At 34.3% G+C, this 288,358-nt stretch overlaps 11 protein-coding genes, 2 long non-coding RNA genes and 1 other non-coding gene across 25 annotated transcripts in view; 6 read left to right on the forward strand and 8 right to left on the reverse strand.

Moving 5' to 3' along the window:
• Positions 1–5,663, reverse strand: part of Cdk1 (Cyclin-dependent kinase 1) — a 16,183-nt gene extending 10,520 nt beyond the window's left edge. Inside the window, exons 1-2 of the mRNA XM_069827670.1 lie at positions 5,385–5,663; positions 1,764–1,920 (exon numbers count right to left, since the gene is read on the reverse strand). Of these exons, the coding sequence (XP_069683771.1) occupies positions 1,764–1,920; positions 5,385–5,436 (209 nt within the window). The 5' untranslated portion in view covers positions 5,437–5,663. The remainder of the gene's footprint in view (positions 1–1,763; positions 1,921–5,384) is intronic.
• Positions 5,664–18,227: 12,564 nt separating this feature from the next.
• On the reverse strand, positions 18,228–23,617 carry LOC138701109 (macrophage migration inhibitory factor homolog). Its single transcript, XM_069827705.1, has 3 exons — positions 23,275–23,617; positions 22,026–22,198; positions 18,228–19,114 (listed from the first exon to the last, which is right to left on the reverse strand). Exons 1-3 carry the CDS (start codon positions 23,380–23,382, stop codon positions 19,030–19,032), a joined length of 366 nt encoding a protein of 121 aa, XP_069683806.1. The 5' UTR covers positions 23,383–23,617; the 3' UTR covers positions 18,228–19,029.
• Positions 23,618–23,772: 155 nt separating this feature from the next.
• On the forward strand, positions 23,773–33,080 carry Rad1 (Radiation insensitive 1). Of its 3 annotated transcripts, none has more exons than XR_011332450.1 (7): positions 23,773–23,962; positions 24,159–24,257; positions 25,219–25,355; positions 26,566–26,800; positions 27,611–27,689; positions 28,979–29,120; positions 32,224–33,080. XR_011332450.1 is itself a non-coding variant. In XM_069827702.1 (7 exons), exons 1-7 carry the CDS (start codon positions 23,855–23,857, stop codon positions 32,257–32,259), a joined length of 822 nt encoding a protein of 273 aa, XP_069683803.1. In that variant the 5' UTR covers positions 23,773–23,854; the 3' UTR covers positions 32,260–33,080. The 3 variants fall into 3 exon arrangements, 2 of the variants coding, with proteins under 2 accessions (XP_069683803.1, XP_069683804.1); XM_069827702.1 differs by having other exon boundaries at positions 27,611–27,675; XM_069827703.1 differs by lacking the exon at positions 23,773–23,962 and adding an exon at positions 23,983–24,054 and having other exon boundaries at positions 27,611–27,675.
• A 1,634-nt stretch (positions 33,081–34,714) lies between these two features.
• coro (protein coronin) lies at positions 34,715–53,619 on the forward strand. Of its 2 annotated transcripts, none has more exons than XM_069827696.1 (9): positions 34,715–34,949; positions 35,286–35,483; positions 38,080–38,234; positions 43,495–43,592; positions 44,595–44,773; positions 45,422–45,643; positions 47,760–47,966; positions 49,976–50,233; positions 50,972–53,619. In XM_069827696.1, the coding sequence occupies exons 2-9, from the start codon at positions 35,286–35,288 to the stop codon at positions 51,233–51,235; spliced, it is 1,581 nt and encodes a 526-aa protein (XP_069683797.1). In that variant the 5' UTR covers positions 34,715–34,949; the 3' UTR covers positions 51,236–53,619. The 2 variants fall into 2 exon arrangements, with proteins under 2 accessions (XP_069683797.1, XP_069683796.1); XM_069827695.1 differs by lacking the exon at positions 34,715–34,949 and adding an exon at positions 34,954–35,089.
• A 1,552-nt stretch (positions 53,620–55,171) lies between these two features.
• Positions 55,172–59,913, reverse strand: LOC138701111 (uncharacterized). The gene is made up of 2 exons (XR_011332451.1): positions 59,675–59,913; positions 55,172–55,716 (listed from the first exon to the last, which is right to left on the reverse strand). It is a non-coding gene; the product is annotated as an uncharacterized lncRNA (long non-coding RNA).
• A 155-nt stretch (positions 59,914–60,068) lies between these two features.
• On the forward strand, positions 60,069–112,492 carry Fancd2. Of its 2 annotated transcripts, none has more exons than XM_069827679.1 (26): positions 60,069–60,613; positions 61,790–61,938; positions 62,575–62,714; positions 65,454–65,586; positions 68,718–68,794; positions 69,004–69,199; positions 71,858–72,172; positions 74,876–74,973; positions 77,349–77,508; positions 78,020–78,174; positions 80,373–80,521; positions 80,900–81,006; positions 82,016–82,092; positions 83,622–83,717; positions 83,911–84,196; positions 86,025–86,188; positions 87,245–87,452; positions 89,162–89,404; positions 91,864–92,023; positions 94,142–94,345; positions 97,046–97,271; positions 98,417–98,606; positions 103,779–103,928; positions 104,703–104,870; positions 106,594–106,733; positions 112,352–112,492. In XM_069827679.1, the coding sequence occupies exons 1-25, from the start codon at positions 60,349–60,351 to the stop codon at positions 106,720–106,722; spliced, it is 4,245 nt and encodes a 1,414-aa protein (XP_069683780.1). In that variant the 5' UTR covers positions 60,069–60,348; the 3' UTR covers positions 106,723–106,733; positions 112,352–112,492. The 2 variants fall into 2 exon arrangements, with proteins under 2 accessions (XP_069683780.1, XP_069683781.1); XM_069827680.1 differs by having other exon boundaries at positions 83,914–84,196.
• On the reverse strand, positions 108,810–141,513 carry Tango2 (transport and golgi organization 2). Of its 3 annotated transcripts, none has more exons than XM_069827699.1 (6): positions 141,447–141,513; positions 124,010–124,171; positions 119,521–119,767; positions 112,283–112,513; positions 110,655–110,765; positions 108,810–109,357 (listed from the first exon to the last, which is right to left on the reverse strand). In XM_069827699.1, the coding sequence occupies exons 1-6, from the start codon at positions 141,496–141,498 to the stop codon at positions 109,225–109,227; spliced, it is 936 nt and encodes a 311-aa protein (XP_069683800.1). In that variant the 5' UTR covers positions 141,499–141,513; the 3' UTR covers positions 108,810–109,224. The 3 variants fall into 3 exon arrangements, with proteins under 3 accessions (XP_069683800.1, XP_069683801.1, XP_069683802.1); XM_069827700.1 differs by lacking the exon at positions 141,447–141,513 and adding an exon at positions 131,009–131,145; XM_069827701.1 differs by lacking the exon at positions 141,447–141,513 and adding an exon at positions 130,889–131,020.
• TRNAP-CGG (transfer RNA proline (anticodon CGG)) lies at positions 130,783–130,854 on the reverse strand. Its single transcript has one exon. It is a non-coding gene; the product is annotated as a tRNA-Pro (tRNA).
• LOC138701103 (beta-ureidopropionase-like) lies at positions 131,139–153,046 on the forward strand. The gene is made up of 9 exons (XM_069827697.1): positions 131,139–131,272; positions 131,553–131,660; positions 131,760–131,914; positions 132,620–132,714; positions 134,356–134,562; positions 137,831–137,955; positions 148,618–148,810; positions 150,986–151,072; positions 151,927–153,046. Exons 1-9 carry the CDS (start codon positions 131,163–131,165, stop codon positions 152,011–152,013), a joined length of 1,167 nt encoding a protein of 388 aa, XP_069683798.1. The 5' UTR covers positions 131,139–131,162; the 3' UTR covers positions 152,014–153,046.
• On the reverse strand, positions 152,585–171,300 carry LOC138701101 (solute carrier family 15 member 4-like). Its single transcript, XM_069827694.1, has 10 exons — positions 171,144–171,300; positions 169,233–169,490; positions 164,442–164,645; positions 162,351–162,655; positions 161,612–161,828; positions 161,208–161,285; positions 160,220–160,346; positions 159,785–159,866; positions 158,676–158,794; positions 152,585–155,782 (listed from the first exon to the last, which is right to left on the reverse strand). The coding sequence occupies exons 2-10, from the start codon at positions 169,482–169,484 to the stop codon at positions 155,496–155,498; spliced, it is 1,671 nt and encodes a 556-aa protein (XP_069683795.1). The 5' UTR covers positions 169,485–169,490; positions 171,144–171,300; the 3' UTR covers positions 152,585–155,495.
• Positions 171,301–171,445: 145 nt separating this feature from the next.
• On the forward strand, positions 171,446–201,314 carry ais (DExD-box helicase 52). 3 transcript variants are annotated; one of them, XM_069827691.1, is made up of 14 exons: positions 171,446–171,794; positions 172,834–173,350; positions 174,731–174,994; positions 178,049–178,234; positions 179,762–179,913; positions 188,995–189,098; positions 190,086–190,158; positions 190,379–190,582; positions 192,896–192,986; positions 194,753–194,875; positions 197,170–197,320; positions 199,457–199,532; positions 199,864–200,028; positions 200,763–201,314. In XM_069827691.1, the coding sequence occupies exons 2-14, from the start codon at positions 173,003–173,005 to the stop codon at positions 200,845–200,847; spliced, it is 2,022 nt and encodes a 673-aa protein (XP_069683792.1). In that variant the 5' UTR covers positions 171,446–171,794; positions 172,834–173,002; the 3' UTR covers positions 200,848–201,314. The 3 variants fall into 3 exon arrangements, with proteins under 3 accessions (XP_069683792.1, XP_069683793.1, XP_069683794.1); XM_069827692.1 differs by having other exon boundaries at positions 172,850–173,350; XM_069827693.1 differs by lacking the exon at positions 172,834–173,350 and having other exon boundaries at positions 171,449–171,794.
• Positions 201,315–204,244: 2,930 nt separating this feature from the next.
• Positions 204,245–257,439, forward strand: LOC138701090 (ataxin-2 homolog). 3 transcript variants are annotated; one of them, XM_069827664.1, is made up of 13 exons: positions 204,245–204,883; positions 205,154–205,256; positions 222,753–222,960; positions 223,081–223,205; positions 227,798–227,922; positions 230,926–231,139; positions 234,386–234,827; positions 236,216–236,623; positions 238,910–239,175; positions 241,479–241,662; positions 245,222–245,409; positions 247,561–248,164; positions 251,965–257,439. In XM_069827664.1, exons 1-13 carry the CDS (start codon positions 204,846–204,848, stop codon positions 252,015–252,017), a joined length of 2,958 nt encoding a protein of 985 aa, XP_069683765.1. In that variant the 5' UTR covers positions 204,245–204,845; the 3' UTR covers positions 252,018–257,439. The 3 variants fall into 3 exon arrangements, with proteins under 3 accessions (XP_069683765.1, XP_069683766.1, XP_069683767.1); XM_069827665.1 differs by having other exon boundaries at positions 245,264–245,409; XM_069827666.1 differs by lacking the exons at positions 222,753–222,960; positions 223,081–223,205 and having other exon boundaries at positions 204,367–204,883.
• On the reverse strand, positions 229,785–241,561 carry LOC138701091 (uncharacterized). 2 transcript variants are annotated; one of them, XR_011332436.1, is made up of 3 exons: positions 241,421–241,561; positions 236,261–236,590; positions 229,785–231,119 (listed from the first exon to the last, which is right to left on the reverse strand). It is a non-coding gene; the product is annotated as an uncharacterized lncRNA (long non-coding RNA). The 2 variants fall into 2 exon arrangements; XR_011332437.1 differs by lacking the exon at positions 236,261–236,590.
• Positions 257,440–277,734: 20,295 nt separating the features above from the next.
• The window catches only part of LOC138701092 (leucine-rich repeat and coiled-coil domain-containing protein 1-like), an 11,259-nt gene continuing 635 nt past the window's right edge, over positions 277,735–288,358 (reverse strand). Inside the window, exons 2-6 of the mRNA XM_069827667.1 lie at positions 283,858–284,059; positions 283,468–283,587; positions 282,595–282,674; positions 279,597–279,729; positions 277,735–277,915 (exon numbers count right to left, since the gene is read on the reverse strand). Coding sequence (XP_069683768.1) covers positions 277,772–277,915; positions 279,597–279,729; positions 282,595–282,674; positions 283,468–283,587; positions 283,858–284,059 — 679 coding nt within the window. The 3' untranslated portion in view covers positions 277,735–277,771. The remainder of the gene's footprint in view (positions 277,916–279,596; positions 279,730–282,594; positions 282,675–283,467; positions 283,588–283,857; positions 284,060–288,358) is intronic.

Below are 288,358 nucleotides of genomic sequence, written 5' to 3' on the forward strand. Positions count from 1 at the left end.
CTATTACCGAGCTGAGCTAAGCTAAGGCTCAATCCATGGCACCAGATCGAACTTTTCTCCTTCGATTTTTTCCCTTTTTGGCCTAATCCATGTTCGACATATATTATGTCATCATACAGGAGCGCACTCAATCGAGTGACTTGGGTGGCCTGGAACCAACAATTACGTTGGAACATGGAATAGGCCAAAAAGGGAACTTCAGTGAATCAAAAAATTCTTAATGTTTCACACTCAGAGAGTATGGATGGGGAGGATTTATGAGCCCAATAGAAATTACATCAGGGATCTCTAGGGTAGTGTCTTGGGGTCCCTTTTATCCCTGGCTTTTAGAAATGACCTGTCAATTAAAATTTCAACCAGTATTCACTTATTCATGGATAATTGTATCGTGTACAGGGAAATAAAAAGTTATGAAGATATTATTCTTCTTCAGAATGACCTCAATACAATAAACAATAGAGTAATGGCTAACAAAATGAAAATAGACCTGAACTCTCTAAGGAGGTTTACGACAAAAGGAAATAATACACTGTATACGTTAAGGCAAGGCTGGGCACAGGGAGGGAATCCAAACTCTAAACGGGGATGCTTAATATTCATCTGCTACGGTATCAACGCTGCACGCTGTTCGGCAGGGAAGAAAGGAGTTGAAGAGAAGTTATATGGTTCCCCGTGAGAGAGTAGAATCCGCTCTTGGTGCCCAGCCCTGCATTAGGGGGCTGAAAATATTCCCAAAGTAAAAAATGTACATACCTTGGAGTACCTCTCCAATTTCGGTTGGAGAGAACACAACACTGATACCACAGGAAAAACATAGAAAGCATTATACTTTGTGATGAGGGTACTAAGAAAAGGCTCTGATAAATTCAAAGAGATTGCATGTAAATCATTAGTTTGTCCAGTAATTGAATATGGTGCCACATGTTGGGACCCTTACAGATTAGAGCATATTAAGACATTAGTTAAGATTGGAAAAATGGGCTCTTAAGCTTTGTCATAATAATTCAACATTAAGATGGGACACATTCACTGACAGAATTTTAATTAACACGTGTTTGAGGCAGAATCTTGATCTAACTTAAAAAATACACCTTTCAGTTTCACTTGTTGAATTATTATGAAAGTAAATTGATTACAAATAAACTTAATTGGTAGTCAATAATACTAATAATGTAAAAGTAATTTAAGAAAATAATATACTTAGTGTAGTCAAAATACATATTTGTGTAACAATAAATTCCTTTTACAGCAACTAAAGAACACAGTACAATCGTCGCTTAAGGTGCAAATGCTCGTATCCTATATCAATTTCACGGGGGGGGGGGGGGCGTTTTTTTTTTTTTTTTTTGCTGCCATTAATTGCGTAGTATTGAAACTTTTACTTTTCCGCGATTAATATTGAAATGTAGTTTATGATACTTTGAAGATAGATGTAAATCACTTAGACCAGTTGTCGGCAAAAGTGACGTCATATGAAATATAGCCACCAAAACACAGCAAAGGGGAAGGAGGGAGGTTTAATATATGAATGAACAAGTGATGGCTAAGAAGGGATATTATGCCTTACCCCTCACACTGCTTGTGTGATAAGGGGTTGACTCACAAGTCAAGAAATGCCAACCACCGACTTAAATGAATTCAACAATACAAAAACACAATTTCAAAAATTTTGACGATTATGAGTAGCCTATTTGCATCTTAAGCGACGATATTGTGATTAATTTAAAAGTTAACAAGTCCTGATTTTTTTCTTTTTTACTTACGCAACAATATTAGGATGTTGCAGTTCCTTGAGAAGCGATATCTCCCTAATGGCTGTTGATGGAATACCTTCATCTTCATTTTCCAGTCTTATTTTCTTCATTGCAACAATCTGACCAGTCTTCTTATTCTTTCCCTTGTAGACAACTCCATATGTGCCTGAAACGTAATTTATTGAATGTTCAAAATACATCAATGTGATTAATTCTTAACTCATTACTAGCCATATAACAGTTATCACAAAAAATTAAGATTAGACCGTATGATCTTAGACCCTGTCAAGGAGTTTGTAGCAGCATCAGTGACTGCAAAATGAAATCCTAAAGTGAGATAGTTTTTAGTAAGTTATTTGACAATGCTATATTATCTATTACGTTATTTAGCATTGATGGAAATAATAATAATAATAATAATTGGTTTATTTAACCTGGCAGAGTTAAGACTATACGGCCTTCTGTAACACTCAGCCAGAACAATGGTGACTGTATTTGGCAAAATGAGTCCAAGAATTCACTTGGAATTACTACATTAATTTTACAGCAGGGGAAAACTTCGGAAAGAAGCCAACCACGTAATCAGTCCAAGTGGAAATCGAACCCATGTCCAACCACAGCTCCGGATCAGCAAATGCACTACCGCCTGAGTTACACTAATGGCTAGGTGCGATCATAAGAGAGTATAGAATTAATACGGAGAAGGGGCCCAAAGGCTAGTTCTGCAGCCTGAGGCTTATTGTGCTTTACCATTACTGTTCTGTGAATGATTGGGTAGCTGAACAGTCATGCTCTTGTATGAATACAGCATGCCGTCATTTCTAGAGAATATAAGAGCACTTTACAAAGAAGTAAGATTTAGAATTAAATTAGTCTAAAATGATTAACCAAACGAGAGGAGTGAGACAAGGTTGTACTCTGAGCCTCTATTTATTCAATATATTTATGAACGATATTTTAGACAATATTATAAATATAAACTCTCATTGCTCAGTAGTAGAAAATATACCTATTTCAGGCCTACTCTTTGCTGACAATTGTGCAATTGGCGCTTTTTCGGTGATGGGTCTGCAAAAAGCAATTTATGAAATTAATAACTTCTGCAAAATTTGGGACCTAAAAATAAATGAAAAGAAGCAAGAACTTTTGATACGTAAAAGGGGAATATTCGGAGTAGAAAAGAGATAGTCTGTGAATGGGACACCTATTGAATGTGTTTCCAGATTCATGTACCTAGGAGTAGTTATAGATAATAGAGGAAATTGGAAAGTGTAAAATGAAACAGCGATAAATAAAGGAAAGCATGCACTACAAGCAGCAGACAAATGTTTAAACAAGTGGCCGAATTTGGAAGTGAAGAATTTTCTAAATGTGTACCAGTACAGGATGTTAATAGAATCGAGAATATTATATAACGTTGAAATATGGGGTATAGAGAAACTAGTTTAAATATCGATAAGTTAAGAGCTACACTGTGCAAAATATTTCTAGTGTACTATGGAAAGCGTCAAATTTGGCAGCGAGACCTGAGATGGATAGTAGTCTAGAAATAATCCTGGAAAGGAAAATAAAATATTTAGGTGACATTCTACTGAGGGATATTACATCGATCTTAAAAAAAATGTATTATATTTCTAGATAAAACTGATCTAAAATCGAACTGGTTAAAAGAATTACAATCAGAAGTAAGCATATTAGGTTTAAATTGGTTATGGAAAGAAATAGGTACTCTAAATGTCAAGGTTATTGGTAAAACTATAAAAGAGAGAGAAAACGAAATCTCAAGACAGGAGAAATGAAAACTTTCTGTGAACAGGAAGAGTATGTCAGATTAAAGACAAGAGAAGTGAGAGTAGGATTACCCTGGTGGAGATTAGGTGTTTGGAGACTCAAAAATAGAAGAGGTAATGTGGGTAAGGATATTTGTCCCCTATGCGGGTGTTTAGAAGACGCAATACATATACTATCAAAATGCACAGCAACCATTGACCTCAGAATTAACAGAATAGATAGTAAATTTTTTAAGATAAACGAGAAAATAGCATTCACAAAACTAAGTGGGCCGTTGAACACTAACAAGCTTAATAACTTAGGTAAATTTCAGTTCAGAGTCAAAATTAGATGGGAAGAAAAGATAATAGAACCAGTTGAAGAGAGTATAATGTGAAAGAATCCTTCGCTCTACAAAAGCTATTAGTTAAGGAGCTACCAGATTAGTAACTTGTTAACAGTTTAGGCCAAACTATTTTGTTATATTTACTTTGTATTGAATATGGGAATGACGGATTTGAATTGGAATGCATCAAATCTGCCATATCCAGACAAGATTGATGAGACATAGAAATAAATAGCCTATCAATATTAGAATTGTATATTTGAAATTGATAATAGTATACTGTATAACTTGGACATAAATTGTATGTATTAACTTTGTGAATTATTAATAAATAAATACAGCACGCTGCACTGTAAACTTGACCTGGACTATGGTAATGACGACTTGTGAATTAATTATGGCGAAATGAGTCAGAGGTCTAACGCCAAAAATTACCCGGCAATTCTGCTTCAATTAGTTTAGGAAAAACCCAGGAAAAAACCCCAATTGGGTAATTGTGCCAAACAGGATTTGAATCTGGGTCCGTTTGTTTCAGTCAGACATGTTAACCATTACTCCAAAGCAGTGGACATTTTAATACATCTCTGTCTCTGTGCAATATCACAGTTTGCGGGCGAGGGGGAAGAGAGATAGCAGAAGGTTGCAGTGCTTTTTAATGCTCACCCACAATCAAGATAAGCCACTTGAAATTTACCAGACACTCAGTGGCAGAAATAGCCTATAATAAAAGATCTGTACTTGTATTTATTTGGCTCCTAGAATTCTCGGCTGACACATGGATCCATTGAAAATTTGCTCTGCCCGATTTTATGGTAAAACTAAATGTTCTGAAGTTAACACTGATACCGATATTTCTGTAGGGGAGTCACTACGACCCAGCACCACGAACTTTTAAATCTTTCAGGATACTAATCTCCCAGTTAGGCATAATCCCAACCCACATTAGCTGACTATGCTATGTTTCGCTGTATCCGGATTCCTTCCTTTCCCTCTTCCTTACTTCAAAATTCTAACCTTGTGCACACAAAATAAATTATTGGTATTGAAAAGTGCCTCTTCGTAAGCATGATGATCCGCATTCGACAAACGCAGACAAATCTGCTCTTTTTAGTATTTGAAGATATAATTGTCAGTGAGGAATCCGTATACTGAAATTTTGCTCTGAATGTTATGACATGATAATAAAACGGAACTGAAGATGGAATGATGATGGGGGAGCGCTTCCGTACAGGGGCAGTGGCATTTCTCGAAGGTTTGAGCCCAGTTTAGGTGTGTGTATTAATCGAAAAAAAATGCCATATAAACATGCGTCCTATTCTCAATATTTTCTAGTCCCTAATTTTCGATTAATACACACACCTAAACTGGGCTCTAACCTTAGAGGAAATGCCACTGCCCCTGTACGGAAGCGCGCCCAATCTCCTCTCTCAAACTATACACTTTGACACCTTCCAAGTTTCAATGTGTGTCTGGAAAGTATCATTATTATGTATTAAAATTATAACATCACAAACCTTCTCCGATTTTCTCAATCTTCAGAAAGGCGTCCATTGTGCAAGTTGGCATAAACTAAATTTGCAGGGATTTGTTCACTCTTTATATTATTACGGAAGAATCTTCTACATACAGTTCAACAAAAGTACAAGCAGCATTTCTCAAGTTCGCACGCCCGTCTTTAAATTCTTTAAAACTTCACACTTCTTCGTGGTCAGTACAACTACAAAACCAACCACAAACACAAACCGGTAAGTCAGTTAAATTCAAACCACACTCCCCACTCTAAACTTCTAAACCAATCATGAAAGTCGTTATTTGCGTCCACAGGATGTGAATACACAAATAAAAATATCCCTTCGAAAACAGAATGGCCAACATAAACACATGTTTCAGTCTATAAAAATTGTCACATTATAGAACAAAATTAAATTTAGCCGGAAGATTCTTCAACTGATTGGTGCAATAATGTGAAAAACCTATTGAACGACACAAAATGTAATTACCTTAAATATTGGAATCAGACAATAAATCGATACTTCGTCTGTATTGTAGGCATTGCAATCATAATAGTGCCCACTTAATCTACTCAACCATGTAGAGTCGACCGTGACTCAACTTTCTCAAATACTTTTTTGCCTATCCCAATAAATGGGTCACCCACTGAGAACTATATCACAGTCTAGTATATACAGTTACGAAGCTTGAGTTGTGAGGGTACTAGGAACAATAGCCTTTGCCGGCACTATTTCGCATTGTCTGTAATGAGGCGATATTAGCGATCCTAGTGGTTAGCAACTATCTATGGATGCATATTTATTGCGTATTGACGTTCGTAGCGGAACTATTTTGGAGTTTATCAATTTCTTGTATCTTTAGCAAGATCTTTAGTTATGACTTTTCCCGATGTATGGCTCGCAACAGGATCGTCTTGGCTCTCTACGCATGCGCGGACTTGTTTAATAAAGAAAAAACTTAAACTAACCAACCTAACCTTCGTATATGCAAGATGTACAGAATAATTGGGGCTGTACACGCGAAAATCAAATCAAGATATAAAATAATGTTTTGAAAGATTTTTATAACAGCTACAAATAAACAGATTACGAACTTAGAAAATATAGACCAGCACGGTTGGATGATAGGACGTTTATAAAATAATGACTCACAACTATTTACAGATATACCAAATGTTACACGATTTGCATCAGAATTTACCCTGTTTTATAGGGCTACGCCACAGCTTCCTACAAGATCGTAATGGACAATACATATGGTACATCGCAAAAGAATTTTTTTTTCGGAGTATCCTTCCTCCCTCCCTCCCTCCTTCCTCTCATTTCGTCTATAACCTGCGATAAAAATGGGCAAGGGTGGAGTCTTGGGAGTAGTAGATATACTCAGCCCTATATTTAGGTAGTGTTATGCATCCCCCACCAACAAACTAATGTAAATCTTAGACAATTGGAGAACTATATATAAGTGGCACATTATCATAATTTATCTAATATAATTATGCAACATTGTAAAGCAGACATCTGTGAAGTACAAAAATATAGAATATTTATTTTTATTCTTCTTTTAGCTCGATTTTTTCTTTTCTCAAAATTCTGTCCTGGGCTCAGGCCCATGCATAATAGGTTTCGGTATACGTTTTTGATACTGGTTAGGTATAGGAAAAGCTTGAGGCTTATGAATATTCGTCTGAGAATGGGAACTTACTCTGTCAGGGTTGAAGCTAGGTGGACTACCTGTCAGCATATGATTCAGGAATGTCACCCAGACCCCCTATTGGAGTTCAATCATTGCATAGCCTACATCGCTAAGCAACTATATCGTCATTGGCCTATATAGATCACACAATAGGTCAATGTAGCTTAGCCTAGTCCATGGATCTGTCCTGGTTGCAGCCCTTGAAATTGTAAGACAAACAAAATGCTGAATTTCAAAGAATCCTGTACATTACTGGCCAAGTCAAAAGTTTATTGTACTGTATCAGTACTAATTAGCATAAGATTGGTTTTCTATTTACACACAACATAAATGCGAAAAAGAAAAAAAAAATGAGGTCAATCATGTATTGTGAGTCCCTATCACCACGGAATGGCACATCCTCAGGTTGCCGATAAAGGAGACGGCCTCCTCCAAATATGGAGGATAGGTGCGAATATAGTGAATATGCAGTTGTGGACAGCTGATAAGGGATGGTCCCTCAGCTTGGGGGGCGAAGGGCTAACAACCCATTACCGTAAAAAAAAAAAAACAGCTTGTTACGAAACCATACAATAAGCCTCAGAACAGGACTGATTCTCTGGCATGATCACAGCAAAGGAATATAAAAATTGGAAATTCATCCTTCGAAGAGGTGGGAAAATTAAAATATTTTGGAGCAACAGTAACAAATATGAATGACACTTCGGAGGAAATTAAACACAGAAAAATATAGGAAATTCCTGTTATTATTCAGTTGAGAAGCTTTTGTCATCTAGTCTGCTGTCAAAAGAATCTAAAAGTTAGAATTTATAAAACAGTTATATTACCTGTTGTTCTGTATGGTTGTGAAACTTGGACTCACTTTGAGAGAGCAACAGAGGTTAAGGGTGTTTGAGAATAAGGTGCTTAGAAAAATATTTGGGGATACGAGGGATGATGTTACAGGAAAATGGAGAAAGTTACACAACGCAGAACTGAACGCATTGTATTCTTCACCTGACATAATTAGGAACATTAAATCCAGACGTTTGAGATGGACAGGACATATAGCACATATGGGCGAATCCAGAAATGCACATAGTCTGTTAGTTGGGAGGCTAAAGGGAAAAAGACCTTTGGGTAGGCCAAAGCGTAGACAGGAGGATAATATTAAAATGGATTTGAGGGAGGTGGGATTTGTTAAGAGACTGGATTAATCTTTCAAAGAATAGGGACTGTTTTAATGTTCTGTTTTATTTAACGATGCTTGCAACTGCAGAGATTATATCAGCGTCGCCAGATATGCCGGAATTTTATCCCGCAGGAGTTCTTTTACATGCCAGTAAATCTACTGACATGAGCCTGTCGCATTTAAGCACACTTAAATGCCATCGACTTGGCCCGGAATCGAACCCGCAACCTTGGGCATAGAAGGCCAGTGCTATACCAACTCGCCAACCAGGTCGACGAATAGGGACTGATGGCAGGCTTATGTGAGGGCGGCAATGAACCTCTGGGTTCCTTAAAAACCATAAGTAAGTATAAAATTTAAACATGATATATGAAATTCAAATATGAATTATTGACTTATGCATAGTAATAAACAAGGAGGTGCGAAGTGAATATTTTCTCCATGAGGAAACACACATATGGTTAGTCTTCCAGCCACGGAGTGAGGCATGACATCATACTAAACTAGTAACAAAGACACACCCATGAGTACAAAAAAAATCTCTAGATTTTTTATATTAATTATCCCTTTAATCTTCTAATTGAAATGACCAGAACTATGGCATGTCTAATGAAGACAGATACAACATTTGTTGTGAAATTTATTTCTATGTGTAAGACTTCACATAACAGGAACTACACAGGTAGCATCATAGAATCAGTCAGTACAGAATGCAATAATTTGTTATGTTATTTAGTTCCTGTAGCAGTTACATTTTCCATACTAGCCCAATAAGTAGCATGCAAATTGATAATGACGAATCTCCCCTTACTATCTGCAGGGAATATTCTTTCCTATACAATTAAAGTTTCATCAAAACCAGGATTCAGGATATATGATTATACACGATTTAGGAATAGATTAACTCCAATGACTGATACATTTTGAGCGGGGTGTCAATACTTATTATAAAATGCAAGCTATATAATCTCTCGAGGAACATAGGTTAAGGGTGCTTGAGAATAAGGTGCTTAGGAAAATATTTGGGGCTAAGCGGGATGAAGTTACAGGAGAATGGAGAAAGTTACACAACGCAGAACTGCACGCATTGTATTCTTCACCTGACATAATTAGGAACATTAAATCCAGACATTTGAGATGGGCAGGGCATGTAGCACGTATGGGCGAATCCAGAAATGCATACACAGTGTTAGTTGGGAGACCGGAGGGAAAAAGACCTTTGGGGAGGCCGAGACGTAGATGGGAGGATAATATTAAAATGGATTTGAGGGAGGTGGAATATGATGATAGAGACTGGATTAATCTTGCACAGGATAGGGACCGATGGCGGGCTTATGTGAGGGCGGCAATGAACCTTCGGGTTCCTTAAAAGCCATTTGTAAGTAAGTAATACAATCTCTCTAAATATAGCGAGCATAACCTCACCTATAGCAACTACAATAAACACATATCAATTATGAGCTAAGTGATTTTAAGAAATCAAACACCTTAAAAAGAGAGAGAGAGAGAAGAAAGAACTGGTAGTCAAATACCCAACATATATGTATACCAAGATGTCCAAAAAAAAAGTGTTGGATGCTCAATAGTGATAAACTCTGATCATAAAATCTTGCACCATCTTTCTTCTTTGTATATAATATTCACTTACGAACTGTCTGTAATCAAAGAAGCACTGCTATACAGTCAGTAATCATACACCAGAAACCCTTACATTATCTTCTTCACAGAATCCAAATGTGCAATTATGTCAATCAAAGATTACTTTTCCTCTCACCCAATGGTAACAGAAATTCATCGCATCTCTCACAAATGGGTCATCTATAATCAAATTGCACTTTCTCCAAAATGATAAATATGGATTTAAGATGTATTTCAGTGCAGAATTTAGCAGGAAATGTGATAAACTACTCGTTTGGAGTCAAATGCACTTTATCTGCCTTAATTTTAATAATAAAATCACAGTTTGGAGTATAACTGCATTAGTTTTTCGTCTTTTCTGAAAAATCAGATTTTTGGAGAAAGTGCAGCTTGATTCTAGGACTCAAATGTTGTTACACCAATTCAACACAATTACTAGAAAATATAACATGAAATTAGGTACAACTAAAACTAAATATATGACTGTTTCAAAAGAGCCAGTAAGACACAAATTAGAAGTGGAAGGATAACTGAAAAAATACCAGAATTTAATATTATTTGGGAATTATATTAGCAAACAACAAAAAATTAAAACAAGACGTAAAGAAAGAAACTGATACAGGATCGCAAATATCAAGATTTATTATGGATATCGTATGGCGTAACAAACATGGTAGACGAAGGAAATATTGGAAAGAAGATATTAATACAGTACAATGGGGAAAGATTCACTAGTGAGAAGAGCTAAGATGATCAGTTCTTCAATGGAGAAAGAGGATAAGGAAGGTCACCTAAATGATGAATGTAGAGTGGATGCACATAATCAAATGAAGAAGCCAGAAAACAAATAAGAAGTTTGTCCTACAATAGAAAAAGTTAATATGATGCTTTCACTTTGTTTTCTTCAGAGATTACATATGGTACCATACCTCAAATATTGCAGGATTTGTATGGAAGGTAAAGCGCAATTAAAGCAGTTGAAAATCACAAAGAAAATAAAAGATTGTATGAAATGAAATAGTAGATTTAATAATAAGAATGAACATTTCTTGCCACACAAAATGACATTTATTCTATTTTCACATAAATTACTTATTACACTGTGACAGAAATAAAGACATTTCGAATCTCGGATTCATTCATTATAGCTCTGATTTTTATTCTGAATCCAATGATTGTAAGAACTCTGATATAATTATATTAACTGGGCTTAATATGGAATATGGCACAATCTGTTAAATATGTCCAATTTAATAATGGAACAACATGGCTTGATATGTATTTCACTATCATCACTTTATGCTATACCTAATCATTGTGTTAGGAGAGTTAGTTCGCTGTTAATAGAGCAAATCAGTTACGAAACTGTGAGCATTTATAAAAAAAAAAGGTTCAAATTCTTGTCTTGTTACGTATCATCTGAATTATTAAATCTGACATACAGCATTAAGGAATGCTGAAAGTTTTAAGATTTTATTGATAAATTGTTCAAATCATGTAATACGTATTGAAGAATATAGTTCTGAAATTCTCTACACAGACGAAGGCTAAGTATGTAAGTAGCTAAGATTAATAAATTCTAAAGTACAAGATTTAAATAACAATATGAGTAACTTGAATTGGCATATTCACTATCATAACCACCTCGTTTTATTTTTTAATATAGGTATAGTACATTAAAAATAAACGTCGTTCATATCAATCCATTGCTTCTCGAGAACAATAAAATAATTTACATTACTTAAGTAATACGTAATTTCAATATAGTAAGTATAATTAATATTGTTCATAATACGAGCTTTCATCATACAACTATATTAATATCAAACCAGTTCCAATGTCGGTCTGATGAATGAAGGCATTTTTAACATTATTTGCTTTCTGTTGAGAACCAGTGCCATAGAGCTTTCCTTCAGTCATTTTTGCAGTTCCTTTTTTTCCTGCAGAAATTACTTTTTATTCGAAAATAAACTATCTGTTATTCCTTTGCATGGCAAAGTTTACAGGAATATTCAGACAAAATTGTCACTCCTCCACTTACGAGGTTATATTTTGCAGGGAACTAATCTGTTATATTCTAGGGATACCTTCGAACTCTGCCACTCAAATTTAGTCCAAAATATGAATTCACAGATCGGTATTGTAATAGTTTATGCTCTAAAACAAGGTAAATGAGATGCTTTGGTCTGTAACTTTCGAATTTGAAATGTTAATACAATTGTAATAATTTACACTTTCTAGTTATCTATGAATTGACAAACACGAGAAGTTACGCTAGTAAATACAACAATATTAAACTTTATAAGTATAGTTAGGGTGACCATATGTAATATGTATAGGGGACACAGTCCAGAAATCTAGATTAATCCAAACAGTTAAAGCAGCATACTTATCATTTACAGGTAAAATATTCTTGCAACAAAAGTAAACTTCAGGAGACAAAATTGTTTTCTGGGGACAAAAACGGGGATGTTTACTCTCTGAAATAACAATTGAAAATGAAGGATTCCCCAGAAATAAATGACATCTGGTCACCCTATGTATAGTACATCAGAAATCTAACATATTTTCAATATTTTTAAAGAAGATGTATAAACATATATCATAAGAATTACAATTCATTATATTACTACTACAGATGAATATACAATGCATGAAAGATATATATTTTGTAAATCACATTAAAAGAAAGGCCATATTTCAGTTCCGATTTTGGTTGGATTATGAACTTTTACAGGGATTATAATGAACGAATATTCTTTTGTTTTGTCAACAAAGAACACTGCTAAAATCACATAGCAACACTTAACATGAATATTATACCGATTTGGCTTAATTTTGATAAGTTCAAACAATGTGGTACCAATAAGTAAAATCAATGTTACCTGTTAGTAACAGTGGTTGCCAAGACTACATTAATGATACGCAAAAATAAGTTATATTTTTGACACACACGTGCTTACTTCGAAACATCTGAACGATTGAGCAACAGATTATCCAAGTCACTTTCTGTTATAATAATGTTACACTGTAACTTTTAGTTGATGACTGCAGTTATTCTAGTGGTTGTTAATACTAAGGTTCTGAAAGACATCTTGAATTTTACATTTTAATCATTATGCCATGTGTTTTTCTAGGTATATGACATAGGAATTTAACATTGCCATAAGAAACCTAAAGCAATGAAAAAATAACTTCATCAATGGGTCATGTTTAGAAATTAGCAGGCATTGCTAATTTGTGACATAAGAGAACATCATTTATGGGTCAAAGCCTGATGTTCTCTTGTTTTACAAATAGTCAAAGCCCACACATAGCCCACTGATTAAGTTATTTCTTCATTGTTTTTATACACAAGTTTCTTAGGGCAATGTTGAATTCCTATGTCCTCAACTACGAAAAACACACGGTATAATATCACTCTTCATTTCTCAATACAAAAATTAAATAGTATATAGCTATTAGAAAATAATGGGGATAGAAATAGGCCTTAGTACTTGGTAAATAGAAGGATATTTGGCCAGGGAAATATTGCTTATTACAAAATTACTCAACCGGAAATGGAAATCTGATATCAAACGCATCACGTTTATAATTATTAATTCAAGGAACAAGATTACATTCATATGTTCCTTCATGTGCACAGATTTTAATGTAAATGTACTCATTTATTCTTGATAGCAGCACAACCTCAAACTACTTCATTCACAAAGATTCACTACATTACTAACACGTAAAAAAAAAGTAATTAAGAGAATATAAAGTAATATGGGTAATAAAAAATAAAACTTTTCTCTTACAGATTTTCTTTTCACAGCCCAATACCACAAATTATTTTGGTGTTAATGTCCTCGATCTTTCTTCAATTTGATGTTTTGCATAATTTTAACATTATAAACTACAATTACTCCATAAAATGTGAATATTAAATCATTTGTCTTCTAAGACTATCCATATACTGATTTTTGTTCTAAATCCTGCAATTTTACTGATCAGAAATTGATAATGAAGTCTGTGGTTACACAACCAATGGTAAGGAATTCTGTTCAAAACACTGTAACTCTATACTAAAAAATTAATAGCATGGAAAAACAACACGGAATTTTGTTTCTAATTTTATCGTTGTTTGGAATGTCCAAGTGTAATTTATCCAACTGATTGTATTGTGAATAAGTGATGCATCTAGGTTGCAAGTGACTAACCTGAACATGGAGCCACCAGTAAGCAGTTTTGAAATGCAGATTAAATTTCAATATTAAAGTTGCAAAACATAAAGAACTTAATCACAAAGTAATCACCATGAAAGCCACAAATCTCGTGTGTAATTTATTTTCATAACGAAGATTCATATTAAAAAAAGAATGGTAATATGTATCAACTTCAATTGTGGACATTGTTAGAATATTCATACTTTACATTCTGCAATGGCTACAATATAAATTTAGCGAAAGGCAAAAAGTATAATTTGTGATAAATAAAGGGGAAGTTAAAAACAATTATTAAAATTAATCTACAATAAATGACAACTTTTCTTCGAAAAAATGTACAATGAAAAGGCAGTATTCTAGTGTTACGGGCACATTTATGTATCCCTTTTGTGGAATATAAATTGTGTGCAACATTTCATAACTTTCCCGTGGTTTCAACCTTCAGGAAATAAAATAACTTCTGCATTAACACGTCATTATTTGCGTCTGAGTATTACGTAACAAAATACAGAATGACAGTTTAAAACTAAGTATTTATATAAACACCAATTCCTTTTACTGCTGAACTTTTATTTTATGATCATTTATTATCGTAAAGCTATTTTATTTAGACACAAACTTCAAGGTGGTGAATATACCAAGCAAGATGTATGGAAAATGATAAATGATACCATGTTGGAGCTATTCTGCAACTAGATCCATAAATGAGACAAAAAAATAAATAAATCGCAAGTGGTACATTTAAATAAACAGACCTTACATAATAGTTTCTGATATAATAGCACGTGATACAGCTCAGCAAGATATAACATATGTTAATACGTATTTGTGCATCTTATCAGAGTATAGATAAGCATGGAAGAAATCCATAAAGTATGACTTGCACTTCAGAGATATGTATATTTTAACCTATTTGTCATTGAAGACGAATATCTCATGAAACTAAGAAAACTGTTATCAACTTGTATGAACTAACTTGCTGAATATCAGTTGACATAACTCTGATTACTCATAGATATTAATATTGGATATTTAATATATGAAATTATATACACAAATATGAAATGATTTCGAAATAAGATTACTGGTTACTTACATAGCAATGACTTAGTAATATTGCAGTATTTGATGTCAAGAAGGAAATATATCCATTCTATTATACAAGATTTCTTTTTTGTGTATATAGTTCAATAATAGTTCAAAATTGAAAAGAATGAAGTCTATATTACGTCTGTAAGGATTGTAAAACGTGTCATATTTTATGCAAGGAATTGTACAAATTATCAGCTTTTAATTAATTGTAATAATTACATTGTTTTTTTTTTTTTTTTTTTAAACTTTCTCTTCCTACTTCTATCAGCAAATGTACGAGACTGTACATATACAAACAGAAAATTCTGGATTATTTATATACATTCACGTCTAAACAAATTAAAGACTACATAGAATTATATAATATGATAATTTAGGCTTTTACATTTAAATACTTTTAATTATTTAGCAGAGGGACTTGAAAGACTAATGTTCGACTTTTCTTTTACTGGAACTTCCAGAATAACTTCAAGGTTCTTTACCAGTTTACTTAAAAGTTCAGTTAAAAGCAAAACTAATCAGAGTTGGCTAATCACATACTGCACTTTCTTCTCATACTGTGATTATGTAAGCAAGTGTTATAATAGTGAAGTCCAGAAGCAATCCCCATAGTAACTAAATAATAATAATAATAATAATAATAATAATAATAATAAAAGAGTAATTTAAACAAAATGTAAAAGGCACACACGATGTTGGAAGGTTTTCATTTCTATATGTATTATGTGAATGTTCCTATGTCTCACATCAATCCAGAAAATAAATGTTTAAGTGATGGTGGTGGTGGCAGTAGTAATAATAATAATAATAATAATAATAATAATAGTAGTAGTAGTAGTAGTAGTAGTAGTAGTAGTGGTGGCAGTAGCAATGTTTTATGTAATAATGCTTTCAACTGCAGAGGTTATTATGCAGTGGAAGAGAAATGATCAACGAATTTTGCCTGGAGCCCTACTACAGGGACAGGGTTTTTTTTAGAAGCTTCCCAGAGGAAGATACATTAAGGATTTTAAAATTCATCACCCTCAGCCAGGTTTGAACTTACTAACCTCAGATCCGACAGCCAGCACAATAACTGTGAGAGCACTGTCTGCAAATTTTAACTGTTAAACATTATTCAATTAATACAGAATGCACTCTAACTCAGAAGAAATGAAGAGGTTGGCTGGTTTACATAATTGGAACTTCCGCCTTAGAAGTATCAATCACAGTTATATATTTTTATTACAAATGTGAGCTCCTTGCTGAGAAAATTATTGCATTACATCCTTCGGACTACATCTGGAGCCGAATTTTATACATAGAATACAAACACATGAATATACGAAGGATAGGGAATTACTAAAATTTTTGAATTTGAGGAAAAATAAAATCATTAAAAAAATGCTAACAGATCATTGCCAATATCTCTCTTTCTTTCCTTTTTCGGTAGATTCACCTCCCTCCCAAAAATCTTGATTATACACATAGCTCACAGGAAATAGCATTTGCATATGTACATAATCTAATTTGGTTACAAACTTTAAACTTATAGAAATATTGAAGTTCTTAAAAAAAAAAATGTTGTCATACAATTGCAAAATATACATAAAAGCAAAATAAAAACATTTCCAGACAGAATAAATTTTTGATCATATAACCATACTTTTTTCGTAAGATTTAAATGTTAACGAATTTTAATTAAATTTCATCAAATATATTCAGAACATGTTAGCATTTTCACAATTAAATAAAATTGCGCGAAATTCATGTTCACAAATAAAGACACAAAAGAGACTTACATACATGGAAATTCTATTATTCTCTGACAGTAGTAACTTTTAAACTGAACATCATTAATTTAAAAATAATATACACTATTGGCTTTTCCTGGAACTTAATTTTGCACTAAATTACAAAAAATTCACTATTTCTTTTTATAGTATTCTTTACAGAACAAGAATACTTACCTTGGAGGCTTGGAATATTAGCCCAGAAATTAATTCCAAACAGCATTACTGATTAATGCAGAGACAATAAAGCAAATCATAATCTTACACACGCAATTCAGAAGTAAATATATTTTGGCAAAATAACATGTCAATCATTTTTTTATATATTTCAATAAATGTAAACAATTCATTCTTAAGAAAGTATTAAACGAAAGATGCCTTTGTTGGTGTTTTAAACAGAATCGTCAATGAAAATAGTACTGGTTATGAAATCATTATCTATGTAACAACCCCATATATTTTACGATGTATTTTAATCCATAGGGGAAAGTACTTTTCCAAGTATAATTTATTATCTGTTATAACAAAGTGCAGTAACACCTTATCTTGTAAATATATCATTTTATACGATTTTTTACTTAAACTGTAATAAACTTAATACAAATAACAGATTCATTATTATTTTGTACTCACACCCTCGGAAGATGAAGTAAACTCATATTTTGTGGACTAAAAGATGCACCTTATAGTGAACCAGACTGTTTTAATTACCAAAGTCTAAATAAATATTCGAGACAGCTTATTTTGTCTTGTTCCCGACTACTATTGCTTTCAAAGAGTACGATTGAGGATCGTTTTTGCAAAACTTGCTAACTACAAAATTCGCAAAATTGAGATTTTGATGGATTCATTAACTTAAGGCAGGCCTCTACACGATGTTAAAGGCGTCTTAGTAAAATTTGATTACTTCTCTTCATTGTAGTGTCTCAAAGTGTGATCGTTTTTCCAAAACTTGCTTTCTGCTATGTGAGAGATACAGCAAAATTTTGCTTACTACAGTGTTTTGTCTCTCCTGTAAAATTTAGTTTTTTCAATTAGCAAGTTTTGCAAAAACGGTCCTCAATTGTACAAGTCTAAGTTTTAAAAGACATTGAAAGTAATAATAAGACCCTTTCTAAACACACAAATAATGTAGCACTGTCAAGCTGTACTAAAATACAATCTCTGCTAATATATATACACACACAACACACACACACGTGTGTGTGTGTGGGGGGGGGGGAAGGGGGAAAAGGGGTATATGGCTTTTAAATAAGGATAAACAACTGATGACATACAAGAGGAATGTGTATTTTCAAAAAAGTTGATTTTAAAACATATGTTATTCTTACAGTCCACAAAATATGTAAAACTGGTATATGTGTATATTACATGCTTACAAAAATGAATACAATACATAACACTGTACAATACATGATAAAATATGGCCTCTAATTTTAACGTCAATCTGGAAGAGCCAAAATTCTTATTTGTAAATTTATATCACATGCTTTATATCATTTTTGAACCAACAGTCTAAGCCTTTCATAAAAGGCAACTTTCTTAATTATATTAGTGATATGGAAGATGGGTTATAAGTATCTTAAAACCTTTAATTTTTTTCTAGAAGGGTATTAAGAGAGCCCAGAGTAACAGTCTTCATAATAATATATTTGTTTTAATTCACTCCAAAAATGAATTTTTGCTGCTAATATTCTTGATACTGTAAGTATAAATATTATTTAAAACAAATTATAAATTTATCTTGGATACCATATATCCAGTACATTCATTTATATACTGTATATTTCATCAATATTTCAATGGAATTTAACTTTATACTTACTAATTCAGACATTACCTCTACAGTAAACACAAATAAAAAAGTTCATGATAAAAACATCTTCCAGTTGTTCAGCATGATTCAGCTACCACATTTATGTGAAATATACACATATCCCTGACTTAGCTATACTATAATTTGCCTAAGCCCTATATCAGGAAGTCAGTGCAGAATCTGAAGCTCTGACTATGAGTGACATCATCCATGAATTTGCAGCAGCAATACCAGTGGTTCCTTTGCTTATTGTCTTTATTTTCCACCAAAGATCTGGTGGAAAGTTGTTCCATTATAGCCAACATTGGCAGGATCCGCATCAACAAATGTTATATACAATCTGAAATAATATATATGAATTAAAATAACTAGTTTACAATCATAAATGGGAGAAATACAAAAGAAGAAAAGTTTTACATTTAAATTAAAAGAAGTCTGGTAATTGTAAATTACTTTTCTTGTGAGACATCGTTATTCCAGGTACAAATGAGAAAAATCGTAACGTTCTAACATGAAAGGTTCATTTCGACGAAATCATGACTCATTAGGAAAAAACAGAAGTTGCCTGTCTGTCCACAGATTCAAGAAACCACTCATAAAAACGTATTCTTGAAACTGGATCCCTTGGTTGTAAAGTCTGCACTTCTGTAATTTGATTTGGTAGGGCTTAAGTTTCAGTAATTTCACAGTGGTATGTGCCAAAGATACTGACACACCCACTTGTTGCACTGATTTCGGAAGTGATTTTTTTGGTGAATGCTCTAGACTTTCACCAGTTCCTATACCTCATCTTCTGTCAATACTATCCGTCTGTGTTCATTTTTTTGTCTAAAACTAGCTTGTTGTTTCAAACTTTATAACTAACAGTTCAATTCCTCATCTTGAGGGGATTCTATCTGCAGGATATCTTAGAGTAAAGTCACTTTGAGAACAGCCAGCAGAATCGTATGTAAAATATGCTTTGCATTGCACAATTGTCAGACATCTCATCCTGCTTGAATGACAGGACAACACATAGAATGGAACTGATAGTAATGTTATCACGCCCAGTCCTCAGCTATTCCTGAATGGTTAACCAGAATGTGAAAGGCCGTGTGTATGACGAAAATTGAAATTGTAATTGCATATGCCAACGATTATACTGTAATTTTGATTTCTCCTTTCATGCAAAATTATTTGCCTATTTCAATTGATAGACATTCAAAGTTTTAACAACTACTGCAAAAAAATATTTAGCTTGAAGCTCACAATTTTTCACACTTCATCCATTCCTCTCAGTTATTTCATTTTCTAACATCTTATTTTTAACATTCTTAAGCACAACAGTGATATAATTAGACAGAGGATTTATATGCACCAAAAACTGCCAAAATATACACGCAACTATGCACTTAGAGGCTTGGAAATATGTACTTAAATATGCTCTAAAAATTAAAAAATAACCTGACTATGGAATACTTTCGTGCACTTTCAATGAGAGACTCAGACAACTCCCAACTATACTTTTACTTTAAAAAAATTCTGATAAATATCAAATAATTTCACTCGTGTTAATGCAACTGCTTTTGCCATAGTTTAAATGTCAATAAACTGTAATGTTTTTTTCCAGGAATTCTTTTGTGGAAGAACGCTTTTTTCCTCAGTTAATACAAGCCTGTATGCTGAAAATGAACACTCAGCACAGGATTAACTGGGGCAAACATAAAAAGAGGGGCCCTTGTATGATCAGCAGTACTTAGTCTGCCCCTGTAACACAAATGCCACTTTCTGCAAATGATTTAGACCACTATTCTTCTGGCACTGTGATAAATTTTTTTAAAGAATTTTTCCATGCTCCTTTCAGCCTCTCTTCTTCATCATCAACTACGGCCAAGGAGTTAAAGAAATTTACACATTTGGACCCCAGTTTTTCAATGGCCTCAGGCAGGAATGAGTAGGCCTAGTGAGTGTGCTGCTAGGAATTCTTCCAGGCTTTCCTGCAGACCAAGCGAACCAGTACCCTGCCTTCTATTGGTACTTGGTACTATCTGTAGTTGTTCGTTTCTGAACTGTAAATGAGCTGTTTTCTTATCTTCTTCTAGGGAGCTGGTTCAAACCAAGCGCATAAACAACCAAACTTATTGGAATATTTGGCCATATCCATGAATCACTAATTCCTTTAACATGGTTGTGATAATCGTTTCTCTCGCTTCAAGGAATTGTTTATTTAGTTTCATCGTAAGAATATGTGGAAAACTTGGAAAATGGCAAAACAGGCAATTATATACAATATTAAATTAAAATATACATTTTTCACAAAACTGTTGAAATATGCACAATATGCTAAATAAAACTGGTCTCATTAGATTATTCTTCGTTCGAAACGCACATCTTAAATATGATATATCGATAAACGCATTAATTTTCATGCAAATCTTTGGTCCAGACATAATACATGTGACATATACAGTAGGCTACATCCAATGACTAGTAAAGCTATTTATATTTAACCTTAATTTTACCTTGAAGATTTAATTACAAAAACACTACTAAATTAAAACTAATTACAGTAGAATCCCGATTATCCGTCACCCGATTGGCGGATTATCCGACTGTCTTTCTCTCGCTCCTTTTTTTTCGCTACAGAAACATATGAAGCAGATACTTTTGTACGTTATATTAGTATACGTATTTTTTTTTCTAGAGAGTGTTATTACAAGCATTTACACTCTACACAGTTTTGGTCTACTGTTCGATTTGCCGTAGGCTATTCTAGAACTTCTATACAAAATGTATTCCAAGAGTGTCAAAAGAAAACGTGTTGTGCTAAGTATCGAACAAAATACAAATAATTAAGTGGTTTGGGGAGAAATTGTGGGTCATCTCGCATCACAAAACGAGACTGATGTTACAACTGTACGCGATTTAATAAAAATCAAGGATAAAATGTATGCAGTATGCAAATCTACAACATGAGACCTTTACTATTCCTATCTTTTTACTGACGGCCATTAAAAGGAGTTTTCTTACCCCTTAAAAACACGTCTTTGACAACCGAACTTAAATTAATGGACTTCTGATTCACTACCAAGCGTATTAAACACAAGACCACGGAGAAAATGATGAAAGTTATGTGTTATTTACTTAATTTACGAAAATATGTTATGGTTCGGATTATCCAATTTTTTTCGATTAACCCTTCAGTCAACCCCCTTCATTACCACGGATAATAGGGGTTCTACTGTAGTTTATTATATAATGATTAAACATACCTGGTACGTGGAATTCCTAGATTCTTTTCAATATGATCATACAGAAGAGCTGCATGTTTTTTATTCTCCTCAACGCCCAATTTTCCAATGGACATGAGGGTTGCAGTGCCACATGGATCAGTAGTTCCACCCCATAACATTGTTTGATCAGCAATTACTCCTGCAACGCAATACTGAAACAAGAAGGCAAATTGTAAAATAAAAATCACATTTAATGCAAACTGGAATAAAGCATACAATAACCGCGAAATGAAGCTAGCAGCCACACCAATGGTGCGTCTTATACACCGACAAATACGGCACTACGGTATATGAATTTTGCCGGTTGTTCTGCTCTTTTGTATCACTCTGTACTGTAACAAAAACCTGTGCTAACGTGTTGAAATATGTGATTGGAGGCCGCAGAATACTGAAATAACTTTGAAAGCACTGAGAAATACCGTGAATTGTCTTTCATAATGTAATGTCCACTCAATTGGATAAGCGCAAAGATCTTCGGGAAGGACTCCATGAAAATTTGGCGTATTATGTCCCACATGTAAACTATACTTTCCTAGCAGTTTATAATGAACGGTTGGTTAGCAGTGGCATGGGTAGAATTATAACAAAAGTCAGTGAAAAAATGAAATCAGTTCTAGCTAGTAAACCTATTGTAAATTACTGCTATTATATCATCACTGTTGTAAACGGAATTAATGGCGAAATGCCTAAGAATGCTAATGTCAGCCATGTCCCCATGTTCAAATTTGCGCCTATTACTTCAGTAGCGGTTGAAAGCACATCTTTTCTTATATAGGTCTGACTAATCCAATCAACTAACTCATTAATCTCATCACATAACTCAGCTTAATGTCACTTAATTATCCCCTCATTTAACACATCTAACCCATAAAGAAATATAAATCAGACGTCAGTCCCGTGTGTGGTGCGGAGCGATATCGAAGATAGGTCACTATCTGAATACTGAATAATATATTAGAACGACTTCGTAAATATAATTATGTCAGTGTTATTGCATTATTGAATTATTTATTTTTGGTGCACTACAGATCTCTTTTTTATGTATTTATTCACCCTTGCACCATCAATGAAAGCAGTGTTTTTTTTTTAATATTTTTAATTGACAGTCATTATACATAAGTACTTACGTGGCATTCTGAAGTATAGCGAATATATTTCCTATTATGTAATCATAAAGAAGCGCAATATCATTTTTGTACATAATTTTCACTAACATAACCTTACTTACACTTTCCGGCTTTCCCAATGTTTTCGCCATTAATGCAGTAGTTTGCTTAAGAAAGTCCACAGTTACTTTACTTTTGGGGATATTAGTTTCTAGAACAAAGTGTGGCATTTTGATAATGTCTTTTCCAATCTCCACAAAAATATGATGCAGCTAACCACTTCTACCTTCGTACTCGATATGAGAAAACGAAATACTTTCCAAGTTTCAATGTCAAGAATGTCACCGAACGGAATACCGATTCCAGCGACTCTAAGCGGCGTTGCTCGAAAACTATGTAAACCCAACGATATACGATACCTTTTCATTCAACACTATTTTTTTCTTCCCATGACACTAGAAAATACAGTCGCAAACTATTGTAGGATGTCTCGATGTCTTTAAATCAGCATTGAGATAATTAGACATCATGTCATGTCACAATACAGTGTCAACTGTGCTTTGAATCGTACAACTTCCAACTTCATCTGTTTCTTTGTTATTACGCGTTGCCATGGGAGCAAAAACAAAACACAATTGACAGTCATGTTTCCGTTTCTTGCATATTTTGACAAACGCGGGACGGGACGGATTATGAAAGATAATGGCACTTTTGAGTCAGAATGATACTGTAGAAGATTATTTGTTTGAAGCGTATCTTGATAGTGTTAAACATATCTATGGACTTCTGAAAGCCGTGAATTTCAAAGACGTAGGAAAAGAAGTGTTTGAATCTTCGATCTCGCTATGCACTACATTTCTATCTATCTGGTGGAGCACAACGGGATCGAAGATTCACCAGAAGTGATATTGTGGCGAATGAAAATTTTCATAAAATGTACATTACATTTGTAAGTTTATGCTGTGATTTACGTGAACAAAAATTTAACGATTTTGTTTTCTTTCAGAATGCTACATGTTTTGCTACAGAAAAGGGTTTGAAAGTCACCGTGGAAGATTCGAAATGTGTCCAGGCTAGTGCATTTATCCAAAAAGAAATGTTTCAAGTAGGTGTCATTGGTTCAACATGTGTGTGTGGTTGTAATAATTATTAGTATGGTATTTGTTTGCTTTAGCGTGACCAACTGTTGCCAGATATAAGGAGACAGTTGACTACCCGTATCACGGCCCTTGGTCTCCTGTCACCTATCTATTCTCTCATCTAATCCACTCTAATCTTGTCATATTCCTCGGCTTCATGTCACTTAGCTACCCCCTCATCTAAGCCACAATAACCATGTCACATTTCTCGGCCTCGTGTCAATTACATCCCCTCATAATATAATCCACTCTAACCTTGTACATTTCTCGATGTTCTGTCATATGTATCTCCTAAACTAAGCCTTTAATTCGTTTCACCGACTATTTAAAATTAATCTCTGCTTGCTTAAATACAAAATGTAAATACTGTTTATCCTTCTCCTTTCTCGCCACGACATTAACAATACAAGCAATATAAAATATGTACAGTAGCCTATTTTTCTAGAAATCTGCTTTATCAAATATTCGAGGTAGGAAATGTTATTTATTCCTCTTAATATACTAGTACTCAGTGATGGAATTATCTGTAAGACATTTGTTAAATCTGTGTTCATCTCCATTAATTTTATTCCTGAATTATAATGCTTGCAAGCAGTACAGACAGTGTTTACATAGGAATACATATGGACACAAGCATTAGAGTAGGCCTATAATTTTGTACGTAGAAATTTTTATTTATTTAGTTGAGATGGTTCTAGGTAATTTTAAGTTATCTGGGAAACAAGAATCATGATATTGGCAAAAAAGTGTTCCCAATTATTGATTTGAAGAAAGATACTGTGTAATAAGATGAAGCTAAATTTAATGTGAACTCTGTTTAGAAAAGGAATTTTTCTATAAGTAAAGGTTAGATTAATCTAAATTGTTATGGCCCTTTCTTAGGTAATTATACGATATTTTAAAATGAAACTTTCTGTTTTATCACAGCGATACTCATTGAATGATGAACAAGTGGCCTTTAAGGTGAATCTGTCAGTTCTGGTAGAATGTCTCAATATTTTTGGAGGAACAGCTACAGCACTAAAAATGTGTTATCAAGGGTATGGATATCCCCTCACAATGTTGTAAGTATAATGCAGTACTTATTAGTCCTTGCAAAACACTTGGGGTATCAGCCTAAACATGGGCCACATGCGAGGTTTCTCAGTACTTTTGGTTCCTAGTGCATGAAAGCCAAACTTCATCATACATGTGTTCTCAGTGAGTCTGAGTCATTTAGCCGTTGTAACAAGGGGTAAAATGTGTTAATATGGCTGAGTTTAAATGTTTTTTAGAAAATTGTATGTTCACTTACAGAGTTCACTCATCAAGTTCAAAGAATACCGTAGGCTATATTTCCGCAGATAAGACGAGGTACAAATTTCGAGCATAATATTATGGTATTAGCTTATATCTGTTCCAAACTATCAACTGCCATGGGGAAAAAGTGAAAGTGAAAAGAAGGATAAAATCCTTCAAAAAGTGCTGAATTTCTAATGCTGTAGATGGCACAGAGGACAATTGGTTATGGAATATTGATGACGAAGTAGAAACATCTGAAACTATGTAACTCACATTTATAATTGAGATTACTGTCAGAAATTATTCAGAGTACCTAAACTCGTGTACATCATTACAAATCTGGACGATAATATATAGTATTAGTATCTGACTTAAAACACTAGAGAGAGAGATTGAAACGTTAGTGTGTACAAGTGAAATTTCGAAACAACTAGACTTGTTGCTCCTACTACAACTACTACCACCACTGTCACTAAACGTAAAATGACTACTATTTTAGGACTGCCACCACTACATTCTCTTCTTCAATTTCGCGTTACTAAGTGGCACATGTACCTGTTAGCAGGACCTCTGATATCACTTATTTTGCAAATGACAAGTTCCCATAAATTTATTTTTTGCAAGAAGGAATCAACGAGCAGGACTCATGCTTTGTGTTTGGATCATGCGTGGCCTATTTAGGTGGCTTTTTCGAAAAAAATACGTATAGGAAATTGCAGAAAAATAACGAACTATTTAAAAGGATCTTAGATGACACTAGATAGATTAAAACCATTAAATTTGATAAGGATTATACTGTTTCCTTCGATTAACTGTTCACCATGTCTCGTCCATTAAAACAGATAATCAAGGTTGTACTGTACTGCAACTTATTTTCTTCTCTCCCTCTCATTTTATTCTCGTGTTTTTCTGTCTTCCTTTCTTCTTATGATTCGTTATTTCTCTTACTTTTTGTGATAATGCAGGAAATATTAATTTGATCAAATGTTTCAGACTAGAAGAAGGTGGGGTTATTACAGATTGTAGCATTAGGACGTTAGAGCCAGAAGAAATACTCGATTTCAACTTCTCTGCAGAAAGTGTTCTGAATAAAATCATTCTTCGCTCAGAGTGCCTTAAGGAAGTGTTTGCAGAGTTAGACTCTTCAAGTGACTTAATAGAGATTTTACTATCACCAGATCCACCTTATTTTCGTATCACTACATCGGGAATTGCTGGGGACACTAAGGTAAATAAGAGCAATCAATTATGAAGCAACTTAAATTTGATGGTATTTTCTATTGTACAAAATAAGTTGAGCAGTTTTATATTTCAATCAATTTTGAAATAACTTAAATTTGATGGTATTTTCTATTGTACAAAATAAGTTGAGTAGTTTTATATTTCAATCAATTTTGAAATAACTTAAATTTGTATTAAGATATTTTCTGTTATACAGAGTGGCGCAGGTAAAAGTAGCCTGTGTAAGTATAGAGTAAATACAGAAGAGAAATACAGAAGCGAAGTGTTGAAAAGGACTCACCTTTTATAGAAGATGTTGAAAGTGGCTCCCTACAGCATCAATAAATACACAGCTATGCAGGTCTAATCATGTTCAGATACACTTGCAGAGATCGCATAGCATGCCACTCTTTAACCAAACCCTGTATTGCTCTCTTTGCCAGTTGTCCTCTATCCTGAAAATTTCGCGGGCCTCCACAATTTCCACTCTTTCTTGTACTTAGTAGGCCTAAGTCATTTTGCAGAATGTGAACAGACGCATGTAATTCGACTGATGATTGATGAAATACTGACAAGAAGATTGCGAACAATCGATTATTGCATAAAATTGTCCATTATTATAGCCGTTTACTCATTTCGTTATGATACGATATGATAGAATACAATAATGAAATTTCAAACGGTCAAAATATCGCATTCGCATTCAAACGAGAGACAGGCTACTTTTATCTGCACCATACAGTACAAAATAAGTTGAGCAGTTTTATGTTTCTCTTTTAGTATCAGAAATGTTATAACTTTTAAACATTGATTACAGGTGGATATTCCCAAAAACAGTGACATGATTGAAACATTCCAGTGTACAACAGTTGCAACATCCAGGTTTGAGTTTTATGGTATCTGTGATAATTACAACTTACAATAGTTTAATTTATTATTATTGTTGTTATTATTATTATTATTATTATTATTATTATTATTATTATTATTATTATTATTATTATTATTATTATTATTATTATATATGATAAGATACAAATGAGAAAGTTTCTGTGTATGAAAATGAATGCTCAGGAACAAGCTAAGAAATGGAGGAGGTTGAAATACATCATGTCCTGCTTGAAAGTACAATGAGAGAAAAAATAATAACATTTTAATGTTTAAATAACATCACAACATCACAATAAATGATACGTGGTGTGAAAGATAAACTCAGTGTTTTTACGCTACTGACATGTTGTGATGTTGCATTACACATGTGCACAACTGTATTATTACCGAAAGAACGTATGCTGCATTTGTGCGATTTGGACTGTGCAGCAAGTGGTTTCCTGTGTACTTTAGTTAGGGACCTATTTAGTTCAGTGGGAAGTTCTGTTTCATTGAAACTATAATTATAAATAGTGTAATGTTTTATTACCGATACATATTAAAAAATAAATACAAAATGAACATAGAAATTAGACAACATATGTATTAAAATACATGTTAAGTGCACATTTTGAAGGACTAATAGTATGAATATTCTTTACTTTGTAATTTAAACTTGGTGGTTTCCCTTTTTTTTTTACATCAAACAGAAGTATACATCGTGACATGTTATTAACAAGCACCACAAACTATGAAATTAAAGGAAAAAGAATATTCTTTTAGGATCAAGTGTCTTTTAACAAATTATTCTTTTTTTTTTGGTATTTCAAAAGAGCACTCAATGTGTACACTGCACTTACAACTCATTAATTTTTATCTCTCTGGCTCTGTGTTCATCTACACTGGTAGGCTTCAAACATTCATAAAATTAGGTGTAGGTAATGTGGAGGTATCCATTTAATACATTCTGATATGTCTTTCAGTTTATTTCCTTCAGCTGGTCTTCTATCTTGACATTTTCTTTCCATGGCTGATTGTACATTAACTTCGTAGTATACTTCAGTGTTGTATGTATTGTGTCACCAATGAGTGAGATGAGGATTATTATTACTGAATGACAGTATGCATGCCTGGTGCAGTTTCACAATGTGATTATATGAAACAAGAGGGTGAGGGGTGGCAGGGGTGAATGGGAGTGTTAAAAGAGTTGAAACAAAAGAAAGTTTCTAGGGGAAGTAATGGGAAAATAATTTCAATCTTATACACATTTTTGTATATGTTTGTTTATTATTATTGATAAATTTATTTATTTCAGATACAAGTTATCACATGTGAAACCGAGTGCTAAATCTCTTGCAATATCTCAGAAAGTATCTATTCGCACTGATGACAGAGGGCTGCTGTGCTTCCAATACATGATTCCTGCTGACAATCACACGTGTTTTATAGAATATTGCGTAAGTGTCCACTCACATCAATCATAGTTTCATGTTACATGATTGCACATACATGTATTTGTGTATTTTTATTACAATTGAACTTTGTTTTAACGATATTAATGTATATAACACCTTGTCTGTAGTGTCAAATATTCTGTGGTACTAATTAATTCCTGACCCATGCCATAGCATCGTGGTCTAAGGCATCATGCCTGGACTCGCATTATGAAATGCATGCTGGCTGAAGTCGTCATGGGGAAGGAATTTTCGTACAAAATTTCGGTCAATGTATGGGACTGGTGCCCACCTAACATTGTGACGAATTTTGGGGAAGCAAAATCCGGTTTCGAAAACCAGCTGTAACAACTAAAGGTACGGTCACACATCACTACTTTTGCAGCGCTGCAGTACAAAAAACTGCGCAACTCTCGTACTGCGACGTGTGAACAACGGTGCAACCCGAAAAGTAGTGGCTGCCGAACCTGCTGCCCGCTACTTTCTCATGCTGCACGCAGCTTAAAAGCAGCGACGTGTGAACAGGGTTCTCAGGGTTGCAGCTGCAGCATTTTTGATATCGGTTTTGTTGAAACTTTTGCTGCGGTTGCGACCAGTGTTGCCACCCAAATGTGCCAATGATACTTTTATTGTTTAGATATATTTTAATGTTAGATGTGATGAAAATAAATTATTTGTAACAATTATTAAATGCACAACACAGTCTGAGCATATTTGTTGACGATATAATTCATTTTTTTAATTTTCCGTAGCATAGTTTCAAACAGGAGGATTGCCAACATTGATTACGTGAATATGCTGTTGGTTATCATTTAAGTATATAGGCGTTTTTAAAAGCTTTATAGTAAAAATAATGTCAATTTCTGAATACTAGTTAGGACAGGAAAGCAAATAATAGATAAGTAAGCTTTCGCATGAGTTTATTAATAATGCGAACATAACCACAAAATGTATATTGAGAAGTCAACACGAGGATGGAAACCTGCAGCATGACTGCGGCTGAAAAAGTAGCGCCTTGTGTGTGAACAGACTCGCAACCTCCAGTTGCAACTTTTGCTGCACTCGGGTTGCGCAGCACGAAAAGTAGCGTGCAGCGCGCTACTTTTGGCTTACGTGTGAACATGACACGCAACTTTTGCAGCTGCAGTACAAAAGTTGTGCAGCAAAAGTAGCAACGTGTGACCGTACCGTAAGAGAATAATCGTGCTGACCACACGAAACCTTCATTCTGGTTGATGATCGTTCACCTCTGCTGAGACATGTGGACGTGAGACCAGCAGTGAGCTGGTTAGCCTTGGCCCTTCATGGGTTGTCGCTCAAGAGATTGATTGAATTAATTTTTTGTAAGGCACTTGCTTTACAGACTTGCTTAATATGATGCCTATAAACACATCTTCAACTACATCACATCATTCAGGCTTCCATGAATGCTTTATTCTCGATTCTTTAAGTTTAATGCCATTGTTATTCTTCATTTTGAATGTAATTTTCCAAGAACCAGACTATTTGAAGATTTAAACATACACTAATTGTCCTCTAGTACATCCAGTTCAGTTTCCTACCTCCACACCAATCCTTTATAACACGCACTGACTATACCTGGACAGTATCTGTACATTTCAGTAATTGCAGTTCAGCAGACTTGCAAAAATTAGATAACATTACTACAAAAAAAAAGAAAATGTTTAGTATGAAAGATAAAGTGGAAGTGTTACGAGAATAGGCAATGGAACAAAGAAAGCTGATGTGTATCGTGAATTTCGTCTAATTAATTGCATACTGGAAACATTTGGGAAAAATACAACCGAAATTATTAGTGCATTACACTTAAAGAATCAAGATTAAAGCATTTATGAAAGCCGGAATGATGTGATATAGTTGAAGCGCTGTTTAAATGATTTAAGCAGAAAAGAAGTGTCAGTGAAATTGGAAAGAACATGTTGCCAGGATGCCCTCCTATCGCTTGCCAAAACTGATCTTATGCTATACTCCAAGAGGTCAAAGAAACTTGGAAAGTCCTAAAAAAAAACGCTGGCTAAAGACCGTAACAGACCCCTAGGTCTAATATGTGAAATGGTTATGATGATGAGAAGTGGTTATCGATTTTTCAGTCCATCTCACTTGGGTTATCTATTTTTACATTTCGGTGTTTCATATTGGAGTGAAAAATGGCAAGTTGTAGCCGATTTAAGTGAACACCATATTTTAACGTTTTGGTGGCTACTTCATTCACACACAACCCCCAGAATGTCTGGAGGACCACACCTGCTGTTGGTTGACGGGTCCATAAAGATATTGTAATGGTCAGCCTGGCATTAGAAAACAACAACAACAACATTTCTGAGTTTTGTGAACCATTCCAAAAATGCTCCCAGCAGATACAACTTCAGTTCTAGTCCAGAAGGAAACCATCTATGAAAAATATTGAAGTGAAAGAGAATGAATGGTTCATCATTGCCAAGCAGGGAGTCGCTAGGGGGGTGCGAAAGGGTGCGCAAGCACTCCATCAAAGATCGGAGCACCCCTTTCCGCACCCCAAAGGGCAGTTTATTAACAAAATACTAGACATAAATTATTTTGAAGAACAAAAACAAACAAAAAATTTCTTGGATGTGAAAAAACAACTACGTCCCATAGTGTATCGTAATGGATATGATGAGCAATAATAATACTAATAATATTAATAAACAGATGTATAGTATGCGCGCAAGTGCATGAAAGAACATTTTGGATTTTTTATGTACCACATTTTTACAGCTCGCACCCCATCCGCACCCCCCTTGCTCTGATCCTGGCGACGTCACTGTTGCCAAGTGTCTGGTATTAGGAAACAACAACATCCGAAGTGAACACTGTATATCGTATGATAGGAGAGGAATTACATTTGCATTACGAACTTCATCATGGGGCATTTATTTTCACCAAATTGATTAATTTTAATTTTTAAAGAAGTTGCTCTTGATGATTCGGTGATTACTTGGCTGACAAAACTTACCAGCCCTTTCTGGTCCATGCCAAATATTATAAAAAGAACAACTCAATATAAGTTAAATGTTAAGATGTGCTTCTTCCTTGAAGTCTAATCATATTACACTATTATTTTCAGTGTACTCCTGTAGCAGATATTGATGATGATAGCTGATGATGTCCATCCCATGTGATGAAAAACAGAAGAAATAATCTCACATTTGTAACATTATTGTACAACATGCCTTCATTGATTATGATACGAGTAAGTGTGTTACAGATGATAAATATTTTTACGAAGAATGTGATTTGTTTGTCAGTTTAGTGCTTAAGATTCAAAGGGTAGAAATGTCTAGAGTTACCAGATGAAAAAAATGAAAAGCAGGATTTTCTATAAAAAAAAAAGGCAGGACATGGTAATGTGACGTTTATTTTTAATATTTCATATGATAAAATGTTAGTATTAGCCTAGATCATATATGTATATATGATCTAGGGTATTAGTAAACAATAACATTTATACAAAACTGTTAACCCTTAATTAAATTAACTATTTAATTGTACAAATTTAAGCATATCTTGTTTAATTTACTGATTGTTAATACTTCTCTAATGACCTAGTTTGTTTGAGCAAGAAGTATTGTTTGTCATCCAGTAAACACTTGCGTAAGTTCACACAAGATAGATGTCTTACATTAAAGTTTACAAACATATTTCTTCTAATGGTCTCCAAACGATTTCCCTCTTTGATCCACTGAGAATTGATGAGAGAGAAAAATAGGAAAGTTTCTGATTTTTTACAATGCCTGGCCGGACACCAGATACATCTTAAAGCCAGGACATGTCCAGCAAAATCTGGATGTCTGGTAACCCAACAAGTGACGAACATTGACAAGTGTGAGTTAAAGGAAGAGGACAAATTTTTGTAAAGTGCTGTTTATATACATTTATGTAAAGACATTGAAGCTCAGAAATAAAATCTCTTCTGACAATAAAGCATACTTATTGTTGTGGAGAAAAAAATTGTTGTGATACCCCTTTTAAATGCCTTTAAGAGGATGAAGAGAACTCGTTTAGCATATCTTTAATCTGTGGGAAACATATTTCATAGGATTATCTCATGGTAGATCATAACTCAGTGCCTTCTTTTTCTTCTTCCTACTTGTATCCTACCTTACTGCCAGTGGCATAATATTACCAACATACGAATATAATGAGTCTGCCTTCATAAATTGTTCAGATTTTCATTCATGGTGTATTGATAATTCTATCCTTGTGGACACTTACCGTAGTGCTATTGAGGAATGTTAAGCTCAATTTAACACAGGGCATTGAGTAGCCAAGAGTAGCTGCTATGCAATTCTTTAAAGATAGAAATTGGTCGGTTATATAGGGTGCATATTTTAATAGCTCATTCCCTGGATAGAGTACAACAAAAAATTCTACCATATTAGTGCCAAATAAATGCTTTTCTCAGAAAAAAAAATCGCTGAATGTTAGTACTGTTTTACTTGATAAATTCTGTCCGTATGATTCTGATTTTTACTCTTATCACTAGAGAAACTGATGAGAATTATTTATCCCTTAGTAGTTTTTAAATATAACGCATTGTTTTCTTGCAGATTAAATAAAAAGATTAAAACGTTTCATTATTTCTTGCCATTAGAAATCTGGCAATCCTGCTGTAGTGACTAATGGACAGAATGTGCTGTATAGACCGAGTTCGTGTATAATAGATAAAATAAGTGAGTGTAATTAAAAGTAAGCAAAGAACATAACATAGTTATCTATACCAGATCACAGGAAGATAACATGCTTTGTTTTGTTCCTAAACTACTCGCACAATATATCTGTACAGTACCACTCCTATATTTTATGAGAACCTTCATCAGACATTTTCAGTTTTTACTGATAGCCTCTTTACAGGATCAGTTATTTACCCTGCCAGTCCTCCACAGCTAAAATCCATTGCATTGTTATTGCTGTCATTATCTTCACCTCTAGATGTCATTTGGAAGGAGAAAGCAGGAGTGGCTTCAACTTTGTAGAACAGTGAACAAAGAAGACTAGATTTTAATGGAGAAAAATTATGTATTTCACAGAACTATTTTAGTATAATAAATCATGAGAGTAACAACAGCTACCGCCTTTAGCACCACTGGATGTCCTCTAGAAAAGGAAAACAAGGAAGGCATTACTTGGTAAAGTAAAGGAATTACGGAAAGTGTGGAAAATTAAGAAAGACTTCAGCTTTTGGTTGAGCAGTTGCTCTAGGTCTTTATAAGTTATACAAGGACACTGCTCGAGAGAAAACATAAAATAATGCAAAAGAAAAAGTCGACTTGAGTCTAAAGGAAAAGGAGAACTGATGCCAGACCTCTGGATTGGTAACCACATTGGTTATTATTGTTGCTATTACTATTGATTTTTTAAATTTATCATCATCATCATCATCATCATCATCACCACCACCACCACCACCACCGCCTCCCCCTAAAGTGTATCAAATATGTGTATTGAGTCATGGGAGACGATAGCATGTATTTCAATAGACTGCCGTAAGGTGGCATAGCAATGGCGGTATTTGTCGTACTAAGTGGGCGTGACCTATTAATAGAGTTCTATACTCCGAGAGATTTAGAAACCATCTTAAGAGGTGGGGTTCTGTGTGAACGAAAATCTTGAAAACCACAAACGTTTAGGCATTTTCTATTATATTTATAGGTATTGTTTGTGATAAAAAATGAATTGTTATGTATAATTTTGTTATAATTAATATATATCCTAGTTTTGTCAAAATTTTTAACGTAAAAATTTCAAGGTACATTACCTAATATGGCGTTGTGACGCTGTTTCCGTTCAAAGGTAAGGACACTTTCCAGGAATTCGATAGGACCGATACTTGCCTTACTTTCTTGGGTTGTGTTGGGTGTATAAATTATTTGTAAATGTTGATTAATAACTTTGTAACATAATTAAAGAATTGTGTGTGTACGGGGGTAAAGGTAAATTTTAGCTGGAAGATTAATTAATTTGACTATAAAATAGTGGTTTAATACATAATTCAATAAGATAATATTTTAGGAGGCCTAACCTCAGCTTTAGTAATTCATGACACTAGGTTAGGTTAGGGTTGACAATAATATTGGCTATACAGCTTGTATTTCTTCGTAACACGAAGTATTGACCCTTATTTTCTAGATGTCATTCAGAGTGGTGCGAAGCAGTAAGTTCAGACATGTGTACGGTTCAGCGTTGAAGCGTGAACAGTGCTATGATAATATAAGGGTTTCAAAATCATCCTGGGATTCAACATTCTGTGCAGTGAATCCCAAATTCCTCGCTATCATCGTTGAATCTGCAGGCGGTGGAGCATTTATTGTGTTACCTCTGAGTAAGGTAGGATATTAATTTGTTTGAAATGAACAGCATGATGTGAAAGGAAATGACCATTATGTAGCGGATGTAGACTACCACATTTCCCCTGAGTGTAAGCATCTAACTTCCTCTAGTATTTATTACGGTACTGGTCATTAAGATAAGCCATATCCTGTTTGTGTGATAAGCCATTACTAAGTTCTCATTTCAAATTATTGCTACCCTTCGTTGGTTGCTTTTTGCTTAGTTACTGCTTATCTTCAATTGTTATGATTTCTGTTGATGTAAATAAATTATTATCTGGGTCTATTCTGCGTTAGAATAGAAATATGCACGCTTTTCGTATGGGTGTCAATATATCGAAAAATTGTAAAGTAAATAGTAATTAGGACGTATTAAAATATGAATTAAAGGGTTGTTCAATTTTGTCACGTTTAATTAATATTACGAAGTGTTTGACAGGTGTCAAATAATGAGTTGTCATGAAAACAGTTGTTCTTTTTTTTTAATTAGTTTGCGTTAAGTTTTAGCGTCGAGTATTTTAAATTATCAGTTTATTTTCACACTTAAATAAAGTGTACATATGTGACATTTACTGTGGCAGTCAGAAGTTGTGATGCTGGTTTGTTAGTTCCATCACCTCAAGGCTGGCCTGAGATATTTTTAGACTTGTCCTCAAAATATCCACACACTGACTAACTGAATGAATCGCTCCTCTTCCTCCTTACTGCTGCTTTCTCACGGAAAATACCACTACAGTAAAGTTATTTTTAAAACTGTGGAATCACTTTGATTCTCTGACCATTGACTCAATATACTGTATTTGTATTCATTGTGTTGTTTTCCCAAGTCAGCTTCTTCATGTCATATCACCAGTCTTCTAAGTTGTTCTTTACATACAAAGAATGACATTTTAAGGTCGCGTGTAATAGATAATAACTAATTTAAATCAGCTTATCTTATATTATCTGTTTAACTGTAGCTTGTCGTTATTAAAATTTAAATAATATTGAGTTACTATTACTTTTTTTTTTTTTTGTTAGAAAATGTATCAAAATATTAAGGGAAGTCCTTATTTTATATATAAGCACATTTTATTAATAGCCTACTTATTTTCGCGGCGGAATTGGAAGAGTAATGAAAGTAGTTTATACTTTAATGGATGAAAAACTATTGAAGTAATTTTATTAATTAAACATGGAGTACCATAGGGATAATTATTGTGGTGCCTTTGCATCTTAAATAGCATTGCAATTCTTAAGGTAATATTTAAACGTGACAAGTACAGTATTCTACATTTTGTGTGAATGATGGAATTACAGGGGTTGTGAAGTTTCCATATTTTAAGAAAATACTGTACAGTAACTGAATTAATATTATTTTTTATCTTCACGTTTGTAACGTGTGCTATCTTGTTAATGAAAGCAGTTGCGTGAGTTGACACCTGTCAAAGGGATTTCTTAATTAGGCTTAATTATCAGCGTTCTGTATTGCAATGTTTATTGATAATTTATGAATGGAATTTACAATATATCAGTTTCAAAGCTGAGTAATGTTAAAATATTACATTTCAGATTAAAGATTATACAGAGATGTTCCTTTATTATAATCTTTCCATCTAATTAACAACTTAAATATTAAATGTTTATTATATTTTTCCTTTCTAATACAATTCCTTTTTTTATTGAAAATTATGGAGGAATTAAGACTTCCTTTTGATAGCAAATTGAATATCATTATTTAAAGAGCACTTCAGAAAAATGAAAATACAAACAAAATTGCATGCTGATCACTTGAATGCATGAAATCAGTTAAGAGTAGACCCTAATATTGATTGATAATTGCCAGAACACTAAAGAAAGTTATATATTCATCAGCTGACCCTTTAGGCCTATTATAGATATGAAAATTTCTTATGCGTAATTAAAAAACCTGTTAATTTCGTATAATGTATTTTTGAAGAAATAGAAGTAGGCCTAATCTGTAGCATAACTTAGTCTGTTCAATTGTTAGTTGAACAAATTGGCACATTGTTGTATAAATTTACTTCAAAGCTTGCAGCTGTGAAAATTGAATATTATCATTGTGCTCTTCTGTCTTAACTTGAAACGTAGTGGCTAATGACATGCATTAACTTCTGGTTATGCTATATTATTATTACTGGTTGACGTTAAATCAGTTGTTAGACAAGTGATTGGAAGGCCGAAAGACCATGAGATTTCAGTATTTTCGTAAACAGAGTTCTTTTGTACTATTTTATCAATTTTTTTTAGAGTTAATTGAAGTTTTCTTTTGTCAGTTTCCTCCAGTTATGAGCAGTCAAGGCCTTCTTGTTATTAGCTTGACAAAGTTTAACTTTGTTTCTGCAGTGGGTACAACTGTGGAATTCATTAACTTCTGTATTAGAATGTTAATTGAAGATGATTAGCAGAGTTTTTTTTGTGTGGATTTACATTTTGATAGAGGCAGTAATAGAACTTTTTTTTTTTCAGCAGGACTCTGTTGGCTTATAAATTACAATGTATTGAGTGTGATACGTTATTAAAGCCTGTGTAGGGTAATGACAATATTTGAACTCCCAAAATTTGTACTTATTAAACGTATTCTTATTGTTTAGGTAGGGAGAATTGCTGCAGACCACCCTCTGGTAGGTGGACATAAAGGACCTGTTCTAGATATAGCTTGGTGTCCACATAATGATAATGTTATAGCTAGTGGATCTGAAGATTGTGTTGTCAAAGTATGGCAGATTCCTGACAGTGGCATTAGCAGGTAAACAAGCTTTGGTCTTAAGATGTTACCTTAAGATATTACTATATGCTTCGGGATTAAAAAATTGTGACAAAGGAAAATATTTTGGAATTAATTGATGGCAATCATCAAAGAAAGGAAATTATGAACACACGGTTTAGCAGATGTCAAATATTGTGGCAAAATAATTTATGTTTTTATTAATAATTTTTCAGGTATTCAAATTAAACTATATTATGATTAACTACAAAATGCTGCAGTTATTATGATTAATAAAGAACATAAAGCTCGGAGTAGACAAAAAAAGTATAAGTAGATCTTCATAAAAGTTGCGTTTTTACTTTCTTGTTACATTAAAATATGAAAAGAAAGTTCAGTATTTAGTTCAGAGAGAAAATTATAGCAAAATTAGTAGTAAGGGAATTATATTGACATCATTGAAAGATAAGAAAATATATCCAGATTGTACATATGCACCTTTGAGTATGATATTACCATTGGCATAGCTCAGGGGTAATGAGCTGAACTCGGGCATGTGTTCGAATCCCGCTTGCTCTGATTACCTGGTTCAGTTCTTTGCAAGGTTTTCCCCATGTGTGAGGTAAATGCCAGGTAATCTCATGGCGAATCTTTGGTCTCATCTAGCTAGGGCCATTCCATTGACACTAGATAACCTCTCAACCGATACAGCTTCATTAAATAATCAGTTAAAGTATAATATTAATGAACAATATGACTCTTTCCTCTGTTATTCCACTTAGGTACTTATTTTTTATTGACTGTCATATTCACAAACTGACAGTTACAGAGAGAAAGAAGGAAATGTGAAAAAGAGAAATGGAATAAAAGATCAACTTATATTGATGTTATGTAAATGTAACTTCAACCTAATAAGTTACATAAATGCACACACACATACTCTTTTCTTCTTCTTCTTGGTTTTTTCAGAGGAGGGCTCAGTAATATAAGTACATTTCATAGATATCTTTTCGTAGATACCTTATCTTGTGAATGAACAACACAGGCACTAGGGTATTCAAACTTCGATAACAAAGGAAGATTCGATTGTAGTTACATCCTCACCTTTAGTTTTGGTCATGGAATCATGCTAAAACGGCCAAGTTGCATTAGCAAAATTTATCACAGCAGTGTGCAAGGGTCATTAAACCATATTATTAATAATAATAAAAATCCGGAGATATTTTGAAAAAAAAAAAAAAGTTAAATCTGGGTACATTTTGGGGACGAATTTTTTGCGGGGACATGTAGGTAGTGTTTTTCAGAAAAAAAAAAAATCAACCTATAAAATATTAATATTACAACGAAAATAAAGTAGCTGATAATGCTTCAAACAGAAATTGAGGGGGAAAACAGTTATCTATTATCACAATAGATATACAATCGCGCTGTTTTGGTTTATTATGTTTAAAATGCTCCCTCTGTGGTGTCATAAAATGTGTTAATTAAAATGTAACTTTTGTTATTCTCAACTTTTTAAACATTACATTGCAATAGTGGAAATCATATTTAGGAGTCAAACTGTTTGCTGGCCATTGACAAGTTTCATGAATCTGCTGTCACTTTACAAACAGAATGTTATTGGTTGGTTTATGTATCTTTCGTCTGACATAGCAGTCTTAAGGCAATAAATAAACATTCTGAATGTAGTTTGAAATACACAGAATACCCTGTTAATATTCATGTGACTCACATCTTTTGTGTGTGTGTGTGTTTTTTTTTTTTCAAAATAACTTATAAACCACCTTACATTCAAACAAATCTGATAGTAATAATCATTTTGCTCTTTATGCGATCTTTATTTACGATAAATATGTAAGAAATGCGATAAATATGTAAGAAATGAAGGGATCATTGCTTTATTTATTAATTCAGATATCGGAAAATTTTTGATGTTATCACACACCAGCATTTTCATTGAAATAATACATTATGTGATGTTGTAAATATGGTAAGAATATAATATAATTGGGAAAATAACAATAAGTTAAAAGGCCCTTACATTGGGCAAAAAGTAAATAAATAAAAATAATATATAATATAATACAATATACCTGTATAGTAAAACTCTTGATTAAATGGTAAATTATCAAAATTATTTTTCTGCAAGTTTTACATTGTTAGCAATACATTACAAGGCACAATACTGTGTTATATTTTTGTTGCATATGAGGGCAATATCGTAATATCAGTAATTAGGGTGATTACATTTTATTTATAACTAGCCGTACCCGTGCGCTCCGCTGCACCCGTTAGAAATAAATATAAAGTAATTACATAATTAAAATAGGACATTTGATCCAGGGAACATTCGTGTTTGATAGAAGGATAAATCGTTTAATAAGTTACTTAATTTAAATTGCATCCAAATAATTAAAATGCGATCATTTTGGTCCAGAGACACTCATTTGGTGCAATGACAATTCCTTTAACATGTTTCTTAATTTTTATTACATGCAACCATAGTTTAATGAAGATTGACATCATTTAGATTTAATGTGGATATTTTATTTTACTTGTTATAGGTTTCCATTGGATTATGGTAATAACTTAATTTTAACCCTTGTTTTCTACGTATTCAGTAAATGGCGCTAGGCCCACTATGGTTTTGAACCCTTCAAATAACTTAAATTATATTACATAATATTACATATTATAATATATTATATCAGAAGTTACTGTAATAACATTATGGCATTATGTCCATCTAGAGAAACTACACTTTCCAATGGTGAAATAATAATTAATTATACAAATCGGTTAATTTAGCTTCCGATATTACTTCATACAAACACAGAAACATTCTCTGTAGGCTATTTTTCATAGCTTTTGATTGTTGCTGTCCAAGGCCCCTTATAGACGAAGTCATTTGTTTTTTAATTCATTACACGGCCTTAGATGGCAGTTATTTTAATTTTAAAACTCATTTATCTCATTAAATATCAGTCCTATAAAAATTTTTCAAGGAATAAAACTTATCGCAAATTATGTTTAAAGAAACTTTTGTTATGTAACATTTTTCACAAAAATCAATAATAAGCGAGATATTTCGATTTATTTAATTCAGGCCCCCTTATAACCCCCCTTTTAAATAATGTATTTTGAATGCCATATAGCCTAAAATCTAAGTTACAACGAACTTAATTTATATTCCAATTTTCATCGGAATCCGTTCAGCCAATATCACGTGAAAAGGTAACAAACATACAGACAGACATACAAACAAAAATTTCAAAAAAGCGATTTTCGGTTTCAGGGTGGTTAATTATTTTTGGAAAATCGAAAATTACCAGAAAAATTTCGGCTACAGATTTATTATTAATATAGATGACGAACTCTCAAATCAATTAACTATTCTGACTTACTGTTCTTGAACAGTCGGTTTAGGCCATGTATGACAGTCTACTTTTAACGTATTTTAAAGTGCACTTTAGATAAAACTGTTAAATGAACTTTCGTTTGTACACCATTCTTCCATTTATACCTCTTATCTTAGCAGTGACACACATTGTCCCTTATCATACTTTCGTCAGACTGGTCTGGCTGTCCTGACAGCCACAATAAACACACAAGTATTTAACGTATTAGCAATTTAAACAAGGCACAGTTTATATTTGATCTGTGGCAGTAATTACTACTTTATGATTCATATTAAAAACTTGTTCTTTAAGACAAAAAAATGGGAGAGAGTTTTTTTTTTATCATATTCCTAGATCATAATATGATATGCATATTATGCTCTGTTGATTTTAAATATAAATTAGCGTCAGTGAATTGAGGACTACGGTATTTATTTCATTAAAGGGAGCAGAATGTTGAAAATCATCAAAGTCGTTATCTTTGTTTCATTTATTTATTCATCCATTCATCCCTCTCCCCCTCCATTTCCGAATTGATTTATGTACATTGGTAACGATTTTTTCTGACTTTTAAAGGGACACTGGGATAAAAAATTATAATATGATTTTTATCTTGAAAGACTTTTTCTTTTAACTCCATTTCAGACCTCAGGTTCATTTTTCGCAAAGTATTACAACTGTTGCTGTGGTAATTCATTCCATTAGGGGCAAAATTACACATTATATTAAAAATAATTTCTCGAAATAGAAATAAATTTATACATACAATAATTTTCAGTAAAACTATATTGGGAACTACACAGACGAATGATTTCTATCCAAGTGTCTGGGCATTAAATTAAATAATTTTCAGTAAATATTTCGCAAGGAAAAGCTGTTTAATTCGACTTCTGATACAAGCTAAATATGCAAATTTTGGCGGAACAGTGCATGCATTATTATCTCATGAGACGTGTGGAACTGGCTTTTTGAAAATAACAGATGATTGATGTCTGGTTTCTGTTCACTGATGCTGAGAAGCAAGACATCTTGAAGATCTATGTGATTCAAGCTCGATCTCAAAATTGTAATTTTTTAAAATATCATGTTCACATACAGTTTATATGTTGATGAAAACATGGAGGTCATGCATTGGCCTTGGTGAAGATGGATATTTTTCATCTGGTATTACTATATAAAATTTTATCAGATCTTTAGGATCGAAGACTCAATGAAAGTTCACAAGCCACTGTTTTAACAACTGAGTGTTATTACTTACTGGAAAGAGAGATTGTAAAATTATGCATCATATTCCTTTGATTGAAGACAACTAAAAACTCCGTCAGTTAGCTTCTTCTCACCAAAGAAAGTTCGGTTTAATTCATTGGAAATTTTGTAAGAATAATTGTGGACAAAGTCGCATTGAAATAGGATATCTCACTACCTTAGTTTCTCTTAATTTTATGAAATTATCATTGCTTCTTTGTTGCATTGTCATTAAAAGTCTGTGTCGTAGAAAGATGTTTTGTAAAGTACTATTTAAGTTTTCCAGATTAGAAATCAATATGAATATCATGCTTTGCTTTAGAAAAAACAATGATAACCATGTGTATTTGAGATGTGGATTGATTCTTGTGTAATTAAGAACAATAAATTGGACTTATTCTTTTGTCTATTAATAACTTAACGAAAGGAATACACTATAAATAAAACGAGAAACAAGGATTACGAAACATATCGCTGCAAGTCAAGAACTCTCTATTGTGTAAGATTATTTTGGTGTAGTCTAATTTTGTGCTTGAATATTTTGACCAATAAAATTGTATAAACGTGAAAAGTGCAGAAGAAAGTATTTATTGTAAGAAATGTTGAAGAAATCGAAGTGATATTACATAATGTACTTATTTTTCATTCTGTGATTACAGAACATTAACGGAACCAGTGGTGGATTTGTTGTATCATCAGCGACGAGTGGGTCTTGTTCTTTGGCACCCTACAGCACAAAATGTGCTCCTCACTGCTGGTGAGTTCCTTCAGAAAATAATGATATGTTATTATTTTCTGTTCACTAATAAATTTACGTTTCAATTTATACTTGAAGTATATTGTCACTTAATACAAAGTGACATGAAATATTTAAGGTATTTATAGATCTTGGGAAAAGATAGTTTTGATTAAATGATGAAACATTTTAAAAAAATCATCCGTCCTCTAATGAGATTGACCACAAGGATTCAGAGAAATGTCCAAGTTTTTAAAATCATGAAGGCAGTTAATGAGGTGAATACAAAAAAAAATGGCAATTGTCAATATTTAAACATTGACCTATTCAAAATTATTTAAAATAGATGAAATGGTAGAATCTGTAGCAAGTTCTTCAAAAAGCTGATAGAGATTTTAATAATAGTAAAATAATTGAAACCTAAAGATTTCAATATGTCATAGGGTACTTTGACAGAGCCTCATGCACCAAAAAGAATGCTTTGAACATTCCATTTGGTGGTTATATATCTGACTGAAATATGGAGTGTAAGATTTATAAATCAACTGCTTTTCAATGTCAATAACGTGGAGCTGCATTGCACCTCTCCTGAACCAGATGGTGAGATTTTGCCTATTTCTTTGCTCAAATTTTGAAGAAACAAAGTGTATAAATATTACTGTGCGTTATTGTGCTTTAGGTGGAAATAATTTGCACTTTTGTAAGTGGAATCATATTGTTCAATACTACCGAAACTTAATTGCTCTGTTTTTCATTGTTCAGTTTTTGTGTATCGTCTTATTTTAAAAAGAAAAGCATACACTAAAATAATTTCAGACATTTTCACATATCATTTTGATTCTAATTAAATACTAATATCTGAACTTAAGGAACTTAGAAATATGTGGAGTAACTTTTATATTATATTATTACTCTATATAGCTTCCAAACATTCCTCATATTATTCAGATACACGTCGAATTAAAGAAAAGCAACGTCCAATATTTGAATAAAATATCATTAATGTTAAATGTCTGATTTCAGGCTCAGATAATCAAGTTGCAGTATGGAATGTGGGGACAGGAGAGGTTTTAGTACATATTGACTGTCATCCAGATATAGTGTACAGTGCATCATGGAATTGGGATGGCTCTCAACTTCTTACAACGTGTAAAGACAAGAAGATGAGACTAATTGATCCACGCACAGGCACAGTGCAGGAGGTAAATAATTTACTATTGAAGAAGAATATGATTTGAATACAAAAGAATATAAAGATAGTTGGTCAAACATGAGTTATTCTTTTTTTACCTGAGACCTGGGTTCAAATTCTGGTGAGTTCAAGTGGAATTTATGGTAGACAGGATTGTATAAGGTTATTTCTTTTTCTCTGCTAGCATTAATCATTTCTCCTTTTATTATCATCATGAAACTTGTCTAATGTAAATGCCCACGAACAATGTTTATGATAGAAAAGTGATCACAGTTTTGTCATGTTACTCTAGATGGAGTCATTGGGCTGATTACTTGGTTGGGATTTTCCCCAAACATAAGATAGGTAATTACATGGCGAGTTCTCAATCTCTTCTCGTGCCAAATATCATCTCACTGTCACCAATTTCATTGATGCTAAATAACCTAATAGTTGATACAGTATCGTTAAATAACCAACTAAAAAAATCTATTAAAAATTCAGAGTTGAGAGTTGTAAGACAATTTTCTTGTTACATGATTGAAATACATTGATTTTAATTGCGAAAAGTAATTTTATAACATGTTCTGGAAAATATAATATTACTGATATAGAAAAATTTGCAATATTGTAATAATGATTATTGCTAATTATAGCATTATTTTCCTTTGATCGACAGGAAGCAGTGTGTCATGAGGGATCAAAAGCCACAAGAGCCATTTTCCTTAAAAGTGGTCTCATCTTCACAACAGGTTTTAGTAAAATGTCTGAAAGGCAGTATTCCCTCCGAGCACCAGAACATCTTTCAGAGCCCATAGTCATGGTAGAACTAGACACAAGTAATGGAGTCATGTTCCCACTTTATGACCCTGACACAAACCTGGTCTATCTCTGCGGCAAGGTGAGTGAGTGTGCATTTTCAGAGATGGCTCAAACATAAGATAAACAGGGCAGTCATCTAGCATGCCAGATAAATAATGACATTAGTTCTGCTTTTAATTGTTGCTGAAATAAAATTAACAGCTCCTAGAATGGAGATACACCAGCTGAATTGGCTAACCAAGTTCAGTACAAATATTCTTAGTGATATTCCTACATTTTTTGTGACTTACTTCGACGTTTGTTTATACAATACTATAGTGGCCTAATTTCTTAAGAAGTACAACTTTATACAGCATATGAGTATGCATAATTTGGATTGAAATATGCGAATAGTTCTTTGACATAGTTATCACTATCAGTTTGAATGTTTACCATTTTGTACAGTTAAAAAAAATAATTTAACTCTCTAAATGTTATGTGTATCATTAGGCTCTCACGAAAATGTATGAAGTAACCTCAGCTGTACTGATATACGGACTTCAACTTGTCTGCTATACCAGCCAGTCATATTATCCTTAACCACTCTATAAAATAGGTTCAACTTTCATTTACGTTTGGAAAATAGTGTGGTTGAAATAACAGAAAGACTTTTAAAATCCGTTATCTTGTTCAAGTTGTCAACCAGATGGCATTAAGAGAATGCTCAGTCATTTTTTATTTATTGTACTATGTGTAGTTCCTGCTTCAGCATAAAAAAAAACATCTTGTTGATTTATGTTTGTAAGCTATTTATAATTTAAGATAAAATATATCTTACTAATGTGATAGGTGCTATTAAGTTAACAAATTTATGTTTTATGTTTCACTAAGACAGTACTTATATTTTGTAGTCTTAAACAAAATGAAGTGTAAATTGATTAAGGGGAGGGAGGGTATTTTTTGCGAAAAATGACTCCACAATTTCTTATTTGTTCAGCATGTTTCAGTGCTCTGCAGCCCTTAGAAGCATGAAACTTATGTCATATTTAAATGGCTGCACTCTTGAATATCAATTCCATGCATATTTTACAAGCTCTTTTCTGACACTTTTTTTTCAGCACATTTGAAAGAGTAAAAGTTGTAACAATTTTGATGCAAAAACATGAAATTTTTACTGCATGTTCTATGTACTAAGATTAACAAAAACACAGCATTCTTTTGATAAACTAAATACTTTCAAAATTAAAAAAATAAAACATATTTAGTGGACACTAAATGTTTAAATTTTGAAGTTGCATACTGTGTATATATATAATTTTTTTCTCCATTTATGGATATAAATTTAAAATTCTGGATACTTAGCTCTTATCTAACAATATCAGAGAAAATGAGTCATGCATGAAACTTAAATTCTGTAAGAGATTTTTGAAAATATGCTATTTTTAATTTGAATAACTCAAAAAACCATTCATCTGATCATAATGAAACTTAAGAGTATAAGCATGAATACTTATAGGAAGGGAATGAAGTGTAAACATATAAAGTCTCTAACTTAACAATTGTAGAAAATAGAAATTTCACCCATCATCCCCATGAAAGTAGATGTAACAAAATTATTGTGTCCAACGTGTACTAGTAGACACACATGACTGTGTAATCTTGGTTGAATATGTGTGGATGTACGTGGGCGCTTGCATATGCTTGCCTGAAACTACCTTGATCATAAAAGTTGTAGGCTTGTGTAAATTTCATAATATGTGTGCGTGCATATGAAAAGGGACCACTTGGCAGCTTCTAGTTTCAGATATAGACAGTGGCAGCTTCTATTTTCAGATATAGACAGTGATTTGAATGTGAATCCAGTTGATCCAGGACTTCAGTATTTATACTTAGGATGTGATCATACCAAAGGCATAAAAAAAATTCACTAGTTTGAATTCTCTCTCTCTCTCTCTTTTTTTTTTTTTTTTTTTTTTTTTTTTTTTTTTTTTTTTTTTTGGATTATATCTGAAACTACAAGCCGCCAAGTGGTTCCTTTTCGTATGCATGAACACATATGAATGTATTCCAGAACAAAACCATTAGTAAATTGAATTTGTTCATTTTCAAATAAAACTGATTGATTCTGTGTACATGCATGCATTTTGTTGGTGATTATAATAATTTTAATTATTCACTGCCATAAATTATAATATATAAACATCTTGTCTTTTCAGGGTGACAGTGTTATTCGTTATTTTGAAATAACAGCAGAGCCACCATTTGTGCACTATATCAACACGTTCCAAACACCAGATCCTCAACGAGGCATTGGTATGATGCCAAAAAGAGGATGTGATGTTAACAGCTGCGAAATCACGCGCTTTTATAGGCTGAATAATTCTGGTTTATGTCAGGTTATTACAATGACTGTGCCAAGGAAGGTATGTAAATTGGCTTTCTTTCATTTTTATATTTATAAAAAAAAAAAACAAATGGAACAATGATAAATATTATGTCTCTACTTGTATGACATCTGAAAATGAGACACATAATTTTTAACATTTCATACGAATTTTCACATACTTCAGTTTAGAGATGGAAGAAAGTTGTCAAACACACATTTCTTACATGCAAGATACTCATACTCGTTTCTATTGTAGCTTGTTCTTCCTTTATAAAAACACAAGTGGACATTATCTTTTACTGTAAACAAACACAAAGAAAGTTTGCTTTTATAAGGTGGTATTTTATTGGAAACTTACCAGATATTTGTATGGATATTTTGTAGTGTTTTGAAGATTACATGTCATAATAGTGGATACACTAACAAGTTCACTCTTTTGTACATATAACGAAGTGTGACGACCATTTCCTCAAATTTGCACTAATTCATTTAGCAGTATACAAGGATAGGAGATAGAAATTTATGATATAATGCCAATGTATTAGGAAGTAATAATTGAGTATATTGAATCGGTCACTGTAAAAGGCACCAAGTCAGTTTTGACGACGTGGACATTTTGATGGATTTCATAGTTTTTTATGCTTTTAATAGAGAATGAAACAAACCAGTTATATTCTATGAGTGATGCTTAAGCACAACACAAAGATATAACTTAACAATTATTACGCAATTAGAACAGTTTTCCTTTCAACAATGACTGATATACTCGTATAGGTCATTCATTATCTTGTGAAACCAAACTCATAAGTGTGCCATAGCTCACAGTAAGAACCTTGTGGTGGGGGTAAGTGAAGTAGTAGAAGCGTAGCAAGGGAGGGAAGCTTCTCAGTTCACTTTCTTCTTCCCCTGACGCACAGGTAAGTTTCACAAGATAATGAATGGCTTATACCATATTTACTCAAGTAATTTTTCCCGTCGTAATCTCGCCCTCCCCCAAGATTTTTAGGATGTATTTTTCCGAATTTGATTTTCCTTGTGTAATTTCTCCCCTTACATTAAAAAAAACTGGACATTTCTTTTCACTTTAAGAGCATCCTTCACGAAGATTCCAAGTATTTTAAAAATAAGCATGAAAACCCAACGTCATTATCCATCCCTTTTACTGTAAAAATGCCGATGATTCCACTGACAAGATGACCTGTATAGGCTACTGGCATTAGAATTGACACAGAAAGTAAAAAAAAAGGAAATCCATAATTACTCAGATCATATATATATTTATTGCAGTTATTTAGTATTAAAGATTAATTTGATTAGTACGTGAAACCTTCAGTGTTATTTATGACCAGTTTATTCCTTATATTTTGTTTTGTAGTCACTGCATAATTCCTCTATTTTTCGCCTCTGAATTTTGAGAAAAAAGGGGAGAAATTACGCAAATAACATGGTGTGTGTGTGTTTTTTCCCTCTGTATATACATCTGTATACGCATTTTATCCTATTACTTCCTGGCCTAGTTGCCTCAAGAGTGATGTTTTGTTGGTGTCACTTTTGGGGTCCAGATCTGTCTTTGGACAGTTGACTAACATACAGATGTACACATGTGGATAGAATGAACAGTCTTAGATGGCAATAGTTTGATTTACTCCTTGTTCAGCAGAAACTGATCTTACTCCTTTTGATTTTGCTGAAAATTAATACCAAGTGTTTTTCGTCCATTTCTGTTAATTATCCTTCTCATTATCATGTCAGGCTTATACATACAATGAAGAAAGAATGACTGTTTGTAATTCCATTTGCCATTGAATCCCGAATTCACAGGTTCAAAGCCAGCATTGAATTCTTGGGATGGAAGTAAATCTACTGATATCTTGTCGTAGATTTACTGCACGTAAAAGAATCCTGTCCCTAATAGAGGGCTCCAGGTAGAATTTTGCCTGTCATTTCTTGTCCACGAATTTTGATGGTTAATAATCTCTGAAGTTGAAAGTATAGTTGAATGAAGCTGCTGCTATTACTACTACTAACATTTTATTAATTGTTTAGTCAGAGCTTTTCCAAGAAGATTTATACCCCGATACTGCTGGGGACCAAGCAGCCACTTCTGCAGAAGAATGGATAGCAGGAAAGGATGCAGAACCACTTCTCATATCATTACGTGAAGGATATGTCCCATCTACTCAGAAGTCTGATCTGAAAGTGAGCCGCCGTTCCAATGTACTCGACAAAATGCCTCCCAAGGGCTCAAGAGGTGGTTCAGGGGGCACAGGAGTATCTGGAGGTGGTGCAACAGTCCAGTTACCTGTAAGTTCTAATGGTATCTTATTAAAACTTGATTTATATTGATTCACTATTTCTCAAGTGTTACAACTGTTCAAAAATGGTAGAAAATGCTACTTTCAGCCGATTTTTCCCCTCCCCCTCCAAAGTATGTTTGGGTTTTCTCATTTCGCAGTATATGTTTCATTCTTCCAAACTCATAATTTGTGGATATTGTCTTCAGACAGTTCACTAAACAACAAGAAATAATTGCTACTTGTTACCATATAGAGATATGTTTAGCCATACTTCACATTCATTATATTTGTCTATTTTTTCTAACACTGCATATACTGGTGTGTGTAGCTATTAGCGTATGTCTTTTTTTGTTGTGACGAATCCTATTCTGAGATTCGGACTTCCCTTAGGTCGGATTCTAAGAAAGACTATTGCATTCTTTTTTAATCAGCGTCATCACTAATAGCCATGAGCATTAAATTATTCGACATTGTATAGTTAAAATCAATTTAAACCCTTTTTCCTACCCAAAATGTTCGTGCCAATGCAGTATTTTATTGAAAACTTATGATAACAGTATTTCTGTAGTCAGCGCAGTATGGGAAATTAGCAAGTATCTAACTATACCACCAGGTAAATTCTTTTAGCTTACTATTGGAGGAATGGTACAGTAATTCTGTCTTCTTTAATTGTAAAATGCTTTAAATATATTGCATATATTATACACTATATTGAAATGCTAATAAATTCACTATTTTATTACAGGATAAATTTTTAGAGGAGTTCCATGAAGAAATCAGGAAGCTTAAAGCTGTGATTGTAAAACATGAAACACGAATCCGAGCACTTGAAGCTCGCTTGAGTGCAGCACCAGCTGCAGGACACACTGGAGGAGAGGAAGAAGGAAGAGTAGGAGATGGTCTTGGAGTAGGCCAACCACCCCGGGGGTCATCTTCAGAGTCCCTCAACAATACCCACACCTCTCCTCCCGTAGCTCTTTCCCAAGAACTTGCTCCAGATGAAGTTTAATGTCAACCGTCCTTCAACATGACTGTCAGAAATCAGATACCTCGATTGAATCTGACCTGTTATGGCAATATCCAGGCACTTTAGGCAGAGAAAGAGGATAATTGAATATCTGAGACAAGTGAATAATAAGCCAGAAAGATATTCAAATGTCTTTTTCCGCTACCAAAATTCCTGGTTCTTTACAGCGTTAATGGTGGCTGTGCCAAGACGAACATTTTCTCTGTATGCTTTTATCAGAGAAAATTGTTCCATATTTCTCAGACTTAACTTGGAGGTGCTAAACGTGCATCTTTATTTTGCTCACTTCCGTGTTGTTGCTAAACTCGGAAATTGTTCAGCGCTGCTCTTATTGTATGTAGTGTTCAAATCAACTGTGACTAAGGGCTTCCCAGTATGATAGTTTGTGTTCTGTTAAAATCAACAACGGGATACCTCAAAATATCTAATTCTCACCTGCGCATTTTGTAGTGTAAATAGTATATACCCATAGAGTGATGACAATTTACAGAATTGCGAGATTTCCTCTTGACTTCTAATATTCAGTTGAATGTAAGAATAAGAAACTAGATTATGGCTGGGTCATTCTGACTTTTTATAATATATTGCACAAGTTTATACTATTACAAACTTGTTATACATTACAGATTTGGTGATTTACTACAAGAATTTTTTTTTATATATATATTTTGACTTGTGCTATTTTCCTTTCTTCTTAAATTTTTAATTACTTTACACTGGCCAGTAAAGCTTGTTGCTACAGGTAGTGATGGTTTAAGTTACAGTATTATAGCCATACATTTTTGTAGTTTATTTTAGAAGGTAGTCCAGTCTACCTTTCATTGAAGTAACAGTTAACTTTAAGAAACTGTCATCACTTTTTAAAATCAAATACAGGCAAGAGAGGCCCTAAGGTTCTCATAGTTGATATGATCAGTTCAGCAACAGCAGCATAGTTCATCTGCTGTTTTGTCATCACATTTTGTTTTCAACTTTCCACAAAGGATTCATGGTGTTTGAGAGACCAGCCTTCCAACCTTCAGGAAAGGAAATGGATTACTATGTAGCAAAGTCTAACTCCTCCAATTGTTAAGTACCTAATAGGCTCCAGAAAGCATGGTTTGTGTATGTCATTTAAATTTATAAATTCAATTACCTTTTCAAATTACCTCATCTTCTGAAAAATATGATTATTAAATAACGGAACTGATAGTGTAACAATACTTTGTGGATAATAGTATTAAAATCTGACTTTTGATTCCAATCCTGCACCGTTGCATATTGGTCTGGCATTTTCAGATTTTCTGGCAGTGCTTCAACTGCTCTTCGGTGTCCCCCTCCCCCATTTTTCCTTTTCAAACTATTACACCAGTTCAATAGTTCACTTTTTCAAATTTCAGTTCTAAGAGAAACCTCATAGTCATATAAAGTGGACGCTTGCTTCATGACATTGATGCCTTTCGCAAGTAGAAACTTTTTACAGAAAAGGTATTGTGGACTGGTGAATTTGCTTACTACAAAATCAACATTTCTTTAAGATCTGATATTCTTTGCTCTTCTAAAAGTAATTCAGGCAAAGTCACAATTTTGATATCGAATTGACATTGCTTTCAGTTTCGACTTGCTCTTTCACTTTTGGGGTTGCATTGTCTTCCAATACACATATTATATTTCCATCGTAATCTAGTGAAAGATCTATGTCTAGTCAAATGTAATATCTTACAACAACTTTACCTGTTTTTAATGTTCACAAAATGCCTGAACAAATTTGTACGTGAATTTCTTTTGCTCTTATGTGAGAACTTTGGGAACAATTTGGGCACCATCCTTTCCAATGTTCATTTCTTCACATAAAATATTTCAATCTATGTTACACTGTTCATTATCATTCTGGTACTCTAACATCTGTCGTTCCAAATGAGTTCTGTAACACTTTCAGTGTGCTCAGACACTCAGGGCCTTCATCATTTGAACCTTTCCAGTCTTCAGTAAAAACTTGTGATATTAAAACATAAATATGACGTATAATGTTCCACATACACTTCTTTTAACAATTGAAGAGCTTCAGCCGGACTGACAAAATTGAGACTGACAAACTTTTCAGTATTTTAATTGAACACTATTTCAGCTCTGAAATTTACAGGACAGAGTTCACAGTGCAAGGTTAAATAGTCTTTTCCTGTATTCGTTTGGTGCTTGTAAGTTCCATTATTCAATAGTCATACTTCATATAAGACTATCTAAGTATTGTGGGAAATGCTTCAGTCTTGACCATGAAGAGTACTTTATAACCAACTGTGGTTACATAAAAGTTTGCTGTAAAATATAATTTATTAAATAATTAAGAACTCTTATGTCATTTTCAAAAAAAAAAAAAAAACTGAAAATTGACATTCATTTCTCATGCTTCCAAGGGGCATATCATAAAATCGTTTTGACTTCAAATATTTCATTATTGTGAGAAACTTATTGCTGATGATATTTTTATACACGAGATGCCTTCATTGTTATATTATTGAACCTGTTGGAAAGATGCTATATTGTATGGATTCCTGTGGAAGGAATAATTGTATCCATTGTGGCTGCATCAGCACTGTTGTAATGTACATATTAAAGCAATGCTACAATGTTATTGTTATTTAGTGAGCAACTACATATAAATTTAACAAAGCCAGAATTTATTGTAAGTCTGTTGTGTCAAAGACATGCAATGACTTGATCCTTTGTGATGTAATTAATTGCGATCTCGTTTTTAATACATCAAGCTGATTGATGGCTTGATTTTCTGTGCGCATTTTATAAATATATTATAAAAAGAACGTTGCTTTCTGATAAAAACGAATAGTTTCACAGAGGTGTTATGCTAGGTTTTACAAATCAGCTGCCTAGCATAGTAGAATATTTCTACAGCTAGAGCATTTTCAGAATCCTAACTTGTATATTATTTTCAGTGTTAAATAGCAAGAAATCCGTTTGTACTGTGTAAGTACTCTGGCAGTATTTATATTTGATTTGAAAGTGCAATAATTGCATTATGAAACTTGAACACTGGTTTTAGTACAGATGTTGTACTAAAAATTATGCAACTAACAAGTGATGCCAAGGAATTACCTACAGAATTAAGCTGTAGCTCTTATCACATTTATCATCACTGTTTTTATAGGCTAGATTACTTACGTAAAATAATACGATGCTGTTTATAGACAATTTATTTTAGGATTGGAAGGCATAGTCGTCACGTGGTTCTCTTTGTCCCACTAGACAGGGCATCATCTACATGACTGCAAACAGAAAGCTAAGTGTGGAAAGCTAGTCGCTTAGTTACGCACGTTGATGCAATGTTAAGCTGTATTCCTATTCAGGTGCTCAGTGCTGCATTATGATTGTAACTATTTTTTTAATTAGTAAGTAGTGAACTGTCCCCACTAATGTTTTATAACAAAATGTGCTTGAAAATCAATCAATCTTAGGTCTGTGATGATCCATCATTTTATAGTCTCAACAATACACCTGGTAAGCGCACAAGAGATTGAGTTGTAATGATTGTTTTGTTTATAAACACTCAATTACCTTGTATAAAATGTAAAAAATAACTTTTGTCATGTTATTTTGTAAGTGTGATTGTAAGTTACTATGCTGCCTATACCAAAACAATCTGGTCAACTCTTTTGGAGTCCATGACATGCATTGTCGCTCACCCAAAAATCTTGAGAGATGATGAGAAATGTTCATTGCAAGTCTAGATCTTGTGAAATATACATGCTTGTAATTTAATTAATTTATAAATGTCTTAGCTTTTCTCTTTTAATATATGGATGAAAATAACTGTTACATGTTAAAAATACTAACTTTTTATAACTGATTTTTTTTCACTTGTTTGTTTATATTGATATTTTGTTGTGACATCTACTAGAAAACGTCGACAGTAAACAATGAAACTTACTGAAAGCAAAGCTCAATTTACTTTATTTGTGCTCCTGTTTCATAATTAGGCCTTCATGCAAACATTCTATACAATTATGCAAAAGATTCTAAGTACAAAATGTCAATAATTACAAGCTGTATTTTAATTAAAGGTGCCTTCATTTAGGGTAACAAGTTCAGTGGACATAATATTTCAGACAATTTACATTTAAATTCATTTTGGATTTAAATAAATTGTACTTAAAAATTCTGTCCTGCCTACATGATTTGGTACACTCTGCTACTCTTTGTTGTATATTTTTTCCTTGTATCTAAACAAATAAATCCAAGACCTCTGTATTTGTGCATGATTGTTGCTGTCATCCTGAATGAAAACCCACACTCAAGTCTTGCTTTTAGAATTTGGAGTTTTTTCAGCAGATCTCGTTGATTTGCGACTACTAGATTTTCTTGCATCTGTACGAGCTGTTCTTGACACTGCCCGTCGGCTGCAGATGTCTCTTAGTAATGAATGCAGTGAATTTGGATGAATGTTCATTTCCAACATTTCTATCAGAATACTGAAACATGTAAATATATACATATATAATTAGTTGGCAATGTCGTTAATATATGCATGCTTGCTTAAAAAACAATACTCAGCACTAAAGCTCGGAAGTTCCGACACACTATCCCAAGTGCATGGCTGAGGAACAGGGTTACGGGGAGAGAGGAAAAAAAAATGGTTAGTCTGAGCCATGCCTGCAATCAAAAGAAGTCACTGCCTATAAAGGCTATTGGAAACATACCAGCAACAGGACTTCGCTTGAATTGTGTCAAATGTATACCATCTCATACTTCACGTTCACTTTACATTTAGTTCATACACAACCAGGACACAGTCCAGTTCAGCCTATGCTCTGATCACAGAAAGACCAACAAGTAAATAGTTATGTTGAATTCAAATGGACTCCAAAAATTGAAGGTAAATATTTTGTTAAAGGAATTCGGATATATATTTTGAGCGGGATTTATCAATTTTCAAATTATATATTTTGAATTGCGGGTTAATGCTTTGATGGAGGAATTTGGAAGTAGATTGTTTTCTTGGAATGAGGATTATATATTTTGTAAATTGCAATTGCATTCACTTCAAATTGAAGTTATACTCGTTTTTTTGAAAGATGGGACATGACAGTTAAGCGGCCGAGCTTGGAACTACAGTGCTATGTTGCCAATATGGACTACCATGCTGCCAGCTGATGGAAGCTAGCAATTGACGTTAAAACATTCATTGACAATTGACGCAAAGATAAGAAAACAATACAAAAATCGACAGAGAATCAAACACAAAACGTATCAATGCTAACATTGTATCCACAAATGTCGCCAAGAGAGCTATAAGCACTCGTCATGTGGAAACGGTAAGTTTGGCAACTCAACCATTGTTACCATAGAAACAGGCCTACCACGCTATGTGACATTCAGTTGTTTTTCTGATCGCAACGCTCCTGTCATGTCCCATCTTTAAAAAGAAGTATAGTCCGTTTTTTCACGAGTCCTATAAAATAATGGTGGGTGCCAACATTCCACTTCATAAAGCAGATAACCCTTTATTCTTGCAGGTCATAGAAAAATATATTTTATTTCATGTCAACACTTCACAAAAAGTACCTGAAAGATTGTTATTCCGACATTTAATAAATTTCAAGGAGAGAGATCAGAATATTAAACTTTTATACTGTTCTTGCTTGCTTTATCCAAATGTTATATGTAGCTTATATTACTCAACCTAGCATGATATCAGTGTGTTCAGGCAGTGATCACATTTTCTGTGGACCTAATTGTACCTCCGTGTCGGAAGTGCATGTTTGTTGATACTGAACTGTCCCTAGCTAAATGTACAAGACAAAAAAGTCTGAACTTCCAAGCTACTTAAACTCTTTTTTGCTCTGAAGAAGTGTATCCCTTTGTTTCTCCTCACAAAATTACCAGGGAATGAAAGAAATTTCTGTCTCTAGAGCAGAGGTCTGCAGTATGTTAGAACATCAATTAGCTTTAAAAAAATGTTAACATACCAAAGTCTAGAATATAAATACATAGTTTCTGCAAACCAACAATACTATTCCTTACTCTTACTATTGCCAGGAGATACATTATTAAGCACTTGTTGTCCTTGGGTGGTCATGCAGTTACCATGCTGGCTGGTGGATCTATTTATTTATCTATGGGTGGATCAGGGTTCATGGATTCAAGTCTAGCAGAATGCAATATTTGGGATTTAAATAGGATGGCTTCCTCTTGGAGAAAAGTAAAGTTGGAAGGACTGTGTTGTAGATTTATGGCACATAAAAGAACTCTACTTATGATGGACGGCTCCATTTCTCATTCATGTTGCATTGTTTCCTTAGTCTTTTTTCATATCCTACAAATCAGTGTTTCTAATTCTCCATTATGTACTGTTGACCACCACATGATAAGCTGGCAGCTGTTTCATAACTAAGGGTCTACCAGTTCTTGGGAATACTTTGAGAAGAACTGTCGCAGCATGACTAAAGGGAAGCTAATATATCGAGTTAGAGCGAGAACTTAAATGGTGAACAGAGATTTTTCTTGTAAATCATTCAATTGCCGGCACGATCAAATTGTTGTTACCCAACTATTTCACGCAGGAAGGACATTACTGTAGGCACAAGACAAGAAAGCATCTAACCAGAAAATTAGAGGTAATGTTTTCTTTCTTATGGATGGATTGCAGGATCCCAGGGCGGTTGCCCTCCTTAAATCCAGCCTTGGCTAACTATATGCACCTAGTGAACTTTTAAACATAGCAGCCCTGATCACATTATATTGTGATCAGTAGGGATCGGATTTTTAGTATGTCAATTCAGTCAGTAGACCTTTGAAATATTGCGAGGAAATAACCACAGCATCAAAAAATAATCTAAAAGGAATGAATAAATTTCAAAATCAAGTTCTTTGCAAATTATAATGGTTACATTTCTGGCATAGCTTATATGAGGAACTGAAAGAACACGCAATAATACAATATGAAAAACTAATAAGAGTTCCAAATAAATAATCAATGGGAAAATTTAAGACCAGTGAATAACACAACAGAATTTTACGTACAGTAAACAGTACAAAGTACAAGGTGCAGCAAAGGAATCAGACGGTTTTAGAAGGCCGTTTACTGAGCAACATGAGGGTTTATGGATATTGATTACAGTCGTTTGTTAGCATCTTTGATGCCATTTTGTGTAATCATGGAAGTATGGAGCTTGGAGCATCGTGCTTTCGTTATCGAGACATTTTTCAAGAATAGTGATTCAGTTGTCAAAACCCAGCGTGCCTTTCGTCTCCAATATAATGTTGGCTGCCACAGAGCCATTCCATTAGCGGATTCCCCTTGAACGGCTTGAAATGTCACAAGTCTGTTATTTTAATTCTACTATAGTTTCGGTAGCAGAAGAGGAAGAGGGATATGCTACTGGAGCTAAATGACAGCTGTGAGCAGTAAGATGGTATGAAGATAAATGCAAACATGAAGGGTCACAGGAAGAAAAATAAAGAAGGTAAACGTGAGAATACTACATGAAGCAGTAGAACAAGTGGTCAGATTCAGATACTTGGGATGTACTATAAGCAGTAACATGAGCTGCTGCCAGGAAGTCAAAAGGAGGATAGCAAAGGCAAAGGAAGCTTTTAATAGAAAAAGGAGCGTCTTCTACGGATCTCTGGAAAATGAACTAAGGAAGAGATTAGTTAAGTGCTTTGTGTGGAGTGTGGCATTATATAGGCAGAAATATGGACATTACGACGAAATGAAGAGAAACAAATAGAAGCATTTGAAATGTGGATATGGAGAAGAATGGAGAGTGTGAAGTGGACAGACGAATAAAAAAATGAAGTAGTGTTGGAAAGAGTGGGTGAAGAAAGAATGATACTGAAACTGATCAGAAAGAGGAAAAGAAATTGGCTGGGTCACTGGCTGAGAAGAAACTGGCTACTGAAGAATTCACTGGAAGGAATGGTGAACGGGAGAAGAGTTCGGGGCAGAAGATGATATCAGATGATAGAAGACATTAAGATATGTGGATCATATGGGGAGACTAAGAGGAAGGCAGAAAATAGGGAATATTGAAGAATGCTGGGTGTGAAATGAAAGACCTGCCCTTGGGCAAAACACGTATGTATGTATAGTTTCTGCTCTTTCCGATCAATCTAACCGGTGGACATCCCATACCTTTCAATATAGGGTTATTATTTACATTCACATTCCAAAACTGCCTAAATTACCATTTTAAAGTAATGAATACCTACATATTGAATGATAAGAACTATGATAATGATATAGAAGTTTACCTGCATAATAGTTAAAGTAAAGTGTACAATCGCGATCTACAAAAAGTTCCATTGTGAGATGGGGGAGGGAAGACAGATCCTATAAATGACACTGGACAATAGGATCGGCACAAGTCAGAATGTTCCTTTCCATACGTGACTAGAATTTGTACGAATTATAATTATTATACTAACCATAAAACCTGTGGTTTCACTGATATACCAGCCAGATCTGCAAGCTTTATTAAATCCATCTGATACGGTTCCAGAGAGGAAATACCGCTGCCCTTTGGATATTGCATAGTTAAAAAATAACAATACAAATTATTTCACTTAAATGTCAACTAATACGGACGCCTGCCATCCCACCAGAAACATCAAAACAAACGAGACGATACGTGAATGTATCGCCATCTCGCGTTATCTCGTTTAATACCATTGCATCTTGGTTCATGGATTCTTATACGCTATGGGTATGGTTTGTCTACGACGATCAACGCTGATCGTCAGAGAATGATTTCTTCACTGTTTTGGTGCATCTACTTTTCAGAACCTGATATTTATTGCAGTGTGTACCACATAATTTACAAACGAACTTGTCATTTGCCGTTTGGAATATACCATGGATGAATATACCAATATACCTTGAGCGCTTGTGCTGCACATTTGTGCCACTTTTCGACAGTTGGTTGATCGTGTTCTAAGTACTCTGGATATCATTTCGCGCGGTATTCTATTTCACGTGATAGTTGAATTTTCGTTCTTCTACAAAGTAATGATTTGCGGAGTATATTCTGTGTAATGAATATTGAGCATTTTATTTCGTTACAATATACACATAAAGAAAGTTCGCCGTTGAAGTGCAAATTATGTACAAAAGAAAGTCTAGGACTCCAAAAATCGGACTTAGTCCGGCACGATTGGTGACATCTACACCCGTATCTGAAGCTGCTGCAATTGAAAATATTCCATTCGAATTGCCAACGACATCGCAAAAGAGAAAGGAAGTCGACACTGAAAAGAACAACGCTTCTGTCAAGCGTCATAGACCTTGTGTATCCAGGTCCTACTTCGAAGAAGTGGTAACAAACTCTGGATATGTTTTCCAGGATGGAGATACTACAAATGAGCTTTGTACGTATAGGCTAATGTATACCTCTTGTGTATAATTTACAGAACTGTTCATTTATTTAAAGGGCGAAAAATAGAAATAACGGTGAATTTAGAGTATCCAACGCCCACTGAACGAATATTTCACTTTTATCACTGCCAATGTTGCGCTATAATCGTTGCAAGGTAGGCTATAACAAAAACCTAAACTAACCGAACCTAAACTGTCAAAGAAGCAACAAGTTATACTAAATATGTGTAAAATTTGCCTATGTCTCTATAGTGGGCGGGACATAAGTAACATTGACCCAACGTCAAAACATTTACTTATACAGAGAAAGAAACCTAACATACCCATATCATTGTAATCTGGAACCCAGCAAAATACGGAGTGCTGTACCATTGTTCTGTATTTTACGACGGTGAGACAGCTTAATCTTGTGTTGCTTGGTAGACCTGTGATTTACAGAAGGCAGAGGTGTATTACATTACATAAAAATATCTCATTCTCTGAGTTATTACAGTGAAACTTTTTAAAATTAACATCTGAATAGCGGACACTTAGAAATTCCCCTGCAAAATTGCATGCACTGTTATGGGAAAATGCCTTCTCAACAGCATACATAGTAATACAAAAAGCCCAATCTAGGCCTATATGCAGTTTAGTTAGTTTGTATAAGTTTTTTCAATTGCTACCTTTTTGTTATTTGTAAGTAGTTTACCCTTATTGTTGTTGGGTAAACTATGAAAACTAAATAAATACATTCTCTATAAGAGATTTGGACAGTTTGCTAGGTCATATGAATGAAGATGACCGTCATACAGTACACAAACTCACTTAGCAGACACATTGCTAAATTAAGTGATTCGCGGAATATTGACTTGCACTAATAATAAGGTTCCCTGGGTAATTTGCTAGGAGACGTCGTTGCATATAGACCACTTTTACACTAATCCTAACCTTAGTGTGTACAATGTATACTAAAACACTAAACTAACCTAACGTAACCTGTCGCAGATTAATGAAAAGGTTAGGTTAGGTTAGTGTTTTAGTATATCTTGCAAAAACAAATTTTAGGTTTAGTGTAAAAGTGGTCTATATGCAACACTGCTCCTAGCAAATTACCCAGAAACGGACCTCGAATTTCCTTAAAAATTTTTCTGTGACTTGCGTAACTTAATGTTTATATTTTGTTACAGCTCGAGATCAAGCCATTTTCGCACGTGATGTGACTTATTACTTAAAGAAAAATCCTCTGTATCCGAAGAATGTTGAAAATTTTATTGAGGATTTTGAGAAATATTGTAATGAAAATAGTAACTTCAAGAAGGTCCTCACTCATACAAAGGTACAGACCATGGCTTACTTTTAGTCTAAGTGTTCGATTGTTTTCCAGCATTGGGCAAAGAAAATCACTGAATTGTGCCAGTCGGTTCACTACAGTCAACCGCCTTAATTTTATCAAATCGTCCTGAAGTAAGCAGTGAAGATTTTTTTTAACTAATGGCGGGTACTTGACTGTTCGTCATTCACACGTATGAAAGCAATTGTGTAGACCAATTTACTGATGGAGTCGTTGCAAGATGCTCCATAAAAGGTTGGTTTACACTACATCTGTGATGAGATGAGATGATGATAACCAAAAACAGTCATCTTTAAATATAGGCTTGGTATTACTTGTATCACTTTATTGATCAGTTGTGATTGTTTCCATGTGATATCTGGTGGAAACAGTTGACCATTGGTGCATAGAGTTGAAAGCCATTGTTAAAAGTTGTTTTTGCAGTAGTGTTGAAAGTACTTTTTGCGTGCTTCTGTATAATAATCAGTTTTAACATGCCTAGTGTTAAAAGATCTCTAACAGGTCTCTAAAAAATACATTTAAATATACGTTAACATTGAACACTCTAAAGCCAGCATTTTTCGCAGAAATATCAGGATGGACAAATCGGTGTATACTAATGGTAATGAATTGTTTTTCAAGACATCTGCAGACTGTAAGGATGCAAGAGGAAATATGCAGGAGAGTTTGGTGCGCCTTCTTCTGTCAATTGATTGTTTACAACCCCGGCTTTCCGAATTTCTTCTCGAGAAAGTAGGAGAATTTGCAATGACTGGAGATGAGTGAGTTGTTATATTATTTTCTTTTACAATTCTGTTTAAAAATTTTAATAACATTTTTGTGTATTTCTTACTGTGCATAATTAAATTAGGAACTTCTGCCCTTCAAACACCTAATATAAGTACAGTAAAACTCCACTATTTTGAACCCTGCAAATTCGAAATTCTGAATAATCCGAACAGGCCAAAAAAAAGAAGCGGAAGGAAAAAAAAATAGTAGGCCTATTTGAACTAAAACTCAATTTAATACTACAATATTTAGAAACTCAAAATGTCACTAGTGAAAGAATTAGCTTTGCTTTCTATACTATTACGATAATCTGTCAGATTCTTCTGACAAAGCGCAGATAATCTTAACGAACCGCCAATGCTTCATATACCTCGAAACTAAACAAAGCAGTGGAAGTGAAGGGTAAGGAAATGATAAGGCATGGTTTCCCTGCTTGCATTCCTGTCCCCCACTTAATCTGAATTTTATTTTCGACAATTCAAACAGGCCCCAATCCCAGTTATTGTCTGTCCAAATGGTTATGTCGCATCTTGGTTTCCGCTACCTGTTTCTGCTGGCTCCTCTGTAAAGGCTAGTGGCTGGGCTGTTAGGCTCTTTCCTGAAAATATTTGTTGTACAGATTCAGAAGTCTATGTATTTAAAATATTTTAAAGAAAAGGTCTCTGTTAACTAAGTAACTGTCATGTGATTTCCCACGTTTCGATGACCCTGTGACATAACCACTCAGACGTACAGTAGTGGGACTCTATTCTAATGACACGTAAAAAACATAGATGCCACTGGCATAGTCTTGGGGTAGCTAGCAGGACTCACCAGTGAGGCTGCTCTCAGACATGGTTTGAATCCCACTCGGGTCAATTACTTGATTGGATCTTTTTTTATATTGAGTTATTTTACGATGCTGTATCAATATCTAGGTTATGTAGCATCTGAATGAAATAATGCCAGTGAAATGAGTCCGAGGTCCACCACCGAAAGTTACCCAGCATTTGCTCGTATTGGGTTGAGGGAAAACCCCGAAAAAAAAACGTGAACCAGGTAACTGCTCCAACTGGCATTTGAACCCGGGTCACCTGGTTACTCCACAGCTGTGGATGATTGGATATTTTGTGAGGAAATATGCATGGAAAACCCTGCAAAAACAAAGTATATGATTATGCCTCGTGATCAGAACATAACTTAGTACGAAATGGAAATATAAAAATTGGAAATTTATCCTTTGGAAAGGTGGAGAAATTCAAATAACTTGGAGCAACAGTGACAAATATAAATGACACTCGAGAGGAAATTAAATGCAGAATAAATATGAGAAATGCGTGGTATTATTTGGTTGAAAAGCCTTTGTCATCCAGTCTACTTTCAAAAAAGCTGAAAGTTAGGAATTAAAAAAACAGTTATTTTACCAGTTGTTCTGTATGATTGTGAAACTTGGACTCTCACTTTGAGAGAGGAACAGAGCATAAGGTTGTTCGAGAATAAGGTTCTTAGGAAAATATTTGGGGCTGAGAAGGATGAAGTTACAGGAGAATGGAGAAAGTTACACAAAACAGAACTGCACTAATTGTATTCTTCACTTAACATAATTAGGAACATTAAATCCAGACATTCGCGATGGACAGGGCATATAGAAGAGGTGAATCTAGAAATGCATATAGAGTGTTAGTTGGAAGACCTGAGGGGAAAAAGAGCTTTGGGGAGGCAGAGACGTAGATGAGGGGATAATATTAAAATGGATTTGAGGGAGGTGGGATATGATGGTAGGGACTGGATTGAGCTTGCTCAGGATAGAGACTAATGGCAAGCTTATGTGAGGGTAGCAATGAACCTCCGGGTTCCTTAAAAGCCGTTTGTAAGTAAGTAAGTATATTTGCATAGATTTTGTATCTTGAATTTAAAAGGCTTTTTCCTCTGTAATTATTACATAATTTTAAATCTCCTTTTATGAATATTAGTACAGCTATTGAAATGTTACTAATTAGCTTTATTATTAAGTGAGAAAAATTGGTATGAAAAGTGAAATATATGAAATTTACACTTTTATTAGTTGAAGTTCTAGCAGTAAAGCATTACACAAATATAAACATAAAGAAGAGAATTCTTTTGAAAAAATATTTTCATGTATCTATTTATATTGATGATACATGTAACTCCGCCTTCCAGGCGCCCCAACCACAGAAGTGGGTTACAACTAAGCCACGGCCAGGAGAGAAGACCAGAAATGTCGAAAAGACAACATGGTGGCATTAGATTAAAAAAAAAATATATATTGATGATACAAAGGAGGAGAGTTCGGCCGGCACCATGAATTGGGTCCCGTTATAGCTCAGATGGAAAGAGCGTGCAGAGCTGAGAGGTCCTGAGTTCGATTCCCAGTGCCAGAACGAATTTTTCTCCAATAATAGCTTTCATATATTTGTTTTTTATCACTTCATGAATAGGGCTAACTTGGTTTAGTTCCATAGATTGTGAAGAAATGTTACATTACACAATTTTTTTTTTATAAAAATACTTACAGAAATGTGTAAGAAACATAAGTAAGATAATTTTTAATTATATTAATATTTGGATTGTATTTAAATCATATTGTTTGAAAAGAAGCATGCTTATATTTTATGCCAATTAGAGTTGATCTGTTGCTTATGTGACCTTTAAAATTTAAGAATGCACCTTTGTTTCTGGTCATTTTATATTGTCAGTAGAACTCATGTTGTATAATTCTATTTTCCTTGTAGGGATCCTGATTCTACCACAGACACACCATGGATTAGAATCATTCTCCGTCAGATGCGTCAGCTTGAGCACATTGTAGATGGTAAAACACTGAATGGTCACCTCTTTGAAGTTTTAGATGCTGCACCATTAGCAGTGAGTTTATAAAGCTTAAAATGTTTTTTAGCACTTTTAAAATAATCCTGTGAAATTAAAGTTAGAGAATATAAGGGCTGGCTCGCTTCTTTGATTGGGTGCTTGCCACTTCATACCTTCCACTTCCTGCACTCAACTAGAGCCACCATGACGTCAGTGCAGTACTAGGTCTTTCTGTGGCACATGTGAATATGTGGATATCCACGTTAAGCCTGGCAGCCCCCTTGGTGCTATTCGACTGGAGTAGGCTATGTGCCAGCACCAGGTTTCTCCTTCTCCCTTCTTCATCTTCATCATCATCCTCACCTATTCCCTACACTACACTTACACGAACACTTAACATACACTTACCCTAGTACACGACATAACTCTTCACAGATACACATTATGCATAATGTGGCCCACCGATGTGGTGTGCAATTTGAAAATGGGTCACAGTCCTGTCATCTATCCGCAGTATGCGGAACCCAAATCACGCAAAGTGAAGTGGGTAGGCATTTGACACACACACACATTATCACATATTGATTTAACAGGAGCATCTAATGAACTGAAAAGTACTATTAGACTATTAGCCAATTGAAATTGAACTTGTGAAAATGCATGGTAATTCAATGGACAGACTGAAGGATGTAATATCATGTTTAAGAAGTATTTTGAGAAGCAAATTTTAAAATGTATGCCCCTTAGCAGTTCACTTATACTTCAGATTGCGAACTTTTATCAGGTTAAGGCATTTAAACAAAAATAAACTAGGTGATCGAAAGTGTGATCAAAAATGTGAAGTGGCGTAAATCAAGAAATAATTTTAAGTGAAGACTGAGTGAGTCTTGACTTCTGTACTTATGTTTGTAATGGATTAAGGGACAGGTCGATATGGGGGAAAGATGTTACTTTGTTTCAGTGTGTTAAGTAGACAAACCTGCTTACAGTGACAGTTACACAGTGTGTTATGGAGTGACATCATTAATGAAATATACATTGTCTTCGCTTTAGTTAGTTAGTCATAATTTTAGTTATTAGTCTAGTAATTTTGTGTACAGCAACTGTGTGTTTCCAGTGGAAACACAGGTACCAGTATGTTAATTTCGATTTCTGTTTTCATGACTTTTAAGCTATAATAGTTTATATTTAGACATTTATATTAGTTACAGTGTATGTTATTCTATCTTAATCATTTTTTTAAACATAATATTCTTTTTCTTTGACAGGAACTACATACAGTGAAACCCCGATAATACACACCCATTTATTACACTGTCCCTCATTATATGCTCTTTTCGTCCGCTCCCTTAAAAAGCGAATTACCAACAAATAACTAAAAAATACATTACAAAATAAAAAATATGAACCAGTAAAGAAAAAAATTTCTTAAAACAATATATAAAACCATGTAAAAATCTACTGCTTAATATCCTCATCATCCCTTTAATTCACTCTTTCATCTGCTGAAAACTCTGAAATATCGTACTTTAAAGGGTACTGAGAAAATTTTTCTGAACTTCTACATTTACCGCTACTGCCCGCATATTCAAGGATCTGTAGGAGTCTTTGTTTGGTCAATACAATAGAATGGCAAGCGACCCATGAGTACCTGCAAGACTACTGTATTCAGAACCTGTCCTTGCTGGCAGTTTTAAATTGCATTGTCAGTGAAGACTAGACAAACAGGAAGTGGAAGCGGTAGGCATTCCAAATTCTTCTCGCAATAAAGCCCTTGCCATGATGTCTGTGATTAGTAAATTCCTTAATGTTTCTAGTAGTCAAATTACTGATGTCACTTCCGATTTAAATCGTGTGAAAAATGCAATTTATTCATAGTACTGGATCAAGTGCAAGATAGAAAAGAATTTTTTACTTTTGCACTTTAATTGATAAGACAGTGTATTTGTTCTGACATTTTCTGAAAGGAAAGGAAATAAAATAACCTTTTGTCCTGCATAATTACAGTATTTAATTCTTAAATTTCTTCAACAAATGTTTATGCCGAGTCTTACCTTTGTGTTAAAATTTAAAAAATCCAAAAATGACCCACTCTCACTAATACACGGTCCCATTTAATATGCTATTTTTGTGCGGTCCCTTGAAGAGCATCTTACTGAGCTTTCACTGTAATTCGAAAAACAAATGGAGCTTTTTTATAAGCTGTTGAAGCAGTTTGATTTTTTAATAAAAAAGACGACAATATAATGCAATGAATTCTAAACATTAGCAACAGGTGTGCTGAATTCAATTATCAGTGCATACTGACTGCATTGCATCTTGAAGTAACATTAACCTTCCTTTTCAGTCACTTCTCATATATTATTTCGAATCAAAGGCATTTGAAATCTTGTATTTAAATTTATATAATTTGTCCACTGGACACTAATCCCAAGTACGAATTTTCAAATGCTAAATGGATGCTGCATGGAGTATAGTTGGCTGGCTGTCCCGTAATAGTGTCACCCCCTATCAGTGTGGGCAGAATAGGGACAGTTAAATGCCATTGTGAGCCAGCCCTTATATTCTTTAGCCTTGATATGAAATATGGACTTCACAGAATCTTGTATCGTCTCATATTATATTTTGCAGTGGTTATTTAATTATGTATTGAAGAATTTTAAAGACAGAATAGTATTGTTTGTTGTTTTTAATGGTAAACCACTGAATTTAATCAGTTATTCTTCTGGTTTCACAATATATTTGATTTTTTTTAGTTAATTTTTATACTCCTATCCTATATGCCCAAATTTCATTCCAAATTTTTTTCCTTTGTAATCTGGTAAATATCTTCCAAAAACTTATGTTTTGCTTCGTGCAAACTCAATAGACAAATCAAGGTAATGTAAATTAATGCATTATTTAATGTGTTTCAATTATTAAAGGTTAAGTCTCGGAATTGGAAGTTTTCTTCATTTGGAAATTAAACATGCAATTCAGTGTTGAAATAGACGTACCTTTACATAAAAATGATTACTAACCAATTCAGATTTGCTGAATTATTAACGTACCTGATATGATACGTTTTTTCACAAGCCTGTATTAAATCGTTCATTGTCTTGCTTATAATTGTGAATAATCTTTTTATGACACATACTGTTCTAATGTTTTCTTTTTCTGAAAGAATTAATCTGAAACAAATTTTTCAGGTTCAGAGAGAAATTATTTTCTGTCTTCCTGATATTATTACTGATGAACAACATAATGAAGCAGCTTTAAAATTGAGGTGAATAATTATGCTTTATATTTTAAGTATAGTTTTTCACTTTGCATTACATGCAGCTACGTAGTAAGTTAGTTACAGAGAATATAATATAAAGTGGATTGGAATTTATTACATTTCTTTATTGATAAAGAAAAAACTTTAGAAAAATAACATATATTTATTGTTTACTTATCACATATTCACATTAATTATTTTAATTTTCGTTTCAGTAATCTTCTGAAAACAGATTTCAAGCTGACACCAGCAATTATGGAGTGTTTGGAAAATTTATGTTTTGAAAGTACTTTGAGAATAGAGGTGTGCAGCTTGATGGTAAAATATCTAAACACAGCCCCACCAGAGTTTTTACCGGTTATAATAAGTTTCCTGCTCTCTTCTGGTCAGCCACTTGAGAACTTAACAGAGGTACGTTGTGAAAGTAACTTACATTATGCATGTAATGTAATGAAATATTGAGTGTTTTTATATAGTGATTTACCAGGACTAGAGTGCACCTGGCGAGGAGCAAGGCATCACTGTTGTGCAAAAGATTGTATGAACTCACAGTACATATAGTTTTTACTTCAGTACTAATTTAAATTCTGTGATAGTCACAGTTAAGTGATGGCACAACATACTTGCATTCTAGCGCAGATGTCTCAACCTTTTGCATAGAAAGGGCCAAATTAAAATTAACTAGGTGAAGGTGGGGTGCATAATTTTTGTGGAAGGTATTTTATTCTCTGAGACGTCATGCACTGTAGGCAAATGTTTCATTGTCTTTTCGTGAATTGCAACAAAGTTCTTCAGTCCTGCTGCAAAGTAAGTGGTGAATTTTTTTTTTTATTTTATTGGGTTATTTTACGACGCTGTATCAACATCTAGGTTATTTAGCGTCTGAATGACATGAAGGTGATAATGCCGGTAAAATGAGTCCGGGGTCCAGCACCGAAAGTTACCCAGCATTTGCTCGTATTGGGTTGAGGGAAAACCCCCGGAAAAAACCTCAACCAGGTAACTTGCCCCGACCAGGATTCGAACCTGGGCCACCTGGTTTCGCGGCCAGACGCGCTGACCATTACTCCACAGGTAGTAAGTGGTGAAAGTCGCGCACATTTTTGCAGTTATGTTCAACATATTGCAGCAAATGAAATTTACACCTTTTTTTTTTTTTTTTTTTCTTCCTCAGATGATGCATTTCTCATTTAAATGGGCTTGGGGCATCATAGAACAATGGATATTGAAACTTAGAAATCTCCCTTCTCAGAAAGAACAGTTATACATATAATGCCAAAATTGGTGTATGATGTGTTTTAAGTGCGTAAGGAATAATAGAATCAACATTCTTCTAAAAACAGTAAATACAAAAATTTACGAAAGTGATATACTATGTGCAAATCAAGATTTCAGGTATAACTCCCTGTAAAGTTGATATGAATAATTTTGAGGGAAAAAATTGTTCCGGGGCCGGGCATCGAACCCAGGACCTTTGGTTTAACGTACCAACGCTCTACCAACTGACCTACCTGGGAACTCTACCCGACACCGATCCAATTTTTCCCTCTATATCCACAGACCTCAAAGTGGGCTGACAACCGTCAAGCAACCAACTTCGAGTGCACACTAACTCCGTGTGACTTAAATTGTGGTTTTCTGTTAACAAACAGTGACGTGTATTATGCAAATCAAGATTTCAGGTATAACTCCCTGTAAAGTTGATTTGAATAATTTCGAGGGAAAAATTGTTCCGGGGCCGGGAATCGAACCCGGGACCTTTGGTTTAACGTACCAACGCTCTACCAACTGAGCTACCTGGGAACTCTACCCGACACCAATCCAATTTTTCCCTCTATATCCACAGACCTCAAAGTGGGCTGACAACCGTCAAGCAACCAACTTCGAGTGCACACTAACTCCGTGTGACTTAAATATACTATGTTTTCTTAACAATTACTAGATAATGGAAGTGAGTTTTGCTTCCAGCAAGATGGCTACAAACCTTAGACAGTGTTAGTGGAATGAATTATTAATGTTGGATTGCTGTCTTGTTGTTCTTGTAGGGTCACTTGAAACAGAAAGTGTGAAGCAACAACTCTCCCATAGAAAAGCATTATAAAGACAATTTTATCATTTATTTCTGTTTAATAAATTCATTGTATCAATAAAAAAGTGCAAAAAAAATGCCTGCAGACAAAATAGCTTTCAGGCAGTTCTGTGATGAAGAGAAATGAAATTGTGATCACGTTTATTATTTATCTTGTGTTGAGTGTGTTTAATGGAGGTAATATTAAATTTTTTTCTGTGTTAATGGAAGAAAACAGCCCAAAATACCTCATATTGATACACTGTGATTGTCAGGAGTGTTAGTTCACAATATTGACAAGGCAATGGTAGAATATCATATAAAAAAGAAGCACATACGTGTTTACTGTGTGTATATGTACATCTTATACACAAAGAGAGAGAGAGTACTGTGTGTATTTGTACACTGACGTTCAAAGATATCTGATCCTTCTAATCGATAGTGATCGATAATTTGTTGGTGTAAGTGTGGATTCTTAGTTATTACTTCTATGAATAGATGGCGAATGTAACAGTCACTGTTGCCAATCGTAGAAAATATATCAATGTTATAGAATTCAATTTTTCATCCCACTCTGCTGATTGTAAAACAACACTGACATGGCTGGAAATCGCTAATATTGTCTTTTAGAAGAATAATTTATGCTTAATCTATATAATCATTTTCCCGGACACTTTTTAACTGCTCCCAATAATGGAACTCTTTCAAAGGTTGTTAATTTTTCATATCTTTGGTTCTGACTTATCCTGTGGTTGGAAAGTTTGGTTACACAATCATAAAATCGTAGGTTGGATAACTTTGAACGTCAGTGTACATACACACAAAGAGAGTGTGTACACTCTATGTATATACATACACACAGAGAGAGAGAGTTGTCAGTGCTTGGTTTATGTACATAATTGCTGTAGTTTTGTATTCTGATTTATAAACTTGTGTATCATGTTTTCGTTTATTTTCATGTTTCATTTGAAGGTCTCATCTGCTAATGTGTTTACTATTAGGTGGTGGCAGGGTTACGTCAAAACCTTGATTTGAATCCAAGCGGAGGGATCGATAGTAGTAATCAAATTCTCATAATATCCACATTGGAAAAAGGAGCTTTAAGATACCCTAAAGTGGCAGAAGTGTGGCTCAAAGCCATATTAAATTCTCACAGTTCATCGGGTGTAAACCCCTTAGATATAGCCGTATTACTACTCCTGCACTCGTCTACTAAGAATCGCAAGAAGCAAGTACAGAGTGTCCTGCGTAATCGGATCAAAGGTGGTATCATCACTGAAGCAGTTGTAGAGAAGACTTTCACCACATTGCTCGCAGTATGTATTCCATAAATAATCAGGTAGTGATGAGTTACTGTTTGGAAGTATACTTCTTATAATCTCCACTTGAACATTTATAAATTAATATGAATGACTGATATATCTGCAGTGCTTGGGAAAAGCGACATAAGTCAGTTTCCACAAACCTTTTTTGATAATTTATTGACAACTTATGGAACATCTGCTCTCTTGGAAAAAAAATACATAAGTATTTCTCCTAGTACAATAATTCATACAGAAAAAAATCGAATCGACATAAACCAGTGTAAGTTATGTAATCTTCATCATTACGATGTTTGGTGACTTATAACAGAGTCGCCAGTATGAAAGGATGATTCCAAACCTTTGGCGTGAGACGAACTCGATAGCTCAGAGTTAGAGCGCCTGACCGGAGAACAGGAAGTCGCAGGTTCGATTCCCGCTCGAGGTTGTGAAATTTTTCTTTCATACCCTGGCATGATTGTGACTATAATAGTATTTAAATTCATCAGTGTAAGTTGTCAATAAATTATCAAAAAAGGTTTGTGGAAACTGACTTATGTCACTTTTCCCGAGCACTGCAGATATAAAAGAGGAGAATCTACAGTATTGTCATAATTGAAAACCACGGCAGAAAAACGAGGTAGGTAAGATTTTTGTGAAAATGAGATTGATGGGAATGTATTCTTGAATCTTATCCTGCTCTGTGGACATGTTGAAAACGAGATTAGCTTCATACATGAATATGAATGTTTATTTTCAAATAACACATACAGTACATCTATGTTATGGTGGACCGTCTTATTTCCGTATTCTGATCCACTGTAACATCGTCTGTCATCTGTTTATTTAAACTCATCTTAGAAATCATATTACTATCTGCCTTATCTTCTAAACCTTCCTACATAATTTGTCTCTCCTTATTCATTAACTATCGTACTATTTTACTTCAAGAGTTATTCAACTATTACAATCACTTCACTGTAACCCTACACAGAATTTTTTCTTAGTGTTCGTCCCTTCTTTTCGTCCTTTAGTTCATCAAAATTCATTCGCTTAATATTTTCATCTCATTTTTACTCTTAAGGTTCCTGTTTGTTCCCTCCTTATTATCATACATTTCTCTTTATTCCATTATTTTTCTCTGTTACTGATTTTAAAGATACTACCAAGTTTTACTTTTACCGACCAGTATTAGGCCTCCATAGTTTGTAATGAAGTATCTTCATTCATCATATTTTATGATTTAAGGTCAAGACTGTTTTAAAAACTTCTTTATTCTATAAGATTACAGAAAAATAATTTAACAATACAAAAAGTATGTTCATAACAGTATTAGCATATATGGTACAGTAAGAAAAGAAAAGCAAGTACCTCCCAGTTTGATAGAATTTACATTGTTTTTCCCATACAATATTTGACATCACACTGGTTTTTAATTATTATCTTAACATTGAGTACTAACTAAAGAACCAAAGTTTGGGATTAAGGTATGTGTGAAGTTTGAGTGTATATTAGAGGAAGCGCAAAGAAAGCTTGCCCATTTGACTGATGCGCAGAGAACGATATTCGGTCGTCATGCCGCCATGCTCGTTACAGGGCTGCTATGAATCACCTAATGCTGATTACAGGGCGCATTCGAAAGCGCGGTCTTGAACTGTTCGTATGTGGAGTGTTGCTGTGCAGAGCGGGTAGAAGCTAGCGTTTGCATTACATAATCTGTGTTTTATCCCTGATATCAGGAGTTTTTATGTAGTTCAAAGTGTGTTTATTAAATAACAGAGTTCTGTATAACATTCTATGTACTTAACAATGCCCCCCATTTCGCTCTAAATTAGGAAGTGCTAATAAAACGTTACACAGTCAAACTAGGGAATTATTTATAACGGTCATAAATTTATGAAAAACGAAACAGGCTCCGCTCGTAACATAAGGAGTATATACAGATTAAAATAAACCGACCGTAGTACCCTAGTTATCGGAACATTTTAATAAAATCACATAGTATAAGTGTTTTATTACAACATCAAATATAAATTATTACATGATTACATATTTCGTGCGTCTGTATTTTCACAATGTTACGTTATTAATTACTTAGCAACAAGGTTTAGGTTCTGTTACATGCGCTGTGATAAATCTCACTCGAAACATCAAGCCAGCAGACGACTGAGAACTGACGACAGTTTGCCAATCGAATCGAAGCGAGGTCGAGTGCACCCGAACATTCCCGAAAGTTCGCGCAGCTTACTGTGGCAAGCTCTTCTTGCACCTACTCTACTAATAATAACTTTCATTTTTCCTACCATTAAATATTATTTATTATCTTCCTTGATTTTAAAATTCACAGTAAATCATTTATGTAAAAAAATTTACTTTATTTCATGCAAAAAGTGACAACCTTCGATGGGTAAGCATGGAAATAGTATATTTCTATTCTTTCAATTACTTTACGATGTTTTTAATTCGATTTAATCATTGTTGATGATAAATTAAAATGTATGAATCACTAATGAGAAAAGAATGTGTAGAGTAACGTCCTATTTAAATTCCCAGTCCCACATTAACATATTGTAAAAGAATAGAATCAAAGAAAACCTGTCAGCATATCTCTGAGTAAGAAGCCAGCATGCTATCCAGCAGGTAACTTGTTTGGCAAAGAGAAGATGGACATTTTTCAGTGCAGATTTTGCCTCTACTGTCACTGTATGTTTGTTTCAGGCAGTTAAGACATATGTGAAGACTGCAATAGCAATGGCAACTGTACTTCTCAGGTCACCTGAACCAGCAGTGTCATACTTGGGAAGAGTGTGGTTCAAGTAAGAATTATTTCTTTATTCGAGATCTTTATATCATTACAGTTCTGATTTGCATATTGTTTCACTGTATATTATTACGGTATTATTATTATTATTATAGTTAAGTAGGTGATATAACTGTCATAACATAAAAATATGGAGCCTACAGTTATACAGTGTAAATCAAAAGATTGTCCCAAACTTGTGGAGGATATAGAGGAGTCATATACAACATTCATTCAATCGGAATAGGAACCCATGATCTGGGAAGTAAGCCTGAGTAAGTATAAGGCTATGAATGTTAAGTACATGATGGACAACATACCCCAGGAAGTAATTAATAATGCCATGTTAAAGTAGGCTTGCAGATTACACGTGTGTGTGCGTGCGTGCGTGCGCGCGCGCGTGAGGATGATGGTGAGGAAGGGAGAAGGGGAAACCTGGTACCAGCACGTAGCCTACTCCTGTCGAATAGCACCCAGGGGGCCGCCAGGCTTAACGTCCCCATCCAACATACGAATCACTATCAACAGTTACATATGCCTGCACAGATTACACATTTCCGTAACAATTAATGTTGAATAGTATAGTAGGGGGCAAAGGTTGATTGGAATTTCCTGGTCTTTGATCGGGTAAAAAACCCGGCTAGAACTGATATTTAACCCTTGTGGCGAATTTCGGTGAAGTCCAGAGGGCCTAATTAGTCAAATCCACTCGCCTCATTTCCATGCTGAGTCCCCTGGGATATTTTAAGATGCGAAAGAGAGAGTGGTGTGCGGAAAGCAACGGGAAGCTACAGCATTTACCTTTCCCAAGAAAAACTGGAAAACCGGCATGATGAGTCTTTCCACAGTAAAAGGAGATGAAATTGCTACTGGAGCTAAATAACAGCTGTAAGCATGGGTGGAATGAAGATAAATGCCAACAAGATGAAGACCATGGTCATAAAAAGAAAAGTAAAGGGGGGGAAAACTTGAGAATTCTAAATGAGGCAGTAGAGCAAGAGAACAGCTTTAAATACTTGGGCTGTACTGTAAGCAGTAACATAAGCTGCTGCCAAGAAGTCAAAAGGAGATTAGCAATGGCAGAGGAAGCTTTTAATAGAAAATGAAGCATCTTCTGCAAACCTCTGGAGAAAGAACTAAGGAAGAGACTAGTGAAGTACTCTGTGTGGAGTGTGGCATTGTATGTGGCTGAAACATGGACATTACGACAAAGTGAAGAGAAGAGACTAGAAGCATTTGAAGGATTGAGCATGTAAAATGGACAGACAGAATAAGAAACGAAGCTGTGTTTGAAAGAGTGGATGAAGAAAGAATGATGCTGATACTGATCAGAAAGAGGAAAAGGAATTGGCTGGGTCACTGGTTGAGAAGAAACTGCCTCCTGAAAGATGCACTGGAAGAAATGGTGAACGGGAGAAGAGTTCGGAGCAGAAGAAGATATCAGATGATAGACGACATTAAGATAACAGGTCATATGAAAAGATAAAGAGAAAGACAGAAAATGGGAAGTATTGGAGAATGCTGGGCTTGTAGTGAAAATCCTGCTCTTGGGTAGAACACTATGAATGAATGAGTGTAGTACATTACAGAAAAATATTTTCGAAATGGCGATCACCATTTTCAATACAGACATTTGTATCTTCTAAGGAAATTCTGGTACACTCTCCCAAATATCTCAGGCATTCTCCTGAATCACATCAGATGCTGTAAGTATCCTGGCTACTAACATTTCCGGTCTTCTACTGGTGTCTCATAAACGAGGCTCTTGATATCACCCCAAAGAAATAAATCGAGAAGCGTCAAATCAGGGGAGTGGTCTGGCCATGCAATTGGACCTCCTCTGAGCATGGTATAACTTTTCTGTCTTTCTGTTGTCCTACCTCAGTCTCTCTGTGTTTTTCTCTTGAATTCTCCCTGCTCTGGCTTAGTTTCCCTTTCCCTTTCTCTGCACCAATAACACCATCATTTTAAGATAAAGCAATTAGGTGGTTTCATCTTGTCTTTGTGATACTATATCGCTCACTTCCCTTAGTTATCTGAATGAAAAATGTAATGAAGTTCTACTATATTGTATGTGTATTTAATTAGTTGTGAATGTGGCTTGAACATTAATGAAATTGTTATTGATTTAAATCATACGTAACTATAATGAAAATAATTATATAATTGTACATTGAATGATGTGACAGACCAGTTGCTGAATGGCTAGGGCATTGGCTGTCCATGCTGATTTTATTTTGTATAATAATCTCATGTTATTAAATCCGGCTATTTAAAATGTTACTAAATGCCATTTCAGTTATAGTTTTCTGTCAGGTATGCATGTAGACGAAATTTTAATGTAGTCAAATATGTATTATATTGTCCAGTTGTAATAATTGTCTATTGTAGACAGATGCTGGTGCATTTGGAACACTATGAAAGACGTGATGTAATCCAAGAACTCTTGCTTCTGATTGGAACTGGTGGCATCAGTTTATCAAATTTAGCTCTTGCAGTAATGGCTGGAGTGGAATCGTGTCACTTCTTACAACACATTTTCGTTCTTATGGTAAGTACTCATTAAAATATCCCTGTGCCCTTTATTTTTGGACTAAGAGGGATGAAGTTACAGGAGAATGGAGAAAGTTAAACAACGCAGACCTGCATGCATTGTATTCTTCACCAGACATAATTAGGAACATTAAATCCAGACATTGGGCAGAACATGTAGCACGTATGGGTGAATCCAGAAATGCATATAGAGAGTTAGTTGGAAGACCTGAAAGAAAAAGACTTTTGGGGAGGCCGAGACGTAGATGGGAGGATACTATGAAAATGGATTTGAGGGAAGTGGGATATGATGGTAGGGACTGGATTAATCTTGCTTAGAATAGGGACTGATGACAGGCTTTTGTAAGGGCGGCAATGAACCTATGGGTTGTTCAAAAGCCATTTGTAAGTAATTAAAACTTCTACTTACATTTGTTGCAACTTAAGATGTTGATCATACTACTTGAGTCTTGAGTTTACAGTTCTGAAGAATTTATGTTCGTAACTTAGATGTATCTTTTATGTTGCAGGGCTTACTGGATAATTTACAAGACATGGATCTTATCCAGGTGGGGCAGGTGATGGATCTTCTGTGTAGTATTGTGTATGGTGATGGTGCAGATTCTACGCATCAGGATGAAATTCATATGCTGATACGTAAACACCTTTCCAGTTCAAATGTCACGTATGTAGCAAACTGTCTAAGCTGTCAAATTTCTGTACTGTTTAATAATATGGGAACTCGTTTATATTTCTGCTCTTTTATAAAGCAGTATATTAACACTAACCGTAAACTGCAGAAAATAATGAAAAATCGCTCAATACATGAAATTCTCACCAATCCGCAGCTCTGGAAAATTGCATATTTGATTTACAGTGAACAACGTGTAACCAGCTTATAGCTGGACACACATATTAAAAAGTAAAGTATAAAGCAGTGAGGAACAAACCTTTTGCACACCTCGTATTTCCCTAATTCTTTTTTCCACTACTGCACAAAAGTTTTCTCTGCAGTCTTACAAAGAATAGAGTTCCTCGATTATAATCAAATATGAGTTGAGATACAGCATTCAAGCATCACCTACCTTCTTGCATAATCCAGTAAGCACTTACAACGACTTTTCCTCTTGTAAATACAAGTTAAGAGGTTTTTCTTTATTCCTCAGTGATAAACTAAGTGTGATAATAATTTTTATGTATTATATATAATAAATTATGTTATAAAATAATTGACCTGAATGAAGGTGAGGGAAGAACAACGGTGAATAGTTTAATGGTTGAGTTGTTTGGACTCCTTCCATTCCATTCCATTTTTGAAAATTAGCAATGAAAAAGTCCAAACAACTCAACCATTAAATTATAAAATAACATGTTATAAAACTGCGTATCAAATTGTTTAATATCTGTATTCAATATATAGACCAATGACTTTACTTATAGAAGATTTGTTTTACTGTTTCAGTGCTATCAAATCATTACATATTTTAATTATTGATGATAACAGAGACCATGCAATGTCTCAGCTCTCACTATAAAGAGAATCTAGAAGTTACAGATAACAGAGGATTTATTAATTGTATGTTAATGGAGGTCATGGTTGGATCCAACCAATCAGAAAGAATATGCTCATTGTTTCAATTCTTACATTCCATTATTATTATTGAGGGACTCTAATAAAGGGACACCGTGTGACCAGAAGACAGCAAAGCAAACAGATCTCAATTTTCTTTTATGCATGCCATCAAAGGATAAATGTTCCTCGTATCATTTTTCACATCCCTGCTTTGCATAGAAGGAAGTGTACAGCCTGAGACACAAAAAATGACCCATCTCCTGTAACGTGAATTTGTCTAAGTCCACTTTGGGCAGCGCCTGGTTCACACGACTAGGATGTTTCTTTTCCACTTAATTTACCTCTTGAATATATCTTTGTCATAGATTAGTTATACCATTTGATCTACACAGACAGAAAAAGCAACAGACTAACAAAACAAAGGAAAAACAGAGTGGAGTCATGCACATGTAAACCTAAACTCTCATGGGATCAACCAAAGTCTTTCAAAGGGGATTTAGCTTATGGCAGCCGGTCGTTTTCTTGTCTTAAGATGATACATTCGCTAAAATGTTGTATATAATTTAATTTAATACAGGATCCAAGAATCACCTACCTTCTTGCATAATCCAGTAAGCACTTACAACGACTTTTCCTCCTGTAATCCTACTGCAACATTTTTACCAAATCTTTAATCAACATTTTCTGACTCTCCTGCTTAGACACGGAACCAGTTCTTAACTGAAGAACCTCTGAACTCATAAGTTAGTTAAGTATGATACTAAACAGATGCAATTTTAGCCATTGAGTATCATGCACAGTTTTGCAAAAATGTTCATCTTAAAACTTGTTAGTCTTTGTATATACGATACGAGAAAATTCCTCCCTCTTGAGGACTTGACCTGAACCAGTATGCATTTCGTAATATGAGTCCTAGGCATGATATCTTAGATCACGATATTATGGCGTGGGACTCTGAGAAATTATAGTTAAGTAATTTTAAAATGTATGTGTTTTTATTGACGATATTATGGTAGTTAAGATTGAAATATTTAGTATATTAATTAAAATTGAAAATGGAACATTACAGAAGCTTCAATATATATTTTAGGCATTTTTTGTTCTGTTCGGCTGAAAGTGACATATATTTAGAACACTGAATGTCTTGCATGCTTTCTTTTCTACCAAATTTATTGTGGATTGTGAATTTTTACTAGAATTTTTTAGTAATTGTAAAATTATAGAAACTCATACAAAGTTCTATAATTTTCACAAACAGGTACACTACTTCCTGTTCTTTGACTCGTATTTTACATCTTCTATTTTCATAGGTTAAAACAGAAAGGCGTAGTGGGAGCTGTAATGGCACTTAAACATTTGGCTATCTCAGATTCGGAGTCTCTGTGTGATGGCCGTTCTACTCCTAGCAGTGTCGACAGTCATTTATCTGGCAGAGCAGGTCGTGCTAAGGAACTCCTTGGTAAATTATACACCCATTACTCTATTGCTTTAGTATAATGTTTAGTAATATAGTAAAATCTATTTAAACATGTATAAACAGAAACAAAACATGAATATAGATTGATCTTTTATGAAAGCAATACAGTACTGAAAACTTACTTGCTATTTGTAAAATTCTGATGTTGTAATTATATTTTATTGTACTTTTAAGTAGAGGCATGAAAATGTCACGATAAACTCAATAAAAATAAGAGGCGTGTTTTTTGCTTCTTTCCCCTTCTCCCATTTGAATTTTATGTTTTACTTAACGTTTGTATTCTTTTCTTATATTTCAAATACTTGTGTAAAATAAATGCACATTAAGCAGATTGAAGCATATTTGTGCTACATGTTACAGAACTTGTTATGGAAAGTGTTCAAAATCATGAGGTGTGTGTGGGATTGCTGTTCGATCAGTTGGCAGTTGCTGTATGTAGTTGCAGCAACTTAGATGGCTCCTTCTTGGTAAGTAAAAAGATAACAAAATACTGTCAATCGTAAATATGTTTTAGTTTCTGGTTTCAGTGTATGTGACTATATCAAATTAAATAAATATATGAATATTTCAAAATATGAAAAACAATTATGAAATAATTTCTCAGGTATTCGTGAAATTATACTATCACTTTGAGTTACACAGTCGAGCCCTTTTTTTACATTCCCTCAATTAATGTTTTCCTGTGTTTTATACAAACATTTTTTCTCGATTCCTTCAATTTTCCTATTATTATAATATATTTTTTCCCCTGTATTTACTTCCTCATAGTTTTGAATCTCCTGCAATTTACATTGCTTCTACCAAACATAGAAAGAAAGATAGCGTTCATGCCAAAAATTGGACATTAAATTGCGATTATCAACATAAATTTTGCTATAAATACAGTCACTTTATGCATATGTAAGTACAGTATAAAAGTGCTGTGATCATGTGTTTTTCTCATGAAGGATAATGTCCAACGCATTATATACGGAGGTGTGCCACTACCACATATTCTGTGATACAGTACAAGAGGGTAGGCCACCAAAGGGAAAAACTGAGAAATAGAACAAACTGAGGGGATTCGATCCGACAACAGAACTGGAATCCAGTGTGGCTTAGTGGACAAAGCATCAGCATGTAGAGCTGAAAACCCAGGTTCTAGTCCCAGTGCCAGAGAGAATTTTTCTCTGTTCTATCCATCCTTCATCATACAGTAATGCAGAATTCCTGCACGGAAATATCATATGTGCTTCAGAACATCATAATAATATTAATCCTTAATGATTGCATGATGCTTATAAGATGTTCATCATCTCTGTGTTGTGAATATAATAAAATTCTCTCCCTCTTCTCAGTCTTCTCCACTTCCTCTCTCTTCGTCTCCCTTTTCCTCTCTCTCTCTCTCTCTCTCTCTCTCTCTCTCTCTCTCTCTCATAATTATTTCCTTGTTTGTATGTTTTAACATGCAATAAATATGCATCTTTCTCCTTACAGAAATGGATTGCTGAAAAAACTGCAGACAAATTCCAAGATTACTATGTTAAAGAATATCTGGATGTATCCCGGAATGGGTATGTTAATGTTATATTGAAATTTATTCATCGTTATTTCATAAAGAGAAGTTTAGATTACATCTTTTTGCATTACTGATATGTGGATTTAGCCATTTTTTGTGACCTCAATATATAGGATTTCCTTATTTTAACAGACGGATGTCACAGTCTAACATAAGCGTCCTGAATAAGCTTCTTTTTTCATTTAAACTATCTCTGGATTTCGCTACTTATCATAGATCCACAAATACATAAAGAACGGTAATTCTGTTAATATAAAATTATTTGTCGAAAGTAACTGTTCAATTTTTAAATAAAGTTTCAATGAAAAAGCAGACTATGAAGAAGTCATTTTGAAGAGGAGAACGTAATTTTTGCTGTTATCAGAGCATTGGAATGAATTTAATTTCATAGATATGCAAAAAGAAAGTAAAATAAATTGTTGCATCTAAGATTGATATTTATTACATCATTTTAAGAATTTATATTCATGTTTTATTGTTGTAAGTGATTCTCTTGCATAATGTTTATTTTCTTAAGGTTAAGAGCTCTGCACTGATGTAAATGGTTTCTTCCATAATATCTTCGGTACACCATACACAAGTGTCAGTTTCGTTATATTTATTTTTTCATGTGTTCTATCAAGCACTCATGGCCAGAATTCTGAATCTTTTGCATTAATAATAATAGTAGTAGTAGTAGTAATAATAATAATAATAATAATAATAATAATAATAATCCATGGCGCTACAACCCTCTTAAGGGCCCAGACTGACCGGCCGGCTGCTGGTCTCACAGCCATATGCCAAAGCAAAAGTGGACGATCATCCAACCAGAATGGAAGTATTTTGTGGTTAACATGATGATCTCCCCGCAATTATAGCTGGGTTTCATAACTGGATTTTGCTACCTAACATAGATCCACAAGTACATCATGTTGCTGGGTGAGCACCAGTCCCATATTCTGGTCGAAATTTTATGAGAAAATTTCTTTCCCCATGAGGAGTTAAGCCAGTTCACATTCTGTAACATGACTCTTAGGCAGGATGCCTTAGACCACGACAGTGCAGCATGGGACAATCTTTTGCATTATGTACATTTTACAATTCTTTGTTTAAATTAAGTCCCAAATAATTAAATGTATATTTTTTCCTTCATTGCCAGCTTTTTGCCTTTTGGCAGTCCTAATTCTTGCAACCCAGTAGACATTGACGAGGTTTAGGCAATTGTTAGTAACAATAAAAATGAAATACTGTTAGCTGTATCATTTTCAGAAAATTATTCCACATCTTATCTGAAAGAAGCATTAGTTATTATCTCATATAATATTTAATATGTCTTTTTTTTTTTTTTCATATTAGTCAATAAAATGGTTGTGGTCCACCAGGTGGCTCACAGTGATAAAATATTACATTATTTGCAATACTGAAATAATAAAATGAAGCTGAGGGTAATAATATAATTTAAGTCTTTGTTGATTATATATATCTTGTAAATTAAAAAAGAAAAAATCTAAATTTTTTTGTACTTCACATTTAATTTTACAGATGTCCACAGTTTTCTTTAGAATTGCTGGAAGACGATTATGAAGATGTTATTTGTGTAGATATAGAAGGAGTATTAAAATTGGAGAAATCAGAGAGGTAAATCATGATTTGCAATTTTTCCGAAATAAAGATATTTCTCTAACATTAAATAAAGGTCAGAAATGGTGATGAAGTATTTTGTACTTGTATTCTTTTAATCATGAAATGGATGCAATTTTAATAAAATTATATAATCATAATAAAATACAATACAATTTTTTGTATTTTTTTTTTTTTTTTTTTTTTCCAGTAGTAAAGGAGATGAACAAAAACAGCCTTTGTCTGTGATGATACCTCAATTTCGATTACTGAGATCTTTGCAGTTTCGAATTTCAAACAGCCTGGAGTCTGTGGATGGACTGCTGGGTTGTTTTGTTGCAATGCCCAAAGATCTCAATGATTTAATTGATGACTTTCCTAGATTAAATCATGAAGAGCAAATACTTGTATTGGATAGCCTTTTTTATTGTATAAACTGGTTCCGAGAATTAGTGAATGCTTTTTCACTTCTTCGTGATCAAGAGATGCAAGTAAAGGTAAGACAGTTTTCTAAATATACAAGTACTAATTTTCTATAATTAATGCATAAATATATATATATCTAGATTATTTTTTAATTTTAATACATGTTCTACTTATTAAATACAGCATAAATTGATTTTTCAGTAATATTAAATAAAGAATAGGTCTATACCCATAGATCTGGGCAAAATATTTGGCACCACTCTCACATCATTCGTTTTCGTCTCTTTTGTTGGCATTATATTTTAATAATAATAATGGTTTATTTAACCTGGCAAGGTTAAAGCCATATTGCCTTCTCTATACACTATAACTTCACTCTTTTCTCTGAAGATCAGACCCATCTTTGTACAATATATCCATATTGTTTTACACCAAATTTATTTTGAACACTATAGCTTTGGTTCGTGCCCATATGCTTGAGAAGTTAGAACCAGGCACTTTTTGGAGTCATATTTACCTCTTTCCTTATTGTTTTAATATTTAACTGCAATCTATCATTCGTAGCTAAGTAAAATACAAAATGTTGCTTCTTTTTATCACTACCAATTACTGTATTCAGCAACATATATCAGTATATACTTATTCATCCACATCAAGCACAATACTCTTTCACACAACAGTACACATCAGAAGTTGTTGGGCATATATTATGAGCGAAATAATATCTATTGTGTGGAGTATTACTTTCCATATGTTTAATCTCTTGAGTATTTAAATATAATAATAAAAGTCGTAATTTCATTTTACTTGAACAAAAACAGTTAATATATTTTTTTATTGCTTATAAAAATGTTAACAAGATTAAATTATATTCCTCTTGCTATGAAAAATTAAAGAAAACGGGTAATTAATATAATACTTGCATGGAATATAAGATGATGTTATGGAACTGTTTAAATATGCTTTAAATAAATTTTCAAATGGAATCGGGTCAAAACTTCATGAAATAATATATGCATCATATGTTTGCACATGCTGCCCTTTTTATGTAAAATCCAATATTAAACTGTATATCATTTTTAGTTTTTCTTATTTGTATAATTATAAGAAAGGAATAAAAGAGATTGTGAAAATTACTGGCGAATTGTCTGTTAAATGCTTGTTACAACATTTTTTCAAACAAAACAAAATCAACAGGCATCATGGGAACATTTTAGGAGAACAGAATGGATTTAGGAAAAATAGTTGATGCTCTGATGTTATTTTACAATGAAACTTTTAATACAGAAACATCGAGATTTCAATACCAGTACAGAAAAACAAGTCACAATTGTTGACTTCAAAAAAGCTTTCACTAGAGTAAATCACAAAAAAAAAAAAAAAAAAAAAAAAAGTTAGCTACCAGTATATTATAACATGGTCAAATTCCACAATAATTCAAAATATTTATAACTTGTAGAAGGACTGGATTAATTTTGCTCAGGATAGGGACTGGTGGCAGACTTATGTGGGGGCAGCAATGAACCTCCAGGTTCCTTAAAAGCTATAAGTAATTAAGAAAGTAACTTCAACTTCGGTTAAAATTGAAGTTAAGAGACAGAGATTTTTCTCTGATATCAGACAAGGATATGCACTTTTGCCTCTCTTATTCAACATATACAGAATGTTTCGTGACATATGGAACCCACATTATCAGTGGACAGGAGATACAAAAATCTTGTAAAAAATTTATATACACATTCGTCCCATATATCTTTATTGTCGAGTTTAATACGTGCTCTCCATATCTAAAGCAAATAGATTTATTTAAATTAGTGGTTATTTAATTTAATACCCAACATGTCTAGTTAGCCAATTACATTTTTGTATGTCTTAAATGTTGTTTATTTTTTAATGTAGGTATTGCGCCGTATTGAAAATATTATAGACCTTCAGGAACTTCTGGCGAAAGGTCTGGGTTATGCTAAATCTCTGGAATACAAGCCACCACGCTGTCATTTTTATGCAGATGTGAAATCACCATTGCAAGACAAACCTAAGAAACCGTCATCAACAGAAAAGAAGTAGGTTATTGAAAACTTCTTACGTTAAAAATAGTAACTTACAGCCACAATCTATTACTTTACGTATATGGAAAAATTACTTCTTTTTATTTTATTTAGCAAATGCTGTTCTTAAAATAAAACTTTTCTCAGACCTAAAATGAACTGTGACATTCTGTGTAATTGATATTCATGCAACTCTGGCTCATAAGTAAAGACTGTGAAGTGGAGTCCTCTACAACGAAAACTAAAATATTTGTCACGATTATCACGTGTCTTTGAATTTAATTTAACAACGAACATTTCGAAATCTTACCCTGTGCAGTCAGTAATAGGGAAAGTACTTTTAGAATTGTTATAATTTTACAAAAAGAAAAGATATTTTTTAGAAATGTAGTAGCATAAGCAAGCATTCAGAGTAGTTATTGAGAATGGACATTTGGAGTATTCAACTAGTGGAGGGGTGGGAGGTGTCACTGAATTGTAAGTGGAGCCATGGCTCCTTTCACTGTTGTCTTTTAAGTACATCCTTGATCACTGTTGTTACATGAATATTCTCTTTGAAGTGTTCTAGTATTTATTATGTTTAGTCTTCACTGATAAAGGAAATAAAAATGAATAGCAATCTAAATTTCACAACAAAAAAAAAACTCAATTTCCAAACGAAATTGAAACTGAAATAATTAGGACCATCAAGACCAGACTGCTGGTCTCACTGAACTAAAATGAACTTGTCAAAGACCCTTTTGAGTGCAGAAAGATAGGAGGACTGACTTCATTTACGAAAAGATCTATTAAAGTAGGCTGTCTCATATAAAATGTTCATATTATCAAATATATAATTGTAAGCTATTTCATTATTATAACTGTATCACTTCCTCCTCATTAAGGGCTTGTTATTTGTTCTAATTTTGGTATGTCAGAGCCTTCCGAAATGTTTATGTTATGAGCCATGGCTGTGTTCATTCATAATTTTCTGCCCAAGGATAGGTGCTTCACTGTAAACCCAGCACTCTCCAATCGAATGTAAGATATTATTTAATGTTAAAAGTTTAAACTTATTATTAATGTCATTAGGAAAGCCAAAGGTGGAGGAAGAGGCAAGAAGAAAGGTGCAGCAAATACAACTGCAGCAGATGAAAATGCTGCTATGCCTGGTGAACCGAAAAATACTGCAACTGGGGAAGTGGATCTTTCTCTCTACAAAGGTTTCTTTCGAGAATTGGATATGGAGGTGTTTGTTTCCTTAAGCAAGAATTTTGTTACTGATAAGAAAAATGCAGAGGTAACTTTTATTTTAATACTTAAACGAACTTTACAACTTAGATAATTTGAAATTACACACATTTTATAATTAACTAATATTCTAATATATAATACAAATAATAATGTGGTTCTTCAGTGTAATGGCTCTCAAGTTGACGGTGGTATTGCGTTCCCACCCAGTTTACTCAAGAATATGCTGAAACTACCTGCTGTTCTTTTCTATACGTTTTTGTCGCTTGTTTAACACGTTCTCTCATTCACTCATGTTTCCGTCAATAAATAGAGACATTATCCTGACGAATATTATGCTTGAGATCTTCTAACATGCATGGGTATGTTCTGTACACTTTACCTTTCAATGAACACCAAATATAAAAGTCACAGGGGGGGTCAGATCAGGGGATTGAAAGGCCCACTGGTTAACAGTAATGACTCTGTTTGGAACACTTGATTAATTTCTTTTGGAAAATGTTCACTGTATGAGCCACTTTTATCTCAGTCAACTCTTAAAAGTAGTGATGTAAAATCAGATTCACATACTCATCGGCATTGTTTCTTAAAAACAATAGTCTGATAATTCTTTCCCTACTCATGGCACAACTTCCTCGTCTTGCAGGGAAACTTCGTGTATAATATATGGACCAATAGTGCTAATTTTGCGAATTTACGTAGTTGTGAAGATGGAACCAAGCTTCTTCAGAGAAGAAAATAAGTTATATATTTCTCCATACATGTTTACAACCCATTCATAAATTATTGTATATCTTTTTCCAGGAGTGCCTGGTTGTAACTCAATATTGATGATACACACTAACATCTAACTATGATTTTGAGCTCATAGCTGTATGCAAGGAAGAACAAGAAATTCCTGCTTTCTTCGCAAGCTGTCTGATGAATTTTTAGTGGAATTTTCCGAGTAGTAGCCTATCATTCAATGGTTTTTTTTTTTTCAGCAAAATTGTTTTTTTTCCCTTCCTTCTACCCTTTTTATATGCAATACATTTTCCGGAAATTTATGTACATACTAATTCAATTTACTGTATGGATTGTTTCACGAGCTGCAACTTCACTCCTGGAAACCTCTCTCCAGTTAGTCTTCGAACTTGACAAATAGATTCTTTATTTAAGAATTATATAGGAACATACGATGTTCTAAAGAAAACCTCAACTCAGCCATATTAGACACTTTTTAAAAGAATACACACACCTTGTTACAACAGTTAAATGAGTTAGACTGAGAACTTGCTGCACATGTGTTACGCATTTTGGCCAACTGGTACTAAGAAACCTCGTCATGCAGCCTGCATTAGACTGAGACACCCAGTATTGCCAAGGGGCATAAATATATAGAGAGCCTTGGACCTTCATTATAAACAAATGCAAAAGCAAATACGTGGGGAGGAAAAAAAATCCTATTTTTGAATGCCAGAAAACCAGACAAAAGTTACCAGCCATTTCTGCTAATCATTATTCTCGTCTGTCACCACTTATCGAGGTTAATGAATTCCACCTTCTAAGTGCCTCTATCTTAGAAATTAAATTTGACATTTCCAGACATCAGGAAAAAGCTAGATGGTTACTTACTGTACTAGAGTAATATATTAAGTGACTTCATAACGAGTCAGCTTTTAATGTTAATTGATTTTTGTTAATTATGAAAAAGATATTCGAGATTTAGGAGCAGTACCCATGAGTAAAACGAGACATAGGAAGTGTTTTGTGTTACAGGATGGTGAACCAGTACTTTATCCAAAAGGATTGCTGTTCCTGCTAAATGATTATGTTACCAAGTTGGATCATTGCCTACCTTCAACAGTGAAACGGATTAGTTCTTTGGCAACAACTAATCAAGCAACTCTTGTTGGATTTGCCAATCTGGATCGCATTGCCTCACCTGTCATTGCTCGCCGTGCAATGAAGCTCCTGACCTATATTTTAAAAAAGCTAGAGCTTACTGGACAGTATTGTCAGGTAATATTATTTGTAAACATGCAAATACAGGATGGAAGGGAATGTATTACAGTCCTTCTCGTATGATTCCTGGAAATATAATGAACAAGAAGTATTATAACATTTGTACTTTCATGGGCTGTTTTCGAAAAAAAAAATGACATTTAATTTTTGATTCTAAATTATTATTTTTCTATAGGTTCGTTTAAAGTAACTTATTTTTTGACATGTTTTAGGAGTAATTTGTCAGATTTTGATTAATCACCTTTAAAGTGAGCAAATTTCACTCCTCAACTGTAGTAACATGGCTGGAAAGAGCTGGCAACATTGCAACTAGAGTAACTCAGGTACAATTACATGTCAGTAAAATGAAAGGGTACACACTACTTTTATGCTGTGCACTGTTGCAACATGTTGCATTTAATTTTCTCGAAAATCTCAATGTTCTCAATTGATAAATAATTGGCCAAATGAAAAACATTATTTGGAAAAAATTCGCTTGTAATGACCTGACCTATAGGCTATGTGAATTAATATATATTTGTAGAGGTTATTTGCATGTAAGTGCAGTAAACAAAAGGACAAATAATATATGATATGAATGAAATATTTACTTTACAATATTTATACCATATGATTTCATGAACTGTGAAACATTCAAATTCGGTTTATCAGAAATGCAAGAATTAGCACCCATTTCGTGTACATTGAACCATTGATCTGAAGCCAATGTCTTATGTTAAAAATAAATTACACTCCATTCTTCTTATGAAAGGGTGTGTGCACTTCCAAGTTGACCAAGTTTTGTTTCATCAGAGAATCTTACATTACTTACTTACTTACTTACTTACAAACGGCTTTTAAGGAACCTGCAGGTTCATTGCCGCCCTCACATAAGCCTGTCATCGGTTCCTATCCTGTGGAAAATTAATCCACTCTCTATCATCATATCCCACCTCCCTCAAATCCATTTTAATATTATCCTCCCATCTACGTTTTGGCTTCCCCAAAGGTCTTTTCCCCTCCGGTCTCCCAACTAACACACTATATGCATTTCTGGATTAGCCCATACATGCTACATGGCCTGCCCATCTCAAACGTCTGGATTTAATGTTCCTAATTATGTCGGGTGAAGAATACAATAAGTGCAGTTCTGCGTTGTGTAACTTTCTCCATTCTCCTGTAACTTCATCCCTCTTAGCCCCAAATATTTTCCTAAGAACCGTATTCTCAAACACAATCTCTGTTCCTCGCTCAAAGTGAGAGTCCAGGTTTCACAACCATATAGAACAACTGGTAATATAACTGCTTTATAAATTCTAACTTTCAGATTTCTTGACAGCAGACTAGATGACAAAAGCTTCTCGACCGAATAATAACACTCATTTCCCATGTTTATTCTGCATTTAATTTCCTCCCGAGTGTCATTTATGTTTGTTGCTGTTGCTCCAAGATATTTGAATTTTTCCACCTCTTCGAAAGATAAAGCTCCAATTTTTATGTTTCCATTTCATATAATATTCTCGTCACGAGACATAATCATATACTTTGTCTTTTCGGGATTTACTTCCAAACCTATCGCTTTACTTGCTTCAAGTAAAATTTCCGTGTTTTCCCTAATCGTTTGTGGATTTTCTCTTAACGTATTCACGTTATCTGCATAGACAAGAAGCTGATATAACCCATTCAATTTCAAACCCTGTCTGTTATCCTGAACTTTCCTAATGGCATATTCTAGAGCAAAGTTAAAAAGTAGAGGTTATAGTGCATCTCCTTGCTTTAGCCCGCAGTGAAATGGAAAAGCATCTGATAGAAACTGGCCGATACGGACTCTGCTGTAAGTTTCACTGAGACATATTTTAATTAATCGAACTAGTTTCTTGGGAATATCAAATTCAATAAAAATATTGTGTAAACTTCTCTCTTAACCGAGTCATATGCCTTTTTGAAATCTATGAATAACATTCCGAGGCTTATTGTATGGATTCGTAACAAGCTGTTTTTTTAGGGTGATGGGTTGTTAGCCCTTTGCTCAACCCTCAACCTGGAGGACCACCAGTCATCAGAGAATCAGGAAGCAAAATCGTATAATTGGTCAAACTTTAACTGCAAAAATTATCAACTTCTACCATAATCAAATGAATGTCACATAAAACGAATATTTCCAAAATGATAATGCAAAGAATATTCCAGGAACATTTATCTTTATGTATATTTGTAAGTACTGCCAAATTCGAGTAATGTTGATTGCTATGTATTTACGAATATTTTCACTTCATAAATTAATTGATATTACAGTTTTGAGGGAATTTTTTAATATCATTATTTGCATTTTCATTAATACTTACCCTTTGGTAATTAATTCTACTCTTTAGAAGGTCTGTGTTAATTTTACCTACACATACATTGTATGTATGTGTATGAGCACGAGTCTTCATAATTTTATATCTGTTTATAGGTATGTTGTCATTTGTTTGCAGGAACTGTTAGAGTTAAATGATGGTATACATGATGGTCCAGAAATGTTTAAAGAAGGTTCTGCAGAAGTGAAATTATGCTTTGGAATGCTACTTCAGGCAGTGGCTAGTACTCTGGGTTGGACTGGTTTTCATAGTAACACATACAGTAGCTTACTAAAGGGTAAGAATTTAAGAATTTTCAATCCGGAATTTATATGTTCAATGAATTTACCGATTTACTAATTGCACACCCAATTAAATAATTTTTTTTTAATTATACCATTACATTCTTACATGAATGCATACATTGTTAATTAAACATTGTACATCATTTATGATTACAGCTGATAATAAAATTATCTGCTATACCCGCTGGGCAAAAGGCATTCATTCTTGTTTTCCATGGCGACCAGTATGCTGTTACCGTATATTGCTGATGTCTCATATTTGACAGATAATGACTCTTTTCCCTTTATTAAAAGGAAGTGGTTGTGACATTTATGCAGTGCAGGCATTTAAACATTATTGTCAAAACATATTGACGGTGTTCAGGTAAAGGGCTTATTCTTATTATTTTGTATGAAATAATGTAAAATAATTGCCAAAAAACATATCTTCTCGTTTTGTAATTAAATTTTAACTAATTACACTAAAAAAAATCCACATTTAAAAAATGAGGATTAAGTCCTTTTACCTAAACACCATCGATATGATATATTGTGCAAAGGTCACCAAACTTCTCAAACTTGCTAAAAGAAGCATGTATGTTATTTGGAGCGAGAGGTTCCCTTCCACGGTCTACCTATCAACTATTAGTGAAATTAAAATTCGAAGTCTTTCTAATACAAAACATCCTATTACAAATTCTTAGGGATTCTTTACATATTATTCAATATCATTTATATTTTCAAGAAAGATAATTTTGTCATTATGACATTTTGGCAATCCCAAATTGAAATTTTAGTTTTATATATATATATAATTAATTAACGATTTTGGAAAAAAAAAAAAAAAACATTACTATTCTGTATTCAGAATTCTTGTGGTAACCCTGACTGGAGGGCTGATGATTTAACAAATCTTTCTGTCTATGCAAAAGACGTAATATTCATGTTTGACTAAAAATCGCCAAATTTCATCATTGTATCACTTGAAAATAAGATAGATCTTAATTTACTGACAATAAACAATTATAATAACATACAAGTACATATCCTCATTCATGAGTTGGGAGCAGATTTTTAGGTACTAAAAGCTAATATTTCAATTCACTATAGTTATATATCTTGATTACACATTTTTAACGCTTTATCAATTAAGATTTGTTATAGAAACAACTTTCTGTGTTAAAGTGAAACTAAGTTGGTAAAGTACCTTAGTTGACTAGTTTCGGCTTTATTTTTGGCCATCTTCAGAAACTAGTGAGGTCCTTGCTTGTTTCCGGTTTTTTTTCTGAAGTTTCTTTGGTGGTGAGTGCATACATATATGTTCGGTAGTGTGGAGTCAAATAGGGTGTGTGTTCTGAAATTTAGTTGTGTATTGAGGATATGTTGTGGGTGTGTTTTTGTGTGTTTGTATATTCGTATTGTTCTACTGTATTTAATTTTTCCGTTTTCCGTTTGAATATGTAGAAGATCATTTCAAACATGACACAATGAACACATCACAGCCATAACCAAATCACACAATACTTCTATATACATAGAACACATCACAAACACCAATCATAATTACAGTAACATAGAAACAGACTGGAAATCCTACAGATTCAACTGTATGGGCCTTATAAGTGTTTTATATAACCTACATTTAGTTTAATTTTCTCCGAGATATCATTAGAGACAGTGACCAAATATTCAAATCTATGTACTCTTTCAAATTTATAATTACTTATTTGAATATATGATACAACTGGCAGTTGTTGTTTATTATTTACTATCATATATATATATATATATATATATATATATTTTTTTTTTCATTGCTTCTATAGATCCACTAAATTTCAAGACAATGAAAGAAGTACGAATGCATTGTCTTATAAACTATAGGCATTTTACATGTAATTAGAACAAGTAGAATCCTGTCACGTTTATTTCAGTGTTACATCAGACAGCATTGAAATTAACAAACTCTGCTTTGTTGGTGAGGTGAGCATGCTGTAATCTTAAGACAAACTGTCCCACACATTCTGTAATTTACTGCACTGTACAGAAATCATAATACAAAAAAAATGTTGAAAAGTTAAAGGTAATGGCTTCCTGTTTCATTGTGAACAACTAAGAACTGTATGTTACAGATTGTTTGTGTGCAATAGCCAGCAGACAAAATAAAGAAGCTACAAATACAACGTCTGTTAAGGAATTGGTACATGTCAGTTGCGAGTACTTCCTTGGATATGCAACCCGCACATTGCATTTGACAGCTGCCGAAAATCTTATGAGGGTTATGCAGATTTTGTCGAATTTTGCACCTGCTGAAGCAGAACCAAGAAGAAAACTAGGTTAGTAACTTAATAACTCTAACAAGTGACTCGTAATTTTTGTGATATTGAAATAATATGCAATGCTTTGGTCTTTATAATTCATTTGCTGCCTTATAATCCAATATTTCTTAATGAAATTCTTCATGGTTTCTAGAGATTTGTAAGTTCTGCTATATTCTGCATCATTTCCTTCTATGTATTTTAATGTGTAATGTAAATTAAAATTCCAAATTAATGTCATTGTCTAAGAAGCGAATTCTCTTGTCTACAAAAAATGCTCATTTAATTTAATTATACTATTATTTAGATTAACTGCATTATTAATATGTTCATAAAATTGGAAAGTTAACTAATATTTTGTCCTTGAGTAGAAGATCTTGCAAAGCAGAAACATATTATACATATAAAAAGTTTGTCTATTTTGAGAAAAATTAATTTTTAAAACATTTTTGTTATTCACTTGCAGATTTACAGATGCGAGCTATCATTTCTAGCCATCGATATATGATTTGCAAGGCATATTTTTAAATACCAAGTCTAAATTTTAGTGCAGCAGGTCTATGGATAAACAGAAATGTAAAGTGTATTCTTTTGAACGTTTGATATGAATTCCTTGCATTTCCATTAATTTTAATGAAATTTAATTAACAGTAATTTTAGTGATGTTTGTATGTTTATTTCTGATTGTTGGGTATTATCACTTCGTTCTTTTGCCAGTGCGTTAACACTTCGTTTCTACACATTTCACACTGTACTAGCAAGCATTGGAAAAAGTTCTTGCTGAAGTTTTGTATTTATTAGGTTAGGATCTATTAAATTGAGATTTCTGAAATTAAATCAGGTGTGAACAGTGCTTCTGAAAGGGAACTCAGCATGTGTTATTTAATGAAAAGAATGTGTTGTAGTTCCCTGAACATTTTGTTATAGTGAGAAATGAAGAGGCAGTGTTTTGACATCAAAGCAGGAATTGGAAACTTTTTTTTTTTTCTTTTTTTGCAAAGTGATCTAGAATTCCAATTATGTATAGATAAAATTACCAGAGTTCAGTTGTACAAAACTTTGTAAAATGATCAGCTTCATCTGGAGGAAAGAATACAGAAATGCAATTTGTGAATAACATTTTACCATTAATTTTCCATGTGATATACCGGTAATATTCAGTTGCATTGGATATCTTGTTATCTTTTTCTTATACCGTGGTATATACACAAATACTCCACGCATAATCTTCCCGGAATTTAGCTAAGAAAAACAGGTGCACGCATTATTTGAAATAAGGATAGTATTACATTGCCTCAAACATTGGATCCCATATAACTGGGTGTTCATTTCAAAGTGTGTCATGACGTCACTGTTGTGAGTCAGCGGTTTGAAGCGAGTTTCAGATTTTATGTCAGAGAAGTTGCCTATTAATCAAGGCGTTCAATCTGAACTTGAGAACGTATACGGTATAACTTGAACGTCTTAGCAACAGATGGCATTCTGTACGGTCTGTGTGCTACCATAACCTCTTTCGAACTGTGTTTTGTGCGGCCAAGTCGTACCCAGGGTATTTGTTATCATCGGTTGCGTACGGCAACATTCCACAACACAAATCAAATGCTCCATGTCCATGTTGACCGTCAAAGTTAATGTCAGCAAATGCTATATGTAAGTAATCGTCTTAACCCTCTCCCTATCCCGACAGTAAGAAAAAACTCACCTCAGTACGTGTTTCCAAACAGTTCACATTCCTGCCACTACCAGCGTTACAGTACATATCGGTAGGTTCTCTTCTGAATGAACGCCATACTTGCTAGGCAACTTCTCTGGCACATAGGTAATACACCTCTGCGGAAGTATAGGAAGATTGAATTCTCTAGGCTCATCGGCTAGCCATATGACGACATACAGCGAGCCATGACACACTTTGAACTGAACACGCAGCACTATAGCATTGTCCAGCCTCACACCTCGGTCTGTGTGGCGTATAGTTGGGGAACACAATTCTTTTTCAAAAGTCTATTTCACTGACTCAATCATTAATTATGAATTAATTCTAATTTTATTCGTTCACAATTCTTCTCAGTCTGTGATTCCAACTATTCTTTTGAATCATCAACGAACAACTAATAGGACTTTTCCCTTTGCAAACCATGGGTAGAACAAAACTGTCCTTCATCTCTCGCATAGATGGCATGAGAGATAAGATATTGGATGGTCTCTTTCTGATTGGCTGGAACCATTCATCATGACCTCCGTTAGTCTACAAAATTATCCAAGATAGTGTTGCCTAATTTTCTATTGTAGGTAGAGTACTGGATGCTTCTACAACAGCATTTGAAGATTATGACGCTTTTCTTAAAACAAATTTATATTTTATTTAGTTTTGAAGTACATCGTTATATAGGATTAAATTCTTGTAAATAAAACACAAATTACAGTCAATTCCCCTCTCCCACCAAAATTAGGGTGTGTGGATTATTCGATGGTGCGGAGTATTCGCATATATATGGTATGTTACTTTTTGAAAAAATGATGAAGAGAAGGAAAGTAGCAAGTTCTGTAACACCCGAATTATGATAGTTCATAATTTTGTTACTACTAGCAAAACCTTTAATAATTTCTCCCCTTGCTCCTGAATTGATAGCATTAACATAAGATTGTTAATGAAACTTTTTTTAATTTTTTATACACTCCAGCCATCTAATCCATTTTACTTTATGATTTGTATTTCAGTGGAGATATGCCGTGGATTTCTTTCTCGACAGTGGCATACTCTAGATGGATTACCTGAAAGTGGTGGAGTGTACAACTGTCATCTAGAAGCACTGGTCAAAACTTATTTAACCAGTGTGGATGATAAACTATCTGTCGTTGGTTCTACTTCAAAATGGGTAGAAGAGGAAGTAAAGAATCTACAGAATAAGGATTCTACTCTAACTACATTTCCAACTATTACAAAGTATGTAATAGCAATTTAATAAGTAAATAAATAAACATTATTGCTATTATGGCTTATAGAATTTGGAATGGTAGAACTGTGATCTCATCCATTTCGTTTTTGTGAGGAGTGAAAGGAAACTTCTGCTGTTACTCCACTACTAGTAATGAAAAAATATCACTCACAAGTAATGCTACTAACTGTAAAATAACAAAAATCTCTGAGCTGCTAAAGTAATGTTTGGCCACAAATGTTGTTGTTGTTTTCTAATGCCAGGCGTTTGACAATAAAGTCATTTGACCTCTTGCACTCCAATATTTTTCAAAGATATTATCATGGCCAGCCACTGAAGCACAGATTTTGAGGTGTTCCGAATCCATTTCTTGGTTTGAGTTGCACAATGGGCAGTTAGGGGACTGATATATTCCAATTCTATGCATTGGCCACAAATGTTATGTACCATATCCCCACCCAGAAGATTAGCTTTCTGCACCCCTAACATTGACCTGGGTTATGTTACATTTAAAGAACAAAACTAAAATTCTTCGAATCATTTATTATCATAATACATTGCTCTCTTAAAATGACTGAGCATATTGGGAATTCAATCAGTGACTTTCCCAGAAAACGGTATGAAATGTTTCATATGAAACAATTTTTATCTCGAAAAGGAAGCAAAAACGAGCAAATTTGTACAGACCCAGAAACAAAATTTGGGCCACCTGTACTTTCCAAGTTCCAGTTACAACATACTACGCATGCTCAATGGCCCAGATTTTGTTTCTGGGTCTGTATTAAACATTTTTGTTTGAAATGTCTCGAAGAATTCATTCATAATTTTCTGCCCAAGGGCAGGTCTTTCACTACAAACCCCCTCAAAAAATAACCCCCTAAAATTAATGACATTACTTATGGTTCACCCTGTACAGGCATCTACTAACTCCGGCAATTCTGTGTTATTTGTTGCATAATATCAAAGTCCAAGCTGTAATAAAGTTTAGAAAAAACACCATCTGAAGAAAATAGTTGGAGTCCAAGGGACAAATAACACACATATACTGTATAACTTTCGTTGCTTGGAAGATGATTAATTTCCGTATCTCACAGTATTTCACACATAGAATTATTACACAGTATTATGTAATTTACTATAAATTATTTTGCAGGCTGAACTTTCCAATTTTATATCGAAACTTGTGGAATGCCTTAAGAATTGGTGCTCAGCAGGCATTAGAATCATCATCAAATAATGCTGCAAAATTTAAAGTTTGGCATTCAGTGTGCAGCACAATGGCAACACTCACAAGCATCATACGAGAGCATGATCATCATGCAAACCGACTGGCTTATATTAAGGTAATACATTGGATTTATTAGTAAACAACTTGACAGGAGTCCATGCCTGTGGAGTAACGGTCAGCGTGTCTGGCTGTGAAACCAGGTGGCCCGGGTTCGAATCCCGGTCGGGGCAAGTTACCTGGTTGAGGTTTTTTTCCGGGGTTTTCCCTCAGCCCAATAGGAGCAAATGCTGGGTAACTTTCGGTGCTGGACCCCGGACTCATTTCACCGGCATTATCACCTTCATATAATTCAGACGCTAAATAACCTAGATGTTGATACAGCGTCGTAAAATAACCCAATAAAATTTTAAAAAAAATTTTTTTAATAAAAACTTGACAGGAAAGTTAAAAAAGACATACCAGTAATTTTTTCATTGACCTTCGTTATAATACATTCTTTCAAGCAAACACACTGGTAACGAACTGTATATTACATGACTTGCAGACATAGTAAGACATTTTTAGCTGTAAAGAAGCTGAAATATATTTCACTGTGTAGAATATTAAGTTAAATTAATTACACTCAATTAGAGACATTATAAAATTATATGGCCTTTTATGACTAGAAATTGTTCCACTGTGGTTAAAGCATGATCTTGGATGCACTGTGGACGAAAATTCGTCTAGTCCATAAGATTTCCACATGCCAAGATGACTAGTCATGGTTCAATTGCAGTGAAACGGCTCCCAGTGGTCCAGTTGTACACACACTAACAAGCTTTTGCTCAAAATTGGCTAGAGCTATCTACCTCTGTAGATTAAATTGTTTAATTTTTTAGAAGGCATTACTTGTCTCTTGTAATGCACTATTTCACTCTCATCATAATTACGGAATCTTTGAGATAACTCCAGCGGTGCCGAAGTTACATTTATATGGCATTAGGAAGAGTGAATAATAACAGTGAAAAAGTGTTAAGAAAATTGAATAAGTGACAGCAAGGAAATAGTGCTAACATTTGAACATTGGAACACTAAATGAATGAATATAAGAGAAAAGGTCAATGGAAAAAATAGGGTAAATAATACAATATGATGATGTATAGAAAAAAGTGAAATTGAGATTTTAGTGAATATTAGTTAGAGAAAAAAGGGGGGTTGAATAGCAAAGGAAATGTAGGAGAAATATTGAAGGGGAGATTAGACCGAGTAATAAAAAGGTACAAGTGTAAATTGGAGTGTTTGTGTATACGTATACTGCTAATAATGTGTTAATGGTGGCACCAGATACAAAGAAATGTGAGGTACACCATTACATATAAAGAAGTGCTGTGACATAAATATACATCATATGATATATTTAGATGGCAGAAGAAAGAAATTACATGTATAAAATATTTAAAAGATACAAATTCTTGTAAGTTTTATTTTTAGGAATTAAAAGTTTCGACTGTACCCAGTGTATATATATTGACTTGCTTACTGTACATTGAAGAAAAACATAACTTAGATGTTAGAAATATGGTCCTTGTACTTTCTTATGCTAGATTAAGCAAAACACAAATGCATTATGCTTATATAGGTTTGAAATTATATAATAAACTACCTCTATGTAAACAGACGTTACCTATGAATCAATTTAAGTCCCGGATGAAAGAATGGTTAATAGACATGGCTTTGTATAGCATAAATGAATATGAGGAACGTATATGGTAGAATAATATATAGGTATATATTTTATGTTGCCTATAGAATAGATATTTATCATATAGAATCTATCTCTGTAATACTGATAGTCATAACCAGAATATACAATACTTTAGTAGTTTTAACAATGTTTTATATAGAATTTTATTTATATTTTTATATTGTAATTTAAAGTTATTACTGGGATGCCCGTAGGAGAATGGAGGAAATCCAAGTTCCATAAGCATTGGCAGCAACAACATATTTTAATTTAATATTTTAAATTTTATATCTAATTAAGGGAATATATTTTGTATTTTATTAGATTTGTAAATACTCGCAATGTCTATAGTGGAGTATTCCACTTATTAACACTTATTATTATTATTATTATTATTATTATTATTATTATTATTATTATTATTATTATTATTATTATTGCACAAAAACATGTTATTGCATTTGACAACAACATTTACTTCAGAACTAAAATATGTAAAGCTTGTAGTCATTTCTCGTTAATTTTATACTTTGAAGACTGAATGGCGGTCAGCGCATCTGGCCGCAAAACCAGGTGGCCCGGTTCGAATCCCGGTCGGGGCAAGTTACCTGGTTGAGGTTTTTTCCGTGGTTTTCCCTCAACCCAATACGAGCAAATGCTGGGTAACTTTCGGTGCTGGACCCCAGACTCATTTCACCGGCATTATCACCTTCATTTCATACAGATGCTAAATAACCTAGATGTTGATACAGCGTCGTAAAATAACCCAATAAAATAAAAAAAAAAAAAGACTGAATGGTACAGTATATATTGTAAGGGCTTACATTTATGTGGTGTTAAGATTAGTTGTTACTCAATTAACATATTGTACTCCAGTCAGGAGTAAAACCCAAGAAGTAATGCAAAATAAGAAACATAGAATGTGTTGAGAACTGCTGTCCTTGCAAGATGTGACTTGTCTGTGACTGCTCTTGTGACAGCTGATGTATAATCTTTTCGCTGTAACAAAAATCCTAATGTAAAACAGTAGCACGTGACTGAAGTGAGGCTTCATTGGCCGCTGTTTGGCGCCATAGATTCTCAGTACCGGTATGTGTTCCCGCGTACTGTTGTACATTCTGTTTCATGTTAAACATTTCCCGTTACTTGTCAAGTAGACCTAACCTCACTACTATGCATTCGTTTGCTTAGGAAACATTTACTTTATAATTACTTTAATTAAATTATTTTAAACTTAGGTGTAAGGTCAATCGCTGCCGGACAAAGGAGTTATTCCTTCCAAATCGAGTCGTCAGAACTATTGTCGGCAAGATTTATGACGAGAGAGTCCACAAAAGCTGGAACATGCGGTCTGATTGACTTGCTCTGAATAGGTAACGTTGGATTCAACTCACTTAACTTATTATATACATTTAAGACTATTTGTTTTTCTCCACTTTTGAGAGGGTTTCCACTCTTATGTTTAATAACCACACACACCAAGGATGCAGAAGCCATACTTCAATACCAATTGCTTACGTGAACAACTATGGGCTCAAGTGACGCTAGTTTGTTACAAGAACAGACTACCTCGGTATTACTGTTGGTATTCATCTGCGTTCGTAGTACATAACAATATACGAGGCCTGTCTAAAAAGTATCCGACCTTAAATTTTCCCGCGCAAAGTAGTGAGTCTAAGGCGGCGCCACTGTGCACGGTGGAAGGAGGAACCGTAATGCGCATGCTTGAATTTTTTCACCGCATTTGCTTGTGCCAGTCACTGGCTGGTGGTCGCCAAGTAAGGTGCTGTTCTAAGTGTTTGTCGGATTTACTTTTCTCGCAAGATGACTGAACGAATTGAGCAAAGATACTGCATCAAATTTTGTCAAAAGCTTGGTGATTCTCAAAGTCAAACAATTCGTAAGATTCAGCAGGTGTTTGGGGAAGATGCGATGGGTGTAATACAAATTAAGGAGTGGTTCAACCGATTCAGGGATGGCCGCACATCAGCAGAGAGTGAGCAGCATTGTGGCAGGCCCCAAACTGCTCGGAGTGCAGCTGTTGTTGAGAGGGTGCGAAATTTGGTGATGGCAGATCATCGTTTGACCGTGCGGGAGATTGCCAAAGAGGTTGGAGTGAGTAAAGATTCTGCACATGCAATTTTGCGTGATGATTTGAACATGAACCGAGTGGCTGCGAAATTCGTGCCCAAGTTGTTGTCCCTGGAACAAAAAGACCTCCGTCGTGACGTTGCACAGGACCTTCTGGACACCGCCAACACTGATCCTGGGTTTCTGAACACCGTGATAACTGGAGATGAGTCATGGGTGTACGGGTACGACCCAGAAACAAAAAGACAGTCGTCGCAATGGAAGCATCCCGAGTCTCCAAGGCCGAAGAAAGCACGGCAGGTGCGAAGCAAAATCAAGGTGATGCTGACTGTTTTCTTTGATGTCCGTGGAATTGTGCATCACGAATATGCACCGGAAGGACAAACGGTGACAAAGGAGTACTATCACGATGTTCTCCGGCGACTCCGTGATGCAGTTGGGTGCAAAAGACCAGACATGTGGACGGCGAACAACTGGCACTTGCATCACGACAACGCCCCCGCACATTCATCCACACTTTCTTGGCCAAACATGGAATTACAACCGTTCGCCAACCTCCCTACTCTCCAGACCTGGCTCCTTGCGACTTCTGGTTGTTTCCAAAATTGAAGACACCACTGAAAGGATCCTGTTTTGAGAGTAGAGAAGAGATAATGCGGAACGCGACGATGGAGCTGAACATCATTCCAAAAGAAGACTTCCAGAGGTGTTTCCGGCAGTGGAAGGATCGGTGGGTTAAGTGTGTGCAAGCACAAGGGGCCTACTTTGAAGGGGATTAGGGTCCCAACCCCGTCAGGTATTTGAAATATTTTTTCTGGCTAAAGGTCGGATACTTTTTAGACAGGCCTCGTATAAAAGTAGGTTTTCTTTTACATAGTGTTTTACATAGTGAAGTTATATGTTTCATCGTATTTAACAACTAGTATTCAATTTTTTATTTTCAAATAACACAAGATTATGGTTTCCAAATACGAACTAGATTTTCCTGCGTCATGAGAGTGTTTTGACTGGGAACCAATCACGGATGACAGCGGTGTGCTTATGTTTATATTACGATTTTTCTTACAGCGAAAATAGTATAGACACTGCTAGTGTGCAGATGACAGTGAAAAGAATGGCTCTGTAAATCTACACCCAAAGATTGACAATTCACTTCATGAGCTATATAGTACCTAGTTAGAATAGTCTTTTTATTGTACAGCCAAATGAAAATTATTAACTGTGGATTGGAGATTCAAAAGTTATCGTATGTTTTGTCTCTGCTTAAATAAATTATCCTTGATTGTTTAGTCATAAAAACTCTTTTCGGATGGGATAGTTGAAAGATGCAAAATGCTGGTAAAGTAAACCTGAATAAAGGTATTCAACAGATTTATTTACAGAGAGATGGTTTAACTGCTACATTTATTGCATGTTATTTGAATAGGACTATGTAATTTTATATCTCAGCGACTTTTTATGATCTTTTCATAGCATTCACAATCCATATTACAACTGTTCCTGTCTCATGGAATGCCAGTGATGGAGACACTTCTGAAGACAAAGTGTGAAAATGTTACTAGCATGTTGAAGACGCTGCAGGTTACCACAAGATATCTTCATGCACTTTGTATTAGCACGAAGGTAATTCATAAATTCATAATTTTTTATGATATGCTCAGATATTACTGATATTTATTTCCTTTTTCCCCTCTGAAACTTTAAATCCTAAAATAAGTGTACAGTCTTAGAAAAAAATTGTTGCACAGATACTTTATAAGTCCCAGAAAGAAGGCATTTTGCATGATCAGGCATACAATGAAACAAAATGAATTTGATTACCTCAAATAGTCCTTCTCTTGTGAACCAGGTCGCACATCCTCTGATCATGTGCACTATCTCCTTTCTGGAACTTATAAAATATCTATGCGACAAAACCTTTTTTCTAAGACTGTACATGTTACTTCTAATTAAAAAATTAATCCCACTAAATGTACTGTTTGTGTTATCTCATTCATTTCGTTGTATATTTTCACTTCACGTTTATTTCAAGAAAAGAAAAGAAATGTTTTATTGTTAATTTCTACATTCACTGCTCCAATGTTCGTAATTTTGCATTTTTCGTACCTTAATCAGTAACACATACTACACTTCATGTGCAATTTCCTTCAAGAAGCCAATGAAGAACCACATTGCACAAAAATAGAATAGTCACTGGGTGAATTTTGTGAAAAGGTTCTTTGAGAGAAACTTGTTCTTGCTTTCTGTCTTAACCAGAAAAAAGTGCTGGTATATAATTCCTAACTTCGTGCTGACACACTTCCTCACAGTACATCAAATTATTCATGTTATTTATAAAAAAAGAAGTTTTTTTTCTCTTTCCATTGCTTTATAATAACTACTTGTTTTATTCTACAGATAGAAAAATCTGCAGGATTAACAAGTTACGTGCCACTTGTACGTAAAACCCTCGAGACGCTTGTCTTCAAAGTGAAGGGTATGCTTGTTGCAAATAATAGCTCTGACGCCTTTTGGATGGGAAATCTAAAAAATAAAACAGTTCAAGGGGACGAAATTCTGACACAGGTATGTATCACAGTTAAAAATAATATCATGAATATTTCTTGCCTATTCAATCTTTATCATCTTGATTACTTTCGATTTAACACAGTTATAATCTGTTTTATTCACTTTATTTACTGTATCTTCATTAATTAAAGTTCTTTCATTACTTATATAAAGTACGATAAAACTTTATGAAGTGAATCAAATATGTATTTACACACCCTATTAGCTTATTTATACTTTCAGAATTTGTTTATTTACGCATTTGAAGTAACTTTTAAAAACCACATCCTTCAGGTGACTTCCATTTGCAAAGTACTGCTGAAGTCTCTTCTGGAAACTTGTCATGACATTAGAGGTGGTTCTAGCCCAGGCATACACTTTGGCCAGCCTTTAAATTTTTTTTTGCACATGGACATCATTTGCTTTCTGTTCCAATCTGGCCCCCCCAGTTTTAACCATCTAGAACCACCATTGCATGACATGAGCACCTAACTCCTGACCAATGTGTTTAATTTCACGCCGAATCTTGTTCTTCAGCTCTTGAATATTGTGTTGGTTGGTTGGTTGGTTGGTTGCTAATGCTCAGCATATTGAAGTTCAATTTGCCTTCTTGCTTTCCAGTATCGTAGTGGCAGATTTGTAGCTGTTAAATTTTTACAGTTCTTGAAGAGTGTCACATCCATACATGAGTCCACACCTGTGGAGTAACGGTTAGCGTGTCTAGCCGCGAAACCAGGTGGCCGGGGTTCAATCCCCAGTCGGGGCAAGGTACCTGGTTGAGGTTTTTTCCGGGGTTTTCCCTCAACCCAATATGAGCAAATGCTGGGTAACTTTCGGTGTTGGACCCCGGACTCATTTCACCGGCATTATCACCTTCATCTCATTCAGATGCTAAATAACCTAAGCTGTTGATAAAGCGTCATAAAATAACCTACTAAAATAAAATCCATACATGAATATCATGTAATATATGACAGAACACTATCTGTTGCAAGTACTTCTGTAGATTTTGCAAAGGTTCTTCCTCAGATGCATCATCTTCCGATCTAGTGATAGTGTTCACACAATTTAACAGCTCGAAATTTTTTCTTATGGTGGTATTTGAAACGTGGTAAAAATAGCATATTTGAAAAATACCGTAATAATAGTATAATGGATTTGAACACGACAATTTACTACCATTCCTAGATTGTTTGCTGCTCATCTTTGCAATGAGCAAAGCATTCACTTGCTGGGCACACTTCTTTTTACTGTTTATATTATGCATTGCTAGGGACTGTATTTTTTTGTTGAAATAAAATGGGTGATTTTGGCAATAAACTTGCCACTATTTCGGTGGGTATTTTGTGTAATAGGTTATCAATTCAGTAGGCATTTCGTGAAAAAAGTTGTCATTTATATGTATTATGTTATTTTTAATACCTTTGTTACCTTTTATTTTATTTTTTTATTAGTATTATTATTTTTTTTTTTTTGCATTTAAATATATTTTTCAGAAAAAAAAAAAAAAAAAGAAAAAATACCACTTCTAATTCCCTTGATTTTTCAAAACTATTTTCGGTAATATAATTTCAGTCATTAAATAAAAAATGATGAAATTATACTGAAAGTAGCTTTGAAAATCAAGGGAATTAAGAGTGATAAAGTTTTTTCTTTCTCTGAAAAATCTGTATAAATGCATATAGTAGATTTTGGAAGCACAGGAGCGATATATAATTGTGTACATGTTGCTTTTCCTCAGGACACCGCCACTGAGCACAGTGAAGGAGAAGATGAGGGAGAAGTTATGCCAGAAGATGAAAATTCTGATGTTGATCTGGACAATATCAATAATAGTGACCAGGAAAGCTCTGTCAGTGAAGTGTTTTAATAGTTCAGTCTGTAAGTATTTTAATGATTCAATTGTTTGTGAATATTTCATAAAATGTGTGATATTTCATATTGCTTTTCTCTGTATGTATATCTTTGTTCTCCTGTGATATCATGGGGAAAGAGCTTTCATTTTACTACCTCCATAAAAAAATCATTTAAGATATCTATCTAAACTACTACTAAATGCATTACACATGATTTAATTATTCTGACATTAATAATAGGGCTACTATATACACAATTTTTACAAACGTAAGCAGAATAAAACTTTTAAAGCATGTGCACATGATTCTTTTCTTGCTCAAAGAAGGAAACTTCATTTGTGGAAAATGCTTTAGCAGGAATTCAAGGAATTTTCCACGTGTGCAAAGAATCTTCCCTGTCTGTCTTCATTGCGCTCTTCTCTTCATACAATAACAGTCTGTGAATACACAGGTACGACTCATAATTTTGAACAGATGTTGAGAACTTAGTCGCACTACATAAGCCTTTGTGTAACAAAATATGCTCACCTTTCATCATCCCCAGTAGGTGGCCCTTTTGTATTCCCTTCATTGCAGTGATTCTACTGTGTTATTGTATGTTACCATGATTTAGGGTTGTCAACTTCTCTAAACCAAATGTCGGTATAGCTTTTAGATGTAACCTGAAGCTTGAACCTTGTAAAATTGTGTATGGGCAGCAGATGGATAGAACCTCTGGCTTCCTTCCCTCCTTCACTTATATACACTTGTGGGGCATGGAGGTAGAGCTCCATGCCATTTGACCTAGGCATAAGAATAAGGTGTGATTGGTTCCATGCTCTGCCTTTTACCCCATGAAAGACCCAGTACTCAATTTGATAGGCTGAGGAAATCTCAGGACCATTTTGGAAGTTTTGGCAGCGAAAAAATCTTGTTCAATAAATCTGAATTCTGTTTTGTTTCGCAAGCAGCACCCTGTTCAAATTGCTGCTTGTATTTGAACTGCAATTTATTCATCATTAATTCTAAGCGTGAGCTTTGAACACATTCCCCTAATATGTTGTTGTTGTTGTTGTTATCTAATGCCGGGGTTTGGCAACGAAGCCATTTGCGTTCTTGCTCTCCAATATTTCTCTGTGGTGGATCCATCAGGTAGAACTTCACAGGTTTGTAGATGATCTTCAGTCATTTCTTCTTCTTTGTTGCATAGAGGGCAATTTGGATTTGTATAAATTCCTATTTTATTCAAGTGTTTGGCCAAATAATCGTGTTCTGTAAGCAGGCTGAATTTTGCTACTGCAGATTTACGTGGGATTTATGGAATAATTTCTGATTTTTTTTTATTAAAAATGCTCCATTTTTTACCTTTGGCTTTGCTACATAGTGCTTGGTTTTGCTTCATTTTATATTTATTTTTAATTAGTCTGTTGATAGATGTAAAAGGTAGGCTTGTATTTGTATTCTGAATTAAATTGGATCCCTTTTTCCCTTAATATTAAAAGCTTCAATACAGATATTGGATGAATGTTGGGAAAAAGATTTTCCCATTGTTGAATAGGATGTGAAAAAAGAAGCAGATATTATGGAAATCAGGATTTTCCACTAACATGAGGAAGATTGGCAACCTTACTGTAATTCCATTGTACAATTCATACTGCTTCCTGTTTTTCGTAATTTATTTATAGAAAAGTAAATGTAATTTTGATTTTTTTTATTACATTCCTGTTGATTTTTATTTTCTTCAATAATCCGACAGTTACAGTGGAATCCCGTTCCTCATTACCACGTTTTCCTGTTTAGTATGTCCCAACCCCAATTCCATAAACATACTTTAAAATTACCCATTTACATGTCTGTTTGACGTCTCCCTCTTACTGCATCCTCTTTTTTATATATTGGGATTATTATAGGCCTATATTTTTTTCCACTGGAGGTATTTTTTGTCTACACTATTCTTAATACCATATACAGTATTGCCATCTAGGACCTCTGTTATGAACTTCTGCAGTATTCCCATGTAGGACTGAGCTCCTCAGTTATCAATATATCATGTCAAGCATTGCAAGAGAAATTCAAAAAAGGAATGTAGTCTCACGACAAAAAATAAGCAGCATATAGAAAATTCAGTATTTATAGTTATTTATTTGCATTTGATGCATAATTTCAGAATAGGAAGAGTTAATAGCACCACACCCTAATTAAACTTAGGTTATATTTGATATAATTTATATAAAATTAATATCTTAGAAATATTTTTGATTCTTATTAAGTTATTAACAGTTCCATACAATAAAATACCAGATTAAGTACATATTCAGATTGATACTGTTCACACACAATACTGTACCCGTAAAATGTTACTTCTTAGTAGTGTTTTTATTTGAATTACATTATAAATATTTCTTTTACAATTCTATGTTACATTTGTTAATAGTTGTTATGGCATATTGTTATGGCTTGTAAATTAGTTTTAAGCTAGTTATGCAGATATTTGCCAAGAGATTCTGTTATCTATGCAGAATTAAATTTAGGTTGCATTAATGATTCTTTAGTTGACTGGAGAATTTTATGGAGGTCCATGAAGGGTTTTGTGGATCGATGGGTTCTTCCATAGTCCATTCCATGAAGTCTATTTTACCATCTCCATCAATCAGTATGATGCTGTGAGTCCTAAAGCAGAACAAATAAAGACATATCGTTTAATATAAACTAAACTGATCTTCTATTAAAATAAATAATTTTGGTTAATGATTCTTTTTAGTCAGACTTATGTGATAACACATATTTGTACTGTCATTGTTCTGTAATAGATAAAGGTTTTCAGATGCTGAAAATATATATAAGCATGAGAGAATCACTCCCATCTCTTGTACTAATGAACTTCCGCCCTTTCTCTACACAGAACCAACGCCTTATAAGCAATCAGTCATCTTACAGTCATAGTAAACAGTACTGAGTGAGTGAGTATAGTATGTTCCAGAAATATGGTCGTGTTTTCCAGTGAAGAAAAAGCATTCATTATTGAATCATATTTTCGCACAGGTACTGCATGTCATTTGGTTAAGTTGTCACATCTGGTTTTTTCCACCCACTTCTGCTGGCCCCTCAGTAAAGGCTAGTGGCTGGGCTGTTAGGAATTCGACGCCTATGTAATATTATATAGCTGTTTAAAACAACTTAAATAAAAGGACTTCGTTAAGTAATTAATTGTCACGTGATTTCCCCTCCCCTTTCTACGATCCTGCGACATAACCACTTGGACAGACAGTAGATAGCATGTCTGAGTAAATTTATCTGTGCGGCTCAGGCAGAAGTGAAGATTGAATTTACAGTATGTAAGGTACCCTGTTATAGAGTAGGTATAGAATTATTTCAACATCAGTCACTGTGCTGTTTTCAAGTAAGGAGGACGAAACTGTAAATTGGAATTAGGTACAATATAATGCGATAATATGCACAAAAGAACTGAAGCCTGTTCCAAATGAACGGCCACCCTTTTCAACAGTTTATTTAAATATCCAGATTACAATTATTTTTTCAATTTAAATTCACTCTCCATATTGTATGCTGATGTATTGTAGACAGTTTACTATACACTACATTATGATTACATCCACCTGAATTAGGTCAGTTAGTGATTAAAAATGCTTATTGTTAATACTGTGTACTGTATTTTGATTAAATATAAACCTAACGAAAATTATCAAACTCAAAATCGTAATATTTCCTAGGTTACGTAAATGGATGCACTAAGTATTTGTAAGTATTAAATGCGATTTGCCAACTTTCTTTACGAGTAAATTGAACTGTATATTTAAAATCACATTTGTACATATTAAAAAAGTAAATCACATTGTCCATACATTTTGTCTAAGCTGTTGAATATATTTGCTTCATGACACTTAGAATGAATTCATGCTTATTTTGCATTTCTAATATTAAAGGTACAGAGTTTAAAGTGACTTACCTAGTACCATATCCACGTTCTGGAATGTTGATGAAAACTGAACTAGTTTTCTCTATCACAGAAGGAGTTAGCTGTTTTAGTCGTTGTTGAAGAACAGGATCAGGAAAATGGCTATTATAGGACAACATACAACACACTTGTCAGAGTTAATATTAAAGGAACGAGGAAATTTGCCTGAGACTTAAACATATATTCTACTGAGACTTAAATATATATTCTACAGCTATCAATTGCTTTAATTTCTTGGATCTTTCATTTTGTTTGTTTCAAATTTTCAAAATCAATTATAAATGTAAATGTCTTTATTTTCAATTTTTGGTAAAGAAGTAATTGTGCAAAATTTTGAATATGAATTATATTTTTGTGCTCTATATCTCTCATCGACATCTAATAAGTTAAGTTTAATAACCTTGATATTGTTCTGTATCTTTCGATATACTCTGATAGATCTCTGATCGACATGTAATAATATTGCCTCTACTGGCGAAAGATACTAGAGAAGAATAAAGAAGTGTATATAGTATTTGTGGACTTAGAAAAGGAGTTTGACAGAGTGGATTGGAACAGATTGATGGACATCATGAAGAAAATAAGTGTGGCTTGGAAAGACAGGTGATTGTTCTGTAACCTATATATGAAATGAGTCGAAGTCAAGATAGGAGAAAAAATGTCCGAAGGAAGTGAAATAGGGAGAGAAGTACGACAAGGATGCCCTTTATCATCTACTCTCTTAAACATCTACTTGGAAGATTTGGTGAAGAATTGTTTTCAGAACATAGGGGGGATAAAAGTAGGATGAAGAAGAATAAAGTACATAAGATTTGCTGATGATGTGGCGTTGTTAGCAGAAGAGGAGACGATGCTAAGGGATATGCTACAGGACCTAAATGACAGCTGTGAATAGTATGAGATGAAGATAAATGCAAACAAGACGAAGACCATGGTTGTCTCAAGAAAAATAAAGAAGGTAAACTTGCGAATTCTAAATGAGGCAGTAGAGCAAGTGAACAGCTTCATATACTTGGGATGTACTATAAGCAGCAACATGAGCTCCAGCCAGGAAGTCAAAAGGAGGATAGCAATGGCCAAGGAAGCTTTTAATAGAAAAAGGAGTATCTTCTGCGGACCTCTGGAAAAAGAACTAAGGAAGAGACTAGTAAAGTGCTCTGTGTAGCATTCTATGGGGCAGAAACATGAACATTAAGACAAAATGAAGAGAAACGAATAGAAGCATTTGAAATGTGGATATGGAGAAGAATGGAGCGTGTGAAGTGGACAGGCAGAATAAGAAATGAAGTTGTGTTGGAAAGAGTGGGTGAAGAAAGAATGATGCTGAAACTGATCAGGATGAGGAAAAGGAATTGGTTGGGTCATTGGCTGAGAAGAAACTGCCTACTGAAGGATGGACTGGAAGGAATGGTGAATGGGAGAAGAGTTCGAGGCAGAAGAAATCAGATGATAGACGACATTAAGATATGTGGATCATATGCGGAAACTAAGAGGAAGGCAGAAAATAGGAAAGATTGGAGAATGCTGGGTTTGAAGTGAAAGACCTGCCTATGGACAGAACATTTATGTATGTATGTATGTATGTATGTATGTATGTATGTATGTATATTGCCTCTAACCTCTTTTCCCATTTGAGCAATACTAATAGTTCCTGAATCAACTTGTCTTTATTTTCTTTTGTCCCATAGGTCTCCACAACTTCCTTAAAACGGGATGTGCCAACAGTCACTTTACGGAATGGATTATCAAGAAGACAGTTTCCCCATCCTCTTGGTCCCGAACCAACATTCTCTGCGTGGTCTTTGGAACCAGAAGCATTTGAATACTGCTGTACATTAATGTTCTCAGAGCTGAAACAATGTTATATTATGTGAAATCATTTATTTTCTTACATTTTGTAAGTACGTTATCAGTGATATTTGCATTTGAATTTTATGTTTTCCTTTTATACAGAGTTAGTGCTAATGTACCTCCTAGGTAATATCGTTATAACTGATAGTGTTACCTTCTGATTAAGGGGACACTTGTGTGAGTTTTAAATCTTTTACAATTTTCATCCAAAATTTATGAATTTTAAACTACATAAACATGCATACAGTACTATTATGTGTACAAAATTTGATGCCATTAGGGGTAATAGTTTTGAAATAATATTTTAAATGTATTTTATATTGACGTCACTAAAAAGGCTCCTTGCGTCACAATTTTTAGTTCATATTAGTTCAAAAGCTTCAAAATAGACATGGGAACATAAATTAATTAGTTTTATGAGAGAGTCACAATAAATTTTTAAGTCGATTTTCTTAATTTTTCACCATAGTGTCTTCTTAATATGACATTTTAAGATTGTTAATACTAGAAAAAGATTGTAATGCTAATAATAATAATAATAATAATAATAATAATAGAAAAAGTTTGAAATCCGACTGATTGTGTAACAAAAATATATATTTTTTTCGTAGATTTCATCAGTGCTTTTCTTCTGGAGAAGAAGGTGCTGGAACTCGGTGTAGGATATAATATGTAACAGAATGGGAGATGATTACTATCCAGTGTCGTTTTAACCTCCTTTTCGTCCAACATTAAAACTTTCTAGCCCTATGTGGCGTTCAAAGAAAACTTATTAACACATTTCTCTGGTTTCATGATGAAAAATAAAACAAAAAGGTGCCAGAATACCATCCCAGCATATTCTGACAGAGAAAAAGCACTGGATTTCATACATTAGACAACATTAGTAAATCTTCAGTTGAAATAATATTTGTATAAATCAGAAGAACACAGTCATCCACTACTTAATATGTACTTATTTTTCTATTAAATTTATACTTTCTGAAAAATGTACCTGAAGTGAAGAGCTGAACTTGGTTAGGAAATGTGTTCCAGGAATGTATGTATCTACAGATCTTTTAAATTTCTTCTTCTTCTTGAATTAGTTTTAGGTTTAATAAACAGCATAGTTGATTTAATTTGGAAAAGTTTCCAATAAATAGGATAGGTATTTATTTTCTGACGGTAGATACAAATATAATAAATTTTAAAGGGTTTTCAGACAAAAGTTATTTTTAATTTTATTTACTGCTAAAGGAATGAAAGATTACTTGAATCCTGACTGCACAGATTGAGTGCTTCATGTCATGCATTTTCACTTACCAGTTTAATAATTTGGAGCGAGAGAAAAATAGGTAATGCATTAATTGTAAGACTACTTACCGGTATATGATAAAGTTACCATGATAATGAAGTTTAGCCCTTTTCTAATGTAACTCTTAATATTTAACTTGATTCCTCAAAATCTAAAAAATTTTAATAGAGGCATTTCATGTCAAATCAACACACTGATTCTGATGTTCTGAGATTTAGATAAAACTTGCTATATCTAGTGACTTTATGGGAATAATAAAAATAATTCCTGCCTTTTTTTTCCAAATGTTATTAAGTATTGATTCTTTCATAAAAAAAATTCCTGTATCCTTAAATAGTTGATTATTGGTATCATTTTCTCTGAATCAGATGAGAAACAGACGTGGGCATTTTAAAGCTTATTTGATGGACTTTAATTTAATATGTAACATGAGAGGAGATAGGATATAAAGATAAAAAAAATATATATATATCAAATAAAATTTCATCATCATCATGCACCATTTAAGTTTAGGCTCAGTTGAGCCTGTTTCTGTATCTTAAGATGCTCTTAATGTGACCAGCATTGTGTAGGTCTTCCTCTTCTCTGCACTCAGTATCAGCTGCACAAGAGTTACATAAAGGCGAATTTCTTTCACCTACTATGTGCAATAAAGAAGTTGGAAGGTGCTACTCTCCAACGATATGAAGCACTTTAGGTCATCCTGGAAGTAAGGAACAACAAAATGGCTCCTGGACCAATTGCAACATTCATAACCAAGAAGTTAGTCTGATTTGGCGTTCTATCTAGATTTAAGAAAGATGGAACAAATGAATCATCTTTCCTGCAGAGAGAAAGTGCAAGAAACAATGTTGGAATCCATAGTAAATCGGTGACATGAAGTTCGCATGTCTTATCTGTTGTAACATGGATTGCAGTTTTTCAACCTTTAAAAAGAATTTTGATAGGACACAGAAGAGAGTTTACGCCTGGAAGTCCCTCAATAGCATTTCGTTTTTTCAGTGTCATGCTAAAAGATCTAAATGTATGATTTGCTAATGTAATGAAGCCACAGTGGTATGTCATGCAATTTTAATTTCTTCCATAAAACCTATAAACTCGTAAATAATAAATTTTAAAACCTAACAACTAGCAGTAGTGTGAAATCAGCCTGTTGAAAAGGAAGTTGTAAATTAATTGCTTCTGTGGACTTTAGCCTACATGTTAGATGACTAAGAAAAGGAAAAGTGACACTTTTTTTTGTATGCCGTGTGGTCTTTTCTGTGATGGTGATAGAGCTTAGACAGAAATTGCAGTCCAGAGTGGAAATAATTCTGTGTGTAATAACTAATAATGTTTTCTTTTAATACCAACTGTACCATTATACTCGTATTTCTCAGTTTGTTCTGTTAATACAAAAATCAAGAAAATCGTTTGATTTTTATTTGAAGAAAATTGTCTTTTTCTCCTCCAAATACAGACGCAGTAATTTTGTACTAAAAATATCAATTCCATGTGCGTAATTACAAGGGGATCAATTGACTCATAGATACTGAATAAGAACAGAAATCTCTGCATATTGATATTGATTGGTATTGATATATTTATTTCTACAACTCTTATTTGGTAATGGGTCGCCACCACATCTCTGTATTCGTGCTCCCCATTACCTTCTAATTACAATAAACTTTCATTGACGTGTGCAGTCATCTTGCTTTACCTTTGTTACCTCTGTTACTATAATACATACTCTCAATTTGCTTTCTAACCTCTCCCCTTACTTCCTATCGTCTAAAATTTCCCTAATTTTGAACTAACTTTTACTAACACTATTTAATCATCCCATTCACTTTCATCACTAATTTACAATCAGTTCTACCTCTCCTCACTTCTATCATCATTCTTATCCCCTATTTCTTCATTAAACAGTGAATCACATGTTTATTTTGTTAACTGTTCCCTTTCACCCCGATAAATTTTCCGTTTGCCACTATTTTTGTAAGTAAATTCAACATTCATTTGTAAACTTACATTAAAATACTTGCTGTCTTCCTATCATTTCAATTTCCCTGATTGTACACTAACTTAGTCGACACTCCAATATTAGTAACATTTCACTATCAATTACTATTAGCAAACACTTCTAATTTTCTCTAGTCACTTCCTTTATCAACTCTTGTTTCTCTGGACACTAATTCACTAATTTGCTTGTACATTCTCTCTCCGATTGTTTTGCTAGTTACTCTTACTCCTTGAACACTCACTTTATTGTTTCTATGTCTTTTGCCACACTTTTATCACTCCACCCCCCTTAAGCACCAACTTCGTAGACTGTAGTTCTGTGGTTCCTTATTTCCTTCCTTTCCCTCACCAGTAGATGGACTACCCAAATCTTCTTTACTTCCCCTCTTTGTCGGCTCCGGACGTCTTGCTTGTTTCTTCTTAACCACCTTCTTGACCTGTTTTCTATGACCTACTCTTCCCGCTGTCAGCTGATTCGTCATCTTATCCCTTCCGCTATTGTCAGCAGTCTTCAGTGACTGTTGCTTGCATGGTGACGAAGGACTTATTTGCGACCACGCGTCTCTCCTTTCAATGACGTCATACGTGTCAGCTTCCATTCTTCCTGAACTTGCTGTTTCAGACATTCCTTGTGTGGTTACTGCCCTCGCTTCGGATTGTCCTGAGCTAATTGAATTCCTTCTTGAAACTTCTGCCACACTTCTTTGGCTACTAATCTCACTTCTTCCGCCCATTTGCTTGTTTATAATCTTCCTCATTTTCATTTTCAAGTCCCTCCTGTTTCCTTCTATAACCTCGGACTCCAATTCCTTTTGATTCAAATTTTCTAAACAAAATTCTAGATCGAAAATCTCACTATTGATATTCAATTTATCTCCATACAGCCTGGCGAAATGTCCGTTCTTCCTAGCCGTCCACATAAACGGTAGCAACAATCTTCTTCTACATCTCGTCTCATAATCATAGTCCAACTCGAGTCGAATGTTTGAGTTTTTTAAGCACTTTCTTCTATACAGAATTTTCTCCTTAGTTAACATGTTTTTGAATTTGACCACGATAGGTCGATTCAACCCTCTTCCGACCCTGTAGGCTTCTTCAATTTGTCCGTCGCTCACATCCATGTTGAAAACCTCCCAGCACACTTTGAATACAGTGTCGTACGTTTTCTCGTTCTTTTCCTGTTCCATTTCTTCTACGCCGAAAAATACTAAGTTCTTTTTCCTCTGCTTATCCTCCCAGAATTTTAATTTCCTCTTCATTTGTATGTTTTCTAGCTGCATTTCTTCCATCTTCCTGCTTAAATCCTCGACTTTATCATTCAACTCCTTCATTGTAACCTCCATTTTTTCTGTTCGGAATTCGCTACACTCCGGTCTATGACCTCACTATATAGCCTTCTAACTAACAGAGCTTCTCGCACACGTCTGTCCTGAGCGCTGACTGCTGTAGAACTGAGAAATCTCTGCATATAGGCAACATGCCCGACACTATTTTTCTGATAATGTGCTTTCGTAAAAAACATAGGAGTAATGTTTTGCAATATGACATTACTTTAAAAAAAAAAAAAAAAAAAGACTTTCAATACAAACCTGGATCAGATCCGTTTTTCTCAAGACCCAAACAGCAGCCTAATACAAGTCATAAGCCACGCTGTAGTGAAAATGCAAATGTGTAATGAAGGTGCAGAGAAGAGATACAAAGTTTTATTTTGCATAAAAGGTGAAATAATTTTCAGTGCATTAATTCTATGACAAAAAAAAATATTGATTCATGTTCACGTGGATTGTGTGCTAATTGTGATGCTTTAGTGTTATTTGTTAAAAATAAAATGAAATTACCTGTTGCATCTTGGACTACGCTCAGTATTATCCAGTAGATATGCCTTTTTAGAAAACAGAAGTCATGAATTGAAATATATAATGAAAACATATCTTATCATTACAGAAAGGCGTAATAGTACAACATATTGTGTATCATCAAGTCAGTACCACCTTGACAAAATTCATTGTTATGAATAGTAATGGTAGTTAAATATATACATGTAGTGGGATGTGCAGTAGCATTAAGACAATGCACTGCACACCAGAAGATTGTGGGTTCAATTCTCAATAGGATCATAGATTTTCTTCTTTGACTTAATCCTTCCAATAAATTGCACTATGATCTTATAGTTTATTCAACCTCTAACAGAAGTGAGTATTCGGGATATGTCTGGAAGGTTAAAGACAGCAGGCACACAGGACTAACATTTCTGCTGCTACTAATGCCAATTGTCTAAAGAAAAAGTGGGAACTTAACCTTCTGCTACCCTGTGAGCCTTCATAGTCTATAATGGTATAGTCCATTTTATATCCTGGAGTGCATCTTGGACTACGCTCAGTATTATCCAGTAGATATGCTTTTTTAGAAAACAGAAGTCATGAATTGAAATATATAATGAAAACATATCTTATCATTACATCCCATTGTGGAATCCTGGGAAACGAGAATGCGGATGCTTTAGCAAAGAAGGGCAGCACTGCTACTTACAGACCTGTTACTAAATCTACGTATTACTCTGTGAAGAGATTTATTAAATCTACATACTTAGACTTCAACAAACAAAATATGATAACTCAATCCCAAGGGAAAAAATGGAACTCTCTGCATCAAAATCCACAGTTAATTCCCGATTTACCACGAAAATCGTCTGTAGATTGGCAACAGGCCATGATTGTTTGGCCAAACACCTGCATAGAATTGGAATATATCAGTCCCCTAACTGCCCATTATGCAACTCAAACCAAGAAATGGATTCGGAACACCTCAAAATCTGTGCTTCAGTGGCTGGCCATGATAATATCTTTGAAAAATATTGGAGTGCAAGAGGTTAAATGACTTTATTGTCAAACGCCTGGCATTAGAAAACAACAACAACATATCCTGGAGTGCAGTTCGGTGGCTCTTTTGAACATCCACTTACAGATTTATGACTTCCTACACAAACACCTCTGACCAGTCCATTCTATCCCCTCGTCCCAACATTGCACAGTTGCCACAATCCTGGCATCCCTCGAAATGAGAGGATTCGTGGCTGTCATCTCCATCTGGACGCCATGTGTTTTGAAGAAGAGAATGTAATATCACGAGCTGACCACTCAATGAATACTACAGAATACACTCTCAATGATACTCTCGTGTTGACGAGATTCTTGGAATTCGGAAAAGATGTGGCAACTCTGTTTCCACTTGGATTTGACAGGAGCTTGTCAATTCTTCTGAACAAGAGTTGTGATTCATTACTAACAGGCGAAGATAAGATTTTCGTCACAGTAAGGAAGACATTTATTTATGACAACCAATTAGTAGGGGGCAGTAGAAGGTCTGTCAGCAAAGTCCTTTCTAAGAAACTGCACTCCATGAAATAAAATGGACTATATGTATCTTGTATACATATAGTACATGCCCAAAAAGTAGAAAGAAAACCCTGATTTCCACTTAGAATATAGAAATCTAAAGTAATACAATAATAGATAATATGTATAAGTAATTGTTATGTGTAACTTTGTTTCGATGCTAAAAATTATTACAAATAGATCAAAGTATCCTTTCTTGGGCGAGGGAGTGAATATTTCATATTACTATTTTAAGGTTTTATGTGTAAGAAGATTTCGTATTTGGACATTTGTGATACATATCAACACTATCAATGTTTCTGATAAGAAAACTTACCTAATGTCAATAGTAACAAGACTGAAGGGACTGTATTTGTAACCATGTAGAGAAATTTTTTCATGATATTCTTCCTGTGTTTTCTGTTCCTTGTTCGTAACGAAGTCAACTGCGAGAAAACCTCTGCCAATTTTGGTAGAAGGATCCTTAATATTTTCCCCTGTCACATTCAGAAGCACTGCAATTCGACCTTTTGTAGAAAGAACCAACCAAGAACCACCTTCTCTTCCAGGTTCCAAATCACGACCTTAAGAAAATGGGGTGCAGTTATGTAAATAATCAAGTAAATTCACAGCTTATTTAGATACGATATTTTCGGTTGACACAAGATATCTTCCTTCCAGTATTTACAATCATTATGAATGTGTAAAATATATATATATAGAGTCAAATGAAGGAGTTTCCTGAGAGCCCTATGTTCCACATTGGAATAATGGGAACATTGCAAATCAAGCTTTCAGGTATAACTCCCTGTAAAATTGATTTGAATAATTTCGAAGGAAAAATTGTTCCAGGGCTGGGTATCGAACCCGGGACCCTTGGTTAAATGTACCAATGCTCTACCAACTGAGCTACCCAGGAACTCTACCAGACACCGATCCAATTTTTCCCTCTATATCCACAAACCTTAAAGTGGGCTGAATGCTTGATTTGCATAATACACTGAATGTTCATTAACAGAAAACCACAATTTAAGTCACACAGAGTAAGTGTGCACTCCGTGTTGGTTGCTTGACGTTGTCAGCCCACTTTGAGGTCTGTGGATGTAGAGGGAAAAATTGGATTGATGTTCCCAGGTAGCTCAGTTGGTAGAGCGTTGGTACATTTAACCAAAGGTCCCGGGTTCCATACCCAGCCCCGGAACAATTTTTCCTTCGAAATTATTCAATGGGAACATTGTTTGAAAATATACAGAAAGCTCATTTTTATGACAGTTATAGATCATTAAAATAGTTTTCATCTGAATACTTTTTCAGCAGTTATTTCTATGAATTACTGAAATTGCAATGCAAAAGAGCTTCTTTCCATTTTACCTGATAATACATGTGCTATTTGGTTCCCAGCCAGGAATGCATGCATGCGTCATTATTCATAACCTTCCGCGTATTTCTATTCACATTACTTTGATTAATTTTAGCATTAATACAATTTTATTTTTATATTATTACAACAAGTAGCCATACGTGGTGTGTATTATAAATAGTAACATGAGCTGCTGCCAGGAAGTCGAAAGGACGATAGCTATGGCAAGAGAAGCTTTTAATAGACAATGGAGCATCTTCTGTGGACATCTTAAAAAAAGAACTAAGAAAGTTACTAGTGAAGTGCTTTGTGTAGAGTGTGGCTTTGTATGGAGAAAAACATGAACATTGCGATGAAGTGAAGAGAAACTGCTGGAAGCATTTGAAATGTGGATATGGAGAAGAATGGAACATGTGAAATAGACGGACAAAAAAGAAATGAAGCTGTGCTAGAAAGAGTGGGTGAAGAAAGAATAATGCTGAAACTCATCAGGAAGAGAAACAGGAACTGGGTCACTGTCTAAGAAGAATTGCCAGCCACTGGCATAACTCGGTTGAGTGAGGTACTTGCCTCCTGATCCGAAGTTGCACTCGGGCGTGGGCTCGATTCCCATCTTGGCTGATTACCTGGTTCGGTTTTTTCTGAGGTTTTCTCCAACAGTACGATGAATGTCAGATAACCTATGGTGAATCCTCAGCCTCATCTCTCCAAATACCACCTCGCTGTCACTAATTCCATTGATGCTAAATACTAAATAACCTAGTAGTTGATACAGCAGTATTGTTAAAGTGCCTGTTGAAGGATGCACTAGAAGAAATGGTGAACAGGAGAAACATTCAGGGCAGAAGAAGATATCAGATGATGGACAACATTGAGAGATATGGATAATGTGTGGAGACTAAGAGGAAGGAAGAAAATAGGAAAGATTGGAGAATTCTGAGTTTGCAGAAAACTATGAGAGAGAGTGGGAGGGGCGTGCGTGCGTGCGTGTGTGTGCGCGCGCGCGCGCGAGAGAGAGAGAGCGTGTGTGTGTGTGTGTGTGTGTGTGTGTGTGTATATATATATATATATATATATATATATATATATTCTGGAGCACAGATAATCCCCAAATTTACTACACACAAATACTTTTTTATCATCATCTAATGAGAGGCAAAATGTTGTTGTTGTTGTTGTTATTATTATTATTATTATTATTATTATTATTATTAGTATTATTATTATTAGAGAGAGAGTGTGTGTGTGGTTTTTTTAAGTAAATAAGAAACATAATTGGAAAAAAAAAATAAAAGAAAGAAACCTTTGTTATAAAATACAGTAAACAAGTCTTACTTACTGGCTTTTAAGGAACCCGGAGGTTCATTGCCGCCCTCACATAAGCCCGCCATTGGTCCCTATCCTGAGCAAGATTAATCCAGTCTCTACCATCATATCCCACCTCCCTCAAATCTATTTTAATATTATCACAGTAAACAAGTCTAACTGAATAAAAGTACAGACTGATGATTTTGTAAGTTCTATACGCCCTTTAAGGCTCGAATGGCTATTTTTCTCATAATGGTATTATTGAGGATAATTGTTTACATATTTTAGCAAAGAGTTTATTGGTTCCCTGTGCCCCTCCACTATCAAACCAACAACCTCGATTTCTGAAAGATTATATATATAATATGGAATGTCCAGTTCGTGTTTCTTTTTTGACATCCACTTTGACTGGTTGTTTGGCATGTGTTTCAAATCTGATAGTGGGGCCAAGAATGAAAGCCATGGCAGTAATGGCCATACGTCTAACACTGCTTTGTGTGGCTAATCCTTGTACCTCTTGGTATACTGGCCTAATAAACACTAATCATGAATGAAATTAAGAAAAACAAGTGGAAGTGGATAGGACTCACACTTACGAAGTAACAAGATAGTGTAGAAAAATAGTGCTTGAATGGAATCTTTAAGGCAACAGAAAATGAGGCTGCTTGGGAAATAGACCTACATGGAGGTATATGATGGATAAAGAACCAGACAAATGGAATTCCCTGAAATGTGTTGCTCAAAATAGTTAGATGCTCCTGAAGAGGAGATTAAGGATTCTGTTGAATTATTATTATTATTATCATCCTATGTTTTTCAGACCTTATCGTGTGTGACTATTATTTTGGGGAACCCTAAAAATTAGAATACTGATATAAGAACAAAAATTAAAACAATTACGTGAGGAGATCTTTTACATGTGAACTTTTCGTTGAACTTATTGTGTACACAACGTTATCATTGTGCCTACAGATGTGAAAGTAAATATATTTTTTGTTATCAAGTGGTACAGTAAAATACATACTGTTTATCATGATGGTTTAGCTGGACACAAGTATGTTGACTGTACAAGTGCTCCCTTTTCTTTACAATATTAATGGATTTTTTTTTCCTAATGCCTTACTACACAAATATTACATTGAAATTAACTGTATGGCCTTTCTTTTTAGATAAATTTTGTTGAGATCTAGTTTTCTCTTTTTAATGCACATTTTATTTTTAATTAAAATCTTATTGTGTGGTTATGAATTATGATGTATGCTACCCATCTCCAAGAACGTCATAGTGGTTGAAATTCCATGAAGATGTGGCTCAATTTTCTCGAGAACTAGTAATGTGATTGTAGTAAATGGCAGCTATGTCTTAGTGAAATACATATAGTTAATTGATCTTGCATATTGTATTACATGTACAAATCAAATATTAAAAGCATAACTATTCGAATTACATTCGCAAGTACAATGATAATGAGTGTTCTTTCGAAGTTCAACTTGAAACATGTTCCCTGTACAGATATTTCTGTTGACTCATGCTTTATAATTAGTATGTTTTTTTTAACGTTCCATTGAAAAGTTTGCTATTAAGAACTTCTTCAAAACTCGAAATTTCTGAAGTGATAGGATATAAGACAAAGAATTGACTAATTTAGTTTGTGGTTTTTTAATGTCACAATAAAAATATTGACACTTGAAAATATGTTGTTGTAGTTATTAGTAAAATATACAAAACTGTGAATGAGTTTAAGCAAGTTTACCGTACTTGAAAGGAACAGACGTAACAGATAAGCTTATGAATGGTAATAAAATAACCTTCATGCTAAAACTTTCTGAAATCAGTTATGTGCCAGGAAAACCATGAATACACGTTTCTAAACCTGCCTTCTTAACTTTTATTACATTCATTGTTGTATGAGAGATGTAAATCTTGTTAATGTAAGTGATCATTGTGTGTGTTGTTATATTATTCTGAAAACACAGTTTCCAGCACAATTGCAATTACAAACGCTACTGGAATGAGTTCTTTAATACAGGAACTGACTCTAGGAAATCTTTTTTTATGTTCTGAATTAATGTTCTTTCATCGAGAATTGCAGGCAGTGTATGAGTAACAATGATTTCACTCTACATTGTGATATATTTAGCCTGCTTTTGATTTATACCTCCAATTACTGTAGGATCTTCTTCCCAGATATGAGCCTGGCGAGTTGGTCGTTTATAGTATTCATCTCTGTTGGATGCCAAAATCAGCCTGAATTTATCAGGTGCTGCATTGTTGTCAGTATGAAGAAATAAGATGCACATCACCGGTACAGCTTCGATACCTAGCATTCAGTAAAAAGAATACATTTAGGAGAACAGACAAATACACATTGATTTTCGCATTTCGTTTATTAATTTTGGACATTTACTCTTGATTAGATATATGTAATGAAAACCCAAATTAAATGTTACAGCTGTCACAGCCAAAGAAGTGACTTCTGATGTCTGACATTTTCATTATGACAACTGAGCTTAAGGATTTATGTGTCAATGCTGTTTTCACTTGCCTTGTGGCACCAGAAAGACGGGTGACGAATTCATGGAACTGTCGGAAGTCAGTTCTTTGCTTCTGAGAGTTTTTTTAAGGGAGGTCTATGGAGAAAATATGACAATTTTGGATAAAAAAATTTTTTTCTGCAAATGGCTTCAAATATCATATTATATATGTTTGCAAAGTTTCAAGGGCGTAAAACAATTGGAAATCATCGAACTGTCCTCTTGATGTGTCAACTTTATATGGTAGTCATTTTTCTTCGCTATAATATTTTTGTATATTTCTCTTCATCCAAATCATTAAGATTTCTACAATTTTGTAGCTAAGATGCTGAATTTTTCTGTACATGCCAAACAATTTTGTGCATGCATACTTTTTCTAACTCTCAAACTTTTAAAATAATAGTGATTTATAATATAAGAGAGTAAAATTAGATTTTATGCTTGAGTGGAAAGTTTAGTGCCCAAGGCAAAGGGTGCTAATTTCCATGAGTGCATAAACGCTATTTATTCTCATGAGTCAAACATTATTTTATCTGTTACTGATATATAAATTTAATTTTAAATTGTACACCTTTTTTTTTTTTTTGTAATATGTCGTTTGTGAAGTTATAAATGAATGAATGGATGGATTTTATTGCTGCTAATGTGTTGGTTGTTATGGAGAGATATTTAAAAAAAATCACTGCTGTAAAGTTTTTTTTTATTATTATTATTCAATGCAGTGGCATTTGACTGTAGTCATTGGCCATAGAATGGCGATTAAAACCAAAATGAAAAATAGAAAACAAAATAAAGCAAACAATGTACAAAGTGAAACTACGAAGGAGAGATGTCATCACTGCTGCATTCTTTCTCTGGCCTCCCAGTGTCTATCCACAAAGCTGACAGATGAAAGCGTTGGACGTGTCTTAATAATTTTTTTTCTGTTATCTGGGATTATTTAAAAACAGAAATAGAATGCAGAGTTCTCTTCCTAACATAGTAGTGGTGCTGTATAAAAATATTCAGACTAATTTAGTGAATTTTGTATGAGGAGTAGGATTTTAAAATATTCCCCCTTTAAACAAATTTGGAATAAGTGAAAAAATAAGTGTATGATGAAAATAAAATTTTGGTAACACACATACGTGCACCAAAAAGAAAGCTGTGTTTTTTTTTTTTTTTTTTTTTTTTTTTTTTTTTTTTTTTTTTTTTTTTTTTTACTCACTGCTGCTTTACAGTCTGTTCCCAAAGAAATATCTTAAAAAATGTAGAAAATTTCATTTTCTCTATAGTTCTCCCTTATTAAGTACCAGTACTAATATCTTTTACAGCTTTATTTTGCGTCTTTAAGCGAAAATGGTAAGTTCGTATTGACAGTTTTATTTATTATGACTAGCAATGTCTTCCATTTTGGCAGTTTGCTTGGCAAGGTTGAGTTTTCTTATTTTTTCTTGCAGTGTATTAATAGAGTCGTCCTCGATAGTCGAGTAATTACCATGCTTGCTATTGAATTTTTGGTTTGCAGGTTCAAACCCGGCTGCAGGCAATGTATTTTTAGAGTAGTAGGCCTAAAATATTTAAAATTGTCATCTTTATGGAAGTAATGCTGTGGTTCATGGGGTTTTACACTTGTTCTTAAGGAGAATGCTAGAGGCAAAATTTACTACCTGCTGCTTGCCCACATCAAAATAATTCACCTCTGAGCAGTGGCGGCTTGTCTATAAGGGCTGCAACCCTCCTTGAAATTTTAAAGGAAAACTAAGTACCATTTTTGTATATTTTTTAGGAATTATGTACCTTCTGTGAAAATCTTTGAAAATAGGCTCATATAAATAAATTCTTGTATTTGCATTTGCTATAACTGTCGTGTAGATAGTTGTGTTCATCTACAACTGTTGAGCTGTATACTGTTTAGCATCTGGGTGGCAAGCTAACAGGAAGGAATGGAGGAGAATGCTTGTAAATACAGCAAGCGAGAGTATACATTCAGTGCAGCCCGTAGAATTGACTAGTGCGGAAAATGCACGTCCAAACTTGGTCACAAATGAGTGGGGAGAAGGGAGAGTTGCAGACATCATTAAACAATCTTACAAAGATGCAAATTTTGTGCATTGCTGTGCGCATCAGCTAAATCTAATTGTAGAAAAGGCAGCATCACATAATTCACAAGCTCGTATTTTTTTTCAAAGTCATTCCCATGATTAGCTGTGCTGGATAGTGTTTGTAAACGAATACCTAGAGTATCAAACAAGGAGGTATTTTAATAGCCGATTAGTTTAATACCATTTTTGAGAATAAGAAGAGTCTAATAGAAAACACTGAGAAACTTCAAACTGACAGAAATTATTTCATTGCTCAAGCAACTGCAAGGATTCTCGCATGTTGAATGACCAGGATTTCAATTTTTGGGTAGAATTTTTTCATTAGATCTGCCTCATATGGATATTTTACATAACCAACTCCAGCATCACAATGCCAACTCCATTAGTATTTATAATGCAGTAAATGCATTTCTTGAGGCAATCGTGAAAGAAACAAACTTCCTTCTGTTGTGACTCCTGCCATGAAGAAAAGGAAGAGGAATTTGCAATATCTTGCATCTGCAAAAGAGGTTTGTATTAACATTTCTTAACAGGTAAAAGAGAGATTTGCTGTCTATAAACATTTGTTGGCAGCAAAATTGTTAAATTTCTCCCATTTCATAACAATATAAATTGCATAAAATTTCCTTCATCCGAATTTGATGAAACTATCGAATCTTACCCTATCTTGTGTAAAGAATATCTGTAAACTGAACTACCTGTTTTGTACGAAAAACAAGAATTCTGCAATATCTCATGGCTTAAAAAAATGTGCGAAATCATTGTACCGAAGTGTTCACTCCTCTGAAAATAATTGTTACTACTTCCATGATTTCTGTCAAGCCTGAGAGGTGAAGACTTTCATAAAAGGTACAATGACACAAGAACATCTTGTTGCTTTGGAAGAGTAAAAAATTCACGATTAACAAAATTGTTAATTTCAATGATAGTGACCAATAAAATAAAATAAAGTCGCAAAGGAAGAAAACTGGCTTCTGTATTCAAATAAAACAGTGAATGAAGCAGTGACATAATATATCTGATATTATTAAGAACTCTGTGCACTACTACATATTTTCATTAGTACTGTATTTTCCATTTAAATTTTGATGTGTGTAGTGTTGTCTTAACTTCAATCATATTTAAATATCAGCAGCATTAAAAAGGGTTGGACCAATGATTTATTACAAGCAATGTGTAATTCAGGCCTGGCGGGCCCTGGCAGTACCAGGATACTATTTTTCGAGGCTGGACAGTGCTAGGGCACTTTTAATGATTTTCATATTAATGCCAAATTTTGCATGTATAAAAAGTGAGATGTACTGCCTGATAATGGATGTACATATCAGCCAGAACCTCAATCAGAGGTGGAACGAGCAGGAGGTAATTTTTTTTTTTTAAGTGGTTGTTACTTATAGTAAATAAAAGTATAATTTCCTTTGTTAATTTGAAATTTACCTCAATCAGAGATGGAACGAGCAGGAGGTAATTTTTTAAGTGGTTGTTACTTATAGTCGTCGTTAAAAACTTTAAATTGGGAGATTCATGAGGAAGTACATTGTGTATCATCAGATGGTTCTTTTAGACGGGCAGACCAGCGAATAGGGATTATAAAGAATGGACACTTCGCGTCGGTACCTTTGATGTAGCCGGGCTGATTTCAATGACCTTCAAGCCAGTTAAAGCGTGAGATTCTGCTTTCTCCCTAGAGTTGGCGCTGACATCACACCAGCTAGCAGTCGACACAGCGGAAATATAACACATATAATTAATACATCTAGGTACATTATGTACTCAAATAAAATAAATTGAATCCATAAAATAATAAATCCGTCATTAACTGTAATGTCTAGACTCTAGAGTTCCTTTATAATGAGAGTTGAGACGTTGACTCCAACAACAATTAAAATATGTAATGATTTGATAGCGCTGAAAATGGAAAAACAAAACTCTTACGAGAAGTAAAACCATATACCTATATTATATTATATACAAATATTAAACGAATTCGATACTTAATTTTATAACGTATTATATTATTTTATAATATAATTTATGATATCTGAAATATAAAATATTATTATTACAACAAGTTTGTCACTGAGAAATAAGGAAAAGCTGTTAACTTGAATTTATTTGAAGCAAAGCGTTACTGGATTATGCAATAAGGTAGGCGATGTTTGGACCCTGTGTCTCAACTCTATTCTCAACTATTATCTTAGCGTATGCTCGATTACACTAACCTCTAGCGCTTGAAAGTGGAATTAAACGCTGCGCACAGAGAAACAAAACACAGGAAAATTCGCTCAGTGTCCATTCTTTATAATCCCTATTCGCTGGGCAGACATTATTGCTATCAATGGACGCTTAAAACGGGCTCTTGTTCTTGACCCTACTATCCGTTTCGAAAGAAACCTAAATCAGGCCACCGAAGTTGATACTGAGAAGAAGTCCATATATGAACCTTGTCTGCCGTATCTTTCTCAAAAGTACAACGTCCCTCTTAAACAATGGTCCGTCATTGGTTTGCTGTTTGGCAGTAGAGGTTCAATCACAAAATTCACGTGGAATTATCTTAAGGAACTTCACATTCCTTTTGATTATGTAATGTCTATTCTAATAAATATTATCAAGGATTCTCTTCAAATATTACATCATCATCTCTATTTCAATTAATCAACTTATATTTGCCTTCAACATTTAACTTTCTTTTTTCTTTAATGTATCACATCACATTATATTGTACATGTTTATTGTATTCAGGACCCTTGTGGTCACTCAAAATTCTTTGAGCTGATGTCTATAATTTAGAATTTTATTATTCCTTTGTTAATTTGAAATTTCTTATCAATAGAAAATATTCATTTATTCACACTAATGTATTAGCAGCAAGTACATGTAAATTATGTAATGTATAAGTGGGGGTGAACTGGACCATAAAACAAAAGAAAAAAAAAACATGATGTCAGTGTCAGTCCTATTTCTGACTTGAAATAATAAAAAAATGATTAAAGCAATAAAAACCTTAAATGTATGTTCAATGCATCTGCTGTTTTTTTTTTTTGGTATGGAGGAGGGACCCAAAGGCTTACTCTGTAGCCTGAGGCTTATTGTGCTTACCACTCCTATTCTTGTGAATGATTGGATAGCTGAACGGCCCTGCTCTTGTACAAGTACAGCACACTACACTGTGAACTTAACTCAGATTACTGCTTATTTTTTTATAGTAAAGTGTACCCCAATTTCAGTATGGAAAATAGTTCATTTCAGAGTATGCTACGCGATATACCCTTAAGATCTCCCTAAAAACTCTTACCCCCCTTCCCAAGCAAAAATTGAAATGACGCCCCTACTAGAAATACACAATTATCTACAGTATTTTAAACGGAAAAGGTACCGTGGAGGAAATCTTTTCAATTTGTTAGTGAAGGCACAAGTTTCTTAATAATTCAACGTTAATTTAACGGGCTTTCTTGTCGATGAATGCCCATGACGTCACAGATTGTTTCGATGAGTTAGCGATGATCTGAATTTAAGAACGCTTTTACAAAATAAGTGAACGGGAGATTTGTATAATGTGATGATAATATACTCACACTCAGATTATCATGATTGGGTAAGTTTGTACACTGATGATCATTTAAGATTTTAAATTACATTATTATTATTATTATTATTATTATTATTATTATTATTATTATTATTATCGTCATCATCTTTATCTTTAAATGCAAATTTGGACAGTGAATGTTATAGTAACATTGCAACGTTAAACTTTAGCGGGCTCTGCTTAGGTCGTTCTTGAACATAGATGAGTCGATTAATTTAAAAACGGTTTCCGATGATTGTCGATGCTGATTCCTGCTGAATTCAAGAACGATTTGATTAAAATGCAATGTCATGTCATACAGAAATGAACCCGTGGATGAATGTAACAATGTTCCTGAGCACTGAGTAAACATATGTTAGAAAAACGAAACATAAACTCAATAAATATAATTATATAAAGTAGTACGATTTCAAGTTCTGTTAGATATTGAATTGACTGTAGATGCTGTCTGCATTCATTTGCAAAATATTGTTGAATAATTACAATCGCTATGTTTCATAAATTAACGAATCATAATTCGCGCTTAATTCATCAGTTTCCACATTCATCGTCAGATGGCTATCATCTACCCAGAAATCAATGCAGCTACAAAGATGAGGCAAACAGCTGACATTACGACTATTAATGTCCTATTGAAAGTGACCTTTACTCCATGATCTCACATCTTTTAATTACCATAATGGTAAGTGTGTACTTCTATTAATATTAAAACTATATAAAAGTTGGGCCTGTCCGGGATTTGAACCCGGGACCTCTCGCACCCGAAGCGAGAATCATACCCCTAGACCAACAGGCCAATGGTTTGTTTAGAGGAATGTTTTTTAACTTACAGTTGTGATTTAAAGAGCAGACAGTAGAGAACGCGATAGTGAGCACGCAAAACCTTCTTCCTAACTGAGATGAGTATAATTAAACTTAATGGTCTGATAAGAAAGTTTTGTCACTATCACCTTTGAACTTGAAGTCACTGGCTTGTATCCGATAAAGTAATACCACACAAACATACAGATAATAAAAGAGTAAATATAAAACTATGGACAGCCTTCTGATGCCTTCACTGTGTCTGTTCACTCATACACGTCTCGAATCACCAATAGACTTATAATGGCTTCTTCTAAACCAGAAACCGAAAGCCTTGAAAAATTGCTAGAGAAAAATGTGACCGGGGAAGATTTAGCAGAAATTAAAAGAATTCTCTATGGCAAAGAATTGCCGTGAGTGTGATGCTGTTTATGATAAATTAAAAATATTTTATTCCTAAAATATTGTCATGCTACCACAACATTAATGTTAGCTGATAAAATTGTTAATTCATTGTTGTCGTTGCAAAGATTTTTTAACAGCTGACTGTAATTAATTCATTGTTGTTACAAAGAATTTTTTAATGGCTGATTGTAGTTGTTCATCAATAATACGGGAACTATTAGCCTACTTGTTGCAATGTAAAGTAAAATTATATTTTGTATTTTTGCAGAAAGTATTTTTTTTTTACAGGACTTTGAAGATACCTGATGAAGCCCAGAAACTCGCAGAAAAACATGATTTTGAGATTCAAGCATACAAATTTGGAACGATATTTAATGAGCAGTTACGGACACCTAGGTATAATCAGAAATAACTTTTAACAACTAGTAAGTATAGTAAAAAAAATTAAATGTAAAAAAAGTTTTTTTATGAATGTATGTATTTTAACTTTTTCAGAATTGTACGAGTGGGATTAATACAAACACACATAGTACGTCCTACAACTGATCCCCTTAAAGAGCAACGAGAGGCAATATTTGACCGTGTTGCAAAAATAGTTGAAGCAGCAGCATACTGTGGAGTTAATGTAATATGTTTCCAGGAATTATGGCGTGAGTTTTCATTATTTCATGTACCGGTTGTTTTCATGATAATTATTACACTATTACTATTAGTTGTAAACTGTGAAAGCTCTTGCATGCCGATTCACAATTTAGTTCTAAGTCAGTCTGTCATGACATCCGTTTTCACTTGTGTAAAATTTTGAAATAATTTCTAACTTAATCTATATCTGCTGGAAGGTCATCTTCCTGTTAGAGGTTCTTGAAACACTTGTTGGACTTTTTTTTCTTCGGCAGCTTTAGTAACATTACTGATACATCTGAGTCTTCTTACTTTAATTTTGTAAAAAGATTTTGGGTTTGCCATATAAATAATAAATATTGTTATTGTTTAATTTTTCCCATTGTAATGCGTTTGAATCCTGGATGGCATGAAATATTTTCTTCATAATCTTATGTTCGAAAAGAATTTCATCCAGTTTGGTTAGAGTCCATGTAACGCTCTGTGAAATGTGAAACTACGGAAATATTTTAATAAGCTACCGATAATTAATATTTTTTCACTTTCTTTAAATAAATTTTACAAAAGTTGAACGTTGTAGTGTAATGAAATTTGTTTACTATCTATATATGAAATTTGATCTATTCTTTTACACTACCTGTAGTAAAATATTTCATTTATTGTTATTATTATTATTATTATTATTATTATTATTATTATTATTATTATTATTATTATTATTATTATTATTTTAGCATACCCATTTGCCTTCTGCACTCGAGAGAAACAACCCTGGTGTGAGCTAGCTGAATCTGCAGAGGACGGACCAACAACACAATTCGTTCAGAAGGTAGCCTTTATTTTCATGCTTTCCTTATTCTAAATGCAATGTATTGCAATGGACCATGCTACAGATTTTCTTCGCTCAGAAAAATGTGATTACCTTGAATGTGAGGTGTATACATTGTTCTTTATATTCTGAAAGATCCTGTAAACAAGTTAGCTGCATTCAGAAGTTATTTATCAGGGGTGTCATTTAGGAGCATTTAGAAGGAGTCAGAGGGGATCTTTTCACCCTCCCCCCGGGTTTAAGATTAACATTATTATTAATTGAGTAGTACTACTAAATAAGAAAATGTGAGAACTCTACTTTTAATATTAAAATATTCCACTTTTACAAGAGTCTAAGAAATAAGTGACTTGCTACGTAATTACCTTGTTGAAATGAAACCAATGCGTTATCCTTTACTAAATTAGTGGTTGTCAATTGAAATTGAAATTTATCAATGAAATTGTATGTTCATTTGTTTCTTGATCTATGTTATATAAACAGCAAATGTATGTAAATTACGTATCATATAAGAAGGATAAGAAGTTAAAACTATACCTTAGTGTGGAAACTGGAATTGTACTGTAAAATGGGGAAAATTTGAGCAAAAAAAATATTAAACCATGATTTCAGCTTTATTTGTGTTTCAAAATAATAAAAAATGCTTAAGAAATGTAGAAAAAATAATGAACTTTAAAAATATGTTGAGTGCATCTCATATCATGGTTTATAATCTTGATCTCCACCCAATTCCACGCAAAAAATGAAGTGACTCCTCTGTTAGCTGTCTAGACTGTATTCTCTTTTCATTCAAATAGAACTCGGATCTTATTGTTTCTTAAAGTAGGCTAGTCTTTTCTTTCAAGTAAAACTCCTTCCTATACATTTTCATAACATGATAACAAGGAAAGCCTTCACAGGTAGAATAACTGAAGTATAAAATGTTAAAATCTTGCACAATTGTGTAACGAAGGTTCACTAAGTAAGTACCTATACAGCAGATGTTTGATTTACATTCAATTTGTGTTGTTGTTCCGTTATGATACTTAAATTGTAAAATCGATTTCGAAATTTTTTGTGGAAATACTCTTTTAAGCATGTCTTACCGCAGATGCTCTTAATAATTTTAATAAAAAATTAATTGATATGTATTTGAATTAAAAAAACACTCATTGGCTCTCACTTTACTTCAAGAACTGGCAGATGATTTTCTTTGTGATTTTTTTTATTACGTGGAATAAACTTATGAATGAAATGGTGAAGTTAGTGTCGATAGAAAAATGTTTAGCTTAGAGAAATTAAGTATTATATACTGGAGAATTTCTATCTTTTTGTTTGCGTCTTTACGACGCAATAGTGCAGGTGATAATGGAAAATAGAGGAAAACATCTCATTGTTCACATATTACTATCCTTATAAATACATCTATTATACGGTACCTGAGTGAACCACTGAAGCAAGATCTAATATATTTTAACATCAATTTCACTTCTAAATGCCGAGTTTCATTACTGGGAAAATAATATTATATAAATAATAATATCATTTATAAGAATATGAAATGCTATAAAATGTGAAATATGTAATGAGAAAATAGGTATCATTTTCATAGCCATTTTTATTTTAGTCAATTTTCGCTTTTCTCAAATGTTTTGCATTTAGCTATGTCGGCAGTACAACATGGTGATTGTCTCCTCTATCTTGGAGCGAGCTGAAAATCTTGAGGATGTACTGTGGAACACAACTGTTGTAGTATCTAACTCTGGCCGTGTGCTGGGAAAACATCGTAAGAATCATATTCCTAGAATTGGTGACTTTAATGAATCTCATTACTACATGGAAGGTGACACTGGACATCCCGTCTTCCAGGTTAGTATTTTTGTATGTTTCTGGAGTTAATGAGAGAGAGATAGTTGTCTCAATTAGGAAATCGATATGATCGGCCTCCTAATCAATTCATGCCAAGCAATGCATAAGATCAATAAGATGATTTTATTAATTTTTAAATGCTATATATTGGCAGTAAGTAAATGGATTCCCTCTACCTTTTCATTTATAATTTAAAACTTGATACAAATTCCAGTTAAATAATAGTATAAATGATTTGTAATAATTCTGAGTGAGATCTTCAATATGGAGTCAGCTGTGGCCTGAATAATAGCAACTGGCGTCTTAATAAAATTGTGGTCAGGTATTCAAGAATCTCCTTGCGATTAATCCAATAACCTCCCACTTGAAGATGTTCTTATTACCAAGATCGTTACAACATGGTTGATATAAGGATTTTTTCTCTTCACATACATACTAAATAGTGGCTGTTCTTTATCATCTTGAAATCGAACATTTGGGTGAATCATCATACCAGTGCCTTTTTTATTTTCAATAACAACGATGCCAGCCTATCTCGTTGAATCCTCCTGGGAGACGCAACCATCTTCTTCATATACTTTCAAATGTTGTTGGTTTCATAGGCTTTCAGCAATCAATAGACATACAGCATCATGATGGTGAATTCTCATCAACTCCCCTTTATGACAAAACCCTAATATGACATGTATGTTGGAATTATAATTCTAGCTGAAATTAAGAAAAAATTCGAAGGAGTTTCAGAAAAATACCTGTCTGCAATGTGGGTTAATACATCATTTTAAAGTCTAAGTAAAACTGATCGTGGTTAAATAAGTGTAAATTAAACCATTCAAAATAAATAATAAGTTATATTGGTTTAAGCATGGTAGTAATAGTAATACCGTAGTAGTACTAGTAGTATTGGTAATATTACAGTGTACTCTATATTGTACCTTAATATTATGAATTTTATATTTATCGTTCTTGGAATGTTTTAATAACTTGGTTGGTTGGCGAGTTGGTATAGCGCTGGCCTTCTATGCCCAGGATTGCGGGTTCGATCCCGGGTCAGGTCGATGGTATTTAAGTGTGCTTAAATGCGACAGGCTCATGTCAGTAGATTTACTGGCATGCAAAAGAACTCCTGCGGGACAAAATTCCGGCACATCCGGCGACGCTGATATAACCTCTGCAGTTGCGAGCGTCATTAAATAAAACATGACATTTTAATAACTTACATTGCCTTTTATTTAATATAGTATGAAGAAAAATTTTCTGTTTCACTTGAACGTAAAGATAAAATTAAAACTTTGCATTAATTAATACGTTAATTTTTCATATATCTGACACATTAAAATATTATGAATTTGTTTAAGTTAGAATAGGTTTATTCCTTCCTTCTTCTTGACTTTTTATGGATATATCTGTTAACTAGTTAATTGATTACTAGTACTAGCACGCGAAATCTGCAGCCATTCCAGTAATATTCAGAATGAAAAATAAAACATTTATTTAGGTTTATGCCACTGCTTTCATGTATGGTAACAACAGAACACTTATAACCTGGATAAGCACTTACCTCAGCTTTGGTGAAATTTCTTCATGCAAAGAATTGGATAGATAACATTTCAACAGCCACGGTTCTTTTACTGTTACATCATCACTCATACAGACTGAATAATCTGTGGCTAGTAACCTCAAAATCTTTTTTGAATTTATTAAAGAGTCATTATTCTCTAAATTGAACTAATATTATGTTTCGGAATATGTATTATATGTCTTTCTCATGTTAAATTCTATCGTACCTGGTTAACATGTTTCGGTCTGTTAACCAGGTATGATAGAATTTAACACGAGAAAGACATATACTGGTAATACATATTCCGAAGTGATATAGTGTTAAAAGTTATGTAATCAAGATGTATAATATTATGTTTTGAGAAGAATATTTATACTGTAGCTAATCCTTGTATGCTATTCTTTACTACAATTTGTAACAATATTCAGTGGCATTACATATTATTGTGTAATTTCTAGACTAAGGTGTAAAAAAAAAATTAAAATATCTGATTACCATAATTATGTCTTAAAATTGATTGAATATATTTTACAAGTTACAGTCTTCCTTCGTCACCCATCCATATTGCTTCCTTAATAGAAATTAATGTTTCGAAAATTTGACAGATATAGATGATTGAGTCTATTGGCATTATTTTGGGAAAAAATATACTTGGTAAGTGAAAAGTATGGAATATGGCTTGTAGCTTTCCAATTTTTAATTTTATTATGAAGAAGCGCTACCGTATATAAAAATTATAGGGGTTGAAAAAAGCTATTTCTTTCTCAATTTTTGAGTTCTTCAGGACTCAAAATGTATAAAGTACAAAAACATTTATTATAAATTAAAAATAAAACTATAATATTAGTACAAGGATAGAATTTAAAAACAATTTGAAGTGTTCTGATTGTGTTGATATATCATTTCATAGAAGGTGTTCAAAATGGCCCCCACTCACTGCCAAACAATGCATAAATCAGCCTTGGAAATTGTTTAATGTTTTCAACAATACTATTCAGTTGATATGGTGTATCTCATCGCTAATTCTTTTTTTTTAACTCTTCCAGGTCTCGTGGTCAGTCCTGGTAGACCCTTCACTTCAAATAACCCCACAAAAAAAAAAAAATCAATGGGTTGCAATCAGGGGATCTTTGGGGCCATTGTTATTTATTATAATTTTTTTTGTTAGCTTTCGTCTATGATTATTGAATTCGTGGCCTCCTTATTCTCCATAGTGATAAATAAAATTGATATAATGAAGCATTTCCCTTTGTTATGTACACAAACATTATGATCTTAAATTTGAAACAGTGTTTACAAAATAAAGTTTATAAATAGCAAAAAAAAAAAAAATAAAATAAATAAATACATGGTGCCATTTAAAATAATTGACTTCTTGGTACAGTCTTTATAAATTAAAAATATAATTTTTGAAAACATGTTCAAAATATTCCTATTTGACCCCCCTATAACTTCTGTATGTAGAGTTCTTTATAAAATAACACATGGGAAAGTATCGGTACAAGCATTATTCAACACTTTTTATTCATCTGGTATAAATGCCAAAATGGAATTTTTGAACTAGTTCTTCATAGGTATAATAGTATTAATCACTCAATATTTGTATTGTATTTGTTATTCACGAAGGATAGCTTTGTTCATCATGACATTTATTTAGACTTAAAGTAATTTTTGCACAGTAGTTATAGAATATTTTTATTTATTCAACAGACTCAATTTGGTCGAATTGCTATCAACATTTGTTTTGGACGTCATCATCCTCTTAATTGGCTTATGTTTGGAGTGAATGGAGCTGAGATTGTCTTCAATCCCTCTGCAACAGTTGCTCCTCTTAGGTAAGACTTTGATATTAAAATAAATTACATTGTGAATTTATTATTTTACTATATTGTAGTGAAATTTAATTATTATGGTTTCTCTCGTAATGTTAGTTCAGATTGTTAACGAAAGGAGGAATTTATACAGGGACTACATTATTAGTGAATAATAAGTTTTTAGCTGTTAGAGATTAATAAGTGACTAAATTTCTACAGAGAATAAGAAATCGAAGTTTGTTCTCCAACACACTGATACAGTAAATAAAGAGAACTGGGAAGTAATCATTTATTTTTATTGAACTCAATGACATTATATTTAACGTTTTAATTCATATGAAAGAAACTTGTTATTACGAGTAGTAGAATTTTATTTAATAATTCTTTCAACTGCAGAGGTTGTTCAGCATCAAAATTCAATATGGGCGAGAATTAACCAACGAATTTTGCCTGGAGCCCTCTATTAGGGTTCTTTTACATGCCATAAATCTACGACATCAGCCTCCCAGCTTTATTTTTCTTCTTGAGGATTTTATTGCCCTTTAAAATCTGTCACCTTCAGCCGGATTTGAAAACAGTGATATCAAATGAGTTTTTACTACTAAGTTTGTATTAATGTCTGAAGAGTTACTGTAAAATTTCTCTTTTATGCATTAGACTTATACAGACAGAGTGAGTCAAACCTAAGTTACTGGCATTCTTATAGAGCCACGAGGTTGTTTTCTGATGGGTGGTGCATTGGGTTGGTGGTGCATTGGGTTTTCCCAGCCTCTTATTGTTTATTTTAAGCCCAGTAAAGGATACAATGCATGGATTTTTCTTATCAGTAACAAAATTCTGCTGACACTCTACCTTTTCACTCTCTATTACCAGTAGTTGTCTAAAGTGTATTGAAAAATACAGTACATATTTTTAACCATGGTTAGATACACAGTATAGCAACACATTTTCCTCATTGAAACGTGTCTACTGAAGAAGTCGTATGAGTTATGTTTATATAAATTTCAGCAGTCTTTTCCAGAGGCTGCACAACTAATCGAAACAGTGTACGGTGACGAGAAACAAGTTCTGTTGTCAATAAGAAGAAACATTGTCTGAAGCATGCTTTAACAGAACAAACACTTGAAGATTTGCATGTGAAGATAGCCATCATTCGCTACTTGTTAGTCTGTCATCAATAATTTCACATAGGGCTGCCATTGAATGTGGTGTGTGTGTGTGTGTGTGTGTGTGTGTGTGTGTGTGTGTGTGTGTGTGCGCGCGCGTGCGTGCGCGTGTGCATGTGCTGTTGCGCCATCTTGCTGAAAAATGCGTAGTTATTTTCCTTGCTCTTTGAGAAGCTGTGAAAACAGTCGCACAAAATGTTGTTCATATAATACTCCGAATTAACTGTTTCATAAAAAAATATGGGACAAACTATTCTTTGCATGCCAAAAATATACCATACTCACTTTCCGATCATGTATTGGGACTTCATGAGATGAAACTTATGAAATTTCAAAACTCTTTCCACAGAACATTACAGTATGTTCAATTCTTGTGCTAGGTGTAGGGAACTTTTTCTTGGGCTCAACTCCATTTTCACACGCATATCTTCAAGTGTTTGTTCTGTATTCTTACTGATAACGGAACCTGTTTCTTGTCACTTATTAAATAATTTATTAACACACTGTTTTGATGGTTGTGCAGTCTCTAGAAAACTTCACCAATACTCGTGTGAATACAACTTGTACAACTTCTTATTCAGTACCGTAGATAACATTTCAATGAAGAAAACTCGTTGCTGTATGTACTGTGGTTAAAATTATATACTGCATTACTCAGTACAATTCAGACAAGTGACTAGTGACAATGTTAATGCCAGCAGCATTGTGTCCTTTGATGTGTTTAAAGCTAACAAGAGGTCAAGAAAACCCAAATGTGTCACCCGTCAAATAGCAACTTATGGCTCGGTAATAATGGTAGTAACTTGAGTCGCTCTTTATATTATATCCATGTACTAACACAATGATTCACTGATCTTTCATATGTTCTGAACCAACAAACGTTATCTTGTGGTGATACTTACACTTGTTACTATAGTGAACACAAAAGAACTGTGAGGCCAGAGCTCAGTACAATCTTCCTATAGCAATCAGCCACTGAGTTAATGCGACAGTGCTACATAAATATTTATGCCCTTTCTTCATATCTCTATGTGCACAAGACATGTTACAGATACTGTTTCGATGGTGTAATAGGAGCAGTACTACCAGTTTACAGCTTTTTAACTTATGAAACTAGTATAGTAGTACTAATAGTAGTAGTTGTAATAGTAGTAGTAGTAGTATTTTATTTGATAATGGTTTCATATAAAGAGGTTTCTTAGCATTTAAATTCAATATGGGCAAGGAATGGTCGACAAATTTTGTTTGCAACCTTCTGTCACTTAGTATAGGTAGGAACCATATTTTTTGGTGAAGTAAAACGGGTGATTTCGGTGTTAAACCTGCCACTATTTGGGTGGGTATTTCCTGAAATAATTTTGTCAGTTAGATAGATATTTCGTGAAATAATTTTTTCAGTTTTGTGGGTATTTCGTGAAATAAGTTGGAAATTTTAAATGTATTATGTTATGATTATTATAAAACTTTTTTTATTACACATATCACTTAAGTTACTGTCCGCGCAACTTATGTAGGCAGCGGGTTCCCTAGTGCTCTCTCACTGCCTCGAAGCTGTCTTTTAACTACCTGATCATCGCTACAGCAGTTGTACATACAGTTACAAAAACATCATTCAATATTTATTTTCAATGCATTCCATTGGATATGGTAGATGAAAGTGTATGGTTTCACGAAATAACAAATATAAATAAATTACATTCTTCTTCGTCTGTATACAATACAGTATAATCACAACTCCAATTATTATAATTCGTATCTTACCGTGAACTATTGATGGTACGCAATACATAAAATCTTTCAAGTAGAATATCTATAGGTCTATTACAGGGACGTGGGGGAGTTACCGGATTTGAACTTCCCCCCTTGAACTTTAAAATAAAATTAAATAGCCTATATTTCATTATATTTGATAGTTTCCATGGATTTTCCTGTTAGTGTCTTAGCTATCATATACAAATAACTGTTGACTATACATATATATATATATATATATATATATATATATATATAATTATTGTGTAAGTGTAATAATGACACAAGCATTTTTTTATTATATAAAATTAAACACAAGTTAAAATTTGTTAAAAATTGGATGGCTGTGAAAAAATTACTTTTCTAAGATTTTATAAAGATACCGTATTCATGAATATGGTCTGTTATAACATAGTGTAATATTAATAAATATACCGTAACATAATAATAATAATAATAATAATAATAATAATAATAATAATAATGATAATAATAATAATAATAATAATAATAATACTATAAAAATAATAAACAACTGTAAGTACAACGAAATCTTTGATCACACTAAGCAAGCAATAATAGAACAAAACTTACCTTCAAGACCACGTGAGTTATATGTCGCCTTGTGAACCTGTAATGAATTCATGTGTTGTTATATTTTTACTATTATATTGTTGTTAAATTGTAGTGTAACCTTGTGAAATACTCGTACTTTAAATACTTTACTGAACAGACTCGGAATCTTGCCACCATGAGACAAAAGAGCCTCAACAGTTTTAATCATTTCAAAGACTGAAAACAAATATAGAGATTTTGAAGCTGACTTTACGATTAGGAAATCAAAAGATAGTGTGTGCCCTTGAGGTTAATGGTAGTTTACTGCAGGATATTTTATTGCCCCAGTAAATATGTTAACAGTTTCCGTTCATCATCTTTTTTTGACTAAATATAGTGTAGTATGAATTTAAAAATATTCTTTAAAGTGTAGGCTAACTATGTATGAAGTTCATATTTCAAAGGGTTATTAGTTTATATTTATAAGTGTCATCATTTAATTCTGTGCAAGTTATGTGTGTTTTGTGCTTGTTAAAAAGGAGCTTATATTTTTTCAGCCATATTGTATATTTAGAGATGCAAAGTTGAACAGAAGCAATTATTGTCTTTTCTTTCTTTCACTCCACTTCTACTGTTGGCAACAGCAGTCAGAATAGACAAGTCAATAAAGAAACGTATGCTCGTCAATAATTGTTTCGTGTAAGCTGCTTGCCGTGTTAACTGCTGTAATAAATCTTTATTTCTTCATGTCGGCTTGTAGTGGGAGAAGAATATTTACAGATTAGAATATGTTAATGGGAAATATGTGTTACTTTTTCATAAAACATTTTTTGTTTTAATAATTAATCTTTTACGAGTTTCATAATCATAAATGTTGTATATAAATTGATGCTTTCCTTACGTTAAGCATTCTTCGCTTGGAGTTCAGTTCTTATATTCCAATCTATAGCCATTTGGATCACAAACTTAGTATTTTTATAGATTCTTTTATCATGTAGAGAAATAAAATTTACTGATTATAATAATAATAATAATAATAATAATAATAATGATGATGATGATGATAATGATAATGATAATGATAATGATAATGATAATGATAATAACTGAAAAGTTGATACATATATCCAGGCGCAGCTCCTTTTAAAGGCGTGCCCTCCCTTCTTGCCCTGCCATTAATTTAGAAGTAAATGTTTTGTATTTAATGTTATTAAATCAGAATTTCTTTACTCGATAAGATTTTCAAGTTACTTTCTACTTTGCTTCAATCTAATAGCACGCTTTTAGTAGAGTCAGTGGTCAGGAATGCTATTCTTTTATAGAGATTCAGTGCTCAGGAGCTCTAGCACCCAGCGTTCATGCTGCCAATAGAATAAAGATACCCTCTTGTTATTTAACCGTTGGGCATGTTGTCAGGAAAATATATTCATCCTTGAAGTGATGCAGGGGACTGGCAGGCTGCGGGCGAGATGGGTGACATTGGTTGGAGGGTGAAAATTTACAACCTTGTTGATCCAGAGGGTGATAAACTGTCTCATTTCAACTGAGAGAAAGTTTGTAACTGAAAAAGGGATTAGTTGAGTTCATGCTTTTGGTCTGTGCAACAGTGCGTGTATCAGCTTTTATTTACAATATAAAAATAAATATATTACATAGGAAATTGCTAGTCAGTAAAGTTAAGAAGTGTAGTTCATATTTTTTTGGTTCTTAAATGAATTCCTTGTGTATAACTTGCGATTTTATGTTGAATGATTATTTAGTGTTTTAAAATAAATGGAATTAACTATTTACAATCGAAACATTTGACACACGCAGACAGAATTGCAGCAAATGAATAACAGTCAAAAGTGAGCGTTGTTTTTCAACCCTTAATCGTATGAAAACATTTTTAAGAAATTGAATGAGAAATGAAAGGCTGAATGCATTAGCTATGCTCTCTCTGGAGAAAAAAGTGATTTGTGACATTCCTGAATTCAACAAGAAGGTTAGTGAAGAATCTGCTACAGCTAAAGAAAGGCGAGTTCATCTGATATACAAGCATTACGTTTTCAAGTGCGTGTATTAGAATATTTTTGTGTTATTTTCTGCTTATACAGTGTGTTGCATGGGGTTTTCTTTGTTTATGTTCTTTTTACGATCCAATATTATGCGACCCTCCAATTTCATTCTTCACTAGCCACCACTGTCTATATCATATTTTTATTATATTGAAATTTGAGAACATAGTAGGAAATATGTTACTAGTACTTAATCACATTTCCTTATGTATTTGTTACAGTCTACTCTCGATTATACGGTGTAATGTTGGGGGGGGGGGCAATAATCACAGACAATAAAATGTCTTATAATAATAAAAACCAATAAATTGCAAATGCATTACACTATATAACTAGGCTATAATATGACCTATATAGCAATCTTTAAAAAGTAACATAATAGAAGTGCCTTCTGCGCGCTTCTGGTGTAGGCACAAAACCAGAGCAGTGTCCAGTTCTTCATACATTCAGACCTTCACTGCCATGCATTTTGACAAGCCCTTTGAAGAGACCAAAGTTTCTGCAAGTACAATGAGCTTATCTTTATTATTTTTTAGATTACGCACTGACTATTCACTAACACTGATTTGCTTCACTGAATTTCTATTACTTAATTTGTGTATTTATAGTCCATCTTCCTCTGTTGGAATAACTCTTTCGCTTTTGAAAATATTTTTGTTTCCTACTGTTGTAATATTTGACACATACGAAATAAATTTGCAATTGACGAACACAGGAGCAAGGGAAGAATATCTTCAATTATACAATACTGTATGTGCTATCTCTTGCATTTTATGTGTGTGTATCCAATGCCTACCCACTTCATTTACGTGATTCTGGTTGGGTTCCGCATATTGCAGATAGACTGTGACCCATTTTCAAGTTGCACACCACTTCGATGCATGATGTATACCTATGTGGAGAATTATGTGTGTACTAGAGTGAGTAATGTGTAAATGTTCGTATAAGTGTAGTGTAAGGAATGAGTGAAGATGATGAAGAACCCGGTGCCGGCACATAGCCTACTCCTGTCCAATAGCACCAAGGGGGCCACCAGGCTTGACATCCCCGTCCAATGGACGAATCACTATCAACAGTGACATATGCTTCTCCTTCATATGCACTGTGGAGAGATTTGAGATTTAATCCAGGCATATTGGTGCACAATCTAGTGATTAAAAGTTGTGCATCGCCACCTCTCCTAGTCCCGAAGCAGAAATTTTACACGAAAATCTCTGTCCCTGCTGGGAATCGAACCTGAGCTGGCTTGTCTGCAGGCAGGCGCGCTACCGTAGAGCTAACTCGGCAGACTCTTGCATTTGGTAAGCTAATGGTAGTTACTGGTCATAAAGGTGAAGAGGAAGTTTTTTGAAGGATGAGCAGTAAGGATGTCATTATCTGAAGGCAAAGTGAGACAACAGGTCTTTTTCTGTCATAGACTTCAACATTCATAACCTACTGAGAGAGAGAGAAAGGGAGGGAGAGAGAGAGAGATTGATTAATTAATCCACAACCCTGATAATTAAAAGCTGCCTATTTATTTGTCTTTCTTAATACTAACTTCAACTTAATAAGAGATTTCTTCTTCTCTTAATCCTAGGTGCCCAGCCTGTTGATAAGTGAGTTGTTTCATCTTTCCTGGAGTCTTTCCGGGGAGATCTCTTGACAGTTAGAATATTATCTCGTACAACTTTTGTTAATCTGTCCTCATTCATTCTTGATACATGGATGTTTCATTCTTTTCTATTCCTTGTTATCCAATCATTCATTGGCTGAATTTCGCACGTTTCCCGAACACATTCGTTTCTATCCTATCATATCTTGTTTTCTTATTATTTTCTAAGTGAAGGCCTACTTATTTCTTGTGTTTCCAATATTTATTTTGTTTTTATGAATCAGCCCTTGTTTCAGATGCATGGTGAGGACAGGTCGTACTACTGACTTATAATTCCTTACTTAGTCTCTGTTTTTAGATATTTATTTTTTCAGATCATGTCGTTCATTGATCTAACAATCCTAGCTGTTTTGTTAGCTTGTTTCACGATCTCTGATTGTAGGATTCCATTGCTTGTAAGTTCTGTGCCTATATATGAAACGTTTATAGTCTGATCTGTAATTTGTCTTTGAATTTCCAATTTGCTTCTTTAGGATTCTTTTGATACTATTGGAGATTTTGATTTTTCAATTGAAATTTTAATATTATATTTAGGCATTCATTAATAAATTGATATAGCAAGTGTTGCAGAATATCCTCAGAGTCACTAATCAATACTAAGAGATTTCTTAACACATATATATATATATATATATATATATATATATATATATATATATATATATATATATATATATATATATATATATATATAAAGGTGTTATGTGGTTTGTACTGCATTGTTGACTTTAGAAGAATTAAAACTGCCGTTCTGGTTTACCATTGGATTAAAAATTAGAATATGACATTTTTATAAAGTAATTTCCTCAGTCATATATTAGAGTTCCTTCAGTTATGTGATTTTCACATTTGCTTCATCGAAATATTGTCCAGTTTAATATGGAATGACTGGAAAGACGTCGTTAATATTCGTGATATGGTTTCTTATTGAACATGAACTTTGTCATTAATTTGTTTGCTTAGTCTTACGTGTTCACATTATCTTAAATTAGATACCATACTCCAGTCTGCAACAGAGTGTCGGCTTCTAATAAAAATAGAGTTCTTGATGTTTTGCTTTTAAATTTTATTGACCTCATAAAATACTGTCATTGGTACAATTACGTAAATCTGTCAAATGTCATCTGAGTGGACTGTAACCCTATGTGACTTATTGCCCGATAATTAATTTGATTTGAAAGAAAAGCAAGTCTTTATCTGCTTTGTGGCATTGTGATCTTCGTTGTCACATGGGTCAGTCAACAGAAATTTACTAGATAAAATTTATCTTTATGGGAATTGAATATTTTGTTCCTTTGAGATCATGTTCCAAATAGTGAACATCTTATGGATTTATTATCATCTGTTAACCTACATGGATTTATCAAAGTCGTAACTAGATCTATGTGTAATGGTATTCAGGGCAGCTTAGGATTACATTATGTTTAAACTTGTTCAAATTAAAAGAACATTAATAGGTTTAAAGATAATGCATTCCTTACTAGGTACTGCCATCTTGTTTTTGTTTTCTCTTGAGTTAATATTGATTCTCTGTCCATTTGTTTTTAAACTATAAATCAAATATCGACCTAGTTACATAAGCTTAATTTTTATCTTCATTCTGAAATGAAAATAATTTAAGTTCAAAGACCAAGTAAAATCTGTACTTTTTATATCTCTTGATAATTCAAGATATCATACTGTAAACAGAGTAGTATGTACTATAACATAGGATTACTTACTTACTTACAAATGGCTTTTAAGGAACCCAAAGGTTCATTGCCGCCCTCACATAAGCCCACCATCGGTCCCTATCCTGTGCAAGATTAATCCAGTCTGTATCATCATATCCCACCTCCCTCAAATCCATTTTAATATTATCCTCCCATCTACGTCTCGGCCTCCCCAAAGGTCTTTTTCCCTCCGGTCTCCCAACTAACACTCTATATGCATTTCTGAATTCGCCCATACGTGCTACATGCCCTGCCCATCTCAACCATCTGGATGTTCCTAATTATGTCAGGTGAAGAATACAATGCGTGCAGTTCTGTAACTTTCTCCATTCTCCTGTAACTTCATCCCGCTTAGCCCCAAATATTTTCCTAAGCACCTTATTCTCAAACACCCTTAACCTATGTTCCTCTCTCAGAGTGAGAGTCCAAGTTTCACAACCATACAGAACAACCGGTAATATAACTGTTTTATAAATTCTAACTTTCAGATTTTTTGACAAGATGATAAAAGCTTCTCAACCGAATAATAACACGCATTTCCCATATTTATTCTGCGTTTAATTTCCTCCCGAGTGTCATTTATATTTGTTACTGTTGCTCCAAGATATTTTAATTTTTCCACCTCTTCGAAGGATAAATCTCCAACTTTTATATTTCCATTTCGTACAATATTCTGGTCACGAGACATAATCATATACTTTGTCTTTTCAGGATTTACTTCCAAACCGATTGCTTTACTTGCTTCCAGTAAAATTCTCGTGTTTTCCCTAATCGTTTGTGGATTTTCTCCTAACATATTCACGTCATCTGCATAGACAAGAAGCTGATGTAACCTGTTCAATTCCAAACCCTGCCTGTTATCCTGAACTTTCCTAATGTCATATTCTAAAGCGAAGTTAAAAAGTATAACATAGGATATTTAAATAAATTAAAGATGCATAAAGTAAGTTAGAAATTTTAAGTAATTCAAAAGACTTACAATATCCATTCCCATTAGTAAGGAAATAACAATGATATTTGATAGTCATACTAATAGCATTAACTGTGGGTGAATGACGAACAGTCAAACACCTGCCATTAGTTAAAAGAAAAATATATTAACTGTATTTTTTACATGTACAATTCATATTTTAAAAGTTTGACACCTGAAAGCATTTGTGGGAAAGTCTTTTTTTTTTTCTTTCTTTCTTCCTTTTTGTTTTTTTAAGAAATAGGTTTTTTTCTAACTAAGCTATTACATATTATATCATAAATTATGGAAATGTTTACATGTTTATTTCGGTCTTGAAAAGAATCTTATAATTTTCTTTAAGTGATACTTAAATCAAACCTTTTTGTGACACATGTCTAATAACTAAGTAAATAGCTACAGTTGCAATATACTCGTACCAGTATGTCTATTTAGTGGTGTGTTTGTTACTTAGGTGCAATCCATAAGTGGGTGGTTTATTTATGAAAGGGCCTAAGTCTTGAATACTAAATTGTTAGCAATTTAAGAAAACTGCTTACAGGCCGAAATGTTTCAATTAAGATTGAAATAAAAATTGTATCATAAATTCTACTAAGCATTAGAGTGTGAGACTTAGTCCTCTTCATGTCTAAATTGATGTATCTAGACCCAAAGAGCAGTTATTACATTACAAACTCATTTTCACAAAATAATGACTTAGGCCCTTTCATAAATAACCCATTCAAGTAGTTCTGAAAACTGAAACTATGTCATTTCATAGCATGGTTAAAATATCTAAAAGCTACACATTGATGTGCAATGTAATTTTGCCTTGCAGTGAACCCTTATGGGGAATTGAGGCCCGCAATGCAGCTATTGCAAATGGTTATTTTACTGCTGCAATCAATCGTGTGGGTGTTGAAACCTTTCCAAATGAATTCTCAACTGGAGATGGATTACCACCTCATCGAGATCTTAAATACTTTTATGGATCTAGCTATCTTGCTGCTCCTGATGGCACTCGTACTCCGGTAAGATACTTATTTTGAAGATTGCTCGTGTTTTGCAGTGTTCTTTGTAACACACGACTTACACATCATAAAGGCAGTGCTGTAGTTGAAAAAAAAAAAATTACTGGAACTCTGCTATTTCAGAAACTCCAAAATTGTCTTCATCAGTTGTTTCTTGTATTATTTTTACTGGAATTGTGGAAACCTAATATTATTTTTACTGGAACTGCATTCTGGCCCAACTACAGTACTGCATAAAAGATAAGTGTACTTCATCTCATATACAGAGCTTTATTTTTAAATATTCACTGCCACAGACTGTTGAAACCAACCATATGATCTTTCCTCTTTTGTGATGTATCTGAATTTCCTTCCAAACTGACGAATTTTGTGTACACTTTACAAAATAAAAATGGATGATCTAACCATAAGATTGTCGATAGAAAACTAATTTTAATCCAGATGCTGTCAGACAGAGAATGAAGTATAGGTTACGATAGCCAAGTCTATGGCTCAGCACTAATGTGCTGGTCTTCCATCCAGGTGGCCTGGGTTTGATTTTCAGCTGGGTCATGATGAAATTTATGATAGACAAAGAAGGTTTTCTTGGTTTACACCCATTTGCCTCTTTCATTCTACCAACACTCTTCATCTCCCTCTCATTTCATATATCTGCAATGGTTAAAAATAGGCTGGGGTGAAGTCTTCGAGGTTGTACAGGTTATTAATGATGGTATAGAAAGAGCATGGGGCTTATCAGGTACTCGTCTGGGGATAAACCTGGATCGGTGAGGGTTGAGCCAGAATAGCCCACCTGTCAGCATCGGATTCACGAATGCCACTGAGACAATCTGTCGGCCTTGGAACAATCATCGAATATAGGGCGCACAGTGGGCCAATGTAAGCTTAAGTATATGGATCTGGCCTTCAAATAGCCAAGCCAGCCAAACACGCAGATTAAGGCAAACATAAAATTATTTCTATTACAGGCCGTGGAGACTTACAGCATAGTGGGAGGTTAGGATTTCCATCTTTACAATCACCATTAGAAGCAGTACGGATGTCAGACTCATTTCTATTAGAAGCTAAGTCTACCGTAGGCCTTAGTGCAGCTGGAAGGATTAATCAATTGAAACAATCCATGATTCCATCGGTAATCGAACCCGCGACCTTTGGCTTCGTAGTGTAGCGAAATATACTTACAGTAATGCTAACATTTTTTGTGCTACTATTGCACCTCTGTAATTGTCGTCTTCCTGAAAAATGACTGCAGTGTGACCTCTGTAGCAGCAAATAAAAAATAAAGCTCTGCATGTATCCTCTCATTTAAAGGCCACAAAGTACTTACATTTACCATTATATGTAGCCAATTTCATATTCAATTAAACATAAGAAGTATTACCAAATGGATAAAATATAGCCTAGAGAGAAAATTGGAAAAGTGATTTGTTCACAAGTATCACTCCATTCATTGCCAGGGACTAAATTCAAGTTCGTCGAGTAAGTCTGTACTAAAGCTATTTTGGTTACACGTAAAATAAGTAGTGTTGGTTGGTAAATCAAAATGATAATTGTTAAACAAGATGTATCTTAATTATCATTCATTTTGGCATGTGCAGACCCAATAATGACAGTAATGAAATTTCCCCTGTTAATTTAAAATTATGCGAAGTAGGCTTATATAGAGGAAAAAATAAAAAAAACTGCTCTCTGTTTTTCATATATTTGTAATAATGCATTTTCGTAATTTACGTGATGAAACTGTAAAATAAAATTACATAATCAAGCCCACAACAAGAAGAGTTTAAACCCAACCATACTAATATCTGATTAGCACAAGAGAAACAAAATTATAAATTCTATACCTTCAGTAAAATTTTAAATTTAAAGATTAACATAATTTCATTGCACAGAAATATTAACAAATGAAGCAATCTTTATAAAAGGTATTTGTTTTCACCTATTCGAAGGTCACAATTATTGTGCGCTCTTGTTTTTCTATTAAACACTCACTTTTCCAAAACTCTTAGTGTGCAGTAGTAAACATTTAATGCATGAGTCATAATTAACTTTTTGTTTATCACAATTATTGTCGTATAAAAATGTTTAATAGTGTCACATTTTATGGGTTAGCATCATTGCAGTTTCATAACTATTTATGTCCTCACTGCAGTTTCATGACTTTATTTATTTCAGGGACTCAGTCGTGTCAGAGATGGCCTTCTGGTGTCAGAAATAGATTTGAATCTCAATCGTCAGGTCAGGGACTATACATGCTTTCAGGTAAGAGGAATTTTTTCATAGCCAAACACATCCTAATTAGTTACAGTAATATGTTCCATAGAAGTAGCAAATGTCACTAGCCATTTTAAAATTCTAACATGTGTTCATTAGATGACGTTACAAATTGGATTAAATATAGGTACCAGTATTTAAATGCCTATCAAAGATAGTCACTTAGCTAGTTAGTAAATGACTCCCCCTCTTCTTTATGCATCCATTTAACTGGTAAAAGAAATGTATCAAATTTTGTAGTATTTCTAGTGAAATTATCTGTTATATGTTTCTTATGAGTATTTCAATAATTTCTTACTCCAATGGATGTGAAAGAGAATTTCACAGTGAACTGATTTTACAAAAGTCACACTAACAGTGATTGATTATAGTTTTTGTAAAAGATTCCGAAAAATAATCTCATTGCTCTAATATTACAAACAATATTAGAGATCTCTTCTTCACAAAGATATTTTCGGAGCAGCTTCCTTTTAACATTAAATATGTGATATTTGGCACTCCCTGTATCAGACTCAAATTGAAAACTCTTTCGTATAGTAAATGTGAACTACATTTGCAGTACCGTTATCATATGAATTTATCATTGTAAGCTCTTTGTTAATTCGCTTCCTGATTGGCAGAGAAAGAGAAAAAATATAGAAGTTCTAGCATATCTTTAGAAGTGAGTATCATTGTACTTATGGATCATAAAACTGCATATGAATTAAATTACATCAGAAATAATGCATACAGTGATCTGTACGTTTGGAGTAGCAATAACAAATAGGTAGCAGAGCTTTAAAACATTAATGTATTATACAACAATTGTTGTTGAACTTATTTCATTGGTTTGAATATTTCAGATGACTCAGCGCTTTGACCTCTACGCAGACTCATTGGCTAAGGTTGCACAGCCCGATTATAAGCCACAGATCATAAAGGAAAACTAAATACTGATGACGATCAGATGGAAAGACTACTATCAAATACTGTCTTCTAGGTTGTCAGATCTGGCAAATTGTGATAACGTAATGGGTTCCTTAATTTTTATCAAAGAAAAAGCATTTACATTTTTTTAGTAGTATATTTTTTTATTGATTTATGTATATGAATGTCTCTCTTATTATTTCAGGGTATTTGACATACTTTTTATGTAATATACATATATTTACATATACATGTTTCAGGTTGATTACAGAACTCTTTTACATCTGACATGTATATGATTAGACAAAAATTATTTACACACATTTAACTGACATCATGCAACTTTTGCCCATAAAGAATAAAAATATAAAGGTACTAAAGTCATGGGTACTTCCAGGACACACACATCTGTAATGTTATAAATTAGGTATTTTATACATTATGCAAAATTGTATGTAAAATAAGTGAGACAGTATCACTACAAGCAGGACGTTTGCACAGTCCTTTCACACATTCAAAAATTTCTATATCACCTATTTTGCATATCACTTTGCAAGGAGTTATCTTCAATATGAAAATAATTAAAAAAAAAAAGCACATGGACAGTCTTTTAATATTTCTCAATTTACACAATTACAGCCATTTCCTTTTTCCAATTACTGAATGCCATCGATAAGTCCTATTGAGGCACTATATTGGATGACAGATAAAATGTATTCAAAGCCAGCAATTACATTATATATATGCATGTAGCATACATTCACTCCCCATTCTGTAGGTAGTGGGAAAAACCAGAGAATCAAATAAAAAACCAGTAAAGAACAATACAATCATCTCGAGTAATATGATTTTACGTACATAGGTAGAAGAGAACATTTCATCCTTTCGAACAACACTAATTACTCTTCTGTAAACATCAAAATACATATATGTTTTCGACTTATTGAAGATACTAAAAGAAATCATGTTTACCATATACTGTACGTGTTTATGCTCAAGAGGTTATGATTATATGTTTCACATTTTAAAATTAAACTTCCTAATTGTTTTAAATTATCCACAAGCTTTATTTATCCGTAAGTATAATATATACAAGCAATGCCAATCTACAATGTGAGGAGCTTATACTGAAACTAGAGTTTATTTCTATGAGCACAATTGGTATATCGGCAATAACTATTCAGATGCAAGTATACGCCTACAGTGAAATGCCGCAATTACAAATTTTTCAGCCCTAGCCATTTTACTATTAATTTACACGTTAAAAATGTTCAGATTAAAGAACGCATAAGTAACGAACTATTCAAGTTTAACGTAATAATAATTCATCCCATTACAAAAAAATGTTATTTTAACGAAATTAGCTTAATAAGCAGTTAAAAATTACTTATAGTAAATGAGTTATCGCTAGGCATTGGCCACCCTTGGTTTCAGTGAGTTTTCGAATGCACTTCCGTAGACGCGACTGTTGTGGCTTGAATTTATAAATGAAACAGTTTAATAAAATCGAACTTTCGAAGATAGTGATCGAACCTATCCTGTCTCGTAGATCGTAATATTTCGAGAAATCGATTTGACAAGATGGCTGTAAATCAGAGAACAACAAAATAATAGAAGTGCACGGCGCATGTTACGACAGGGAAGCAGAGAACAAGTGGTGCACTCCTGGTGGTCTGGCTGTGAAGCTTAACATTTGAAAATTTGAGCGTGATATTTGTGGTTTTGTTGATCAAATTATAAAGATTGTTAAAGATGAATGTTATGATTTTTGTGTGTTTATGTTATTTAATTAAGATAATAAGTCAAAATTTCAACAGAACAAGTAGGAATAAAATATTAGTTGTTCTGATGTAATTTTAATTTATTTTCTTAATTAAATAACAAACATACAAACGACTCATAAAACAGTCATCAGGTTCTCGTCTCAAAAGAAATATGGCGGCTATTATGTTGTTGTGTGGCTTTCTGTTGCCTGCGAGATATATCTCGTATACAATGGTGTTTCCCACTAGCATCCAATCAGAAAATTCCATTGAAACATTTAGCGCTTCTGGTGATTGGGCAACAAAACAACGGCCTGCACAGTCTTGCTACCGGAAACTCCTCTGTCAGTTTCATCCCCCTGCTGTAAATGTAACAACCCTAACCCATATAACCCTGTTCAACGTACTTTTTGCTCTGTAAAACTTAATTTTTGGTCCTAACAAGGTCATGATGAATAATAAAATATTGTAAAATATTCAAGAATAATTATTCATTTGTCGAATATGCATTATGGTATCGCATTCTTATTGAAGTCGCAATATAATATGGATATACAGAATAACCTAACCCAGGTACAATATCTGTTATTCTCTAATGTGGGACACAATTTGTAGACAAATTGAATCAATTTTCAGTTTAACGAAATTTCACTATAACGAAAATAATTACAGTACCCCCTCAAGTTCGTTATACTGGCATTTCACTGTAATTTTATTTTCATAATTTAAATTCTATTACAAACAAAATTAATGATGGCCTATCTAACAATTATAGGAAAAAATATTTAATGGCAATGTATTTATGGATAACATGGTTTGTGGAATGTATGAGTAAGGTAAGGAAATCTTTTGTATAAAACTGTAGTTAAACCTCAGTCACTTACTTGCAAGGGATAAATTCAGGTTCATGTATATACATCACTTCAGTGAATGAATTTGAAATGGAATCTTCATGCCAATGAGTGATCCCATCATTCGTACTAATATAAGAACTCTCAAAAGATATTCCATTACAAAAGTCTTCATAAAACAATCCTTCTAGTTAAAGTTCTCAGATATATAAGTACACAATATGTTGGTCGTGTTCCTACTTCATATTAAAATACTTGAGGGGCAGAAATACACATACACAAATCACATTAAGTAAAAGTTAACGACTATTAATTCTGCTCTCAAACATATGGCTAAACTGGGTTATCTGACATAGTCATGTGTCAAAGATGTATTTAAATATTTCAAGACTCATTTTCATACGGTAACTAGATGCGACAAGACATGTTCACTTCTCAGAGAGTTATTCATTAAACCAACAGCCTGAAACAATAAGCAGCCAGCTTACTAGCTGTAAGCACCAGCAAAATTTGTATTAAAATGGCATTTATATGCATTTAACTAATATGGCCTTCATAATATTTAAGTTCACCTGATTTTATTTATTGTAATTAGTATATATTATAAAGATTTAAATTGTGATATAGTGTGATAGAATAGCTGCATACTTACTTGTATTTAAAATGATTTCGTATCTATTTAGCGAAGTCAGTTGTTCACATCTCCCCTCACATGCCTAACTGTTCCCACACTAGTTTGTATATGCGATATGAAGGCTTTATTGTTTCTTTAAGCTGGTGCAATAGGACTTATCAGACACTATATAATACGTTATAATAATTACTTTATCACGATCTCTTCTCCTCTCTCCAGTTAGTACGCAACTGTAACGTGATAATTTATGACTAGAGTTAAGTTGCAATACCAACTGGTATTTCTTGCCTCAGAGTGCGGTACCTTCTTACTAGTAACCAGCTGGCAAAAAGAACAAAGGCTAATCCCTGAATTCCTGCCAGTAAGAAGAAATAGTAATCCAAGTGACCTTGGAAGTGCTGTGAATCATGTCTAATCCACACAGGACTCAGTGCTGAAATAAGGGCTGTACCAAGCAGGGATCCAACACCTTCCATAGCAGAGAACATTCCCATAGCCACTCCCTGTAAAGGTCGAGGAGCAGCAGAATATGCAAACTCCAAACCTGTACAAGAAAAACACACAAACATGCAGTATAAACACTTTCTATACACATTCAAAGAAATACAAAAAAACTCCTCATTCTCCAATTTGTTCCTGCATAATTTTTTTCAGATTTTAACGTTTTTCCTTTACATCCCTTACTCTATGCTGGTTCACAAGCACTTTACCATCGAGAGTATAGTTAATTTACTCAACTGTGGCTCCTAAACAAAATCTCTGAGGCGGAGCTGCTCCTATAAGAACTTGGAAAATGTTTTCATTATTCTTTCATGAATTCTTGCTCTGTGCAATTGTAGGACAACCAATTTTCGCGAATTTCTGCTAATTGAGTCAGAGAGTTAAATTTTTTATACGTATGAACGAGACCCATTCTGTAGACAATTTTACGATCGCGATTAGTCGCGAATTTTGATCTTTTTGCCTTTTTTTTTTGCGAATTTTGCCATTTTTTTTTCATTAAACGCAACTTTTTTTTTACGATTATTGCTGAATCGTACATTCATCGGTGACATAATTCCATTATTTTATTTTCGACAATGAAACATTCAAAATAAGTACGAAAATGACTTTTTCTTCACGATTTACATGTTTAAATTCATCGTTTTATGGTGTCTATAATAATCACTATTGGTAGTAAATACAGGATGTTTTGAACTATTGATCCGACTAAAAATTATAAAAATTATTTTGAGAAGTTAGTAGTGGAGGCGAAAAATAGATTAATAACACCTATGATGACTCATAGCGTTGATCATGCAGCATCCCTATCTCCTCGTCTTGTAGTTACACATCTGACTGCTAGATGGCAGTTGTTTGGCTTGCCCTTGGTCCCTTGTGTACTGTAGCACCATGGATGGATAGACATAGTAGTGTAGGCAAGCCTTGCAGGCTAGATGTGGAGAATAGTCAGTTGGAGTTAATTGGGTTAAGGGTTAAAAGGCATGACTACATTCCAAGTGGGTATAAGACTCCTCGACTGTCGTCTTTTAGTACCCCCTTCTTAGTAGCTGTAACCTCGGCATCCTCTCTCCTGCCTTAGTCTGACAGATTTCACTGGTACGTGTATTGGCATTTTTTTTTCTCTTTAAAGTGAATTGATAGCAGGAATTACGCCATGGACTATGCTGTACAACTGAACAGTCTTGTTCCTAAGTACTCATATTTACCCTCTGCTAGTTATCACCCAAAAGGGGCGCACCAATTGACTAACAGGTCATGGAAAAGTCCGTAAGTCAACAGACTGACTTTTTCATATAACAAAGTGATAAGATAGAGATAAAAGTCTAAGCAAACACCAATGGGACATGCAGGAAGTAGAGTCTCTATGCTTTTCGATCCTGAACACTAGATCTAGACGACCTTCACTTCTTGAGAAAACCTGGCACTCAATCTTAAAACTCTGCAGCCATTATGAAAGTGAAGGCGAAATGAAAAATCCCATTCCTGCCTGTCTTGAATCCGAAATTACCAATTCATGGTCTTTAAATTTATCAACAGAATAAACTGATTCCCACAACTACGTGATATAACATTTAAAAATTGTATTTTTAGGATTTAACAGAAAAGTCATACATGTCTTTGTCAGAACTTAATGAAGTTTACTCACGTAAGTTACCTTTATTACTGCCATGAGAATAGTTCAGTATCCTTAAATATAGGGATTCAGCTAAAAGAAACGATAACGTCTTGAACAAAGTTAACAGCATTTACTTTAACTTTACTTCAAACTTTTGTTTTAGTATATTCACATACAAAAAATATACAATTCAAAATTTAAAAAAGCTACTAAATTTATTTAAATTAATATTCAAAGTTACATCCATAGTTTTACCATAATGTATAGTCAAACTTCTTAACATTCCTCATAAAAATAATACCGGTAAATCTCTGTTGTTTTGTATTTTCATTTCATCAAAACAATATTTTTCTGTTACGAGACATGATGAAATGAAACTGACAAGAGCTGATATAATTTTAGAATGTTTTAATACCAATGGCGGGTATTTCATTGTTTATCATTCACCCATACACAGCCAGTTGTGTAAACAATTTACCGATAGAGTCGCTGCCCAAGGTGCACCACACTTGCTACACTTGTAATGAGATGAGATGAGATGATGGAGATTTATTGGGATGCTGCAGGATAACTGGAGCTCCCTGAGATAATCTCTGTGTTACTTGGACTATAGGCTTGCATAACACAAATTACAAATCAGGGATATGCTGGAAATCGAACCTGGGTTCACAGGATTTTAAGTCCAACGTTCTAGCCAGTAGACCACTGTGACAGCATATTTTAGAAAACCTCTCCATAGGAATTCACACAGGCATCCTATTGTTTTGAAAGACATAAGATACTGACAACTGGATAAATGAATGCAGTGGGTTTCCTTAAAAATCTCCATAGGCATTTATGCAGGCATCCCATTGTATGGTGAGGTATCAGATATAGCTAGTGAAAAAATTGGGCCATATCACCACTGCAGCTACTGTGCCCTTTTAGAGCTTTCCTTAAAGGTTAAAACAAATCAAAGTCACATGATGACAAATGAAGGCTATAAGCTCAGTTGTCCACAGCCTCTCACCTTTTCCTCGCAAACACATTCTGAACATTTCTCCTTTGAATGATTTTGAAATAACAGTAGCCACATTAATATGCACCTAACATGCACACATTTCCTGTATATAGACCCAAACTGTTCTACACAAGGCAACCATCACGTCACATATTACACAATCATACTTCAAGGACAGACTACCTAAGGTCTTGAAACTTTAAGAATTTGCCGGTATTTTAGGTAGGGAAAACGGGTTTCATTTGATCATGCTTCGTATATCAGTTCATTCTTTAGTGAGTACAGGATCATAATAATTACTCCTCATTGATTACTTACCAGCAACACCTGCAAACACTTCTGCTGATCCCACCAAACAATACTGAGGTACCTGCCATAGCAGAGAAATGTCACTGGCATTGTATGTCACATTGTGAATCACCTGTTTAATTCCATGCCTGCAAAAATAGACAGCCATATAAACAAATAAGCACGATTTGGAACTGAAAACGATAATGTAAGACTACTATTAATACAGCTTATGATATAAAGATTCAAGGAAAGGTATTTTTGCACAATGTACTTGTACTAGTTATTCACTGGGTACTAAACTTTGACTCAAAGAGTTTCTTATGCATGCCACAGTTCATATAAACCTAGAAATATTTAATGGAGTTCTTTATAAATTAAATAAAAAATATGTTTAAAAAATATATAATTTTAAAATATATTAATTTTCGTTTATTTCACTAAGGCTCACACATGTAAGAGACAATGTTTTCCTCAAGTTACAAGAATAATACGCCTCTAATAATCAAGCTACATACTGTAATTTAAATTCATGTGCCATTCATACGAGGACAAGTTTATATGCACAAGAAATTACTTCTACAAAAACAAAAATAATCACACTGCAATAAAAAAAATGGTCTACATGAGGATGACAAGCAGAAGATAAAGAAAAAAGTGAATATCATAAAGGAAAGGTGAAAAATATAACTTGTTGAAAACTCTTCTTTGTCCATTATCATATTTAACAGCAAATTCATTGCACTGCTCCCCATAATGTTGTTGTTGTTGTTGTTAACTAATGCTGAGTTCTTGGCAATAAAGCCATTAACTCCTTTGCTCTCCAATATTTATCACACACAGTGAGTCTAGAGGAAAGAGCTGGACAATGCTGAAGATGATTCTGATCCATTTCTTCTTGAAGACTTCGCAATGGACGAAGTGGTGAACAAATAATTCGAATTCTGTTCAAATGTTTTGACAGTCGTGCTCTGTGAGCAATCGAAAAGATGCAACTGCACTTTTCTACGTCCATAATGTAACAAGTTAGAAAATCTGCATACTATTGGGCCCAACTGTATTTATTAATTTCTGTGTAAATCATAATAATAACAAAGGTAGATGTAAAAATAGAATACAAGATTAATAACAATAATTACCCTTCTTTCCATCGCAGAACAGAGAAGAACTCCAAAACACCAGCTGATGCTGCGGACAGAAGACTAAAACCCATTCCAATGGCTGCATGGAACAAATGTAATTGAAGTGAATCTCAAAAAAATTCTTTCATGTTTCGTCTCTATATATTGTGCAATTTTAGTAAGGAATCTGGAATTAAAAGTAGGCAACAGTTCGTAGATTTAAATCGTATTGTAAATGTGAGCCTCATAATTTGTATAAATGTGACGTCATGTCAAGGCAATTTGCAGATTGATAAAACTCCCAATCTAAACTGCTCTTTCAGTGGATGTATTGAGGATTTCTGTAAGTTTCAAGACATAATTAAGAATTTACTTTTTTCATCCTTAAGCTGATTTTAATTTGTTATGAAGAAATGAATATTATATTTAGATAAACTGACTGTCTATACGTACCTATTCTTGTAAGAAGAGAAACACGAACACCAAACCGATCCAGTGTGGGGTATACAACACCATTCATGAGTGGAATCAGTGCAAGAATAAACACTTGGTCGAAGAGAGACAGCCACGCAGTGGGCATCTGTGTAAAAGTAATGTTATTTTTTAAAACTTGATTTCAATCTTTCTAACCAAATTTATTCCTCCAATACATTTGTAGTTACAAGTGCTAAACAAATGTATAAATATCTAATATAAGTTCCATCATCAGGACAAATTAGTATGACCTGAAGGGTCACCTACTCTGTTGGGCCATTTGTTTGAAGTGAGTAGCATAATGGGCACAATTAAATCTTAAAGATGACGTAGGATACGAAAAGACGAAATAACCTAAACTAACTATTTATACAATCAAACATTCGCAATTAAGTATAATCACAGTCTAGTATATACAGTCACGAAGCTTAATACGTAGTAAATATGCATCGATAGATAGTTGCTAACCACTAGGATCGCTACTATCACCTCATTACAGACAATGCGAAATAGTACCTGCACAGTCTATTGTTCCTAGTACCCTCATAAACTCAAGCTTCGTGACTGTATATACTAGACTGTGGTATAACCCCTGATCACATATATAACAGATTGACAATCCCCATGTTAAAAACGATAACATGTGGAAGAGAAAAACCACCAGGATCGCCACTGTCGATTGGTAATGACCACTAGATGGAAGTACAGTTGCGCCATGCAATTCAAATAAGAGTTATAACGTGACTTCTTCAGCAGTTGCTAGATGGCAGCATAGTGAAATTGATAAAAGTTGTTGCCTTCAAAGCCCATAAGGCTGATCAATCTGTTATATTGATCTGGGGTATAACTGAAGATTAATGTGATGTCTCACTCTGAGACTGGCCTTTAGATATTCAAATTCCTTAATTACTATTTTATGAATTTCTTACAGTTTTAAAATAATTCAAGAGAAGGAAAGAAGACTTACATTGAAACTGCTGCTTTTGCCATTTTGAGGGAAACCAATTTTCAAATGCAATCCTTGTTCCTGAAATCCTGTCTCAATCTGGAAAACATCACACAGGTAAAATTAATCTGAGTTTAATCCTTTATCTCTATTTCACATAATCCCCCCCCCCTCCAACCCTATGATCAAACCACAACTAGATTTTAGGATTTCACGGCTTCTGCTTTCAGAAGCAGGTTTTTGGGTATTCCACCGTCTCCTGAAACTTAACATTTCCAATATATCATAACCTGCACCATCAGGGCAAATTAATATGACCTGAAGGGTCACCTATTCTGTTGAGCCAGTTGTTTGGAATAGCATAATGGGCACAATTAAATCTTAAAGATGACGTAGGATACGAAAAGACTAATTCAATAGCATACCTGGAAAAATACAAGCCAATATGGAAGCAGGCATGTGAACAATATTAAGATTACTCCCAGGCGTTTAACATCCTCAACTGCAGCATCATGATGACTGCCCCCATACCGAATCTTGGCATAGTCGAGCCATGATGGGGATTGTGCAGGAAGTGCTGGGCTCTGACGACCAACTGACTGCTGTGAATGTGAACGGCTACGGCGTTCAAGCACTGGTGAGCTGCACAAACAATGATACTTTTGTAAACAAATTAATTTAATACAACTCTCTGTGTACATCTCAGTATTTTTAATCTATTTCAATTTTTAATTAATATCAATGTCATAAAGATGAAATCTACTCGCTCATACATATTATACATAGGCCACACAATAACTAAAGAGACAAAATATTATCTAATAATAATAATATTATTTATTAATATCAACGTGCATGTCAAATTTTTTAATTATGTTTTATTTAACGATGCTCGCAACTGCCGAGATTATATCAGCTTCGCCAGTGTGCTGGAATTTTGTCCTGCAGGAGTTCTTTTACATGCCACTAAATCTATTGACATGAGCCTGTCGCATTTAAGCACACTTAAATGCCATCGACCTGGGCCAGGATCGAACCCACAACCTCGGACACAGAAGGCCAGCACTCTAATGACTGCGCCACCCAGGCCGACTATTTAGTATATGTTCTGTGAATTCATGTAAATGTTTGTTTAGCTAGCTGCAGTAGTTTACAATATCTTACCTTTGTATACTTGTCTGTCTCATCTGACAACATCGACCTCCAATTGCATCACGCAATATGCACAGAATGGACCTAAGAACTGAACCAGAGGGACGATGCACTATGTAATAAGGACGTCCAACAGAGAAAAGTATCAGAGCCACCAATAAACAGCCTCCTGCTCCAGCAAAAGCTCGCAAGAATCCTGCTGGCATGTCCAGTGCCACATAAGACAATGCACCAACTCCCAACAAACTTCCAGTATTGACACACCAGTAGTACCAGTTGAAAAATTTTCGCAAAGAATCAGCACCACCGTATTTAACCTGTAAGAAATATTAATAAATTGTAACACATATTGTAACAATAGGCCTACATATGTTTTGTAAGTGTAAAGGCATAAATAATTATTGATCCACTTAGCTTTCCTTCTATTAATAACTAGTACAACATGTAAAGACTTATCAATTCGACGGAATTATGTAACAAGAGAGAAAAGAAGATGCTCACCAATGTGATGATCAAGAATTATAACTAAGGCTAGCATATTATGATTCTGCAATCTTAATCCGGTATAGCGAAAAAAATGTCTCCTTCAGTAATGGAGTGTTTTATCAATATTCGACTCAAATGTATTATTCTTTAGTAAGAGCACTCTGCTTTACTTTTATTAAGACACTTTTATGATCATTTTCATAGATTTTTGGACATAAATCTGCAATATTTTGTATTTTATATAGTATGTTACCGGTACCAAAGATAATTTATTATGTTAACAAGTTTCTTTATGAATTGAGTAACATTATTTTAACGTCCATTCTCTCAAAAAATAAACTCTTCTCTGTGTTGCTTTGAGGTCCATTATTCTCAACTGTAGCATATTTAAAAGAGTTTTAATTCTGAAAACTTGCATAAAATGTTTCTTATATATTGCAACCCTTAAGAAATTAACATGGAATTAATAGAACAAGACAATTCATATGTCACTAAATACTATTTTTGTATTCCATTTATGGAATGACAGAGAAAGTAATTTCAAAAGTTACATCAATTATGTGCATTTGTTATATCCGGTATCTAATAACACAAAGATCTTTCTTTCTTATTAATTTTTGTAGAAGTATGCACTTGTTTTAGGTAATTTTTTTGGTAATTTATAGGTCATCAAAATCTTAACTCTAATAATAACACAGTCATGTAAGTTATCAAGGCAAATTAATCTATCTTAACATATAACATAAACTATTGTATTTGCTATGTTTCTTCTGCCTTTGTCAATAGGAATGATTTCATTAGAAACTGTTTAAATTTTGAATTTCAATACAGTACAAAACTTTCTATCCTATCAGTGAAGTATAACAGGTCGTATTTAAGATGCATTTATAAGTCAATCTACTACTAAGCAGGTTGGCTCAGAGGTAAAACACTGGAGTTACATTTGGGAGATCCCAGGTTCAAATCCCAGGGCCGACCAATCTGATTGGGGCTTTTAGTGGTTTCCTCAATCATACATGCCAATACATAGCAATAATCAATGTCGAAGTCGCGAATTAACCTCACAGCTAAAGCGAATATAAATAAAAACCAATTTAAAAAAGTGTTTAAAAAACTTTATTGTATGTGTTTTTAGGCTTTCTTGGTGAATATTGTCAGAAATAGACTTTGTATTCCACCATGTCCTGGAACATAACATACAGGTTCCATTATCAGGACAGATAAGTATGACCAGTCACCTGGAGTAGCAAGACGTAACGAGTTCAACAGAGTAGGTGTCCATCTATCTTAATACTTACCTTGATGATGAAACCTGTATATAGTTCCAAAACTTTGAAAATGTAAGTTCAGGATATGATGGAATACCCAAAAGTCTATTTCTGAAAACTTTATTGAGTTGTTCTGTTTTAAAGTTGTTTCTAATGTCGTATTTGCACACTAAAATGAATATCACATAATATTTTTATTACAATATAACTGGGGATATTTAATCGGATTCAGATTTGAAAGCATTACATATCAAGTTTAACAAAAGTCCACTTAATGAAAGTCTTTTTTACCTCTTTCTCAATATACATTCGAAATTACCTGCTCGGCTCAATATACATTCGAAATTACCTGCTCGGCTCCAAATGATGGTATATTGGCACGTACAGTTCCTCCAGCAATACCCACACAAATCAGTATACCATATGTCTCAGGTACACATGACGGATTTGTGGAACTCCGATGGCAGAGAACACCACTAGCCATGATTGTCAGCATTGTGAACCCAATTACATACAGAATAAGCCCAATAACAAGAGCCCAATATCTGCCAACCTGTAAATAAACACGGTAATTCTGTCTTAATTTAATTACTTTATATACAGTATACAGCCTTTTTGGGGTGTACAATAAGCAGTAACATGAGCTGTTGCCAAGAAGTCAAAAGGAGGATAGCAATGGCAAAGGAAGCTTTTAATGCAAAAAGGAGCATCTTCTGCGGACCTTTGGAAAAAGAGCTAAGGAAGAGATTAGTAAAGTGCTTTGTGTGGAGTGTGGCATTGTATGGGGCACATACATGGACATTACGACGAAGTGAAGAGAAACGACAAACATTTGAAATGTTGTTGTTGTTTTCTAATGCCAGGCGTTTGACAATAAAGTCATTTGTCATTTGACCTCTTGCACTGCAATATTTTTCAAAGATATTATCATGGTCAGCCACTGAAGCACAGATTTTGAGGTGTTCCGAATCCATTTCTTGGTTTGAGTTGCACAATGGGCAGTTAGGGGACTGATATATTCCAATTCTATGCAGGTGTTTTGCCAAACAATCATGGCCTGTTGCCAATCTAAATACAGCTACAGACGATTTTCGTGGTAAATCGGGAATTAACTGTGGATTATGATGCAGAGAGTTCCACTTTTTCCCTTGAGATTGTGCTATCAAATTTTGTTTGTTGAAGTTTAAATATGTAGATTTAATAAATCTTTTCACAGAGTAATATGTAGATTTAGTAACAGGTCTGTAAGTAGCAGTGCTGCCCTTCTTTGCTAGTGCATCCGTATTCTCGTTTCCCAGGATTCCACAATGGGATGGTATCCATTGGAATACAATTCTTTTATTGAGTGATATTAATTGAGAGAGCATTTTAGTTATTTCTGCTACCTTTGAAATGTGGATATTATGGAGAAGAATGGAGCATGTGAAATGGACAGAGAGAATAAGAAATGGAGCTCTGTTGGAAAGAGTGGATGAAGGAAGAATAATGCTGAAACTGATCAGGAAGAGAAAAAGGTCCACTGCTGTGGAGTAATGTTAGCATGCCTGACTGTGAAATGAGCAGACTCGAGTTCAAATTCTGGTTGCGACAAGTTATTACCTGGTTGAGGCTTTTTTCGAGGTTTTCCCTCAACCCATTAAGAACAAATGCTGGGTAACTTTCGGCGCTGGACTCTGGACTCATTTCGCTGACATCATCAACTTCATCTCATTCAGACACTACATAACCGTAGCAGTTGATAAAGTGTCTTAAAATAACTGACTAAAATAAAAAAGAGGAAAAGGAATTGGTTGGGTCACTGGCTGAGAAGAAACTGCCTACTGAAGGATGCACTGGCAGGAATGGTGAACAGGAAAAAAGCTCAGGGCAGAAAAAGATATCAGATGATAGAAGACATTAAGATATATGGATCATATGTGGAGACTAAGAGAAGGCAGAAAATAGGACTGGAGAATGCTGGGTTTGCAGGGAAAGATCTGCCCTTGGGCAGAAAACTATGAATGAATGCCGTGTTTCAAAATTATTATAACACTTTATATGATTATTATTAAATAAGTATTAATGATAGAATGGATAAGAAAAAACTGTCTGCTGAAGGATGCACTGGAAGAAATGGTGAATGGAAGAAGAGTTTGAGGCAGAAGAAGATATCAGATGACAGACGACATTAAGATAAATGGATCGTATGCAGAGACTAAGAGATACCTTGGATTTATAGTACTGATTATTAGAAATTGATGTGATCACTGGGAGAGCTGTATGCCCATCCAACCCCCACTAAATACATACTTTACTTATAAACGAAAATAGTGGTAAGTGAATGAAGAATATGGCCATATTTTCTTACTGTGAGAGTGGGTTATAATACTACACACCTAATCAAACCTAACCTAACCTCACATAATACTACACACCTAATCAAACCTAACCTAACCTGTCACATAATACTACACACCTGTAGTAACATTCCTCACGTTTGGTATAATTTCATTTGCATGTATTACCAACCCTGCTACTTGTGTCGTGGGCCATCTAGTGGAAGTGGATCGTATTTTATCGTAATTCCTGGAAGAAAATATGGCGACTTTCATAATAATTACATTTAGTTCGTTCATATAGTGATAATTCCATATATATTGTAAATTTATTTCAACTCAACAATAATAATTCCTTTCTACAATTCACAATTAACGCTCTCGGCAACAATGGGATTTGCTCTCTGCACAGCAACACAGCGTTCGTTATTGCACTCCACAAACGACAATGACAATTTACTTGGACTATTACGAACAACAATGAACTGTTAATCTTAACTAATATTTACAAAGCACTATTTACAAATCAGAACTGTCAGTTCTCAGTTCTTCTAGCTCAGTCACTCGAGTTCACAGTATCTCGAACCACAGACCTTCAGAGACAGTCCACTGTACTCGAACTCAGGTCCCTCCAACTGCGGTCCACTGCACTCGAACTCAGGTCCCTCCAACTGCGGTCCACTGCACTCGAACTCAGGCCTTCAGATGCTGACACAGTTGCGGACGCACACTCGAGTCGAACTCCGGTACACAAGACTGGCTTGCTTGCTCTGGCTTACTCACTGAATGGCTGAATAAACTGAAAACTACTACTCAGGTTCGCTCGCGTTTCTTCTTTTATAGCAAAATCATAGTTGCGAGAAATTTCTACGGGTGTGCAGAGATAGCTCTCTCGAGAACAATCCAGATCCTTCTCCTCTCTGCCAGCACCAGATGCGCGCGGAAACTCCCTTGCCGCATAGGCCCTTTCCCCTCTCTTCTCTCCGCCATGCGCCATCCCTCAGTGCTCCGTGGAGCCCGTGTCGGCTCTCTTGCGGGACGCTGGTCGTGAGTTCGAATCTCACGTCGCTGTCACAATATAGTACAGTAAGAATTGAAATGTTTTGTGGCTGTGATAAAAGTGTTGAAAATTGGTTTATAGTGCCACATTGGCAGTGATTGAATAATTTTTATATTAATAATTTATTTTATTTGTGTATAATTATAGCATTTTTGGTTAAGATACCAATATTTTTAGTTAATTTATGATTACCCAAGGCTCATGTTGAAACTCCGGTTTCAGAGTCAATAATTTTGGTTGGTGTACTATTAAAATTGGGAGAGTATGGTTTATTGCATGTATTTATAATTTCAATTAATTTATCTGTATTTATTATATTTGAATTTCTATTAGATTAGTTGGTGGTGTAATTGTTAGTTTAATCTGTATATGTCAGACTGGTTTCAAGTCTTCTATCTTTTTAGTTTGTATTTTATTAATACAAATGTTATGGGGGATAACCTCTTTAGTATATTTTTATAATTTTAGTTATTTTTTATTAGTGTTGGTTTTATAATAACTATCAGTTTAAGTTTGTTAAAATTTTATTTTATTAACTTTTGATTTATTAATATTTAATTATTTTATTGAAATTTTTTATTGAACTGTCGTTTATTTGTAATTATGATGAAATTAATAATTTATGTATTTATGTTTGTGAAATTTTTGTTAAAATTTTAAAAGAAATTAGGTAAGAGATTGTTCTCGCATGTTTATCATAGTGGCCAGTCAATACTCTACCTTGTCCTAATAAAGTTGTTGTTGTTGTTTTCTAATGCCAGGCGTTTGACAATAAAGTCATTTGACCTCTTGCACTCCAATATTTTTCAAAGATATTATCATGACCAGCCACTGAAGCACAGATTTTGAGGTGTTCCGAATCCATTTCTTGGTTTGAGTTGCACAATGGGCATGTTCTAATAAAGTTAGGTTTGCTATAATTTTATACAATTTGATTTGGGTATCTTTCCTTGTTTTATCATAGAGACGACAAGCCTCATGGTCTAGTGGTCAGAGCTTCTGGCTATAGTTCATGAAGTCCAGGGTTCGATTCTCGGTCAGAACACAGAAATTATTCCTTAAAAGGAATTTGTTCCTACATGTTCGTCCATGGTCTGGAATTTAGGTTAAGTTTCGATTTAGACCTCACCTGGCACCACGTAATCATACATGATCAACTTTCTAGGCATCCCAATCTCAGAAGTGAGTTACATGTAAGCCACTGGCAGGAGAGAAAACTAAAAATGTCAAAAGACAAGCTGATGGCATTAGTACATGTGTGTGTGTGTGTGTATATATATATATATATATATACATTTCCTCAATCAGCTTACTCAAAAATAGGCCCATCATACACGAAAGGAATGAACACTCTCATGTAGCCAAAATTATGTGCCTATTTCACAAATGTTAGAACAAATCTTATAACTATTTGAGATATAAACAAGAATACCGGTACTACTGTAAGTACCATATCAAAATTCATACTCTTTTTAGGATAAACATCGAACGGACTTTTTGAATACAACATCAGCATGCTACTATATGTGGCATATTCTGCATGAATCTTCTTGAAAATACCAATTGAACAAAGACTTGTACGTACTAAGGGATATAATTGACACAACTCTGAAACCAGCTTGTACCAAGTTTATAGCTTTTTCATAAATAAATGCAGAACTGTAATGTAATGGAAATCAAGTTAATTAGATGCTTTCAAACTTTATATTCTCTTAAATATTTCTACACATGTGCATGTAACGAAAGAGAACTCAGCTTTCCTTACCAATCCATCAGCCAGCCAACCACCGCCTAGTGCTGAGAAGTGTGCTACACCAACTAAGATTAGCACTGCTGTCATGGATCCACGAGGTGACCATCCTCCCAAACTTAAAAACAGGAACAAGTTCGCTACTAATGCATAAAATGCTAAGCGTTCCAGTGTCAGGGTCACAAGAACTAAACCACCTGCAATGGTGCTCCGTCGAGGATCCCATGGTGCTGGTCGCAGCAGCAGTGGTGTAGACTCTGTTTCCATTAGTTTCTGTCAACATTAAAAAAAAAACGTGAAATAACTGCGATATCACTTCCTTAATTTCATCTATTTAGTTGTGACACCTTTTCAATAGAATGGAAAGTATTGTTTAATTCTAACTCTACAGATTGTATTACGTTATTTAAGAGTCTGTATGTTACTGAGCTGAGGTAGGTAATGTAAACCTAATTATCTCAGTCATAAGAGCAAACAGAAAAAAAGAGAATTCGATTCATGGCACAAAGATTTTTTACCATAAATTTTAGAATATCCTTGATAAATAATGCATATAACATATACCGGTATCTAATTATACCATTCATCTTCTAATAAAGTGGTATGAAACCATGAGAGCTCCATCGTCACGACTCAACCATCTTCATGGCATGCACACGCGTTTTTAACTTTCTACACTGAACTAATATTTTAGTATTTGTATTGCATTGGAACTCTGTTTAGACGATAGAGAATGAATGTAAAAGAAAATATACGTACATTTAAAGATTTAAAATTATTAATAGCCCTACTCTTTTTATTCTCAACTATAAATTTAATTTATACGTCACAAACATAAACAGAGTAACTCCTACTTTGTAAGGTCCAAAGGTTGGACGACAAATGCTATGGCTTACTAAAACTTTCAACTCTAATGACTAATGTTTAATCAAATAGTGCACTATAATAGTAGTAGAAGCAGGAGTAGTAACAGTAATCAGTAATAGACCATAACAAAAATGATAATTTTGTTTTATGATAGGCCTATTCTGTGAAAAGATGAAAAATAAACTTATTCCCCAAATTATACAATGCATTTAATTTATACCACAAAAATGGCACTGCTACATTGATGTGTGAAATATCTATTCAATTTGAGTGTACTTATTCCTATTCTGTTGAGCATTCTAAATGAACAATCAGTTTTTGGTCAGACTGTAATAGTGGGAAGCTTACTAAAATTTCCAGCTTATTCCTGAGATTAAGAAGTATAGCAGTGGGCTTAAGGATGATCTCATTACAAAAGTTTACGCCTAGTGGGCATATTCTATGCTTATTGTAGGAATATCGGCTCAACTGTAATATTTGTCCCGCTATGCTCTAATATCTGAAGGGGTGGAATTTCAAACGAAACGAAATCTAAGGATTCCTGGTAATTTGGTAGGAGACATCGTTGCATATAGACCACTTTTACACTAAACCTAAAATTTGTTTTTGCAAGATATACTAAAACCCTAAACTGACCTGACCTAACCTTTTCCTTAATCTTTGACAGGTTAGGTTAGTGTTTTATTATAAGTTGTATATACTAAAGTTAGATTTAGTGTAAAAGTGGTCTATATGCAACGACGTCTCCTAGCAAATTACCGGATTCCTATTTTAGAATATCCTTTATGCATATAGCCATTGATTTTCCTTGATTTATTGCAAGGCCCATTTCTTCAAATCTGTTTATATCAATGTCTTTATAGCCCTGTAATAGGTTATTTCTATCTTTTGTACCTATAATTCGCAAACATAATTAAACGCATATATTTTATAGGACAAAGCCCCATGTTATCAAGCAAAAAAGATTAACAGTTGACAGCGTTAATAACAAAGAATACATCACGTTAACAAATGATTCCATATAGCCTATTGAAAGGTAATACAAAAGGCATTACTCACCGCTAATTTACACTGAATAGGTTGAGTGAATCATATCTTAAATTAAACGAACGTCATAAACGCTATGCATTGCTAAGTTGCCATTAATATGTAAATAAACGGGAGAAATCTGTGTGTACATTTTTATGTAATGTACTCTACTGTACGCAATTTATGTAGTCATTTGTCTTTAACACCCGTCAAAATCTTATCAAGGCTACCAATTTCTGAAACAAATCGGTGGTGCAACCATTGAGCTCTATAATGTTGAGTTCACTGGGTGCAACAGCATGTTTCCGCATGCTTTTGTTTTTCACCACGTGCTTGCAAATGGACGGTATAAGAATGGTGTTTGAGTGTATTTGTGCTTCTGATAGACATATAAGTAGTACCTAAAAGACTTTTAGCTTTATTTATATTCCGATCATTGTGTTGTAACGTGTTGTTTACGTATCTTATGGTGATATAAAGTACCGGTATAAGTGAGGACGATTATTTGTTACATTTGGGATGCCACTAGGACAGTATAACCTATATTGAATTATAAATTAAAAATTATTATTAGTATCCTAAGTAATTAATTTACGGGTATGAGAAATGGATGCAGAAGACATTTTTAAAAAGCTGACAATAGGAGCTAAATTTAGTTTCAAGAATGCACAAAAACCTAAGGTAGCCTATATTGAATTATTGATAACTCTGTATACTGATAGCTCATCTGAAATTACCTTTAAGCCACTTCTAATTTTAAGACAGTAGTAAAAAAACTCCAAAAAATACTTCCGTGAAAAAAATGACTTGTTGTTAGATTGATTGCTAGAGCCCGGATGTTTAGGCAATTATAACAGTTAAAATAGGCAAGCAAAAAAGACACAGTAATCTTTGAAAAAGGCATATTATATTCTAGCAATAAATTTAAATTATATCAACATAACTGACATTTTTACTTCGTAGTTAACACATGTTGACTTATGAAATACTTTTTTTCGTGATTAACTGTATTTTCACAAACTTTACATAACAAAACTGTTCCATCGGTTGAAAACACATGGGCACCAAATTCACTAATGTAAACATGAAGTGTACTTTTCAATGGTTTACTGAATTTAGGCATTCTAGCTAACCGATCTTATACCTTGTCACTCGACAATAACTGACTGTTCCTCACTCAAATTCCTTTCTCCTACAATAATATACACGTGTAGCACAAAATTGTAACAGTAAGATTTGAAAATATGAAAGTAAACATTTGGAAATGCTACATGACAACTTCTATGAGAACGAATTTAATATTTGAACTAAAATTATAAAGCTGATTGTTGGTACCGTGAAGACATGACAATATTATATAATATGTAACTGGATTGTCGATCATTAACTTATTCATATTACACCAATAGTATTAAAGTACAATTATTAGCAGATTAAGCACCAAAATAAATAACTTTTATTTACTATTGTTAGTAAAGTTAGGCCTATTCATTGTTTCAAATATTCAAATTTCATACACATTACATTACATTATTGTAAAAGAAACAAGAAACAATGCTTTAAAATGACAAAAATAAAGGCATTTATTAGTAAGAAACACCTTAAAAAGGCAAAATAAAAATTGAGCCTATCACTCTGAATTACTCCAAATCACATTTATATCTATGCAAATAATGATTTACTTCCACCCAGTAAAAAGGGCATTTTCCCAAACATCCAGGTTCTACTGATTACAGTGCGTCTAGAGATAGAGTGGACCACGGTGGTGGTGATAGTTCCCGTGCCTACTGCCATGTCAGCGTTGCAGCTCATGGCTGCTCGTGGCAAGTTCTGATAGTTGAGTTGTATCTGTTGCGTGCAAAGGACTTAATGATAAGTTATTCATTGTTATGGTTGAGTATACCTTAGAACAACGTATTTTTCTGTATGATACGTATGTGAAATGCTCTTCTGCAAGACAGTGTCAAACAAACTTCCATCATAAGTTTCCAGATGTTACAATTCCTAGTAGGACAACTGTTCATAACCTTGTGAATAAAGTGAGGCGAACAGGATCTATTTTAAACAAAAAACGAGTTCAAGAACGCCGTGTGTTGACTGAAGAGAAGCTGGATGAAATAGGGGCCAGGTTAGAAAACACACCCCAAAAATCACTGAAATGTTTAGCACAAGAGACTGGCATTTCCAAGTCGTCAGCTGCTGTGGCAACAAAACTTCTGAAACTTAAGCCATTCAAGGTGACTGTAGTTCATGCTTTCCAACCACAAGACCCTATAAGTAGAGTAGGTAAATTTTTGCAATTGGTTTTTGCAGTCCGTCCATGATGGCTACATGGACCCACTTTTAACCTTCTTCACAGATGACAGATTAACAAAATTGAGAGTATTCAAAAAAGATTCATCAGATTTTTGTTTCTTAAATCATTTGGTTACTATCCCTCCTGGAATAATGAAAGTAGTATTTCGTACTCATCTCTTTTGTCTCTCTTTAACTTTGAAAGTTTGCAACACAGAAGAAATAATATTGATATAAAATGCCTCCATAATTTATTAACAAGTTCTGTAAATAGTCATCTACTGTCCAAGATAGCAATACATGTACCAAGAGAGAACTGTAGGACCAGTAAAACATTTAATATAAACTATGCAAGGAAATGTTATTATAACTACTCTCCACTTCTTAGAATCTGTTCCTTCTATAATAAACTGAGCAATATTGACATCTTTCAGGATAGAACCGCACTCTTGAGAGAAATAAATACTGGTAGCGTTCAAAACACTCCATAAGTATTCTACTAATAAATAGGTCTTAACTGGTTTGCTCTATTACTTTAATATAAACTTAATTTTCTTCATACTGTAAATACTTTTGTTTTTGTTACATGTAATATTTGCTTAATATCTTTTAGTACCTACTGGATTGTAACTGTTTAAGTTTAAATACCATTGTTATATGTATTACTCCTGTTATTTTCATTTTATCTACTCTGTAATTACATTGTTGAGTGGATTAAATAAATAAATAAGATGAAGCGTGGTTTAAACTTAATGGTTACATTTCTACTCGGAACAATAAATAGCTACTGGGCTACCGAAAATCCCCATATTATTCATGAAGTTCCTCACCATGATCAAAAAGTTGGTGTGTGGTGTGCAATAAATGCGAATAGAATTATCGGCCCCATATTTTTTGACACAACTGTTAATTCAGAACTGGGTTCGGTGAAAATTGAACCTTTCACTGTAATCCTAGCTGGCCAAAACTCTTGAGACTTCGCCTATTCTAGCCTGATTCATTGGTATCCTAATCTTGCGGACCCTATTGAATTCCTTAAACTGGTGGGACACGAACTCACAATCCCTGTGCATGCTTTATTCATTAGGCATGTCACATAATGAATGTGTATAATAATTGGGCCTAGTCATATTTTATATTTAACTGATAGAACACTTGACTCGAGGATTGACATGGCATGATCACTGTATACTGGAGTCTAGCAAAGATAATTACATATTTAACACTATTGCTAGTTAATATTTTTTAACTGATTTCATTAAGTGTTAGTGTTGTATTACAGTTTGTATTTCCATTAATTCTAATCCGTCTGTATACAACAGGTATTAAAACCAACGGAAGTTTGCTCACCACATACACCTGTATTAAAAAAGGCAACAGACGTAGATACTCATGATGTCCATAAAGATGAAGACTATGAAAGCTCTTCAGTTGATGAAAATGATACAAGTGATGAGTTGACATTATTGGGTTCCATCAAAGCACCTAGGGATGGAAGCAATATTAAAAAGAAGAAAAAGAAGCATAATAAAACACAAAAGAAGGTTCTGACTGAAAAAGATCTTGCAGCCAGGCATGAAGAACAGGTATGTAGACCTATTTATTTTATAATTATAACACGTGGTAATGATGGGAAGTGACACACCAAAGATATCACTTTTTCAGTATCAGAGTTTCTGGATATAGGCTATGTACCGTGAAACCTCTCTTAAACAGCTACCAAACTTATTTCTCAAAAATGGCTGTTAGCTAATAATGATTTCAGACTTTTTCCTGGGGGGAAATGAAACAGTGAGGGAAACTGGTAGCAGTTAACAAGTCATAGTACATTATTATTATTATTATTATTAGGCCTATTATTATTATTATTATTATTATTATTATTATCATTATCATTATTATCATTATTATTATTATTATTATTGTTGCTGCTGCTGTTGTTGATTCTTTTTTCTTTTTTTTTTTTACGCTAGGGTATCTGCCATCTCATTACCATATATTCCTAAGTATGGTGGAATCCATTGGATTACTATATATTTTAGTCTGGATGAATATTTAAGAATTTTACTTTAATAATAGTATTGATCAGTGCTTTTTTTTCTGACGGAATATGCCGGAACAGCATTTTGGCACCCTTTTGTTGTATTTTTCATCATGAAACCGAGAAATGTGTTAATAATTATGTTTTTAACAATTATTCTTTGAACTCTGCTTAGGCTTTGAAAGTCTTTAAAGTTTGACGAAAAGAAGGTTAAAAATAACAAAATTCTCGTGCACTGAATAGTAATCATCTTCCTGTCTGCTGATGTTCTACATAGATGAAAGAGTGATGGAACGGAGAAAAATTCTCTCCGGCGCTGGGATTTGAACCCGGGTTTTCAGCTCTACGTGCTGATGCTTTATCCACTAAGCCACGCCGGATACAACCCCGACACCGGTTAGAATCGTCTCAGATTAAGCTCCATCTCTTGGGTTCCCTCTAGTGGCCGCCCTCTCCACTACGTCATAGATGTCTATGAACGCAGGACCGAAGTCCATACATGTGTTGAGGTGCACTCGAATGAGTGACTGGTTGGCCGGGATCCGACGGTATGGGCGCCATCTTAAATCACAAAGTGATTTATTACGCATATCATATATATTTTGATGTACCGAAGTACATATGATATTTCCATGCAGATATTCTGCGTCATCATATGATGAAAGAGTGATGGAACGGAGAAAAATTCTCTCCGGCGCCGGGATTTGAACCCGGGTTTTCAGCTCTACGTGCTGATGCTTTATCCACTAAGCCACGCCGGATACAACCCCGACGCCGGTTAGAATCGTCTCAGATTAAGCTCCATCTCTTGGGTTCCCTCTAGTGGCCGCCCTCTCCACTACGTCATAGATGTCTATGAACGCAGGACCGAAGTCCATACATGTGTTGAGGTGCACTCGAATGAGTAACTGGTTGGCCGGGATCCGACGGTATGGGCGCCGTCTTAAATCACAAAGTGATTTATTATGCATATCATATATATTTTGATGTACCGAAGTACATATGATATTTCCATGCAGATATTCTGCGTCATCATATGATGAAAGAGTGATGGAACGGAGAAAAATTCTCTTCGGCGCCGGGATTTGAACCCGGGTTTTCAGCTCTACGTGCTGATGCTTTATCCACTAAGCCACGCCGGATACAACCCCGACGCCGGTTAGAATCGTCTCAGATTAAGCTCCATCTCTTGGGTTCCCTCTAGTGGCCACCCTCTCCACTACGTCATAGATGTCTATGAACGCAGGACCGAAGTCCATACATGTGTTGAGGTGCACTCGAATGAGTGACTGGTTGGCCGGGATCCGACGGTATGGGCGCCGTCTTAAATCACAAAGTGATTTATTACGCATATCATATATATTTTGATGTACCGAAGTACATATGATATTTCCATGCAGATATTCTGCGTCATCATATGATGAAAGAGTGATGGAACAGAGAAAAATTCTCTCCGGCGCCGGGATTTGAACCCGAGTTTTCAGCTCTATGTGCTGATGCTTTATCCACTAAGCCACGCTGGATACACCTCAACACATGTATGGACTTCGGTCCTGCGTTCATAGACATCTATGACGTAGTGGAGAGGGCGGCCACTAGAGGGAACCCTAGAGATGGAGCTTAATCTGAGACGATTCTAACCGGCGTCGGGGTTGGATCCGGCGTGGCTTAGTGGATAAAGCATCAGCACGTAGAGCTGAAAACCCGGGTTCAAATCCCGGCGCCGGAGAGAATTTTTCTCCGTTCCATCACTCTTTCATCATATGATGACGCAGAATATCTGCATGGAAATATCATATGTACTTCGGTACATCAAAATATATATGTTCTACATAGAGTTTCACCACCTTTTTCTCCAGAAGAAAAGCACTGGTAGTGATGATGATGATGATGATGATGATGATGATGATGATGATGATGATGATGATGATAATAATAATTGTCGGCCTGGGTAGCATAGTCTATATAACGCTGGCCTTCTGTGCTCGAGGTTGTGGGTTCGATCCCAGCCTAGGTCGATGGCATTTAAGTGTGCTTAAATGCTATAGGCTCATGTCAGTAGATTTACTGGCATGTAAAAGAACTCATGCGGGACAAAAAATTCTGACACACCGGCAATGCTGATATAACCTCGGCAGTTGCGAACGTCGTTAAACCGTAACTTTAATAATAATAACAATAACAGTAATTCTGATGGATTCCAAAAATACAATACAAGCAATTACTTCCAGACTGAAACCGAAAACAAGCATTATTAAAAAAATAAGATAGTTCTGAATCTGAAAAAAAATTCACATTTCTATGCATATGATGAATATCAGGGATGTAAAGGACTTAATATGCCATTTCACATTAGTATTTGGTTAATTTTAATTCATATTGAGGCTACTGTTTCTGCCTCTTAAATTAAAACCACAATAAAATTATAAAGAGTTAATGAATATCTGTATTTTATATTAAACAGATATGTATGAAAAGGGCACGAGTTATTTACTGTATGTGTGTTTTTTATGTAAATTATGATATTGAGTCCCACCATGTATTACGAGTATTTTAAACGGTAAGAAAGTACAGCATTTGTATAATTATTTTCTTTCAGATTGCTCAATTGAGGAAGAAATATCGTATCTCTGTGAATGGAAAAAATGTTCCGCCTCCTCTAGATTCTTTTAAAGGGATGCATGATGAATTCGGAATTTCTTCGGTATTGATACAGAATTTGAGAGATGCTGGTTATGAAGATCCAACACCTATTCAAATCCAGGCTATTCCAGTCATGATGCAGGTAAACTTAGGTTAAAGTGACGTTTGAGAATTTCTTTTATATAGCAAATGACAGGAATATGCATGTTAGGACGCAAGGATTGAAGTGACAGCATTCTGATTTTAGTATGGCCCAGAATAAAGTATACCGAAACTAAATAACATGAAATTTAATTGAGAAACATACAGTATCAACCAGTAATGTATGTATGTTGTCAAAATTCTCCATTATTCCTTTGACATATTTTGTAACACACCTGAAGATTACTGAATATTTTTTATTATCACTGTTATAGAGTGAAGGACATGTCTGATGTTTTGTTTCAGCTCAGTGATGTTTGTGGATTTCGGATATCTGTATACTCTCTTTTTCAGGATATTCCACAGATATGTATCGGGGGGGGGGGGGGGTAAGATCAGGGGAATTTGCAGAAAAGGGGTATTCTTGATGAAAGTCCTCTTCATAAAGTTCACATACTGCTTTCACACTAGCTCCACAACTTCGACCAACTACATATGAACGAAAATAATGTTCTATGAGGAATTCTTTTTTTTGGATGTGGTACTGAGTACCATTTTGGCTGTTTCTTTCACAGCCTTCTTTAGCAACAAATGAAGTAAGAATTAACTATGCTGCCAATAATTTTTTCTTACAGAGCTGCGAGCACAACATAATCAAATTTCTGTATACTTTATTCTGGGCTATATTGTGTATATATATATATATATATATATATATATATATATATATATATATATATATATATATATATATATATATATATATATATCAACTGTATGTGGAAAGATTGCAAAGTTAAACATATTATGAGAAAAACCACATTGAATATATGAAGATACATGTCAGACCCTCTTTCTTAAATTATTTTACCATTGTATTGAAAACCATTAATTGATAGTGATGATGTGTACCGTAAATAATCACTGCCATGAATCAGTAAGGGCTTAACATGTACACCTGCAGGGTAATAAGGAGATATTCTCAATTCCGTGAAATGCATGTAGAACACTCCATTTGAATGTTCAAATACATGTAATAATTTTATTTTTATATATAAATGCCAGAATCAGTGTCCCAAACTCTGTAACAATGTACCATCTTGTTATCTTAATAGTAATGATGAACAGTGTGTTCGTTTCAGTGTCTCTTTTTTCTTATTTTACCCCTTCCTCTTGCTCTCATTTTCTACTTTTATTTCTTTTCTTACCTGTCTTCTATTCTCGTATCTTCCCATCATTTTCCACTTCTGCAGCTTTTTACCTGTCAGTTTCTTCTGTATTTCTGCTTCTCTTTTGTTTATTTTTCTTATCATCTTAGTCTTCTACTTCATCATCTTTTTTCATTCTATGTTCTCTCCCCCAAACTCTACTCTTGGCCCTCTTCCTTCCTGCTCTTCTTCTTTGCCTCCTTCTTCATTTTTTCTGCTAACATAATATTTTGTTGTTATGAAATTCTCTTTGAATCAACGTCAGGCATATGTGAAATATAGAAACTGTGTTTCTCTAATTTTTAACAATTCTGTTTTAGGGTCGTCAGATTTTGGCATGTGCACCTACAGGTTCAGGAAAGACAGCAGCATTCTTGGTACCGCTCATTCATCACTTAGGTGGTCCTAGGAAGCTGGGTTTTCGTGCTGTAATTGTTAGTCCTACAAGGGAATTAGCTAGTCAGACATACAGGTAATGAAGTGCAAAATTATTATTATTATTAATGTTATAGAATTTAAATATAGGCTATTTCTCTTATATTGAGCCTATAATAATAATAATAATAATAATAATAATAATAATAATAATAATAATAATAATAATAATATTTATTAATACTATACACTTGAGCTACATTAGGCATTGCATCCCGAAAGAGCAGAAGCTCGTGCTCGGGCGCAGTTCAGATCAGTTATACAAAATATATCACAAAATTACGAGAGTTCATTGAGCACAATCACATTAATAAATGGTAAAATACATACAGCATGTAATAACAGGGTCTATATACAAATAGAAAATACAGAAGTACATGAATATTAGAGTAACAATTTTAACTCAATTAGCTTAAACAATTAAATAATTAATCTGATTTGTTTCTTAAATCTATGTGTGTTAAGTGTACTTAGCTCAGGGTAAGCTCTAATTAATGTATTATATATTTTGGGTCCAAAATTTCTGCTGTGTTTTAATCCAGCAGTTGTGTGGCATTTGGGAGTATTTAGAAAGACACTGTAGTTTTGTCTCGTCTGGTATTCATGAGGATCATATTTAAATTTATTGTGGTTTTTATGGAAGTAAATCAGCAATTTTTGTTTATAAATTTGTTCTAGATTTGATACGCCAAATTCCTGAAAAATTAATTTTGTTGGGTAATCAAAAGGTTTATATAGACAAATTTTGATAATTCTTTTTTGGAGCAGATTTAAAGGACGGAGAGTCGATTTTGCCATTCCTCCCCAACCTAAAATACCATACTGAATTATTGATTGAAACAGAGCTAAGTACACAGTACGCAGAACATAAACAGGTAAATAAGAGCGTAGAATGGAAAATTTGTGGATTGTTTTACGCAATCTGTTACACAGAAAGGAGATATGCTTGTCCCATTTTAAATGTTGGTCAATAATAATGCCTAAATATTTAACTTGTGAGGATATACTCAAAGCGTTACATGAGCAAGTAGGTAGGTTACAATCATGTATAGTTATACTTATATTATTATTTATTTCTAGTTGCTCAAGGCCATGTGATGTTAATGAAAATGGTATTAATTTTGTTTTAGAAACGTTCAAAGAAAGTAAGTGAGCATCCAGCCATTCTTTAATAATATTAATACCACTGTTAGAATTTTGATAAGTTTCATTCCAACTCGAACCGCTAAATATAACCACAGTATCATCAGCATAAGAATACAGAGTACCAGAATATTTCTCAATGTCAATTTTAAGTAAATCGTTGATATATATTAAAAACAAAACAGGACCTAAAATCGTCCCCTGAGGTACACCTATATCAATGTTACGTGATTTACTAAGGTGATCATTTATTTTAGTTGCTTGAGTTCTGTTACTTAAGTAAGATTTAAATAATTTTAAAGCAATTCCATTAATTCCTAATCTATCCATTTTATTCAAAAGTATACTGTGATTGACCGTATCGAAAGCTTTTTGTAAGTCTAGAAAAATTCCTAGACATTTATTTCCTACATCTAATTCTTGAATTATTTTTGAGGTAACTGCCATAATAGCATCATCAGTGCACAAATTTTTTCTGAAACCAAATTGATTATCATTTAGTAGTTTATTTTTTTCTAAAAATGTTATTAACCGTGTTTTTATACATTTTTCAAATACCTTAGAGAGACTGGGTAATAGTGAAATGGGTCTGTAATTATTAAGATTACTTTTGTCACCAGACTTGTGAATTGGTATCACCACAGCATGTTTTAGGGCTGAGGGAAATACACCTTGAGATATGCACAAATTAAATATAAAGGCAAGTGGTTTAGAAATAGCTTCGATAATAAGTTTCAGGGTATTTGTTGTAATACCATCAATACCAGGAGCCACATTATTTTTTAAACTGTTTACAATATTAATGATTTCACATTCGTTTACAGGAAACATAAACATAGATGATATACTTTTATTATAAAGCTTATAGTGATGAGTACCAAATACTTTCTTTTTTATATTAGATACGATGTCATGACTTACATTAGTAAAATGATCGTTAAATTCATTTGCGATAGTTTCCTTATTTTCAATTGTTATTCCATTTCGACTTATAATTGTCTTTAATATACTATTTTTATTACATTGGGTGTCAGTAGCTTCGTTTATGGTCTTCCAAAATTGCTTTGGATTATTTTTATTTTTGTTAAATTTTTCAGAATAATATTTGATTCTCTGATTTCTTATTACATTAGTGAGAATATTTCTATATTTTCTGTAGTAATTTAATAAAACATTGTTTTGTGGGTCTCGTTTAACTTGCTTAGCTAACTTATCCCTAGATCGTATTGATTTAACAATACCTGTGGTAATCCAAGGTTTAATTTTTTTGTACTTACTTGAGAATTTGAGAGGGACATGATTAGAATATTTACAAATTAGGTTACAGAGTATTTTATAAAAATTATCGAAACATGTATCTGCGTCTTCATTGTAGAATATAGATTCCCAATTAATATTATTAATATTTGATATTAGGCTTTTATGGTTTATAATTAGCTTATAATTGTCCGAAGGTTCAGTGGCTTCTCTGCTAATACTTTTATTACTGATTGACAACAATGCAAAAGTCATATAATGATCTGTTATTGCGCTTGCATATACTCCAGGTATAAAATTTAAGTTATTTCCCGTTTTTAGAAAAATATGGTCAAGACATGAATTGGATGATGGACGAGTAATGGAATTTAAGTATTTCACATATCCATATTCATGCATGATATTTAAATACGTGTTGCCAAAATTATCTAATCTATTTTCTAAAATTTGAATGTTTATGTCACCAAGAATAACATGGTTGTTTAAATCTTTGTATATTGACAAGAAGCTTTCAAAATTTTTCAGAAATTCATTTTTGCATAGTTTTGGAGATCTGTAAATTGCAGTTAGGTTAACAAGAGTATCATTAATAAGTGTTAATTGAAAATGTATAGCGTTGCAATGGGAAATGTCAATATCACTTAAAGACACTAAGATGTTTTCCTTGAAATATACAACTATGCCATCACATTTATTATACTTATTACTTTTAACAAATTTTTTATAACCATTAATATCATAGCCAGAGTCATGATCAAGCCAGGTTTCAGTTAGAACTATAATATCAAAGTAAAAGGAAAAATTATTAAGTAAAACACAGAGTTCGGAAAAATTTTTGTTGATGCTACGAATGTTTAAGTGAAATATTTTAAGATCTGATAGAATATTGGTAATATACTCATTGCAGTGAAGTAAATCGTTAAAAACCATTGTGTTATTATTGTTATTAAATTTACACTGATGGATTTCATTTAATATAGTATTACTAGCCATTTTTAAGTCAATTATATTGTATAATTAAACGTGGTTACCGACACAATAGTATTTACAAATTATTTACATCGTCAACATTAGTGATTTTACTCACCGGGCTGGCTTCATCTTTTCTTGCAAATATCTTACCGTCTCTTGTCCATACAAATTTATAATTCTTCAGTCGTGCTGCATCCCTTGTCTTGTTCAAAAAGTCTCTGGTCACTGCTGTCAGTTGGTCACCTGCTGTGATTCTTCCTTCCGGAAGTTCCCTGTTGACTTTCTTTGTCACAATCCCAGGGCTGCTGTCGTCTTTCTTGGCCTCGTTCCTGAACAGCTGGAGCCATTCATCACGACTTCTGCCTATATATAATGTTTAATATTTATACAGTAAAACTTCGTTTATTCGTTTTTATGGGGGGTCTGAAGAAAAAACGTGTGAGAAAAAACGTATGGGCCTAACTGAAATTACATTTAATGACATCTGGAGAAGTATTTGAAGATATATGGTGAGAATGAGTTAATCAATTTAGTAAAATTTTCACAAGACAAATTTATGACTTCACAGTTAGAAAATCTTAGCTGCTTGGAGCCAGAGCTGGCTAATATGTTATACTTCAAACTCCAATCCAGAAAATTTTACTGCTTTGACTTACCTTGTTCTTCCCATGTGATCTTCATTTAATAACATGTGATTATTTCACAAAAAGGTCGAATTTTGGAGTGCTTGCTCCTAAGGAATAAACCATGCCCTCAGATTGTGATAACTGTTCCCTAATTTGTTCAGTTACATCATGGTATGCAAATCTAACTTTCAGGTAAAGCTCCCTGTGAAGCAGACTTGAATAATTTCAAGGAAAAATGGTTCCAGGGCCAGGTTTTGATCCTGGGACCTTTGGTTGAATGCACCAAAGCTTTTACCAACTGAGCTACTGAGGAACTTCACCCGACACTGTCTCAATTTATCCACATAACTCGAGTGGGCTAAAAAGATGCCAGAAACCCACATCGAGTGCACACAAACTCTGTGTGACTGAAATTGTGGTTTTCTGTTAACATACCACTCAATGTGGGTTTTTGGCATCTTGTCATCAGCCCACTCGAGTTATGTGGATATAAAGGGAAAAATTGAGATGATGTCGGGTGAAGTTTCTGGGTAGCTCAGTTGGTAAGAGCGTTGGTGCATTTAGCTAAAGATCCCAGGATCGATACTCGGCCCCGGAACAATTTTCCCCTTGAAATTATTTATATCATGGTATATTACAAAATGTTTCACTGCTCCTAAAGCAATAACAACATTATTAAGGGACACAGGATTGTTGGAGACAAGTATGGGCAACTACGAATTTCAAAGTAGGCCGCATCTTAACAATGAACGTGCACTGTATTTTCGCGTTCTTACGTTTTCACAGCAAACTTAATTGCTTTAGAACATATAAATGATGTTTTGTATCCCTTGGGGTTTAAAATACGATTGTATAAGTGTAAAAACATATGAACGGAAAATGTATAACCAAAATAGATTAACGTGGACTTCAGAAAAAAATGTATAAGTGCGAAATGGATAACATAATTTTTACTGTATTTGTAAGATGTAAAAGTCTTATTTTATTTCAGTTGTACACCTTTTGTATGAAACAGTTTTTCGTTTGGTGCTTGTGTAAAAAGTTATTTTGGGTGATCAAAGTAACTATATTCCTTTGCACGTGGTCATTTGTCATCCCTTCATACCATTTGTAAGGCTTGTTATGCATAACAATCAAACAGCTGTATATGTATATGTATTTATTTACACTGCAAGTGGGCAAGCACCCGGTGGCAGTGGTATATACAATATTAACAATACACAGTTAAAATGATAAGCAATACACAATAAAATTTACAATACATAATAAAATTTACAACACATATACAATTTTATACACAATACAATAAGAATACACAATACAATTTAACACAATAATAATAAAACATAAAATAAAACACCTAATTTTACAACACAACCTACATGATTATGTATAGGTCCTACATAATTTTCAGTAGTCTTTCACTTTACTCTCATCTCATTCCCTGTAGTGGCACTATGACGCATTTCACTGACACTTTAGCACACATTTCACTGACACTCTGTAACACATTTCACTGACACTATAGAACACATTTCATTGACGCTATAAATTATCACTGATCGGAACTGTTCACTGCACTGTAAAACCATAACTTCACTGACTCACCTCGCTTCACTGATACAACAGTTCAAATAAGTCAAATAATTGCATTCTTATGCATACTGTACTTATAAACAGAACTACATTTAAACTAAACATTTCTAGTCTAAGGCCCTCTTACACGCTATTTTTAAATAATTTACAATTCAAACCAAGGAAGTAAACTCGTCAGGCTAGATAAATACATGCCACCTTAAAAAATTAAATGTTGAATGTCACCTTAATTTTAATTTTCACTTTATACACAACTCTTTAAATTATTCTTGAATCTCCTTAAGGAAGGACAGCCCTCAAAGACCGCTGCAGGTAGGTCATTCCAATCATTTATAGTTCTATTTAAAAATGAGAATTTACCTACATCCGTTTTCTGTTTCCTACATTTGATTTTAAAATCATGATCGTTCCTACCATAGTACGTTGGCTTTTCTAACCGAGCCGTTATGTCTACCCATGCTTTCTGACCTAGATGTGCTCTATACAATGATGTTATTCTAGTTTTCCTACGTCTGTTTTCCAAAGTTTCCCATTTAAGTTCTTTTATCGTATCGTTCCCATCTTCTCTTTTACCTTTAACAAATTTAGCTGCCCTATACTGGATTCTTTCTAAGGAATTTATCTGATATATTCTATAGGGATCCCAACATGTAGTTCCGTATTCCATTAACGGTCGCACTAATGTTAGATATGCTATTTCCCTCGATTTGGGGCTAGCCTTTCTCAAGATTCTCATAATAAAGTGAAGTGCCCTCCATGCTTTGCCTGTAACATTATCAACATGCTCTCCCCAAGAAAGTTTGGAGTTTAAATACACTCCTAGGTATTTACAACATTGTTCTTGCGGAATTACAACACCACTGAATTCGTAATTAAGAGTAGTTTCCTCTCGGGTTTTACAAAATGTTATAGATTTACTTTTAGAACCATTTATTTTCATCCTATGCTTTAACGCCCAGTTGTAAATTTTATTCAAGTCTGTTTGAATAGCATCTACATCTGAATTATTTCTAATCTTTCTATAGATAATGCAGTCGTCTGCAAATAGCCTCACATTTGATGTAATATCCTGGCATAGGTCATTTACGTATATTATAAAGAGTAATGGACCCAGAACGCTGCCCTGTGGCACCCCTGAACTTATATTTCCAATTTCCGATATTTCATGACCTACTCTAACTCTCTGGGTTCTACCTTTTAAGAATTCTTGGATCCATAGCACCACTCTTTTATCTATTCCTAGCCTACTTAACTTATCTATTAATATGTCATGTGGCACCAAATCAAATGCTTTCGAAAAGTCAATCACAACTGCATCGATTCTTCCGCCTCTATCTACCTCTTCAGCTAGATCCTGAACCAGCGACGTAATTTGACTATCACATGAGAAGCCTTCCCTAAAACCATGCTGGCGGTTGTAAAACCAGTCTTTCGCATTTAGAACATGACGAATATAATCCGATATCAAATGCTCCATGACTTTACATACGACAGATGTAAGGCTAATCGGTCTGTAGTTTCCGACATCTAATTTATTTCCACCTTTATGTATGGGTACCACTATAGCTGATTTCCAGTCACATGGAATAGCTGCATTGTTTATGGAAACATGAAATATACGCATTAAGTATGGAATTATGGCCTCGGAACCTAATTTAAGAATCTCTGTAGCAATACTATCTGGTCCTCGAGACTTCCGATTTTTTAATTTCGTTATTCTCTCTCTAACCCCTTTGGAAGTTATTTTGAAAGTCGAATTTGGTTCACATTCACGGTCTGTGACACAACCACTCCTATCAGCGGGATTATTATTATTATTATTATTATTATTATTATTATTATTATTATTATTGAAAACCGAAATGAAATAGGAATTTAATAAGTCGGCCTTTTCTTTGTCATCAGTTATACTTTCTCCGTTCTGATTTCGTAAAAGCACTACTCCTTCATTTTTCCCTTTTCTCCTGCGTACATAATTATAAAACTGTCTCCAATTGTTACTTTCATCTTCTTTTAAAATAGTTTTTAGAAAATTTTCCTGAGCTAACCTTTTTTCACACTCAAGTTTCTTAATTAATTCAACATATTTTTCCCAATGCTCATGGCTCCGTTTACGTTTGCTAAATGCGCGCCTTGTCTTTTTCTTTAAGTAGCGAATATAATTAGTGTAATATTCTGGGTCCGGATTTTTCTTAATTATTTTAGAAGGTACACATTTTACTAATGCCTCGAAAATTATACACTTAAATTTATGCCACACATTTTCCATATTTCCTTCAGTCCTTAGAAAGTCATCATGCTTTTGTCATAGAAACGTTTGTAATTCATGGACATCGGTTTTGTTAAAATTCCAGACAGACACTGGACTTGACCTCGGATTTACTGTGTTTTTCCATAAGATTTCTAATAAGACGCTATTGTGATCACTTATTTTATGAAGACTTTCAGAGTTGACAAAGAGAGAGACAGGTCTTAGTAGGTAAACATCTAAGAGGGCATTGTCACGCGTCGGACCATTTACTACCTGCGTGAAATCTTTACGCCAGATCAATTCATTAACAAGGGTCTGTGCATCTGAATTTGTACCTGAAATCCCGTTCCAGTTAATTTTCGGGAGGTTTAGATCCCCAGCAATTACTACGTTTCGGTCTTCTGATACTGTATTAAGATATTCATTTAGTTTGTGCAAAGTTAAATTGTTTAATTCACTGGGTGGTCTGTAACATGCTATTACATCTAAGGTTTCCAGCCCATTTCTTATCTGAACATTCAATATTTCAACTTCCTCATGTATCCACAGAAGATTGCTACTTATTCCTATCTTAGTACAAACGAAAACTCCCCCTCCCTTTTCACTTCTATCCTTTCTGAAGACTTTATAATCCGATCTAAAAATTTCCGAGTCATTTATGTCTTCCCTAAGCCATGATTCCGTCCCAATTATTACATCTGGATTATAAACATCGACCAAGTTCCAAAACGGAATAAGTTTATTTCTAATACTTCGGCAATTAACCTGCAGTAGTCTTAGTAGGCCTGTCCTTACTTGAACATTCTGAATCCCCGTGGCACCTCGCCGTCACTGCAGGTCTACGCCGCCCGCGGATAGGTCTTCGACCGCACCCCCGCTGACCGCCGGTAGTCCCACGCCCCCGCCGTCGGCTGATGGTCCTTCGGTGCCGCTGCCAGCTGATGGATCCTCGATCCTGCCGCGCCATGTTGTAGTAACTACCCGCGCGAAGAGGGATCCCATGTCTGCAGCCCCCCTCCGATTTAGGTGGATTCCGTCTCTTCCGAAGCATCTGTCGTCTATCCAGGAATTTGGATCGACGAAACGCGCACCAAGACACTCCGCTACCCACTCGAAAGCTTTATTCACACTACCCATATTTATTGGAAATTGAACATGTGTTTATATTAACTTTTTACTCAGAATAGCACATATTAATATCATCTAATATATTCACTGTACCTCATGAATTACTCTGGATATGAATATGTTTTAATGATTTTAATTTGTGTAGGGAATGTGTTCGTCTCTCAGAGGGAACAGGACTGCGATGTCACATTATTAGTAAGACCAGTCAAGCTGTCAACAAATTTGGACCTCAGTCTTCACAGAAATTCGGTAAGAAGCTACAGAACATATATTATTTCGTCTAAATGTACCTTTTTCATGCTCATGCACTGTAGTTACGTCCTATGTATTTATTGCACATGATTTTCATATGTCACTTATATATACATAAAGAAATAAGTTTAAAACACAAAATATGAGGGATAAAAACCAGCAATACAACTGTAGAAAAATTTTCTGTTTCCAGATATTTAACTTTTTGTCAGCTTAATTCTTGCTTCCAGTATAAACTTGTGTTTTCTTTGATTAAGATAATACTCATATTTTATCATTTGTGATAGAATTAGAACTTGTATAGATTTCCCAAATACTAGAGTTGAGTATTTCATATGTTGTAGGGAAGGTGAGGTTGATTGTTTCAACTGTTCACATGCTCCCCAGTAATGCTATTAAAAGTGGCTAAATGATCAAAATCTCTCACATAATTCCCTTAGAAAATAGTATGGTATTCACATTATGAAGAAGTCTTTGAGAATACCTGAGGCTAACCAAAATCTTAACAGGGTTAAAAATGATATTTAATTTGAAATATTTTCATTGATAAGCAATTAAACTCCCTAAAAATGTAGTCTCAATTCGTAAAGTAGCCATAATGCTTAATGTATGTTCACCAAAACTAATTAATCAGACTCTGACATTTCAGTAGAAGACTGGGTAAAAAAAAAAAATTACTAACTTAAAACTAACATGTGGTGAGGGAACAAAAAAAAAAAAAACAAACAAGACAATTTTGTACAGATACTCAAGTCAAAACATGCTTGTGGAACACAAAACTTAACCCCCTTTCTCATAAAACAGGATATCAGTTCCATGATCAATATATTTTTTGCATAAATATAGACAAAGCATGCAATAATAAACTCGTTTGTTTGACAACTTTATATATCACTAGAACTTGGTCATTGATTGTTTTAATGTAGAGGTTTATTAAATTTTGGTAATGTATGGAAAGAGATATTGTATTTTCCTGTTTTTCAGATATTTTAATTACAACTCCAAACCGATTGGTTTATTTACTACAGCAAGATCCGCCTATTTTATCTTTGAATAAGTAAGTGTATTTTATTAATCTAGATATATGTCTGTAGATCAAGAGCCGTTATTATTATTATTATTATTATTATTATTATTATATTACTACTACTACTACTACTGTCATCATTATAATCATCATTATTGTCATCATCATCATTATTATTATTATTATTATTATTATTATTATTATTATTATTATTATTATTATTATTATTATTATTATTATTTTCTTTCAGTGTCGAGTGGCTAGTAGTGGATGAATCAGATAAGCTCTTTGAGGCAGGACCAAAAGGTTTCCGTGATCAGTTGGCAGTTATCTACAAAGCATGTGACTCTAATAATGTGAAACGAGCCATGTTTTCTGCAACTCATACTGTGCATGTTGCTCGATGGGCAAAGAAGAATCTCAAAGGATTAATTTGCGTGACAGTGGGTCATAGGTAAGTTTGTTACATTCTTTGAATATAAAAGTTTAACTCTGATTAAATTAATGATTAATTTCATATATGCTTCTTATTATTTAAAAGTTGTACAATCAATCAGGGAAACTAGGTCTGCCATGCATTAATGTTTTGCATGCTCTTATCTCTAAACATTTCTTAGGATAGCATTGATGAACAAAATTAAGTAGTATTACGAGTAGATAACATGAAAATTAATTAGAGAAAATGTTGTTGTTGTTTTCTAATGCCAGGCATTTGACAATAAAGTCATTTGACCTCTTGCACTCCAATATTTTTCAAAGATATTGTCATGGTTAGCCACTGACGCACAGATTTTGAGATGTTCTGAATCCATTTCTTGATTTGAGTTGCACAATGGACAGTTAGGAGACTGATATATTCCAATGTTATGCAGATGCTTGGCCAAACAGTCATGGCCTGTTGCCAATCTAAATGAAGCTACAAACGATTTGCATGGTAAATCGGGAATCAACTGTGGATTATGATGCAGAGAGTTCCATTTTTTCCCTTGGGATTGTGTTATCAAATTTTGTTTGTTGAAGTCTAAGTATGTAGATTTAATATATCTTTTCACAGACTAATACGTAGATTTAGTAACAGGTCTGTAAGTAGCAGTGCTGCCCTTCTTTGCTAAAGCATCCGCATTCTCGTTTCCCAGAATTCCACAATGAGATGGTATCCATTGGAATACAATTCTTTTATTGAGTGTTATTAGTTGAGAGAGCATTTTATTTATTTCTGCTATTTGAGATGAAGGTGTGTGTCTAGAGACTATTGATAGAATAGCTGCTTTGGAGTCTGACAATATAACTGCATTTTTAAATTTATTGATGTGGCAGAGAAGATTCCTGAGACTTTCACTTATTGTATAAGTGTAAAAACATATGAACATAGAGAAAATGTATATGAATTCATAATGGCATTATTATTGTTATTATTATTATTATTATTATTATTATTATTATTATTATTATTATTATTATTATTATTATCTTATTTATTGCGAGGGATGTCTGTAGCTTCCAGAAAAAATAAATTTTAGAAATTAGTGTACTGCAGTTCAGGCTGGTGTTCAGGCATCCCAATTGTTAGAAGAACTGTCTATGCACTGGAAGATCCCATCTGGGTTCACTTGTACTGTCCACATTTCATGAGAAGATTCGAGCAAGGATTGCGAGTTGTTTCCCCACTCTTATAACCTATCCCCGACACGGAACTGTCTGGCCACTGACTGAGCCTTGTTTCTCCCAGCCGGCCAATAACACCACCCTATCAACCTGCTCCTTCAAGAATGCTGAGTTACTGGATTACCCTTTCTTCTTACCCCACAAGGACCGTACTCCCCTCGCAGGGATCCTCTCATGTAATTTGGACAGTTGTAGTGGGATTTTTCTCGTTGCAAAAACCTCCAAAATGTCTCTGAGGTTCGCTCAGCCACCTGGGTCTTTGCTAGAGGTTGGTGTCGACTATCACCTAATTATAATGGTCAAGGTCATGTCTCCCATGCACCTTCATGGCATCTAAAGGAGTTACCATTACCGATTTAGATTATGTCTTTTAGTGGTGAGTAGTGTGGCTCTATTTATGCCCTAACAAATCTGCTTACAACTTGCTGTTCATGTGCCAGGCAGCGGCACTTTGACTTGCAGAAGTAACATGCCAGAGTTCTGTTTTCTTCAGAATTGTTTTAATAATTTTATATATATATATATATATATATATATATATATATATATATATATATTGTACACAGCATTACAGAAATTGCTGTTTTTTATGGAAATGTGAACCAGTATACATTTGGCAAATTTTTGGACAGTGTTATAATGGACTTCCTATATGATTTACCGCTCAATAAATAGATGAAAATGTAGTTTCAGCTAGATTGGGACACAGCACAGTAAGCTATGACAGTTCGTGAGATTTGTTCCGAAGAAAATTGATTATGCTTACATTTGTCATTTCAGAATAATACTGTTTTTCCAATTTGTCAAGTTAGTTTTGTGTCACATGGTAATTTGTTAATTGGCTACACCAACCTAAAATTAATGGCTGAGAAAATACAATACAATATTAATTCCTGGTATCTAACAGTTACTACTATTGATGCTGTGACTGGCCATTTTCCATCTGAGAGACTGATGGCAAGTGAGCAAAGAGACAGTGTGTTTGGGAAATATTTTGAGCTTCATAGAAATATAGTTGCATAGGATGTACAGTCAGTAATAAATCAATTAAAATTTGTTGTTTGTTATCTTATTATTATCATTGAACTTAATGTCTTTTCAGGAATGCTGCATCAGATGATGTAGATCAGAAGCTTCTATTTGTGGGCAGTGAAGCAGGCAAGATGGTAGCATTACGAGAACTAGTGCAGAAGGTATAGGAAGTTTATACAATTTTAAGTAGAAAGAGAGTGCCTGCCCTTGTCTATTACCATACTTTTGTACAAATCAGGGCATAATTTTTGTCGAACTGCTTGACAAAAAGAGGAAAATAAGTGTCCTGTAGACCTGGTGACCAACTCAACTGCTCTTATGAAGCAGTGTGTGCTCTCACGAGCAAAACAGAGCAATGTTGGCATTGTAAGCAAGCCATGTGCAAAGTCTTTCGGGACCACTGAAGGAGCACGGTTTTTTTTTTTCTAACCCTGCTGGGTTTGTACAGTAAAGATGGTGGGGCTTTTAGCCCCTTTGTTCTCATGCAACAGTGGAATTCGTTTCCAGTTTGCTACAAGCACATATCTCGAATGGGAGGAATCCAATCATTGGAGTGATAATTATGTGAGTGATAAGAGACAAAGACCTCTGTATATTATCGCTTGCACCCATGTAGTCAAAACATTTCGAACACACAGCTTGAATCTTTGTTAGTGCAACATGCTGGAGAAGGAATATAATATGTACAGAGTGATTTATATAGAACTAACACATTTCTTTCTTTATTTCAAAACGAATGATGCTAGCCACAATTTGTTATGTCTCAAATGTAGAGTATCTTTGGGAGATTATTAATCTCTATAGAAATGTTGAAAATTCTTTATTTATTCGTCTGGAAATTCACTTAATGACCAGTTTTTAACGTCAAATTAAGCAGAAATTTTGATTCTCTGTCATGAGAGAGGGGAATCCCATTCGTATTCAGTTATGACATGCGGATTTTCCTACCCCCAGATGTGACTGTTGTGTCTGTTTACTTTTCCACCAACATGGAAGGTTGCCTCATCTGAAAATCACACTCTAGTTAGGGATGTATCGTCATCTTCCACTTGTGCCAACATTGTTTCTGCAAAGTGTTTTTGTTCCCGTCTATTTTTAATATGGTTTATTTAACAACGCAACTGCAGAGGTTATATCAGCATCGCCGGTGTGCTGGAATTTTGTCCCGCAGTTCTTTTACATAATTACATGCCAGTAAATCTACTGACATGAGCCTGTCGCATTTAAGCACACTTAAATGCCATCGACCTGGGCCGGGATTGAACCAGCAACCTTGAGCACAGAAGGCCAGCACTATACCGCCTACGCTACCTAGGCCGATGTTCCTGTCTATCATTCGATGTAACCTTCTGGTGAAGTTGCAGCTTGTATGCTCGCAAACACAATCTTTTATGGAGCACTGTATGTGCTGTTGTTAGTGGGATGTTCAGCTGCACACTAGCCTGTCGTATGGATTTCTGTGAGCTTCTCAGAAATGCCTCATAAATGACATTTTCCTCAGATACTTTACGCTTGAAATGTTTACCTGCTTCGGATAACAAACTTCCCGTTTCTCTGAGCTGCCTATCCCATTTCATTATTGATACATACGTCGGAATGACTTCCCTTGCTCTAAGGTTGTACTGACGATGAAACAGGCACTGCACACGAATCACAGATTTTTGTTCTGTTAATGATAGCACACAAAAGAAATGATCTGCGTATGCGCATGACTCATCTAACAGCAACAACAATGGATTAAAACTTTCAGACCTCCTCTTTGAAATGGTACCAATCTTTTCCCATTTGAACGTGTACTTTTGACATTATAATTATTTCTTTTATTATAGTTATAAGCGGAACACAGTGTATGTAAATTTCGTGAGTTAAATTTTGTTCGCATGTATTAAATTAATGTTATGGTAAATATATTGTGATATGTTTACAGGGACTGACACCACCAGTATTAATTTTCGTTCAGACTAAGGAGAGAGCTAAAGAATTGTTTTCTGAATTGATTTATGATGGAATTAATGTTGATGTTATTCATGCAGACAGGACTCAGCTTCAGGTATGTACCAGTAGCATATACATTACTTACAACAGGCTATCATCCATATTGAGGTGAGATGCTTGGGAGGCAGAATTCATTACCTTCAGTGATAGGATTACAAGTAAAGATGAAGCCTAACAAAGTTGAATTTTTACAACAGTAAAGAATGTCCAGTATATTTTGCTTGGAGATCTTTCCTTCATGAGCAGGTTTTCTTCGTCATTGACGTCATCATCATCATCATCATCATCATCATCATCATCATCATCATGAACGTATGGATTAGGTCTTTTTTACCTGTTCCTTTATGAGTTTCTGTGTGCCTGATCTCTCCATCTTTATTGTGACTGGCCTATGTCTACTGCTTGATACGCCAATACTAATTTTGGTATGCAATTTGGAGTGATTATTTCTAGGTGAAGGCATTTTTGTGGCAAAATTATATTATATTGTGTAATATGATCCACTTCAAGTTTTTCTCGAGTGTCTGAATTTTGTTGATAATCCATCCAGGTAAATCCCAAAAGTGGTCTCAAAAATCTCATCTGTACTGTTTCTAGTGTTTTTTCATCTGTTTTATTCAACAACCAACCTTCACTATCGTAAACATTTGTTTACCAAAATGTTATTTAATCATTCTACTTATTTTGTTGTATTTCTATGAGTGTATGATTATGTCCTTTTCATTATTTGATACTAGATTTCCCAGATATGTTAAAGTTGATACTTGTTCAACTATTTAGTCATCAATAACAATAATTTTGATTTTCTGAATATCTTTTCTATATAATCCCAATTGATTTTGTTTTTGAGGTTGACATTTTCATGTAATTTTTTCCTGACTTTGTGCAATTCATTAACTGCTTTCTGTAATTCATCTTCAGATTTTGCAATTATTATAATTTGATCATACGCATATAGTAAAGATTGCATTTTCTTTCTTGTGTTCAATTGGATTCCATTTGTAGCAGGCTGTTTTAAGTTCCATTATTCTGCGATATGGAATCGCAATGGAGTCATTTGCCATCTTGCACTCCAGTATTTTTGTACAGTGTCATCTTCTTGTAGCAATGCTGTGCATCTTTTGCTGTGTTCAATGTTCATCTCTTCATTTGCATCACACACACACTACAAGGGCAGGTGTATGGGAAATTCCTATCCTGTGCAGGTGGCTTACCAAACACTCATGACCTGTCATCAACCTGAACATTGCAACAGCAGATATACTTGGCCCTTGGAGGATTATCTCGCTGATAGTCAATAAAATTTCCCAGATTTTATCTTTAGCTCCATCCCTATTTTGTTGCTTTTAAGCAGATCTGAATTTATATACATATATACAATTAATTAATAGAGATCTGAATTTACTTTTGATTAATTGTTTTATAGAATAAATTGGAAATCTGTTATTAGATGGTTGTAAAATTTCAGTGCTCATTTTAGCCAAAATGTCTGTTGTTTTATTTCCATACATCTATATATCACAATGGAAAGAAATTCACTGTAAACTAATTTTTTTCTGTAGTTTAATTAGGTGATATAACACTTTTTCTTGCAATCCTGAATTTTAGCTCCTTTTATTGACTGTTGTGAAATTATAATTTGTATGATTGTCCTTGAATCTGATAATATAACAGCGCTTTGGAATTTATTTAATCTACATAAGAGGTTTCGCAAAGATACATAACTAGCAGATGGCAGTATATTTTATCTTGCTTTATTCTCAACCAAAGGTGTTGGATTTCAATCCCAATTAAGGGTGGTGCATTTTCTTAGGGAGAAGAAACTTAAATGTGGCTGCCATCAGATGAAAATGTAAAGCTTGTTAGCCCCATACAGTGGATTTTCTACATAAAAAAACTTATCTTTGTTTATGAATATGTCCAGACCTCAATTACTTCACTCTCAAGACTCTTGCCATCCTGATAGCACTTGGAGAGACCTCTGTTGGATTAGAGTGAATAGATGTTAATTCCTAATCTCACTGGTCCAATGCAATATCTGTAATGATTCTTCCAATGTACTATGTAGTACAAGATGATCAAATTGAAAATAAGTATTAAAACAACTAGCTGCAGAGAGCTAGTTCAGTTATCAATCAACATTGACCATAAACATAAATAAATTTTAATAATATCTGATTTTCACTGATCTAGATGTGACAGGTACTCTAATGTTAGTACTAAATCATTCTCCTGTACCCGAAAGCAAGCATTCTGTACGAATTTAGCAAGTTACTATACCAGAGAAAATAATAAGATAACTATTTCATATTTATTGTGATATAAAATAAAAACCAATTTTCTGTGCAGCGTGACAATGTGGTACGAAGTTTTCGAAGTGGTCAAGTTTGGGTTCTTATCTGTACAGAACTGATGGGAAGAGGAATAGATTTCAAAGGAGTAAACCTAGTAATCAACTATGACTTCCCACCAACTGCCATATCATATATTCACCGTATAGGTAAGTAAATTTAGAGATTCTAGCAATAATGAATATCTTATTCATAGCTGAATGTCGGAATGATTTGAGATCTTAATGAATCGATTACATTTATTAAATACAGTGTCTCGTTTCCTAAACATATTATTAAGCTTAAGTGCTTTCCTTGCTGAAAAATAAAACATGACTAATGACACTAGTGAGCCAAACAGAAAAGACAAACATGATGAAAGGTTCTAATTCGCCAGTCCTCCACTTATTTGGTAACTTGGGTTGTTGTTGCCCCTACATGTCCAGTTGACTTGTATCTCTAACCCCCTCTCTCCATTTACCTCCCCTACTATCTCTAATGCTCATCTCTGGACTTACCTGTTCTGTAAACTATACATTATTACATTAGCCAAATGGCTTTGCATACAAGAATGTTTGGTGGATAAAGACAGCATATGGGGTAGATTTTCGGATGTTTCAACTGCATAGGTTATTCAGCAGCATCGAAAGTCAACTTGGGCGAGAAATAGCTGACATATTTTACCTGACAGACTCTATTGAGGTCAGATTTCTTTTACCTGCCACTTGACATTGGACCCACAGCTGTACTTCCCTCCCAGAGGAAGTCATGCTTAGGATTTAATCGCCACTTGTATTAGATCAGACGTGGGCATCAGTAGTACATGTCGAACGAAGTCGAATGCAAAGACGTGATCTCCCTCCCTCCACACCCCTAGCTGGGGTACCTGTCCGACCGGTTGAAGTACTGGCAGTCAGCGGTGGATTTCGCTAAAAAAAAGTCACTCTCTAAGGAAGCTCCTGAAGTAAAAAAAGTCCAAAAATATTATTTCCACAAAGAATGGGAAAATGAATTCTTTTGTTGCGAAGAAGGGGAAAGCGTTAGGTGCTTATTATGCTACAAAATTTTACTAGCACGTTGAGCGACATTATGAAAAGACTCGTTTTAATGGAATAATTTTTTTTATTTTATTTTTTATAATAATAGTAGTCCACACCTGTGGAGTAACAGTTAGCGTGTCTGGCCGCGAAACCCCAAGTGCAAGTGCACAAATATGGCTGGTTTAGATGTATATAAGCTTAAACAACTTTGCAAAGTAAAATATTCACATCTTCGGAGTTTTGTTATGAAAATTGCTTCTATGTTTGGCTAAACCTTTATTTGTGAACATCTTTTTTTTCAGTTGGCCATTGTAAAATCCAAATCAAGATCACGCATTTCAGACGAAAATTTATTCTATCAGCTCACAATTGCAATGTCTGACATAACTCCAAATTTTGAAACACTTGCTGATTTACGTGATGAAGAAGAATAAACGAATCCTTTCTTCTAAGGGTATGAGTCAATTGACGTAAATTGACAAAAACAACAAAGAATTACAGTAAGAAGTTTAAAAAATAGCCTAATTGTTGTTTTACTGTTTCTTAGTAATGTGCTTGATATTTTGTTAAGAATCTATTTTTCCTTAGTTTCTTAATTTTATTTTCAAAGGATGCAAATTAGTGACTGATGCCCTTTCAAAACAAATAGGTTCAGATTATGGCATTACTTTTTAACTGTTGTGGAATTGAGCGTTTTATATCATTTTTTAAGATTTTTACAGTAATTGTTTAAATTAGAAATACAGTTATGTTTCAGTCTTTTGTAAAATAATTTGTATTTGTTTTGGAAAATTTGTTTTCTTTCATTGTCATTATTTATAAAAATAACATTTGTAGAAAACTGTGTATCTTTTTGTCCTGTGTAATTACTTAACGTTCCGTGTTTCAATACTTCACGCGATCCACCGCAGAGTATTTACTTTAACAGGTGATGCATGTTGCAGCAATCAGAGTAGTACAGCGCATCTCTTTAAATGCCCACGTCTGTATTAGATCATTTCTATATTAGTAATAATCGTCATCCTGATATAATCCATGGTACATCATGGAAAATATCCATGTGTGCAAACTAATTTACAATTTGTGTCATATTTATGGAATGACGAAAATTCCAACTATTCACTGTTGAGCAGGGAAAAGAACTTATTTCAAGCCCCAAAAATAAAACGTTTTAATTATCAGATTTCTGTTAAAGAGAACTGAAGAAAGAATAATACAGTATACATCTTTAGCACATAATTCACTTATTTTATTTCTTCCTATCAGGAAGAACTGGGCGTGCTGGAAGACAGGGCAAAGCTATCACTTTCTTCACAGAAGATGACACTGTTAACTTACGCAGGTAAATAATCTATAAGCAAATGCTTGTGTGAGCTCCATTGTTACACTTATGAATTAAAAAAATTATGAATGCTTGCTTGGATGGAGGAAGGAACACTGCATCAAACGAGATAATATAAATAAAATATCTTATTATTATTCTTTCTATTCTCCATGTTTTTTTTTCCCCCTTATTCTCTTTCTATTCTCTTTCTTTCCTTGTTTTTCTTGTTTTCCCATTTTTTTCTTTCTATTCCATATTCCTCTTGTCCTTGGTTCTCCTGTTCTTGTTTGACATACAGATATGCAGCACAGTAAAGCTAAGCACCTGTCGATTTTTTTTTTCTCTTTAGCATAGCTCATGTCCTACGTGAGTCTGGCTGTGAAGTTCCTGAATACATGCTGACTATGAAGAAGGCAAGCAAACGGGCACGTCGAAAACTGGAGCAACGAGCGCCACAGCGAGAGAGCATTTCAACTATTCCAAGTTATCAGATAGAGAAAACTAAGAAGCTAAAGTAAGATTTTTCTGTAGTACAATGCAACGATTTTCAAAGTACAAGAAGGATTACTTTACTCTCGTTAAAGGTTCCACTGCCTTCTTTTTATTCCATCTATGTCACATACATTCGTAATTTTTATATGTAAAGCAAATGTTTTGAAGGCAGCATGATTATAATCTGGCATAATGAATAACTGACACTAAATATAAGCTTCAAATTTCTTTTATATGTATCTGAGATGGTGAGTTTGAAAATTTGATATGCTGTAACATTTTAGAAAATGCATGCTGTTTCTGTCATCTTAAAATATCACTACAGTGTACATGGATATAAAGAATACTAGTAATTACATACAGTATGCATATTATTATATTATATTATATTATTATGTAGATTTATTTTATCCTCTTTATTTAGCAAATTCATAATTGAAGGCATTTAAGATGCAAATTATCCTAAACACTTTATTTAGTTAGTACTATAGCTAAGTCATTCATTTAAAAAAGATCTTTTGGATATCTCTTTGAAGAAATTTCTAAAAAAACATTTATTGCACCAAGTACAGTTATAATGATAAATAGATAAGATATTATTCAGAATGCATTTGATTTGACAGTTCCTCATTGAAATTTAGAGAATTGGTTTGAATGCTGAAAATCTAAGCTGAATAATAGTACAAATACAGATAAACACACATTTTTACGTAGATTGTTACAAATTATTTATTCTATGTTTTAATTTTATTACAGGAGAAAAATCCAGGAATCCAAGCTGAAGAAAGAGGATCCACAAAGTACAAAACAGACTGTGAAACGCAGAAAGTCAGCTGTTTAATAAATATACTTACTTTAAAAATAATTTTGTAGCTTTTTTTTCATATATCCTGTCATGTAACATGTCTACTATTATTATATGAGGCATTCAGCTCACAAATGGCCCAACCCACAATATTATATTTCCACTTTACGTCTTTTAACAATGCACGAAATGCGATACACAAACGAAAATTGTGTTGAAATCTTATGGAAAAGCTGGAAATGATGATTAGGCCGATTTCCACTTTGAAGAGAACAATATGAGGAACTCTTTAAAGCAATAAACTCAATATGCAAATTTTGTGGGTTGGGACATTTGTGCACTGAGCGCCTCATATGTTATGTCATCAGCTTGTAAGCTGTTGTGTAAATCAATGTAGCTGTACATTGAAATACCTTGTACATACAAATATTATATCTGTTGTGAGGTCATGTCTTTTTATATGTACACTTTTTCTTGTTTCATAAAATATTTTTTTTCCTTTCTACTGTATTTGTTCAATACATGATGTTTAAATATTTTAAAATTAAATATCTTACCAGGATAACTTTTGAGATTCATTAATATGTGCTTATAAAATGACGAAATGAAGTTTAACATATTTCCCAGAAAAAAAAAAGATTGGGTTAATGAAAAAGGTCAGTTCGGATCTTCTACTTTTGTTACATAAATGGACGGATATTTTAAGAAAGAAATTTACAATTGCATGAATTTACAAAATTTAATTTTATTGTTTACGTCTCTTTCAGGCAATATAAACAAAAGAGAAGTAAAGATAAGGGACTCTTGATACACAGGGCATTCATTTCAAAACTTCCCAATTTAAACAAAGAAACACGTCAATTTAGATATTGAAGAGGATGTCCAAAACCAGGCTTAATTGCATTTTAGATTTCACCCCCCACCCCCACTTCGAAATTTCAAATGGGGTCCCTATATTTTTATACCGCTACTCAAAGGGGATACAAGAGAGAATTTGGCGTTCGTAATCCCCCCACAAAGAAACACAATACTGGGACTGGTAAACAAATTGAAAACAACTGGATCTCTAAAAGGATAATAATTTTGATGACAATAAATATACAGAATAAAGAATAAACATCTGCGTATTTCGTGGCGGGGAATCAGAACTCCTGGTTGATTTGACGTTGAAGGCTGGTCATTGGGTGGGTTTCTGGCGGAATAGATAAAGAATTTTCAATATTTTCTGTGGAGGTTGGTGGTCTCTCGGGGATGCTCTGCATTTGAGGTAGGACCTATGACAAATTGTGGCTGGCATCATTCGTTTTGAAATAAATAAAGAAATGTGTTAGTTCTATATAAATCACTCTGTTGTTTGTGGTTAATACAAACAACTATGATATTCTTGACCAGCCTCATGGTCTAGTGGTCAGAGCTTCTGGCTATAGTTCATGAGGTCCCGGGTTCGATTCCCAGTTAGAGCACAGGAATTTTTCCTTAAAGGGGATTATTCCTGTGTTCGTCCATGGTCTGGAATTTAGGAAGACCTCTCCTGGCACCACATTATCATAATCATCCTATCACATCATCGGGGTAATGTAACTCCGCCTTCCAGGCGCCCCAACCTCAGAAGTGGGTTACAACCATGCCACGGCCAGGAGAGAAGACCAGAAATGTCGAAAAGACAACCTGATGGCATTGGATAAAAAAATATATATATATATATTTTTTTTTTTATACCTAAATATGAAAGAGCATTCAATTGTCTATACACCTCATTCATTTATTTCACATCTTTTGTTTTATATCATTGCCTGGCAACCTCGATTGTTGTTACCATTGATAAGCTACAAATACAATTGAATATTTCTTGTAATGGTTGTTTCGTGTATTAAATTATTGTAAAATTGTGTATACCCGTCAAAAGAGAACAGAAATCATATTTATTTATGGAGCTGAAAACCATTGTGCTCATAGAACTGCTAGAGTTTTCAACGAGAGGCATCCTGAGAAAAACATGTCACCGATATGTCATAGATCTAATACAGAAATTTGGAGAAACTGGTTCTGTGAGCAATAAAGCAAATGGCCAACCTAGAAAATGCGATGAAACTTTGCAAATTGAAATACTAGGTTATTTCATTAATGAACCCACCACCTCCATTTCAATAGTAGCTGCTGTAACAAACATTTCGGTTGGTTCCATACATAAAGTGCTGAAAATGAACAAATTTTTTCCCCTACAAAATACAAAGTTACCAACAGCTCAGCAAAGACGATTTTGATAGAAGAGTAGAATTTTGTGAACAGATGTCTCAGAGAATTGAAGATGATCCAAATTTGACACAAAATATTTGCTTTATTGATGAAGTGGCTTTTTTCTTAAATGGGTTTGTCAACAAACACAATTGTAGGTACTGGGACATTGAAAATCTTAATGTGTTTCGTGAAGATAATACCTAGTTTCCTCAGAAGATCAGTGTGTGGGCTGGAATTTTTGGGGATATTGTTGGACCGATTTTCATTGAAGAAAACCTGACTGGAGAATTGTATCTGAACATATTATAAAATGTAATTGATCCACTTATCACACTGTCGCTAGAGAACCAAGTCAATGAAGGAAACCTGGTGCTGGACGAACAAAATTTGCATTTTCAACAGGATGGAGCTCCCCCACACTATGCAGTGCCTGGAGGACAATGGCTGGATAGAAGATATCCTGGAAAAAGGATTGATAGGAGAAGTGCTGTAGAATGGCCAGCGAGATCTCCAGACCTGACTCCGCTTGACTTCTTCCTATGGGGTCATTTGAAATCAGTTGTTTATACTCCCCCGCCTGAGAATTTGTCTATGGCTCTGGCCATGAACAACCTGGGCTATACCGTAAATAATGCTGTTACTTCACTACTTCGGAAAATAACGAGAATAAGTAATATGAAACGAATTCTGGGAGATCAGATTTGTATTGCAATGAAATGGCTTTGTTAATGGCATAGACAAAATATCATTCTTTAAAAATTAAGTATCAACTTATGATTTCTGCAAGCAAGATCACAGGGTACAGCCATAATATTTTAAAAAATTTTCCGGTTATCTAGCTTCGTGATATGTTCTCTATTTAAAATATTATTCCAGAATAATATTGTACTTTCTAAAATAAGAAATCCATGAAAGCATTAATAAATGCCACCTTATTGTGTTCTGTGAATGCCACAGAGACAGAGTTTAATAATAATAATAATAATAATAATAATAATAATGAAGCTTCTAATCGCTCTATACTTCTGTTTGAAATTCCCTTAATCTTATGCAATACCGGTACGTAAAAAGCATATAATTTCTCCATTGTAATGAACATTAAGTCTCTTAAATTAAATATTTGATTATAAACATAATATGTAAGGGAATTTATATATTATGTCAATTGTGTTACAATGTTATCAATAAATAAGGGCATTGGTATTTTCGTTTTTCTGAGGTTACACCCACTGTCAACTAGAGACTTGTTATATGTAGATAGCAGCACAATAAACGTTAATATAGTACTGAAATTTAACACTAGGGGGTTGTAAATAAGAACTTGTTTTGGACTATGAACGTTAATATTGATGCGCTGTAAGAAAGTGATCAGATTTTATTCTTGAGCATCTAATATTTCTATTTTAAATTAACTTGTGGCTATTCCAGATACGTATATTTGTTTGTAAATGTGCAATTTCTTTGTGAAAAGTAGTTTTTTTACGTTTATGATTTTGGCACAGCTAATCGATTACGTCACCCATTTGTTGTATCCTTACGCGAGGCTACCTGCCATCATTAGGTAGTCTTGTGGTTGTAAGTTAAAATTTCTTGAAGTGGCGTATTTATTTAATTATTTACAAGCTGTGAATTGAGTGTACACAAAACTACAACCAGAGTGTCAACAGGACATTTATAACCGCGGCGGTTGATTCGTCTGTCTCTTTCTCTAGTGGGTTATAATAAAATTTGCCAAAATTCCGGTCCCTACAAGAAAACGAGAAGGCGCCTATCCCGGCAGGAACGAGGAAGGCAAGATGAATAACAAGCGGAAAAGTCGCTCAAATACTACAAGGTTAGCATTTCATAGAGGTTATATTACATAAAAGTAGGCAGGCACCATATATTTACTGTGCCATATGACCATCCATATGAAAACATCGTTTGGGACACTGACCTCCATAAGCAAGTCAGAATCATCTGACTTGGGTATATGTTACGTACTTAGAAGAATTCATTGTAACCTTTTGTTTATATTTTGTAGTTATATGACATTATGTTGAAATACATAGTTATATATTTAATTTCTGCTTTTATAAGGCGTGGTTCATTTTTTCCTTGTTAGGTCATCACGCAGCCGACCTGATAGGAATGTTGCTGCTGAAGGCATCTACCAAAATGCACACTTCATGCATGCAATTACTAGTCATGTAGGAAATACTGTTCAGGTAAACTGCACCACATATTTTATATTGTTAGGTTGAGTGTGGATTCAAGGAGCGCAATGTTAGTATTGCCAACTTTTAATGTAAAGACTAGAGACTGCTTAGGTATAGAACTCAGTATGTGTATGGAGCTATTAGAATTTTGTTTTTCATATAGATTTGAATGCGTCAGTTTGTTGCCTCTTCTGCCGTCAAACAGATTTTCGATTAAATATAAAATAATGATACGGTATTGTTTGTAAACAGTTGTAAGCCTATCTAAAATATATGCATTTGGCATATTTTGCTGCGAACTCGGTCTACTCTAATATTGAAATAAACTAACGGGCACAACTTTGATGAAGAATGACGTAAACTCTTTGTGTTTTGCGTGTAGAGTCACGAATTTAAGCCTAGTTTAATGAAAATATGCTATTTAACAATAGAGTTGTTTTCTTCTTCAGCTTTACGGCCCTTGTAGTTAGTCTTAGCGTCCCTGAAAACACTGGCCTACTCATTCTTATTTGTTGCTTTTAGTCGCCACAATTTCACACCTAGCCCTAAAATCATCCAACCATCTCCGTTTTTGTCTTCCGATATTACGTCTACCTTTGGTTTTTGAATTCACAGTCTTGTTTGGAATTAGCCTATAATTGTTTTATGTTTATAAAAATGGTGTTGAATTATTTGTTGCGTTGAGATAAAGTTTAATTATAGTAAATAAATTGATATCTTCAAGTATTTTCTCTAGCTATGTCACTTCGTATGTGCGAAGTGATACCTATGTAAACTCTTCTTCGAATTAATCACCACGTTTGAATTACATGCTTAGCGTCTTGTTAGAGCCTGAAGTTCACTTAGGTCCTTCTACTTTACCTAGCTCTAACTGTAAATAATTTGTTACATTTAAATTGCTTTTAGTCAGATTAAAGCTTATAATAGCCATGAAGAGGAAGATGGAATGTATTTTTATTTGCAACATAATTATTTTATGTTATAGCACGTTTTCTTTATAAAGTGAAAAGGCTTGCATTATCTTCCTTATATTAACAAAATTATTTCACTTTCCGTCACATAGGTTATATATTGAATTTTTAAAAGCTGTAAGGATAAACATTGAGTATAAAGTAGGTATTCTCTACATAAATGGAACATTGTTATTTTACCATTATATTATGGCCTAGCACACACTTTTATGTATATTATATTGATATTTAGATATAAAGACACAATTCCTCTGGGACTTGAGTTCGCTCACTAGAGGCAGTGACTGCATACTGAAATACCACAGTTTAATCCCATATTCCACTCAGTTACTAATAAAATGAGTATTAGGATTTCTTCCTAACTGTTTACCAATGAAATTAAACTAAGATATGTCTCACTATCTTCATAACACTTTGTCTTTTGCAGTGATATTTCCGTCATCTGTATTTCCTCTTTTACAACAAAAATAATCATAAAACTAGTTTGTTTTAGAAGGAGAAATATTCTTGTCAGGGTCTAGTTATTTTGTTAAAAAGTATAGATGGAAATGTAACTTAAGATTCATTAGTGAAATGTAGACACTGCCATGTATAGCAGCCATAGAACATACCAATACTGCAGTTGTTCCAGAATGATGGCATAGTGAAGTAGAAAATGGAGTGTTTACTGAATTTAGGTTTGGTAAATCTTTACAATAGTATTACCAAAGGAAGGCGGATAGCAAGGACCCCCCTTCAAAGCTACCATGGGATAACGTGGAAGAGAGGTTTGGATGGGATAGTGACTTTCTTAGACAATTGTGAGTATATGCAAGGCACACAAAAAACAAACTCGCCTTTTGTCTATGATCAATAAGGGAAATGCACGGAAATGAGATGTAATGCCCCTTCCTGCTGCCTATCACTTCCATCTCAACTGAGCGATCTTGCCTGCCCATACTATACCTCTCTGCCGGCCCCCACTTTCATAGCAACTTTCCACCCTTATTTTAGTGTGAAATAGGTGTTGGTACTCAATTTTTCTGTTACTTATGGTACATATGACTCGACTAGAAGCCAAGTACATAAATACATTTGTACCTTAATGTGTTAACGCTATTACAAAGAAATGCCTTAGGTTTTTGTGAATAGATGAAAAGCACTTCAAAAATGCATAAATATTATTCAGCCAGAGTCACTTTCTGATTAAAGGAAGGAGAAATGATAACTTAAACTGTCAACCAATAATTTTATAATATTTGTAAAGTTTTGAGTTTGATTTACCTGTAAATCCGAACTTCTTTGGAAAGAACTTGAATTTGACTAATAACTTTCGTGAACATTATTGTTTTAGACAGAGAAATATAGCGAGACTTGATTAGAATATGGATTTTATTGATAACATTAATTTTATGCTGCAGAAAAAGAATATCACTGGTATATAGATGATACTTTTCAATATACATTTTACTCATTTTACGATATTGCATTTCTTTGTTATATTTCGAATGGCATTCCTATTGATAATTTATTTTTGAATCATTATTTAGAAGACTTACGGAAATGAAACATTTATTATGTACTCAAGTAAGAAGATAAAACTTTCATGCTTACAAAGCATGTTTTGTAATCCCAATGAGTAGGGTACCTGGTTGATCACAGGTATAGTTAAGATGATAGTGAGTTTGACTTATGATCTAAGAGTACCAGTATGCTGTGTTCGAATTCTCTTTCACTGAGTACTGGTTGGGGGTTTTCCGAGGTTTTCCCATAACTGTAAGGCAAGTATTTATACTGAGATTGGACATTTCAAAAACATATTGGAATGGAGTCCAATAAGGAAATGTTCTGCTGGGAAACTGAGGTTTAGAGGTTGAACGATACATGCAATAACATTAAAATATTGCGAGCAAAGAATTGGAAGGCGCTTGCTAAAGATAGGAAAGCCAGAAATTCATTATCTAAGAGAGCTAAAATCCACAATGGATTGTAATACTAGTGGAAAAAGAAGAAAGGCGAATGTTAAATAATCCCTAAGCAAATACTTGTACTCGTCTTATTAACACCAGTTCCAACAAGCACAGCCTGTAGTGCATTCAGAACAATCGCAAAAAGATGTATTGATTACATTAATAAATTATAAGATATAATGTAATTAGTTTTGTACTAATTTCGTGATAATATAGCGCTTTGTGTATTGTGATTGGTGATTGTGTGTAATATTACTTTGCTAGGCCAGTCCTCTGCCTGGTAAGTATTGTGCTAAATGACCAAATGTCAGAAGACAAGAGGAGGTAATTATGTGGCAACCACAGAATAGGTATGTGGAAATGCTAAGAAAAAATTACGAAAATTGGCATATCGGTACAAAGTTAACAGGAAAATGGATATCAACGCATTTTCTTTTTGATCTCATCATTACTCAAAATGGATTCAATACTCACAGTGAAGTTTTTATTATAAGAACGAAATATGCTGCTGAATATAAGTGATACAGTCTATACTGAACAAGGATATAATTAAATAGATTCTTTCCTTGAGTTACCGTGTTACAAAAACCGAACTCCATGAAATGAAGCTAAGTTCACCCACGTACTGAGTGTCTGATCACTGTGAAATTTAGTAATAATTGCTTTTAACTATCTCTCTCCTCTATCTCTGCACGTTTTAAATACACGAAATGCTTCTTATATAAATGATGATCTTCGTGATTTAGCTAATTACTAGTGAAGAAAAGGATGCTGTTGTTTATATATTACGGAAATAATTTTATTCTCTACACCCATTTGTTTTCAGACAGATTTACAATGCAAGAAGTTGTACCAGTTAAAATTTATTTATTCATGTTTATTTCTTACTATAATCTCAAAGTGACAATGAAAGCCCCCAATCTTGCTCCTTATGTGCTAAAATTTACTGCCGACGTCAGAAATGTGGTGTAGTTTTCTTGTTATGATTCACTTGGTTTAAAAGTGTGACAAAAATCCAATGTTTTGGTGCACTCGCAAGAGTTCATCTTCAAGACTTCAAGAAATTAATGATCTGCTGTTAACTTCAGTGGTATTGGACTAGTTTTCAGAGCCATACAGTTCATTTTTTCACCATTTGATTGCTATCAAAAGGCGATTGTTGAAGTGTTATCATCATCCTTGCACATATTAGACTATGTAGCCTATATTTTGGTCTCATTCCATTGTTTGTTGACATGTAAATGAAAGTTTTGGAATTGTGTTCTTTATCATCTCCTTCATATCATGTTCCCAATTTCGTTTGTAATTTTAAATAATTTAAGAGAGATGGTTGCATTCTAAATTATTCTTCTATAATTCCTAAATACCGTTTATTGCTTCATAGTAGGAATATTTCAAGATTACTTATAAAATTATTTGGTAGTTTAAGTGCCATGCAGTTCATGTATTTCTTGTAAAATTACAGAGGATTAAATTCCTCTTTGAAAAAAATGGAATGAAGTTTTAAGATACAGTATCTGTATTACTTATTATTGTTTTAAGCAATCTGTATTGCTGGTTGAAGTGGTAATGATTTGGTTGAAGTGGTAATGATTGTAGTAGAGGAAGAAGTAAAACAGTTATGTAAGTTTAGGATTAGGTAGTCAGTACAAACTACTATAAAATAATGGAAAATAATGTAAGAAAGGTCGAAAGTAAATCTGGGTGTTTAAAGTTATGAGATTATACAAGAGAAGAGAAAAAAAAATCGGCACAGAATCAGGAAGTCAGTACGAACTATTATAAGAAGAGAGGAGAGTCAGTCAAATCAAATTAAATGTTGATTGTGTAGACATTATGAAAGAGACTATTTCATATCAAGATAATCTAATTCTTATAAAAACAATAATGTGTATAAATAAAGTGGAAGGTATAACAGTTATAGGGAATGAGTATGAAAAACGAGAAGATTCTGGCAAATCACCATGATAATTAAAAACACGAGAAATCAATCTTGCTTATTGATACTTGTATCAATACTACTCCATAGGGATGACAAGTTTAGAGATAGAAATTAAATTTAAATACAGTGAAACTTCTCTTAACGGACACTTCCCAATAGCGGACATTTTAAAATTTCCCTGCAAAATAACAATGGCCCTTATGATAAAATTCTTCCAAATAGCGGACATTCTCAATAACGGCCGCGGACACTGAAATGTATCTCTCAACAACAATTAAAACTTCCAAATAACGGACAGCGTGAAAGAAAAGAAAGAAACAGACGGTTGTAAATTAAACGGAATTCTTTGCAACAATCATTATCGTGCATTTGAACATTATTGTATTTTATTGAAGGTAAGCAGCACAGTTGTTAGTTGTGGTACTGTACGTGAGCAGTCCGTACTTTATTAGTTTGTCAAGTTGAGTTTTGAAAGTACAGTCACATTAAAAAAAAATGTCACAGAAACGTAAACGCTTGTCACTAAACGAGAAAGTGGATATTGTAAAGCATAGTGAGAAGAAGAAATTAAGTGTTCGTGAGCAGGCCACAAAGTTTAATGTAGGAAAAACTCAGGTTAGTGAAATTTTGAAAAACAAGGATGTTATTTTAAAATCATACACTGAGAATCCAAATGAGAACACAAAAAGAGCTTTTCCTAAAACTGATGGGCTTGCCATTGACAATTTAATATATGAATGGTTCTGCCGTGCTAGAGCAAATAAGATGCCTTTATCTGGGACCTTGATTAGAGAGAAAGCCTTAGAATTGCAGAAGAGTTGGGTTATTCTCATTTTAAAGCTTCGGGTGGTTGGCTAGACAAGTTTCGATCACGACACAATATTTCCTACAAAAGTGTATGTGATGAATCTACTTCTGTTCATCCAGAAATTACATCTGACTGGAAAAGTAAACTTACTGATATTTGTATTTTGATGTACTGTATACATACTAACGATTTTCTAAATAGCGGACACTTCTCAATAATGGACATTTCATTTTTACCCGGCGGTGTCCACTATTGGGAAGTTTCACTGTATATAGATCTCAGTAGAGAAAGAACTCAATTTGTAACATGAAATTCGTAGTAATATAGTAAGTATTGGTGTCACTGGAATTGTAATGAATGGACTGAAAAGTTGTTTGAAATTAGTAGATTTACTTGGGGAAAAAAATAGTCATACCGAGGTTAATAGTTTACAGAAGTAATCACAAACCCATACCGTATGGAATTAGGTCACTGTACAGACCCATTGCACTACCTCTTCAACATACCCTCTGTTGTTTTGAAATATCTCAAACTGGTGATGAATTTGAAGACTTCTGAGATTAAAATGCTGCTGATGAGCATATCCTGCCCAAATTTCTTCAGCACATCTTCGGAAGTTTGTGGGAACAAATCAGTGACACACTACATGTGTTCGGCTTTCTACCTTGCATTCAGAAGTCAGAACATTCAACAATCCTGGTCTGTGCATGTACAGTAACCTGTTAAAATTCGTACAGTTAGTCACAGATTTTAAGATATAGTTACAGTATTTAGCTCTTTTTGGTGAGTTTACTGATATAGTAGATTTCTTTGTTGACAGCTAGTATTATTTAGCTATTAATTGCTAAATTTCAGGTACCTTTATTGTGATTAGCCTACTGCCAAAGAGACAGGAATTACAGTTTTTGTCCATGATAAAAATTATTCCGAGGCCAGTTCAACAATCTCATACATCTTTTCATAACCCTTCATTCTTTAGCATAAACTGTACAAGCAAAAGGACATAACTATTAGGGACTTCCAGCCATGATACTGAAGACTTGATATTGTACATTTTAAAGGAAATGCTGCAGATTTAAAGAGTAAGTGGTATGGTATACTGTGATCAGTGGCGTATACTGGTTTAAGGGTCTGGGCTACCACTGACCCTATTATTACATAAAATATATTTTAAAATCCCTAGAATAAAATTCCTTACCTATTTATATGTGAATTCCAGACGTCTTGATTGGGACGAAAATACTTTGATGACTTCGTCATTGAAATTACAGTTGGGCCGCTTGTGAAGTTTCTGTAGAAATGACTTTTCAATGGACATCAGTGCCAAGCCGGATAAACGTTCTTGTGTACGAGTTGATCTACAGTAGGATTTTATTCTCTTCAATGCAGAAAATGTTCTTTCTACCGATGCTGACGTAGCTGGTATTGTCACAATTAATGTTGCCAATTTAAGGACTTCAGGAATAACTTGGTTCAGCTGGTTTTCATATATGGCAGATAATATTTCATGGATAGGTTTGTTCGAAAAATCAAAGACCTCTGCTGAATATATTACACTTAATTCATTTTTCAAACGTACTTGATCAAAGTGACTGTTATAGGACTGAAATAATTTGTTTAGTGCCTCATTCGGAAAGTTTTCTCTATAATCAGAAAATTTTTGAGAATCTAGAAGATGTGTGAACTGAAGCTTTCCATAATCAGAAAATCTGTCGATAATTTCCATGTGCATACGATCTAGTATGCTGTAGTACAGCTGCCTGTATTTCAATTCATCATCTCCTTTTCTTCTCTTTAATGGTGGTTCCATTGTATTGGCTGAAGAATTTTCATTTTCCATATTACTCCATATGGACGGAAACCCACTACGTCTGAACTCGGATATAGTATTTTTTAACTTTGATACCTCTTGCAAGCAGTATGCTATGTCTAGACTTTTTGTCTGAAGAATTTTGTAGAGCACATCTGTATGTGCGAACACTCTAGCATAGACTTCAAGAAGAAATATATTCTGAAACTGTGTGAAAAAATACAAATATCCTTGAGCCTGCACAATTACATCATCATCCCAGTTTTCTTCCGAGTCATTACAAATGATATTTTCAAAGAAAGCAGTCAGTTGTTCTCTATATTTCTTTACTGTATTTACAAGCCGAGATGTAAAATTCCATGTAGTTGGTGCTACTTTTGGGAGTTTCTTTTTCATAAATTCCTTGAGTTTTTCTGATCTTTTAGGAGACGATGAGAAAAATGCAGCTAAACCCGACAGTGTTTTGAAAAAAAATGCGACATTCTGGAATGGTTAAAGTAGTTTGTTGCAAAATAAATTGAGAACATGGCTGTAACAATGGACAAATAGTGCTTGAGGATACTTTTCTTGAACTTTTGTTTTTAAGCCATTAATATTTCTCGCCATAACTGAAGCACCATTGTATGTCTGTGCAATTAACTTATTGCCGACATTGTATTCTGCTATAACACCTTCCACATGCTGAAACAAAGCAGCAGCAGTTTTGCCCGAACTGACATTTGTGAATCCTATAAACCGTTCTTGAACATTGGCAGTACTGTCGACGTATCTTAAAACAGTGGACAGTTGACTCTGATTAGAGCAGTCACTTGTTTCATCAACAACAATGGCCACAAAAGGTGCTTCTTCTATTTCAGATTTTATGTTCTTTATCATAACCCCACTTATAGCAAATATTAAGTCATTCTGTATTGCGGGAGAAGTACCACGGAATACTGTTGAACTCTCAAGATGATTGGCCAGTAAATGGTCAAATTCACTTAAGGAACTTAAATATTCAATATAATTTCCTCTATTGTCTGATTCCACACTCTCATTATGACCCCGAAAATCCAATTCTTGTTTTCCTAGAAAGCAGACTGCGTTAATAAGACGCAGTAAAATCTCCTGATTTTTTTTCACAAGAGCATTGTGTTGGTTGATGTGTAGAGCTTTTTGCTTATCTAGCTGTAAATCAATTCTTGTCTTCCCAAAGTTTGCAAACTTCATGCTACTATAAATATGAGCTTTTGATTTGTCGTGTTTTAGGACTGCCGTTCGAAGGGAGTTCATATTAGAAAACCCCTCTTTTGACCACACATTAGTTTCGCGGCTAAATAACAAACATGGCCAGCAAAATAGTTTAGACAGTTTAGAACTACCACACAACCAATTCCACTTACCATATGATGTTGAAGTGAAATGGCGTGTGTACTCACGCTGTTTTTCTTTTACGTCCATGGACAAATTTAACTCAGGAGTTGGTCTTTCCATTTTCACAATTTCAACTTTCTCGTTGTATGTACGACGGTTAAAAGGCACTTTTAATAAACCTTCTATTACACAGTCATTTTCAACACAAACCTCTCCAGAAACTTGTTCTGCTATATTTTTCACAATATCACTTAATTGGGAAATTAAAAACTTAATAATTCACAATTAATATAACTCTTAGACACTCGAACAAATCACATATTTAAAATACTGCACTGCAAGAACACAATCACATTCATGAGCTAGCGTACTAAGCGTAATGTTGCTTCGCGCCTGCGAAGAAACCGATCACGAGAGCGGCAACTCACCAGGCCTACACTAGTACACTGCACGATGGAAACAGAGGGGAGCGGGGGATGGGCAGTTGTGCGACAGGACAGCGTTAGCGGAACGGTCACAGGCTATCCCTCGTAGCAGCGGTTTCTCCAGTGATGCCGCCTTGACAACTTGTTTCTTTTCGAGAGCAGAGAGCTCATATAAATCTAACAATTACTTTAATTTTAATTACTGTGGTAAAACTAATACGGTAATACAAAATTATTACATTATGTTATATTATAAACTTTTTCTTTTGTAATTTCCTTGGGCTACCGCCGGTAGCCCCGGTAGTCCGCAAAATATGCCCCTGACTGTGATTCAGAGATGTTCCAAGGAAAATGATACCGCATTGAGATAATGACAATTCTTATCACGATAGTAGTAACAATCATGCATGTATTTCATGTTCAGAATTTAACCAGTGGCATCTTACTTACTTACTTATGTCTTTTAAGGAACTTTGAGGTTCATTGCCGCCCTCACATAAGCTTGCCATCGGTCCCTATCTTGAGCAAGATTAATCCAGTCCCTACAATCATGTCCCACCTTCCTCAGATTCATTTTAATATTATCCTCCATCTACATCTCGGCCTCTCCAAAGGTCTTTTACCGTCCGACCTTCCAACTAACACACTATGCATTTCTGAATTTGCCTGTACGTGCTACATGTTCTGCCCATCTCAAACATCTGGATTTAATGTTCCTAATTATGTCAGATGAATACAATGCATGCAGTTCTGCATTATGTAACTTTTTCCGTTCTCCTGTAACTGCATCCCTCTTTGCCCCAAATATTTTCCTAAGCACCTTCTTCTCAAACACCCTTAATCTCTGTTCCTCTCTCAAAGTGAGATAACCAGTGATATCTGATGAACTTAAAATGCAAGGTGTGCTGTCCTGAAGAAACATGATTTAATCAGTTTTAAAAGTTATTTACGAGTAACATTAACACAGAATGACCTGCACACGAGAGTATTGAAGTGTTTAAACTAACAGGATGAAAGTAATTAAAAGTTGTACGAGTGTGTCACATACCTATCCACCCCCTGAATTTAACATTATCCATGTTGCTTCCCACTGTTTAATAATAATGTCAGAATGTTTCTTCAAAGCTTGACATGTACTCTTCCATATCTAACTTCTCATCTCATCATAACAATTTGTGGTTACAACAAACCAAATTATGAATGTGAATACCAGAAGAGATAGGAAATAATTTGGAGATACTTTCGTTATCTTGCAGTACATAGTGATAGAGAGAGGGGGGGGAGAGGGAGAGAGAGAGATTTTTTCTCTCTCTCTCCCCTAGGAAAGAAGTTGTATATTAATTTCGTAATCTTCTTGGTTAATATGGCTTTCTCTCTGTCGCATATACCATTATCCCATTGTGCACTGGAATTCATTGTACTGTGAAATTCTTACTTAATTCTTTAATTTATTGAATTGTACTAAAGTATACAATAATAGTATTACTTTGTATTTGTTTGAGAATCTATAAATTATTTGCATGTTAAATATATAAATAACTTCTTTAGGTAATTGATGGGAAAGGAGCAAACACTGGCAGGATTAAGAACGATAGTTAAGGAAAAGAAATTTTTCGAATACATTGTAATCTTATTACTTTGGTACAAAATTTATATATGTTTTCCATGAATTGTTGCAAAGATAACATTTAAAAACATATTTTAAAGTTTTTTTATATAGAAATTGTGAAGTCATTGCTACAAAATTATAGTCATTGACAGGTTAAACACAAATCTTAACATATGCTATTTCATTTGTTAGCAGGTTCAATATTATATCAATTTTATGGTCAAAATGAGAAAATTACATGTTTATTTGCTTTCATCCTCCCCCCCAAAAAAGACACATCTGAAGCTTTGCCATTAACATATAACAGTTATGGCATATAAAATATTTCAAATCTTCCTTAATATCAGGAGTAGGAGTATGCTCCTGATGCTCTTTTAGGACATATTTTCATGAAAAAGATACTACACATGAAGCAGTCATCCTTAACAGACCTAGTATTTCTATCACAAATGTAGCATCTTGCTTATTAATTGTAGGGATTTTGTTTGGAATTTGTGTGCATTCACTTGAAGTTAGTTGAGCAGGTTGGTGCCTTTACTTTTCATCTCTTTCTTTTCGTCATGTTTTCGCTTTCTCTTAGTTTTTTTCTTGTTCCATATTTTTTATAGCTCTATCTTCTTGAGTTTTCTTCCAAACTGAACTTGTAATTACAAAGGAAATCATTGTATTTGACGTTTTTGTTTAAGTTATTGAGGCCACAACTATAAGTCATGTAACTGTGAAGATGTTGGCCTGGCATGCTTGTGTGGTGTTTTAACTAATTTTCGATTCACAGAACTGTCAATCTTCTTAGGGAAGCAATTTATCTGTTTGCCCTGTTTCACAGGGCTGTGATACAAGTAGATTTTCCTGAATTTATGGGAAAAATGAAAGCCTGATCTGTGATCCTACTGAACTCTTTGGTCTCATGTTTGTTTCTTGTAAGCTTTCATTTTTATCTATTGGCTGAGCTGATGCTTTGGTTTGTCTAGGAGAGCGAATTACTGTCAGTATTTGATCCTCAAAGACATTTTGTGAAATGAATATTGTCACGATTCAAGGGAAATAGTCCAGAAGCCCGAAGTCCATTAATTAATCTCCAGTTTCACAGGTTTATCCATTTTCTCCATCCTTCCCTAATTGGGCTAAACACCATTACATCTGCTGTTTGCAAAAACGGATAACATTAGAGTAGAGGGGTATCAGAATTACTCCAAGTTGTGTATGTGACATGTTAGGTGCCTCTTATTATGTCCGTCAAAAAAAAATTGTTGCAATTGTTTCCACTTTTTAAGGCTCATTCACAATGAAAATTAAACATAACGTAAACATTAACATAAGCACATAAACATATGCCACAAACTTAAGTAGCCAAGGCCCATTCACAATGAAAATTAAACATAACGTGAACATAACACGTGTGTGGAAACAAACATACCGAATCAACAAAACTACGGAATCTATTACATAAAAATGGAGAATTGCACAATGACCGACGATGTAGCTATTCAATTTATGTTTCTAATAACTACAATGGCATCAGTATATGGCTTTCAATACTTGAAATCAAAGAAACGGAGATGTAAAATAATCAACTTTTCGTCATATGATTCCATGTTGCGCACTTAGCTATCATCACAGCCAATAGATCAAAATATTGCCTGTAGGCAAAGCCCATGAGATGTTAAACAAAAAGTGAAAACACGCTTTCCACTTGTGTACTGTTTCCAAATCGCATAAACATAAGCATGAAAGTTTGGAGTTTGCAAACTTTCATGTTAACGTCTTATGATTAAGATTAAGTTTATGCTTATGTAATTAATTGTGAATGCTTTCATTAAATAACATGGACACAGGGTTTTATGCTTACGTTATGTTTATGTTTAATTTTCATTGTGAATGGGCCTTAAGGCATGTAGCAGTTTGATCAAGCCAGCTACAATTCTAGCTGCAGTTACAGCTTCTTATGTTATTTTTGTGGTTTCTGGATATCTGTAAAGAAATGCTCGATATCATCCTGTGTCTGTCATATTGTCCTTAAAAGGATTATATCTGTCATTTAATTGTAAAAATTCTATATACGAAATATGACATCTTATGTATGGAAAAACCATACTAAAACTATTAATTACCAATTTCTCAAGGATCCTTTCCTCTTTATTAGTTAAAATTGGATTTGGTCGAGTTTTGACTTTCACAGAATTGTGTTTTAGATGAAAGTGGATGAATGGTTGCTGTTGGAACGTTGTGCTTTTTGCCTGCAGTATTTAACATCGTTAATTACAGCCTCTAAATTATGAGATGTAAATCGGTTCTTTGCAGATAACATTTCAGATTTCATATGGGAAGAGTGGTTTCTTTAATTAAACTTGGGTTGTTTCACTTGGGACATTTTTGTGTACTCTCTTTGGAAGGTGTCTTCTCTTTTATTCCTGGAATAGTTCTTGAAAACTCTCTCCAGTCTTTCCTATTTTCTGCCATCCTCTTTTTGTCTCCTCATATGATCCATATATCTTAATGTCGTCTATCATGGGATATCTTCCTCTACCCCGAAGTCTTCTCCTGTTCACCATTCCTTCCAGTGAATCCTTCAAAGACTAATTTTGTTATATATTTTTCGCGTATAAAAGGCTATTTTAAAGCAATTTTTTTTTTAAATTGACTCGTTTTCCACTGTATTTAACTATCCTTTTCCCTTGGAACATCAGTGCACAGTAGCTTTAAAACTAGCATCACGGCAGCTGACAAGGACATAAATGCGCGTTATATTATAATATGTATTGCATTTTTCACATACCAGAGTCTATTTTAAAGCAAAAAAAAATTAATTCACTGGTTTTCCTTTATATAAAAATCCTCTCCCCTTAATTATAGGCTGTGTTAGTCCACATTGATGACTGATGAGGTTTCATTAGTCACAGCTTTTATTTGTTCTTCAGTATAGTGTTTACAAATGATGAGTCATTGTGTATGTTTAGGTTTTAACTTTTGTGGATGAAAAATTGAAAAACAACTTCTTTTCGCGATTAACTTATCTTTGATAAAAGGCACATTCATGGACATTTACACATTCCATACATATCATACTTGACGAAGAGTTTTTTTTTTTTATCCAATGCCACCAGGTTGTCTTTTCGACATTTCTGGTCTCCTCTCCTGGCTGTGGCTTAATTGTAACCCACTTCTGAAGTTGGGGCGCCTGGAAGGCGGAGTTACATTACCCCGATGATGTGATAGGATGATTATGATAATGTAGTGCCAGGAGAGGTCTTAAATCTAAACTTAACCTAAATTCCAGACCATGGACGAACACAGGAATAATTCCCTTTAAGGAAAAATTCCTGTGCTCTAACCGGGAATCGAACCTGGGACCTCATGAACTATAGCCAGAAGCTCTAACCACTAGACCATGAGGCTGGTCACTTGACGAAGAGTATGTTACAATTATTTTTTCTTTCTTTACTGACCTTAGTATCAGTGATTGTATATAAATGCAATAACTTAACCATGACTTAAATTATGAAACTGGAATCAATTTTTACATTCTGCTTTGTAGCTTATCTTATTTTACACATCAGATTAATTAGTGGGTATTTACATGTTCATCTGCATTAACTCTGAACACTGTGTGAAAATAATAAAGTGTGTGTAATTCGTTTAATTTTATGAACAAAATAGTGCAGATGCTCAATGGAACTGACTTCGAATAATGCCATATGTTTGTAAATCATTCAACAATATCCAGAAACCATATTTGCTGTTAGCAGATCTGCGAACATTATGGTTTGTTGATTAGTAATCAATGATTACCTTTAGCTCCATATCTGATTGTACTTAGCAATTCTACCCTCTTTTGAGGTGGAGACGTCTGTAATGTTTAATTCATTGGCTCTCCTGATGATGATTGTAATTAAAGTGTGGACCAATGCTAGCCAGTTTTTTTGAAGTGCTGTAAGTCTACGACAGAGGACCTCTAGTTTTACTTTCTACCAGTAGGAAACCATTCTGAAAAATTTTACTTCTTTAAAAATCCACAAGTACAGCTTGATTCAGGGATTTTGGTCTTTGCAAAAAGTAAGTGGACAGACTAAGAGCTAGTTACTCATCATTACTGATAGGCTGGGTTGCACAGGTCAGGCCGCACAGTCATAACACCTAAAGGTACGGTCACACGTCGCTACTTTTACAGCGATGCAGTATAAAAAACTGCGCAACTCTCGTACTGCGATGTGTGAACAACGGTGCAACCAAAAAGTAGTGGCTGCTGAACCTGCTGCCCGCTACTTTTCCATGCTGCGTGCAGCATAAATGTAGCGACATGTGAACAGGGTTCTCAGGGTTGCAGCCGCAGCATTTTTGATAACGGTTTTGTTGAAACTTTTGCTGCGGTTGCGACCAGTGTTGCCACCCAAATGTGCCAATGATACTTTTATTGTTTGGATGTATTTTAATGTTAGATGTGATGAAAATAAATTATTTGTAACAGTTATTAAATGCACAACACAGTCTGAGCATATTTGCTGACGATATAATTCACTTTTTTAATTTTCTGTAGCGTAGTTTCAAATAGGATGGTTGCCAACATTGATTATGTGAATATGCTGTTGGTTATCATTTAAGTATATAGGCGTTTTTAAAAGCTTTATAGTACAAATAATGCCATTTTTTGAATACTAGTTAGGACAGAAAAGCAAATAATAGATAAGTAAGCTTTCGCATGAATTTATTAATAATGCGAACATAACCACAAAATGTATATTGAGAAGTCAACACGGAGATGGAAACCTGTAGCATGACTGCGGCTGCAAAAGTAGCGTCTTGTGTGTGAACAGACTCGCAACCTCCAGTTGCAACTTTTGCTGCACTCGGGTTGCGCAGGATGAAAAGTAGCGTGCAGCACGCTACTTTTGGCTTACGTGTGAACATGACACGCAACTTTTGCAGCTGCAGTACAAAAGTTGCGCAGCAAAAGTAGCGACGTGTGACCGTAACTTAACACTTCATTCTTATCCTGACGTGGTACATTCCATCTTAAAAACACGATATTCTTCCACACATCCTGTTACTAACCACTACGTCTGTTGACTAAGCAATGTTATCATGACTTATATTTTCTTGACGTGGAATATCCCTCAGCTACGAGCATAGTTATTATTTTCATTCTTTTTCTTCTCTCTTCCCCTCCTATGCATGTTTGTGAATGAATTTTTTTCTTATGACGCAACACACAGCTCACTCACTAGCCAAACAAGCAAGGACAAGGACCAAGATTGTTGAATCGAGCTGTATATATAAAATAAGCATATAGACATTGTTTAGTAATTACTTCAATAATACTTACAAATAAGGCTTGCCTTACGGATGATATAGAACATATTACTTTATCACAGAAGTAATTATGCTCAGAAAGAAAGTAATAAGCTCGTAAATAGTACATTTTCAATCTAAGTTATTTAACATAGCCTATTGCATACTAATGAGAATATGTATATTGTGAGCTTTTTCAATGCAAATATTGTCCTTAATTTATTTTCATATTCTGCTTTATAATTTCTGAGAAAGGAACATAGGTTAAGGGTTTTTGAGAATAAGGTGCTTAGGAAAATATTTGGGGCTAAGAGGGATGAAGTTACAGGAGAATGGAGTAAGTTACACAACGCAGAACTGCACGCATTGTATTCTTCACCTGACATAATTAGGAACATTAAATCCAGACGTTTGCGATGGGCAGGGCATGTAGCACGTATGGGCGAATCCAGAAATGCATATAGAGTGTTAGTTGGAAGACCGGAAGGAAAAAGACCTTTGGGGAGGCCGAGACGTAGATGGGAGGATAATATTACAATGGATTTGAGGGAAGTGGGATATGATGATAGAGACTGGATTAATCTTGCACAGGATAGGGACCGATGGTGGGCTTATGTGAGGGCGGCAATGAACCTTCGGGTTCCTTAAAAGCCATTTGTAAGTAAGTATTCTCTTTATAATTAGATAAACATTACCTAGCAAAATCCTATTTTGAAAAGCAACTATAACAGTTGGGGAAATCTTTGTGTTAACTGCATGTTACTCCTGTATGGTTGGATGATCGTTCACCTCTACTGAGGCCCTTAGCACTCCATGAGCTGTTGCATTATGGATGTTTTTTTCAATACCTACATTAGTTCTTGAGCGTGTATGTGTTGACGCAAAAATTATGTAAATAGCCTATAGGGATACGTTTTTATGGTAAAATGAATCGGTATTTATTTGTAATATTAGAATCATGTGACATAAATAAATGCTCTGTAATCTTCTTTTATAATTGCGTAATTCATAGAATGAATTGCAGTTATTTACATGTGAAATCATATTTCTTACACATTTTACCAGTCATGCTCAAAAAAAATTACGACGTGTTTCATTCATATTAAGCTTTAATTTCGTTCGGTTTTGTGTGTTTCATCTTTACAAAATGTATTCTAACATAGAAATTGAGACTGTAGTAGAAGATTCCTAACACATGATGGGGTTGTGATGATGGTGGAGGCAACAATGGTAGAAGAAACAGTGTAGGTGTTGATGCTGCTGATATTGATCATTTTTAGATTGTTTTGTATTATGGTAAAAATTTATTTACATCTTTTAATATTTAACAGTTTTCATTCTTCTGATTTTAGGTTCAGACACTGAATGGTTCGATTTTTGAGGGCGTATTTCGTACATTCTCAAGCTTGTTTGAAGTGGTGCTTGAGATGGCCCATAAGGTTGATCAGAATAATCCAACTCATATTAATGTTGATACAGTGGTTGAAAAACTAATATTCAAACCAGATGATATAATTACTATTGAAGCAAGAGATGTTGACCTTGAATATGCTACGAGAGGTTAGTTAATCTAATTTATCGTATCTATTACAAAATAATTTAATTTATAGTTTTACGAAGCCTTCTTGGATGTTTATTTTCAGAACAGGTCACTGATATTTACACTTATTTGTGTTTAAGGTGTATTTAAGACAGATTCTGCAATTTCCAAATTCAATGGGCAAGTGACTGAAAAGGAATTGGAACCATGGGTAGGACCTGGTTGCAATGGGGATGATGGCTGTGAGCTTGAATCAACCAATGCTGTAAGTTGTTTTCCCATTATTTTGAATGCATTGAATCATTTTGTGTATCATTGAATTTATAAGATACTTAGGAGCTTCTGCTAATGCATTGGATTAATTTAAGATTAAACTTGTCCCCTCTACACATTGTGTCTTCTCAGACATGATAAGACTCAAAAGTAATGCATTTTTTGTTTGCATATATTTATTAATTGGTTTGTGTTTAAGAATAAAATCAATGTTGGACACAGATTTGAAAACTATTTGTACCCCTCCTAAAGTCCCTCCCCTCCCCTCCCCTCCCCTCCCCTTCCCTTCTCCCATCTACACACACACGAGACAGGCACGTCAGAAAGTAAGTTTTAAATGTCATTGCCATATGTCAACATTCAACATGTCTTGCTGTGATAGGTACTTCACTGATAAAGTCGTTATGCTGGTTGCCACTTCAGTTAGATGTTGTGTGTGTAAATGCAATTTGCTTTGGTAAAGTGACATCTTTTGTGCCAGTTGCATTGTGAAAACACCGATTTTGCTGAATGAAATTTTAAATTCGTGCCACATAATGACAAGTAATTGTAATTTCTAATAACTGTAGTAACTTATGTAAATTAGTAAATAACTTTCAACATTATTATTTATCATCATTGTTCAATAAAAATCTCTGACCATCTTCTAACTTTTAGTGGGTAATTTATTAACTTATGATTTGGAATTTTTGTGATGTAAATATTATTGTATTTCTGTTTTTACATCACATTAGTAAATATAATACAGCTGCTGGTTTTTTGTGTTGTCTGTTGAATTGTTAGGTGTTCTGCGTGTATTGGTATATAGGTTTGTTTGTGATCAGTTATTCTTATGCAGTGGCACTTTCCTTCTGATATTCTGCTTTGAGTTATTGTCTCTTAATGAAATAGCTGTCATTCAAACTATGTGTATTACTTTCATTAATATCTGTATATGGAAGTTAACACGCAGTGGTAGCCACTATTTGGAGAATGTATTATTGTTATAGTACATATAAGCTTAGGAATATTTTTACACTTTCTGTAGTCGAAATCTAGTAGAAGGAATGGTGATGGTTTATGAATTGGACCCTACAGAATAGACTTGCGCTGTACTGTCACAGTGCACTGTGCTTGTGTAACTGATAACAGTGTAAACACTTATAACTATTCTTATTGGGACATAGTGTATGAGAGTATTTGGCATTGGAATGGCAATGATATTTACCAGAAGAGAGGATAACTTGCTAACTAACGTATTTATATAAGTGTAGCTGTAGTGGATAGGAATGACTGTTATAAAGTGTAGGTGGCCAAACTGAAATGCACCCCCTTAGGATCACAGACTTCTGATCATCCAAGTGGCAGACTGTTATTAGGTTGGCCTATGTTCCTTATTTTTCTGATCTTAGCAGCTTTCATGTGAAAATCCTTTGTCAATATATCTGAAACATGAGTCCGCGGAATCCTCAGATTTTCGTCTACAATTTCTCGCTGATTTCATTGATTGCTGCCCTTGTTTGTTCAACATTTTCTGGCGGTTCGCTTGTTGAAGTCCTCCACAACATGGATAACTTTCAACAGATTCCTGGCCATCTTTGCATCGTTGGTATCACAATTTTATCTGGGCTTCTCTTCGAATCATCTCTGAATGACTGGCTACCAAGATACCTGAAGGCTGCGTGATGGATTTGCGAGATATTCAAGCTGGGTGGATACTTTATGGACTGACCTCGTGCATTTCTGAAATTCTGAAAATAAATCGTCATCATTATTATTATTGTTGTTGTTGTTGTCGCCGCCGTATTATAAATAAGTTCGCAATGCTCAAACATCTTCCAGTGCTTAAATGTTGTTGTTGTTGTTGTTGTTTTCTAATGCCAGGCATTTGACAATAAAATCATTTGACCTCTTAACTGCAATATTTTTCAAAGATATTATCATGACTGGCCCCTGAAGCACAGATTTTGAGGTGTTCCGAATCCATTTCTTGGTTTGAGTTGCACAATGGGCAGTTAGGGGACTGATATATTCCAATTCTATGCAGGTGTGTGGCCAAACAATCATGGCCTGTTGCCAATCTAAATGCAGCTACAGACGATTTTCGTGGTAAATCGGGAATTAACTGTGGATTTTGATGCAGGGAGTTCCATTTTTTCCCTTGGGATTGAGTTATCAAATTTTGTTTGTTGAAGTCTAAGTATGTAGATTTAATAAATGTTTCTTCTCTACTCTTCTCTATTTTCCTAGTCTCTTTTTTTATACTTTTAATTTCTTTACTAAATTTCCTCCATCCATGTAACCCATGGTCTTTCCCTTCCCCTTCCTGTAGGTATCCATTCCAATATCTCCTATCAGATTGAGGGGTAAATGGCAGCCAGAACATAGTGTCTACTGTGGAACTTCATAGTACCTAATTCAAGAAAACATGGAACTCTATCTCCATGCCCATTATGTGCCTTCATGGCACACACACACACACACACACACACACACACACACACACACACACACACACATATATATATATATATATATATATATATATATGGATTGCGAAGTATATTGTAAGATGGAGAAATTCATATTTAAATCAGTTGACTAAAAGATAAACGAAATATGACGTAAGCTTTGACATTCAGAATCTAACCAAGAATATTATTTCATAATTCGATATGCAATCAAGTACTATGTATGTGTATATATAGAAATTTTCCACTTGATATAAGCAAGAAAGTACTGAGAGTAGACATTAAAATATCCTGAGACCATTTAACTACATTATATCTACATATTCTTAATACCTGTTTGCATTTGCTATTACCAAACACAGTATGATAGTTTCACAAATCACAATAATGAATTGTTAAGTACTGTAATTAAATTTACGATTTTCATATACTTAAACATACAATCAAATTTCTACAAGCTTACTTTCAATTGAGATAGTGATGTATACTATCAATTGCTATGTACTGCTGCTAGGCTACACTGGTGTGACTATATCATGTAAAGAAATCGATTATAAACATTTGGAATAGGTTCGGAATTTTGCTGAAGCTTGTTGTGTATTAGCAAATTCATTCAACAACGTATATTCACTAGAAGCAGGATTTTCCTTAAAGTTCGGTTCCTTGAAATCTGAAATTATTTAAAAGTAGGAATGTTAAAACGAGGTTTTATATTTTGTGCACCAATTTTATTTTCTTATTGTTAAATCCAACTTTCACTGTCTGCAGCTGTGCTACCAATTTCTGTCAGGCAGTCTGCATAGATGCGAAAAGACTCTTAGAAAGCCTCTTATCATTACCATTAGTTGTTCTTACTTTAAAAATAAAATATGTAGCCTTATTTAAGAACTTTTTACACGAAGTTTTTGTTTAGTATTTTTGGATCAAAACACATCTCCTCCTCATATGCTGTTATCTGGTACACTTCCAATCTGGCTCTAAAGATATGCACTGTAGGACGATTGAGAACTTTTGACACCTGGGAAATTCTCTGCAGATCTTAGATACACATACTCCTAGTGGTAATAAAAAAGAAAAGATTTTTTATTCAAATGATCATGGGTATGAAGTGTATGCTCGAAGTATCACAGTTTATTAAGCCCACAACTTGTTCATATACCCTTGTTCCAATGTACAGTTCAGCTGATCAGCTATTTGGTTTTGAAATTAAATATATAAAAGGATGTTCAGGAATCATGTATTGATGTCAGTGGTAGAAGTACTCGAAGAGTATACTGTAAACATTTCCTGAAAGAGTAAGTCTGGGTGACTGTAATATCAGTTCACCTCTTCATTGTCGACTGACTCTTTGATGGTAACCAGGCCTGTAATGCTATAATGCAGACTGCCCATGATCAGTGTGCATATGGCTCAATTTAGAGAGAAGTTTCATTATTTTATAAACACCATCCATCCACAAGTACTAATGTATTCACTGGTCAAAGTCAGTGTTCAGCAGCACTTTGTCATCGTGTTGGGACAAGTTACCTGGTTGAGATTTTTTCTGATTTCCCTCAACCCATTAAGAGCAAATTCTGGGTAACTTTCGGCACTGGACCCTGGACTCATTTTGCTGTCATTATCACCTTCATATCATTCAAATGCTAGATAACCGTAGATGTTGATAAAGCATCGTAAAATAAACTACAAAAAACCTTGTCTGAAACATGTTGCACGAACAATTCCTTCATCCTCTTTGCCAGTTAAGAGCTTAGGCTGTGGGTCCAGAAGATCGTGTCTCGAATTGATTTCTGCACCAACCTATCCAGGAGCCTTGGTTTTCTGAAATTGTTTTGTTTATTCACTCAGGGAGATTGTTAGATTTCAAACCAAATAGCTGATAAGCTGCTTATACATTGCAGTGAAGGCTCATGAATGCGGTACCATCTTGAATAGACTGTGGTGCTTCAAGAATGCACTCTTGAACCATGATTGTTAAAAATATTTTCATCTCTTCTATTATCCCTCAAATTTCTTTTATCAAATTTTTCTTTACTTGATGTGTGTGCATGCATGTGCATGTACATTTATATTTGTTTCATTGTGTTAATTTATGACTTCATATTTGTAATGTGATTGTATCTTGGTTGAACAGAATGGATGGAATGTTGATGAGATGTTCAAGAAGAATGAACAAGTATATGGTGTCCAGACTTCATTCCAACCATCTCTCGAGGGTTACACGTTGCAACTGCAGAAAAAGGACACTAAGGACTATAAGTAAGTTTAAGTTACGTGTTTTTTTTTTCTGGCTTTGACTTGAGGAACAGTCATCATGAATATCAAGGATTGGAAGCTACAGTATACATATTAATATTGACCATTTATTGAAAGTATTGAAATAAGAATGTGTGGTGTAGTCTGCTTCAAGTATGACCACATTTAATAGTCTGTATGTTGATGTTAATCACTAATTGAATTATTATATTTCTGAATATATGTTAGAAAACAAATTTCGTTCACTTTTCGAGAAGTTCTTTTCTGGAATAAGCTTTGAGCTTTACCGTTGATATTTTACCATATCATTGAAACATACAGCAGACAATTGTTGATAATGAGAGAATAAATTTTTATTACTTTCCTTGTAGACAGGTGACAATTACTTTGTAGGGCTTTCATAGAGATCCATGTATTCTTATTTAAATTATTAACGTGCCAAAAGAAATGTATGTCACATTATTGATAGTATGGAGTGCAATGAGGAGGAATAATTTCAACAGTAGCATTGCAATTGCCCTCATCATCTATGTATACAGAATAGAAATATGTGGAGTATGTCTGACCTAAATTAAATGCAGAATAAATATGGGAAATGCCTGTTATTATTCGGTTGAGAAGCTTTTGTCATCTAGTCTGCTGTCAAAAAATCTGAAAGTTAGAATTTATAAAACAGTTATATAACCGGTTGTTCTTTATGGTTGTGAAACTTGGACTCTCACTTTGAGAGAGGAACAGAGATTAAGGGTGTTTGAGAATAAGGTTCTTAGGAAAATATTTGGGGCTAAGAGGGATGAAGTTACAGGAGAATGGAGAAAGTTACACAACGCAGAGCTGCACACATTGTATTCTTCACCTGACATAATTAGGAACATTAAATCCAGACATTTGAGATGGGCAGGACATGTAGCATGTATGGGCGAATCCAGAAATGCATATAGAGTGTTAGTTGGGAGGCTGGCGGGAAAAAGACCTTTGGGGAGGCTGAGACATAGATGGGAAGATAATATTAAAATGGATTTGAGGAAGGTGGGATATGATGATAGAGACTGGATTAATCTTGCTCAGGATAGGGATCAATGGGAGGCTTATGTGAGGGTGGCAATGAACCTCCGGGTTCCTTAAAAGCCAGTAAGTAAGTATGTCTGACCTCCCTATGAGTCCAGTATAAGCAAGATGTCTTGGCTCTCATTGCATTGTTGAAATTTTTCTTCTTTATTTTAAACAACAGCACATGTTGATGACGGATTTTGTTGCCATTGAAAATGTTTTGCAGTCTAACAAATTCGTACTGACCTGTCAGCAGTGACTACAAAAGTTCGTAGTCATTATGCTTTGATTATTATTAATAAGACTACATATGTAATTCCTAACTCAATTTTCTCTAGGTGCTGATTATTTTTTTCATCTGCATGTAATAACTCCATGTTAACTACTGTTGTATATGAAACGGTATTAATATCAAATCCATACTGATTGGTTATGATGGAAGTGTAATTACTATAACTGAAAGAATAGAATGAGAATAAAATATAATTAAAAGAAAATGTGCTGGCTACAGATGTAATTAATGCATTAAGCTTACGATCATTTGCCTAGCATCTTATCTACTAGGAGACTACAGAAGTCCTTCAAACTGTGGCTCCTTACATATCAACTAATAAAGTTCAGAAGAAAATTCAAAATGTAAAATGTCGAAAATTAACGCACATTTGACAGGGTTTTCAGGTAGGTATTGTTTTTCCATTTATTTATCTAGATTGATTTCATGAAAGTGCAACAAAATTGGTGTCCAGAACACTGTGAACTTTCCTTGTCAGTCCTTTTATATGGCTGACTCACAAGTAACAATACAGTAAAACCACTTTTTAACGAATCCCTAGGGAACTTCATTTTATTCTTAAAATGCGGACTTTTCTTAAAAGTGGATTGTCACTTAATATCAGCAAGAAAGTTAATTACATCATATTTACATATTCTTAATGCCCATTTTAAACACACATCCATAAACTTTCTGAAGTACACAATATAATATTGTTATAAAATCACAATAATATATTTTTAAGTACTGTTACTAATTTACGGTTGTCATATGCAAACACACAAACATTTTTGTGAGCTTACTTTCAATTGAGATAGTGATGCGTACTATTGATTGCAAGGTACCAGTACTGGTGCTAGAGCCACACTGGTGTAATGACATTGATGTGACCATACTTGTACAGAAATTGATTGATAAATGTTTGAAATAGTTCTGGAATTTCGCTAAAGTTGGCTGTGTATTCGGAAATCTATCCAAGTGTATTCTTTAAGAGCGGGGTTTCTTATAAGCTAAATTAAATTACTTTGGTTTTAATGGAAGTTCTGCCAGGACATTGTGAAACGGGATCGTTAGAACGATGTTTTGCTGTATGTACTGTGCGTTACTCAGGAGAAGATGAGCGGAAAGAATGTGACCTTCTTGACTATCGCTGCTGATTGTTATAAACATCTCTCAGATAAGCATCCCAGTAGCTAGGTTATTACTCGTGCAGGAAACATGAGTAACAGTGCGTATGGAAATTAAAGCTAAGTTGAACAGAAGGAGACCTAATGTTTCCGCTTACTGCAGTACAAATATTTCACATGTTGTCGTACATTATCTGTTCACATGCCTTCCTCCTCAGTCCGCTCTCGTCTTCTCCTGAGTCACCGACAGTACATACTTCTGTGAATGCATATAAAACATGCCTTTTCCTAGCAAAGTTGTGGTTATTTGAAGATAAAGTTTTATTTTGTAATTTCTTTTAACTCGTTAAAAAATAAAACAAAATATAAATGATTGTAACTTGATTACTTTCTTACAATACAAGTTGGTAAAAAACTTCTCATGATGGTAATAGCACAAGTAATGATACTGGCACTACTTACATGGAAATTTAATGTGAAATAACTTGTGTCATTTGAAGAGAGATATTAATTCAAAATTTGTTGTGAATGTTAAAATATTATTAACTATGTTTATAGGGATGCAGAAGCAAAGGCTGCCAAAATAGCTAGTGAGATTGAGGCAAACCCAAGTTACAAAGCTCGCATGGATCTTGAGAATGGTGATGAGGAGGATCGGTTTGCATCTGTGGTTCGTCCCCCTGATGGCCAAGGTGCTGCTATGAGTGCCAGTACTGGTGGTAGCGTAGAAGGAGGAAAATATGTACCACCTGCTAAAAGAAAAAATCATCAGGTAATTTCAACTAGAAGCTCTGTGAACACAAGTCATTTTCTATATTATGTCCTCTATGTGTATTTTTGTATAGAATATTTGTATTAGAAAATGGATTTGATAACATTATGTATACTGCTAATATTTTTTAAATTGCAGCTCTCACAAATGAAGTCATAAGAATTTTTTCACATATCCTGATAAATGAATCCAATCCTTGTTAGAGGAGAATAGCACTTTCGGATTAACAACCTTAAATCATCCACAGACTACAACAATCAGTCACACTAATGAATTCTAGAAACACTGTCCTCATTTGGTCGTTATTAAATTGCTTGATGAAGCAACACGTATATTTACCATCTTACGATGTTTTATATCAATTATTTCATTATCACTACATATACGTCTCGTCCTTTATGTTTTGATTTATTTAAATCTACATCTTCTTCAGCACACTTAAGAAATCTTCATTGAGAGAGTGGTATGTGTTGATGTTGTTACCTTTTCCTTAAAATGTTTATTTCAGAAGACATACAGAGTTTGCCATTAGCCGTCACACATGTAGACTAGCACTGGCAATTTTTTTACTGGAACTAGTTGCTGAAGACTCATCTCTTTTAACATTTCCATCGAATTCATGCTTACTTGTTCTACATACTTCTGTGCAATAAACTTCTTTAAATTGTCACATTTTGAACCATCAAACTTCGTATTAAATGACAAGCATCGCTGTTATAGAGTATGATACAGTTACCCAAGATTTATCTCCTGTTATTTTGTGTATGAAGTTTGGTTCGTCTTTTAACCAGTCCGACATTTCCTAGATAATGAATAGATTCATCTCCTTTTGTATTTCAGAATGAGCAAACTTGAACTGAAGATACCTTAAGCTGCTTGTACACAATCAAATTTTCATCAAATTCAATGCTTACAGGACTTTTCAGGACTTACATGTTTTATTATCAAATCACTCTAATAATTTAAAAGTCTTCTGTTGTCTTAAAACTAAATAACATATTCTAATCGACCAAATACTTCACAGTTCTTTGAAGAAATTGACCAAATGGTATTCGAAAAACCGTGTATGCGTGAATACTCCCCACACATATTTTTCTTGAATTTGGTGAAGAAAAACTGAGGTGCGTGCATTATTTGAAATAAGGTTGGTACAGCTTTGCATCAAACACTGGATCCTCTATGGGAAGATGGTGACAACAACAATTCTTCCGGTAGTGATGACAATGAAAGTGATGTTGAATAGAGGTAAGGGAGCATGTAATTATTGACTTTAATATTTTATTGCACATGTTGATAAAAATTGTAATTAGCTTTTTTTTTTCTTTTTTTTTTTTTTTTTTTGCGATTGTAGATAGAGTCCCGGATGCTTCTACAACAGCATGTGAAGATTATGACGCGTTTTTTTTAAAACAAATCAATATTTTATTTAGTTTTGGAGTACATCATTATGTAGGATTAATTTCTTGTAAATAAAATACAAATTATAGCATTTATTTTTTCTTTATTTTTATTTAATTTTCTCTCCATCTAACCTATAACCTAAGTGAACAGTAGTCGTAAATATTTTGTTTTAAAATAACATACAATTGTAATATTCTTAATTTTGGAGTACCATACAGTTAAGTAATACAAATATTGTTTTATAGCCTATTTATTATCCAAGAGATTCGCATATATCTAATGGCTGGTACATTGATATGAGATCATTAACCACAAAACTTCAATCAAACAGCAAATAACGAATACCGAAAGAAGGCTTGGATTAATATCCCATCTTGTTTCTTGTTTCCAATATCCTTCCCACTCATTGACACCAGTTAAAGGATAACAAATTTTAAAGTGATGTCCATTTCTTCTTGATGTTTACACAGAGAGCAATAAGGTGTTTCTGTGATTCAAAATAGAGAAAGGTGTTTTGTTAGGCAATCAAAAAGTTACTTATTTATGTTGTAATATTTGGTAGATAAGCCTAGATAGGTTGCAATGAACTTGAAGCACATGTTTTAAAATCTTGTCAAATCTTTAGCAATATGAAACAGCCATCGATAAATCTTTTTCAATATTGGTAAATCTTTGACAATCTTTTGCAAGTTTTCTTGTAAAATATTGAATTTGAAGAAAAATTTGGTCTTGTACAAGCAACTTTAGCAGCTTTAAGGAAATCTACAATATTTTTTGCATAAAAAATTTATTTATTAATTTATTGGCATGCTGTTTATTATATAAGAAAATATATAAAAACGTGTTCGTGATTGGAAGATAAAGACCTGATTTTGTAATAGAATTGTATAATTTTTTTAAGTCCAGTGGCGTTTTGCTCTTAAGAGAGTAGTTTTCTTGCTGGGATATTTTTGCCTTCAGTTCTAGATCATTTTGCATTACCCAGAGTGCACCACATAGAAGCAATCTATTTTACTCCCCAGAAATGTATACATATTCTCAGGTATTGTCCTGGTACTTGATATAACTGAGAGCCATAAAATAAATGTGTAAATATAACTGTGAAAATTGCAATAAAATATCTTGTTGTTGTTGTTTTCTAATGCCAGGCATTTGACAATAAAGTCATTTGACCTCTTGCACTCCAATATTTTATGTTGGAGTTAAATGGCAAGTTGTAGTCGATTTAAGTGAACACCATATTTTAACGTTTTGGTGGCTACTTCATTCACACACAATCCCCAGAATGTCTGGAGGACCACACCTGCTGTTGGTCGACGGGTCCATTGGACCTAGCTGGGAGATCTTGTTGATCACCAGCTTTCCCTCCTTAAGCCACTGGAGGACGATTTTAGTGCCATAGCAGGTCAGCACTAGGAACAGAAAAGTAGAAACAGGAGGAAGGAAAGGGAAATGAACCCCTAGTCCTCGAATGCTCTAATGCCGTCGGGGTCGAAGAAAGTAAGAGTTCAGTCAGAGGACTGGATAGGAAAGGGTAAGGAGGGAATTAGGTATTGGATAGAGGAATATTATACCAAATTCAGTCAATAACTCATCAAGCTGACCAGTGCTAATGGATGAGTACCCCCTCCCTTTAGTATGCCCTCGTCTACTACTTTGTGACAACAAAAAAAGTGTGATGAAAACCTGAACCTGAAGACTTTTCAAGTTGTATGTGGTCATTCACAGATGGAGCAGAACTGGTGCAGCAATTCATTTCTATGTTTTAAACTAATCAATTGTAGGTTCTGCATTTGTTGGCTTACAAAATTACTCATTTGCACCACATTTTTTTGTATGTTTCAGACTGGAAAACTAGTTAGATCCACTCCACCTCCCCCTGCTCAGCAGCAGCAACAAACTCCACCACCACAGCAGACGCAACAACCACAGCCCCAAAATCAACCCCAGCAACAGCCACCACAATTGCCACCGCAGCAACCACCACAACTTCCCCCTCAACAACCACCACCACAACCACAACAGCAGACACCCCCGCAACAGGCTCCACCCCCAGCAAGGGCAGGAGGTGGGGCATACCTTCATCCGCCTCCTTTCCAACAACCTCCTGCAGGTGCCGCTACCCCTGTTGTGTCATTGAATCCCATGAACCAGCCTGCACCTGTCCCACACATTCACGGTCCTGGTTATGCCCCTGTACCTCCACAGCAACAACCTCCTTTGCCCCAGAGGGAGCCCAATAAAATGAATGGAATAGAGTCCAAGAGACCTCAACAGATTCGCCCAGGTAAGAGTAATAAAGTCTGACAAACTTCGGTAGGTTGACAAAGAATTATCTGGATAAAATATGCAACTAGAATTAGCAGTAGTGATTACTGTTTTATGCATATTATGTATTCACAATGTTAAGAACACTAAGCATATTTGCTGTACATATTATTAATCGATTTTTGAAGAGCATACAGTAAAACTTCTTTTATACATTCTGCACTTACGCGTTTTTCACACTTATTCGTTTTTTCCTGAAGTTCTGACAAATTACTATACTTTCCATTTTAATTTATTTCAGTTATATGTTTTTCGTTATGCATGTTTTACACTTATGCGTTCGCATTTTAAATCCCCAGGAAATACGAAATGGGATTTATATGTTCCAAATAAATTTCTCGAAATTAGATTTTCCGAGAAAATGTAAAAACGCGAAAATACAGCACCTGTTCATAGTTATGATGTAATCCACTTCGAAGCTTGCCTTCTACAGTCTTGTGTCTTTTAATGACACTGTTACTGCTTTAGAAACAGTGAAACATTTCGTAACACATCATGATAAAAAGGTAAAGGTATCCCTGTAACATGCTATGAAGGCACTTGGGGGACATGAAGGTAGAGCCCCATGCTTTCCATGACCTCGGCACTAGAATGAGTAACTGAAAAAATTATGGAACAGTTTGAGGGAAGTCCAGAATAACTTTTGGGGTGGGGGGTGAAATAACATAGGCCTGTGATGATGAAACCTTTTTGATAAATTTTATCTGTTTGCATATGTTTTTGTGCTAAAACAGAAAATGAAACTTCAAATGCCACTTCAGGTACAGATCACCCCCCCCCCCTCCACAAAATGTAAATTATGATTGTATGGAATTAAGAAACAAAATGGGATTATGACAGGTTGCAACATCCCTACAATATTGCTCTTAATGGCTATTGTTTGCAACTTGTTAGTGATCAGTGCAAACTATGTCTAGAAGGCTGTCAGTGTGTAACAGGATAAGTCAATTTCGTAAAATTTTCTGGATTGGAGTTTGAAATGTAATAGATGAGCCAGCTTTGATTCTAAACAGCTAAGAATTTCTGGAAATAATCTTACATTCTTTAAGAATATATGTTATAAATTTGAGTACTGCATTGTAGCTCAACAATGGCTTAACTGTGAAGTTATAAATTTCACTAAATTGACTTAATTTGTCCTTCGGATATAGTCTTCAAAAACTGTTTCAGATGTTATTGAGTGTCATTTCAGTTACATGTTTTTCTCACTTATGCTGTTGTTTCCTTCATACTCCCATAAAAACGTGTAAATGAAGTTTTATTGTATGATCATTTATAGTCCTATTGAAGGTATGATTAGTACATTATTGGCGATCATAAAAAATATATACTTTTATTTATCCACAGGACCAAGAGGTGCATTCAATGTGTCGGAACCTTCTCGGTACCCACCAGATCAATCTCAGCAAGGCCCACTGCCTCCGAGAGTAGATCCTAAATTGACTCATCATGCTCCTGGAGGTCTTCCACCTGCTCCTTTCCCTAGCAGCGGCAATGCTGCTCCAACTAGTGCTCCAGCAGGAGTTCCTCCTCAGGTGCTTGCCGCTCCAACACCAGTGGTGGCCAGTGCTGCTCCTCCCACACTTGTAGCTGCACCTAATGTGGTTCCAGTGCAACAACCCCCACCTCCAACTGAGAGTATGGCTCCTATGAAAGTGGTTCCACCTCCAGAACAAACTCCAATGGTGCAACAAGGTCCCAACACGAATACTGGGAATGCTTCTGTCAGTAGGAAATTGCCACAGGCATCAAGAGGTGAGAGAATTATTTTTAATATTTTTTATTATTTCAAATTTCAATTTACAGTTACTAGTGTTATTCCGAAATTTATTTTCATTATTTTGTTATTGTTTAAGTTAATACAGTGGAACTAGGAATCATGTTTGTAGACTGTACCGTTGGTTTAAGAATTCAATCAGTCTGACATAACTAGCATCACTATAGTAATGAAGATCATTATCAGGCCAAATAAGAATACTCAGAAAGGTAGGGTTACCAGATACTCAGTGAAAAACAGGACGAACTAGTTCAAAAAGCAGGACAAAGTCCAGACACAAAAACATGTGTAGATCTGTAGTAGGTATTTTTCAGATTCAAAAGTCGAATTTAATTGATTATTGCTTGTTAAGTTGCGTAGGCATATATTAAATAATTTTCTGTAGGATAAAATAATTAAAATACAGTTAAAACAAAAGAATACAATCAGAGTACAGTACGGTACATTATAATTCCAGCATTATATACAGGAACATAGACCTACCAGAGAAACACGAACCAATTTTTTTTAACCAAATTTTACATGTAGCCATAATTACAAAAACTACTTCACTCACCATATACTGTATTTGCTGACAGATCATTGAAACATTGTCCTTCACTACACTCAGAAGACTAATTTCGTATGTTTACAGTTTTACTGATGCTGATTTTCAGGTGGAAAAAAAAAATTAAATTGGCTCAACCTTGTGTTACTGATGGTTTTGTTGATCATGCTATTGTTTATGCACACCGATCGGCCAGTTTTACGGACAAACCATGATCTGTGATGGTTTATTCATGGCTTGTATTCGAAAGAGAATACTGATCAGTGATGCTAATACTTGGAACATTATTCTATCGCTGCAATGAGTTCTGACTCTGAATAAAATATATGGGCGAAAAACTATAGTTTATTCGCAGTTCAGAATTATATTTTGAAATGTAATTATAAAAAAATGAGATGATTGGAACTTTTCCATAAAAATATGGACATTTAACAAATCTTCAAAAATAAATATGGACGGCAGGACAAACCTTCAAAATAGGACATGTCCTGCTAAATACGGACATTTGGTAACCCTAAGAAAAGGGAAACTATCCATTTATGTGAAATGTTTCCATTACTGTCCTAGAATTGATTGAAGTATCATAAATTGTGTGTGTGTGTGTGTGTGTGCGCGTGCGTGTGTGCGCACTCACGCGCGTTTTATATATATATGTGGGGCCTTAACCTTCCCTCCCCCCCTCTGGGCCCATTTAGCCTGTAATGGGATTGGAAAGAAAGAAGAAATCAAGTTCTTTCATAGTTGAGGACCTAACATTCTAAATGTGCTAAGTACCAAAAAAACTTTCTGAGATATTGATGAAAAAACACACTGCATTACATGTTGAGAAACCTACAACACCATCTTTAGGCGGTATGAATGAATCACTTACAGTTTAGCTACGACAAAGACAATTTACTATGATATTTTCATATGGATGTTCCTCCTTAGATTGAATAAAATGCATTTTGAAAAATTGGCACTCAGCACATTTAGAATGTTAGATCTTCAATATTTTGCTCTCTTCCCCCCCCCCCCCCCCCCATTAATTTATTTTTGATTACACTAAGTAAAAATGTGGATGATTTAGATGTAATAAGTAGCTCTTAGGATCATCTAAAACAATTTCTTTCAGCAAAATATCTCAACTTTAGGCGTGAATACATTCTCGTTTCCAAACATGTTTCTTTCTATTATATGCTTTTGCTTACAAAAACAGCATTCTTTTTTCAAATGTTATGACTGCTTTTAGAACCTGATCAGCTATGGATGAAATTGACAGAATTGTATACACACCTGCTGTCTTTGTGTCATTAATTATGACGACTTTTATATATCTTCAAGAGACCACTTAGATTTTATGAGCCTTTCTTTCATGAAATGTAGTTGCACACTGTAGTTTCGCGATGTAAATTACCCTATTCTTTATACAAATTATAGCTATTTTGTCAATAAGGGTTAAATGTTTGACACATTTTATAACATTTATGTTGCATGGAACATCTGTTGGGCATTCCCTTCCTGTCCCTCTAGAATACTTATGCATCTTTCATTGTTCATATTCTGCTGTTGCTATAGTATGTACATTGTATTTTCATTTCTCTGAATATCACAGACTTAAATGTATTTTTACAAGTACTGTATTTCCCTTTATCTCTCTCTCTTCTTCATACAGGGTTTCAGAGCTGAAATGTACGCTGTAATTTGTATCACATATGAATCTTATTCATTTGTATAGTACGTGAAGATCAGCATGCGGAACTGAAGAAATTCGGACAAGACTTCAAACTTGGCAGCGGAGAGCCTGTTGATTCAGGTGCTAATGATCTTAAGAAACAAGGACAAGTTCAACCACCTGAAGAAGTTATAGGAAATAAGGACCAACAAGGTGGAGAACCTGGTGGTAGTTCAGTTGATAAAGTGACATCTGCACTGAAGAAGTCAACTCTCAATCCTAATGCCAAGGAGTTCGTATACAACCCAAATGCTAAACCATTTACTCCGGTAAGACATTTATGATCTTTTGAGTTTGGTTTAGTTACATTATGTGAAAAGAAATTCTTATTTCTCATTCATCTTCTCGTGAATTACTCATCCACGTTACAACTTAAATTGATTGCAATGTCGAGTTGTGCAAGAAAAGTTGAGTTGCTCAATGTAAAGAACTGTGCAACATGAAAAATTATATACCATTCACATTTTGTCCAGTTTTTTAAGTTCATATTATGGACCAAGATTTACAATCAGTTTATTAAAATAAATCCAGAATTAAATAACCTTAATAATATTTTCAGTATGAGAATTAGATATTGTATTTCTTTAAATTGAAACTGTCCATTATTTACATTTTTTCGTATAGATAATTTTTCTTTTCTTATTTCAACTAGTTTTCCTCCTCCCCCCAATCTTTACTTTAAATTTTTATTATTACTTAATTTCTAGTATCATGTTATGTAACTGGAACTGCCCCAAGCAAGAGCATTTGCTCTTTTTAAATTTTAACTATGTCACTTAATTTCTAGTACTCGAACCTTAATACTGTACAACAATTTTCTGAGGACTAGGAAAATTGTATTGTTACATCAGGGTTGTTATTGTATTGAGGAGTTGTGAAATTTTTCCTATATTTATGTTCTGAAAGATATTATACTAGAAATAAGTATAAAACAACATTACATACTGTAGCGCCATGGATTTACTTTACTTTTTATTTACTCACCATTTGATTACCCTACTTAGCCCACCGCTGTGGAGTAACGGTTAGCATGTGTGACCATGAAATGAGCAGATCTGGGTTCAAATCCTGGTTGAGGTTTTTTCCGGGGGTTTTCCCTCAACCCATTAAGAGCAAATGCTGGGTAACTTTTGGTGCTAAACCTTGGACTCATTTTCCTGGCTTTATCACATTCATCTTATCCAGACGCATACTGTAGTGAATTAATCACCCTTAATAAATTGACAGCAATATTAAATTTCAGTTTTATCTTTTGAATACATAATCTGAAAATACGTAAATACAAAATTACTCTTATTTTATGTTATAACAGGTCTTTGTTGTGAAAAATGAAACTAGTCTTTTAGACTTCCCATAAAGATATCAGTGGGATGGTTGATGTTGCTTTGCGAAGTCTGTCTTGGTTATTGTAGATACTTCAAGTTGTAAGTCTACCTCAACATTAAGTAAAGGGCGTACTTTTATATTTGCTCTTCAAAAGGACTGGAATAGTAATTATTGTATTATCACACAAAATATTGATGCAAATGGCATTAAGTATTGTATTGCAATTCGGAAAACATCAGGATATACAAATAGAATTATAGTACTGGCAAAAATGCGAACTCTTTACTGTATTAAAAATTAAATTCACATAATAAATGCGTATCAGTTCGATCTACCTTTGCACATTTAGAACAGGAGGGAACCATTTCTTTCCCAATTTTGTATAATACAGTGTAAAAAATGTGGTTACATCGTTGCTGTTTAGGTAACTGTCTGAAGACAGGTCTGAACCTCGTAAGCAATACCAATAAAGCACCACATTCTTATAAATATTATCAAGGATTCTCTTCATATATTACATCATCATCTCTATTTCAATTAATCTACTTATATTTGCCTTCAACAATTAACTTTCTTTTTTCTTTAATGTATCACATCACATTATATTGTACATGTTTATTGTATTCAGGACCCTTGTGGTCACTCAAATTCTTTGAGCTGATGTCTATAATTTAGAAATACATATATAGCCAGAAGATAGTGGGTAGGGTGGCCAGTTCCTTTCCCTTCCATTGCATACATCGCTGACTAGCTACATATTACACTAATCAAACTTCAGATGCATACAAACAATTGAAGACATTATTACAAAACAACCCTTGTCAAAATTGCTATTTTTCAGGAGAACAATAAGAAAATAACACATGTCAGATATTCCCGCTCAACTGGTGTTTTATCCTTGTGTCTATTGCACTTGACATGGGCCATTTTTGGAGTCTGTAAACATTTAAAACAGTAGCAAATGTGTCCTTAACTCAATTTCATTAAAAATGACTAGGGCTGCTTTTGTAATGTCTTCAATTGTTCTTCCTCCGACACACGTCAAGATACAGTTACGTATTATGTACTTTATTGCATGCTTCCGAAGCAATATGCATTAATTTTTAGCACTGTATAAATTATAATGGCACATTGGATAGTACTGTAAGTAGAAATACACATTTACAGTAACAATGAATTATTCCTTACATTTCCATTAGAATATGACATTCTGGTTAATTATAAAATTATGTTGATCTGTTGGCAGCGTTCTCCAAGTACACCCACTCCATCAAGGCCGCACACACCTCAGACACCTCAGTATTGTGCTGCACCGCCTGGAGCAGCTACTGGCATGGCTGCCACAATGGTGATGCCAACTTACGTTGTTGCTGCAACTAACCAACCCACTCCGTTTACGCCACAGAATCCAGGCAACCGATTCCGTAAATGTGAGTTAGCAACAGTAATTGTACTACAAATATTGACTATAACAGCTAACGAAATGCACATTTTGTGTTATAATTGATTGCAGGTTTTGTACCTGCACCACAGAAGTTTGCAGAAGTGTATATATGTGGGACATGGGGGAGTTTCACAACACACTGCTAAACATCAGCTTAATTGCCACTAACTATATTAATATTATTAACACTAACAGAGAGCTATAATTGAATCATTGCAGCCAGTATTACACAATGTATACTAAACACATCACCAAATATGCTTTCTCTGAAGCAGTGTTGCCAACTCAGAAATCCATTTACCGCTGCACAAGCTTAAAAAAACGCTAAACTGTAGTTGAAAAAATTCCAGATTTTTCTTAATACATCACTTCGAAATATGAAATACAAACTGTACAGTTTTAAGAACTGGAGAATTTTATAAAAATGTAGACTAAATTATGGAAAGTGTGTATCACTTCGTAGGCTCTATGTTCTATGCAAAATCGTATGGACATTACACCAATTACACCGAGCTTTCCAACTATCATCGGCAACTTCTTCCTCCCAATCTTTCAACACATTATGTTTTTTTACGCAGCATATTTCTTCAAAATTGAATGAAGTAGATCAAGAATATACTGGACACTTTGGAAACAATCATATCACAATCACACCGGTCGGTTAGAAATCACACTGAGCTGGAGGCGTACTGTAAGTTATAAATTAAAATAATAATTCAGTTCATTCTCTGCTCTTTATCACTAAATATATCAATTCATTTACAAAAACAATGCATACATGATTAGACTAAGAGTTTAATGAATGTGGCATATCTTATTTGTACAACAACAATGAATGAGGCAGGAAATGGACGTGATTGTACCAAATCGAGTTAACATAAAAGTTGATATTTTTTATACTCGCACAATGAAAAATTGTGATAATACCATATTAAACTCTGGTTTATGATTAACTCATATTGTTGTCCGCAAATACATTTAAAAAAGAATTACAGAATATCTTTACAGAAAATATCTTAAAGATATCATCTCCTGTGTCAGAATCATCAAAAAACGCCAAATAAATAGCTAGCCGCTGACGGTAAAATTCTGTAGCTGATCATAGTCCTGAAAACACCAGATTTAGCTACAAAACCGCTGACTTGGCAACACTGCTCTGAAGATATGTATGTTACTTTTATCTATCAGTATGTAAACGTTTATGAAACAGAAGTCCTGTTTGACCACAGTGCAGTGCGCGTGTTTTAACGACAATAAATATCAATCTAGTTTCCTCTTATGATGCTAGTATAGTATTCTCAGATTGAAACATTGAAGAGAGTAGGAAGAAAACGTTGCTGAATAGCGTGGGTGTAGCAGTATGGTCATTAACTGATTTTTTTTGTGAACAACTGGATCTCCTTGAGAATCATAATTAAAAGTTCTACTGTGAAGTGTGGATGAAAGTATAAATCATTTACATCGTGTAATTGAACTACTTCAAAGATCTTAATATTGGGATGATGCCTCCTCATTCTGTAGTTGTTACATAACTCACTCACAGACTTGAGTCATATACATGGTTCAGCTCTTACCCAATTTTACAAATCATTCCATATTGGGAATTAAAAGAAAAATGTACTTCTAGTATGTAAGAGTAATTTGCATTTTAATCTATTAAATTATGTGTAAATATTACTGATCATTCCACAGGATAAATCTTAGGTGTTTTATTTCAAATATGATATTGGCATTAAGTGTAGTATTATATTTACAAAAGACGTTGAGATCCAAATTATTTTTTCATGGTTTATCCAGTTCTTGAATTACATGTGGACAGCTTTATGGATTAAGAATTAAGAATTCAATTACCTGATAGCCATCAGAAAATTCTCAGCAATTCCGACAGCTTCAAAAGAAGTTTATCATACTTGTAGAATTATATTTTATATAATTTTTAAGTAATCAGTCTTCACTTAATAATTTATATTATCATCATCATAAGCAGCAGCAGAACATCACCATCACTATCATCATAAGCAATATCTGAATCTGAATTGTTCAGCCCATTCTTTCCTCATTCTTGTTAAGATTTAGAACATGCATTGATTATCTATCTACAAGTAATGAAGCTTCTTGGCAATGATATGGTCATCATGAAATAGGATCACAGGTTAAAGGAAATTAGAATAAAATAAACTAAGGAGAACATAACCAAGGTAGATAAATTAATATTTCACTGACGGAATTGAACTAGGGTCTGTTGGATTTGTAACGACAAATGATTTCACTAGACCTGCAGTCGATAACTTTGTGAGGTTATTTATGCATGAAACAGGAGATTATTTTTACTTTGTAACATCTGTTGTTCCTCTACCATTAATTCATATGATTGGAAGTTCACTTTATGTGCATTTGTTTTCTAGGTAATGTGCACTTTCTATGTGAATGCAATTATTGTTAACTTTTTTTTCAATATCACCCCAATATCCCCTCTAGAGGATAATATGTAATTCTCTTAAATGTTACCTGCAGAGCATCATTTGGAAGTGGCTCTACATTACATCAAGAATAATAATCCACCAAAAGTATGTGGATATGTATGGTCATCATGATTTCCCCAGCTGTTATAGTTGCAATATAAATCTGAATTGTACTACTCCCTGTAGCTCCCCAAATTCTTTTCGATACTAGAGGGCATCAATTCCATACACTGATAGAAATTTCATGAGAAAATTTATTCCCCAGGAAGATGCAAACCAGTGCTCATTCTGTTCACATGGCTATGGCATTTGATTGATGATGATGATGATGATGATGATGACAAAATACTGATAAATTATGTAATGAGAAATTTGTATACATTGCGAACACATATTTGTCCACCACAAATTGCACTTAGTATCATTTGGCTTTCGAACCCAAATATCCAGCATGGAAAACTAGCACTGATTGCATTCTTGTTGTCTTTTTTTTTTCTGCATAAAATCCAAGTCACTCTTAGGAGATCAAACATTTTTGCTTTCCCCATACCCGTATTGAAATTTTGTGATGAAACATTTTTAAGGAACAATATACTGAATCAAATAGTAATGAATTTTGTCATGTAATACCGTATTTGCTCGCGTAATTTGCGCACTTTTTAATTAACTTTGGCCACTGAAAAATTGGGGTGCGTAAAATATGCGGATTTTTCAAATAAGAGGTCCTGTTCTGAGTTTATCTCAATTAGTATATGTATAGGTAAATATTTACGGTAGGCTGATTTTCTATACCGGTAACTTCTCTCTACCAAGGATTTGGGATTTCTTTCTGAAGCAGGTACTTCAGTTGCTGGTGAATGACCTACGATGGACTGTAGGGAAGGAAAATCTCTACTACACTGAAAAAAATATGTACGTAAAATGTGTGCGCAAAATACACGGAGCAAAAATAAAGTTCAAAATAATCCCATAAAAATTAGGGTGTGCAAAATACGCGGGGGCGCAAATTACGCGAGCAAATACGGTAATATGTTAGTTTTTGATAATAAGAGACTGGAACATTTGTTTAACTTTTCTGTACAGGTTATAGAAATGGAGATGGAAAAGGATTCTCATTTGTTACAGTGCCAATGGCAGTGCCTCATCGTCCAGATATCCCAACTCCAATGCAGGTTACAGGACAACCATTGTTGGCTCCTGCTCCTATACACACTCAATTCACGGTTCCATATGCACAAGGGCATCTACCACCTCAGTCATCATACCAGCATGTGAGTATTATTTATTGTTAAATTTGTATGGAGGAAGTTACAGGCAACAGGACAAATCTGTTCACTTAGAAGAATCAGTACAGGCTTTTAATTTTATATAGTCTTTTAAGAGATTTTGTGGACTGAAAATTCCAGACCTTCTAAGTCTTTAAAATTTCCGGCTTGTAGAATAACTGAATCAAATATTTCGAGTTGTTTTACATTGAATTAAATTATTTCATTTGATATTAGAACAGAATCAGTTTGAAAATAAATGTTTTAACCACAATAACTTGTTAAAAACTTGTTTATTGTGAAACAAATTTAATCATTCACATGTTTTGCACTACCTTTCAGACTTAAAAACTCTTTTCTTATGTTCATTTTCTTGACTTGTGAGCTTTGTGACTATTACATGTTACACCACTTACTAAATTTGTTTTTACCAAATGAATAGAAATGGCCATGAGACAGGTGAGATGGAACAATTAAATACAATTGTTTGAAAAAAGACAATTATGTTAAAATTTGCTCTCAGGGGGTAAATCTGCTGGAAATTTATGTATTGTAGACCAGAATTTGTTTGATAATAATGCTTTGGGTTGTTCACTCATTCCATGTTCCATCATGGATTGAATCCTCTGGTCTGTTCTGCTCACTATGAATAAAAATTTTCTCTCCGTCATTGTGTTAGTTGACCCACATCTCTCTTTTCACTATGTTGGTAGGTGATAGCTTCTTGAACTGTCCTTAATTAGTTCGTTCTTAGGTATTCTTTCCATTTAGTTTTCTTTTGTGATAGGTCTATTATCTCATTTAGTTGGACAGTTTTAGTTTCGTCTGTATTGTAAAGTTTCTGACATTGTTCATTTTAATATATTCATGTAGTAATTTAAAAATTTTATTTTAACACTTTCACATATCACTGTTGATTTGATTGGAAGAAAGTTCAGAGTTTTGTGTATGCTTTATTTATGATCCATTTTTGCTAACCTGTTTGTTCTTTCAGGATATGCTAAGGTTCATTTTAATACTATTGTATTTCCTAATTCTTGTAATACTCTGATTCTTTCCTTAATGTCTAGTAGAATAGACTCTTTGCATACGTTTTTGGTTTATTCTTCCATTTTATTTTACATTTAGGGGATGGCATAATGGGCATTTCTCAGGGGGTGGCATATTTTTGGGAACTCTTATAAAAACTTGGGTGAAATGGAATTTATTTTTGGGACTATTCTCAAAATACTCTACTTGCAATCAGCAGTCATGGATATGGCCACTATTGTGAGCTTGCACACTGTTTACTTGAATTCTTGGCTGAAATGAAAATGGGGTATGAAGTTTTCAAGTATCTCGACCAGAGAAAACTCTAATCTTTGTACCCAATCTGAAATCGATAGCATTCAGAAGAAGAAATGTGACAGTGTTGGAAGCCCAGGACATTTTTTTTAATAAATATGATTCTGACACAAAACAGATGGATCAGACTGTGATCCCCTACAACACTGTTTTTTTTTTTATCTTTAACTGATTCTGGGTATGTTAACGATGGAATTGAATAAGAGCATTTCTTTATACAAGGACTTCTGTGAGCAATTTAAATTCCTGTCACATTTAAAGCAGCTGAGCCTATCTAAAATCCAAGATGGGTCATTTGAACTTCAGCAAGTTTAGTTCGAACGTTGAGGAGTCAGTGTTTGTACTTGAGTGCCTACAGGTCTGCAAGATGATAAATGGCAGAAGTCTTGAGACTGTCTACCAAAATTTATGATAGCTTTAAAAATGTACATGAGTACTCCTGCTTACCAACTGCATGACAGAAAGATCATTTTCTGTTCTAAGGATAAAGAACCATTTAATGACATTACAATTGACAGGTTATCTTGATCGCCTACTATCCTTGCAATTGAGTCTGAAATAGTGTGAGCTATAGTGTTAATAAATTGCAATTTCTTTTGATTTTAATACTATTTTCTGACATGTTCCATGTGTTTGAAGCCACCGATTTTTGCATTTGAAGATAATGACTTCTACATATAAAGTTAACTGCTTTCCATGCTTCGAAGTCACCAAAAAATTCCAATCACTAATTATAATTAAATTAACACAGTCTTGGTGATGACGAGTGCAATGTTTCATAAACATTTTAATTCATTACTTTTGTTTCCTTAGGTGGTTCGTATGGTAGCAGCTCAACAAGGAGCAAGCATGGTACCAATAGGACCTGTACAAACATCAGTGAGTTATCATGAATCACCTGGTCCCCAGCCTCCACCAGGACCACATCAGCTTCAGTACATGTCACCTGCCCCACCTACAGCCATGGGGCCACCACATCATCCTCATCCACATCACCCTCATTCCCATCACCATGGACACCCTCCTCCTCCCCCAGCATCCCAGCAAGGCCCATCTGCTCCAGGCGGCCCCTCTCCAGCTCAAGGGGCTACTCCAAATCCACCTGGACCTCCACATACTCCTGTAGGTGGCCCCAGCAATGCAGGTGGGGCAGGGGGAGGTGCTTACCATCATCACCCACAGGGAGGACACCCGCAATCCCCAGCTGGGCCACCAACTGCTACATACCAGCAACCACCTCCAGGTCCACCACAAGGGCATCCACCTAGTGGGCCACCACATACGTTCCCTATTATGTGCCCAATACTGCCAACAGGGCAATTGCCACCAGGTGCACACACCCCACATCATCCTATGATGCAACCAACTAGCATGCAGCAAGCTGCTGTACAATACATACATCATCAGCACCATCAAGGTAATGGCAGTTGGTACTAACTTTTATATTTGTATTGATTTTGTCTTTCATTTTCCATAAGATATCAAAATAATTTGTAGTCTTTATGATGACGTATGTGAGGACTACTACAATGTCACAGCAACCAATTTCTTTCGGTAAAACTTTCTGTTGCAGAAAATATAGAATATATATGTGAAAGGGCATAATTTTCTTTTTCTATTTACATAATGACATCCTGTGAGTGTAGAGAGGTGTATTTCTGGGAAATGGACAGACAACACACAATTTAGAAATATGCCTATATTTTAGTTAATGCATTCTAAGAAGGGAAGTAATATCGTACAAAACCCCATGTCATCTTTACCATTCCTAATGGTTAAAAGATTAATCGATTAAAAATATCAAGATATAATATATCATTTGCACGAAATTTCAAATAATAAAAGTGGGAGCGTTGCAGTGCACAACAAAATATAATTCTTGAATAGTTATCCAAAGAAAAGTGCAGTTGCATTCTTTCGAGTACTCACAGGACATGACTGTTTGTCAAAACACTTGAACAGAATTGGAATTACTTCTTCACTACTTTGTCTATTGTGCAGTCTTCAGGAAGAAATGGGTCAGAGTCATCTTCAGCAATGTCTGGCCCTTTTCTCAAAATCCACTATGTGTGAGAAATATTGGAGAGTAAGAGAGTTAATGATTTTATTTCTGAGAACTCAGCATTAGTTAACAACAACAACAACAACAACAAAATTTCAATTGATATATTTTCAATTAGTTTACAGTCTTGAAAGTACTAGTAGTATCTATTGCCCAGGCACATGGAAGTTCTCCATTCGCCTTCTAGCTTCCCAGTATAATTTAGAGTCAGAATCCAGAAGATTTGATGCCAAAGCTGGTACTTCCCTAGATTTTCAGCTACTTGCTGCCATTGTAAAGAAGATGGGTAGATACTGTCATCTTTGCCATGGCTGTACCTTGCTGTATTGCATTGGAAATGTGTATCTGTATATGGAAGCACTTTCCTCCCAAAGATTTTAATATTAGGAATTAAAGTTATTGTTATGTTAACTAAGGTCAAGTGAATAGAGACGATGATTTCCATTGTAAGATTCTCAGTACTCTGCTATATGAGTAATTGCATTGTTATGAAGAATAATGCACTGTCAAGCATTTCAAGGTGTTTCTTCGTAATTGCAGATGTTCTTATTGTGCAGAAAGAATGTGTATTCATTGCATCCATTTTGATCAGTGGAACAAATTAACACAGAAGGTCACCACAGATGTCATATGTCGAAATTACCATTAACTTCATGGACGAAAGGTTTTTTTTTCTCCTGAAACTTGTGCTTTGACAGTGACTCTGGTTGTCGCTATTCAGCAGACTGTGTTTTAACCTGAGATTCATATGCTCCTCTCCACATTTCATTTATGACAATTTTCTGATTATCAAGTTTGCACAATCATTTCAGAATTGTTCAGGGTTTAAGCAGTATGTTCACAATGTTTCCACTTGTGACTTTCTGTTTGTGCTTGTATAGTTCCTGTACCAAAATTCGATGCACAGTTGTCTGGTCAGTTTCTTTGTGCCTTTTTATTCCTTCAGTGAACAACGCATCTTCCTCCATGCATTGTGCAATCACCACTATTGTGAAATCAATGTGAACAGATACAGGATGCTCACTTCGTATGTTATCGACAATTACGCACTTCTTTTTCGTATGAATGCTTCTACCTACCTTGAATAGTTGATTACAGCAGTGAAAGGTCAGCCAAAGATTTAATATGTTTCGCATGACATTTTTGTCGCATATCTTATAAGGATAAGAGGTGTTTTCATCTATATATCTGCTGTTTTTGTTGGCTGATGTCCATTCCTAATATTAATAAAAAAATTGATGTGCATTTTCCTGATTATTCAGATCTTTTGATATATCTGAATGTTTATAGTGGTGATATGTATGATTTTCCATCTTTGACACTGTGTATATTTAGGAAATAAATACTTTGAATGTTCTTCTGAATATCATGTTGAGAAATTAACTGTTCAATTTAATCACAAATCATACACACAAAAAATGAATAATTTATTTGCATATAATTTGCCCTTACTCTATGTAATCTCAAGAGTCTACAAATATTGCCACTCATCCACATATGTTGATAAAAATCATAATTTAATGTGGACTATATCATAATGCCTGCATCAACAGTCCTTATGCATATTGCATTAAGCTAAGCAGTGAAAGATGTCAGAACTGCAAAATTTCATATACAACGTCTTTAGATAGAGGCAGAATAATTTCATTCCAATAGAAATAGATGGCTGCTTTCCTGCTGGCCAAGGGAAGCTGAGAACTGTGCACGAGATGCAATTTGCTGCACAGTAGAGATGGGGTAAATTTGTTATTTGTCTGTAATTGCTCTATTTGTTCCAGTTCATCTGAAATATGTTCCCAAACAGTAGTTTCCAAATAACAGCTTGACAGACGAGTATAAACTGCCCCCAAACATAAGCTACATTTGCATTTTTAGATTAATTTTATGGTAATTCTCCAGAAAAACTATACTGAAAGAAGGCACAGTTGTTTTTTCTTCACTAGCTTCTGTGAGCTGTATATACGTAGTGAGTGAGAAATAACGTGGTTTTAGTTAGCAGCCACAAATACATTCAACATAAAAATTGTTTGATACTTACGTGTATATTCTAATGCACTGTTGTAGCTCTCGCCCTCACCCCCTTTACTTGTTAGCAATATCACTCGAGAGACCCAGATGCAATACTAGGAAAACAGACCATTTCCCTAATTTGTCCTGGATCCCTCAGATGTTATGTTGGTAGTTAGTGGAGGGGAGGAGGGAGATTCTCCAGAACTACACTGAAGGAGGCACATTGTATACCGGGGACAGAACAACTAGAGCCTTCAGTGAAGTCACTACAGAAGAACCCACACTCAGCAGAATTGTTCGTTGCACTACAAACTGAAAACGTTGACCATCTACTTTCACTGATCCAGCTGCGCTCTCACAATACAATAACGTCTGTTCAGAAAATGTTTTGCAGCTGAATGGTACCGTATACCTGCTAGTGCGGGAGTAGGGGGTGGTCGGACAGTAAAAGTAACTGTCTCCAAGCTTCTAGATGTTCTGTCCCAAGTATACCAATAGGATGCTCTACTGGAAATCACTCTATTAGTTTAACCGTCTAAGTTGTTTGCTTATTTATATTGTTCCTGTCTGTATTTATTGCTTAAATGCTTGTACAGAATTTTAAACTGCAGGCATATTTCGTTAATCTTCTTGTAGTGATAAAAGTGTGACTTATATTCAATTGAATATGGTATCAGTAGAGTCTCAATCTAAGAGGTACATAAGTTAAAAAAAAAAAAAAAAGAAATAGGCTAAATGAAAATAAACTAATAGTGTGTATTAACATTGCAGAAATTTTTCTTACTGCCTTGTGATTGCTTAAGTAAAAATCAAGGAACAGTGGTGCCAAAGTATCTTATAATTATGAAAATTATTGATTTTTGGTTTGTGTGAACTTGTGTACAATTCAGCTTGTTAACATGCATATTATTGTGGCACTACAGAGTGAACTATGCTTGCATCTATGTTTACGTCCAGTCTAAAGATACTGTCAATGGACTGTAGTGGACAGATTTTTATTATTAGTGAAGTTACAGTTGTAGTTGATTCATTATGATTTAAAATAATAACTGTTAAATTATTTTCATTAATATTTAATGGGCACTTGATCTGAAAAAAAGAAAACTGACGACAGTGTTGGTTTATATGCATCTTTTTTATTTCAGTGGGCAGCACTCAGCCACATCATATTCAAGTGATTCTGCCCCACAACCAATGATGAGAGGGCATCAATTAGTAGCAAGAAAACAACTAAATAATAATTAATAACTACATACAGTAAAGCAGTAAAACAGAAATTAAAAGCATACCCCCCCCAGAAAGTGCACATGGCAGTAAAAGAATGACTACTTTTGCTGGGAAGGCAGGTGATCTAAAATCATCCATTTTCTGCCAATATGAGGTGGTTGTTATGCATGGTTCCATTGTTTACAACTTAAATAGTTAAATGGCTGTGATACGAGATCTTAGATGTTGGGTACGAAATTATGTACTAGTGTACAGTTCTCAGATTGGTGAAAACATGCAGACATTATTCAAATGAATCCTTATGGTGAATTTTGCTTGATCATTGCTGTTTTCATTTGTGTTCTTAACTTCGAGTTAATGTGCTGTAAGGCCTTAAGGAAACAGAATTGCTGCGTCAACTGTACTGGAGTTTTATCTGCCTCTCTGAAACAGAGTAGTGTTGTTGAATATTGCATAGTGTTCCTGGTGGTAAACAGTTTGGGAAACTTGAAGCTGTAAGTATGGTACATGCTTGATACTGCTGTTACCATGCATTCAATGGTATATTGCATTAGATGGTTCTGTGAGATCAGAATGCATCCTGCAACATTTATCAAGTATTGTTAACCTGTGTTACGAAGGGTTGGTTGTTTCCCCTTTGGGGGAGACAGTGTGCATAATGATGAACCCATTATCATTTGAGTGACATGACTTAATGGGAATCAGTCACGTCTCTGGGGAGAACTGTATTGGGAAACATTGGCATCTTTGTAGATAGCAATAATTTGCGTGTATTGAACATGAAGAAAATCTGAAGTATGCGAGCTGTCTTTAAGAAATGACATTGATGTTACATGTCAAAGTTTCCTGTCCGATATTTGTTGTTTTGTTTTCCCCTATGTATCGATGATGATGGTTTAATTCATCCAATTTTTTACTACTTCCAAGTTTGGTTGTTAGGATATTGTGATGTTAGTTCGTCAAATATTTACAAGAACTGTGCATCTACTAGCATATTCTTTTCCACTTTTATACATTCTTTTTCAAGTTCTGTAAAAGGTTATTCCTTAGTATTTATTATTTACATTACAACTGCGTAGATAGATCCATATCTGAGAGTTTATGATGCTCGTATTAGTTAGATTGCTTTGCGAATGTGTTAGAAGTTCTGCATTATAGTTATTAGACTGCCTGACATCCTACATACTCTCGAATATTGTTGTGCTGTTGCAAGGAATAATTTCCATTGAATTGCGTAATTTGAGGGTATGTTAGTTGCATGACGATATTGTGGAATTAATGGTTTGAACTGCTGTTCCAGTAACAGTAAGAATGGAGGTGAACAGAACTTTCCTTTAACATGTGACAATTTCTATTGGCAATTGCACCAACACAAGGAATTTACAACTACATACATTCTTTATTCACTAGCTTGCATAAAGTGAACAAAGAATATATACAGCTTTTCATTTCTTGTATTGGTGTGCCTGCCAGCAGTAAAATGTTCACATATTGGTATGGCGAAGTTTTGTTCACTCTATGTAGAAATACGGATTTTTATAGGTATCTTCCTTGTACGCCATGTTATAAGTTTTGGAAATTTTTCTGATTTTTGTTAATTGAATCATCATACCCTTCACAGATAATATTATCGAAGTTTTGAAGGAGAATACATTTCCATGCAGGTTTGTTCCTGTTTGCAACTTGGTAGATTGTGTGTAAAAATGTGTAAAGTATTGCAGTTTATATTATCTGTGCGTGGTTTAGTATGAATGTTGCATAATTTGAATGTCCTTAGAATGTGAGTTTATTTTGATTTTTTCAGGATGCACATATAAGAACATTTGAATTAAATATAGCTAAACATGGCAGCAAACAATTTTAATATGAATGCTCATATATTAAAGTTTCTTATTGTTGAGTATATAGCTGTTTTGAGAAGTCTTTCATAGAATTGTATGCCCTAATAATATGCGGCTATGCTGGAATGTATCTTGTTCTTGAAGTGCAATTACACATTTGGGAAGTCAGAGGAGGGATCAGTACATTATATTTCATTAAGTGGAGGAAGGTCAGCTTCTTCATCCTTTCCTGATGAAGATTTTCTAATATTTATTTGTGGATTGGTGATTTCTACAAACAGTTTTGTTGAAGGAAATGTATTCTTCACTCATAAATTTAACAACTCCGTGATTTTCTAATTTCTGTTTAGTGACTGAAAATGTTTAGAATTAATTCAAATGGAGATTTTTTTCTTTGCCATTTTTACCATCTGCATAATTTTGTTGTATATGATGGAACAAGGAAGAGATGTGGAGTAATGAGCTATATAAACTAATGAAAATAACAGTGTTCGTACTAGATGGCTTTGAACAGCTAACATCCATAACTCAAGCGCCAGAAAATTCACATTTTTGAAGTGATATTGTGAATTTTTATATTAATACACATCTGAAACGTGCTGTATCATATGGCTTTACTATTTAGTGAAACTTCTTGTTCTGGTTTATTTCTATAACATTGTTGTGCTGAGAATTTTCTTCGCATGTACTTTAATTTATCGAATTATTTTTGCTACAGACTACTCCTTTACTTATCTGTCCATAATTAGAATAGGTCATTGCACATTATATGAAGCCATGAGGTAACAATTCCTTGGCTGTCATACCTTCCTTTCTCTTTCTGCACATTTCATTGTACAAAACACAAACTAGTGTCATTCATGGTCAAACCTGCTTTGGTATGTATATCACAATAAGTAAGCACAATTTAAAAGATACTTCTAATATCAAACTATTAGTATGTGTCATTCATATCCCCTTTTTACTTCTAACGTCTCACATTTCCCACCCTGAAATTACATTCAGACACATTCCTGCGTATGAATACATGTGTTTGTGGTTCCTTCAAGTATACCATGTAAAATATATAAGTTTATAAACTTCTTTGAAATGAGAGCAGTTGAGAACCTGGAATAAACTGTGTAGAGACAGAAGGATATATATGCCAATTGGGTCCTGGGAAAATGTGTGATCGCAGATTGAGATGTTTCACAAGATAGCTCCAAAAGTTAGATATCTGTGCCTGATAAGTATTTATTTCAGTGGCAGAGCCTTTTATATTGCTTTGTCTTATCTGTGATTTTTCGTTCATAATAGATCTGAATAATACGCATTGTAAGTGCGCAATAGATCAATTGAAGGTGGTGCAAATTTGGCTGTGTGTCGTATTTCATTCTGTTGCGAGAAATTGTTTAGGAGGAAATACACAGATATTTGAAATGCATGAAATGATATGTTCCGCCTATAAAGTGAGTTGGTGTGTGGAATACTTTCTATAGAACAAGTACATATCTACTTTCTGCATTCATTACTCATTACAAATATGACATACATAAACACATACAATTCTACAGAATGAGAATCATTTTAATTTGCCAGTTCTTTTTTCACCAAATTTTAGTCCTTACTGGAAATAATTTGTTTTTATTTAGTATAATATATTGAATTTTTTATACTTAAAATATTCCATCATTTGACATTTAACCAAATTAAAATGTAGTGCATAATGAAATGAAACTTCATCGGTATATATTATAAATGGATGTAACTATTTCAATTTTAGAACCTCTCCTTAAGTAAGATGATACTATGAGATCTGCATGCCATGATTATAATGGAAGGGATAGCATGCTATAATGTGAAATAAATGCATGCCATTTCAGCTCTTAAAGTAATAGTCTGTTTAATGTGACTGACTTTGATATGGGTGCAGCTGGATTTTTTTTATCTCAGTATGGTATAACTTAATATGACCATTACAGTATTCATTCCTTTAGTAACTCTTAAGAGTTTACACATAGTTTAAAAGTGTAGAGCTTAATTTTTTATATCCATTAGGAATATTAATAGTTACAGCTAATATATACAAAAGTACTTCTATAGTCAAAACTCTTTTATGAAGACGTGTTCTTTCCATCATATGAGATTTTCCCTATTTTGTTACATTGTTTCTATATTTATTAATGACAAAGTAAAAATGATTCCTTAAAATTAATTTAGCATTATTGTTGGACGAGAAAATTCAAACTTAATTGTGTGATTATTGATTTCACAACTTTGTATTATCTTAATCTAATACAATTTTGTAAGCATTTTCTATTTGCTATAAAGTGTTACACATCCTGTACCATATTTTCTGACGTGTGTACTACAAAGGCATACATACAAAATCACTTATAAGAAGTTAAATATATGCTGAAATTAATAATTGAAAACTATGCAATGTAAGTTGTTAATGTGGGATATGATTAAAATATTTAATAATGCAGTCATTGTTTATTTTAAATATTTATGTCTCTATAATTTTATCTTAAGGACTACGTTTTTCTGCCTCAATATGTTTCTAGCAGATTATGTATAAGTCCTTTTATTACTCGTGATGTACATTATAAATAGTACAGATCAATTCTTTGAATCTTTGACATTACATTCTGCTGTTACAACAGGAAACTGATCATAGGTTTTAACTTTTATAAGTGTACAAATGATAGTATGAAAATATTTATTTATTAGTGAAGCAGTGAATGAAAGTAGAAACTGGGATCATGAAGGGGTTTAAGAATAAAACAGCTACAGAATAAGGATTGGATATCTGAAAGACAAGAGTATGAACATAGTTACGTAGATTATTACAGCAAGTACTGACACACTAGTTGTAATGGAAAATATCATAAAGTTTGGTACTGGTATTTAAATTTTCTTGTTTTAAAGTTTGTATAAGGTGGAAATAAGAATGGCTGTTCATATGTTTCAGTGGAGGCAGATATTTTTATTTATTTATTTATTTAAGAGTATTGAAAGAATATGGACTGTATGCTGGAGTGCATAATTTTGCCGATAGTTTAAATATTCACGTTGTATATCATACCTACAGACACAGCTGGAGAATACTGAGAGCTTTTAATTATAGTTACAGCTTCTGCATTTTGAACAATAGTTGGGAAGTTTCCCAGACGAGGGAAGATGAAAAGTGAACATACATGTAAATTGATTATCTTGGTTCCGATTTTCTGCAAGTAGGACACTGGAGAAATGACTTGATGTTAAACGTTTATGCTAACAATGACTTCTTATTCAGTCCAAAATATTAATGGACGTAAGTGATAACTGTCTGCCTTTCCGCAAATAAGTCATTCTGATAATTTGCACAGGGTTGGCAAGCTTTCTTCGTGGGATCAGCTTCACAACGATAATTAGCTGATCATTGATGAAGTGCTATACCACCCTTCAGAGAAATCTGAGTTTTTGATTGTGACCATGGTCGTGCCATAGATGGTTGACCGAGGCACAGTTTAGAGTAAATTTTATATTGAAATAAAAAAAAGAAATATAATAAAATGATAATACCTATCATTTGTGTCGTAATTTTTTTTAATTTAGTAAACACCTACTCCATTAAATGCATTAATCCTTTTTTGCAGCTATAATATGTTTTTTTATACAGATGGAATTGTCCTGCCAAGAGTTTTAAACCGGTCCGATTAGCAGGCCAATGACATTTACGGGTAGTAGGAAGAAGAACACAAGAAACCCCTAAATGTCATTGACCTGCTAATCTGACCGGTTTAAAATTCTTGGTGGGTGATTCCTTCTGTATCAAAGACATACTATAGTACAATGCGGTCAATTTAAAACCTTACTGTTAAAGCTGAACTTCAGCTATCCTCAGCTGCACTGTCAGTTTTCATCATGTGGCATGCGAGGCAATTGAGAGTTAATTCATCATTACTACTAATTGTGATCACAGTACATTAAAAATAAAAGTAAAATACATAGCTCTATTTGAATTTGCTCACCACACCAGCCTTTTGGCTGAACCAGGGTGAATCCTTGAACTTGAGCTTACATTGGCCCATTGTGCTTCCTACACATGTGATAATTGAAAGGATGAGAATGATTTAATTCTAAACCACAAAGACGGCATTTTACAGAACAGCATATTGAAAGTTCAGAGTCCAGTGCTATTATAGTCCTGACACTGTTATTTCCGGCATGACTCCGCCTCTTTGCTTACGTCTTACGAAGTCAAGGCTCTATAAAGTCTAGGTAGGTAGTATCGTTCGCCATTTTTATTCTTACGTTGCTGAGCTACCATACGAGGAATCTATTTGCCACACCGTTAAACATTATCATGTCGTAGCTCCTATGATAATAAATCAAACGTAATGTAATTCAGCAAATAATTGAGTGGCAAGTAACGTCTTCGTGTGCTTTCTGCGAACGCCAACAAAAGAGCTAAAATGGCGGGCGATTATATTAAGTATATATCGAGCCTTAAGAAATGAATCAGCGAATCACAAGATGCACACGCGATTGGCTGCCGGAAATTAGAGCGACAGGACTATAGGTGCGTTATCGTAATTTCTTCAGCCTACAGTATATTTTTGTTATATCTGTTGAGTAAATATACAATTTTATCAGTAGCTTCCCCATATGTATAAGAAATGAACTCTCACAAAAAAAAAAAAAAACTTTTTATTTATTTATTTTTTAAGCGTGGCTTTGGACTATGTCATTCTCACCCCTTCAATTGTCCGAAATTCGATGTATAGCCTGGATGGCATTGTGAAACCAATGCTGACAGGTGGGCAATTCTGCCTCAGCCTCTGACAAAGCTAGATCCCAACTCTAGACGAGTATCTTATAAATTCCAGAGAAGGAGCCCCAAGTATTTCCTATATCAACATCAGAAAAGCACACTACCCACAAGATTTCACTAAAGTATATTTTTAAATATTACAGATGATATATGAAATTAGGAGAAAGTGGGGAGTGTCGGTGGAATGAAAAAGGAAAGCTGGGGTACCAAGAAAAATTTTTAAGGCCTGTGCTTTGTCTTTCACAAATACCATCACAACCTGGCCTGGAATCGAATCTGGGTTGTCTGGATGGAAGTCAAGTGTGCTTAGTGCTTGAGTCTATTAGCCTTAAAATGATGTTGAAAATGTCGATCCCCGAATTCACACACATTTATTGCATTTGCAGAAGAAATTGTTATCACTCAGTGCCAGTTTCTTTGTTGCGAAGTAAATTGCTTGCCATATGTTGTCTTGCAGAATGGAGGATTCCTTCCTGTGTAGCTCGGTTGGTAGAGCAGCTGGCTACGGACTGAAAGGTCCGGGGTTCGATCCCAGGTGGTGACAGGATTTTTTCTCGTTGCCAAACTTTCAGAACGGCCCCGAGGTTCACTCAGCCTCCTATAAAATTGAGTACCGGGTCTTTCCTGGGGGTAAAAGGCGGTCAGAGCGTGGTGCCGACCACACCACCTCATTCTAGTGCCGAGGTCATGGAAAGCATGGGGCTATACCCCCATGCCCCCCAAGTGTCTTCATGGCATGTTACGGGGATACCTTTACCCTATCTTAATACTCCCCCCCCCCCAAAGATGAAAATCATGATTGAAGGATTGAGGTGATGACAGATTTTTCCTTAATAAAGATACCTATGCCTTGCATTGTGTGTGCAGGATAAAGAAAACAAGATAATTGAAATTACCCAGTCTTATGTATAAAAAGAGACTTAAGTTTCCTGCAAATCTTGGCAGTCCATAGAAGCTAGAATTTATTTTGTAGTGATTGTATGATTTGAATGGATGTTTTTCAGTTTACAATAGCACAGCATGTGTTTGTTTCTCATGTTTGCAGAACATTCTCCAGGTGTAAAGGTTCTTACTTGTTCTACATTGCACGGTCTAGTTGAAAAACCTTAGGGGCTGTGTGTGTTGACACAGCAGCAGTGTTTCCACTGGAGGGTTTGCTGAGAGAATGAGACTGCATTCCCATTTTTACAAGATTTTATTTATCAGCAACAAGCTTTACATTGATTAAGATAGGTCTATGATCCTAGAAAGACATACACTTAACATCGAGATTTCTAATAAACACCAAATCTTAACATGAATCAGACAGTGTAGAGGGACTAGTTTGAACAGAGCTTAGATTTACAGTAACTGATCACTGAGAAACTGAACTAGAGTCGAATCTTTGTTAATGTCCTTGTTGAAGTCTCTGGTGAGACTCGTAGGCACTTCTAGTTCTGACTTCAGCTTTGGGAAGATCTCGAATGTTGAGTATTCCATGAGCATTCTATAGAGAAAAAGCTAAATGTCGTCCAAGCAAGTACTCTGATCAACCACTTCCGGGGTGAGTGGCACCCTTTCTGTTCCTGGTGATTTGCTCTCTTCATTTTCAAGTATTCCTGATATGCCTGATTGTATTTTCGCTTCATTTGCTTTGACATTTCACTGAAACGCTCTTGAATACAACTATTTTTAAATTATTTTCGTTCAGACTTTTCAAAACTTTATAAACTGGTATTATTCTAGCAGAATTTATAGTTCTGAATCGAATGACATCAAACCAAATGCTGTGTGATGTGTCCCCGAGTTACTGTCTTTTATTGGAGCATAACAAGTTTTCTCCCAATATATTGTCAGCGCCAAGATACTATTTTTCGAGACTGGACAGCGACACTTTTTGTTCTTTATATTATCGTGAAATTTAAAAAGTAATATTTTATTCATATTTAAACAGTTTCATAGTGAGATCTAGTTGACTAAACAACAATCTGTAGATCTAACAACCTCTGTGTCTAAATTCGAATCCATGTGTATGTTCGTGTCACATTTCATAAGTATTCCTGCGGAAATCGTGATGATGACGAAAACCATTACTGCCAGTACTACCAAAATCTCAGATCTAGGGCACTTTTCTGGTTAGAAATACGCCACTGACAAAGACGTACTCTACATCAGAATGTAGTAAGAGGCATTGGGGATATGTAAGTCGAAAGTATAGGAGCCAAGCACATCTACCTATAATCTAACAGATGCCAGACAAGTAGAAATTTGTTGTCACCTAATCTCCGGAGCTAATCCTTTATGATTTTTACCTTTGAAAGAGATTATTTTATGGGTTGCATGACGACAGCTGATTGTCCAATTTTTCTCAGTTAAAATGCCGACAAGCACTAGTTTTAAATGGAGCACACTATATTTTAAGAAAATGAAGAATAATGCACATGCACGTAACATGTCTCGTGAATTTTATTAAGCTGTCGCAAATAAAATCTTGGTATTATTTAGGACAGCAAAGAATTGTAATCCAATGTCCTCTTCCCAAACTGTTATAGAATATACTTCGTGTCATTCCAACCAGAAATCTTTTCTAACAAAGAAAATGTTAAGGAGCTCGTGTCGAAACCTACCCCCAAACTGCCCACATTCCTACATTTCCACAGCAGTTTATATAGCATTAAGCAGAGTGCGAATTGACGGGGGGATTTCCGTCCCTGTTGGAAAGTTATTGCCCCCTCCTCTCCAGAGACACGATTTTAACTGATTTTCAGAACCAAAAGATTGAGCAAAACAAGGAGCAACGGTCTGAAAACATAAGTTTGAAGAGGTATTGAGGTTAGCTTCACTGAGCCATTGTAATGAATACTTTTTATTCAGTGATTTATATCTCCGTGGCTCACTGAAGGATAGCCGACATGTTGGCCTCCCATTAAAATGATGGAAACAAATGTATGGCATAGTTCCAGGAGACTCGCTTTAGTGACTGTAAACATAATATTCAATGCATCTAACATTGCTTAAATCACATTTTTATGGTTAAATTTTCCCCAGCGACGGCACCATCTAAGATACGTGCAAAACAAGGAGCAACGGCCAGAAAATTAAGACATTGACCAGGTTAAAAATTAATAAATTGATTACATAGACCAGCTTAACACGAAGTTCAGAAGGCCTGCGCTGGATGCAGCACCAACCAACCAACATCTTGTTTCACTGAAAGTTTATATGTCCGGAGATCAAGCTGACTTGCTTTTGACTCCTCCTTTAATTTATAACACTTTGAAATTGTTCAGTCTAGTTCTTCAGTCCTTGATGTTAAACCATGATGAATTTGTAAAAGATATGGCTGGTATAACTTGGGTTTTATTATTTATGTTTGATGATTAAACTTCTGTAGCAGAGGATTTGGATGATTTTTCAATGTTTGTATAAATTTGAATTTTAAATTTTCCGAAAACTCTTCAATTGATGCTATGTCCAAAACTTCATGTAAAAATTTATTGGATGTTGTGTAATCAGCTCCAGCAATTGTGCGCAGAACTGTTCTTTGTACACCACGCAGTCTTCTCAGTAGAGACCCATTGACAGATGACCAAGCTGGATATGCATATAGGAGGCTAGCTCTGATTATTGTTATATAGAAAGTTTTCTTAGTCCACAAACTCAGCGATGGCGACTTGAATAAAGGATACAAACGTTGAAACATAGCATATCCTTTGGCAGCAATTTTATTCATGTGAGGCTTAAAAGAAAGTCTATGGTCCAAAAGTATTCCCAAATAAGTTGTTTCTTTTTGATTTGGAATTACTACATCAAAAAGTTTCAGTTCAAATGGTTCTTGCGGTCTTCTTTTAGTGAAAATTACTACAGAACTCTTAGAGGCATTGATTTTTATTTTCCAATTTATGAGCCAATTTTCTATCTTGTTTAAGTAATCCTGTAAATTATTATATGCAATGTGAATATCCATGTCTGAAGTGAATATAACTGTGTCATCAGCATACTGGGCGAAGCGACAGTTTTTGTGGCGAGGGAAATCTGCTGTATAGATATTAAAAAGTGTAGGTGATAAAACTGCACCTTGAGGAACACCTGCATTTATTGTTTTTTCGGAAGAGAATGTGTTATTGATTTTCACTTTGAAGGTTCTTTCTGTTAGGAAGCTCTTTATGATATGCACATAGGTATCAGGTAGGTCAGATGTTATCAATTTTATAAGCAAACCTTGAGGCCATACAGTATCGAATGCTTTTTCAACATCTAGGAAGACACAAACTGTGTGTTGACCACTAACTATAGTGGAATTTATGTGATTACATAAACGATAGAGTTGATGTGTTGTACTGTGGTGTTCTCTGAATCCAAACTGTTCATTAGGTATGTAACATTTTTGTTGTGAAATAAATTTTAAGATGATTCTTTCCAGGATTTTACTCATAGTATGGATGCAGCACCAACCAACCAACCAACATCTTGTTGCACTGAAAGTTTATATGACCGGAGATCAAGCTGACTTGCTTTTGACTCCTCCTTTAATTTATAACACTTTGAAATTGTTCAGTCTAGTTCTTCAGTCCTTGATGTTAAACCATGATGAATTTGTAAAAGATATGGCTGGTATAACTTGGGTTTTATTATTTATGTTTGATGATTAAACTTCTGTAGCAGAGGATTTGGATGATTTTTCAATGTTTGTATAAATTTGAATTTTAAATTTTCCAAGGATGCAGCACATGATAGAGCGTGCATATGCTGCCATCTGTCCTGTATTCCGTAATCTACTTGCAAGTGAATAGCCACCGTATTTTATTTGTATGGTGATCATTTGTTTATTATGAGAAATTTTACGTACAATCACTAAAGCTAGTCTGAATACCTCTTCCAACTTATAATTTTCAGTCCGTTGCTCCTTGTATCGCTCCACTTGCGCTACCAAGCGAATGCACTTTGTACTAATGAGAATCATCTCCGTCAAAGCGATTGTATGTATATTTCTTCGAACAAAATGGTGGTCATCGTAAATGGAGAGCATATAGATTAATTATTGTGCAACTCCAAATACATCTAATTACAATAAATATATCTCATAGCAAGTTTTGGAATTATTAATAAATAGCTGAATGTGTTAAAGGCCAAATTAAGAGAAATCACAGGAACGGGAAATACGAATGGGAAGAAATGAGACAATTTTAGGCATTATAAACGACCTTCTGAAAGCATATCGCACCCCAATTAAAATACTGTCGTATGTCGAAAATCACATATTACTTTCGTAAATTAGTTCCAACACTGTATTACTAGATGGCGGTATGAAATTCGAATAATAAAATAATAAATAAATGATCAGAGGTTTTGGTACCTATTTAATGTGATCAGGGATAATATTTAATGTATATGCGGTCCATTTACGATGAGCACCATTCTGTTCGAAGAAATTTTCCGCATTAGGCAATTGTTTTCGAAGATGCTTATTATTACAAAATGCATCTGCTTGGTAACGCTAGATGTATCGATGCAAGGAGCAACGACCTGAAAAATAAGAGTTGGAAGAGGTATTGGAATAATGTTAAGATTTAGCTTAACACGAAGTTCAGAAAGTCTCCGAAGGGGGCAGCACATGATAGAGCGTGCATATGCTGCCATCTGTGCTGTATTCCGTAATCTACTTGCAAGTGAATAGCGACTATTTTGCTTAGGAAGATGTTAAAATTCAGCTTAACACGAAGTTCTGAAAGTCTGTGATGGGGGCAGCACATGATAGAGAGTGCATATGCTGCCATCTGTCTTGTATTCCGTAATCTACTTGCAAGTGAATAGCGACTGTAATTTGTTTAGGAAGAGGATGCGTATGGTGAACTTCATTTGTTTATTATGAGAATAATATACGTACAATCATAAAGCTAGTCTGAATACCTCTTCCAACTTATAATTGTCAGTCCGTTGCTCCTTGTATCGCTCCACTTGCGCTACCAAGCGGATGCACTTTGTACTAATGAGAATCATCGCTTCCAAAACGATTGTACATATTTCTTGGAACAAAATGATGCTCATCATGAATGGAGCGCATGTAGATTAATTATTGTGCAACTCGAAATACATCTAATTACAATAAATACATCTCATAGCAAGTTTCGGAATTATTAATAAATAGCTGAATTTGTAATAGGCCAAATTGAGAGAAATCACAGGAACGGGAAGTACGAATGGGAAGAAATGAGACAATTTTAGGCATTATAATCGACCTTCTGAAAGCACATCGCACTCCCATTAAAAATAATGTCGTATGTCGAAAAATCGCATATTACTTTCGTAAATTAGTTTCAACACTATATCACTAGTTGGATGTATGAAATTCTATGCAATCGCTTTGTGGGAGATAATTCTCATTAGTACAAAGTGCATCCGCTTGGTAGCGCAAGTGGAGCGATACAAGGAGCAACGGACTGAAAATTATAAGTTGGAAGAGGTATTCAGACTAGCCTTATTGATTGTACGTAAGTTTTGTCATATTAAACAAATGATGATCACCATACGCATCCTTTTCGTAAACAAAATACGGTCGCTATTCACTTGCAAGTAGATTAGAGAATACAGGACAGATGGCAGAATATGCACGCTCTATCATGTGCTGCACCCAAGCGCAGGCTTTCTGAACTTCGTGTAAAGTTGGTCTATGTAATCAATTTATTAATTTTTAACCTCGTTAAATTCTTAATTTTCAGGCCGTTGTTCCTTATTTTGCACGTATCTTAGGTGATGTTGTCGCTGGGGGGAATTTAACCATAAAAATATGATTTAAGCAATGTTAGATGCATTGAATATTAAGTTTAAGTTTCATTATTTTACAGTCACTAAAGCGAGTCTGAATACCTTCGTCTCCTGGAACTATGCCATACATTTGTTTCCATCATTTTAATGGGAGGCCAACATGTCTGCTATCCTTCAGTGAGCCACGGAGATATAAATCACTGAATAAAAAGTATTCATTACAATGGCTCAGTGAAGCTAATCTCAATACCTCTTCAAACTTATGTTTTCAGACCGTTGCACCTTGTTTTGCTCAATCTTTTGGTTCTGAAAATCAGTTAAAATCGTGTCTCTGGAGAGGAGGGGGCAATAACTTTCCAACAGGGACGGAAATCCCCCCGTCAATTCGCACTCTGCTTAATGCTATATAAACTGCTGTGCAAATGTAGGAATGTGGGCAGTTTGGGGGTAGGTTTCGACACGAGCTCCTTAACATTTTCTTTGTTAGAAAAGATTTCAGGTTGGAATGACACGAAGTATATTCTATAATAGTTTGGGAAGAGGACATTGGATTACAATTCTGCCAAAATATGCTAAGTGTAATGGAAACCATTCAGCTAGCTATGGACAATGTCCAATACAAGTTACAAAACGAGCTGTTCGACAGCAAAAGATTAGAAACGAACAAAATGCAATTAAGGAGAGTACGCCCCCTGTGTGGCAGTCGTTTGACTTTCCTACATTGCCAAAACCAGATCCCTTGTATGTTCATGTATATCAAAACACATTTAATTCTTCTTCTGGTTCAGAATCACTCAAAGATATTATAACTTTAATGCGAAGCCTAAATATTAAGAAATTTTTTTATATCTTCCAGCACACTTTACAGCGTCTAAAAACTGCAAGTGACCCTATATAAACAATTTTGATAATAATAGAAGGCTTTGCATTTTACACCACAAACCAAGAATCTGTATATGGCCCTTAAATCCGTATCATTACTCAAAGATCTGGTTCTGTTAAACTTCAATGCCAATGGCATAAGCAATCAATTGTACGAGTTCAAGCAATTGTTAAATATGCATAGTATTGATGTGGCATGTATCACTGAATCCCATTTAAAGCCACATATGAAATTTAGACTACATATTGCTATTAAGACATCATTACCACATCGTCTTGCTACTCTGCCTACATTCAATATTCTGGAGGCTACTGCTGTTTACATAAAATTAGATGGTGTACAAACGTTAATTGCATCTGCTTACTATCCACCATATTATCGGATGTAGGTATAAGACAGACTTAACCTCTCTTGTTTCTGTACATACAAATTTCATTATATGTGGTGATTTCAATGCAAAGCATCGTATATGGAACTCCCGCATCACTACACCTAAGGGGGAATTATTACTAAACCATTCCACTCAACATAATTATGCAGTTACTGGGCCAGCAGAACCTACTCGTTATCCCTGGATTCCAACACATCAACCTGATGTTCTTGACATTTGCCTTTACAAGACAAAACAAATTCCTCAAAACCAAGTATGTCTAAAGCACTTGATTCCGATCATGTACCTATTCTGACTTTTAGCTCTCCAATCATTCGGCAACCATATAAGACACCATTATCGAGGAATACTGATTGGGATGAATACACCAAAAGACTGCAAACCCAATTATTCACCAGCCAACGGATATAGACATGGCAGTGAAACTTCTTACTGACACTATCACTTCTACACTTGAAGAAACAATGACTTTGTCACCTATGAAGCAAACAAACGATACAATCGATGATTTAACACCACTACTTAAAGCTAAAAATATTGCAAGAAAGAGATGGCAACAGTTCAGAGATCCACAAGCTAAACGAGCATTCTATCGCTATCAGCGAGCCATCAGACATAAACACAAGTTACATATAATTACAGATTTTGCAGATAAGATAAAATCATTACAACCATGTGGGAAAGAGTTCTGGACCGTCACAAAAAATCGTCTTGGAAAAACTACCCATTCAGGAGTGACACCCCTACAAAATGCTCATGGAGAGATGGTCTATGATCCTGAAGCAAAAGCTGAAGTAGGCTACTTTCAAATTCTTTTCAACAACTTTTTCAACCACATCAACATCCATCTGATGCTATATTCAATGATGAGGTCACAATAATAGCAGAACAGTTTCGTCAACAACAGCCTCCAGAATCCATACCCCATGTCACTCCAAACGAAGTCAAAACCATTATACAAAAACTCCCATTGAACAAAGCTGCTGGACCAGATGGTTTAAAGCCGATTGCACTGAAACGACTCCCTAGGCGAGCTATTGTACACCTTACTAAAATTTATAACACTTGTTTTCGGTTGATCTACTTTCCTCAAGCATGGAAATGTGCAATAATTACAGCTATTGCTAAGCCACGAAAGGATCCTATACTGCCACAAAATTACAGACCAATCAGTCTCTTGGATTATTTTGGTAAAATTCTTGAGCAGCTACTTTTGTCTCGCCTTAAACTACTGTTAAAAACACCTGAGCACATTCAACATGAACAATTTGGCTTCAAAAATTTACACAGTACTAAGGAACCGTTATTCATACTCACGTCTTATATTCAAGATGGCTTCAATCATCAACAGCATACTGTTGCTACTTTTCTTGACATTGAGCAAGCTTTTGACACCGTCTGGCATGATGAGCTATTATATAAACTTCTTAAACTTAACATACCTAATGTCTACATTCAATTCATTGCCAAATACTTATACAACAGAACCTTCAGAGTTCGATGTGGATCATCACTTTCAAGTTCTCGAGTCATTGAAGCTGGGATTCCTCAAGGATCAGGTCTGGGACCTACTTTGTACTCAATTTACGTACAAGACCTTCCGAAGAAACCTGAATGCTTACATATGCTCTATGCAGATGACACAGTTCTCTATACAAGACATTATAATATCATCTTCGCCTGTCAACAAATGCAAGCAGCTCTTGATTTACTTACACAATGGTCTACAAGATGGCGAATAAAGATTAATGGAACTAAGTCACAGGCAGTGGTTTTCACTAAAAGATTCCCACACTTACCAGAAGAACTCACAGTTCAACAACAAAACATACCTTTTAATTTGGCTGTAAAATATCTCGGCGTTTATCTTGATAGAAGACTGACTTACAGACAACATATAAATTTAATCAGAGACAGAGCGTTTCAACATTTCCTGCTGCTGTATCCTCATTTCAAAAGTCGCGTCTCTCTTAAAGTCAAAGTTTTATTATAGCCTACACTTGTCTGATCCGTTCATATATCGTCATGTGAATGCAAGAACTAGGTAACTCGAAATTTTCGTTTTTTAGTTATCTCTATTATAGCATAGCAAAAATCGCACAGAATGTAATAAAAAGAACTAGGTAACTAATCGAATGATATCAGCGACATATGTTTTCCAATGTAACAAATAAGTAAAAGAAAACGAGACATATTCCTTAGTGCAATAAATGAGTAAATAGGCATCATCTCAAAATAGGAAAAATTAAGTTACCTAGTTCTTGCATTCAGATGACGATATGTTATATGCTTGTGAAATTTGGTCAAATACTCATATACATCATAGTAAAAGACTGGATGGAATACAAAGATCAGTATGTAGAACAATCACGGGAGCAAACTATGATATCAGTAACTCTCAACTATATGAGTCACTAAATATAATGTTATTTAGTGATTATATTCAAAATGCCAGAACCAAATTTATAAAATCTGTAAGAACACATCCAAATCCATTGCTCAATAGTTTAGTAATTTCTCGTGTTTAATGAATGAGTGATTTCTTGTAAAACACTTCACTCTTGGTGAAAGTGTTTGAATGTAAATTGTATTTTTTATACTGAATCATGTGCTATGTTACATACATCTTGTAAAAGGCATGGGTCTATTTTGCAACCTGGTGCTTAAATAAATATACATTTCTGGAAAAAAAAAAATAATAATGCACATGCACGTAACATGTCTCGTGAATTTTATTAAGCTGTCGCAAATGAAATCTTGGTATTATTTAGGACAGCAAAGAATTGTAATCCAATGTCCTCTTCCCAAACTATTATAAAATATACTTCGTGTCATTCCAACCTGAAATCTTTTCTAACAAAGAAAATGTTAAGGAGCTCGTGTCGAAACCTACCCCCAAACTGCCCACATTCTTACATTTGCACAGCAGTTTATATAGCATTAAGCAGGGTGCGAATTGATGGGGGGATTTCCGTCCCTGTTGGAAAGTTATTCCCCTCTCAAAAATTCATATTAACATCCCTGTCAGAGATAACTTTTATCCCCCTCACAAAATATAATTGTTTTAATACGAGTACACTGTATAAAGTATGAAATAAGCAAAGAAAATATTTCTGTATTATCATTACTGGCAAGCTGACAACAATCAATAACTTAGGAATTACACGTCTTATCTTACGCCTGCTCATGAATATAATTATTATTATGATCAAGATACAAGATAGGCAACTCAATGCGGCCAAGCATTGTATGTATGCAAGGCAATGTATGCAACGGAGGGGGAAAGGAACTGGCCATCCTACTCCATTATCTCCTGGCCTAGTTGCCTCATAAGTGGTGCCATGTTGGTATCATTTGTGGGGTTCAGACTTGTCTTCAGACAGTTGACTAGACAACAACATAGTAATCCATGGCACCACAGCCCTTGAAAGACCAAGACCAACCAGCTGGCTGCTGGCCTCACATTCACATGTCGAAGCAGAGATGGACGATCATCCAACCAGAATGGAGGTTTCGTGTGGTTAACACGGTGATCTCTATATATAATTATATACTGTATTTTACACACACACACACACACACACACACACACACACACACACACACACACACACACACACACACACGATAATTAGATACGATATAGAAATGATAGAAAGATGGAAGAGGAAACGGGAGTGTCACGAGAAAACCTAACTCAAATTCCAGCTCAATGTACTGAGATTTCACGCTTTAGCTCTTGAACTATCATTGCATCATGATGTATATTTTAAATTTCAAATGGGTCTATAATCTGGCAATCGCTTCACAAGTAGCTAAAATGTTTATAGTTCAGTGAGGATTATTAGTTATGATTTCTCGAAATACCATCTTCCCATGTAAATCACTCCAAATTATCATGCACAAGATATTCTTAATTAGTCCTTATTAAAACACAATTTAAAATATTTTAGAAGGAGTCTGCGTCATGCGGAATAAATACTTATTTTTTAGTACTCCAATAAAACATAATAGGGAATCAGCATTTATAAAGAAAAAGCAAGCAATGAATATCACGCTTATAAATCATAGGCACTTTATAATACATTTTAATTGAGATTTACTGGTAATTAAATCTTGTTAGAGTGTAGGAGTCTTTCAGATCGAGGTTTTGTATGTAAGTAAGGCAGGCAGGTTTGTAATATTATTCTCTGAAGTTTCAAATACTCGTGTGATTAGTGGACTATGCTCCTGTGGATTTCTGATTTCTGGAAGATATTGTTTGCTATCGTCCAATGTGCCATTACCACCAGAGCTTCGCATCAAAAAGGCCAGTGCTATCGTTTTCTGTTTGTAGATTTTTTAGAGTTGGATTTTTTTGTGCATGTTTGGCCTCTGCTGGCCAAAAGAAGATTAAATTATTTATCTTTCTCACTCTCTGAATTGAATGTTTGTTATTTGTGAGTGTTTATCTTTTCCAGCATAGTGTGAGTACCGTACTTACAATTAGCGTAAATTGTTTGTGTAAAATTTGGTTTCTATATTCGTATTTTTTGTGCTTTTTTATCATAGGCTACAGTGAATGCATATGGTAGTCTACCACTATGGAGCTAATGATTAGCATATCTGACTGTGAAACGATTGGGCCTGGTTTCAAATCCTGGTTGAGATAAGTTACTTGGTTGAGGTTTTTTCCAGGACTTTCCCTCAACCAATTGAAGCGAAATTGCTGTGAAACTTTCGGTGTTGGATCTCGGACTCATTTCGCCATCATAATTACACTTCCCTTCTTTCATCATCTCCGTTTCTTTCCTATAACTTACTTTGGCCTTGCTCCAATGTAGAGTTGGCTGCTGGCTGCCACTAAATTTTGACCCCCTGGTATGTAGTCATTACATGCTGATGGTAGTGTTTTGTATCGGGGCTCATGGTAGCTCATGGAACCGAGGTTGAGTGATCGCGGTGAAGCCTATGTGGAAAGATAAAGGGGCTCCATAGGCTGTAGGGAAGTTTGGAGGCAGCTCATAGGAGAATCTGTAGTGCTCTGGGCCTTAAGGTGCATATGCACAGTTCAATTTTGAACGTCATTTTCATTAAGTATATAAATCAATAAATATTCTATATGAATCCAGTACTTGGGCCTACTTGATTTTCAAAATTGCGGTTGAACACTCCATACACATTCGTATTTGCGATAATCTTCAATAAAGCTAATTGTTCTTGCCACTGTTCAACCCAGAAGAATATAGCATGGCAACCTGAGCTGAATAGCAGGGAACTGAACAACAGGTATTGTGCCTATAATAGAAGAAGAACAAATTTTGTCGAAAAAATACGGAGTTTTAATGTTTGATTCGTGCCGAAGTCTGTCTTTCTCGTTAGCCACGGTATTTTCTCATCTTACGCGACAATCCGACTCTCGCGACATTTTTTTATTTTAATTGTTGAGCTATGATATATTCAGGTAAACCAATATTATAAATATTTTCTTATATTTATCTCTCGCATTTTAGTCGTTCAAAGTTGACAACTATATAAAGTAATAAAAAATTATTCATATAATATTTAATTGCAGAACAAATGAATTATTTTCATATTTTAACAACAATAAATTATTATTGCAGGCTATAACGCTTCTAGAACACACACGTAGGAAAATGATGTAACATTCTTTAGTACGTTGTAATGCTTGTGAAGAAGTGAATGCAGTTCGCAGGTAATAACTGTGAAGTCTTTTTTGTGTGCGGAATTCTCGGAAAGACCTTTTCTGCAACATGCAAAGTGTAAGGAGAATGTGTGTTACGAGTGTTTTAATTCTACTTATGTTTATATTGATTAACGTTTTAATTACTTGTGGAAACCTGGTGAACTTCGAAGTACATCGTTTCATTGACATCTCGACTCAGTTAACTGTTGTACATTATAATATCACTTTGAAGAATGATGGTTTTGGTATAGTTACAAACTTTGAATTTTATGTTGAGCCAGACATTCGACATTCTCTTTCTTATATAGAAGCGAGTTCTTACGAGTCCTCGATTAAAAGAAGCTTGAAAGTCATTGAAGTAAAAGAGAACGAATTTGATATAGAAGCTTGGCAGATTAATTTGAAAAAACTTATACAGGCTGAACAGTCACTTAAGGTAGAAATTATAGCCGTCTTTACTCATCAACTTCATCCTTATCCAGCATACATAGTCCAGGACGATAAACAGTTGGTAAATTATACTGGTAATTACTACTTCTACAGTCCTTACTTCAGTGTGAAACAAACAACAGTTATTGCATGTAGTTCTGACAGATTTGAAAGCTATTCAGTAGTAGAACCTACTTCCCAGTTTAAAAATGTCATTACTTATGGACCATATAAAAACATTCCTCCGTTTTCAATTCAAAAGCAAACGGTTCATTATGAAAACAACGAATCGTTCCTTACTATAACCAACATGGAAAGAGTAATTACAGTATCTCACTGGGGAAATATTGCGGTAGAAGAAACTATAGAACTACTACATAAGGGTGCAATTTTAACTGGTAAATTTTCAAGATACGATTATGAGGAAAACCGTAAAAAGTTCACTACTGGATTGTCAAGTATATCAACCTTCACAACTATTCTTCCTGCATCAGCTAAAGATATATATTACAAAGATATGATTGGAAATGTGTCATCCTCACGATTGCGAATTCTTTCAGATTCTATAGAAATGCAAATACAACCAAGATTTCCATTGTATGGTGGATGGAAGATAAGTTATACTATTGGTTATAACCTTCCCAGTTATGAATATCTATACAACAACGGAGAAGATTATGCCTTGCGTATGAGGGTGTTAGATCACGTCTACGACAATATGGTTGTTGATGAATTAGTAACTAAAATTATTCTCCCTGAGCATTGCACTGATATCTGGCTATTTACCCCGTACCCAATGACACGTCTTCCTGATACCAAGTACTATTCATATCTTGATATTGTTGGACGACCAGTTATAATCGTTGCTAAAGGAAATATGGTTGTGTATCATATTCAAGATTTTGAACTACACTATGTGTTTCCTTATAGTATGATGATAATAGAACCCTTACTTATAATCGCTGTATTGTTTTTTGTGCTAGTTTTGGTAATTATTATAATACGACTTGATTTTTCAATCGCATCATCCAGCGACTTTGAAACCAGTAGTCCTATGCAAAGTCTATCATCAGTCCAAAAGAAAGCTCGCTGTAAAAGTGTTATGAAAGAATAATATATTAAACTTGCTAACTTCTTATTTCAAATACATTGCCACAAGACTTAAATTTGGCAAAATTAAAATTTATTATTACATTAAGTCCTGGATATTTAGCAGGATCTTCTCGTCTCAAAATATATATTTAAACTATTTAACTTAAAAATTAAATTTAAAAAATAATAAGAAAACAGTCTGTTTCTCGCCAAACCATTCATTCCAGTTCACAATTAAAGGACTAATGATTACCAGTATGCTACCTTTGCATGGTCAAAAAACTGTGGTCCTTTATCAAAACAAATTATGCTGTTTATAAAACTCGAGATAGAAATACAGTAAGCAAAGTGACATTTTTTTCTGGTACCGGTATAGACTACAGAAGAGAAAACTGGTTTACAAATTTGCATATATTCCTGAAATATTCCAAGAAATATGTGTAAGATTAGTTTGGTTTTAAGATAAAGTATAATTTGAGTGAAGTGAATAAAATTAGAAAAATGAATATATTTCGTGTACTTACTTGGAATATATTTTAAAATTAAGGATTGAATTGTTTAAAGACAGGCATACACATATTGATAAAATCAGTGTCAGTGCCAATATTGTTGTTGACACCCACACCGACAAGATCATTGTCGACATTTGCGAGTTTCGCGATTGATACCGAGCAATAATCATGGCTCCTATGCGGAACAGAAAGTTCCTTTCTTTCCATTGTGTTTGGTTCGTCTCCAATGGACGTAAAAAATGGAGAGAAAGAGAATTTGGGGTGCATCCTATAGTACCTGTACACATAAGGACTTTTGTAGGCACCTATTATACACTCTGTGGGAAACTCCAGGAGGATGAGAGGAAATTCTTCAACAATTTTAGAATGAATACTTCTACATTTGACTACATATTGGATTGTTTGGCTCCTCACCTCCAGCGTCAGTTCAGAACACAAGCAAGCAACACCTCTCGAAATATATTATTAAAACAGTGCCAGATCATAACTGGAAGTGAGTGCACACCTGCTCTGTGTACCGATATTAATGTATTTATCTAGGGATGCGTTAGGAACGTGCTGACATCAGTGGATGTCTCAATAATTTTGTCATTCTGACCTCATGTACTGCCCGACCATAATATTACATTGTAAGTATCTCACTATCACTCATAATGGCACTAGGACTGACATCTATTTTATCAGTACAGTATGTATATGCCTGCCCTAACTTATCTATTTTTTTAGGAAGACTTTCCTTTACTACAAATAGATATAAGATCAATATTGTATCTTACCATGTATTTTTCTTGTTGTATAACGTTTAGTTTTTCTAAACTATTACATATTATGCATTGTTAAATTGTTATTTTTTTACATACTATCATTAGGCTAATTAAGTTACTTTCTTCTGCCCACATGACAATCCCAAGACAAAGCAAGTGTAATTCAATATCTGATAATATTGTATATTATCGCATAATTCCCTCCTTTTTTCGTGACTTTTTTTTTTCTTTTTACTGAAGAACCACTAGGATGAAATTATGGGAGTGTACTTCCTCAGAGGTATTTATAAATCTGTCATTAGTGTTTAGTTCTGTACTCGGCCATTATCACTTACATTAATACACTGTGACCATCAAACACGATGTACTTCAGTCTTCAGTCTGATCTATAACAAATGAAAGCATATTTAAACGGAGCAGCAAAATGTATATTGTATTGTTAGGAGTGACTTCACTGACAATGGCCTTTGGTCACAAAAACCTAATGGGATGTGAAACAAAGGAAACATGTCACCGTAGACTGGTTGAAGGAAAATTACGCTTTGAGTGAAAGCTATGCTAGTAAAGGAAGGAAATATGTAGTATTTAATTTATTTTAATGAAAAATGAAATGAGGATGGGCTTATGTGATAAAATACGGTATATTTTATGCCACACATATAGTATATGGGTCTATTATAAAATATCAGATTCTTTTCTGCTTGCCTGGTGTTGCTTAGGATTTCTGGTATGGCCTATTTGAACATGTTACATTTAATAATATTTAATGAACATATTCTCAGAAATTGTAAATTGAAAAATAAGTTACGGTTTTTATAATTACTAGTTCAGTGCTTTTTCTGTATTTTAACATAAGAATTGCAAAGACAATGCTTTTTTAGCTTTAAAAATTTTGCACTTATACATTATAAGCTGTAAAAAAACTTTCTGAGAAATATACATATTTTAAAAAACCCATGATAAACTGTATAGGCCTAATAAAGTGAGATTATCTGTTCATGTGCTAGTTTTCACACTAGATATTAACTGCATCTACACTGCTGTTTGCCACCAAACAGTGTTACGTGAGTCCAGTAAAAAAGTGACTTATGCATATCAAAGATTCTATTTAAGAAATCTTACCTTATTTACAGCAAATGTTGAAAATGACCATCGACACACATACACTCATATCTTCAACTGATCGCAAAATTGAGTAACAAAAATTTAAATATTATGCCTTTATCTCTAGGAATAGGTTATTTTATTTGGTTTTAATTTAGGCAATTTTGTGGCATTTTGTGCTGACAATTTAGACACTTCAGTCTTTCGGGCAAGATGTTTTAAGTGATTTTGTTGGTGTGTGTTCTAATCGTTCACCTATCTCGTCTAGTGTTTGTTCCATTAAAACCTGCAATTTCACGTTCTGCTTCTTTTCTGGTAATGTTGGTGACTCAAATATTTGAGAAGCCTTCGAACAGTTCTCTATTCTAAACATTAGCATCAGAAAATTCGCCTCAAAACAGTCTTATTGCTCTACCAACTGACTCAGTTTTACACTAACAAATGTATCATATTGAGAAACTTGTTGTTGTAAAGAATATTTTGTATGTAGCATTTTGATGTCCTCGACACAAAGACTCTAGGCCTATACTACAGGTACTGAATTTGTCACAATTATAAAGGAATGTTACTTATTATCTCACAAAGATAGAAACACTAAAGTCATGCAACTGTAAGCTTATCCACTCGGTGTAAAACCGATTGAATACTGCTGAATAGGCAAGGCACTCGAATGACCATAGCTTGACTTTGCTGGTTGGTGTTAGGTTCACATCCAATAACAGATAGTGGGGAAACTTGACTCACGAACGAGTAATCTCACTGTAAATAGGAGGAATGTACCCAAAAGTTTGAAATAATTGTTATCTTTCATGAAAGCTGAGAAAATGCTTATTTTATTTAAAAAAAAAAGTAAATTACTTGAAAATGGTATGATAACCACTAGATGACCAAGGAAAACTATAGACTTGTATGCAAAACAACCAGAGAGGTCACATATGACATGTAAGATGGTTCTGTAAACATGAATTGTAGGCTTATGTCATATACAGGCAGCAAATTCTAATGAGATAAGTTCATCATGATATACAGTGTGTATGTGTCTTTATACTGTTTAATTGTCGCTTATAAGCTAAAGTATAGGTACACATTGTATTAAATTAGTGATAAAACTTTGAATAATGTACAATAAATAGTAGTGGAAAAAATAAATCTGTCTTTACCAGAGATCTTTAAAACACATGGGATTTTAAGAACGTTATTTTGTTCAGAATTGAATTATGAAATATGAATAATACTGACACAGATACGACTTGCAGTCGTATATTTGAAAATTATCAATGTTGGTGAAATATCTGTGCCACTTGAGAAAATTACTTGTTTGTGCTGGAAATGTAATTGTCAAAATGGTATTTCTAGTAGGTAACAGGTTTTTTATTAAACAATCACTTTTAAAAATATTTGGAAATTTGCGTATTACAAGATATGTAAACCAACAAGACATCCTAAGAATTCAAGCTATTAGACACACATTATCTATTAATTCATACCACCGTATTTCCTCTACTAACATCATAAATAACTTCTGAAACAGCATCATGAGCTTGCAGTAATTTGGTTTCAAACTGTTGTTGAAAACACTGCCGCCACTTCAGATTTTTTTCAAAGTACGTGTTTAATGTGGTAATCTGTTGGAGGAAACAAATTTTAAATAGTTACATTGTATAGAATAAGTGCAGGTTTAAAGTGAATAGATATTAAACTAAATATTCTTTTTATGGTACTGGTATGTTAAAAGACTACAAAATATAGTAGGCTAGGTTTATTAAAGTTATGGAGGTTTTCTTGTAAAATAGGAAATGTTACAATTAAAAGAACTTATGTGCAAGTGATTTGATTTATAAAATATATGAATGTTTAAATGAAAAAAAACAACAACTGATTTTCATTGACAACTTTTTTAATACATTACTAACCATATCTCATTTTCAGTTTGGGGATTATTTTTAAACCAGAATACTTGAACACGTTGTGTTTCAGGAATATATCATCATCATCATCATCATCATCATCATCATCATCATCATCATCATCATCATCATCATCATCATCATCTTCTCATTCCAAAAATGATCCTCCATACATTCTTAAGTTAGGTTCATGGAACTACTCTGCAGCACATATAAGGATCACCTTCAAATTTATACAGATGGATCCCTAAATCTAATAATGGGACATCAGGAGCAGGGTATTATATTCCAAAATATCAACAAAGTTATTTCATACCATGTTCATCCTCCTTCAGTCTTGACACTGAATTGCTAGCTATTGATGCTGCTCTTCAGTGTGTTACTCAAATTTCTGAAAAATCTATTTGCATACTTACTGACTCCAAGGGGGCTATATTTAATATAATTAAATATGTACCAAATCTATATGCACATAGAATTATTCCAATTCAGAAACAACTAAGTAAACTAAAAGAACTCCAAAAGGAAATAACATTTCAATGGATACCTAGTCATTGTGGTATACCTGGAAACGAGAAAGTCGATAATATTGCAAAACAGGCAACATATTTGCAACCAAGACCTCTTCAAGTGATATCTCTATCCAGTGCTTTTGCTTCAGTAAAGTCTCATTTTACAAACCTATGGGTCAACAATTGGCTCTCTTCTGACAAAGGACAAATTTTACAGTCTATACAAAAGAAACCAAATGACCTGGAAATGTACAAAAAACTTGCCCAGACATATTCAAACATTTTTAACAAGAGCCAGAACAGATCACATTGTCACACAGTTCATCTCTAAAGACTGAGAAAATCCACGAACCCTTAGACTTGAGCTTGATGACTGAACCTCAAATGTGCTATATGTCATGGGCAATGTGCTAAGATTCATAACTTTCAAAAATAAAAATTCAGTCACCAAATCAATGGTGGTGATTATGATGATATAAATAATGAAATGGCTAAAGCTTGGACTCCAGGCTCAAATTCCATTGAGTCCGAGTGAAATTTCTGATAGAGATGGTGCCTGGGGTAGTTGTTCGCGAGATACTCCCATTTCCCTGCCGAAAATTCACTATTTCTCAATTAATCATTATTATTAATTAGCATTCTATTATCAAGCAGATTTATATTCCATTGTGCATCGACATCTAAGATGACTCAACAAATTACACAGTTTTGACATGTTTCTCATGGAGGGAGATGCTTTAAGGAATAATAGTAGGTACCACTGTTTTATAGGAATAATTATGATGACGTTGGTATCACATATAGAAAGATGCAAAAATGCATTTAGCTATCGAACTTCATATTCCAATATTCTTAAAATGTATGTTCTCGTATTTTATTTAACTTACTCTTTGACTTGCTGTCTTCAACATGGCCTCTTTATCCGAAAGTAGTGATGTGAGCATTCTCTGAACTTTTTTCTGAGTAGCTACCTGTTTTTGGAATTCACTGGTGGTCTCGGACAATTTGTGTGTTGCGAACCTGTGTGTTATGAAGATATATTGTATGAGTCACATTACGGATTTGAAATTAGCTTCAAAGTATACCGGTATTAAGTACACAAATAATAAATCATTGATGTAAATCAAAACTGATCTATGCATAACAATCTTTTTACATATATTGCATAGATGTTTAATAGACTTGGCAATTGCTGTGCTTGCTTTAAGACGGTTGTATTTTTTTAATAGACACTTATCTTACGTTTTTTTTCATTTTGTACTTCTTAACATTAAAACATCAAAAGAAACTGAACTTGAGAGACAGTGAAAGTGTTCTATCCTGTAAGATGCATTCCATAGGCCTATGTAGCTTTATGAAATAAATGTATTGTCATTGAAATGACGTTTGGTAGCTCAGTTAGTACAGCAACTGGCTTTAGACTGAAAGACTCAGGTTAAATCCTGGATAGTGGCAGATTTTTTTTTCTTTGTCAAAATTTCCAGAATGGCCCCAGAATTCACTCATTCTCCTGTAAAATTGAGTAATTAGGCTACTTGGACTTTCTCAGAGGTAAAAGGCGAGGTACCACCTTATTGTAGAACTGAGGTCATGAAAGCATGGAAGCCTACTTTCATAATCCCAGTGAGCTTTCATGGCATAGAAAGGGGATTTCTTTATCTTGTACCTGTAGTGTTATTGAAATAATTCAAATAGCTCTCTTCATTCTAACAGACCTTTGAATAATCCAAAGCTGAATACTGAAGGATTACCTTGAATATAACACACCATAATACTCACAAAGTAATTGTGATTAAAATTTGAATACAATTATAGTACAGGTACTGTATTAATTTCTCACTAAGCTTAATGTGTATTCCAAAATATAAATGATCCAGTTGTGCTAATTTTAAATTTTAATTTAGTTTGTATGTAGGCCTATAGATCCAATTTTGTTCATTTAATTTTTAAAATAATTGTTGTGTAAACATGTTCTACTGACTTATCGGATCTTATGGTTACCTACACCTCTTCCAATATTTTCTATTGGTGACAGAGTTTTCATTGTTCGTATATCTCAGTGATGCTTGAAATCCATAGCAATATCGGAACAGTGTCACACAGGAACCAACCTTCCGACGTACACAAGTAAAAATGTCGCATTTACGAACCCACAATTTTTAACCATTATCAGGCAGTACATCTCAATTGACGATATGTGTCAGAGGAAGAAGAATAATTGTTTGTATGCAGTAGGTACATCTGAAGTCTGATTAATGTAATATGTAGCTAGTCGGCGATGTATGCAATGGAGGGGGAAAGGAACTGACCACTCTAACCCATTATCTCCTGCCTTAGTTGCCTCATAAGTGGTACCTTGTTGGTATCGCTTGTGAGGTTAGGTCTTTGGACAGTTGAATAAACAACAACAATTCCTTCTCACAAGGACAAATGCAACTTATTATCTGTCAAGGTGATAGGTTTGATGATAGGATCACGAGGGACAATAATTACTCACCTGTTTGTAACTTTCTGTCGCAAGTTTGTTCCCTGTTCTGATCTGACTGTAACCATTGCAGCTGGAAAAGGATCTCTTGCAGTTTTAAAACACTATATTGTGCATTCTAATGTACCAATTTCCAATATTTAAATTTTGCCAATTTTTATACATTTTATAAGCCACCGGCATGGCTCAGTCAGTTAAGGCACTTGCCTACCAGTCTGAAGTTGCGCTCGGACCGGGTTCGATCCCCGTTTGGGCTGATTATCTGGTTGGTTTTTTTTCCCGAGGTTTTCCCCAACTGTAAGGTGAATGCCAGGTAATCTATGGCGAATCCTCGGCCTCATCTTGCCAAATACCATCTCACTATCACCATTCTCATCGAAGTTAAATAATATCGTAGTAGTTGATACAGCGTCGTTAAATAATCAACTAAATATATATATATATATATATATATATATATATATATATATATATATATATACATTTTATATTGTAACATTGCTCTCTTTTGTTCCAGTTGCAATTTTGTTATGTTAATTTTAGAATACATTATTATCATATTATAATTTTTCATTATTGTCATCTTTGTACATTGAGGCAGTCCCTGAATGGGGAAGCTTGTAGAGAATATCAATCACGTCTTGCATATTATGTATTCTAGTCGGTTATTTTACGCCGCTTTATATCAACTGCTTTGGTTATCTAGCATCTGAGTGAGATGAAGGTGATAATGCCAGTGAAATGAGTCCAGGGTCCAATGCCGAAAGTTGCCCTGCATTTGCTCTTAATGGGTTGAGGGAAAACCCCGGTAAAAACCTCAACCAGGTAACTTGTCGCAATCAGGATTTGAACCCGGGCCCACTCATTTCACGATCAGACGTGCTAACTGTTACTCCACAGCAATGGTCCATATTATGTTGATTGATCACTCAGTACCTAAAGAGCTTACATATAAATTACACATAGAATTTAAACAACATTTTATAGATAGGCCAATTTTATAAAATTGATGACGTGCAGTTTTCTTCAACCACCAAAGAAAATTAATTATTCACCTCCACGAAGATATAATTGCAATGAAATACAATCAAATGCTATTAATTTTCCATACTAGAAAACGTATAAACATCGTCATATCTTCCAGGACTGCTCAGGGTTGCCATAGGTGTCTTATGACATTGTCGACATTGGTTGGTGGAAGGTGGGAAGAAGTTGCATATTTAAAGACTCTTTTTAGTAATAAAGTCATTTAACATACGGGAACTCAATTTTACAAATAATTATTATGTCGTAATGTGAGGACATTGGATTAATGCTCGAAAGTAGTGCTTCATATCGTAGAAAAGTAATGGTTTAAATAATAAGAAGACAAATTCAAGTAAACACATACAGTACATTACCTTGCAGCATTGACAGCCTGTTCTTTCTCTTTTGTCAACAACTTCAATTGAAACGCCCATTCTCTTTGTTTATTGTCCACCTTAAAATAATTCAATAATTATTACATTAGTATCTTGAGCAAAACAGAAACTTACAATGAAATATTAATAATTGTCGTACTTTCCTACATCTGGCATAAATTACAGACGATTTCAAAAGACAGGTTCACCACATTTTCCAAAACTGGCAGACACGTTGAATGAAGTGCATACAACGCAATGGGGTCTACTTCGAAAAAGACTGTATCAACCTGGACTATGCATAGCATTTTGCTAGTAAAAAATTCATTCTCACTATTTTTTTTTACTTTCCCTTGTTCAATATTTTATAATTTTTTACTTGTTCCACACCTCAAAGCTACGTTGCTGATCTAAAATTTCTAGTAGGCCTATACAATCAATGAAATTAATAATAATAATAATAATAATAATAATAATAATAATAATAATAATAATAATAATAATAATATTTCCAACACAACAAAAGTTAAAAAAAAAAAAAGTAGAATTTGTTTAAAAGTATTTCAGATTCACAATTTTTTTCAGTTGCACTTTCAAGTTAAAATTGCAACGTTGTTACTTTTTAAAATCTATTCATTGCATTTAAAGTCCAGCCAATAATTGGCTATTATTCTAGCCCCTTTACCGTTTATCGACAAATCCAATAATTTTTTTTCTGCAGCATGATAACAGTTTCGATTTCAATTTTATATGCTTATTTTGGGCTTTCCTATACTAATTGCATTTAAGCCATGTGATACTCTTGCAGTGAAGATGATTTCGGAGAGACATAAAATATTATCACTAACTCGATCAGATTGTATTATACGGTACCTGTTTTTCTAGATCCAGCAACATCTGTTGATGTTTCTCATCACCTGACTCAGCAAGTTTTAGTTCGTCTTCCAGCTCAACAATTTGATCTTCTAATTGCTCCTTATGCCATTGTAGTTGCTGAAAGAGCCATATACATTTACAAATTACAGTTCCTTTCCGGTATAATAATACAGATAACCCAGTTCGCCTGGTTACTATCAGAAAACTGTATCTTAATTCAATTTTTTTTTTCATTTCTAAAATGCGGTGGAGATTGAAAGCAGCACTTATGGTCCCAATATAGGTATAAACAGATTGATATCACTTCTCAACTTTGAATTTTTATGATTAATGCATAAAGGAAAATATTTCCTATGCACCATTATCACAATCGGACTTCATACTCACATTCATTTTGGTAATAAGTTTTTGCTTGCTTAGTTTCTCTGCACAAAGATCTTTCTCCATTTGTTCATAATCCTTTGATATTTGTTTGAACTCATCACTTTTTTCTTTGAGAGTGTTCTTTAGTTGCTTTATCGTTGCATTTTGATCATCTATAATTGTATTTTTGACCCGTAGTTTATCTTTCTCAGTATCCAACGCACACCTTAAATCAAAAGATACGTTAATGCTTTTAACATCCTCCATATCTCCAATACAATTAATGAAAATGAGTGTCACGAAATTTCCACATACCTCTTCATTATGCGTTTTACGCCGCCATTTATAGTTTATTTTTGTGACTATTATTCAAAAGAGACACAAATTTTGCTAAAGATCCAAACAAGAAGATGAACTTCCATTTTCTAAATTACTCGAATCCTTGTACCAAGGCTTGCTTTGCCCCATTGTGCACCCTATACCAGGTGAACCATAATTTTATGTTATTAATTTTGGCGGATGATATCTTTAGAAAACAGCAACAAAATTAAGCAAAGTACCATTTTGCTGTGTTTTGGATAGTTTTCCAGAAAAATGTGCAACTTTAAATATGTGAATTGTGCCATCGTGCAATGTTGTAATCAGTGGCTGAATATAAAGTGGTCTGCTGTGTTCACTGGACGTGTTTTGAGTAGGGGAGTTGGAGGTCATTACCATGTAGATTGTTTTTAATGTCGTAACAAAAAATAAAATGTAATACTGTTTAATTGTTCTGTTTTAAACCAGTGGCGTGCGGTGCTATTTATCGATGGGGAACAGGGCAGAAACCTAATAATAATAATAATAATAATAATAATAATAATAATAATAATAATAATAATAATAATAATAATAATAATAATAATAATAATATGTATTATGATTTATCAACATTACCAATTCCTTCTTTTTTACTTCAGTTACAACTTAATCAGAAAAAGAATATATTAATGATATTATATTGGTATTATTAAGCCTAAATATATAATACCGTTGACTAAAAATAAATAAACCAAAATTAAACCTACAATTTACAGCTTGACGAGCACCCAGTTGACCATTTCACAGAATTATAGTAAGTACTTTGAAAATTAATGTCTTGTATAAGATTCTGTTTTAGTTTTAAGTTCTGTAAGGAGAGGAGTAGGTTTGCCATTAAAAATAACCGCGCTTTTCTCAGCAAAATTGATCGAACTAAACGCTCTCGACTTCAGCTGATCGATAACACAACACTCCCTGTCTTGGTTTGCATCAGGGCGCTCGCGCTCGGTCTCGTTGTGAAGTTGGAACAGACAGGAATCACCTGTGCCATTGCCACTATTTCGTCAGATTTAACTCAGGCCGGCGAATGCGTAAATCGTACGGATTTTTTTAATGATCTATTGTATAATTTCACACAATATTATGTCACACGAAAAACTCTTCGAACTTAATTGTTTTCCGAATTATCACTATATAAATAAACTAGCTTGACAAAACTGTGTATTTCACACTTCTCAATCAGTAGCGGCTGGTGGTCAAAATAATGAGTGTGCTACAATCTCTGTATTGGCCTACTGTATAGGCTACACTTATATGTATTTATCTTAATTTGAGACTCGCCTAGTGACGAAATATGAAACCATACGACGTTCCTTCCTACTACAGAGCTTGTCATTTACCCTGGTGTTAAACCCCTCCATCTTGGACATCATACTATTTTCTATCGACAGTATTGCAAGAGCAGTGAGGCGATCCTGGGACATAGTGTTCCTTAAAAACGTTTTTATGCGTTTTAAGCAAGAAAAACATCTTTCTGGCTCAGCAGTGGTCATTGGTTTTGTAACCAAAATATTTAACAACTTCGTTACTTCACGAATGGATCCTGTGAATTGTTGGAGACTGTGTATTGTAACAATTGAACAGCTTCATCTATATTCCGGAAGTCTGGTCTTCCGTATAGAACTCAAATTTGTGTCTTTAACACTCTTTTGTTCAGTACAGTATAGCTGTTGACAGCAACTTCAAGTTCGCGTTCAGGAAAATTATGCGAAAAATTGTCAAAAAATTTGCTGTTTAACAATTTTGTTGCGTCTAGGTAGCTTAAAGACTGGAAACGATAAGTAGTTTCCTGAATTGTACGGTCATATACTTCCTTGGCATCAATTTTCTGGGATTCCATTTTCTGTCTCTTGCTGACTGATTCAGGAGGAACCTCAAAAAACAGGTAGATGGCAGCAGCAGCCGGACACTTGAATTACCAAATACATTGTACATAGTTCCGAGTTCTTCCACAAACAAGCATTCTTTCGTTACGCTTTACTTTTGCAATCTCAAGCTGTGTAGTGCTGAAGCTGACTACAGCACTTCCCTGCGTAAAAATAGCCAATCAGAGCAGTGATTTCAGCTTCGCACATGCGCATTAATTGTCTAAATTCTCATGTAGAGTTTTGAGTAGCACAACGTACCCCCTGAGGCACCAAAGAGCTAAGAGCGAAGACTAAACACTCTATGACGCGTCATGAACATAACCACGGAAAATTGTCAAATGGCAGATCAAATACCATGGTGGTATTGTAAATACATTTGAGCAAAAATTATCATTGTGCTGTAGCACTGTAGCCGCCCCTGTTCTCAATACTCTGCGAGGGAAGAGGTAACTTCTACAGCTTCCAGCGATACTCGGGTAAGTTCGTATCCGCTCGAGCCTACTTCGGAGAAAACATTGCTTGAGACTCTCACTCACATCATCACGCACTGTAGGCTACACGGGAAGGGCTCGCTCGAGTGGTTTTCACTTCACTGCAATAAACCTGCTAACGATAGCTGTTTTCGCTTTTCGAAAACTGCAAGTAGGCCTATCCTTTAGAATGAAGTATATCTCACAATCTCAGGGAGGAAGGGAACAGCCTGTTCCATAGAGGAACCGCCACTGTTTTAAACGCGTAGAGGGAAGTAGATAGCAGTATTTTACTTTAACTAATTATAAATACATAGTTGTCTCCCACTTCAGTTAATTAGCCGGTGAACTTACATAAGAAAAAATACATTTCCAAGCCTATCTTTAAACGCAACTGTTTGTTTATCGGTACATTTAATATTTACATTTCTTGTTGTCTCCTCCATTGCTCTATCAAGCATATACCGGTACTCTGGCTGTACGTATTTGTTGGCTCTACAATAACCTTTTACAGTGTTATCACGGTTCCGTACAATTTAAAATTGCTCTGAGGAACGAAAATTTACAATTGTTCAGATCAAATTTCTACAAATCTAAGGAATAAAACTAAAATTAATTCAATCATTCATTATTAAAAATCACTGTTCTCTTAAATTTATTCAGGATGTTGGGAGTTTAGTCAGTAGTTTCCTTAAAATACGCTACTATGTGTTCATTAATTTTTTTAACACGCGCAGGAATGAGCAAAACTGTATTAAACGTTTATATTTAAGATATCTCAAATATTTAACCCCCTGAAATTAATGACATGAATTACGGTTTGCTGTGTATATTCGTTGATTGTCCAAGTCCGACAAATGGTCTGGGTGACATTCGTGGATCCAATACTGACAGGTGAGTCATCTATCAGCCCTGACAGAGCTAGGTTCTATCCTCAGATGAATCCCTGATTAGTCCCAGGGCCCGAGCTCCAAGTCCTTCCTATATCAGCATCGGAAACCCATAACACTCCCAAGGCTTCACCTCAGCCTATTTTGAACTATTGAAGATGATGGATGAAATGAGTGAAATGTTGAGAGTGTTTGTATAACGATATAGGAAAGAATGAGTATCCTAAGAAAAACCCTCTGCAACGTCTGATTTCACAAATTCCATAACGACCTGACCAGGGATCGAACCTGGGCCGCCTGGATGGAAATCCAACATGCTATCACTTGAGCCACAGACACGACTTTTATCCATAAAGCTTTCTCCTCTGTTCCACTCTAGTAACTGGTTCCTGGCCGAGGATGAGGATGGAGCAAACAGGAGGTTTAACAAAATTCGCAACGAAATTATAAATAAGTCTATTGATATTAATGAACTATTCTACGCCAAACATTTTTCTGTAGAAACTTACTGGGTCGTCTCATTTGGCAGTTTATTTTACATAATAAAAATTAACGAAAAAATCGTCTAACAAACTTTTTGAAATGGAGTGCTATTGAATATCATTGTGTGTTTTTGATTTCAAATTGAGATCCATTAATTTTTTACTAAGAATTATTATATTTCATGTGCATCATTCCCGGATAAATTGATTTGTGATTTTGAATATGAACAAAATCCGTCTAATAGTTTAGCTCAAATCACTCAGTCTTCTGCCGAGTCATGAAAGTATGGAGTTCTATCTCTGTGCCCCCCATGCGCCTTCATGGCGTGTTAAGGGAATATCTTTACCTTTAGTGTAGAAGAAATTGTTGTCCAGGAACAGACAGCATGCCCGAAATTACTTTTTCGAACAAGTGTATTTCCATGAAAATCTCGAAATTAGTTTTTTGCAGTGTC

Source organism: Periplaneta americana, chromosome 6 (genome assembly GCF_040183065.1).
Source record: "Periplaneta americana isolate PAMFEO1 chromosome 6, P.americana_PAMFEO1_priV1, whole genome shotgun sequence".
In the NCBI taxonomy this organism is placed as follows: Eukaryota; Metazoa; Arthropoda; class Insecta; order Blattodea; family Blattidae; genus Periplaneta; species Periplaneta americana.

Excerpts from the sequence above, each read along its gene's own strand:
- LOC138701109 (XM_069827705.1), bottom strand. The coding sequence starts at position 23,382 with ATGCCACACTTTGTTCTAGAAACTAATATCCCCAAAAGTAAAGTAACT. Across the intron at positions 22,199-23,274 it reads CATTGGGAAAGCCGGAAAGT|TATTGCGTTGCAGGAGTAAT; the intron begins GTAAGTAAGGTT and ends TTCTTGTTTCAG. Across the intron at positions 19,115-22,025 it reads CTAGGAATTCCACGTACCAG|ATTGTATATAACATTTGTTG; the intron begins GTATGTTTAATC and ends ATATTATTTCAG.
- Rad1 (XM_069827702.1), top strand. The coding sequence starts at position 23,855 with ATGGCACTTTTGAGTCAGAATGATACTGTAGAAGATTATTTGTTTGAA. Across the intron at positions 25,356-26,565 it reads GGATATCCCCTCACAATGTT|ACTAGAAGAAGGTGGGGTTA; the intron begins GTAAGTATAATG and ends CAAATGTTTCAG. Across the intron at positions 27,676-28,978 it reads ACAACAGTTGCAACATCCAG|ATACAAGTTATCACATGTGA; the intron begins GTTTGAGTTTTA and ends TATTTATTTCAG.
- coro (XM_069827696.1), top strand. The coding sequence starts at position 35,286 with ATGTCATTCAGAGTGGTGCGAAGCAGTAAGTTCAGACATGTGTACGGT. Across the intron at positions 38,235-43,494 it reads CCTGACAGTGGCATTAGCAG|AACATTAACGGAACCAGTGG; the intron begins GTAAACAAGCTT and ends CTGTGATTACAG. Across the intron at positions 44,774-45,421 it reads GCACAGGCACAGTGCAGGAG|GAAGCAGTGTGTCATGAGGG; the intron begins GTAAATAATTTA and ends TTTGATCGACAG.
- Fancd2 (XM_069827679.1), top strand. The coding sequence starts at position 60,349 with ATGTACAAAAGAAAGTCTAGGACTCCAAAAATCGGACTTAGTCCGGCA. Across the intron at positions 61,939-62,574 it reads AGGTCCTCACTCATACAAAG|ACATCTGCAGACTGTAAGGA; the intron begins GTACAGACCATG and ends TTGTTTTTCAAG. Across the intron at positions 74,974-77,348 it reads TTGGGAAGAGTGTGGTTCAA|ACAGATGCTGGTGCATTTGG; the intron begins GTAAGAATTATT and ends TGTCTATTGTAG.
- LOC138701103 (XM_069827697.1), top strand. The coding sequence starts at position 131,163 with ATGGCTTCTTCTAAACCAGAAACCGAAAGCCTTGAAAAATTGCTAGAG. Across the intron at positions 132,715-134,355 it reads CAACACAATTCGTTCAGAAG|CTATGTCGGCAGTACAACAT; the intron begins GTAGCCTTTATT and ends TTTTGCATTTAG. Across the intron at positions 137,956-148,617 it reads GCAACAGTTGCTCCTCTTAG|TGAACCCTTATGGGGAATTG; the intron begins GTAAGACTTTGA and ends TTTGCCTTGCAG.
- Tango2 (XM_069827699.1), bottom strand. The coding sequence starts at position 141,498 with ATGAATTCATTACAGGTTCACAAGGCGACATATAACTCACGTGGTCTT. Across the intron at positions 124,172-141,446 it reads TAACTCACGTGGTCTTGAAG|GTATCGAAGCTGTACCGGTG; the intron begins GTAAGTTTTGTT and ends ACTGAATGCTAG. Across the intron at positions 109,358-110,654 it reads GAACGTGGATATGGTACTAG|GACTCACAGCATCATACTGA; the intron begins GTAAGTCACTTT and ends GTTCTGCTTTAG.
- LOC138701101 (XM_069827694.1), bottom strand. The coding sequence starts at position 169,484 with ATGGAAACAGAGTCTACACCACTGCTGCTGCGACCAGCACCATGGGAT. Across the intron at positions 164,646-169,232 it reads GTTGGCTGGCTGATGGATTG|GTTGGCAGATATTGGGCTCT; the intron begins GTAAGGAAAGCT and ends GTTTATTTACAG. Across the intron at positions 155,783-158,675 it reads AGTGTTTGCAGGTGTTGCTG|GTTTGGAGTTTGCATATTCT; the intron begins GTAAGTAATCAA and ends TTTCTTGTACAG.
- ais (XM_069827691.1), top strand. The coding sequence starts at position 173,003 with ATGGTTGAGTATACCTTAGAACAACGTATTTTTCTGTATGATACGTAT. Across the intron at positions 192,987-194,752 it reads TACGAGAACTAGTGCAGAAG|GGACTGACACCACCAGTATT; the intron begins GTATAGGAAGTT and ends ATATGTTTACAG. Across the intron at positions 200,029-200,762 it reads GAGAAAACTAAGAAGCTAAA|GAGAAAAATCCAGGAATCCA; the intron begins GTAAGATTTTTC and ends ATTTTATTACAG.
- LOC138701090 (XM_069827664.1), top strand. The coding sequence starts at position 204,846 with ATGAATAACAAGCGGAAAAGTCGCTCAAATACTACAAG. Across the intron at positions 227,923-230,925 it reads AAGGACACTAAGGACTATAA|GGATGCAGAAGCAAAGGCTG; the intron begins GTAAGTTTAAGT and ends CTATGTTTATAG. Across the intron at positions 236,624-238,909 it reads ATTGCCACAGGCATCAAGAG|TACGTGAAGATCAGCATGCG; the intron begins GTGAGAGAATTA and ends TCATTTGTATAG.